A 288358-nucleotide genomic window follows, 5' to 3' on the forward strand; every position below is an offset into this window, starting at 1 on the left:
AAATAGTCATCATGCCTTTGTGAAGCTTCTCCTACTTCATACTAACTATTTGGAATGCCTCTTCTTCCAATGATCCCATTTCCATGACCATTTTGGTTGGATGGCTAAAGTGGGACTGAAAGGCCACTATTTGAACAAGCCCTCTCATTGGCTTCTCTTGATCCCATTTGCAACTGCATTAATTGAGAAAATTGTGCCATAAGTTGAGCATTAGATTCTACTAACTTATCAATGGAAGCCTTGGTTTGAGTAGTTGAATCCACCAACTTATCAATGGAAGACTTTGTTTGATCATTAGATAAAACCATCTACTCCATTCTTGACAAAATGGCCTCATGACGTTCCCTATGTCTTTGTTCATGGGCACACAAAGTATCATTGAGTAAACTGACTTTTCCTTGTTGTTGAAGCTCTTCAGGGTTCTCTTGAAGTGTGCTATCCATCATGGAATCCCTGATTTGTTGAGCATAATTCTCTTGGACCTTATTTTTGCCTTTATGTCCTACCATACTAGTGCAGTCCTGCAGTACCCCCTGTCAGTAAAATGGCTATAACTTTGGCTAGGAAACTCCGATTTCAGAACTTTTTTGTGCGAATTGAAGCTAACAATTACCTCTTCAAGATGAGCTATAGCACGCTATAACAGGTTTAGGACAGAAAATTCTATAGCTGGATTTCAGAGTCTGAACTGTCCAGTCCTGCATCCTGTCTAGACCTGTAAGTGCCCTGTTTTGACCCTGTAATGCAAGATAGTAACCCCAAATGGTTATCAAACCCTGCAAAAGGGTATATAGGACCTGAGGGTACCCTGTAGTACCTGCACCTATGCTTCAGCAATGAAGGGTGTACCTGTAACCACCTGTAAATACCCTGTAAATGACATGTAAATTCCCTGTTTTACCCTGTTTTGGTCCTGTAGGTACTTGAGTCCTTGGAAAGTCTTCAATCTTCAATCCTCCACTCGTTGTACCTGTGTGAGGGATAAAACGGCATGACAGGCTCCCTACACGGGCTCCAAATCACCGAGAGGTGGGCAAAGTTCCCCCCGGGTCGGTTGGTTGCACCCCTTCAAGATCTTCGATAGTGAGGGAGGGCCACCTCTCTTTTGTCCCACTATCTCCCCCGGCATCCACCTTTTTCCTCAATGGAAATATCAACATGGCAGAGGCTAGTGTACTAAGCAATCAATATGATATGCAATTCAGAAATATTCATTCAGCCTTTCATGAGATGCAATTGATTGAGATAAGAAAAATTGGGATTGGAGAAGGGTCTTACCGCGCTGCAATTCAGTGACTCACTGATTGCTAGTACTTACCCTTTTACAATATTTCAATTTGGGCAAAAGAAATTCAGCCAATCAATTGGATTAGAGTAAACAAAGGCATCAATCAATGTATTCAGTCAATAGCATTCAAGTGTTATGCTGAAATTTCAGATTGAAGCCTCTAATTCACTGATTGGAACTAATATGCATTAGGCAAGCATTGTATTCATGAATAGATGGATTCAAGCAAAGGTTGGCTGAGAATTTAATGAATAATGTTCAATTCTTTAATCTCTCAATCAAATGGATTAAGCTCAGCAATTGGATTAATGAGAGAGATTAAGAATTGAAGAGGAGTACCTTGACATGGCTGAAGATGACTTGATCAATTCTCAAATGCTTGATAGAGCCCCCGGTTGTCCAATGTTGGTAAAATAATCCATAAGGCTTGCTTATCCGGTGCTTGAGACCAATCTTGAAGCTTCAAATGATTGAAATTGAAGCATTAAACCCGTTTCCCCCAAATTTTTGCTCCATAGAAGCTCTTGATATTCAATCTTTAACCATTCCGTGCTCAATCCTTGCAATTTGTTGAAGAATCCTTGCTGAGATGATCCTACGGGCCAAAAGGATGAAGAATCTTCAAGAAATTGTCAAGAAATGAAAGCTTGGGCTGAAGCTTTCATGGCTGCCCATGGACTGTTCATGTAGGGTTTCAAGAGAGTGAAAAGCTGAGAAATATAGCTCTATTTTGGAGTAAACACACCAGGACCTTGAAGAAATCACTGCCAACGATGAATTAGAAGCACCATAGCTGAAGATTAGCTGAGAAATGATGGAGAACAGGGCTGGAAAAATCAGCGCAAATTTCAGGTTGCTGTCCAGGCCACGTGGCAGCTTCTACAGGGCATGAAATGGTGCTCTACTTGTTGCATTTGATGTCTAGAGTGCCATTATGCAGGCCATTGTTGATGGAGAGCAAGGATCAGTGAGAAAAGAAGAGATCTCAGCCAGCAAACTCCATGAAAGCTTGGGCAGAGCTTGAAGAAAGAGGAAAGGAAGACCTCTTTTGAAAAGTAATTGTAGTTTAGTCTCTAACTAAGCCCGGTTAACCATCCTTTACCCTAGTTACCTTCAATTTTGCATAAAATTTGATGACGTCCAGCCATTTAAGCCTTTACCTGCCATATCTAACCTTGGATATCTCCAGATGTAGTCTCTTGCTAACTGTAGGTGTCCTGCCACACTCCACTAGTCACTGTCTTGTACCATTTTTGTCTGAAATTGATTTTGGAAATAGGAAAATGGGACTGAAAATGGAAGAAAATAATGGATCAAAGACTCAAGCTCTGATACCACTTGTCAAAGAGAGAATGAGGGAGAGAGAAAGAGGAGAGAGAAGACTACAGAGGAGAGAGAAAGACTGCAGAGGAGAGAGAAAGACTGCAGGAAGAGAGAGAATAAGAGTGACGAGGAGAGAGAAAGACTAGATTTAGAGAGAGAAAGACAAGAAAGAAGGGGAAGCCATAGAAGCTGTGAGTAAGAAGGGAGAGAAAGTCTGTAATTGTATTAATGTGTCAAAAAGATGTGAAAATTTACATCTTCTCTCCTTTTATACCAATGTCAGTGTGACATGGCATAACATCAACATTATTAACACTTATTTGCTATTCCCAGCTTCTTATATCTCTTCTGTTTGTTTTTTTTGAGAATGAGGTGCATTGAGGGAGAAAGAGAGGAAATGAGAGAGGGAGAAGAAGAAATGAAAAGGAAAAGAGAGAGGGAGAAAGAGAGAGGGAGAGAGTAAAGATAATAGATAACAAAGAGAGAGAAAGAGAGAGATAAAGGGAGGGAGAGAGGAGAATGAGTGAGAAAATAACTAGGGGACAAAGAGAAACAATGATAGGGGCAACAAAAAAAGAGAAAGAGAGAAAGAAAGAGAAGGGGGAGAGAATATGAAATGAAGAGTGAAGAGGATAAAAGGCTGAAGTAAAGAGAAGAATGATAGTGGAGAAAAAAAGAGAGAGAAAGCGAGGGAGAGAGGAGATTGAGTGAGAAAACAATGAGGAGGCCAAGAGAAAAAAAGAGAGTGGCAACAAAGAAAGAGAAAGAGAGTAATAAAGAGAACAACAAGGGCACGGAGAGAAACAAAGAGAGGGGCAACAAAGAAAGATAAAGAGAGAAAGAAAGAGATGGGGGAGAGAATAGGAAATGGAGAGTGAAGGGAGAGGTGGATAAAAGGGTGAAGTAAAGTGAAGAAGAATAGTAGAAATAGAGAGAGAGAGAGAGAGAGAGAGAGAGAGAGAGAGAAAGGGATGGAGAGAGGAGAATGAGTGAGAAAACAATGAGGGAGCAGAGAGAAACAAAGAGAGGGGCAACAAAAAAAGAGAAAGGGAGAAAGAAAGAGAGGGGGGAGAGAACATGAAACAAAGGGTGAAGGGAGAGGTAGATAAAAGGGTGAAGTAAAGAGAAGAAGGATAGTGGGAAAAAAAAGAGAGAGCTAGAAAGAGAATTGGAGAAAAAAAGAGACAAAAAGAGGGAGAAAAACAGAGATAGAAAAAACAATAAATAGAGAGCAAAAGAAAGAGAGAGAAAAACAAAAACAACAAGAGAGTTAGAGAGAACAAAATTATAGAACGAGAAAGGTAGAGGGGGAAGAGAGGAACAAAGAAGGGTGGGGAGAGAAAGTCTTTCAATGCCTTGTTTTATGAGTTTTTTATTTTTGATCTTTGATTTTGATTCTCGCGAGATTCATTGATTGCGAATGGAAAGGTAAAGAGAAAAGAAGTGAGAGTGGGGAGGGAAGATGGGGGAGATAAAGAAACATTTATAGAAATAGAGGGGGAGAGAGAAGCAAAGAAGAATGAAGGGAGGAAAATACAAAAAGAAAAAGAGAATGAGAATAAAAACCTGTTGTTTGTCGTAACATAGACAAAATGGAAAACGATGATGGTCGTGATGTCCAAGATTGTTGTACTGGCTGTCTATCAGTATTTCAAACTCTATGATTGTGCATATTCAGGATGCAAGTACGCCAAAGGAGGCATGGGATACTTTGTCAAAAATATATAGCACAAATATGCAAGCTAGGACAATACAGCTCAAGCAAGAGTTGCACAATGTGCAAAGAGAAAGTATGAGCATCAATGACTACCACATGAAGGTGAAGAAGATTGTAGATGCACTTGCTTCCATTGGGTCACCAGTGGTAGTTTCTGTGACCTTGAATGGTCTAGGAAAGGATTATGCATAGTTCTAAACATCCATTTCTGTCCGTGAAAGATTTCCTGATTTTGAGGAGTTGATTGCTCTTCTAATTTCTGAGGAGCAGAGAAATGGTGGTGCATCTTCTTCATGAGAAACTTCAAAAGAAACTGTCTTCTACTCAAATGTTGGAAGAGGTAGAGGCAGAGGTAGAGGAGGCCGATCTGGAAGAGGTGGTAGAAATCAGAATATGCAGCAAACTCAAGAAAACCAGTCCTATGGAGGAGGACGTGGTAACTCTAGAGGCAGGGGGAGCCAAAGAGGTCGTGGTAGATGGCAAAGAGACCAAAATGCAAACAGCAATGTTGAATGCTACTACTGTGGTAAAATGGGTCATATGGCTAAAGACTGCTATAAAAAGCAGAATGACATCATGAATGGAAAATTGCAACAAGGGAATTATGCATCTTCTAGTAGATAAGGCATGAACAATTCTGTGACAAGTGCAAAAGAAAGCAACGAACTGTGGTATGTTGACTCAGGTGAATCAAACCACATGACAGGTCATGCAGAATGGATACAGGATGCAAGGAAAATGGAAAAATTAGGATTTGTGGAGATTGGTGATGATACTGCACATCCTATTATGCAGATTGGAAAAATTCCTTTGTCTATGTAGGATGGGAAAAAGAAATACCTGTCAGATGTGTTTCATGTCCCAAATATCACCAAGAATCTGGTTTCTGTTGGTCAAATAGTTGAGTAGGGCTTGCAGGTCAGATTTAATCCTCATAGATGCTTTGTTGAGGATATGAAAAATAAAGGTCGCTTGATAGCGAAAGGAAAGAAGAAGGGCAGAATGTTTACGTTGGATGTAGACATGCCTGAATTGAGTGCAGCAATATTTGCACATGGGACCGGTGTAGTTGCAGATATTGATATCTCGCATAAACGCGTTGGTCATGTTAATGTACAGTGACTTAAATCAATGCAGATCCAAAATATTGTTGCAAGATTGCCTAAATTCAAGGTTGCAGAAATGCATAAGGTATGTGAAGCCTATCAATTTGGAAAACAGGCAAGGAAACCATTTCCTAGACATGTTTAAGAGAGTAAGAAGCCATTGGAATTAATCCACTCTGATGTGTGGACTACTAAAACTGCATCTATTAGAGGCTGTCATTATTTTGTCACTTTTATTGATGACTATAGCAGAAAAGTTTGGGTTTATTTTATGAAAAAGAAAAGTGAAGTGTTTGGGTATTTCAAAACTCTTAAAGCTATGGTTGAAAAAGAAATAGGCATGCAAATAAAATGCCTAAGGTCAGATGGAGGGGGAGAGTACCTCTCAAATGAGTTTGCAAGGTTCCTGCAGGAGCATGGCATAAAGCAGCAATATTCATACAGTCATACCCCACAACAAAATGGAATTGCAAAAAGGAAAAACAAGCATATTGGAGAGGTATCTTGTGCCATGCTCAAGGAAAAAGACTTGCCAGATTTTTACTAGGCTGAAGCAGTTGCTACAGCAATCTACATAATGAACAGGACTCCCACTGCAGCAATACATGGCATGACTCCAGAGGAGAGGTATACTGGTAGGGGATAATAAGACAATTTCACAAAGCTCTCTTGTCACACTTGATGGGGATACTAAGTGGATCTTGATAGATGTGATGAATGTCCAAAATGGCATGCATTAGGTCTCATGCATGTATCATGTGTTGATAGATCAAAAGAGTTATGGACATTTTCTATGAATGCTAATGATTACGCATGCAACATAGCAACAATAACAAAGGGAATACTCATAGGAGGGAAAAAGTTGAGATACATGAATACAACTAGTGATAAAAGGAGATATGTTTATCATACTTTCAACATAGAGGTGGAACAAGTAATAAAACGTAAAAATTTGTTTCTTAAGGGAGAAACTTATAAAGTAGGAGATATAGTAGTTATAATATAGGACAAAGATACCACTATTGATATGAATGTTAGCCATTGGAAAGCATGCATATCAAGGGGCCATGAAAGTTTGGTTGTGGATACCACTACAGGTATGAATATCTTGCAAAATAGTTTTGTGCCATTTTCATGGGACTTTATTAGACCAATACAATCATTATTACATAAATTTATCTCACTTCAACATGAAGTTTTCTATTATTGCATATGAGACCAAGGATTTGAGACTAAGTTCACACTTAACAAAGAGGGTTGCATTTCTCCTCGGCCTGAGGAGAATGAAATCATTTATATGAGGGGTGATTTATCAACATTGTGTGGGTCAAATGACTTAAAATATGCCATCATAAGGTCAGTTAATTATGAAATGAAGCAAGTTAAAGTGGGATGGTTGACTAAGGTCCACTTGTAAGAAAATATTCACAAAAGTGGAGAGGTTCCAGAATGGAAAGATTAGTGGTTGTGTGTATCCACACAAAAGCAATAGCATATAATTTAAAAGAACAATGATAATTAATAAAAGAAAAAAATCATACCTATTATATGGCATTTACTTGAATATGACTCAATAATCTTATGATAGTACGTTTATTAAATGTTTTTAATGTTACATAATATTTTTCAACAAAATTAATATACATTTTGTCATAGTCACTACATTTATATAGGTTTCAAATGTCAACTTGTAATGTAGAGATGATGGCTCTTTTAAAGAAAATGATGAGTGAAGATCCGAGGTTTCTTGGGCTTGTGGACTCTATGATGAATGAGGTGAAACGTACAAATATTTTGAGATTAATATATTTTATATCATCTAAGTATTTTGTAATAGGTGGTTCAATTAAATATGTTATTTTTTATTGGTTTCTTTGCTTTCTCAAAATTTTATAATCTCATTACTAGTTATAATCTTTGATTAATTTTGTGCAAATATAGAAGAAACTAGTACTAAATATTGTACAAGAAGAGAGAATGCCCAAAAGGAAGATAAGGAGGTCACTTATCTTGATGTTTCATGGAGTTTAGAAACATGTGCCTTGTTTTTGTAGATAATGATCAATTATCATAAAGAGCTATCTAATTAGGAATATTTGGTACATTAACTTTCATCAAGTATAATCCACCTATCATTGTACAATGAAATCTTTCAACCACCCACATTCAAAAGAGAGAAAATGGTACATTTTATGGTAAAAAGATCATGGCTCAATGCTTTAAAAGCCAACATGGAGTGCTTGAAAACTATCGATGGATAGAAGATGGTTTGACTCCTTAAAATCAAATGACCTACTCTACAAAAAGGCTTAAAAAGAACGTATTAAATTAATAATCTCTCAAAATCACCATGAGATTTTACCATTGAAGTTTTATGGATGTGTGTACTTGTGGAGAGAGTGTGATAACTATGACTAGTGGAAAAGTACAAGGCAAGATGAGAGGAAATATTTGAGGAGAAAGAGCCTTCTAAACAAGGTAAAGTAGTCAATTTTTTTTCTCATTAATTTTCCCAATATTTGATAAAAATAATTTTAGTTGGTGAATCCATTAATTTTTTGGTATATAGAAAGAGTTTATAGCCTTTCTTGGAGTGAAATTTTTGGATAAGGTGAATCTATATCCGAAGATGTGATTTCTAAAATAATAACATCACCAATAAGACAATATGATTTATATGTTTGATTTTATGATTATCTTGTTAGTTCCACTTCTTCCATACCCATATGTATATCTTTTGATGGCAATGTAAAGTATATATAACTCCTACTGTTACAAGCTAGATGTATACATCCAAACTATGAATGATATTCCAATTGATCAAGCCTTGAAAAAGGTATCCTATGCAATTGTGTGCTTATCTTTTAATGCATGGTTTTTATGCTTTTATGGTATTTTATGCAATTAATATGTATGTGTGACATTATCTTAGCCTCTTGGAGAAGGAAAAAACTATGAAGATTCACAAGAAGATAAACAAATAGATTTATCATTACAAATAATGATTTTATTTAAAAATTATATTTTTCTTAGATAATATATATTTTTATATATTTATATATAAAGATTTATTTTTCTTAGACAAATATGTTTGTTGAAGGAGAGGAAAGCTTTCAAGATTTTTGAGATTATACAACAAAGCAGGTTTTGATATCTATGTTAAAATTCATTTTGATTGTATGTTTGTATTTTTAATATTTTATCATATTATATAATTTATTAAAATGTGTTATCACTAAAGAATATTGAAATTAAAGATGAGAATCTTGATATAAAAAGTTGTGTAAGCTTTTCAAAGTGGTTTTTGCATGGTTTATAAAAAAGATTATATTATAAAGAAACCATATAACAAAACATCAACAACTTAAGCAAAGATAAGGTGTATGTTTTGTTTTCTTATAGTTATATGTTTTTAAATTTGATTACTAAGTTTACTTTTAAATATAAGTTTATATAGATGAGAAAAACTATGAAGTATCACAAAAAAGTTTGAGAAAGAAAAAGGTAAATATTAATATTTATGTGATGATAATATTTATATAATTTAGTAAAATTAAAAATATGATTTAGATATAACCTATATATTTATTTTAATAAAATTAAAAAATGATGAATCATTTGCAATAAATAAGCCGAAAAGAAGGTAACAACATCAAAGAAAAGAGATTAAAGGTATTATACATGTATTTTTTATTTTTTAAATTTTTATATTAAAATAATAATAATCTTATTTGGTTATTTCATTTGGATTAGGAAGGTAAGGATCTTTCAAACCAAGCATTGAAATTGATATTTTTAGTGGTATTCAAAGGGTAACTTTCTAGTGACTTATTTTTAAATTGTATATGGTATTTGTTTAAAAATATAATCACATACATATATATTTTTTAATATCATAATTTACTTGGTTTAAATAAATTATATTAGTTAAATATTTTGTGATTTATTTCAAACCAAGCATTGAAATTGATATTTTTAGTGACATTCAAAGGGTAACTTTCTAGTGACTTATTTTTAAATTGTATATGGTATTTGTTTAAAACTATAATCACATACATATATATTTTTTAATATCATAATTTACTTGGTTTAAAATAAATTATATTAGTTAAATATTTTGTGATTTATCTTTTTATGCAAGTTGATATGGCAAAAGAAAATATAGAGACGATACTTTTAAAGTATCTTAGTGTGCATGCGATTCATGATATGTAGTTCTTATTGAAAAGTACATATATGAAACTTGAAAAGACCGATGTCTACTTTCTCGTATTTTATAAGGATACAAAAAAGCAAGCAAGTGATAATATGATACATGAGATTGTTCATTGGCTTTTAGAGAATGGTAAGATTGTAATAGCCACAAGCAACAATATGATTAGTTTAGATGATGTAAAGGTTGCATCATAATGTTATTATATACTCCTCATTTATGAACTCATTACTACTTTAATTTTATTTTTTAAAATACTTTTTATTGGCACTATGTATTGATATCTTCATTTTATTGAGTTTATTTTAATTAATTAGATGTGTACTATGTCTTATTTGAAATTAACTAAACAATCTCTATATAGTTTTCTAGTTGAGAATTTGCTCTATAATTTTCTACTTAAAATAGATAAAAGTAGGCATGTGCAAACTAGGAAAAATGCAATATCTCTAAGTTAGAGAAACATTAGAATTACATTAAAATTTTCCTATAACAAGTTTTGAACCTAGTGTATATCTACATTATGCCCACACCTATAGGTACTAGCTCCAATTAAATAGACAGTTAAAAGATAACAAGTTCGTCAATATGGCAACACTCTTTCTACAAGTGCATTGATAAATCTCCAATAATATCCCACCGATGATAGAAAGTTGTGTATGTCTTTAAGAGTCCGTAGCGGGATCATAGTGACTGTAACCTTTATCTTTTAACGGTCAGTTGCAATACCGACCAAACTAACCACATGGCCCAGTAAAAAAGCAGAAAAAGGCGCCTTGACTGGTAACCAGACCCTGAAAAATTTAAATGTTTGGGCACGACCCTCAGAAAATCTCAGTGTCGCCCCGAGGCAACAAAAGAGTAAAAGGCATACCATTAAATATGGAAGCGCTCTCGAATCCTTGTAAAAGAGCGCCAGGCTTGCTCCTATGCAAATTGTACACATTAGTTGGGAATAGGATGAAATTAGAGTGGTGGGAAATGGGAAAAAGGGCCTAGGCTACGGCTGGCCATGTAAAAAAGAGAAAAAGGGGATGACCGCCCAAAAGGGATTTAGGGTTTTGTATATAAAGTTGAAAAAGTGAATGAGAAGGTCATTCTTTTGGTGTGTGGCAAAAAGAGTCTTCTTCTTCCTCTCTTCTTCTCTCCTTCTTGCTTGTATGTGCTCTTGAGAGAGGGAGTGTGAGAGTGTGAGGGAGTGAGTATGCGTGGGAGTGAGGGATCAAGAGGGTGAAGCTCTTCACCATCTCCTCTCTTCTTCTTCTCTTCTCTTCCCTTGCGCGTGCGGCTATGGAGGATGGAGCTTGGAGATGGAGGAGGCTTGAGGATGCTTGAGCTAGCATCAAGAATCGTGGAGCTACCGGAGTGCAAGAGAGAGGAGGGTACTCGATCAAGCATCAAGGTAAGATCACTACACTCGTAGGATCGACGGCGCATCGGCTAGGTGAGAGATAGCCATTAGAGCTCGCTTGGAACGCTTGAAACAATAAGCGGTCCGTGGGTCTTGGTGGTTGAGTGAAAGCTCCCACATTTTGGTTCCATTGCCGGGACCAACGGATTCAAGCTTGAGCACTTGCGCGCCTCATATCGAGCATCGAAGTAGGGTATTCATCCCCGAAACGGAGCTTGAGATAGGTAGGAAGTTCGGGTGTTTTTGATCTTCAAAACAAGTAAGTATTTTGGGATGTTTTGGTTGTTTGATGATCGGAAAGCATGGAGAATCTATTTCAATTTTTTGCCTTTGATCTTTGTTGCATTTAGCGTAGGTTAGAGTTAGGAAATCGAACCGAAAAAGGGTAGGGTTTAATGTTTCAAAACAGCGAAAAAATCATGTAAGATGTGTAAAATGCTCACTAGTGTTGCCTAAGATCGGCAAGTGAGTGATTGGGGGCATCAACGCCACATTTGGGAGGGCATATAAGAGCTAGGTGGCCAAGGGAGAGCTCATTTGTGCCATTTCAGTGAGAGAGAGAGAGAGAGAGAGATAGAGAGCTCCAGCCCGTATCGATTCGATCGAATCACCGACGCACTTACCAGCATGTTCAGGTATACGAACCTCTCCCTCTACTTTCCTAGATAGGATCTGGAAGTGCATGACCATGGCGCTGGCCTACATTTAGTGAAATGATCGAAATCACGTTCGTGTGGGTTATGCGCACTGCATTCGGCCCGTCCGAGTGGCCTCTCCTGGGCCGAGTCCCAGAATTGGTCCTTGGCCCTTGTCACTTAGCCAAACCCTAGTCGGCCCTCGGACCGGCCCTCAGACCGAGCTGGTGAGTAGTTATGACGCGCATGCCCGGTATGAGCACCGCGGCAAGACAGCAGACGCAATCATTGCAGATCTAGAGGAGGAGAGAAGACTAGCCCACAAGGCATTGCAGGGAATAGCTGAGTATAATAGGGATCAGCAGGCTAGGAGCCAAAGGCAAAGCATGGAGCTTCATGAGGTGCAGCGAGTGCTGAACTTGGCTGGCCGAAACCGAACGGACCATGAGAGTTTGATGTTGAGTGAGCCCCTCATGAAACGGCTGCTCGATAACACTGCAGTAGAGTAGAGTGCCACCACACTAGCAACGTCGCTACTTGCAGGATTAGGGGCAAACCAAGGCTCAAAGAGCCAAGCCAAAATACCGATTGTTGCCAAGCAACTCGATAAATACCAACCTCATGACGACCCCTACAGCTTTGTTGAGCAGTTTGAGCAAGTCTGCGAAGCCAACGTCCTCAACGACCAAACTCAATGCTCGCAAGCATTCGGGCTTTGCCTAGGCGACAAGGGTAGGACGTGGTATACAAGCCTAGATGCTGCAGAGTTACATATACCCTTACGTCTCTCATGACGATGAGGGCAACATGGTCCTCATGGATTATCAACCCGTGCCAGTGATGGCGTTAGGATGAGGTAGAGGCCTAGGAGGGCAGCCGTAGGATCCAGTCACTTGTTGGACTTGTGGTCACCCCGGTCATGTCTCATCATGCTGCCCTGAAAGAGAGCAGCAAAACAGAGACAAGGCTGACCAAAGGTACGCAAAGTGCGGAATCACCCATCTTTTCATAGATTGCCCAAAGCGGAAGCCATCCTCTAGGTTAGCCAACTTGGCATTTGTCCCATTGGGGCTATTTGGTATCGAAAACCCCGATGGGGAGGCCACACCTATTCCATTGTGAGTCATGACCCGAGCCCAAACGAAGCAGGCCGACATCTCTCTGCCATGACCTAGCAATCTTGACACAACCTCCATAGGGAAGAAAAGCCATAGACGGAAAAAGAGGAGATCAGAAGCTAAAGTCGCACTACAAACCGAGAGTGCTACGACTTTGCCTGCGAGAAAGAAGGTTTCAGACGCAGAGGCATAGACTTCAGCCCCTAAGACGGCCGAAAAGGGAAGTGCTAAGGTGGGGTAATACCCCCATCCGAAGCGACAGTTAGAGGCCATAGAGAAGGTGAAGGAATGGGTGAAGGAGGCTCAAGAGCATCTCAAAGATGCTGAGCCCATCATAGAGGACAAGATCGATGATCTCTCCAGCATAAGCATGCCAATATCACCACCTCAACCTAAGTCGGCAGAAGCAACTGCACCACAAGCAATGCCCCTAAGAACAAGCCTTGACATGATAGAGCTGCAGATCAGCCGCAGCCATTGGCCCGGACAACCTAGGTTAAGGGAAGGACGAGTATCCAATGATCTCCTGACCATGCTAGTGACTACCCTTGTAACACTTAGCCTGGGAGATCTGCTTAAGCAGCATCCTACTCTATGGCAAGATCTTAAGCAGTGGGTCGAAGGATCACAAGAGCGGGTCACGGCAGACCCTCAAAACCATGATGCAGAAACACAATTACCAAGTTTGACGCTGCACTCCATGCCTAAATCCTTGCACGTCAATGCCTTTTGGGAAGGCTCTGAGATGCACGCGGTCTTACCGGTCCTAGCCCTAGGCGACACGACAAGAAAGGGGATTGTAGACACGGGAGTTGGGGTTAGTGTGCTTAGCCATGCAGTGCTTCAAACTTGGGGAAACCTGCCTGAAGAATTGGCCAGTGAAGATTGCAGGTGTCTAGTTCTTTGTCGACTTTATACTCATGAAGGGAGTGGACTAAAATGTCCTATTAGGCCGACCTTGGATGCGCAATGCTAGAGTTATCGAAGATTGGGGTAATGGCTTGATCTTCCTTGGCAATAGAACGGATGCCGTAAGAATAGAGATGGACACTTGGAAGGCCTCATCAGTCGACCTAGATGCCATCTCTGCTATGCTCAAGGGGAACACTCAGGTCAAGAAGCCATATGGGCCCTTGACCAAGTATTATCCCATGCCCAGAGGATGAGCGGGATTGAATGCACATTCTTGCTACAATCGACCTGCCATTCTCAGATCAGGAGGCATATGAGCAGGCCATCAAAACGATCGGCGTCTAATGAAGCACTCTCTACACCAGTCTGCATGATGGCAGGAAGCCGCTGGGGGAAGCCTGAGCTTGTCTCTTTCCAAGTACCATCCACCAAAAGGGAACTCCAGGGGACACTGGAATACCTAACAAGCTAGCTAGCTGGCAATCCAGCTGCAAATTTCGAACCACTCCAGGATCTCTTAGAGGAATCCAAGTGGCAATGGACTAGAGTGCACGATTTAAACCTCATGTATAACTAGGCCCTAGTCCCCGACCAACGGCACGAGACATACCAAACCCTAGGAGACGACGAGCAGTCGGATGACAAAGATTCTAGCGACGAATACGAAGACTGCCGATCCTTCAGTGATGAGAGCGAGGGTGAAGTGGATACCATAGAAAACGACACTGAAGGACGAGAAATTGAGCAACTACGAGCAGACGGCAAGCTGTAGAAAAGGCAGGCCCTTAGAGTAGAGCGAGGAATCATATGCATGGGCGCTTGGTTGGAATGCATGGGAGCTATAGACCTTGAGCAAGCAGGCCTAGCCCAGCCAGGAATGACATCAATACTTAGGACCGAATCACCATCTGAACTACGGCCACCAGGGGAGACCACCTCTTCTAGCAAAGATGGAGGGTTTGACTGTGAATCGGAAGTTACTTCGGATAGTGATCCAGAGATCCCTAGGCCAGCCTATGACCAGACGAACCAAGGGGGACTTACCTGTCCACCTGAGGCGCAGACGGTTAAGGCAGGAAAAGGCAAAGCAACCCAGGGATACACGATTAGAAGAACAACGAAAGACGCAAGATCTCCCTAAACGCTTCATGAAATTCAAAAAAGGGGATAGAGTAGTAGTTCTATTAGGTGCCAAACGTGGGCAGACGAGCGAACCAATCGAAGGACCAGCCAAGGTCAAGGAGGTAGACCTAGCCCAGGAAGGGGAAACACCCCGACCAGTATTCATTGCCGATGACCTAACTGGTGAAGAAGAAACAAGTCTTGTCGCTCTCTTGCGAGAGTATATAGATGTGTTTGCCTGGTCCTTAGAGGAGCTATAGGGGATAGATCCGAGTGTTGTGACTCACAACATACCCATGACGTCAGACACGATGCCGGTCAAGCAACGACCATACCCTATGAATCCAAAACACGCTCATGCTGTGAAAGAGGAAATTGACAAGCTGATGAGAGCTGGATTCATTTACGAAATTGAGCACACAGACTGGGTATCACCCATAGTCATTGTGATGAAGAAGAACGGAAAAATCCGAGTGTGCATCAATTACAAGAAAGTGAATGCTGCTACGAAGAGAGACAACTATCCATTTCCGTACACCGAGCACATGCTTGAGAGAGTGGCAGGCAAGGAAGCCTACAGTTTTTTGGATGGCTTCTCAGGATACAACGAGGTGCAAGTGCATCCTGCAGATAGGCATAAGACCGCTTTTGCCACTGAGTGGGGCGTGTTTGCATACATAGTCATGCCCTTCGGGTTGACCAATGCCCCCGCCACTTTTCAACGTCTCATGTGCACTATCTTTAAGGACATGCTTCGCAAGGAGTTAGAAGTCTTTGTCGATGACTTGTGTGTCCATTTGACCTGGATCGAACACTTAGACAGGCTCCATGCAGTCTTTGAACGGTGTCGCTTATATCGTCTCTCCTTGAACCCCTTGAAGTGTCAGTTTTGGGTAAAGCACAGATGCATCTTAGGACACGTGGTGTCGAAGAACGGCATTGCCATTGACTTCTCGAAGGTCAGGGTTATTGTTGATCTTCCACCCCCAATTAATTACAAGGGAGTTCAATGCTTCTTAGGCCATACAGGATACTATCGACGGTTTGTATTGAACTACGCACTGATCACTAGACCATTGTACAAGGTGTTGATTATCTTTGAGTGGACCGAGGCATGCCAATGGGTGTATGAAGAATTGAAAAAGGCTCTAACCACAACACCAATTCTACGAGCCCCAGATTGAACCATTATCTTCCACGTGCAAATCGATGCTTCTAAGTTTGCTGTGGGGGTAGTGTTATGCCAACCTGGTGAGCACAATTTAGATTATCCAGTGAGCTTTGTGAGCAGACAACTCACTGAGACGGAGATGAACTACTTGAAAACGGAAAGGAAGGGATTAGCCATGGTGTTCACTGTGAAGAAATTCCGGCATTATCTATTGGCCACACCCTTCACCTTTTTTGTGGACCATCAAGCCCTACTCTATTTAGTAAACAAACCTTGTGCTACAGGGCGCATAGCTCGATAGCTCCTCCTACTTCTAGAGTTCAACTTCTCCATGGTAGTATGAAAGGGAAAACAGCATTACATGGCCGATCACATGTCACGCATCCCCACAGGAGAAGCCGCTGGACAAGGCATCGTTGATGAGTTACCCGACGCCCACCTATTCCACCTGTCTAGCGAGAGAGATTTATTTAAGGCTGATCTAACGCCATATTGGGCGGACGACATAGTCCAAGTGCTCAAGCACGGACTACCTGAGCGACCAATAGAAAAAGCGCGACTTAGGCACTTGATCTTGATGATTCAGCCCTACCAGCTAATTGCAGGCCAACTCTATAGACTGGGGCAAGACGGATTGCTTCGTAGATGCGTGTGTGATCATGAGATACATGATGTGCTCTCAGAGGCGCACAACGGCATCGCAGGAGGACACTTTAGTGGAGACACAACGGCACGGAAGGTGCTGCAGTCTCAACTATGGTGGCCCACACTTTTTACGATGCCAAGCGATTTGTCAAGCATTGTGATGAGTGCCAATAGACAAAAGTCCTGATTCATAAGGATCAAATGGAGCTGACCCCAATTATTGCTCGCCAACCCTTCGAAAAATGGAGAATTGACTTCATAGGGCCCATCAGTCCTGCGGCGCAATACTCACAAGCCAAGTACATCGTTGTGGCCACGGATTACCTCACAAAATGGGCAGAGGGAAGAGCCATACGAAAAAACGATGCTAGGACGACTGCCAAGTTCTTATGGGAGCAAGTGATCTCGCGCTTCGGCTGCCCCATCGAATTGGTTAACGACCAAGGCACACATTTCATCAATGAAGTGATAGCACATCTCCTATCCACCTTTCTCATTATCCATTGCAAATCCTCACCATATTACCCTCAGGCGAATGGCCAGGCAGAATCAACTAGCAAGTTTCTTATCAACGTCCTGACTAAAGTAGTCTCAGCCTCACACAGCGACTGGGACAACAAGCTGATGGCAGCCTTGTGGGCCCACCGTACAGCATATAAAACGGCTGTCGGCCAAACCCCCTTTAGGCTAACCTATGGAACTGAGGCAATTCTACCATTAGAATTCTTCGATCCTAGCCTGAGAATAGCACTTCAAGAACGATGGGAAGGGAAGGAGACATGGACGCAATGCCTGGTCGAGCTTGAACACCTATCAGAGACTCGTCTTCTAGCCACCCACGCGCTTATCTGTGAGAAAGCTCGACGCAAGAGCTGGTTTGACAAGCATGTCAAACAGTGCGAGTTTGAACAGGGTGACTTAGTGCTCCTTTACTCAGTTAAGGGACATAAGCAAAAAATAAAATTCAGAGGTCTCGGACCCTTCAAGGTTCGTGTGATCAGCCAAACCGGCAATGTCGAGCTTGAGACACTAGACGATGAGGGAATAGGCTTCTTCAATGGCAGTCGTGTGAAGAAGTACTACCCTCCCACGCATCCTTTGTATGAGCCACCATTGTTAGAACCGCCAGTCAAAGTACGAGTAGCCACAATCACTGAAATCCACGAAGAGGATGAGGAAGCCGTAGAACCCGCTTATCTCTGTATCACAATCACTACCAAGCAAACATGCGCTTTCAACGCCTTAATCGATGAGGGAGCAGACTTCAACGTCTTAACCCACAATCATTGGATCCAACTTGGCAAACCACTACTTCAACCCACAACTCCCAAATTAAACCCATACGGAGCCCACTCATACGCACTTCTCAGCAAGTGTAGAGTTGCCATTTCTATCGAGTCTGAGACTGTTCCAATGCTTTTTTACGTATTACCAAGTGCCAGGGATGCAGACACGGAGCCACTACTGGGGCGAACCTTCAAAAAGCAGACTCACTGCAATATTGATTATAAGTCGCAGTGCATCCACCTAGCAATAGGCAACGAGCGCATTGTCACAGCTTTCAGGTAGGATTGCACGACACCGTCACCGTCCCCAAAGCCACCAGTAGAACCAACCATAGGCAAGACTAAGGAGGGGGTAGTGTGCGGCCACCACTCCCCGACTCCCATAAATCGCAACCCACAACAGCTGAAGCTAACACTCCATAGCCTCGCCTTCAATGGGTGCCTAAACAGCCGCAACCACCGCCTAGGAGTCAATGCTCCTATCCTCAAAAGACCCAAAACTCTAAACCTAGGAGGCCAAAACGCAGTCCAGGAAGCGCCGCTTGATCAAGCAAAGATGGGTCCCTAAAGCCCTCTTGCATGCCCAAAGCTACTACGAGGGAAATACCTGGTTGTGGATCCCAAAGGTCCCCACGGCCAAAGGCACTATTCATATGCCACCCTCAAGCTTGATCAGCCCACGTCCCCCAATGCCTCAAAACCATAAGCCGCAATGCTCTCCATAGCCCCAGCCATCCGACTCATCTACGCTTCGGGCCAAAAAAGTTGCACAGGCCTATCGGCCCAAGCAACAGCCACCGTCACAAGAGGCATTGTCCGACCTGGTCAATCCGACTCCCCAAAGCAAACCTGAATGCAGCAATCCATCTATTGTGACGGACCCTAACCCACCCATATTCCACACAGCCAAAGTGCGGGCTCAAGGAAACTCCCAACCGCCCATTTTCATCATCAAAAGTGCTTGTTCTGTCAAACAAGCGTGCGTAGTGAGCATCAGAAGGTCCCCAAGAACAAAAGAACTCCTCTTTTTGCACACAAATTAATGTAGAAAGCTTGCACGAGACGAACAAGAGACCAATAGGGTGCAATCTCCCCCCATGCCTTGTGTGAGCACTCCACAAAGCATGTATTTCATATATTAATCATCTTCAAGCTCAAATAATAACCCAAATTACAAAATAGCACGCTTTAGCTTTTGAGTTTGCTTTTGTGCCAAATAGAGAATTAAAGCTAATGGGCGCCCAAGAAGTCGGGCATACCCAAATACAATGTCCAAATACAAATATCTAAATCGTGTGCCCATGCACATATAAAAATAATAAATAAATATCAAGTGCCTTGATAAATAAGCGCGACAAAATATAGGCACCATGCCTAAGGTATGTGCCCATCAAAATATTGACGATAACTTGAATACACGCTATCCTCCAATGCTTTCCACTACCACCGCTGCTATCTCTACACATCAACTAAAGCATTCACAATCGTTAGTAGAATAATACAATTAAACCGACAAAAATGAATACCTAGAGTCTTCAGCTACATAAATAAATTGGTTAGAAATCAATCCTAACCTTAATTTATCACAAGTACGCACTCTAAACTCATAAACGTTTATTAATTTAAATATGTATTTTGCGGAATTACCCACTATGGAATCACTCATGTACACATAAAATTAACAAAATGCCCGAAAAGGATAGGCGTCCCAATCGACTTCTCACACAAAGAATCCACTTTGTGTATGAGCCCCAGTAACAAAATCTTACGGAATCCACCATAAAACCTCACGGAATCCACCGTGGCACGAAATCCACCGTGAAATATGCCTCCTGGCATCATACCCCCGGGGTGGGATAGCAATTGTTCTCAATTGCTATTAGCTCAATGTGGAGCTAACAGAGTGGGGAAAGCATTTAAGTCTCTAGCGTGCATCCATTGGGCCTCTTCAACAGAATGGTTTTTAAACTTGACCAAATATCTAGAATATCTACGGCCAATTCTAGTGGTCATAAAGTCAGTATCTATAATAGCTTCAGGCTCAAGGATTTCAGTCTCATCATCTAACAAAGGAGGATTTTCATAGACAAGGTATACAGGTAATTGGCCTCTAAAGAGTCGTAATAAACTAATATGAAAGGTATTGTGTATTTTCCAATGTTGTGGTAGTTCTAGTTTAAATGCATTGTCATTGATTTTGTGTATGATCTTGAATGGTCCATAGAATCTAGGTGCTAATTTCACAACTGGGTGTTTATCTACACTTTGTAATCTACATTTTTCTATTCGTAACGAAACATAATCATCAACTTTAAAATTCATACCCTGTCTTTTGTTATTTACTTGTTTTGTATATGATTACTGGGCTTTGGTAATCATGTCTTTAACTTCATCAAAAATAGTGGCATGCATGTTAGCAATATCATCAGCAGTCTGAATTTTGTTTGATAATGATGCAATAGGTGTTACTAGGCAATCTATAACCATAAATAACTTCAAATGGTGCTTTCTTTGTAGCTGTGTGTGGTGTATTATTATATGCAAACTGAAGTAAATGTAGATGTGTATCCCATGTGTGTGGTTTTAAAATAGCGTAAGCACGTAAAAGATCTAAAATAGTGCTGTTAGTAGCTTCTATTTGACCATTTGTCTCGGGATGAAATACAGATGAAAAAGCAATCTTTATTCCTAAGTTAGCAAACAAAGTAATCCAAAAATTATTACAAAATCTAGAATCACGATCATAAATAATAACTTTTGGTAAACCATGATTAGTAAACACTATTTTTAAAAACAATTGAGCTGCTTGATATGCAATTAAAGTTTTCTTGCATGGAATGAAATATGCTTATTTGCTAAACCTGTCTACAACAGTCCAAATCATATCATGGTTAGCTTTAGTGTTAGGTAAACCAGTTCCCATAGTCGTGATGGAATAGATAAGGGCATTAGTAAGCCATATTGTTTATCATGGTGTCTTTTAACTCGTTGGCAAACTAAACATTCAGAAACAAAGTTTCAACATCAAAGGTCCTACCCACATTCACGGAATGCTAGGGTTAGTTAAATGCCTATGCAAGAACGATCTAGGGTTCTTACCCTAAGGATCAATTAACCAAATACTAAACCTCCATATGAATTTAGTATCCCTAAGGCCAAAGCGTTGTTGGCCTAGTAGGTTTAAGGTTGGGTTGGGTCAAGAGGACTCCCAAACCCTACATCTTGACCAAAGTATTCTTGACCAAGGAATACCATGTGATGGGAGAATTAATTCCACAAGTTAGATGCAATACCTTTCTCGTGCAACAAGTTGCAACGTCGCATAGTTTTGTGTCTAAATCACAAAATAGTATCACCACTCCTTAGAACAAGTTTGGTAAGTTCTAAGTACAAATCTAATTTGCAAGAGGATGAGTAGTTATCCTGCTACATCACCCTTCCTTGGGGCCGAATTGCCAAGTTAGGGTAATAATGAGTTGGTCAAGGAAAGCAATTGCCCAACTAAGTTAGGGCGGCGAGGTTGTCCAGGATTTATTGACCTTAATATAAGGAACCTAAGATATTTGTTAATTTGGGTTAACGGGGTATAAACCCAAACCCAAGGAAAGAGGGTAAACAAGCAACTTAGCTTACGAAACCCTTGGGGATCTTGCCAAGTCGCGATTGATCCCGAATCGAATGTTGGATGTATTCGGAGAGAAGGATTCACACCTTAGCAGTCGGCCGTACAAACGACCACTGGAATGATTGTGATTGTATACTTAGGAGCATTGTTTGTACTTCTTTGCTCAAGGAACTAATGCCGGAAAAATAATTAATGCTTCAGGTTGAAGGCCTGGAGGGAGAGGCAGCATCAGTTACCCCCGACTGTCTGCCTGACCCTATCCAAGGGGGTTGTTAGCCACGTCAGGTACATGGACCGAACCCGCCGCGAGAGGTCTCTCCATGGGTGCTACTTGGAGCAGGAGAATGCTTGGGTGCCAGGGGGGCTCTGGCCGTATATCCCTTGCCTCCAAGTCCTGCACAAGAGGCCGACGTGACTTGAGATTGGATCTCCACATACTAGTCTACGAGAGCGGAAACTTGGAATAGAGATCCCTGAGGATTGCTGGAATTGCCTTCGGGCGGATTATGGATTAGCCTTTGGGCGGATTATGGAATAGCCTTCGGGCTAGATTATGATGTACTTCAAAGACTAATAAATAAGATCAATTGTTGAAAAGAAACTTGCTTGACATTGTTTTTCTATGTCAGTGCTTAAGTTACGTGAAGGAACCGGTGATTAATTGGCTAATTAAGAAAGCTGTTTTTTCTTGTCAAACTAAATGTGGTAGGTAATTAGGCAACTAAAGCAACCCGAGGAAAGTGCGGTGGATGTGACCATAGGTCCGCCGTCCTACGGAAAGGTGGTCCCGATTGGCCAGGAACTTTTCTCAACAGAATTGACAGCAAGGTAACAGTAACCTAGAATCTAGGAAGCTAGAGTCCCGATTTATACTATTTAAGGGGAACGGAATGGGACTATGCCTTACGAGCAGAGAGATCGAGCTTCGCATCCCTCTCGTTTTCCATTCTCCTTGAACCAAGTGCAGTATAAATCCGCTTCGACCCTGATGTTTTCCCAAGTGATACATCTCATTACCAATACATCTGTAAGGTTGTGGAATGTGAATGATCGGGACTCGGGCTATTCATTCAAGTGTACTTGCACCTGTAAGAAATTTTTGGGCTTCGGATCACTGGGAGAGGTTGGCAAAGTTCCCCCCGCGCTGGGTTATGCACCCCTTCAGGGTCTTAATTGGGAGGGGGCTTCAGGGTTCCCTCTTTTTCTCCTGACTCGCCTGGACTATGTATACATGGAAGGGATTTGTAATTCAAGAAATCAACATCCTATGCAATTTCAATTGAAGAGTTGGGCTTTTCATGAGATGCATGACCAATAAGGAAATGGGATAGGGGAAGGTGTTACCTCTGCAAATCATTGACTCACTGATTGCATGACTTACCCTTTTTACAAATTTCTTTCTTATCGGTCAAGAATCAAGACAAGAGTATGATTAAGGATTAGAGTAAAATATTCATCAATGGGGAAAGAAATTTAAAGAGAATTCATCCATGCATGCATTTCAAGAGTGTGGAATGGGGATGGGAATTCAATTGGCACTCTCAAGCTTCAAGAAGGCATGCAATTCTTCCATCTCTCTCATCAAGTGGCTGAGCTCAAAAATTGGATATAAAAGAGAGACCAAGAATCGATTGGCATACCTTATTCAAGCTCGGGGAAGAGTTAATGGCTGCCCTCTCCAAGAAATTTGTGGTTGCCCTTCTTCTTGCAGCCCATGGTTGTATGGGGGCCTTCAATGTCATGTATCTTCACTTGTTGAAGCTTGTGGCTGCTCCCAAGGCTCCCGGGGGTAAGGAATTGAAGGGGCTTCAGTGTGCCATGAGCTTGGTTGAAGGTTGATGGGACCTAAAATGGGCCGGCACTGGCTCATGCACTAGCCGGACCTCTATCATGCACTCAACAACCCCACGGCCTTGCGGCCAGGAGCGTGGATAACACATACATCATCTTCCTAAACATCTTGCATTTGTATCACGTCTCTAGTCCAACTCTAACCCAATTAACACTCCTCAGAGGGATTCCTTAGCACATTGCCAAATAGCACGAAGTACAAACATAGGAGGTCCTCCCACGGCTGACTGCCGCTACCTCACTGCGACTCTCCTACACCTTGGGGATTGGCCCCTCGATCCGTCGCTAAACATATATAACACAATATCACACATAGTTCCCTCAAGGTACCAATTAATCGTATCCAGGAATGTACCATTTTCCTCACTTTATTTCCCCTAGACCCAAGGCCTACCTACAGCTTGGGATATCCTGTCTCTCACTCAACGTTGGTCATGTTCCTCTAGAAAGCAATTGCCATGCATCCAGGGGGTATTGTCTGATACCTTTTATCATTTTATGCTTCATGAAAATTGTGAATGTCCATGTGCTCAACCAAAGAAAAATCAGCATTGTGCACATGTGGAAAACATTTCTTTCAATGAATTTCTCTAACGCGTAATTGCTACGTTGCATGAACCTAGCACCGAGGAGACCTCGTGCTACTAGGTCCTTAATTTTTTAAGTATCGACCAACCTAAATGGTACGCATAAAAACCAGCAATCTTTTCATCATTTCATTCATCATTTAAACACCTTTTATATACTCTACCCCCTCACCCGTTTAGGTTGTGCATTATTGATCGGTTTAGGGTAATATTTTCCATGTTTTTTTTGTATGAAAAGCAATAAAAACTCACTAAAACATAAACGTAGGGCTGAACTGAGGCTAAACCTCATACTTCAGACCCCCCATACATACACAAACATGAATCTTATTTTTCCTTAATTTTCGGCACTCAAAATCTATTTTTTCCTTATTTTTTTTCATTTTTCCTATTTTTCTTGTATTTTTCGTAATATTAAATAACTGAAAATACAAAATGAGTTGTGGGATGTGGGCTTTAGGTTCATTTGCAGCAAAAACACAAATTTAGTTGGTGTGTCTTATTATATTTTCCATTTATATATCAAAAACACCCAATTTTCCCATATTTCGCATGTTTTACGGGTTTTACACCATTAATTTCAGTCACAACACTTATGATTTTCGATTTTCTGAGCATAAACTGATCAAACTCATAGCAAACAACAACATAATGCATAATCATCCCATGGGAACAAATATTCATAAAGCAAATTGTATAAAATATCAATTTCCTTTGCAAAAATGAAATTACCGTTCTTTGCGGGTTGCGGGTTGCGGGTTTTTATTTGCCATGTCTCGGGACTGATTTCCAGCAGCCATTAATGTCCATGACAGTCCACAATCAGCAATCTTCATTCCTCTTGAACCACGAAGCAATCCAGTCTTCATTGGACAAGCATCCGTCATCCATTCTTCTTCTTCTTCTTCACCACATGAATCTGCCCTTAGAAGAGAGAGAGGGAGGAGAGAGAAAGACTGGTTTTCTCTCTCTCTCTCTATAGTCCACCATTCTTTGCGCGAGAGGAGGCGATATGGAGTGGAGAATGAGTGGATTAACCCTGGCCATTGCTATGGCTTACTCACAGCAAAAAATTCATCCATGGGGGGGAAGGGGGGGCGTTTTTTTCGGCATGCGCTGTCTGCACGCCGCCCTCCTCTCCTTTCACGTTTTTTTGAGGGTGGGGGGGTACCAAGAGGCACCCCCCTTTGGGCCCCTACTTGGCCACCCCTTCATTCTTGGCCCTTTTTTGGGCACCCTCCCGGGTTTTGCCATATCTCACGTGTCCGGCGTCCGATTCGAGCCCGGAAAAATCCTGCGCGATTGTCTTGATACCACAAACTGACCGGCAACTTCCGTCACTTGCCCAGGTGTACGAAAAAATTACTAAAAATCTGCAAGTGTTGCACGGGCGTCCTTAGAGCACTTTGACGCTTAAAATCGTCCTAGATCGAGCTGCTGCCTTCGACGTTGAATATTTTTCCCTTGATATTCGTAATTTTTAGCTATTTTTAAGCACTTCTCGGCATCAAAATTCTGCTCTCAAAGGTTTCATGGTTGCCATGGCTGCTGCCCACAGTAGGGTTTGAGATATGTCAAGAACGGTGGGAAAACTCAGCAACAACCGGTGCTCAAGTCTTGCCCAAAGGTATGCCAAGAGCTGGAGGATGAAGCAGGAAGTGTTGGAACTGAGCTCGAGTAGGAGAAAGAGAGTAGACCACTCAGCACAAAATGCGCCCCAAATTGCGGGTTGACCTCAGGAGGCTCCAGGCAGGGCAGACAAGGCTCAAGGGTGCTCTAGATGCTGAGTATGAAGTGGGGGAAGCTCTGGGACAAGCCATTCTAGCTGAGGAAGAGGGTGGAGCAAGATCTCTGCACTTCTTGAGTTGAAGGTTCCATGGGAGCTTGAAGGGAGGAAGAGAGAGAATGTTCTCTTGAAAAAGTAACTGTGCTTTTGGTCTTCTCTAACTCTGCTACACTCTTTTTGCCCAAAACCCTTAAGAAATTTACATGGAAATTAGTGACGACCTGCCAAATTTATATTCCTGCCTTTGGATGTGTCCATGGTTCTTGGAAAAGATCCAAGAAAGGCTCCCATAGTCTTCAAGAGGGCTGACAGCTTGTCTGAGTACTCCCTGTGTACCTATGAGAAATATGTAACTGAGATTTTATAACTGTGAGAAACTGCAAGAACCCTAAATCTATGGGAAAGAGAAGGATCAAAGACAAAGCTCTAATACCAACTGTAATGAAGGAGACCTAACTAATCTAACTAAGAGAGAGAAGAGAGAGAAAGACTGCAGAAGAAGAGGGGGAGGAGAGAGAAAGACAGGGAGAAGAGAGAGAAAGAAAGAAAAGAGAGAAAGAAGAAGAAGAATCCATGAAAGCTTGTGAAGGTGAAAAGAGAGATTCTTGATAATTCTGTCATACCTCAGAATACCCTCTTACACCTTATATTCCGTCAGTGTGACTGGTATGTTCCCATGCCATGTTTCAGTGTCCCCCACTCATTACAGTCATCCAAATAACCTAGATCATCAAAAGATTCACCTCATAATGGCTTTCTCTAAGAAACAATATTTTTTAATCATTCAAAAAACCCACTCGCACTTGATTCGCTCAACACTTTTTGCTTGCTAACTGGACACAACCTATAGATGTACTATGTATAAAATTAATAAAGATAAATTACCAAACTAAATCAACAAAATTAAGCTAATTGTTTCATGATTAACACATGTGTCACATTTAAATTTCATATTCAAGTTTGATATTTCTTTGTTTATAATAGAAACGAGCCCTTCTAATACGTTTAATCTTTACTTTGTAAGAGAGATAGATGCGAGCTACACTCTTAAGAGTGCATCAATCTCACTCCTTTCAATTTGATAGAGTTTTCATCCATTGTATCTTCTCCAATCACTATTAACATGATTTCCATTTAGCACATCTCTTCATCTCAATTCAATTGTATGTCTTGTTAGTTATGACTAAGTCTTACTTCTTTCCACCATAGTATAACTAGTGTTAATGCAATTTAATGTAATGAGGATCCATGTTTCCAACATGGGTTATATCAAGAGGAGATTCATTCTAGGAGCATGAATTTGTAGCTATCATCTAGGAAAATGAATCTTTAAATGAGGAGTTGCATCTACCCACTTAGCATTTACACTTATCATTTCAAGTCCAAGAATAGACAACGAACTACCACCCCCCCCCTTGGGATTTATTCTCTCCAATCACCAAACCACTTGAGGTAAGACATCACATAGACTTCAATCACATTAGGGCCACCCCTCCCCAGTATGAAAATAGGTAGCATTAATCCACACAATAGGTATTACAAGATCCAAGATACATACTCGACCTTCTTATATACTTAAAAGATATATGGTGAATATTATGCTGCCATAGAGAGAGAACAAATGAGAGAAAGAAATATGTAGATAGATAGAGAGAGAGAGAGAGAAAGATAGAGAGATTGATAACACGCTAGGAACTGGAAGATGGGGAAGTCCTTCCCTCCTTGTGGAGTTATATTATAACTTGTGGATCTTGGGAACAAGATTATGGTTCCTTTCACGGTATACAACTGGCTAATACTTGCACAACTTGGAAGTTGGCACCTTTTGATCCTTCTTGAGTCTCTCCTTCTCTTCTACACAATATGTGTAAGTATCTCCTCTTGGAGCTTGATTTCAGTAGAGCTTCTGCAGCACACTTGCACCCTCTCTCCTACACAATATATGTAGAGATCTTCTCTTGGAACTTGATTTCAGGAGAGCTTCCACAGCACTTTGTGAGACTCGAACCGCCTTCTCTCCTCTTGCATGCACGCAAAGTGATGCTTCCTTCCCCTCCTCCACACCCAAGGAGAGCCTCCTCTTTTATAGGCTTCAAGAGCTTCTCTTCTTAGAGAGAGACTTGAGTGCCAAGATTAGAAAGAACAATCTTCATGCAAGATGTGGCTATTCCAAGATCTACTCTGCAGCACTAATTTCGAAATATATCTATGTACGTTGCTCAGATGGAAAAATGTCCAACACGAAAGTTGTAGATCTCACCGTTTTCAATAACCCTCACAGGCCGTTTTTAAAGATCGGCTTTCTATCGTGAGATATGGATTCACCATGTCTATTTTAAGAAAAGCAGCTTTTTAAAACTCCACTCTTTACTTATGGTCCATGCAACTACCTTGAGCCATAAATAAGGAGAGTTCATTAGATTGCCTTGGGCCTCAACCTTAAGGTTGACTTCCCACAAAAACTTGTGTCATCTTAGACCTTAGAAAGAGAAAATCACTTCTCTCCTCACTTCCAAAGAATCACGTCTCTTATCTTTCTTAGTGAGAGAATTACCTCTCTAGTTTTTTCTCAATGAAAGAATTACTTCTCTTCTTAATTCACTAAGAGAGAAAAGACTTTAAACTTGGTGTGCAGATCGGATGTCGTATGCTCGCGTAGTGAATGTCGGAAGGTCCCCAAGAACAAAAGAACTCTACTTTTTGCACAAAACTCAAGGTAAAAAAAACATGCACGACATGAACAAGAGACCAATTGGGTGCAATCTCCCCCCATGCCTTGTGTGAGTGCTCCACAAAGCATGTATTTTATGTATTAATCATCTTCAAGCTCAAATAATAGCCCAAATTACAAAATAGCACGCTTTTGGCTTTTGAGTTTGCTTTAGCACAAAATAGAAATAAAGCTAATGGGCAGGCGCCCAAAGAGTCAGGCGTACCCAATACAATGTCAAATACAAATATCATAGTCGTGCGTCCATGCGTATACAAAATAATAAATAAATATCCAACGCCTCAATAAATAGACGAGACAAAATATAGACGCATGCCTAAAATATAAGTGATAACTCGAATACACGCTATCCTCCAATGCTTTCCTCCGCCACCGCTGTTATCTCTATACATCAACTAAAGCATTCACAATCGTTAGTAAAATAATACAATTAAACCGACAAAAGTGAATACATAGTAGTCTTCAGCTACATAAATAAATCAACTGGTTAGAAATCAATCCTAACCTTAATTTATTACGAGTGCGCACTCTAAACTCATAAACGTTTATTAATTTAATATGTATTTTGCGGAATCGCCCGCTATGGAATCACCCATGTACACACTAAATTAATGAAACGCCCGAAAAGGATAGGCGTCCCCATCAACTTCTCGCATAAAGAATCCACTTTGAATATGAGCCCCGGTCAACAAGTTTACGGAATCCACCGTAAAACCTCAGGGAATCCACCGTGGCATGGAATCCACCGTGAAATATGCCTCCTGGCATCAAAAGCTTGACTTGAGGGAGAGGATGACCACAAATAAATACAATGCTCATTGCACACAAGTAAACATTCTCATGCGTCCCCGAATATACACATAAATACATATACACAATGCTAATGCACTTCCTCTTCTTAAAACTCAATCCATCTTCATTTATGTGCAACTCCTTGGTCCTTGTGTACACTCTTACACTTGGCAAACACTTCTTTCTCCCTTCATAACTTGTACTGCATGTCCAAATATTCACGTCACAATGCTTTGATCACCCCATTAAGTGATGCACTAGGAATCCTGGTCTCTAAATGGTCTCATGACCATGCTAGATAATCATCAACACTTAAAGAAAAGTGAGTCATTAGTTTATAGATATAAATTTACTAAATAGAGAATGCGTAATAAGCAATCAATTTAGTTACAATAGGCAAAATTATGATTTTCCCCAATCTAGCATAGATTTTGCCACTCCAAATTCTACATCTTATGAGCTACCTTATGGCTTTTGTAGGTTATATACTTCCTTAGCTCCACCCGAGAGGGCTCAAAGAAATTCCTCTCCTATGGGATCCTAGATGCAAAACACTAATAAGACATTGTTCAATGGTAGCCATACCCAAGCTTCACCAAAGCATTATTTTTCACCTCCTAATTTCTCCGTGATATTTGCCATCTCTCGGGATGGTTTTTGAAGCATTATCCCAAATAATAGCCAATTTGGCTTGCATTTTTTTAAAAGAAAAAGAAGCAAACTTACCATGGCCATTATTCAAAACATATAAAGTTATATGTGTGTAACCTCACTAAAACTGCGCACCTTTTTTTGGGGGTGCATGTGTGTATATGCATATGTGCCAAGCACCCTACATTGACTATATCAGTTGTGAGACCTTGTGTGCATTAGATCTTCAGGGACCCTAAGCCTATGCAAATGTATTATTAAGTTTTATTTTGTTGTGAATGTGGTAGATCAGTAGGGAAAGGGAACAAGCAAGATTTTAGATTTACATAGAGAATGTAAGTGTCTGTACTAATTTCGCTTCAGGGATTGTACATGTATGACTTACCATGGTAAATCCAAAATGAGAAGGAGAGGAGTGGCTACAGATTCAAGTATGTTGGAAACAAGTATTACCACCAAGGTTAGGCAAAGCTAAGAGGATGGAATGGTTCTACATTATCCTACAATTGTTGGCATTTTCATCACTAAACATATGAGTGGCATACTCTGCAGATTGTAAGGAGTAGCTAGTCCGAGTGGAATCAAGGGGAGCCATAGTTCTATGAGAGAGGGGATGACTTCTGTCACCTGCTGCAATCTCAATGACAGCATTATCTCCTTCATTTTGCTTCACTTTGGCATTGTTTTTCTTGCCATCGTTCGGGCTTTTCTTGGCTTGGCCACTGTTGTCTCCTGCAGAAGTGCTTTCTTGCCATTCTTCCTGAGAATTGCCCTTCCATGGTGCTTCACCATGAGGAGTATTTACCCCCTCTACGGTACTGCCTTTCTTCCCTTCCCCATTGGCATCACCTTCAAAGGTAACTCTTTTACTGTCAGTACTAGAATTGGGTTTCTTGTTCCCAGCCTTCTTCCCAGCATTATCAGCACTTACCCCACCATCTTTCTTTTCATTCCCTCCTTTGCAATTCCCTCCATTACTGCCTGCACTTCCCTTGGCCTTATTCTCTTTAGAGGCCTCCTCTTTAGACTTATCTGCACCTTCTTTTGTATTCCCCCCCTTGCTATTCCCTCCATTGCCTGCAATTCCCTTGGCCTTACTCTCTTTCGTGGCCTCCTCTTTCGACTTATCTGCACCTTCTGGAGCCTTTTTCTCTTTCACCTGCTCTTTCTTCTTGTCATCTTTGTCTGCATTGTTGCCTTTGGGCTTAGCTTGACTGTCAAACACTGCACCCTTCTCTCCTCCATTGTTGCTGCTGGACCAAATTTCGGCTTGCTTGTTCGCCTTCGCAAGTCTCTGCAGCAAGGATTTGGCATCAGCTGTCCCTGTGACACTCGCCTTCCCGGTCTCAGAATCGATGGTAATGGCCTCTACTCCTGCAATTATGCCAAGCCAGTCAACAATCAAAATCAGACACAAGGAATAGACAAAATTTGCCTGGAATGGAGTTGAGACTCAGCTGAAAACTGCAACTGCTTACCATCAACACTGTAGAGAAGCTTCTTGATTTTGCGTCTGCAACCCTCGCAGTGGATGAAAACCTTGAGGTGGAGGGTCTGGAGGCAAGAGGCAAAGCCGGAGTGAGGGGATGAGGTTAGATAGATAGATTCGATAAATGGATGGATGGATAGATAGATAGATAGATAATTGGACAGATAGAGAGAGGGGCAGTGATCAATAAGTTTTAGATATTTAACCATGTGAAAGAAAAGGGCACTTTTCCTTAATTTTCCTGATAGTGTTCAACATCAAGAGCCTCTAGTAAGAAATCTCTATTTTTTTCTTGTAGCGTTCAACATCATCAACTTCTGCTTCTACTCGGGGAGGCACTCCATACCTCGCTGGGTATGGATGGGGGAAGGGGGGACTGCTGGTCTCAACCCTGGAAGCCGAGCAGCCCCCAACTGCACCTAGCTAGGTATGCAGTCCCGCCCTCGTAGATGCTCATGGTGTTCTCATAATTCACAATGTGGGAAATATATTGGGAATTTTTCTAAAACTGAGAGAGAGAGAGAGAGAGAGAGAGAGGGAGGCAATGATTTTACCTCTAGCTTGTTAGACGCTTTGTCGGCCTTGGTCATCTTGATAACATGAGCCCTTCTGCAGAAGCTATCCTGTTGTAAGCAGGAGGAAAATGGACGACGAGAAGAAGAAGAAGGAAGGAAGAGAGAAAGAAAGACGAAGAAGAAGCAAAGTATCAGTACCTAGCTAGCAGTAGCAGAAGGCGAAGAAGAAGAAGGAGATTGAGGAGGAGAAGAAGTATAATAAGGAAGCAGCAGAAGCAGGAGGTGGGAATGTTCTGGCCCCCGATGAGTGTTATTTAATGCAGCGGATCAAGAGCAGATCCGTATGAAGAAATGCACGTAAGACGGCACTGTCGCAGAGACTTGTCGAGAGCGAGAGAGAGAGAGAGAGAGAGAGAGAGAGAGAGAGAGAGAGAGTGTGTGTGTGTGTGTGTGACAGTGTGTGTGTGTGGGGTGGGGGGGGAGTAGACTGTGGAAGTAGTAGCAGACTGCAGTAGTAGTAGTAGTGAAGGGGGCGTACTGACCGCGAAATCATGACTATCTTGCCCCCGACACAAAACCACCCAATTACCGCTGGTCAAAATCCGCCTTTCGTAGGGTTGGCCTTTACACCCTGGGCCACCCGCCGATTCCCCCCCTTGCCTTTCCACTCAGGTTTGCAGCCTCGACCATGAGTCCCCGGCCCTCGGCCCTTCCCTTCATGGAGGCCTAGTGTCATGGAGGCTTCCAAATAAGAAAACCATGATCCCCCTGCCGCTTGAGCCTTGTCTAGTATATAGGCTATGCTTGCATTTCAAAGTGAACCAACTATAATTACAGTAAGTAGGAAGGAAAAGGGGCATGTCACACCATTTAAACTTGATTCATTTGATATCTCAAAGGCGTGGTAGGTCTATGCATGACATTACACTTAGACAGCTATTTCCTCAATCAATGCCTTGGCTCGATAAAACATTCATCCACCTATTTGCAATTCACACATGCTAGAAATATGCCATGTTTATTATGGTCAGAGCTAGTTTACGTGAAACTATTGGCCACAAACAACCCTTCTACTAGTAGGTGATAAAGGCATAATGAGGTCGGGTTGTCTCTATGAAGAGCTTACTCTCTTTAGAGATCTTGCATGTACTTTGTTTTTTACATAATCAACAGATCCATAAAAGGGCCAATAATTCAAAGATTGAGTGAGACATGGCTTAAAACCCTTTGTTTTCAATGTTTGGGGACAAATTTATTACCAAAATATCTCATTTTATGTATAATATATGACCCATATACCTAGAAACCTTCAAATTTGATGAAAAAAAGATGCCATATGCAAAAACTAGAGAACTGTAAGGCAAATATTCCTTGTAACTCCATCCCTATCATTTGTTCATCCATTAGGTTTAAGCTATTGCAACTTAGCATACCAATCAAGTGCATTGATCGGATTATGTCACGTCACGTAACCCTAGCAATTTTTTTGAGAAATTGGGTCAAAAATCATTGGGAGCCATTTGGGCTATAGGATGCAAATCATGTAGCACCTCTCAAATAAGTATTTATTTTCCCTAAATGAATGGCATTAACTATGTTGAGATATGGGTAGTGGATGCTTTGTAGCTCCTGACTATCCTTGTTCAAGTGGACATTGAATTTTGATTCTATTGGACCAAACCACAAAAGCACCTCTAGGAAAGCTTTTAAAGAAATCGAGACCTTTCACTGATTTAAACTCAATATAACACCCTCATGTTAGTCCTAGTTGAAATCAATACAAGTAAACATCTAGCTAAGCCCCTAGTAATTTCTAATTCTAATGGCAATTTCAGTAAGGATCTGTGTATAGTCTATAACAATTTGCCTAATGCATGCTTTGAGTATTGTAAACTAGCCACATTATCTTGAAAAAGTTGCCCCAACTCCAAGCACACCTATCTAGCATGTGAAGAAGAAATATATGATTTGAAAAAATGGTCTCTACAAAGAAGCGTCTACAAATGAAAGCAAAGAACAAGAAGACCAAGATCAATGGCAAGATAGGGACAAAGGTGAAGACCAACAAAGGTAATAACACAAGGAGATTCAAAAAAATAAAAAACCAACACAAAAGAAGAAGGCCAAGCCATGATGTAACTATGTGGAGAAGCACCCACATGATTCGAAGACAAAGAAGACCAAGATAGCTAAAGAAGAAGAAGACAAAGGCTAAGAATATTAAAGAAGTCTAAGAATACAAAGAAAAAATAAGAAGAAGAAAGAGCGTAGGCATGGACAAATGACAATGGATATACCTGATTGAATCACTTGGCCACCTTGTAGTAGTTGAAGAAGGCACCAAAAGAGGGGGGGGGGGGGGGGAAGAGGCGGTGGAGGCGGGGGGGCAGTATATGAACTATACTTTAGAGAGTGGGTAGATGAAAATGGTGGAGGTGAATGGATAAGCATATGAGCTATCAATTCAAAAGGGACCAAATGCAATGCACCAAATGTAGCAAAGTCCCTATTTAAAGAGGCATACTATGCAATGAAACAAGTGGCTATTTCTTGCTTTTTCTAAGTTATAGTTATCCTTCTCTATGACCCTCCTTGAACTTCATCTCCTAGAGGGAAATAATAAGGATAAAAATGACCCCCAATAAAGGTCAATTAATCTCAACTAAGGAATGAAATTTGTGGTATAAAGTCAAGGCATCTTGAGGTCTAATAACCAAGAAAGTAGTTTTACATTGCCTAAAAACCATGCATGTTCTAATCATAGAAAAGACTAGATAGATAGTATATCTTATCTCGCTTGCTTTTTAACTTTGCAAGTGGTAAGTGTAAAATAGATCAAACCTTCTTTCTCTTTGACCTTTATCCTTTATAGTTCAGTCTATCTAATGATATTAATATAGTCAATGTTTGTATGCTTCCACATGGAGTCTAATTTAAATATAAAAATGTAAAGGAAGAGTGAAAGTAATCTAGGAAATTTCATTCAGTTACTTCAAGTACCCTCCATCCCAAGCATGGACAAGAGTAATTGTGGAAACACAAGAATTCCTAAGACTAGTCAAAACAAACTTGGCAAATAGAAAATAAGGGTAGGAAAATATACTTCAAGCACACAACTTGAGCAAAGAAATGAAATAGAGGAAAACTATATTCAAGGGAACTCCTTAGGGTAAAGGGAGACCTAACATGAATAGAGGAGCTAGAAGCTGAGAGCATACACCTCTTGACCAAGCAAAGGTGGGCTAGAAAGGTGGATGGGACAACAATGGAAATGTTTAACCTTATTAAGAAAAATAAAGAAAAAGATACCATGCCAATGCTCACCAAAGAGGATGGAAGAAAAGCCTAGGACAATCTAATAATAGTAAAGGAATTCTTTGCAAAAATATTGAGCTCCAAGAGTCAGTAAATCAAAGGATACCATAGCCAAGGCCACAATAGCTAGGGCAAGACAAAAAGATATCCCTCAAGCCATGGCTAACATATTAGATGGTCAGATCACTCACACAAAGTTAAGAGATACTATTAATGGTGTGCAGAACGGATGCTATATGCACGCATAGTGAATGTAGGAAGGTCCCCAAGAACAAAGAACTCTACAAAACCTTCATAAAAGCAAAAAGAGAGTTTGCATGACATGAGATAAAAAGACAAATTGGGTGCAATCTCCCCCCATGCCTTGTGTGAGCGCTTCACAAGGCATGTACTTATAGATTTATTTATCTCCAAGCTCAATAATAGCCCACTTTACAAATAGCATGCTTTTGGCTTTTGTGTTTACTTTTGGCCAAAGTTACGGTGTGAAAGTTATGCCCATTTTTGTGCACTAGGGTCACTGTGGACAGGTTGCAGACCGCTCCAGGACAGCCACTGTAAAATCCCTACATAAAATTCTGATCATTTTTTTCATAAAGGTTAATAGCTCATCTCGAAGAGGCCGTCGTCTCCTCCAACTTGAGCCCAAAACCTCAACAATCAGAGTTTCCTACTAAGAGTTACACCCTTTTTACTGACAGTAGGTCCTGTGGACTACATCCAGATGGCTAGCCAGAAAGGCAAAAGCAAAGCCTAAGAGAAACTCCAAAGGGATATTAGAGACTCCCGGACCTCCATGAATGAGGAACCAAGCTCAGCGCAAGATTACCATGATGATATATAGGAGGACATGCCTAAAACGAACCCGTATACCCTTCTTAATCACACCCTCTGTCAACATGAGCTTCGTCATATGGAACACCACAATGATATGGTCACCAACCACCGCTAGATGATGTCTAAGTTTGATGAAGCGATCGGGCACATGGCCATCTCAAACTCAAAGACCCAACAGACCTTGGAATAGCTCACTACTCTTGTTGCTCAGTTAGCGATCGCTTTATCCCAATAGAAGACCAATGACTCTAGACATGAGTCTAGATGCCCTCCACATCAGGAACCATCGCATGGACCACAGGGTATACTTGGCGCTAAGGGAATTTCCCCCTCTACTTATGAGATCGGGGAACCCTCTCACATGCATGATGAGCCCCTATTGAATTCCCCTATCCACCATGCCGGCAACATTCACTTGAGGCCTTCCCCTACCTTGGGTCGAATTTCACCCGCTCTACCTAGGAGCCCCCATGCACCATATATGAATCAGCCCCATCAAGGACAATATGGTACAAATGGCCAGCCTGACAATCATGGACAGCATGGCTATAATGGACAACATGGGCTAAATGCACCACAAGGGATGTATGGACAGCAGGGCATGTATGGCCACCACGGGATGCATGGACAACAAGGATTTCATGGGAAACATGGCCCCTATGATTTGCATGACAAGGTCATTCTCACAAAGTATAATGGGCAATCACCCTCACCATCTGACCTGGAAGAATGGACGTCCAAGTTGGAGTCCTACTTCAACATCTACCCCCGCACTGATGAGCAAAAAATACTTTTTGCTTCTCTTCACTTGGAAGGTTTTGCCCACACTTGGTGGCGCTATATCAATCAGGAGAATCAACAGTTCATTGATTGGGAAGATTTCAAAATGCATATGGTCCAAGTTTTTGTGTCCCCTGTGGAAAAAGGATGGTTGGCAAGAAGGTGGTACACTCTTGACCAACGTAACCTCACTGTACAAGAGGAGGATGACCTGGCCATTGACCAGACTGAGCCCACGGAGGATGTTGATCATGAGCAGTTCTATGACCTGGAGGATGGGTTTCCCTTTGACCCGGGCGGTGCGCCCTCACAGATACTTGATTTAACATCCCACCCACCTCCCACTTCCTTTTGCTCGATCTCCTTGGATGCTTGGATAGGTTCGCGTAGCCCTAGTACCCTTCGCATTCAAGGCAGTATCAATGGGAAGCATGTTTTTATCCTTGTGGATAGCGGAAGCACGCAGTTTTGTCAATAAATCAGCCATTGATTGGTTGAAATGTATTCCTATTGCATTACACCACCCCCTTGAAGGTTCAAGTAGCAAACGGAGAAGAAGAAATCAACACACATGTATGCCCCGCAGTTCCCTTATGCTTGGCTGAAAATTATGTGGCATTGGTTGATCTGATTGCCCTAGATATGGGCCCCATTGATGTTGTCTTGGGCTGTGATTGGTTGAAACAATTGGGGAAAATCGCTATGGACTTCTCTCAGCTTTACATGGAGTTTATGATGCATGGACAGCCTATCCACCTAGAGGGAGTTCGAGACCATGCTGATTTTCAGTTCATTACAGCAAAGCAACTCAAACGAGAGTTTAAGAAATGCTCACAAATCTTTGTTTTGCAATTAAATAAGGACAATTCTGATCAGCCCTCCATAGTATCATATGACTCTGCCTTGCAGGCCTTACTTGAGGAATACAATGACTTATTTCAGATGCCTACATCCCTCCCTCCCAAGAGACAAGTGGACCACCCACTTGACCTAGAGCCCCATTCCAAGCTAGTGAACAAACCCCCCTATAGACTCTCCAAGTGTGAGTGTAAAGAGGTTGCAAAGCAAATCAAGGAGTTGTTGGAGATGGGTTTCATCGAACCGAGTTCTTCCCCCTATGCATCCCCTGTTCTCTTAGTCAAAAAGAAAGATGGCTCCTTCCTCATGTGTATTGACTACAGAGATTTGAACAAGATTACAGTGAAGAACCGCTACCCCATCCCACGAATTGATGATTTGCTGGACGAGTTAAAAGGGGCATGCTTTTTCACTAAGATTGACTTGCAATCTAGCTACCATCAGATTTGTATGCGGATAGGAGATGAGGTGAAAACGGCCTTCCGGACTGATCGTGGACTTTACCATTTTCTTGTGATGCCTTTTGGGTTGACTAACGCCCCTGCCACCTTTCAAAGCCTCATGAACAAAATCCTATAGCCCTTTTTGTTCAAGTTCATGCTTATTTTCTTTGATGACATCCTCATTTATAGCAAGTCATCTATGGAGCACTTGACACACGTTCAGAGGGTATTTGACATATTGAGAGAGCATCGACTCTTTGCTAAGGAGAGCAAATGTATATTCATGCAGACTTCTGTGGAGTACTTGGGACACATTGTAAGCAAAAATGGTATACAGGCTGACCCCAAAAAGGTGCAATGTGTTAAGGATTGGCCCACTCCTTCCACCACCACCTCCTTCCGTGGCTTCCTTGGTCTCTTCTCATTCTACATATGCTTCATTAAGCACTATGCCACCATTGCAGCACCTTTGGCTGATCGCTTGAAAAAAGAGTCATTCTTTTGGGATGCCACGGCTGATCATAGCTTCAAACAGTTAAAGGATGTGCTTACTTCAGCCCCCATCCTTGTTTGCCCTGACTTCTCTAGGCTCTTTACCATTCATTGTGATGCCAGTGGCCAGGGTATTGGTGCAATATTGTTGCAAGAGCACGGTGTGATTGCATTTGAAAGCCGCAAGCTTGATGAGAAGGAGATGCAAATGAATGTATACAACCAAGAGATGTTGGCCATCCTCCATGCCATCAAGAAATGGCACCACTATTTGTATGGCAGCCGCTTCCAAGTGAAAAGTGATCACTGAGTCCTCCAATACTTCTTGACTCAGTCTACTTTGACTCCTAAGCAAAGGCGATGGGTGGCAACCTTACAGAACTATGACTTTGACATTTCACACACACGGGGCAAGGATAATATTGTGACTGATTCTCTCTCTCAAATGTGGGCATGCAAAGTGTCATCTATCTCATAATTGCACGGTGATTGGGTTGAAGAGCTCTAGGAGGCTTACTTGTTAGATGACCTTTCATCCACATATTTCAAAAATTACAGCATGGGGTTATGGCTGAAAACTCCCAATATCAACTCAAGCGTGGCCTTATTTGCTCCCATGGCAAGATTTTCATCCCACACACTTCCCCCTTCACATAGAAGATCATGGAAGAAATTCATTCTTGCCTCACTGCCGGTCACCTGGGTGTTTTCAAAACATATGACAGGATTGCCAAGAGCTTTCATTGGAAAAGCTTATGGAGGGATGTCAAGGACTTTGTGACCAAATGTGTTCCATGCCAACAGAACAAGGATAGTACGCTCAGGCCCGCTGGCCTCTTGCAGCCTCTCCCCATCCCTGACGGGAAATGGACTCACATCATAATGGACTTTATCACCGGCCTTCCCGTGACTAAGAAAGGGTGGAACAGTATCTATGTGGTAGTTGATCGCCTCACCAAAGTTGCCCACTTTATCCCCACTAAGGTCCAATATATTGCCTCTTAGGTGGCCACTCAGTTCATGGAAAATGTCTTCAAGTTGCATGGCCTACCACAAGTCATAGTACATGATCAGGATACAAAGTTTATGAGCAACTTCTGGCAGACAATTTTCACCTCCATGGGGACCAATCTTGCTCCATCCACTGCATACCACCCTCAGACTGACGGCCAAACTGAGAGAGTGAACAAATGGCTTGAGACATACTTGAGGCACTTTTGCCATGATGTACAGTACAGTTGGGATACGTGGCTTCACTTGGCTGAGTTTGCATATAATAACTCCACACACTCTAGCATTGGAGTTTTCCCTTTTCAGGCCTTATATGGGTAGAAAGTTCCCCTTTCTACAATCTTGTTTACTGATAAGATCAATCCTTAGAGTCAAGCTGAATTGGACCGCATGCAAGCTTTACTTCAGCAATGCAAAATGAATCTTCAGAAGGCCCAAACACACATGAAACTCTATGCTGATGAAAGACCTAGGCATTTGGAATTCCAAGAAGGGGAATTGGTCCTTTTGAAAGTGCCTAAGTCCTGCTACTCCACTCTCAAAGAGGGCAGCAGTAACAAACTAGCCCACTGCTTCTATGGCCCATACCGCATCCTGAAGAGAGTTGGCGACTTGGCCTACCGCTTGGAACTTCCCTCTACCACCAAAATCCACAATGTGTTTCATGTCAGTCAGCTGAAACCCTTTGTAGTCTCCTCAATGGACTATGTGGAAGAACTTCCCCCATCGATGAAGAGGGCATCACTCAATATGTTCCTGAAGCAATCATTGGGCAGCGAGATAAGCACTTACGATCCCGATCCATCAAAGAATACCTCATCAAATGGCAAGGCCTACCCTTGGAAGAAGCCTCTTGGAACCCAACAACCATCCTCGATTAATTTTCCTACCTCTGAGAACCCCAACGGTTGGAAGACTAGCCGGTCATGACCCAAATTGCCCACTTCCCGCCTGCAAACTGTACACTATTTTAGAATAGTTTTATACTTACTCAAATCCAATGCACGTGCATTCTACATAGGCTGAAAGTGCTCATCATAAGCTCCATTTTGACATATAGTACGCCCCATTTGGAGCTAGCTATCAAAAGTTATGACCAGTTTACTTCAGTCGACCGGTCCAGGTCTGCATGCTGTCCCTAGTCTCTCCACACCTATTCTTCATTGTCAAAGGGCACTGAGTACTCGGCAACCCTCCCTTAGCCCACCCATCACTCCTCTCTGTTTCTCCTTGTTTTTTAGGGCAAAAACCTTTGGAATGGGGATGGATTGTAACAAGAGGGATACACACCGACTAGGGTTTAGACACCCCGTCACACTGACTGGGGTATTTAAGGTGTAAGAGCCCCAGATTAGGGAAACCAGTTATTATCAAGATCACACTCTTCACCTTCATCTCTTGCTTCCATGGCTTCCTTCTCCTTTCTCTCCTCTTTCCTCTCTTTCTCTCTCCTCTTCTAGTCTTCTTCCTTCTTCTTCTTGTTCTCTTTCTCTCTCCTCAGCTCTCTTTCTCTCTCCCCTCAGCTTCTTTCATTACAATCATAGGTGGAATACTTCAATTCAAAGGTTTTAAGTTTGCAACTAGAATAGGCTATGGGATGTGAATCTTGCATAAGGACAGCTCTTATTCTTGATCCGCTAGTATCAGTGACTACTAAAAAGAATGGTTGATTAAAATCAGGTAATTGCAAAACAGGTGCATGTGTTAAAGCATGTTTCAATAAATCAAAATACTTTTGTTGATTATCAGACCAATGATGTACAACACCTTTCTTTAACAATTTTGTCAAAGGCAATACAAGCAATGAAAAAATTCTCACAAATTTTCTATAAAAGCTCGCAAGACCTAAGAAAGAACGTAATCCATGCACATTTTTAGCCAATTCAAAATTGCTTCTATCTTTTTAGGATCAACACGAATACCATCAAAAGAAACAATGTTACCCAAGTATTCAATTTGGGCTTGGAAAAATTCACTCTTGTCAGGGTTAGCATACAATTGATTCTCTTTCAACAATTTGAAAACCAAATATAAATGTTCAGAGTGTTCACTCTCATTCTTAGTGAAACTAATATATCATCAAAGAAAACAGTGGCACAATTCTGATACTTCAAAAATATATGATTCATCATATGACTGAATGTAGTTGGTGCATTGGTCAAACCGAAAGGCATAACAAGAAATTCATAATGACCAAATTGAGTTCTAAATGCAACCTTGAAAATGTCAGGTGTATTCAATTGTACTTAATGATATCCAGATTTGAGATCTATCTTGCTAAAAGTAGTGGCTCCTTGTAGTTTATCCATGAGGTCATCTACCCTAGGGATCGGATATCTATTCTTAACAGTGATTTTGTTTAGGACATGATAGTTAATACACATCTTGTATTATTATTTTTCTTCTTGACTAATAGGACAAGTGAACCAAAATGAAAACTACTGGGCCTAATAAGTTATCGATTCAACAGTTCTTCAACTTGTGCTTGGATTTCTTTCCATTCAATCTGATTGTGTCTATAAGGTGCTTTACATGGTGGTTGAGAACTTGGGATTAAATCTATTTTATGGTCTTCAGGACATGTAGGTGGTAAACCAAGTGGTAAATCAACAGTAAAATAACCTTTAAATTGTGAAATAAATCGTGCATGCCTAGGATGCATCTGATTTTTCTTAGCTTCAATTTCATTCACCCATACTAAATATAATTTATTATCTTTTCTCAATGCACATTTAGCCTATGCATGACTAAGCAGTGGAAAATTATCAAAGGTGTGAAATCCATGTAATGTGATTTGGTTCCCATTAAAATGAATTTTCATGGAATGTGTGGAATAATCTATGTGAAGGTTATATTTGTGATGCCAAGGCATTCCTAAAATAATATCACTAGCTTGTAAAGGTACAACCAAGAAATTTATGCACTTAACATAATCACCAATTTTAATCTCTAAATCATGAACTTCTTGTGTACCATTGTATCTAGTGCCTAAGAATGTAGCCTTTATGTCATAATGAGTTGGAACAGTAGGTAAATTCAATTCTTTTACCAACTTTGCGGAAATAAAGTCATGCGTGCTTCCATCATCATGTAAAACAATCTTTTCTTGACCATGCACAAAGCATTTCATTGTTAATAATGAATGAGGATTTGGCATATCTCGTAAAGTATCTGAAGCATCGCTGATAACATCATCATCTTCAATGAAGTCTGGCATATCTTCATGGTCCTCATCATCAGCTGCTCCCAAGTGATTGATTTGAACAGCTTGCTTGTTGGTTTAACAGTTCACTGCTAAGTGTCTAGGTTGATGACACTTGTAGCAAACCATAGGTTTTGCTTTGGAGACATTATTTGGTAAGGGCTGGAAGTTTGGGTATATTGGGATTTGGTTGGAGAGAAGGCTTAGGGTTTGAATTAGCAGTTGATGGTAAAGTAGGAGGTCGAGTCCAAGGTTTATGGAAAGAAGAAGGAACAAAGCAATTTTGATTGAATCTTCGAAAGTTAGAATTGAATTACTTTGTACCATTAATAAAAAATTATTGCGATCACTTTTCTCATCCACAAATTTTATCATCAGCATCATACGCTAAAGAAATCACATCCTCCAAAGTCTTTGACTTGAACATATTCACTTTCGTGTAGAAGTGACCAAGTAAACCGGACATATACTTGCCCTTGTGGGTCACCTCAAGAACATCTTCAAGCATTTGAAGTTGAAGTAAGGCACTCCAAAAATACTCAGTGTATTGCAGGATGGATTCACAATCTCCTTGTTGTAGGAGATCCTACCGTTTGATAGCTTTTCATGGAATTGAGGTGGAAGGAAATTCTACAAAAATTTCTTTTGAATGGCTTCCCAAGTAGAGGGACAATCAACACTCTTGCCGACAACAATCCACCATAATGATGCTCTATCTGCTAGATGGTTAGTGACGCATTTAAGTTTATGTTTTTTAGCATATTGCTCTTCGTGAAAATAGTCGTCAAACTAACTAATGAAATCAAGAACAATTTTGCCATCACATTGCCTATTAAAAGTACGGAATTTGACATTTCTTTTACTTATCTTGGCCTCTTTTCTAAGAATCTGTGCATCGATGTCGCATCAATCATATGTTGAATAACATCTTTGGGTTATGCTCCATCTTGATCGACAGTGGATTGTTGAAGTGTAACCAATTGTGCTTGCAAATTTTGATGTGCTCTTCGCTGTTCTTGAAGTTGCATCATGATTAGATCCAATTTTTTCTCCATAGTTACCTTTGGCAAATTACCTTCACCCATTAAATCATCCATGTGATGATCGAACATCTTGCAAAAATCTCAAACGATCTCACACACTCAAAATCTCATTAGAAGGATGAGCGTAGCTCAAATTTGGGTTTACAAGGCTTGGTTTTTATTTTAAAAATATAGCTTTTGCTTTTACAGTCTTGCTTTTCTTGGGTACAGCAATCGATAACAATCTTTTTCCAAGTGAAAAAGTCTTCCGCATAGACTGTGTGCCACAACTGCTTGTTGTGAATCAGCTCTACCAAGTTGCAGGTTGGAACAGAGGCTTGCTAGAACTTCGAAACTGGTTCGGGAGTACCACAGTCCAAACACCTGCTATATAGGAGATTGATAATTGAATTATAAGCTTTAGTTAAGCTTTAGAACTTTAAGCTTTAAAGAAAAAGCTTAACCAATTCGTATGATCAGCAAACAGGACGGTGGCATCTTCTTGACGGCGATGATTTCAGTGAGTACATGTCATGTTACCTGATTGAGAGATTAGAGGCTAAGCTCTTTAAGCTTAAGTATTAAGCTTAACAATTTTCATAATATCACTTAATTTTTTTCTCTGAGAAAAAAACGACTTGACAAAGGCGCTTCCCGAGTGGTCCTCTGCCTCCTAGGAGAGGTCCTTCATGATCAGAGGGTACAGCAGGGGGTTCTTCACCGCTAAGAACATGCTTGTATTGTCAGTTTGTTGCGAGATAGCCCGTAGAGTCTGTTCGTTCTAAGAGCTTTGCATTCGCACGAGATGGTAAGCAATTGGAAGCTCTTGATCTCAGCTTCGCTCTGATACCACTGGTGCGTAGATTGGATGTTGTATGCACGCGTAGTGAATGCCGGAAGGTTCCCAAGAACAAAGAGCTCTACAAAACCTTCATAAAAGCAAAAAGAGAGTTTGCATGACATGAGACAAAAAGACAAATTGGATGCAATCTCCCCCCATGCCTTGTGTGAGCGCTTCACAAGGCATGTATTTATAGATTTATTTATCTCCAAGCTCAATAATAGCCCACTTTACAAATAGCATGCTTTTGGCTTTTGTGTTTGCTTCTGGCCAAATAAAGAGTAAGGCGTTTGGGCTTCCAAAATGGGATGTGCCCAAATACAAATATTAGGTAATCAAATATTTAACCAAGTGTCTATGTGCATACAAAATGATAAATGTTTTGTCAAGTACTTTAATAAATAAGTGCGCCTAAATAAATATTGACGCCACGCCTTTAGTGATAAGGCGTGCGCCCATCAAAAGTAGTAAATCTTCTAAGCATTTTAAATTCACACCACCGCCTAGTGCTACCCACTAAAGCATTCACAATTGTTGAAAAATAACAAGATAAAACCCAACAAAAGTGAATACCTAGCAGTCTTCAGCTACAAATAATTAAATAGGTTGGAACTCTGTCCTAACCTTAATTTAACTCGAGTGCACACTTTAAACTCATAAACGTCCATTAATTTGATATGTATTTTGCAGAATCACCTATTGTGGAATCACCCACGTGCACATTGAATTAATCTAGAACCCAAAAAGGACATGCGTCCCTGTCAACTTCTTGCACAAGGAATCCACCTTGTGTACGAGCCTCGAAAAATAAATATAGTTTTACAGAATCCATTGAAAAACATCACGGAATCCATCGTAGAATATGCTTCTAGTTTTACGGAATCCACTGAAAAACCTCACAGAATCCACCTTCGAATATGCCTCTTTGTATCATTTATTAATTCTTCAAAGAATTCAAATTTATCATCTGGCCTTTGTAAGAGGTATGGAAAGAGGCTCTAGCCACAATACCAATGAAGGACTGATTTAATTATCCATATAAGAGAGAAAAAGAACTACCTAACTAATTGGGGACCTATTATATGCCTTGCCTTTGCATATAGAATTCCAAGACCCTAGCAAGGAGGCTCTCCCCACACCTAGGCAAGTGGGTAACGAATAGAAATGATTTAGTAAGGGTAGATTTATTTTAGCTCCATAATTGCATTATCAGAGGGTATTTAACATGCCCAAAACACAAATTGAGTCTTTCTATTCTTCAAATTTGACTTTGACAAAGCCTTGACAGGCAAGAATGGGATTTTCTTCCTTAGTTTCTACAAGATATGAGATTAGGTAGAAAATTTATGAAGTGTGTGGCTAGTTAGTAAAAGAGGACACGAAGGAGGTCAATTAGGATAGTTGGTTATTCAAGGAAATTGAAAAAGGTGATATAAAAGGAATCAAATTATCCAATAACAAGGATATCATTCTAAACTAATTTATAGATCACATAAATGGAACAACTCATAATGACCAACAAAAGTTACATGTAGGTTAAGCGGTGGTTTGTGTTTCTAATAGCTCTTTAAAATTGTCTCCGAAAATTCATCCACCCTAGCAAGGCAAGGATCAAATTAATAATAAGAGACCCATCTAGATGGCTATCAGGGGTAGGATGTAAACAAATAGAATAAGGGGAAGTGTTCAAATTCTTGGGAATAACAACGGGCTTTGGGATAGCACTGAAATGGAGATGACATTGGATTTTAAACAAAGTGAAGAGGAAGTTAGATTATTAGAAGGGGATGAAACTTAATTTGTATAAGGAGTCTAGTCTTAAATCACATTATTGTCCCTGTAGAATCCATTTCTTATTAGCTATTGGAAACCTACAAAGGCAAGTATCCACAAATTGGATTATCTTGCTAAGTATCTTAAATTCAAAGTCCCTAAAGTGTCTTGGGATGATTGGAGCACATCAAACGGACTAGCATGTTGAGGACTACCTAACTTGATACTATTGGCCATTTAAATGGCAACAAAATGGATAGTCAAAGGCATAAGCAAAGAAGATGAAGATGAAGATTACACATGTGTATTGCATGGGATAGCAATATTTTTAAGTAGAAGGTTGTGAAAATTGGAAGAGCCTAGAACCACTTACAATAGCCATTAGTCCTACAAAAGTTGGCTAAAAACTACTCTTCATTGGCTAACGGCATATGGGAGGCCTAGCTCAAATATACAATAAAATATGGTGAATTAATTAGAACCAAGACCAATGGAATTATAGATTCCATAACCTTTGGAATCAAGTAAATTAGCCTAAACAGTCGAGCCACCTATGGCTAATCACTTTGAAAGCTTTGTGAACTAATGAGAGGGCCTTAAAGATTGGATTAGGAATGGTTTGTGCCTAATATGTATCAGGTAGAATCTGCCCCTCGTCTATTTATCAAATGCTATCAAAATATTAAGATCGCATTTTGCCATATCTAGGTTGACCTAGAAAGAAATATTACTGGGAAAAATATATGGAGTAAAACATATTAAGAAGTTTACCTTAATGGGTTAAAATTACTTATTCCACCAAAGTATTGATAGAAGAAGCAAAGACTCTATTAAAAGAAAATATTAAGCAATATATATAGAACTTTTGGTATTATATTTTATTGAGTATTGGGTTTGCAAAAACTATCTTTTATAGCATTTTTGTCAAATCCAATATATAGTTTTGAAACATATATTTTATGGTAGTCAAAAAGTGCCACCAAAATGCAAAAGTTACAAGACCAAAGAGAAGCAAGTATGATCAACAAGGAAGAGCATAAGCGTGATAATTGAGCTCATGGAAGTTACTATATATATATATCCTCTACATCACGTGCATTCAAGGCTTATTTATAATTATCCTTATTTGTGAAATTTTCTTGAATAAAACATAACCCTTTTCTATTCAATCTATAAATAATCCCTTTATATTACACCCTTTTGTATGTAAAAAATATATAAAAATGATATTTTAAAAATACTTTATTTTGAATCCACGTGATGCACACATATATTCATGAATAACTTACCTGAGTAATTCGGATGTCAATATGAGCTAGTATCCACTACACACCTTGGTGATATGGCAAGATATTATTCACCAACATGTTAGGTGACCAACATGAGGATATGCCAATGATTCTACAACCGGACTACACCCACACAGTCCATCCTTGGTTATGGCACATTCATTGTGATACCACTTCTTTCCTTAGTGGGTTCACACTTAATGACCACGTGTATATACATTGTGGTACTTTCATATTAGTCTTTTATCATGTTTTAAAATTAGTTCTTTTTAGTGTGGAAGGAGAAGATTTCAGCCCTATCTCTCTATGTACTCAAGTCTCTATTACCTTTGTATGTGTACTTTTGGTTTCTTCACCTCTCTCCCCTCTTTTCTATTCTCATAGTATCAGAGTCGTTCCATGGCTGTGCGGAGCTCCATTGAAGGTTAAGGTGAAGCCGTTGGAGCAAAAAGTAAGCAAGCAAGCAACGAGTAAGAAACTCTTCCACCTTGCTCGATTTACCTTGGGTTATAGTCATAGGAGGCTCTTGAGATTGGCAGAGCTACAATCCCCAATTGCAATGTAACTTGTAAGCAAAAAGAATATTGTACATGTTGTAGACAAGCTCTTTAGGGCTTGTGTGCTATGATTTTGGCAATATGAGATCATTTTAGTCTTTGTCCTAGACCTATAAGTGGTCTCGACAATAGTTTTTGGATATACTATAGTTTCACATATGTTGGCCATTTATAGGTATAGAGGTTACAAATTTTGAATTTGTAAGGTTTCAGGTATTTATTGGGTTACAGACATAGAAGGCATCTGCATACAGATTACAGATTGTGGTTATTCTTGTGCAATTAGTGAAAAATATTACATGTTTAGTTGTGGTGCACATTGTATCAGCTTGCTTGCAAATTGTAGTTTTTTACAAGTTGTTTGTTTTGTCAAAATGTTTGACAAATTCAAGCAAATTGTTAGCAAGAAGCTTGAGAAGGACAATTATCCTACATGGAAGTTCAAGATGACAAATTTCTTGAAGGACAAATGTGTTTGAAATTACATCGAAGGAGACATGGCAATAGCATCTAAACCTTCTGTGTAAAATGCTACTGCAAAACAAGTAAAGCTAAGAAAGATTGGGAGAAGATAAAAAGTAAAGTCATATATTGGCTATCTATCAATGTTACATATAGCATAGTGGGCTATTTACATGAATTTGATACCCCTGCTATTACATGGAAGAATTTGGCCAGGATGTTCGAAGTAAACACAAATGTCAAAAAGCTATAGCTCAAAAAGTCAGAGTTGAACCAAGTGAAAAGAGAAAACCTATCCATTAATGATTATGCCTTGAAGATCAAGAGTATCATGGAAGCTTTTGGATCTATCAGTATGGTAGTTGATGATAATGATGTTATGTATGCATGTTTAGATTAACTTAGTGATGAATACAAAAGCTTCAATTATTGGGGATAAGGGTGCCTATGCCTAGCCGCCCATGTATTAGTTACACTAATCGTACCTGCACACTTGTACACTATAGGTCGTAGGTGCCTATCACTATCACTTCATTCTTTATTCTTTCAATGGCATTTGAAAAAAGGAAAGAATGGTCACACATTGTGACTCGTGGAGTTCTCACATTTTGTGTGTCTCTCTCTCTTGCTCTTACTTCTTCCACCATTGCTCTTGCTTCCACTTTGTGATTCCACTTCATAACCCACTCCCTTCAACTAGTATCAGAGCCATCTTTCCCAAGATCTCAAGCTCTACCAAGTATTACTTCAACTTGTGGAGAAAAGCTTCAGCTCATAGTTTCAATGGCAACCATGAATTCTTCATCCCGAGGTATACATTGAGCTCTATCTTCTCCTTGACTTATCCGTGTCCCTTGAGGCTTGTTCCAGGGCTTCCCTAGGACCTACTGGAGCTCCCTTAGTGCCACATTCCACTCAGTAGGAGTGGCCAGCAATTCAATGTGAATTGTGCATATTTGTTGCTCCCCTTCCCAAATCAGTCTCTGCTTCATCTTACCTCATCTCTAGCTCCTGACATTGCTCCTTCCCTTTGGGCAATCACTTGGCACTATATCCAACACCTTGGTTGATTTTGGACATTAGTTGGGACTCTTGGATTCAGCCATTAGCTCATAGTTTATGATAGTTTGCTGTATTACAATTCTGGAAAGCTCTTCACATATTGTCTAGGGGTCACTTATGCTTTCTAGGATATCTATTTGATGCCGAATCATCTAGGGATATTATGCTAATGTATTGGAATGCTATGGGACTAATTTGAGCACTCTTTTACTCAATTTTACAAGGGTTTTTTTTACTGATGTAATAAGCATGGCTGAATGCTATTTTATCAAAGAAACTTCATGTCTATTGCTTGTTGATGCTTCCTAAGCACATTGGATGCTCCACTAGGGTATACCATTGAACTTACATACTTGATTATGCTTCTAGATTGTTTTTGAGCTGAGATTGGCACTTTGAATGTTGACATCAACTATCATTTACTATTATGTATGGCTATTCGATGCTCTAGTAATAAGAGCTTTGCAACTTACTTGAGTCGGATGCTCCTTGATATATGCTACTCGGATCTTGGATGTACGGATGCCTTCCACATGATGTTTTGGGCTTTTTTAATCATCTAGCATTCAAATTTTATTCTAGCAAGAGCCACTACTTGACACTTGGATATTGCATTGAGCATTTGGTTACACAATTGAGCTTGAGGGTCTTCCAGTGTGAGACCGTGGGACTTCATGATATATACATGCTCTTGTCATGCTTTATGTACGTAGTTGATGCTTAGTGGGCTGATTTGGCATTTCTCTTGGACTCGCACCTATCTTTGTCATGATGTTGTCAATGGTGTATGCATCTTGGTTGGTTATGTATTGAGCTTCCATTACATTGCTCAGTCCATTGTGCCTTTAGTTGGTCTCTTCTATTACCCCCTAAGAGCCACTCTTTGTATGATGGTTATGCTTATGGAATGTATCTTAGTTTGACACACTAATTATTTGATAGATCTTGGTGTTAGCTGCATATTCACTCACTTTTGCTAGTTGGAGCTATTCTATGGCAGTTGCAGTTTGTCTTATATCAGTGATTGCCTATCTTTGGCATTGATTTCTTACTATTATAATTTATTGTCAACATGTTGTAATTACAGTTTATTGCATTGTTTATACAAGTATTCACCTCCATTTTGACAGTTCTTTGCATTGAGTTTATGGATAATACATTATTTGGTCGGTATCCCTTGTTTTCAACTTGATTTAGCAGTGATTTCAGGGCTATTTGCACTAATTACAACCACCTACTTTGACAATTTGTGCACTTGTTTGCCTTGATTATGGTTGGTGGCTTGAGTGATAGTTCTATCTCTAATATTGACAAGATGGATGACACCAACTACAGCTATTGGAAGGCCCAAGTCTGACAAGTTTTAGTGCAAAAAATGCAGGTTAGGCCTTTGAAATATAAGGTTGTCAAGCCCGAACCTATTGATGATTGGACTGAATTAGATGAGCTATGTAAGTCCACCATCATATTGTCTCTCTCTAACCAAGTGTTCTATAATGTTATCTCTAATGGGCAGTCCGCATGGGACTTATGGAAAAAGATTCACAATGTCTATGACTAGTAGAGCCCTGCTTCTCGGATGTATTGGTTGAAGCAACTCATGAACCTTTGCATGAAGGATGGAACTTCTATATTAGCTCACTTAAATGAGTTTCATTCCATTATCAGTCATTTGTCTTCGCAGGGGATTGAATTCAGGGGTACTCTTCTTCGCTTGCTCCTCTTAGTTACACTGCTTGAATCATGTGATACATTTCGTATTGCTATATGTGCCAACATGGCTACTAATGGGATACAATTGCAGGATGTAGAGGGTGCACTCTTGACTGAAGAGGTTAATAGAAAAAATATCGATGCTTCCCACACCTCTCATGCTTTAACAATTGGAGGCAATAATGGTAAAGGTGGTAATGCCGGTCGTGGGAGAGACTCTCAACAGTCTCACTCTCGGTTAAATGGACAATATTGTAGAGGCAATAATGGTAAAGGTGGAAATGCCCCTTGTGGGAGAGACTCTCAATAGTCTTTCTCTCAAACACATGGACAATCTTGTAGTAAGTCATGTGGCCATGCCCTCATCAACTTGTCATTATTGTGGGAAAGTAGGACATATTCGGTCGTAGTGCCATAAAATATGCGAAGAAAAGCATAAGGAAAAGGGTAAGAATAAAGTATAGGATAAAAATGATAATCACAACATTGTCCCTAGCAAGTGAGATGTTAAGATGGAAGAGATTAATGTTGTGAAAATAGATTATAATGATGATTTCATACTTACAACTTCTTCTCTTAATACTTCACAACTGGCTGATGCTTCATCAGGGTATACTCAATTTTGGCTGATATATTCAGGGGCTTCCTTTCATATGACCCCTCATAGAGAGTGGTTTCACTCCTATCGTATTATGACTAGATTTGTTCATTTGGGTAATGGCCTAGCATTGGTGATAGTTGGTATTGGTGATATACAACTATAGTTTGTTTCAGGTTGCATGTTTACTCTTCATTATGTATGTCATATACTAGCTCCCACAAAGAGCTTTATCTCTGGCACTTTGGATTATGCATGTTATGTAGTTTGTTTTGATGATTCCTCATCATGGAAAATTATCCATGGAAATCTTGTCATTGCACGTGGTGCTAAATCCAATACTCTCAACCCCTGGCTTGTATCTGGGGGACAGTTGACCATGCTTTGGTAGTGGATGCAATTCCACATGTATCTCTGTGGCATCTTCGCCTTGGGCACATGTCCTTGTGAAAGGAATGAAAATACATACCCATTTGTAGTATCTTCCATCCCTTGACTATAAGTGCTTTGAGTCTTATTATCATTGTTTATATAGTAGGCACACACATAATACACAAAAAAGTTTGGTATAACGCACATGGGTGAGCCTCTTGTTTATTCAAATGTATATGGTTCCATGGCTAGCAAGTCGTTAGGTGGAGCAAAACATTTCGTTACCTTCATTTATAACTATACACATAAGATTTGGACATATCTTATTAAGCAAAAATCAAAAGTCTTGGCTATATTTCAACATTTTCTTGCTTTAGTTGAGAACTAGTCTGGGTATAGGTTGAAATGCCTGCCTAAGGTCAGATATTGGGGGTGAGTATGTCTCTAAAGCCTTTGAGAAATTTTGTGACGAGAGGAGTATTAAGCGTCAGTTGACTGCCTCATATAGACCACTCCAGAATGGTATGGTTGAGCATATGAATAGGATAAATCAAGAGCAAGTTCATAGTATGCTTAGCCAGGCAGGCTTACCATAGCATTTTGGGCTGAGGTAGTTACTACTGCCATCCACTTGATAAATCGGTCCCCATGTACTATTCTTGACTATTAGGTTGTAGAGAAGGTATGGTCTAGAAAACCTCCCTCATGTGCTCATTTGTGTGTCTTTGGTTTTCTATAATGTACCCAAGGACAAGTGTAATAAGCTGGATCCTAAGTCTAGGAAATGTATCTTTCTTGGTTACGAAGATGTAGGTGAGATGGGCTATGCGATCCACAAGCTTGGAAGGTTATCGGTAGCCATGATGTTGTTTTTCATTGAGGAGAAAATGCATAAGCAACCTGAGCATGTTGTTGAGGTACACAGGGTGATATTTCAAGAGGAGCCTCCTACTACTGTACAACTAGTTAGACAGCCTGCAGTAGTAGTGGTTGATGCTCCAATGGCCCAGGTCTCTGATGCTCCACAGGATGTACAGGTCCCATAGCCATCTTTTGAGGGTCTACTAGAGATAGACGACATCTTGTGCAGTTTGAGCCCTCGATGGGTTATGTTATGGTGACAAATGCTGATGAGCCTCTTACTTATGATGAGGCCATGCATAGAGAGATGATAGACACTCTTAGGAGAGGGCCACATAGTCAGAGTATGACTCAGTTCATACATGGAATTTTATTCATTTGCCTAGTGGCAAGTATGCTTTGCCATGCAAGTGGGTGTACAAGTTGAAAAGTATCCATGGATGCTCCAAGCAGGGACACGAGGTCAGATTGATTGATTATCAGACCAATGATATACAACACCTTTCTTTAATAATTTTGTCAAAGGAAATGCAAGCAATGAAAAATTGCTCACAAATTTTCTATAAAAGCTGGCAAGACCTAAGAAAGAACGTAACTCATGCACATTTTTAGGAATTGGCCAATTCAAAATTGCCTCTATCTTTTTAGGATCAACACGAATACCATCAGAAGAAACAATGTTACCTAAGCATCAATTTGGGTTTGGAAAAATTCACTCTTGTGTCAGGGTTAGCATACAATTGATTCTCTTTCAACAATTTGAAAACCAAAGATAAATGTTCACAATGTTCGCTCTCATTCTTACTAAAAACCAATATATCATCAAAGAAAACAATGATACAATTTTGATGCTTCAAAAATATATAATTCATCATACGACTAAATTGTAGCTAGTGCATTAGTCAAACCGAAAGGCATAACAAGGAATTCATAATGACCAAACTGAGTTCTAAATGCATTCTTGAAAATTTCAGGTGTATCCAATCGTACTTGATGATATTCAAATTTGAGATCTATATTGCTAAAAATAGTGGCTCCTTATAGTTTATCCATGAGGTCGTCTACCCTAGGGATTAGATATCTATTCTTAACACTGATCTTATTTAGGGCATTAGTGTCAATGCACATCCTATAGGTATTATTTTTCTTCTTACCTAATAGGACAAGTGCACCAAAAGGAGAACTACTGGGCCTATGGAGTCCTCGGTTTAATAGTTCTTCAACCTGTGCTTGGATTTTTTTTGCTCAATCTGATTATGTCTATAAGGTGCTTTACATGGTGGTTGAGAACATGGGATTAATTCTATTTTATGGTCTTCAAGATTTGTAGGTGGTAAACCAGGGGGTAAATCAATAGCAAAACAATCTTTAAATTGTGAAAAAAATTATGCATGCCTAGGATGCATCTGATTTTCCTTAGCTTCAATTTCATTCACCCATACTAAGTATGATTTGCTACCTTTTCTCAATGTATGTTTAGCCTGTGTGTGACTAAGCAATGGAAAATTATTAAAGGTGTGTGTTCCATGTAATGTGATTTATTTTCCGTTAGACTAAATTTTCATGGAATGTGTGGAATAATCTATATCGGGATTATATTTGTGATGCCAAGGCATTCCTAAAATAATATCACTAGCTTGCAAAGGCATAATCAAGAAATTTATGCGCTCAACATAATCACCAATTTTAATCTCTAAATCATGAACTTCTTGAGTACCATTGTATCTAATGCCTAAGAATGCAGCCTTTATGTAGTAATGAGTTGTAAAAGTAGGTAAATTCAATTCTTTTACCAATTTTGCAGAAATAAAATCATGTGTGCTTCCATCATCATGCAAAACAATTTTTTCTTGATCATACACAAAACTTTTCATCGTTACTAATGAATGAGGATTCGACATACCTGGTAAAGTATCTGAAGCATCGTCGATATCATCATCACCTTCAGTGAACTCTGGCATATCTTCATGGTCTTCATCTTCAGTTGCTCCCAAGTAATTGATTTGAACAGTTGGCTTCTTGGATTGACAATTCACTAATAAGTGTCTAGGTTGTTGACACTTGTAGCAAACTATAAACTTTGCTTTAGAAACATTATTGGTAAGGGCTGGAAATTTGGGTATATTGAGATTTGGTTGGAGAGAAGGCTTAGGTTTTGAATTTGTGTTTGATGGTAAAGCAGGGGGGTCGAGTCTAGGTTTACAGAAAGAAGAAGGAATAAAGTAATTTTGATTAAATCTTCGAAAGTTATAATTGAATTGCTTTGTATCAAAGCTATCGTTAGTTGAAAATTGTTGTGGTCGCTTTTCTCATCCTTAAATTTTGTCTTCCGCATCATGGGCTAAAGAAATCGCATCCTCCAAAGTCTTTGGCTTGAACATGTTCACTTTTGCATAGAAGTGACCAAGCAAACCGGACATATATTTGCACTTGTGGATCGCCTCAAGAACATCTTCAAGCATTCGAAGTTGTAGTAAGGCACTCCAAAAACACTCAGTGTATTGCGGAATGGATTCATGGTCTCTTTGTTGCAGAAGATCCCATTTTTTGATTGCTTTTTCATGAAATTGAGGTGGAAGAAAATTTTGCAAAAATTTCTTTTGAAATGTCTCCCAAGTAGAGGGACAATCAATACTCTTGTTGACAACAATCCACCATAAGATACTCTGTCTGCTAGATGGTTAGTGATGCATTTAAGTTTATCTTTTTCAGCATGTTGCTCGACATGGAAATAATCATCAAACTAACTGATAAAAGTGAGAATAGTTTTTCTGTCATGTTGCCCATTAAAAGTATTAAATTTGAAATTTCTTTTACTTATCTTGGCTTCTTTGAGAGACTGTTCATCGAGTGCCGCATCAATTGTACGTCGAATAACATCTTCAGGTTGCACTCCATCTTGATCAATAATAGATCATTGAAGTGTAGCTAGTTGTGCTTGCAAATTTTGACATGCTCTTCACTCTTTTTGAAGTTGCATCATGATTAGATCCAATTTTTGCTCCAAATTTGACTCTGGCAAATCACCTTCGGCCATAAAATCTTCCATGTTTTGATCGGACATCCTGTAAAAACTTAAACAACCTCACACACTCGAAATATCGTTAAGAGGATAAGCGTAGCTCAAATTTGGGTTTACAAGACTTGCTTTTTAATTTAAAAAAAGGCTTTTGTGATCTTGCTTCTTTTGCAGATATGAAAATTAATGACAGTCTTCTTTCAAATGAATATGTATTCTATATTGTATGCGTGTGACAATCTGCTTGCTGGAAATTGACACTGTTAAATTGCAAGTGTGAGCAGAGGCTTGTTGAAGTTATCGGGAGTGGTTCAGGAAGAGTTTGGTGTGAACACCCGCTAAGCAGGAGATTTAAGCTTGAAATCTTTAAGCTTTAGTAAAGCTTAGCTTTAAGCTTTTAAAGAAAAATCTTCAATAAGTCTTTTGATAGCGCACAAGACGATAATAGCTATTTGACAACGTCGATGGCAATGAGTACATCCTACCGCCACAGTCGTTGGATTTTTGGAGCTTAAGCTTCTTTTTAAGATAATTAAGCTTTATAATCTCCAACTTGATCAATTGCTTCTCTATCAACAAGATGACTTGCAAAGGAGTTTGAGATGTGGTCCTTCACTTCTTGGATGTGGTCCTTCACTTCCTGGAAGTGGTCCTTCGCGATCTGACAGCACAATAGGTGGTTCTTCACCGCCAGGAATACACTGGTATTGACAATTCATGGCGAGACTGCTTGCATAGCCCATTCATTCCAAGAGCTTCACCTTCGCGTGAGATGGTAAGCCATTGGAAGCCCTTGATCTCAACTTCACTCTAATACTACTGGTGTGCAAATCGGATGCTGTATGGGTGCCTAGTGAACTCTGGAAGGTCCCCAAGAACAAAGAACTCTACAAAAGCTTCATAAAGACAAAAAGAGATTTTGCATGGCAAGAGACAAGAAGACCAATTTGATACCATCTCCCCCCATGCCTTATGTGAGTGCTTCACAAGGCATGTATTTATAAATTTATTAATCTCCAAGCTCAAAAAATGCCCAATTTACAATTAGCATGCTTTTGTCTTTTGTGTTTGCTTTTGCCCAAATAAAGAATAAAGCGGTTGGGCATCCCAAAAGTTGGGTTGTGCCCATATACAATGTCAAATAATGGAATATTTAAACCGAGCGCCTATGTGCATACAAAATAATAAATGTTTATCAAGTGCTTTAATAAATAAGCATGCCTAAATAAATATTAGCACCACACCTTTAATGATAAGGTGTTTCTTATAGGTAATCTGAATACACATCATCACTCGGTGCTTCCCAATGCCACTGCTGGCCTACTCTACACATCCACTGAAGCATTCAGAATTGTTAGAAAATAATTAAACTGATAAAAGTGAATACCTAGCAATCTTTAGCTACTACAAAATGAATACATAGTTTGAACTCTATCCTAACCTTAATTTAATATGAGTGCACTCTAAATTCATAAATGTCCATTAATTTAAATATGTATTTTACAGAATCACCCATTGTAGAATCACCCATGTGCATATTAAATTAATCCTACGCCCGAAAAAGACAAGCATCCCCATCAACTTCTCGCACAAGGAATCCACCTTGTGTACAAGCCCCGAAAAATAAATATAGTTTTACGGAATCCACTGCAAAACCTCATGGAATCCACCATGGTCTCACAAAATCCACCATGGAATATTCCTCCTGGCATCACCATGTGATGTAGTTGTTGTATTATTGTCGTCAATCAAGTATAAAATAATCAAGAGCATACATTTTAACACTAAACTGATGCACATGATCTATGATGTAAATGTGAAATGGATGTTTCCCTACTTTAAAAATAAAGAACTCTCAATTATACCTACACTCATTATTTACTTTTCATCTAGTTTTAATGCTTCCTACCCACCAAAAAGAACCATGAGGATCTCAATTATGTTCCATACTAATGTGATCGATGGGGTCATTGGATTGAAATTTGGTTTTTTAATACAAGTTTTGAAACAATAGGAAGGCCAGTTTAGCAACAAAAAGTATACTTATAAAAGAAGGAAAGAGACGCTTATCTCCAAGATGAGTTGAAGGTTGCCAAGGTTCTAAGGGCTCTAAAAGACTAGCAGTAACAAATTTTTTGCAGCCTCCTCAATTACTTCTTGAGGAAATGCTAGATCAAAGCCTCCCAATGTTACCCAACAAATTATATTTTGTAATCTAAAACTATCTCATTTTAACAAAGAAAATGCTTTAGCACTATATGTGAGCAATCCTTGGCTCGAATGAGATATATTATTATCCAACATGCTAATTTCTCCAACATTTGCAACTCTACTATTTTCTTATAATACGTTTTAAAGCTCTTCTATCAAAAAGAAAAAACTGCAAACAAAACCACTTTAAAAATCTAATTAAAAACTTGTAAACTATTAAGAGCCTCTTTGTATAAGGCAGAATCGCCTAGTTAAGGAGAAAACTTTAGGGGAAAGATCTCCATTTACATGATAGTGGGAATACTTAAGCATAGAAATAGGGGACAATGTCATGGTTTGGCAATTACTCTATTTCTGGTAGCATTATCTATTAGAAATCAAGCTCCCCATATTTCCCCGTCCTTCTTTATGTCGTGTGTGACAGACCGACTCCAACTAGGTACAACTGTTCATGTGTGTGTCATTGAATAAGTCAGAGTAGGGTTAATGTCTGGTATTGGTTAGTTAGACCTAGAGTAACGCTTACTCTTACTGTGTGTTTTTTTAGACAAGGTGTGAAATAATGAAGAAGAAAGAACATGAGCCTGAAGGCTCTTGAGTCTGTTTCACTTTCTATCAATCTCTCCCTCTCTTCAAATATGGCTCCATGTATTTCCCCGTCCTTTATGTCGTGTGTGATAGACCAACTCCAGCTAGATACAGTTGTTCATGTGTGTGTCATTGAATAAGTCGGTGTAGGATTAATCTAACTTTAGTCGGGTATTGATCAGTTAGACCTAGAGTAACACTTACTCTTACTGTGTGTTTTTTTAGACAAAGTGTGAAATAATGAAGAAGAAAGAACATGAGCCTGAAGGCTCTTGAGTCTACTCCACTCTCTATTTATCTCTCCCTCTCTTCTAATATGGTATCAAAGCTCAGTCTAGTGGACTCTCAAGAGCAAGAGGAACTGAAGAAGACCTACAAAAGTTAAAGACTCAGTTTTGTCAAAGGTCAAGCAGGCTGCCATTGTTTTCTTGAAGGTATGCATTGTAAGTTTGTGGTCTTCATTGGACGAAATGCTGGCAATGGCTTGTTGGGGAGACTCATTAAGCACATTAGAGTGCCTGGTCATCATCATTACCCTCATCACGTGTTGCTAGAAACAAGATTATAGACCTACGTGACTACGCCTGATGCAAGTTGAAGCTCCATTGCCCACAAATCAACACATTGGTTGCATTCTAAGTGATAGAATGCTTGGTTGTGACCTTGGGGAGGTGCTCAAAGGTTGTAAGAAGCAAATGCATTGATGGGAGCTCAAGTGTCAGGTGTAACAGTAATATACAGATTTGGAAAACAGTGAAGACCTGCTGTTAACAGTGACAGGGCAGCATATACTTGACCTTGCTTGATGCATTGAAGTCATATGACATGTACTTTGGCCATCACTGAAGCATAGGCATTTGCTTGAAAGACATATGTACTTGGTCCTGTGCATTGGAGCTACAATTTGTGATCAAAGTACTCTGATCTGAGAGCTTGTGACAAGCTGAAAACTGTCATGAATTTATGAGAAGCAAGCACTTAATGGTCCTGGAATATTAGATGACTTTGGTTAGTACTATGTACTGGATGACTTGGCATATAGCTTGTAGATGTCTTGTGGATCAAGAAGGGAGTTGAATGCAAGAGTTTGAAGCTAGAAATTAGTGCAGTCATATTGTATTGGCTAGTTATAAACAGTTCATATTTCTATGCCATTGGTCATTGAAGATAGGATGACTATGACTACCCGAATGCTCATGTATTGAACCTAACACTTCAAGGTGAATGTATGACATGATTTGAGGCTATTTTGGAGCTGGAAATACTTGGTTTCATTGAGTATTTGTTGACTGCAACCTATGAACAAGATATTTGACACTTGTACTTGCTGGTTATGCACTGATTTGTGCTCGTATGCTTATGTTTGGATTGCTACATGTACTAGCAGATGTTGATGAAGGTTTGGGACATGTATGTGACATGTATATGACAGTTTTGGTACTAAATAAGCTGTTGGTAACTGACAGTCTACCATTTACAGACTGTATGTATGCATTTTGACAATAAGGTTGCAAAAGATAAAGCTGAAGCAACTACATTGCGTATGCATTGACCATTGTACTACCTACAGGAGGGACTACCTATTTGTGGATGTTTTTGAGATGTCATTGGACTGAAATACACTTGTTTTACAATGAACATGTTGCAGAAAAACTGTCATAAATAGTTAAGGATTGCACTTGGTCAATCACACTTTTTGGCTTGCAGGAAGTTAGGCATTTGACAGAAAAAGTCTATTGCAACATGGCAAATCTGCAAAGCAGTGACAACATTACATAGATTGTCAGCGAGAAGTTGGATAATAAGAATCTTTCCTTGTGGAAGTTTCGTATGAATTTCTTGATCGGTAGAGGATATTGGGACCTATGCATAGGTGATGAAGCTAAACATGAAGTGCATGAGAGGAACCCAACCAATGATTAGAAAAGAGCTCATAAGCTTTGGATTGAGAGAGCATGCAAGGTGTTGCACTGGTTTTCTTTATGTATATCTGATGCTATGGCAATACAGATCACTGGATGTGAGTCCCCGAAGGATGCATAGGACATACTCATGAAGAACTATGGAAATGTAACACATGCAAGGAAGATTCAACTGAAACAATAGTTCAACAACATGTCTAGGTTTTGTAGAAGAATCCAGGTTTATATGACAAAGGTTAAGACCATAGCAAACTAGCTTGCCACCATTGGATCAAAGGTGTCTGAAGATGATATGATTGCTGTCACACTGAATGGACTTGGCAAAGAATACAAATCTTTCAATACATCTATTTCTATTAGAGTTGAACCCCCTGACTCGGATGAGCTAGTTGATTTGATGTTGCCTGAGGAGGTAAAGCTTGGATTGAATAGAGGTTTTGGTTCGTCTCAGGGTAGAGACATTGTTTTGTACTCTAGCCAGTGTGGCAAAGGTGGTAGAGGCTGTGGTTCGTTTCGAGGTCGTGGTGACACTCGGAACACGTATGGATAGTAGCAGCAAGGTAATTGGCATGGCACAAATACACAGGGCCAGTGTGGATCTGGCAGCTTTAGAGGCAGGGGGAGATCACCCTATGGTAGAGGTGGTGGATCTAGTTCATGGCGGTCGAATGATCAGTCAAACAGAGATAAGGACTGTCATTACTGCAGCAGATATGGACACATTGCAAAGGACTGTTACAGGAAGCAGGGAGATATGAAGGCAAAGGGCAAACAGCATGGGCACTATGCATCTTCTAGCAGTGCTCATGATGAGCAGGTTGACAAATTGTTTGCCATGCAGCATGTGCCCAAGAATGCATCTAGCTAGAATAGAGATGATAGATGGTACATTGACTCTGGGGCTTCAAATCATATGACACCACATGGGGAGTGGTTCGATGAGGTGGTTGCACGTTCACATGGTTATGTGTGTACTGGGGATGACACCTAGCATGGCATTCAACACACAGGAATTGTTTCGTTGATGATGCTGCCTGATGGCAAGAAAAAGAGCCTACATTATGTACTTCATGTACCGTCAATAACCAATAATATTTTGTTTGTGGGATAGATGGCAGATCAAAACTTGCAGGTGAGATTCAATAAAGATGGATGCTTTATTGAAGAATACGGTAATGGCAGCAAATTAATTGCATGAGGCAAAAGGGATGGTAGGATGTTTACATTGGATGCATCTATTCCAAAAATCAAGGCAGCCATGTTTACACATGATGAGAGTGCTATTCGGGATGTAGAGATTTGGCACAAAAGGATTGGCCATGTCAATGTACAAAAGCTGAAATCTATATAGTAGAAGGAAGCGGTACTTGGATTACCTAAATTCAAGTATAATGACTTTGTTCATGTATGTCATGCATGTCAGTTTGGAAATCAGGCAAGATTTCCCTTCATGAAGCATGTAAAGAATAGCTCAATACCCTTGTAGTTAGTGCACTCTGATGTTTGGGGTCCGTCGCATAATGCTTCATTTGGAGGAGCCCATCAATATGTATCTTTCATTGATTATTTCAGCAGATACACTTGGATGTATATATTGAAGCATAAAGATGAAGTATTTGATGCATTCATGGATTTCAAAAAGCATGCTAAAAATGAGTTGGGCTGCTATATCTCTTGTCTAAGATCAGGTGGTGAATATGTCTCTAAGGAGTTTGACAGGTATATTGCAAAGTATGGGATAAGAAGACAGCTCACTTGCAGCTATACACCGCAACAAAACAGTGTTGCACAGAGAGGAAAAACAGGGTACTGATGGAGTCAGCTAGAGCTATGCTGAATGAAAAATGTCTACCTAATGCTTACTGGGCTAAAGCAGTGATGACTGTTGTCTATGTGCTGAATCGAACCCCTACAATAGAGAATCATGAGGTTACACCTTACACCTTATGAGAGGTTGTATGGTCATAGACCTGACATTAGGCCCTTAAAAGTTTTTGGATGCATTGCCTATGTGCATATACCAGATGAAAAGAGAAAGAAATTGGATCCTAAAGCAGTAAAGAGCGTGTTTTTGGGTTATGCATAGGAAAGAAAAGCCTATAAATGCTATGTGCTGTCTACACATGAGACGTTGATAAGCAGGGATGTTGTCTTTGATGAGTTAACTTCCTGGTATGGGAATCCTTGATGTGCCTACTAATGGATCAGTCGGCATGGGTAATGCTGAAAATACCCCTGCAATTAGTACATCTATGAGTGGTCAGACAGGTGATGTATCATCTACAGTGAGTCCTTGGTCTGGTAGATTGCGGAATCGCACTCCTACGTCCACTCACACACAGATATGGCAGTGAGGGGGAGAGTGGATAAGGGAAAAGAAAAAGCATTTGAGGGTGTAACAAGACCACTTAGTGCAGGTTATGAGTCATCCAGTAGTGATAGCTTGGATAGTGAGTTGGGGATTCCGTCTGTTATGATGCCAGGTGCTAGGGAAAAATCGATATGTACCGCCTCATGAGAGGCATGCTCAAAGTGAGCCACAGTTGAGGAGATCTGAGAGGATCAGAAGGCTAGTTGACAAGTACACTTACATTGGATATTTAGCCCGTCAATATGCTTATATGACGAAAGTGACAGGTTTTAAATAACCAACCAAGTTTGATGAGGCAGTTGCAGATGAGAACTAGAGTGCTACCATGGATGAGGAGTATTCACCTTTGGCTGAAAATGAAACATGGGATTTAGTGCAATTGCCTGAGGGCAAAGTCCTCCCCCCTATTGATTGCAAATGGTTCTACAAGGTTAAGTTCAAATCAAATGGGTCATTGGAACACTACAAGGCCAGGCTAGTTGCAAAAGGGTATGTGCATCAGTACAGTCTTGACTATGAGGAGACTTTTAGCCATGTGGCTAAAATGGCTACTATCAAAACTGTCATTGAATTGGTAGCAGCTAAAGGCTAGAAACTATGTTAGATGGATGTAAAAAATGCCTTTCTGAATGGTGAGTTGCAGGAAGAGGTCTACATGGAGCAACCGGAAGGCTATGTGCATCTAAAATTTCCAACACATGTATGCAGGCTGAAAAAGGCATTATATGGGCTGAAATAGGCACCCAAAGCATGGAATGCTCGAATTAGTAGTTATTTACAGCATCATGGGTTTAAATTGGATGATGCTAATCATAGTTTGTTTGTGAAAAAGACAGATCATGACTATGTATTTCTGGTTGTCTATGTTGATGATCTTATCATCACTGGAGATTATGAGAGCGGGATTGCTGACATTAAATCATGTTTGCAAGCTGAATTTAAAGTCAAAGATCTTGGTGAGCTGAAATATTTTCTAGGCATTGAGGTAGTGTCTACGCCTCAAGGCATATGGTTGCTATAGAAGTAGTATGCTCATAACATTTTACAGAAGTATGGTATGGCTGAATGCAAGGCTATGGATACACCCTTAGATCAAAATGTCAAGCTGCAGATTGATGTTGGGACAGAGATTGAGAATGTAAATATGTATAGGCAAATGGTAGGCAGCTTGATCTACTTGACCATTACTCATCCTAACTTGAGCTATGCTATGGGGTTGATCAATCAGTTCATGCAGAAGCCTCGCAAACCGCATTTGGATGCAGTTAGGAGAATCATGAGATATGTAAAGGCTATGACAAATTGTGGGCTGTTTTATGCATATGGGAAACCCCTTGACTTGATAGGGTTTACTCACGCTGACTGGGCTGGTTGTGCTTATGACAGGAGGTCAACTAGTGGCTATGCATTTGGATTGGGCAACATCATGATCAATTGGCAGAGTAAGAAACAGCCTACAGTTACATTGTCTAGTACAGAAGTTGAGTATCGTGGTGCAGGCCTTAGCGGCCTTTGAAGCTATTTGGCTACATAAGCTACTAAATGACTTGGGGATCCACTTGGACAGCAAAGTGAAGCTACATTGTGATAATCTGAGCACTGTTATGCTTGCAAGCAATCCCTCTATCATGCAAGATCGAAACACATTGAAGTTCATTACCATTTCATCAGAGAAATGGTACTAGCAGAGCATATTGACTTGATGCATGTGAAGAATGAAGACCATGTAGCAGGTATCTTTACCAAATCACTTGGTAGAGATAAGTTCATCTATTTTAGGTAGCTACTTGGAGTGTCGCAAATGGTTTGAGCTTGACAGGGAGTGTTAGAAATCAAGCTCCCTGTATTTTCATGTCCTTCTTTATGTCATGTGTGATAGACTGACTCCATCTAGATATAGTTGTTCATGTGTGTGTCATTGAATAAGTCGGTGTAGGGTTAATCTAGCTTTAGTAGACCTAGAGTAACACTTACTCTTACTATGTGTTTTTTTAGACAAAGTGTGAAATAATGAAGAAGAAAGAACATGAGCCTGAAGGTTCTTGAGTCTACTCCACTCTCTGCCTGTCTCTCCCTCTCTTTGAATATTATCTCTAACTCAACCAACTAAACTTGTAGTCGTTGATTTTCATCTAGTAAACTAGTAGATTTCATTTGGAATCTTCATCATTGGTCAATAGTCTAGTCCTTATGCAATGTATCTCTAGTTCTTCTGCAATATATCTCCATCCTCATGCATTCTATTATATGGCACAACTCTGTGTGTGTGTGTGTGTGTGTGTGTGTGTGCGTGCATGCGTGTGTGTGTGTGTGTGTCCCTCCATCCCAGTTGCACAGTAAATGGCCTCTCTCCAATTCAATCTCTAGTGATCAAATTAGCAACATGAAAATTTAGAGTGATGTTGGATTGGAGTATATTTTCATATTTATATTATAGGTGTGCGTGGCTAGTTTGATGCTCTCAAACACTATTACAACCATATTGGTTGTGCAAAAATGCTAATAGTGAGGTTTTCATTGATGTCACATTGACAATAGGTCTTTTGTAGTTAGAATATCCTATCATCATGGACAAGTTGTCATTATGGACTTTGGAACACTAGTCTGCATAATGGTGCATAGCGTACGAGACCTTACATATATGACAATTTGGAACTGCGATGGAGCTTTAGACTTGATGTAGGGTACTTTGAAGATACTTTTAAGAACTCAAACATTGTTATGTACACAAAGGCATGCCAATCTGTTGGTAGTAGTTTACTTGATGTATGTGGATACATATGGGAAAGTATACATGGCTTGACCAAGTAGTCTAAAGGAAGGAGGGTATCAAGTGGTGTGGCTTTTCTATTTAGGGAATGGTTATTAGATGTGATCCATGTGGTGCAGAGAATTGTGTACACAATTAGAGTGCGCACAATGGACATAATGATCCTTACATTTCAATATGTTAATTTCCCTTGGCATACTCTAGATTTCCACTAAAGAGAGGGACCCCATATGCATCATTTTATGAGGACATCAATCTTATGAGGACATCATAAGATTCACAAGCATCAAGGATATCTTACTAGCAAGTGACTTAAATGCCCACATAGGGAAAAGTGAATCTACTTTCTAAGAGACAAGTAATAATATGTTTTCAAAGCTTGCACTAGATGAGGTGGTGTTACTTAGATTAACCCAAGATGACAAAGAGTTGCCAAAATATGGAGCATGCCTATTGGCATTAGGGATTGCACATAATTGAACTATCCTTAATGGACTATCACACTGGCCGCAGATGGTTTCACGCACTAGAACTGTAAGAAGGGAGCAAGTGCTATGGATTTATTGATTGGTTCACCCTCAAGGAGTCCACCTATAAGAAATCATATATATAATGTGCATTCAAAGGATATTAAGAAATACTCTTTCTTTACATACTATAAGGCATTAAGATTACCCCTTTTACTTTACTAAATTGACAATTTTTTTTCAAATTGTAATTTAAAGATCCCTTTTGTAAATATAATCCCATAAATTTTACTAAATATAATACCCTTTCTTTTGAACTCACGTGGTATCTTATATGTTCTATAAGCTCGAACCCTTCCGGTTCACCAAGCTTAATACCAAATATCATGAGTTCTTGAGATCCCAAGCAAACTAATTGGCTTAGTAGTAGACCATGATTTCTTGACCTTTACAATGGCTTGTGATTATGTATAAGAGGCATACTAATGTGTACCTAGGTTCCCATGTTATGAATTTGTGGAGGCAACCTCACACGTATAGAAGACTACAATTTGAAACTCACTAATGGATCTAGATTTACATATTCCATTTGGTGATGAGTACATGAGAGAGAAAAGGAGCATGGAGAAGGCTTCTAGAGAGTTGGCCATCAATATAGATTAATTTACTTGGAGTGGAGTTGAAGAATGGGATAGCTCATGCTCATGATGCCTTACTAGTGGCTAGACACTTTGCACATGCCCATGATGACTTACTAGTGGCTACACCCTTTGCACATGCTTGCAATATCTTGGCACCAATATTGGCTCATATTTTTAATAGAGTACTTTATGAGTGAAACATGCCATGTGGAGGTTAAAGAATGGGATAGCTCATGATCATGATGGCTTACTAGTGGGCTGAACACTTTACGCATGCTTACACTATCCTAACACCAATATTGGCCGGATTTAGCTAGTTGGTCAAACCATACAAATGTGCTACTCTTTTAAGAGTGGAGATCCTATGGTACCCAATAAGTATAGGAACATTATGATTGGCCACATGTTGGTGGCTAAGATATATTTATCTAATGTGGAGTAAGCCTTGAGTGGCTAGACTAAGACATGGCATGAGATTGATAGGTTAGGTTGCTTTCTGGCATAGAGATATAAGATACATGGCATGAGATTGATAGGTTAGGTTTCTTTTTGACATAGATATAACACATTCGATTATATTTTCACTATAAGGTTTATTATTGAGGAAGGCCAAGCACACAAGAAAATGATGTATTGTTGTTTTGTAGATTTCTTAAGCATTCAGTATAGTACCACTTGCCAAACTCTTGAGAAGACTACTAAAATTTCTATCTACGAGGAGATATAGTGGATTATCTATGCTCTGTATGAGATAGTGATGGGAAAAGTACAAATTGTAGGGGCTATCTTAGATTCAATCAACAACACTATTAGAGTGATAAGTAGAGTACGTGCCCTAGGGGGTATCTCAATTTCAGTCTCAATAATACTATCAAAGTGAAATGGGGATGTCCAATCTCACCCATTTTGTTTGGGCTCTATACATATGAGGTCTCAAATTATATTGATAAAGAAGGAGGGATTAGAGGGTTGGTATTGATATGAATTTATGCAGATAATATTGTGCTTATGTCTATTGCACCCAAGGGACTACAGAGGTTTTTGGATGCACTATCCTCTTTTTATAGAGACAAAGAACTTAGGGTGAACCTTGAGAAAACAAGGGTTATGGTATCCAACACCTCAACTACTTTGCTAACAAGATCCAAGTATCAATTTACTTTTGATGGAGAGCTAGTGCAGACTTGTAGAAAGTGTGTATACTTGGGAGTCATTTTCAAAGGACCAAAATTTTCCTAGGGAGACTCCATCACAAGCTTGACTGGCACGAGTGTCAGAAAAATTGGGTGCATTGGATAGATGATATGCACATATAATTCCATGAATCACATGCCACATTATGGCTCTTTGATACATTGGCTACACCCATACTCCTCTATGGGGTAGCAATTTGGCCCCATTTATCATGATAATATTATGCAAGAGCTCAACCCCACATGAGATAATCAAAGTGGAGATGGATGAGCACCTATGGTGGTTGAGGCCCTACTCCATGTAGTGACTTTTTTATATAGATATGGGAGCTCCCTTATGATAGGTACTCACAAATAGCATTAGCTTCATCTAGATAGTTAGCAATGGAGGGTGATAGATATTGTTGGTATACTTAGATGGGTACATGGATGAGTTTGCATGGTCTACGAATTGACAAATTTCCCCGTATTACTACATCCTAGATAGGCCTACATGAACTTAGTTAATCAAAGTTGAATCATGCGATAAAAGAAAAAATAGTGAGACTAAATATAAAGAGGACTTGGATCAGACCCCTTCCCCACACTACACACACTAGAGCAATTTCCTTTAGCTCTATATGGTTTTAGCTCTATCAACATTCACCTGCCACATGGGTTACATAAAAGTATTGGAAAGATCCATAACTCAATGTATCATTTAAAAGGATTGAGACAAGGAGATGGGAGGGTATGGAGATAGACTACATGTTCCAACTTTGTGATAGAGAGCCAAAGATTGAGGAGCATTACATATGTCACTGTATGGTATATTATGATATTTAAGATAGATACTACTATTTATTTTGAGAGGGTTTTGGCCTCTATAACAAGTGATGTAGTTTGACTATTAGAGGTGTTTGGGATTCTTCCTTTTGGAGCTTCAAAGGTGCAAAGCTACTATTCTATGGGATAGGAGGCCCCCACAACTAGGTCCACTCAGATAGAGAGTTGTCACTAAATTTTTCACTACCATACACTCAATCAACCACCACTATTGATGGACAACCAATCCCTTGGAAAGAGCACACAGTAGATGCACATGTCCATATATGAGGAGATCCAAACACCCTTATACTACACAAATTAGAGATATAATTGAGCAGCACAAAATACAAAGTGACTAAAGCATCTCTACCACACAAAGCTACATTTCCACATGAGGTAGATACTTCACTAAGGAAAAGAATATATCACATTTTTAGCAATATCACTTACATCTAAACCACAAACATATTCTTACATAAAATATTGCCTAACATCTAGTCTCATAGGCATGTCTTTTATCTCTTTTTATATGAGAGATACACTTCTTTGTGCATATTGGTATAGTCTCATAGGCCACAGTGGTCTTTTAAAGATGCTCTCTCTCTCTCTCTCTCTCTCTCTCTCTCTCTCTCTCTCTCTCTCTCTCTCTCTCTCTCTCTCTCTCTCTCTCTCTCTCTCTCTCTCTCTCTCTCTCTCTCTCTCTCTCTCTCTCTCTCTCTCTCTCTCTCTCTCTCTCTCTCTCTCTCTCTCTCTCTCTCTCTCTCTCTCTCTCTCATCCATGTCTTATAATATACATTATAATACACCAATGCATTTTCTTGTTTGTAGTTTATCTTTGAAATAGTTATTGCCTCATTGTAATGAAAAGTGGGAGATTCAAGGTAGTGTCTCAATCTTGAAGAACAAGGGCTCTTGTGTGGTATATCTACCTTCTCATTCAATATTCATGAGATGGGGTTCTAGCTATGTTCAACTTGCATGTCAACATAAGAGGATGTATTACAATGGAAATTAATGTTTCCTCCTAGGTTTGGGTGTATGTATGTATGTATAGACACAAATATATGTATGAACAAACACACATGCACATATGTACTATTCAAATAAGAATGTTAATCTCGAAAATTGTGGATACCTTAAATACATTGGAACTTTGTTTTTGCATTTCAACCATATTTAAAAGTTTGATGTGCTATAAAAAGCATGAAAAAGTGACAAATTTTTTGAAAGGCGTAAAAGTAGTACATGTTCAAGCTAATTAGTTTTTTTTCTTTTTTCACATGATTAGATTGCATTTTAGGTATATCACTTCTTTTTATATAGGTTGTGTTTAAAAAGGAGCACCCTAAGGATCATTGAATTTGCTCTTTGTATGAATTCAAGGATAAAAATAAGTCAATGGGCATATGCATGTTCCCATTGAAGCAAAACACAATTGAGCTAGTGATGTTACACACTATTGTTGTAGTCCTAAACATCACTCTATCATCACACATGATAGCACTCGATGAAAAAGTGAGACATTGCAAGTTCTTAAGACAACACATCCTAATTAATGTACACTTTGTATTATTCAAATATGAGAGTGTCACGCTTCTTAAGATATTGCAATGATTGCTTTACCTTATCATGATTTATAAAAACAATACAATCAATCATTGTCTTAGTGATTATGCAAAATTGCAATTAGATAGCTCAAATTTTTGGAATTAATGTCACAAGCAATGCACTTTGGGGTTTTTGGAATTAATGCCAAGAAATAGGCTTTTATTAATTGGAATTAATGTCACAAGCAATACACTTTGGGGTTTTTGGAATTAATGTCAAGAAATAGGCTTTTATTAATTGACATAATTTTACTTTCTAATGTTTTGATTGATGGAATGAATATTTTGAAGAAAGTCACAAGATAGAGTTATGGTGTGGTGGCTGACTCAATATCCATATACTCAACTGCCAACTTCTATTTTGTGTGTTCAATGGTCACCATCTCCACCACATCAAAGGCCCTTTTTCAATCAAATGCAAGGAATTGGATCCCCTATGCCACCACCTCCCACTACCTTGGATAGATTAATTGGCTAGAATCCTCTTATTCATGAAGTGTCCAATCTTACATTCAATCTAACTTTAATGTATAAACTGCACCATGTCCATCAATAGGAGGCAATGAGAAAAATCCCAATCCTAGTAGGATATCAAAGAGAATCACCTCCAATGGATCTTCTCAATGCAAGGATTGTTCATGCTTGGAATAATTTTGAGTCCTTGCACATGCATAAAGGAGGTTAGATCAACTTGTTGTAGAGGCCAAAGGAACACAATGAATATTGATCTTGAATGAGGATTGGATGAGAATGTCAAAATACTGTGAAAAAGAACCCATTACAATGTATAGACAAGTGGAATAATGTGTTTCCTGAGTTTAAAAGGATTACTAATTGGAACAAAAGTATTCTTAGCTTGAGCATGTGGGAACAAATGAATCAGCGTGAGTGAGAATAATAAGGCCTCCCTAAAACATTTGATGGAACAATGGATAAAATTTTAGAGAATAGATCTCAATGAACCTTATGTTGGAATCCACAACTTCAAGTGCCATTGAATACTTCCCTTTTTGGTGTATCGAAATGTGTATGCAGTCAATTACACCACAATAACTCAAAAAACCCTTGTTTTCTTTGCATGGCAACATTGCTGCCCTGCAAAAGGAAAGGATACATCAACACAAAATGTAGATTGAAACACATACCAAAATGTAATCATCATAAGAAGATTGGACATCATGAATAGACACATAGATTCAAAAGATAGTTAAATTTCATGAAGGAATTTAATGACCAAGACAAAAAGGCATAAGGACACATTTTTTGAAGATGTGAAGTCTAAAGACAAAGATCTTGACAACCCACTAGCAGTAGCCCTAGAATCCACCTAGTGAGGGGAGATAATCAATCATGTAACCATCTAACTACCTTGAAGTAGCTGAATAAGGCACCAAGGGGGAGCGGTGTTGAAACATTTGTTTGTGCATATGTAAGGGTATTGCCTTCCTTATATGCAAATGTAATATGAACTAGAATCTAGAGAGTGGGTGGATGAGGATGTTGAGTTAGATGGATAAGGATTTGAGGTGGCAAGTCAAAGAGGACTCAACACAATGTATCCAATGTATTCATGTGTCTATTTAAGAGGCAAGCTCTATACAAAGGTGTGACTATTTTCTCACTCTATCAAACACCTAAATTTTGATCCCCCTTGAACTCTATCAAAACAAGCACAACCAGAGGGCTAGTGGGAAAGGAAGGGTTTACACTCTCACATTAGCCTTGGGTGCAACCATGCCATAAGAGAGGAGAGAGTTGGCATGAAGATGCTAGACTAGGGGTGACGATCAAAATATGCATTTTTTTAAAAATATAATTCAATAAGTATTATGTTCAACTACTTTTCTTTATTGGCGCAATCATGTAGGAGACTAATGCAATTAACAATATGTGAGGGTAAGCAATATAGTTTAGAAATTAAGGCATAACTAACCATCACAATTAACCATGTTATGTGCAAAGAGACTCTAAGATTAACAACTTTTATAGTTGAGAGAGAGAGAGAGAGAGAGAGAGAGAGAGAGAGAGAGAGAGAGGTGTTATGCCTATTACAAAAAAAAGAAAGGTCTTGTGCCTAAAAGCTTTGGCTTGCCCATGGGCTACATGACTAACATGGATATCAATGGGATTAAGGCTTCCCCATTTTTGTATTGTGAGTGCTAGTAGGGGTAGAGATTTATGAGGTCGTTATTGATTGGTTGAAGCATATTTGCATCTCAAAGTGGAAAGTGTGTGAGCCTTGTGACGCCTGCCCAATTCAAAGGTTCCAATGTTGTCAAGGGCTTGGTTGCACCTAGGGGGTTTGGGGATAGTAAAAGTCCACTCCCCCCCCACCCATAAGGGCTTTGTAGGTATACCATGGTGTTGTCTACATATCTGCTATATAGGGAGTAGTAGTCACCCAAGCTCTACTTGGGTTGTGCTTCTTGTGATTCCCTAGGTTCAGTGCAGTGGGTGAACTGTCATATGTGTGACATCACGAGGGTGTATGCAAAGCATACTAGCTTAACCAAGCTCATAGACATAGAGAAGATCCTACCATGACACGATGTGGAATGTGACGTGATGATCCCAACACGACACAATGTGATACAACATGGCACAATGCACCCTCATGTGTGTAATACTTATTGAAAACTAAAAGAGAACCTACTATGCAAGCACAGTTGAAAGGGAGCCGTGGTGTGATAGGGACGTGTGGCATACCATTTTAAAATATCCTAAAGAGAGCTGAGATTATGGAGGGACACTTTCTTTGAAGGTGAGGATGAGCTATGTCATTGGCTCATGATCACATACAAGAAGAAGAAGGTACAACTCAAATTGATCACAAACAAGGAAGACATTCAAAACATTGGAGAAGACCTATAAAAGAAGAGATGTGCTATGCAACTTGAAAGAGAAGGCTAAATAGCTAGAAGAAGACCTAGAAGAGGTCAACTACCAGTTGATCATGGTGAGAGAGAGAGGCAAGCTTTGGAAAGTGAAGATGATTTGAGACCTTTATACATAGCTACAAAGAGAAATCATGCTAAGTGAGACTGGGAGATTACCTCTAGATTTGAAGAAGCAAAAGGGGGGGCCAAACCATACTTGAAGTAGATGAGAACCAAAAGAGTCCAAGAGCTAAAGAATGGATGGAAGCTAGCCAAGAAAAGAAGAAAGTGATAGAAGAAGAAGAGTTCTAGTCAAATGAAAAAGAAGAAGAAGACAAGGGAGAGGATGACCCCAACCCCAATATTGGAACACCTCATCCCTAATAATAATAAGAAGAATACATGCAATTAGGAGCTGACTGCTACTACCCCAAAGGCTACCATGAAGAAGAAGGGTACCCTAAAGAATACCTCATCGACTACCACCTAGAATACCTCTATAATCAACAACCCCCTGAAGGAGATTGGAGACTTCCAAATTGACTAAGAATAATATCCCTACCTTGAAGAATACCAATGCAAAGAAGTACAATAAGAAGAAGAAAAGGTAGAGTATTATGTGAAGGGAGAAGGATGGAGAAGGGCTGTGAGTTCAAAGGTAGAAAATATTATGATGGAGTTAGGCTACAAAAAAGAAGATGAAGATAGGTGGACATATGAGAAGGACAAACCCTTGTGCCCATAGGTGGACATATGAGAAGATGAAGATAGGTGGACATATGAGAAGGACAAACCCTTGTGCCCATAGGTTGCAACCCAACTTGAAGAAGAACTAGTCTTAGAAGAGATAGAGTTGGAGAAGGGGGAGGATGATCTCGATCCTCATCTTGGAACATTGTTGCCTATCGAGATTGAGGGTGAGGCAAGGTTAGCACCTTCCTTTGAGGCATGGGATTCCTTTAATGAAGATGAGGATAAGTAGATGAGGAGATAGACTTAGAATATGTGAATGGAAGAGTGACAGCACCTTGGGTAGAGTATCCACTACATGGAGCCAACATTTTAGCTTTAGTTGATGAGATAGGAAAAAAAGAAGAGAAAAATGAAAAGTTAGAACCCCAACAACCCAAAGAAGAAGAGAAGAGCAAGGATGAGCTCAGTCTAGTTCTTGGAATACCTTGATCCTAACAACCCCAACCCCAACCCCAACAACAAGCCATCTCAACCAAGCTCAATGATGATAGGCTAGAAAGAGAGTCAAAGGAGAGAATTATGAGAACATGGTAAGAGATAGAAGAAGATGCTAGGAAAGAAGAAGAGAAAGGATTATTAGATGGAGCCATAGAGAAGATCAATGAAAAGATGAGAAGAAAAGAGATAGAAGAGCAAGTAGAGTTAGCTAGGAAGAAGCTAGAAAATAAAGATCAAGATGAGAAGAAGCAAGTAGAAGAAAAAAAGAGGAAGAAAGTTAAGAAGAAGAATGAGCAAGTAGAAAGAGGGGGAGAAGCCAATCTAGAACATAAAGTGTGGAGAGCTAGAAAGCCAGGATAGGTTAGAACATGAAGAGCAAGAAAAGATAGATCTAGGTATCAAGGCCAACGAAGAAAAAATAGAAGATGAGTTAGACTTAGGCAAAAAAGAAAAGGAAGAAGAGGAACGAAACATGGATCTAGGTGAAGAAGGTGAAAAAGGAGAAGGAATGATAGAGAAAGAAGAAAAAGAGATTGGGAAGAAGAAGAAGGCAAAACCAAATGCCAAGAAATGGAGGTAGGCCACTAAAGCCAAGAGGAGAGATGAGAATGAAGATGCCTCCAAAACCCCCCAATCTAAACTTATGGCTAAGGATGAAGAAACCCTTGCTTTCAATCCAAGGCCACATCTCACCCTAGCCATATCGGATCAAAGTAGGAACCAAGGTGCTTCAACAATGGAGTCATTGACTATACCTTTGAGTCCAAAGCGGTAAACCCTTATGAGCTTAGACAGAATGAGTTAGAGGATGAACCTTAAAGAAGGGAGAGTATGAACCTTAAAGAAGGGAGAGTATGAGGGAGTGTTTGCGATATGGTCTAATGAAGGTGACTTAGTGCCATGGAAGGGAACCTTGCTAGTTGAGCCTTGGAGAACTCTCCAACTCACTCTTAAGATGAATGTATTTAGACTATGGAACCTATTGGAACCATACTCAATGCTGGTAAAGATTGAGATCTTGGCATTCAGGCTGTAAGCAATGTAAGGAGTTGTCATCTTGACCCTATGGATCTATGACATACCAAGCACTCCAAATTGGATATCACCCCAAGTACTTCAATGATACCTCTACTTCCACAACCCCAAATTTGGTCTAAATGTGATGGCTTAGTCCATACTCCCCAAAGAACTTCAATTGCAAATGAGGCTAAGAAGAGCCAAAGAGGTGCCATACATCAAGACCACACCTTCTGTGTGAAACGGTAAGCTGAACCACATAATTTGTCTAAGTTCAAGGCAGACAAGAAATATCAAGTAGCACAGAGGCCAAGAAAAATAGCCCAAGTGCTTGACTTGGAGATGAGGGCAAAGCACCTTGGCAAACAAACCAAGAGACCCACGTCCTCAAGGCCTCGAAGGCAAGAGAAAAGGGAGGAACTGTGCAATGAGCAACCCAATAGACTACCTTACTTAAGGCGTGGCACAACATGGCCATAAGTGAGCCAACACACCTTGACCCAATATCACGATGAAGCCTCCACTTCTCAAAAGCATTTGAGTCGAGGGTGGACTGGAATGAAAAAAAAATAAAAGAATTGAGTTTACTAAATGGGGAGGGATTTGTAGGTATACCATGGCGTTGCCTACATATGCACCTATATAGAGAGTAGTATTCACTCAAGCTTTGCTTGGGTTGTGCTTCTAAATATAATTCCCTAGGCTCAGTGTGGTAAACGCTCACATATGCACCATCATAAGGGTGTAGCCCTGAGACGTGTCTCAATGTTGTAGCTTCTATATCATGAATACAAAGGATTCCTTATTGATATATATTGTGTGCCTTTCTACTGTGCAATTTTTCTGCCTCATGACAAGTTATGACTTGAAGTCCCCTGAAGGTTTGTAACATCACCCCCCTCAAAAAACTATTCCTCAATTGAACCCAACAAGAATAGAGGGAGTGGGGTTTTCTTACCCCTCCATCCCCCTTACTAAACTATTTAAAAAGGGTTGTGCTATCTTGACACCAAGAGGGTGAATGTAGGTGATTCGTCCATGGGGGGTCTAAGAGGTTTAATAACCAATCATATATGGCTATTTGATAGCTTACTCATGATTGATTTGTCATTTCAGTAAAGAATCTTATGTTTGGTGGTGAGACCTCATAGAAATGATGTTTTCACAAGCTCGCTCTTGCCCCCATTGGCCTTGCTTTAACCTTGTAACATTGCGTTAGCACCCCTTTAAAAAAGGGCTCTAACCTTGTAACATTCTTTAACAAAGGGGTTGTGTTTGAGTGGGGGCATATGTGGGTTATGTAACCTTGGTCTCTTGAGATGAAATAGGCATGACCGGAGGGCTAATGGGGGGAGTAGGGTTTACTTGCCCCCACTAGTTGTGGGTGTGACCAGGCTTTAAGAGAGGAGAGAGAGTTTGGCATGAAGATGCTAAGTGGGAGGGGGCTAACAAAATATGCAGGTTTTTTTGAAAAAAGTATTTAGTTAATAATAAGTTCACCCACTTTCGTTTATTGGTGCAATTGTGTAGGAGAGTTGCTCATGTAATAACATGCAAGGATAAGCAATATAGGTAAGAAGCGGAGGCACAATTGACGGGTGCGGTGAAGCGTGTTGTGTGTGAAGAGGCTTTAAGGTTAATCATTTTTATATTGTGGGGGGAGAGAGAGAGAGAGAGATTGATTGAGATTTTGGCAAAAGTCAAGCTGCATCTGCCCCAATGAAGTAGCAAGTGCCAAGTACCACAAAATGAGTGATGCCACCAACACACTCTCTCAATCGATACACACACACACGCACTTCCAGAATCCACATCACTCACAAAAAACACACAACGCACAGCAAAGCACAAAGAAAAACAAAGCGCATGGAGATTCTCTGATCGTCCCTAATCATCATGATTTCGGTGGCAATGATGGCCCCCTGACGATGTACCGCGAATATACCATTGCGGGATGACGTGGCCCGCCAAGTACCGCTGACCGCGCTCTAACGACCGGTCAGCTCGCGTCGCCTGGCGGTCAATAGAAGCGGTCGTAGGTTCACCGCAATGCGGTTAAAAGGGTGAGCCATGCCCCCCCATTTATTTACTTTCTCTAAATACGGAAATTTGACCTCGACTTATCTAAGGGAATCTTCACACCCCGTTCGCCATTTCGCGTCACGAGCTTTTGTCAGATTGCCTTAACTATATGTATTCAAACCCTCATCATTACCTTTCCCTCATGCCCCCCCCCCCCCCCCCCCCTCTCTCTCTCTCTCCCTCTCCCAAAAAAGAGCTGCTTTTCCTTGCTTTTCTTTTCCCTTTTTCTTCTCTTCTTTCTCTCCAATCCTTTTGTTTTTCTTTCTTCAAAATCCTTTAAAACTTTATTGAGGCTGGTTATACACCAAATGGCCGACGTCCACTTTGTAAGGAAGGTTACACACCAGGGCTATGGACGGACAGGAGGTGCAAGTTGTCCATTACTTTGTTTAATACTAAACCGCGCCCATGTATTTCACCAAAAGCGGGTTGGCCCAATGGTAACGATTGAGAGGTGCGAGGGGATTTTTGGGGGTTCAATTCCTTTCAGTCCCGCAGGCCACTTTTTGGAGAAAGGTGTTGTCGTCTTGCACATTGGGCACGCCCGAATTACGTAGGGCAGCGGACGCCTCTTTTTCCACCCTACATCCATCCATAGCCTGGTGTGTATCCGGCCTAAGTATTAATTAATCAAAATACTTTTTAGGCATCCGAGCATCCACATTCCTTTACTCATTGGAGATGACATGACCTATCAAACAAGTGAACTCCCGCCCACTTTTGGACGTGGGGAGTCTCCCTTGCCCAGTTTCTAAAGTGACAGACACGGTTGCAAATGCACTTTTTGCATTTGTAACCAATCAAAATATATATTTTCACTTTTTTGCAAAATGTATCCTTTCGATATGTAGAGGCTCGTGCCCATGTGCTTGCTCAATTTCAAAAATTGCATGTCCACACTTTGGGCAAGGATTGGGCACTCGCCATTTGATGTGTAACTAACCTAAAGTATTGTATTAAGTGTGAGAGAGGCATATTACAAAGTAGGTACATGGAGCCAAAGGCGTGCTTTGAGTACTAGCTAGTTCTTTCCTTTTGTTTGGGGGTAGAAAGTGTTATGTTGTATTGTAGAAAAGAAGTATAAATCCAGGAACCGATTTTTCTTTTGGTTCCACAGATTCAAAGTCCATGATAAGCATCATCATCAAATGGAGAGAAGGGAAGAAATTTGGAATGCAATGTGGGATGGCCCTCTTAATCGAGCCCTATCCAATCCATCTTTCCCCAAGTTGGTCCAACTTCTTGCTTAGTTTTGTTTCAATAATGAATCTTTTCCCAAGAGCTTGTAGGTCTTAAGACTTGGAGGGGTCCTTCCTTGTGTATGCTATAAATCGTTCCCTCTAAATTTTGCCCTTAGAGTTCGCAACAAACCTATGTTAATGTAAAATAAAATGAATTGCAAATGTCTCAAAAAATACCTTGAAAATGTAAAGAAGAAAGTTCGAAAGCTTGGACTTCACAAAATTTTTAGTTTTTTAATACAAAGATGTAGTTGATTTAAAAATCCCTCCAAAATTTTCAATCAAAAGTTTCTTAATTTTCTAACAAAAATATTTTCCATGGACACTCCTTCCTCTCCAATTCTTGTGCATTGTTTATGAAAAACCTATGTTAAATGCAAACTAGAATTGCAACTTTCCTAGAATAACTTCAAGCTTAGAAGCAAGGCTACAACCTCTAATTCTCATGCTATGTTTAGGAAACACTGGGTTTTATATAAAAAGAGTTGTTGAATTCCCTAAAAGAGCCTCACACTTTGAAGAAGCAAGCTCAAATAATTTGAAATGCACAAAGTTTAGTTATAAAAATGGAAAATATAAACAATCTATTTCAAAAATCCCTCTAAATTTCTATGTTAAAAATCTTTATATTTGACAATAAAAAGGTTTTTTGTGAACTTTGTGCTCACACAAGACAATTTTTGTTTTTTTTTCTAATACTCATAAAAAACATATTCAACAAACCACACCTAAACCTTCAACTTCAAAGTTTTTGGGAATCCATATAAAGGCCTTCCAACAAAATTGTAGACTTTTTAATGGCTTGGAATGACATTTCTCAAGAGAGTGCACCTAGACTATGAGAAATACCTCCGAAATTCCCAAAATCCAATTCAAAGTTGAGTCCAACACAACCCCCTCAGTAAAGATCAAGGAACAAGTAGTAGAATCCAAAATTGAATGATATCATCATTATGATGCAATTCCAAGTGATAATTACATATTGTTAGGCTGGTTACACACCATATGATAAACGACCACTTTGTAGTTTTCAACTAGCCAAAGTGTTTATTTTGGGGTTGGGTGGGTGTTGTCCTTCACACACTAGAGAGGAGGTGACCTATTATATACTTGCTAAGTTGGTAAACTCCCCATCGACTTTGGGTAAGGAGTCTCCCTAACCCACTTTGTAAAATGATGGACAAAGGTGTACTTTTTGCATAACCAATAAAAAATATTCTATATTTATTGTATTTGACATTGCGACTTTTGTTAAAAATGTGTAAAAGTCTTCCATCCATGTATGTGACAATTTTTAAAAGGGGCATGCCCACAATTTGGGTAGGGGGTGGCATTCGCTAGTTAATGTGTAACCAACCTTAAAATTTTTTCATAGCCATTGAGAAAAGGACACCTTACATAGTAGTTGGTTTTTAGGCTTAATTGAAACATAAATTATCTTATATCTCACCAAGGAAAGGTTAGTGGTAGCAATACTTATGAGGGGAAAAAGATGACAAGAATATTTTACAAATTTTCATAGTCTAATTGTGTGAATGTCTTCGTTTTGGAGTAGTTTAGCAATTCTTAACTTCTCATCTACTAAGTGAGTGAAATGAGACATTTGATTTGATATATCTATTAAATGGATATCAAGGCTCATGTGACTTGTCCCTTATTCTTTTGTCATGATAAATTTCACCCCAAATTTCTAATTGATAAAAACTTAAAACATTGATGGTTTTTAAGCATTAGCCTCCCTCCTCCCTCCCTCCCTCCCTCCCTCCCTCGCTCTCTCATGAGTCCCTTTAATGTTTAGATCCCAAGGTTCCCTAGAAAGTTTAGATCCCATTCCCCAACTTATTCCCGAACTTGTCACCTCTCACTTTTCTCTATAGAAAGTAGAGTAGAGAATGAATCCAAATAAGTAAAGGGAAGTATCCCATGCTAAGATCCATACATTTATAGTTAAAATAGTGTGGGAAACACCTAACCAACTAACTCACTACTTTACCTTGGAAAGTTAGAAATAGATGCGTATTGGCAGTTTTCAAATTTTCTCTAGGGATACTATAATGAAAGCCTCTTTTCTATGTAGGAACCATGTTCCTACACATTGAGAAAACAACATGGTTTTGATCTCTGTGAGGGGATAGTACATTCCTCCATACCCTACTCAAATGTATGCTTAGCATTTGTGCACTTATGAATCAAGATGTAAGCATGGGTTTTAGAAGGGAATTTGAATTCAAAACATAATACAAGACCTCTAACCAAAATGTTGACTTGTTTGGCCTCTTGATTATTGATGAATCTCCTCCTATCAAAACAATTTGGTTAATTTATTCAGTTTTAAGTTGATCACCAAATCTATTACGTGAAAAGCATTCTTGGCTCTCCAAAAATCTCATATGAAGCATATGTATGATTGAATGCAACATTTCCAATTGATGCAAAACTTGAGAGATTCATCATCACGATTTAAATGGCTAAAAAGGGCGAGTTTGAGACTTTTCAAAAATACTATTACGGATGATAGAGACAAGTTGGAGACTTTAGAGAGTGATATAGTTTCTAAGGTTTTTTGTGTCTGTGTTCATGCTCACATAAGCACCCTTTTGCCTAGCAATAGTATAAGTTTATTGGATTCACTTTTGATCTTCTTTTGTATTTAAAGATCATAATGTGATTCTTTCAAGAAAGTAAATTGCATCATTGTTCATGTCCAACACTCGTAGAAGAGGTAATCTCGATTATCTATAGCTTTGCCTCCTGTTACTTACAAAAGTTACACACTTTTATGGTACCTTTTGGTGCTAAAAGAAAACTATGGTGTTTTCCCATGTGCATGTGCCAGATTTGGAGTAGGATTTGCAAGATTTATTTTGGAGGGGTTTACTAAAATATGTAAGACTATCATGTGGGTTCAATACAAGAGATTTATTAATTCCCTTTTTATACATTTTTTACATATAGAAGGGTGTCATATAAAGTGGCTATTCATAGTTTGAATAGAAAAAGGGTGTGTTTTATTCATGGAAAATGCAATGGTTAGGGGTTTTCAAAATAGGCCTTGAACTCATGTGATAGGGAGGGTTTACATATAGTGGATCCCTTGTGGATTTATCATCAAGAGATGAGAGAATAATCGAATCGACCATGCTTCATAGTAGTGCTAAATTGTGAATTGTTAAGATCACTTAATAGATGTTTGATTGTGTGCCTTGTATATATTGTTTCTCTTGTACATAGCATATGATAGCCTTTAAGTACTTTTGGTATGATTGTCTAGTGCATAATTAGAAGCATCCTAGTTGGACCTACGCATGATAAACCAATGCTTCATGCATGATTGCACACATGACATCTATGGGTAGATATCATAACAGGTGTTTTTACACATGTGCAAGGTACATGTGCTACTTTATATTTTATACCTACTTTATTGCTTGAATTTTGGAATTGAAATCATACTAGATCACAAAGTATGAAAGCCACAATATGAAATTTGGAAATATAAATTTGGGATTCGAAAAAATGTTATTTTAAACCCTCAACTATCATAAAATTTTGTATCACAAATAGAAAAAGAATGTGTATTGATGAAATCTCACTAGGATATATGTGATTGATGAGAAATATAACCATTGGATTTAATGATACTTGATAAGTTATGTTATACTCACATATTTGATGTATTTAAAATAGTACACATGATAGTTCTAATGGTAACTTTAAAATGATCATAGCTCTATCCATGTTGCACGTAGACTCTAAAAGTTGTTAAGCTTAAAGGAAAAATGTATGCCAATTCTAGCATAGATGCTCGAGTCTCATTTTAATAGCATTTAGGCAACAACTAAGTATATTTGAATGGAATTATGTAAGGAGTTCAAGAAGAGACCTCTCCAAGGTTTGGTCACATTTAGTTTCTTATGAAGAGAACTAGAAGCATGCAAGATATGCTATGTTTGGGGAAAGACTTTAGCAAAGGAATGAAAGTTACAAAAAAAAAGTGGAATGCCTTTTGACAAACTAAATTGTTTGTAATGGTGCTTGTTTATGCTTGTTGCACATTCATTGAGTTGAAAGTATATGTATGCCACATGAAATTGTGTATGCCCATTGTAGATCCATTGAGTTGAATATACATGTGTGCTTAAACCTAGCAAAATTAACGCCTTTTGGTTGATCTTTTCATGAAGATAGAATCCTATTTAAACCTATACATGATGCTTTTATCCATGGATCTAATGTGGGCTTACAATAACACTTCCAATATTTCATAGGCAAGGTAAATTGCTTCATAATGTCATTGTAAATCTAAGTGCACTAATTCTCTATATCTAGTATTGTTATGTTGTACGAGTATCCAACAACCAAAGAATGATATAATAGCATTATCAAGAGCTCAAAGAGTGTAGAAAATAAATAAGTGAAGAATCATGGAAACCTAAAAATGATTTTTGAATTAATGTCTTAAATCTTGCAAGTTACAAAAATAAGTGTATGTCAAATCCAAGCTTCAATTGGCTTTCTCTTGTTCAACTTGTAAAGTCTTGCAAGCAAATACTGTGAAGGTAGGCCAAGAGCCATGTTGTGCACTCAAATGTTGAGGATCCAAGGCAAGAGACTACCCTTGGGATGGTCACTGAGTTATATGTGTTGCTCTATTTGTTCATACTATGTCTTCTTGGTCACTATGATGGCTCAAACAGGAATGATAGTGTCTTCCATGGATGGCTCATGCAAATAGTGGCCTAGAGGGTAATACTACTTAATACATTTGCCATTGAAATGGCAATGATGATGTACTCTTCCACAGTTTCTAGCTCCAAGTTACCAATTCTATTGATGTCACAAATGTGGTAGAGATGGAGGCCTTAGAGCTTAAGTTTTTGTTTATGGACTTTGATTGAATATAGCAATATGAGGTCACCTCTATTGAAGGATCAAAGGTTGTTTGATATACATATCAAACCAGGCCTTTCATGTGGCCTTTTCAGCAAGTAAGGCATGAGTATAGCAATATAAGGTTGCCTCTATTGAAGGATCAAAGCTTATTTGATGTACATAGAAAACTAGGCCTTTCATGTGGCCTTTTCAACAAGTAAGGCATGAGTAGCAAGGTAGCATATTTCCATAAGGGTTTCTAGTTTAGTGAGTCATTCGATACAAAACCACATTGATCTCATACGTTAGTTTAAAAGAGGTTTGTTGCCCCATGGCCATCTTGTAAGTTGTGCAATAAGCCCATGCTCATGGTGCTACCATGAGATTATGTAGTCTAAATATGATTAACAACTCATATAGAGGCTTTGCTATGGAAGCATAGTTTTTAACAATTGATCTTTGTCTTATCCACTCCAATGCCATTCCTAGATACCACATGACCCAAAATGATCCCTTCGTATTCCTCTTAGCTTTACAAAGGTCATCCGAAAATACTTTGAGACAACTTCTTAGCATGTCTTTAAACATATTACATATAAGTCTCTAGAAGGTAGCCAATGCATTCACCAAACTCAAAGGCATGACAAGTAGGTGAATACACCCCATTGAGTGGTGGTAAATGTGATCTTATACTGATCGTTGAGGTACATTTGCACTTGATTGTAGCTTGAAAAGTTATCCAAGAAGCTACAAGCTTCTTTTCTTACCACACATTTGATCATTGAGATCTGTCCAAGGTAATGGATAATGCTCTATTTTGGTTCAAACTTCTTATAGTTGATGCATACTTAGATCTCACCATTGTTCCAAGTACCATGACAATGGGTGATACACAATCTGTGGACTTGGCATGGTGATGTGCATTTACGTTGTCGTGCCGCTACGCGCACATCATCTGAAAAACTCTAGAGTGCGGCTTCCTTATAGATCTAGAGAGCCAATGCCACTTTAGGCATTAGTGTTACTGTACATGGTTCAAAAATATTAGATTTTTTGGACAAGTTTTAGCCAATTTTTGATATTTTAGATATTATCTCTTGTAAAAATCCATAAAATTGTAGACAACTTCTAGATTAGGATAACATGTAAAAGAAAGCATGTAGCTTTCAACTATTTTGAAAGGATTTTATGTAAAAAGAAAGATTAGCAAAATCGCACGATGCGCGATCGTTGTTTTCAAGTAGTGAACAACATTCTGAAGTGGGATATGAAGAGAGAGAGATCTGGTAGGATTTTGGCCAAGTGTGCTGGTATTTTACCCCCCTTTTGGAGCCAATGGAAGCATCAGATTGGTGATCTGAGCAACATAGAGGAAGGTATTATTTATTTTATACACGTTTTTGTCTATTAGAGTTTTATCTTCTCATAATGCAGGAATAAATTGACAGGCTTCATCTCTATTAGTATTCTTCTACATTTTCTTAATCTTTTTGGGAGTATTCTTCTACATCTTCAATTTCTTCGAACCCTTTCTCTTTCGTCTACTCCTCTCTATGAATCTTCCTTCACCTTGCTATCCCTTAACCCCGTGCTAGACTTTCGACACCAAGTGCATCGACACCGTGTTAGGGGAAGTTTATGCTATCATCAGAGGTGAATTCCGAAAGATATTTGGGTTAATTTGGGGTTGATATCTTCAACCATATTCAAAGAATTAGCTACAATAGTGTTTTTAAAATTAATTTCTTACACTACATAAGACATCTTGTCAAAATATGCAAGTATTATGTGCCCCTATGGTAGGGCAATGTTTGTAGATTATTCATAGATGCTTTGAGTTGAATTAAGAGGATTTTTTTCTCTTATTTCTTGGATGTGGTAACTTATCCTTATCAGAAACTCAATTTGAAGCTCTCTTGAAGTAGTCTCTTTGCCCTACAAGCCTTACAGTAATTGAATCGTAAGCTTTTGTCCCTAACAGTCTACATTGAATGTAATCATGCAAGGTTGATTCATGCTATGGCATCATGTATGAATGATGGGATGCAGAGTTGTTTATGATACATGACAACATATTGTACTTGATTTTATAATTTGTGATTGCTCTTACGGTCAAGAAAACAAGCTTGATTTGAGTTAGAACTTATGAGATAATACTCTTGTGGTCTTTGCTAAGAACATGTAGTTGGAAGGTCTATTAACATCTTCAAGAACTTGGCTTGAAACTTTCAACCCTTCTCTTATCTCTACCATCTCCGGAGTCTAAGCTCTTGAACCCCCATACATTCTTCTCTCTCAAACCCCTGCGATTGATGGTGAAGTACCTCTTGAACCTCTAAACATTCATTGTAATCTACTTATCTCTTAAAGACAAATCTCTATCTATCTTGTCTAGTTTTGTTGCCAAACACCTGTGGTGACCTTCAACTCTACATGCCGCGACATTGGTAAACCTGACGTGAAGGTCGGTGTAAGAGAATTCCAAGATGGGGGATTCTTTAGGAGATACTCTACAACAGTTGGTGCGCATACTACAACAAACTCAACAATAACAAATCCAAATGTTACAACAACAACAACAATAAAGGTAAGTCGAAGAGAAGATTGATTCCACATCTATCAAGGCCCTAGAGGAAGTTGGGCAAGAATTAAAACAATTTAATGGTCAAAATGTCTCTGTTTTCATTCACTTGTATGTTGAGAAAATGCTCTTCTTTGGTGTACCACAACATGCATGGAGTCGTTATTTTGCCAGACTAGCCAAGCATGGTCTTCAAGAAAGAATCCATGGTCTTTTTGAGCGAGATGAAGATTGGGGTGCATTCAAAAAAGCCCTGTGCAAAGAATTCTTCTTAGAAGACTCTGGCCTAATGATGAAGAAAAGTTTCACTAATTGGGTTGAGAAACCCAACAAAGATTTAGTTGCAACAACTTTATACCATGAGTTTGAAAGTAAATTTGGACAACTTGATGCTGAAGACCAACAAAGTATGAAAGGTCAGAAGATTGAATTATTCCTTAAGGCTGTAGATCCCATTCTACAAGAGAAGCTTGCTAATTGCCTAGAAGATGCTATCTCCAAATCAGGAGTCAAGATTGCATGGACAGATGTTACTAATGTAGTTAACATGATTGCTCGAAGAGAGTGGATGAGACTAAGATTGGGCTCTACTTCAACTTCAACAACTCCATTGATGGATCTTGTTCCACCTTCAAGATCCCCTATTCCTTTGACTAATCAACCAACTCTTTCTTCTTCTGTTCCTTCTAAAAATGATGCCATGGATGAACTCATTAAAAGCATGCATGACCTTCATCTAAATCTTATAGAAATTAGTTTCAAGGTGGAGAAGCTGGATGTCAAAGTTGAAGAACGAGGACGATCATCAACTCAAAGATCCATGAGAGAAGGCTATAAGAGGTGCTGTATTTGGTGTGACAGCCAACAACATGACAAGAGGGAGTGTTCTGCCTTTCGTGAGGCTGAAGCACAAAAGCTCATCTTTTGGAAATACAGAAAATTTCATGCTGCTGAAACTGGTCTTCCACTAGAGCCAAAATTTGGCAATAGTGGAATGAAGAAAATATTAGAAGATTTAGCTGTAAAGAATGCCTACGCAATAATTGATGCAGCTACCTATGGGCTGCAAATTGAGCCAAATAAATCCAATTTGAAAGCATATAAAGCTAATGTGCAATCTAAAGCATGGATGTAGGCATTAGATCAAATGGAACGCAGTAAAGTAGCCAAATATGATTTGACTAACGCCAGTCAATGCATTCCAAGAATAATTGGTTGGAAAGAACTGGTAGATTCTTTTTTTGCCTTTGCACATTTGGCTGACGTCAATCATAAAGAAGTCTTGATTGAAGAAAAGAGAAGATGAACCAGGGCCTTCCTCTTTTGGCCCTTCGAAATGGGTAACTAGAAGAACACCTGAACAACCAAAGCTTGCTGAAAATATAACCCCAGATCAAGAGATGAAAGATGCGCCACAAACAAAGAAGACCGAAGGAAAGAAGAAAGGCAAGCAGCCGGGCTACAAATTGCAGTTTGACATAGAATCTGCAACCGATCTCAAACCAGTTCTAGAAGAACGAATTTTGGGAAGTAAAATTGACTGAAAATGAAATTCTCAAAATTGCCAAACGTGAATTTTATGATGTAATTATTAATGTGATCAAAAGAAAAAGACAATATGTTGGTGATTATGTTGAAGAAACAATGCGTGCTTTTTTGCAAGCTCTTCGAGTCTTTGTGCAGAATAAAGAGAAGTTGACTGCACAAGGAATTCAACTTGAACCAGTTAAAGAGTTAATTGCAGCAATTGAAGTTGAAGATAAAGAAAGCATGGATGCAAAAATTAAAGAAGTGAAGGCTGAAAATGTAATGGTCAGCTAGTCCAAACCAGTTGGGCAACCCACCTCTCAAAAAGAAGGTTGTCTACTGCACATGCATGATGACAAAGAATCCTGATTCATTTCAAGCAGTCACTACTCCCATACACATTGGGCAAGAGCAACAACGGAGATAGTTGTCAAAATTGAAGAAAAATAAACACCATGTATTGCACTCTTAGACCATGGTTCTGAGATAAATGTCATGGTAAGGAGTCTCTATGAAAGTGGCGGATGGCCCATAGATGTTGATCGAGGTTGGCGAATGAGAGCTGCAAACAACTCTTCTGGAGAGTTATATGCTGCATGTCCTAATGTGAAGGTAACTATTGGAGACATAAAAGACAATTTTCACTTTTTTGTTCAAGACTCTTGTAGTTACCCTATCATTCTTGGGAAATCTTACATTTTTGAAGCCCGCTTTTAAACAAAAGCTCTTGATGATGGTTCTTCCTATGCTCGAATTTGAAGAAGAGATAATGAACGAGCTGTCCAATTTCTTACTGTGTGTGTTAACCATCATTGAAACAGAGATCGATTGCGTGATTATCATGTGCCTCCTAATACCTGAGAATTCAAGGATTTTTGGGCTGCACTACTGTAAAAGGAGGCTATGGCAGTGTGTAATGTAAAAAGATTGAACCTCCTTATGCTACAGAAACTGTGTCTCCTCTAGCAAATCTGTATGTATGTATAGCCAATAGTATGGGCGGTTATAAGTCTCTTCTAGCCATGACTAAAGCTGAAAGAAAATATTTATGTCATGTAAAAAGGGTACTGAAAACTTATCACATGATGATGGAAAATAAAGATATTTTGGGTATTTTTTTTGGACTAATTACTACTGACACATTGGCTGAAATATGTGCAGCTGCTCATACAGAAAATCATGCTGAAAATCAGTCTCTATAAAAGTATGTACATTGGATTTTTATCAAACAATTCAAGAATTTATTGAGCAGGAAGACATTGGTTTACTCAACAAGGCTAAGATGCAAGTAGAGACAAAATACAAGACGGTGGATAAGAAAGTCAAGCCTGTCCCACTGCCTCCTGGAAGTGAAGGGCTGGCTGATAGGGTAGCCAATCAACCAAGTCTTTGTGATCCTTTCAACATTGGTCACAAGTTCACATCTGAAAGTATAAAAGAGCTCAAAATAGGTGAAAATTCTTTCCTTTCGCTAGTTGAGAAACACTCTTTTATGAAAATACTAATGAAACATGGAAAAGCTTTTGCATTTTAGCCAAGTGAAATAGGATGTGTGGATCCAAATATTGTGTCTCCTATGGTCATTTTTATAGTCTCACATGTGCCTTGGAACCTCAAGCCCATTCTCGTTCCAAGGGCGTATTTGCCCAAATTATTGGAACTTCTAAATGAGAAGATCAGAATGAATATTTTAGAACCTTCTTCAGCACCTTACTCAAATCGATGGTTTACCATACCCAAGCAAAATGGATCCTTATGATTCATTCAAGATCTATAGCCTATTAATCGTGTCACAATCCGAAATGTTAGTTCAAGTCCAATTGTTAACGAGTTTGCTAAAGCTTTTGTAGGTAGAGCAATTTATTCTATGGGCGACCTATATTCAGGATATGACCAATTTCAGCTTTCATTAGAAAGCCGAGACATTACCACAATGAAGACACCTCTTGGATTGGTTTCGCATGTGCACTCTACCACAAGGTACAACAAACTCTGTAGCCCATATGATGAATGTCATGCACAAAGTCTTAACGGACTTTATTCCATAACTTACTCGCCCATTTCTTGATGATGAACCTATCAAGAGATATGAAGTCAATGAAAAGAGTGAGGAGCTTGACGAAGATGGCTACTGGACATTTGTAGTTAACCATATTCATGATTGTGATAGGATTTTGACAAGGCTAGAAGAGGTATATCTTACTCTTTCTGGAGCTAAGTTGATTTTTGGAGTAGAAGAAGTTCTAGTGGTTAGACATGTGTGTGGCCCCTATGGATGTAAACCTTCACCAATCAAGATAGATGCCATCAGCAAAATACAAGAAAAATGCACAAATATTTTAGAGGTGAGAAGATTTCTTGGCACATGTGTATTCTATCTCATATGGATATCACATTTTGCTTATGTAGCCAAAAATTTCTATCAATTAATAAGAAAATGCCAAGGATTCTCTTGGGGGAAAGAGCATACTCTCACTGTATGTAAACTAAAGAAGTTGTTAATTTCAGCCCCCACTCTCAAAAGGGCTGATTATTCAAATGGTCAACCCATCATCCTTACTGTGGATACAAGTCCCATTGGCATAGGATGGGCTATTGGCCAAGAGGATCTTGAAGAAAATAGTTATACAATTTGTTTTGGAGAAAAAGTTCTCAAAGAACGTCAAAGAAGGTATGCACAAGTAAAAAGGGAATTGTGGGAAGTTGTAGCTGCATTAAAGTGTGATCATGAATACTTTATAGGTGCTTTCATAGTGGTCGAAACTGATTGTCTTCCACTCTAGGGCATGATTGCCAATTGCTCTACACCCGACATTGCTATGCTAAGATGGATTGCATATATTAAGTCTCTTAACCTTGAATTAAAGCATATTGCAGGAAAGGTGAATCCAGTTGCTCACATGCTATCACGTGCAAGATATGACAGTGAAGAAGAGCTGATGGAAGAAGATGAAGCTGAAAAATCTATACTTGCTGAATTTCATTCGATGGTTGCTGAAAATACATTTTCAGTTACTGCATATACAGCAGGTGAAGCTGATCTTTTTAATGGTATAGCATTAAGTACAGTAAGAACATGAAAAGATAGTGCTGTAAATCATCATACAACAACAAAGATCAAAGATTTATCTATGGAAGAAGGGTGGCCAACTAGAAGCCAGTATGCTCATTGCATTGCTCAAGTTCTAGTTCATTTCCTTGAAGAAGATTGGCCAATATTTGAGCACAATGAAGAAGAAAGAGACTTGGACTAATGAAGAGTTCAAGCATATTAAGAAGAAAGCTTATGGATTCTTTCTTCAAAATGGGCATCTATGGAAGCACACAAAGAAGAAGAAAGGAGTGATTGCCTGAGTTTTAGGTAATAAAAGATTGCAACTATAGGTAATGAAGGAATTTCATGAAAGCTTGTGGGCTAGCCATAGAGGTATATGGGGAACCTTTATTAAAGTAAAAAAAAAACTGGTGGAAGAACATGTATTGAGATATAGAGCATTTTTTTGAAACCTGTTATGTGTGTCAGATGTATTCTATGGTCAACCATCGAGATGGGTTACAACCAACTTATCCCTTGCCTATACATTATAGATGGGTTATTGATCTTGTAACCATGCCTACAAGGGTATGGAATATGCGGTATTTAGTGCTTGCAAGAGAAGATCGAACCAATCAAGTTGAAGGTAAAGCTTTGACAACCAAGACCACTCAAGATGTTTGTTGCTTTTTGCTTGAAGAAGTATTTTGCAGATATGGCTGTGTTGGCAAGGTACCTGCAGATAGAGGATAATTGGATGTCGATGAGGCATGCAACTTCTTTGCTCAATTGGGTATCAAGTTGGCTTTGACATCAGTCTATAATCTTGAAGGAAATGGAAAAAGTGAGAGAGGACATCAACCTACTCTCAAAGCTCTAGCAAAGTCTTGTAGAGGAAGGATCAAAGAATGCCCTAAAATGCTACGTTTTGCATTATGGGTTGACCGGACTACTCACAGTACAGTGACTGGCTACATGCCAATTGAACTTATGCATGGAAAACAACCAATTATGCCAATTGAAGAATCTATTCTCACGTGGAGTCTTCTAACTTGGGAGGAAGGCATTAGTAGAGAAGAGTTGGTGACTTTGCGCATATGGCAGCTAGAAAGAAGGCCTGAAGATGTTCAAGCAGCTATTAAGAAGTTAAAAATAGCAAGACTAAAAAACAAAATAAGATTTGATAAGCAACATCGACTTCGACCAAGAGTTATCCAAGAAAATGACTGGGTGCTTGTCTATGACAACAGCCTAGATAATCAATACAGTGCTTCTAAGAAGATAGTAAAGTGTTGGTTTGGCCCGTATGTGTTAAAAGTTGTTCATGACAATTCCATATATTCATTGGCTGAATTGGATGGGACAAGCATGAAGATACCTGGAGCTGAAAGCTCTTCAAACGAAGAGAAAGTTCAACATATGAGTTAGAAGACTTGGATATAATTCAAGAGCATGAAGACATAGAGGAAGAAGAAGACGTAGAAGATGAAGACATTGACATGGCAGAAGATACTTCTTCTGACATTGCAGATGCATAAGACTTTGGCACATGCTAGAGGATGTGCAGGTTAGGAGGGGGTGGATGTCGTGCCGCTACGTGCATATCGTGTGAAAAAATTTAGAGTGCGGCTTCCTTATAGATCTAGAGAGCCAATGCCACTTTAGGCATTAATGTTAGTGTCCATGGTTCAACAATATTAGATTTTTTGGACAAGTTTTAGCCAATTTTTGATATTTTAGATATTATCTCTTGTAAACATCCATAAAATTGTATACAACTTCTAGATTAGGATTACATGTAAAAGAAAGCATGCAACTTTCTTCTATTTTGAGAGGATTTTATGTAAAAAGAAAGATTAGTGAAATCGTGCAACACGCGATTGTTGTTTTCAAGCAGTGAAGAACACTTTGAAGTGGGAGATGAAGAGAGAGTAATCTCATAGAATTCTGGCCAGGTGTGCTAATATTTTACCCCCCTTTTGGAGCCAATGGAAGCATCAGATTGGGAATTTGAGCATCATAGAGGAAGGTATTATTTTATACACGTTTTTGTCTACAAGAGTTTTATATTCTCATAATGCAGGAATAAATTGACAGACTTTATCTTTGTTAGTATTCTTCTACATTTTCTATTTCTTTCTGTGAGTATTCTTCCACGTCTTCTATTTCTTTGAACCCCTTCTCTTCTGTCTACTCCTCTCCCTGAATCTCCCCTCACCCTATGGGCTCTTACTCCCGTGCTAGAATTTCGACACCAAGCGCACCGACACCGTGTTAGGGGAAGTTTATGCTATCATCAGAGGTGAATTCCGAAAGATATTTGGGCTGATTTGGGGCTGATATTTTCAACCATATTCAGAGAATTATCTACAACAATGTTCTTTTAATTCATTTCTTACTCTATAGAAGACATCTTGTCAAAATATGCAAGTATTATGTGTCCCTATGGTAGTGCAATGTTTGTGCTCTATTAACATCTTCAAGAACTTGGCTTGAAACCTTCAACCCTTCTCTTATCTCTACCATCTCTGGAGTCTAAGCTCTTGAACCTCCATACATTCTTCCCTCTCAAACCCCTGTGATTGACAGTGAAGTACCTCTTGAACCTTTAAACATTCATTGTAATCTACTTATCTCTTGAAGACACATCTCTATCTAGCTTGTCCAGTTTTCTTGCCAAACCCTTGTGGTGACCTTCAACCCTATGCGCTGTGACAACGTGTGCACTAGGAGATTGTAGTGAATAGCGAGTACATAGTGTGATCTAGTAGAGTTAATTTAGTAGTGGATCCACAATATATGTATATGTGGTGTAAGTGATTATGCAAGGTTTTCTGCTAGGTATAGTGTACTAGGTGTGGTAGTGCACAAGTGTGTGTGCACTAGGGTAGTGCATTAGTGCACAAGGCTATGCACAATGCACATATATGTAGTGCTCAATGCATGTATGCTTAGTGCACAAGGGATAGTGCATTAGAGGGCATGAAAGGTTACACTATTATATAGTAGGATGGAGAGTGGAGTGTAAGTGGTGTGTTAGTATGCTTGGGTGATGCGTTGTGAACAAGTGCGTGTGTGCTAATGTAATGCACCATGCTTAGTATTCTATGATGAAGCTAGTGCATTAAGGTTTGTGGGGGTGTTGGCGGAGGGAGTACTAAAGTACAATAAGGTGGATTTCATGCACTGTGTAAGATTCTAGTGCACTAGGGTCTTTGGGGGTGAGTGAGTGCTAAAGTGCAAGGAGGAGGATTTAATACACTATGTACGATTCCAGTGCATGTGAATGCAAGTGCATACGAATGCATGTTTTAATGCCATTTCTTATGCATATGTAAGTTTGTGTGCACATGTGTGTGCAAGTGCTAGTACACACAAGTACACACAATTGTACTAGGTGGGTGTGAGTGGACAAAGGTGTGCACTAGGATGGAGCAAATACACTGACATGGCCTCACCTTCCCTGTTGGTCCCCCTTGATGCTGGCTTGTAAATAGGCTGGGCGTTGTGGTTGTGAATGAAGAAAGGAAGGCTCTTGTAAGTGCATTGGGTGATGCTATTGTGTAGTGACATAGGCTAAGTGTATTGGAGTGCGCTATAGCACGAGTGTACCTAAGTATAGTGCACTGATATAGTGTGCAATGCACTATGGTTTGTCTTAAGGTGCAAGTTGAGTACAAGGGTATGTAGTGGTTATTGCGCAAGTGAAAGAGGTTCTTTTGGGTGTGTACTAATGTATAAGATGTATCTGCACAAGGGTGGGCTGTGTACATAGTGCCATGTGCAAGTACAAGCTTGGAGGTCTACACAGAAATGCATGTGGGAGTGATAGTGCAAGTGCTTGTGCACTAGAGTACACAAGAGTACAAAAAAGTACATAGTAGTGTACACAAGATCACAAGGGTGTACACGTGCATACACGGGCACTGATCTATATGCAAGGTCTTTATTATATCTCTTTTCACTTTGACATGTATATAACTAGAGTAGTGTAGCAGAAGCTTGGTGGGTCCTAACCCACAAGTCCTACAATCCACTTTCTCCCTAGCTTTGAGATGAGTGCATATCTCAATTCCTCTAAGGGAGATAGAATGTAATATCTCGAGGTGACGAGTTCGTGTGTGAATGGAAAGCTTAGTGGGGATTACTTTAAAAATTGTAAAAACCTTAACTTTTAAACTTAAAATATTATCTTCATCAGATAATTAACCCCTTCATCATCATTGTTTCCCACTTTCTCTACCACACATGTATCACTATAGAAGAACATTGCAATGATCATTGCGATAGTTGACATGATCTCCTTCATAATCTCCATTGATAGATGCTTCTTCCTCTTGTAATCTACAATGCAACCTCCATGCTCATTTCAAGCCACACACATGTAAGAGGCTTACCCCCCCCCCCCCCCCCCCCCTCGAAGGCTATAAAAGCCAATGAGCCATTGGCATCATGGGGTAGAAGTGCTATAACTAACACACACACACACACACACACACACACACACACACACACACACACACACACACACACACACACACACACACACACACACACACACACACACACACACACACAAGTGGTAGCAATATTGGGCTCCTCACTCATCAAGAAGAAGTAAAAGGGGTTGGATAATGATCATGCAATAGTGAGAAGAATGGAGACTTGAGTGATCAACTTAAAGCTTGCAAAAGGTAAAAATTGGGAATACATCCACAATACTACTTGACTCAATGACCCTATCTAACAAGACTGCATGAGGACCCAACATGAGCATATGACCCAAGACTTTTTAAGTATACTTACAATCTCTTGTATTAAATATGTTTTTGTGCTTTGAAACAAGAATTGTTGATAGTCTCTATGAGTGAAAGATATTACACTAGCTTACTCTAGAATAGTTGGGTAAGGCCACTCGTTTCATACTAGATCCTAGAAAAGTATTAAAAGAGCTACCCAAGGAGGCATGGGTAGAATATTAACCATTAATATGCTCTAACTTAGATGATGCCTATCATAAGAACTGAAGTTGGATTTAGTTAGTAGATCTTAGTTCTAAAAGAGATACTCGATTTGTGTTGCAGTAGTAGAAATTTACTAGTGATTCCCAAAGAGGACCAATGGATTGATAAGTGTTTCCTTTTTGGAAACAATAATTATAATGTAAGAGATGTAAATTTCCCAAGGGGATTGGGATATGAGGCTTAAACATTTATGTCATACATTTGTTAGTTCAACAAATATCTTTAATGATATTTTCTCAAGAGAACTTATTCAAGAGGGAAAATGAAAACATGAGGCTAAAGTAGGTTCTTAAGCAAGAGCTTATTGTGAGACAATTTTTGTGCATTAAAAAGATATATATTGATTTCTAAGATAACCACACTCTTCACGAAAAATAAGTTGTTGTGCATTGCATCTTCTTTTGTGAAGTACCCAAAGGACATTGTTTTGGTTTGTTGACTTTGCCTTTTTAATAAAAGGCTTATTTTTTGTGTGGAAGAGATATATTTCCTAGTCAAGATAAGTTGGTTGATTCTTATGGAAACATTCAAAGTGATTGTTTCAATTGATGTTATGGAAAATGAATATTTTCCTAAGTTGATGAGATAGGCTAGTTGTCGTGGTTGTGTAATCTTAAAAAGGTAAAAAAGGAAGGATTGCACTAAATCTCCCCCAAGGATAATTGCAAAATCCTACACCAAGGGGGTTGATTTTACCGCTTTAGAGAGCTTAGACCAATGCCCTAATAGCAAGAGGTCACTCCATAGGGAAGATGCTAGGTAGGAGGTGGTAAGGGTGCTAGGAGGGCTCTAGGTAGAGGGCTCTAGCTAGTAAATTCCTTATGCATCTAAGAAATGCCTAATCTTCATGACCTAGGACAATATTCTTAGGAAGTCTTGATACTAGTTAATGGTGGGCTCTTGGTGGGATTGAACCTTTGGATTGTTACTTTTGTATGGGTGGAAGGAGAAATTGTAATACTCTTGTATATGTGGGAGAAGAAACTGTAATAAGAAGATGAATAAACAAAATATTTGAAATTACTTGATAAAGGACTGTTTTATTTAGTTTGAGTGTTGTGATATAAATGACATGAGTATATTATGCTCCCCTTCATTTCTCATTTTCTTCAAACCAAGTGAGATGTGGGTTTGCTTTGGTTTAGGTTGACTCATTAATGTAGTGGTTCAAAGATTGACCACTTGATAAGCTATTAGGCGACCTAAGCATCAAATTAGCCTGGGGATGCACCTATAAAAAATCATCTATATAATGTGCATTCAAAGGGTATTAAGAAATATCCTTTCTTTACATGCTAGAAGGCCATAAAATGATCCCTTTTACTTTACTAAACTTACATGTTTTTTTTCAAATTATAATTTAAAATTACATTTTGTAAATATAATCCTATAAATTTTACTAAATAAAATACCATTTCCTTTGAACTCACATGGTATCTTACATGTTCTATAAGGTGGACTCCTCAAGCAAGTTAGGAGCCTTAGTTTAGGTAGATCCTTGTGGATATGGATAGAGTTTCCCCTTGTAAGGTAGACTCAAGCATGTCATATGTAGGTGACAAACTCTATGGTATTCCAAAGGAGTTCTAGATGGTGTTGCCTACGATTTTCTCTTGATGGACTACTAAATCATGTTGACAAGGGTTATTTAGTTGTGCATGTTGTCATGGAATTTTATGTTTACAGTGCCAAAAATGGAGATGCTATTGATCATGTACGTTTGCATACTTGGTCAACAAGAGCTTCAGGACAGGTTACAGGACATAATGCAGTGACTCTTAAGTTCATTTTGCTTACATGTCACTTAGTTCAACAAGTCTACTAGGTTTGAGCATGGGACATGGTATATATCTTTGTTAGTGACTTAGGTAACTTAAGTATACAATGTGAAACTTTGGAGTTATGTGGGAGAGAACATGGCCTTCAATGTGAAATGCACTGCGAATCACGAGTGTGGGCTGTAGGAAGAGTGCTAAACCATAGGAGGAGTTTCCAAGGGCATGCAACTGAAGCTCAACTCAAGGAGGAATGGGAAAGATTAAGGGGAGAAAGGTAAAGTGTGCCTTTGATATAAATTTTAAGAGAGAGAAAGAGAGCTATGGTGCTGTCCTGAATAGGGAAGAATAAGAAATCCATGACCAGCAAGGTCACTTCTTGCTTCATCTTCATTCTCAGAGCTTTTCTTAATGCCTAGAGCTTGGTTCTTGCTTTCGGGATCTTGTGTACCACTTGAGACAGCCAAAAGTGTGATTTTTCTTGGTCTATGAGATGTTTTGGATTGATCAAAACTATCATAAATAGGGTAGCCCACAGGCCATTCAATTCGAAAGAGCTTGCAAGTGATCTAAGTGAATGTACATATGTATGTATTGGGTACGGTCCCTAAACGACAAGGCAACCTTGGACATTCATTAGAGAGGATTATGATTGGATTTGTATGCATTTTGGAGCCTTGATTGAGGGATGGAATACACTATTATTGACAAGGCTGAAGTGCTTCTTTAGCTTTGATAAGGATTTGATAGGAGCATTTGATATATGTCTTGGTTGTAGTGGCTTCTACCACTACTAGTTTTAAGTTTACATGTCATTTTGAGATGAATACCTATAGCAGTCAATGAATGGCATCAGCATGGAACATGCATTATGATCATGGATTATGTTATGTATTTGTGAATGAGCTGAGATATTGTCTCAATGTGCCTTGGGCTTCAACCCACCCTTATTTGGATGTATTTGGTTACGAGTTGATGTCTTCCATGTATGACAAGATGCTGAAATAAATTGATAGGCTTCACCTCTATCACTTTTCTTATACATCTTCTATTTCTTTAAACCCCTTCTCTTTCATCTACTCCTCTCGCCGAATCTCCCTTCATGCTACTGTCTCTTACCCCTGTGGTAGATATTCGACCCCAAACGCTCCGACAATGTTGTACATGATATTAGAGCAAAATATTATGAGTGGAGGAGTAAACATCTTTGCCCATGTTTACCTTATGATTTGTTTCAAAAAATTGAGAAAAAGAGAGCTAAAGACACCCTAAAGGGATATTCTAAATATTGTGATTTGGGTTACTACCAAGTAGCTTCTACAAGCATGAATGCTGATATTCAAGAAAAGAAATTCCTCTTGAAGCAAATCACATTGCCTGAATTCATGGAAAAAAGACCAAATGTTAAGACCAATGTTGAAGTATGGATTGAAACCCTTGAAGATTTATTTGATAGGGTAGGATTAAGCACAACTAGCAAGGCTATGATTGCCAAATGAAGCCAATAGGTGAGACATGCTTATGGTATAAGTAGTGTTGCTAAGACAATGCTACTACCGAAATCCTTGTAAGATGGGAAGATATCAAGAAGGCCGTAAGATAGAGGTACTTTCTACCTTCCTATCATTCTAACATAATGAACTAGTTATTTTCCTTACACCAATTAGAATTAAGACGAGATACCTATTATTCTCAATTCATGACACTTCAAAAATATGCACCACCAGTGGGGATATTACCCAATCGGAGGCCAAATTCTTCCATGGAGGACTGAATGCCTATGCAACAATTGATGCAGCTACCTATGGGCTGCAAATTGAGACAATTAAATCAATTTTGAAAGCATGTAAAGCTAATGTACAATCTAAAGTATGGATGCAGGAACCAAATCAAATGGACCGTGGTAAAGCAGCCAAAGAAGATTTGGCTAACGCGAGTCATTGCATTTGAGGAATAATTGGTTCGGTAGATTCTTTTTCAGCCTTTGCACATTTGGCTGACGCTAATCATAAAGAAGTCTTGATTGAAGAAAAGAGAAGAAGAGAAGATGAATCAGGGCCTTCCTCTTCTCGCCCTCCAAAACTGATAACTAGAAGAATGCCTGAACAACCAAAGCTTGCTGAAAATATAACCCCAGATCAAGAGATGGAAGATGTGCCACAAACAAAGAAGACTGAAGAAAAGAAGAAAGGCAAGCAGCCAGGCTACAAATTGTAGTCTGACATAGAATCTGCACAACTGATCTCAAACGAGTCCTAGAAGAACAAATTCTGGGAAGAAAAATTGAATTCACCTTAGGCAAAATTCTTGGAATTGCCAAACACGAATTCCATGATGTAATTATTTATGTAACCAAAAGGAAAAGACAATAGGTTGGTAATGAAGTTGAAGAAACAGTGCATGCTTTTTTGCAAGTTCTTTGAGTTTTTGTGCGGGATGAAGAGAAGCTGACTTCACAAGGAATTCATCTTGAAGCAGTTAAAGAATTAATTGCAGCAATTGAAGCTGAAGATAAAGAAAGCATGAATGCAAAAATTAAAGAAGTGAAAGCTAAAAATGTAATGGTTGGCTAGTCCAAACTAGTTGGGCAGCCCACCTCTCAAAAAGAAGGCTGTCTACATCACATGCATGAGGAGGAAGAGGCTCGGTTCATTCCAAGTAGTCACTACTCCCGTACTCATTGGGCAAGAGAAACAACGGAGACAATCGTCAAAATTGGAGAAAAAGAAACACCATGTATTGCACTCTTAGACCATGGGTTGGAGATAAACGTCATGGCAAGGAATCTCTATGAAAGTGGCGGATGGCACATAGATGTTGATCCGGGATGGCAAATGAGAGCTGCAAACAACTCTTCTAGAGAGTTATATGCTGCATGTCCTAATGTGCAGGTAACTATTGGAGACATAAAAGACAATTTTCACTTTTTTGTTCAAGACTCTTGTAGTTACCCTATCATTCTTGGGCAACCTTACATTTCTGAAGCCTGCTTGGAAACAAAAGCTCTCGATGATGGTTCTTCCTATGCTCGAATCCGAAGCAAAGATAATGAACGAGCTGTTTAATTTCTTACTATGTGTGTTAACCATCATTGAAACAGAGATCGACTATGATTATCCTGTGCCTTCTAATGCCCGAGAATTCAAGGGTTTTCGGGCTGCACTACTATAAAAGGAGGCTATGGTAGTGCATCATGTAAAAAGATTGAACCTCCTAATGCTATAGAAACTATGTCTCTAGAAAATTTGTATGTACAACCAATAGTATGGGTTGTTATAAGTCTCTTCCGGGCCATGACTAAAGCTGAAAGAAAATATTTATGTCATGTAAAAAGAGAGCTGAAAACTTATGACATGATGGTTGAAAATGAAGATATTTCGGACATTTCTTTTGGATTGATTACTCTGACACATTGGCTGAAATATATGCAGTTGCTCATGTAGAAAATCAGGCTGAAAATTAGTCCATAGAAGTATGTACATTGGATTTTTATCAAACAATTCAAGAAAATTTGTTGAGTAGGAAGACATTGGTTTACTCAACAAGGGTGAAGCGCAAGTGGAGAAAAAATACAAGATGGTGGATAAGAAAGTCAAACCTATGGCAGTCCCATTGCCTCCTGAAAGTGAAGGGATCACTGATAAGGCAACAAATCAGCCAAGTCTTTGTGGTCCTTCCAACATTGGTCACAAGTTCACATCTGAAAGTATAAAAGAGCTCAAAATTGGTGAAAATTCTTTCCTTTTGCCGGTTGAAAAACACTCTTTTATGCAAATGCTAATGAAACATATAAAAAGTTTTTTCATTTTAGCCAAGTGAAATAGGATGTGTGGATCCAAGTATTGTGGCTTGTATGGTCATTTTTACAGTCCCACATGTGCCTTGGAACCTCAAGCCCATTCCCGTTCCAAGGGCGCATTTGCCCAAATTATTGGAACTTCTAAATGAGAAGATCGGAATGAAGATTTTAGAACCTTCTTCAACACCTTACTCAAATCGATGGTTTACCGTGCCCAAGAAAAATGGATCCTTATGATTCATTCAAGATCTACAGCCTGTTAATTGTGTCACAATCTGAAATGTTGGTTCAGGTCCAATTGTTGACGAGTTTGCTAACGCTTTTGTAAGTAGAGCAATTTATTCTATGGGTGACCTATATTCAGGATATGACCAATTTCAGCTTTCATTAGAAAGCCGAGACATTACCACAATGAAGACACCTCTTGGATTGGTCCGCATGTGCACTCTACCACAAGGTGCCACAAACTCTATAGCCCATATGATGAATGCCATGCACAAAGTCTTAAGGGACTTTATTCCACAACTTATTCTTCCATTTCTTGATGATGTACCAATCAAGGAATGTAAAGTCAATGAAAAGAATGAGGAGCTTGATGAAGATGGTTGCAAGATATTTATAGTTAATCATATTCATGATTGTGATAGGATTTTGACAAGGCTAGAAGAGGTACATCTTACCCTTTCTGGAGCTAAGTCGATTTTTGGAGTAGAAGAAGTCCTAATGGTTGGTCATCTATGTGGCCCCTATGGACGCAAACCTTTGCCAATCAAGATAGATGCCATCAGCAGAATGCAATAAAAATGCACAAATGCTTCAGAAGTAAGAAGATTTCTTGGCGCATGCGCATTCTATCTCATATGGATACCACATTTTGCTCATGTAGTCAAAAATACTTTTCAATTATTAAGAAAAGGCCAAAGATTCTCTCGGAATAAAGAGCATACTCTCACTATGCACAAAATTAAGAAACTGTTAATTTTTGCCCTCACTCTCAAAAGAGCTGATTGTTAACCCCAACACAAAGAAAGAAAAAGGAAATAAAAGAGACACAGGGCAAAGACGGAAAAAAGGTAGCCTGACTGAAGAAAGAATAGGAGAAAAGGCCAAAAGCGCAAGGGCAACCTTAAAAGGCCAAGGCAAATACAAAAGGGGAAAGGCGCATTTTAAAATAAAAAGGCGCACCCTGAAATCTTGTAAAAGGGTGCCGGGCTCTCACCTGTGCAATTTATAAATGTAGATGGGCAGTGGAAAGGAAGCTAGGAAGATAGAAGGACAATGGGAAAAAGGGCCTAGGCTATGGCCGGACATGTAAAAAGGGGAAATGGGAATGACCGCCCAAAAGGGATTTAGGGTTTTGTATATAAAGTTGAAAAGTGAATGAAAAGCTCATTCTTGTGTGTGGCCAAAAGTGGCTCTCCTCTTCTTCTTCTTCTTCTTGTTCTTGCTTGCTTGAGCTTGTGCTTGAGAGAGGGAGTATGAGAGTGTGAGGGTGAGGGACCGTGGGGTGGAGAAGCTCTCCATCTTCTCCTCTCTTCTTCTCTTCTCTTCTCTTCTCTTCTCTTGTCTTGCTCTCGGCAATGGAGCTTGGAGCTTTGAGCAGGAGGATCGAGCTTGCTTGAAGCTTGCACTTGGATCGTGGAGCTACCGGAGTGCGTGGGAGAGGAGGTAACTCGAACGGCACGGAGGTAAGCTCACTACACCCGCAGACATGGATGGTGCGTCAGTTATGTGAGAGGTAGCCATTAGTGCTCGGCTTGGAACGCTTGAAAGAATAAGCGGTCCGAGGGTCTTGCGATTGAGCGAAAGCTCCCACATTTTGGTTCCGTTGCCGGGACCACGGATTCAAGCCTTGAGCGCTTGCGCGCTTCGAATCGAGCATTGGAGTAGGGTTTTCCCCGAACTGGTGCTTGAGATAGGTAGGAAGCGAGGGGGTTGAAGATGGTATTTGATCTCCTTGGCAAGTAGGTTTGTTGTTTTTCTTGAGATTTATGTTGTGAGATGGAGTAGTGTAGGTATTTACTTTGTGATTTGGATGCATTAGAGTAGGAGAAAACAAGGAAAAACAAAGAAAATAAGCATTAGGGTTACTGTTGCAAAACAGGACAGAAACAGGGCAAGAATCGTGCAAATGTGGTAAAAAACTTGCTTTGATACCTAAGGTCGGTAAGTGAGTTATTGGGGGTGCCGATACCATACCCGGAAGAGGGTATAGGGCCAGAAGTGACAAGAAAGGCCACATTGTGCATTGCAGGGTTTCAGAAGAGCAGGAGAGAAGAGGAAAGCTTGGCGAGGAAATCTGCTTCAATCTTGGCATCAGGGAGTTCTTTGACTAGCCTAGGTAATTCTACACCTCCCCCTACACTAGTAAGACCAATCTGGAGTTGCTCGACAAGGGGGAAGACCCCTAGCGCCTTGCGCGACGAATTTTGCAAGCTTCGACGAAAAAACATGTGCGGCGCTCGGCGCGTCCGAGTCACGTCGACTCTAGTCCGAGGCCCAGACTCGGCCCTTGGTCCACCCGGTCCACTCGGCCACACCCTAGTCGGCCTCGGACCGTCTGAGGAAAAAACCGTCTGAGTCAACCCGTTCGGTCGACCAAGTCAAAACTTTTTGCCACATGGCACATTTGGCCTCGGTCCACCCGAACGACCCGTCCGAGACTCAAATTCGGCCCGTCGGCCCACCCGAACGACCCATCGGCCACATCCCACATTCGGCCCTCAGCCCAAGTGCCTCAATTCGCCCGAGTGACCTCATCCGAATTCATCCGAATCGTCCGAACTCAGCCCTCGGCCCGTCTGAGTGACCCACTCGGACCCTGCAATTCGGACATGTTAGGCCGAATTTAGATTTTCTCAAATTTTAACCTGAAGACAGTGAAATTAACCGAGAAACCATACAGAGCCGAAACCATATCATAGATCGATCACTGGGTTGAGACTTAGGGTAAGTAGTTCAAAATTTGGCTATAAACAGTTCCCCAAATTGGACCCTAGTGAAGTAATGGCTCTACACGAGCTTGGATTCTCACTTGCAAAAGAGCAGCCAAAAGGCCATACCCGAACAGAGAGAAACAGAGGCCCTAGAACATCAATGGGCCAAGCTAGCCATCAAGGGCAAAAAGGCCACACCAGGAAAACACAAAGACATTGCGTTCAGACCATGTCTAGTCAGAGCGAAATGCAACATCAGCAAGCTACAAATGCCAAGATGACGAGACATGATACTCTTGACGAGAGATGTACCTTGAGAAACACTGCACAGACGACCCAAGACATTGGCGGAGAATCCACATCTGGTGGTCGTGCAGTTGGGGACTCAAGGGCATCTATCAGAAGGCTTAAATTTACAAGACAAGACCCGGAAGATGAAGACACAGTACCACTCGCATATCTTAGGGTCAAACTCACCGCGAAAAGAGAGCATACTGTCGATGCTCTGATTGATGAAGGAGCAGATTTTAACATCTTGACCTATGAACCATGGACCCTACTAGGCCAACTAGAGCTCACACCGACTAGTGCAACTCTTAGCCCTTATGGGGGACACCCACAAGCACTCATAGGAAAGTGCAAAATCCTTGCGACAATTGAAACGGAAAGCTTACCTATCCTATTTCATGTTCCTCCAAATAGTGCTAGTTATGGGAAGGAAACCCTCCTAGGAAGACCCTTCAAAAGGGCGACCAAGTGTGAGGCTGACTATGTAGCATCGAGGATACGCCTGACACTACCGGGTGCGAGGATAGTCACAACCGTTAGCAAAGGTGACCTCATCAAGCTTCGAGGGAAAGGCAAGAAAGGTGCTGACATAACAATCAAGTCTACTAACGAGAGCAAGGACTTGTTAGAAAAACTGACACAATCACAGGTCGAACAACGAGAACCAGTGAGTGAGGCCAGGCCTGAAAAAAGAAGGTCAAGAGACAATGCCAAGGATAGGCTTTGGAGTTACAAATATTGTAGAATACCCCAAAAGAAGCCCAAGCCTTATAGACGCAGGTGTCGATGGAGGGTCAGCACAACGCCGCGATGGATATCCAAAGCGTTGCTACGTGCTCAAGGGTACTACGCAGGTAACCGATGGATTTGGGTACCAAAATCCCCTGCTACACCACCTCTATCAGTTGAAGGCCAGAGTGCATCAAAAGCAACGAAGCACTAGAGGAAATCTAAGAGAGACTCTAGGTTTCGAGGCAAGAAAGCAAACATGAGTGTTTGAAAGAAAGAGCCTCAACCTAAGATGCTTAGCAAGCAGACATCAGGGGTAACTGTCAAGCGTGCACAAGGACCACTAGTGCTCAAGGAGCCTTTGATTCCCCAAGGGGAGAACAAGCATCATGGGCACAACGTGGCTCAAGGCAAGGCTGATTGCTCAACAAAGCAAATAGCACAATTGTCTAATAGCCTCGAGCAAATCATTCGGACAGTGCCAAGTCCACCTAAGAGTCCTAGATCTCCTACATCCTCTTTTTCCAAACGGACACAGGAAGCACAACAGCGGTTGACAAGGGAAACTTCTCAATTCCAATCTCTATCTCCATCTAAGCTTCCAAACATCCAAGAGGTGGGACATGACGCCATCTGTAGCTCTCGACCCAAGGATATGCATGGACAACCTAAGGTGACTAGATCAACTCATGCTCGATCTACACAGATGAGTGCTCAAAGGGCAACAAAAAACATGGCCACTTTCGATCACCCTAGGGACTTGACATTGCAATCCACCAAGGGTTGCCATCCCACTAAACTAGCTACTGCTACTCCCAATCAAGGATCACAGCAGTCACAGCCCTTGGCTGTGACAAGGGCCCTTGTGGAACATGTCCTTAGAAGTTTACCTGTGGAGGAGGTGTCACAACCAACTGCCTCGACAACTCTAGCGCTTCCAAAGTGCCTAAAGCCTAGGTTGGAGGAGTTACACACAAGGGAGCTGGCTGAAGAGCTAGGCTCTCCAAAAAGGAAGGCAGATGTGCTCTCACAACCTAGCGAGACTACTCAGTGGGCCATGGTCATGTCCCGTAAGGACACACTAGAGAAGGGAAATGTGGAGGCCCAACCAAGCACATCAGCGGTCGACCTAGCCCAAGGTCCCGAGCCGTTAGATGCACCTGCACTGACCAAGAAAAAGAGGAGGAAACAACAAAAAAAACAACAGTTGTAGGTGGTTGTGGACCCCAAGAGCATTGAGATCAAGAGCGATGAAGAGCTGGGGAATAAAGCATCAAGTCCATCCACCAATGAACCCATTGATGTCTCTCCTAATAGCGGTGAAACCTCAGTCACACCCGTGTGCTCCGACAAATCAAAGCAATCGTTACCATCAAGGGTTGCTTGCAACGCTCTATCCACTGACAATAGAACTCACATTGACAAAGCAAGAATGGATACAGCACTGTCACAATGGGACGACGAAGTCGCACCAGTCACACCCAAGGAGAACCATGACGCAATAACGAAGCCTCAAGAGAAACATGGAAACCCCAAGAGCATGAGCAATCCTAGCATTGACCAACCCTGCTCATCTAGGCCTAAGCCCCCAGCTATACTAAAGCCTAAGGAAACTCTTAGAACTTTGCATGAGATAGCAACTGAGCAAGCCTTCGTTGAACGCAGAAGTGTCACAGAATGCTTAACTGAGTTGGATGCTAAGCTCAAGGTGTTTGCACGAGTCTACGTCCTTGCGGACGTGGGCACAATCCCAAAGGAGCAGCTTGGAGATTATTTGCCCTTTCCTCTATCCTGGGAAGAGCAAGAACATCTTGACAAACACTATGACAAGCTCTTACATGAACGCATGCGACTCATCTCTAACGAGGAGGCTGACGAACTGCGCTTAACCATCACGTTCAATGATGTGCTCTACCGACCAAATCTTGTGGACATAGAGCAACTAAAGCGACTAACAAAGGGCCAAAGTCAATTTGAACAGCATTGGTGTGAGAACCGCGTTGCAGTGGCCGAACTAGGGGCTCAGATCATGACAGTCTCAGAGGAGCGATTGGCCAAATGGCGGTCTCAAAAGGACCCAACCTATCTAGCACCAACTTCCCTTCGAGTGCTAAGTGACATTCGGGGTACGGACTTAGCTAGAACTAGACTAGAGAGCCCTTTGATTGATAAGGTTCTCATTGAGGAGGAGTTACATATTGCCACTAGACTCGGTTAAGGTTCCATGCTACTCGACGTGGCAAAATATCTATCGGTATTAAGTAAGCTGCCGCGAATACTAGATGCGTGTGCCACGCTCCAATACAACCCCGAGTTCTACAACTGGTTCTTATCCTCGTGAAGTGACATTATGTATATAAATAAACACTGATTCTTGTGTCACCTTGTATAAACAATATCAACACACACAAGTAATGATAGTCAAGCGCAGGGAGAAGAGTTGGGTCTGACAGGCTAAGCTCCTCAAGTCCTCCTCTCATCACACATTTAAAAGCCGTGTGACCATCCCCACCTCCAAGTGAAGGGCATGCAACCCACATTACCACTATAGGAAGCCATGACCAACAACACGGATGGTGTAGACAGGGTGCAACCCCTTTCTACACACCTTCTTCCCTTTTTGGTCCATCCTTCCGAGGATGTGCCCTGTCCCACTCCATGACAACCAGCCCACACAACTTAGCATAAGCCAATATCTGCTAACAACTGGAGGCAAAGCGAACATCATCATGGGGGCCATCCCTATACAACAAACACTACATGCCTCACCCTCCCCTCCTTGTCATATGCGCGTGATAAACCACACTAAAATCCCTTCCGTGTGAACAGTTGTATCCTGTATCAAGGTCTAACCCTTGGATTGCATCTTGTAGGCTTCCAGACGGAACACATGGAGAACCATGGACACCTGGCATGCAAGGACGCTCTTCACAGATGACGGGAGCATGTGGCATGCGCCCCTCCACCGGAGCGCTATGTGCCCACCCTCAAGAGGTATGCCAATAAACGAGGCCCTAAGCGACACCGCCCCGGATGAAGGTCGAAGAATTCGCGGGCCAGGGGAGCAGACAGTCAGATAGGCACACAAAATGTGGCAACGCCAGTTGCACAGACCCCCAACGCATGCTCGGACACCAGATGCTCAAGGGCAGAAAGGGCAGCTCGGGAAAGGGAAGAATTTAATGAACTGTTCAAGGACATTTTGGAAACGGTCGTGGCCCGGGACTACACCATTCATGTCCCGGCCGACATGTTCCCTGCCTAGCCTCACGGGAGCCCCGCACTAACACCGCCCCGGTCGCCTAGCCAACCGGACTCACCCCGCCTCGTATCTATCGACTAAATCCCTATGATGTACAAGTAGCTCGACAAGTTAGCATGCCAGAACATTTTGTTTTTTTTTAGTGCGTAAAGGGGCCAGATCCCCACTTGTATACATTTTCGTTACTTCTCGTTAATATATGCGACCTTAACAAGCAATGAAATAGGCATCCCAATAAACATCATAGAATTCTGAAAAATTATGTCTTATCATGATTGCATTTGATTCGATGCACTTAACACAAGCGAGCATATACTCTCACGAAGTGACAAGTGGATGCAGGATAATACAGGTCCTTGTGCGAAAGTATTCAATGCCCGATCACCGCAACACCATCAACCCCACAAAGAGCCGCGGCAAAGCCACACTACCGAAAGCAAAAAACTCACCCTTGCCAACCGCCCACATCATATGACCCAAAGCATATTCATGGGCTACGCTCTCTTTCTGGGTCAAGCTCTATAGTTGGCTCACGGAAGTCGTTACCTCAATTGTACCAACATCGCGTGGGTCGCAAGGAGGTTTGCAATATCTCAAGTGTATCTCCCCATCTCAACAACTGCCCCTCTAACAATGAGGCTAGGGCTCAATCATCACTGTAATATCCATTTCTTGAGCCTTCGAAGCTTGACATTTTCCAACCCACTGAAAGGCTGATAACCTCAACATATTGCAATGGGTGTACTCAGGCAGGTTATTAAAAAAAAAACCAAAACAAAAACAAAAACAAAAAAAAACCCACAATCACCGCACAACACCTAGGGGTTCTCAAATTAGGTACGTCCAGTGACCTTGATTGACTGGCTCCGTCCCTAGTCCCCTAGCCCTTTAGCATCACCCACAATTGTTCAGGGCACATCAAGGGCAGGACATACCTAGGGAGCTTGTCTCGCCTATGGTTAGACCTATCACCCTGACCCACTTGCACAATTCCCTCTTGCACTGTGCCTTAATACCATTGCAATCAATTGTGGTAAGCACCGCACGATCGGCCATGAAATGTACACCGTCCTCATCAAGCAAGTCCAATAGCTTCCAGCTACCGAAAGTGCGGTGTCCCTGTATTCAATTATGCTCCGTCGTGCAGTCACATTGCAAAGGATGTCTCATGTACCTTCACGTGAACTTCTTCTCAACATGGACAACTTTGCTATATCAACACATTGTTACAAGAAACCAGCCCGCGGTCTTCTAACTATGTTATATCTCAATATGCACGAGCAGTCACATAATATCCGCACCAAGTATATGCACAGTTTGGGTCCTCAAGTGCAGGATAATACTCTCAGCTTGCTTAGAGTTCGACCTGTCTCCCAAACTAATCAAAATACGTCTTGTGCACAATAAGGAAGACTAGCACTCCCCTTAAGGAGAGACCACATGAGAGGTTTTCAATTGCAGGTGTTGAAGACTCCAACGAAAGTATCGTTCGCTCTTCATCAATACCCAACTCTGAATGCTTATCCCTTCCCATTCGACAAGCCCGCAAAGAATCGTCATGTGCAGAATCCCCAACAAACCAACACTTGTGCTGGCCATCAATGCAATCTCCAACACAGAATAGCCCTATCACCAACTCCAACAACCTTCCACCAGCCATCTTGGCCACCAACAGGCCCCCAGGACCTTCTGCCAAACTACCACCAACACTCCTCCACGGAAACCACAGGTGTCCTTGTCACTCACGTCTTTGGTGCATGCTACAGCCTACTACCTACGACGGTGAGTGCTATGGGACTGGCACTCGTCTAGGAGGGGGATAATGTTAACCCCAACACGAAGAAAGCAAAAGAAAATAAAAGAGACGCTGGGCAAAGACGGAAAAAAGGTAGCCCGACTGAAGAAAGAATAGGAGAAAAGGCCAAAAGCGCAAGGGCAACCTTAAAAGGGCAAGGAAAATACAAAAGGGGAAAGGTGCATTTTAAAATAAAAAGGCGCACCCTGAAATCTTGTAAAAGAGCGCCGGGCTCTCACCCGTGCAATTTGTAAATGTAGATGGGTAGTGGAAAGGAAGCTAGGAAGATAGAAGGACAATGGGAAAAAGGGCCTAGGCTATGGCCGGCCATGTAAAAAGGGGAAAAGGGGATGACCGCCCAAAAGGGATTTAGGGTTTTGTATATAAAGTTGAAAAGTGAATGAGAAGCTCATTCTTGTGTGTGGCCAAAAGTGGCTCTCCTCTTCTTCTTCTTCTTCTTCTTGTTCTTGCTTGCTTGAGCTTGTGCTTGAGAGAGGGAGTGTGAGAGTGTGAGGGAGTGAGTGTGTGAGGGTGAGGGACCGTGGGGTGGAGAAGCTCTCCATCTTCTCCTCTCTTCTTCTCCTCTCTTCTCTTGTCTTGTCTTGCTCTCGGCAATGGAGCTTGGAGCTTGGAGCGGGAGGATCGAGTTTGCTTGAAGCTTGCACTTGGATCGTGGAGCTACCGGAGTGCGGGGGAGAGGAGGTAACTCGAACGGCACGGAGGTAAGCTCACTACACCCATAGATATGGATGGCGCATCGGTTATGTGAGAGGTAGCCATTACTGCTCGGCTTGGAATGCTTGAAAGAATAAGCGGTCCGAGGGTCTTGGCGGTTGAGCGAAAGCTCCCACACTGATTATTCAAATGGTCAACCCATCATCCTTACTGTGGATACAAGTCCCATTAAGATAGGATGGGCTATTGGCCAAGAGGATCTTGAAGGAAATAGTTATACAATTCGTTTTGGAGAAAAAGTTTTCAAAGAACGTCAAAGAAGGCATGCACAAGTAAAAAGGGAATTGTAGGGAGTTGTAGCTGCATTAAAGTGTGATCATGAATACTTTATAGGTGCTTTCATAGTGGTAGAAGCTGATTTTCTTCCACTCTTGGACATGATTGCCAATTGCTCTACACCTGACATTGCTATGCTAAGATGGATTGCATATATTAAGTCTCTCAACCTTGAATTAAAGCATATTGCAGGAAAGGTGAATCCAGTTGCTGATATGCTATCACGTGCAAGATATGGCAATGAAGAAGAGCTGATGGAAGAAGATGAAGCTGAAAAATCTATACTTGATGAATTTCATTCCATGGTTGCTGAAAATACCTTTTCAACTGCATATATTGGTCCAAAGTTGAAAACAACAGGATGGTCAACTAGAAGCCAACATACTCATTGCATTGCTCAAGTTCTAGTTCATTTCCTTGAAGAAGATTACGAAGAAGATTAGCTGAAGATCGGTCAATATTTGAGCACAATGAAGAAGAAGGAGACTTGGAATGATGAGGAGTTTAAGCATATCAAGAGGAAAGCTTATGGGTTTTTTCTTAAAGAAGGACATCTATGGAAGCATGCAAAGAAGAAGAGAGGAGCACATGTCTGAGTTGTAGGTAACAAAAGGCTGCAACAACAGATAATGAAGGAATTTCATGAAAGCTTGTGGATAGGACATAGAGGCATATGGGGAACCTTTATTAAAGTCAAATAAAAATTTTGGTGGAAAAACATGTATCGGGACATAGCACATTTTGTTGAAACATGTTATGTGTGTCAGATGTATTCTATGGTCAAGCATCGAGATGGGCTACAATCGACTTATCCCTTGTCTATAAATTATAGATGGGTTATTGATCTTGTAACCATGCCTAGATGAATATGGAATATGCGGTATTTAGTGCTTGCAAGAGAGGATCTAACCAATCAAGTTGAAGGCAAAGCCTTAACAACCAAATCCACTCATGCTGTTTGTCGTTTTTTGCTTGAAGATGTGTTTTGCAGATATGATTGTGTGGGTAAAGTAACTGTAGATAGAGGAGAATTGGATGATGATGAGGCATGAAACTTCTTTTCTCAATTGGGTATCAAGTTGGTTTTGACATCAGACTACAATCCTAAAGGCAATGGAAAGAGTGAGAGAGGTCATTAACCTATTCTCAAAGCTCTAGTAAAGTCGTGTAGAGGAAAGATCAAAGAATGGCCTAAAATGCTACCTTTTGCATTATGGGCTGACTGGACTACTCACAATTTAGTGACTAGCTATATGCCAACTGAATTTATGCATGGACAACAACCAATTATGCCAATTGAAGAATCTATTCTCAAATGGAATCTTCTACCTTGGGAGGAAGGCATCATTAGAGAAGAGTTGCTGAATTTTTGCATATGGCAGCTAGAAAGAAGATCTGAAGATGTTCAAGCAGCTATTGAGAAGCTAAAGACAGCAAGACTAAAGAACAAAAGAAGATTTGATAAGCGACATCGACTTTGGCCAAGAGAAATTCAAGTAAATGACTGGGTGCTTGTCTACGACAGCAGCCTAGACAATCAATACAGTGCTTCTAGGAAGATGGTAAAGCGTTGGTTTGGCCCATATGTGGTAAAGGTCATTCATGACAATGCCATATATTCATTGGCTGAATTGGATGAAACAAGCATGAAAAAACCCATAGTTGAAAAAAGAATCAAGCTCTTCAAATGAAGAGAAAGTTCAACATATGAGCTAGAAGACTTGAATAGAATATAATTCAAGAGCATGAAGACATAGAGGAAGAAGAAGAGGTAGAAGATGAAGACATTGACATGGCAGAAGATAGTTCTTCTGACACTGCAAATCCGTAAGACTTTGGCACATGCTAGAGGATGTGCAGGTTAGGAGGGGGTGGATGTCATGCCACTACGTGCACACCGTGTAAAAAAATCTAGAGTGTGGCTTCCTTTTAGATTTAGAGAGCCAATGCCACTTTAGGCATTAGTGTTAGTGTCCATGGTTCAAAATATTAGATTTTTTTGGACAAGTTTTTAGTCAATTTTTGATATTCTAGATATTATCTATTATAAAAAAATCCATAAAACTATAGAAAACTTCTAGATTAGGATGACATATAAAAGAAAGCATGTTGCTTTCAGCCAAATTGAGAGGATTTTATGTAAAAAGAGAGATCGACGAAATCACGTGATGCGTGATCACTGGCAGTGAATAGCACTCCGCAGTGGGAGATGAAGGAGTATCTGGCTGAATTTTGGTCAGGTGTCCTGGAATTAAATCCCCCTTTCGAAGCTAATGGAGGCATCAGATTGGCGATTTGAACATCATAGAGGAAGGTATTATTTTGTATACATTTTTGTCTATTAGAGTCATATTTTCTCATAATGCTAAAAGAAACTGACAGGCTTCATCTCTGTTAGTATCCTTTTATATTTTCTAATTCTTTTTGGGAGTGTTCTTCTACATCTTCAATCTCTTCGAACCCCTTCTCTTCCATCTACTCGTCTCCCTAAATCTACCTTCACCCTGGTGTCTTTTATCTTCAAGAACTTGGCTTGAAACCTTCAACCCTTCTCTTATCTCTACCATCTCTGGAGTAAAAGCTCTTGAACCCCCCCATACATTCTTCTCTTGCCAAACCCCAGCGGTCACAAGATTCTTGGCCATCCTTGGTATACTTTTCTTCATTAGACCAAATTGCTTTAGGATCCTTTTAGCGGATCGAAGTGGTCCTTTATTTCGGAAACTTTGTTCCCAGATTGTCCTTTCCTTAGTTCGGGACTGAGCTCCATGGACAATCAACTTTGCTTGTAATACTAAATAATACTTCCAAGCTTCGACATTTTGGTAAGACCCAATCTATATTAGTTGAAAATAAATGACTTAAGAGGAATTCATTGCAAGTTCTAGGCTCAAAATAGATGCAACTCATATTACTCAGGTTAACTGTAGTTATAATAGTAAAGTTTATTCCAATACAAGTTGTATATATATCCGAAGACTGCACTTGTGTATGTTCATTTCCTTGGAGGGTCCATATCATCTGGGCTTAAGTTAGGACAATTTGCTTGGATGTGCCCTAGGTCATTGTAGTGGAAACATCGGCAGTTGGGACATCTCCTACGGATCTGCCCTAACTCTTCGCACAAGTGGTATCTCTTGTCATGATCTGGGGAATCATCTTTGCTAGAATTTCCCGATTTAAGTTCTTGGATGATTGGAAAGTAATGCATATTGCAAGTTTGTTGGATGGATTGCTTCAAGATGGTGGTTTAGAGGAGTGCTCAAGCCATGGCAAAAATTGGATACTTGCTGCGTAATGTCCATAGGTGGTGCGTATTTTAGTAGGGTTAGGAACTTTGAATAGTAGGCTCCCAAGGTTAATTCTAGCCACTTGAGCTTGAATAATTCATTCATCTTCAAAGTTTGGTAGGTTAGTGGAAGATATCACCCGCGTACAACATCTTTCAGCTGAGCCCAAGTGACAATGGCTTCGAAAATACCTTGATCTTTGCACCATTGCTTCCACCATATCCAAGCTTGGCCAATTAACTTCAGTTTGCCTATCATTTCTTGATTGGAGAAAGTGGTTCTTGAAGTAGACAAATAATCATCCATCCTCTCTGTAATATTTCCACGTGATCGTACTGTAAATATTAACCTTGCACACGCCGTGTAAACCCTGTGCAAAGGGTATTTCTCGCATTTAAATTATTGACAATATAATATGTGACCCGCGCGCGTGAAATAGGGTCCTCCGCTTTGGCAAATCAAGACCGGGAGATCAAAAAACCGCAAGAACCGCAAAAACACCCTCTTGGGAGGGGCAATTTAATTAAATTAATGCAAATTTTTTTATATTTATCCCTTCCCCCAGCCGATGCATGGCTGGAGGAAAGGGAGTGTGGGGGGGAGGGATGGCAAAGAGAGTGTTGCATGGGGAAGATCTCCACGTGGGTGGAGACCCCCTTCCCCACCCCCAAGGCCTATAAAAACACCCCCCATCAAGGGGGTGTGCTTAGGAAGAAGAGGAGAGGGAGACTCTGTGAGTGAAGAGAGGCCGTGAGAAGGAAAGAAGGCCTGTAAGAGAGGGAGAAGCTGTCGGTGTGAGAGAAGAGAGGGAAGGCCTGTGAGAGAGGGAGAGAGAAAGGAGCTGTGTGCTGGAGGAGCGGGCCGTGCTGGAGAGGAAGATCGTGGAGGTCGCCGCCAACAAACGCTGCTGCCGCCTAGGCCGTCGCTGCCGCCATCCCCGCCAGCCATTCTGCCGCCTGTCCGCTGGCCAATTCAGGCCACTGCCACACTGTCACGACCCCCCTGCCCACGTGGAGCTGAAGAAGCAGAAGCTTCTTTAAAGAAGCTTCTTTAGAAGCTTCCAAAGGGGGCCTCATTAACCCCTTTCCCACGACACTTTCCCACCCTTTTCCAAAGGCTCTTTCCCACCACCGTCCCGAAATACCCTTTCCACCACAATTCCGAATAGGTCATTAACACCCCTTTCCCAGGAATCGAAGAGGGCCATAAGGATCCCACTAGACCATCGGAAAAGGTCCCGCAATAAGTCTTTTAAAGGCCCTTCACCGCAAGCGACCTACCGTTAAAGAATCTTCCGCCTACGAGGAGAGGCAAAGGCCGGAGGGTTGTTCGTCAAGGCAAAACAATCCGTAGGCGACGAAAGCGAATTCAGAAACCGAACCTACGTGTACGATGGCCCGAAAAGATCCCAAGAGGCGACCGCGGGAGGCTCGTCTCCGAATGTGCAAGTGGACATCTCCTCGACTCCACAAGTCCAGGTTCTTCCGTGTTAATTCCACATAAGGAAATGATTAGGCGCACTTAGCCCATAAAAGGAAATTGCATTTTTCGCTTAAATTTCAAAGCATATGGAAATTGGAAAGAAATACATCTCTTGAACATTAGGTAAGATTGAAATTGTCATGAATTTGAACGATTAGAAGGTTAGATGCATGTAGTTGGTACCGTTTCAAGGTAATGAGACTTAGGCAAAGAAATGGAATTTATAAGTGCATTATCTTCGTCCTAGACATGGTAGAAATAAACGTATACTGCACATTAGGTAACATACTTCTCGTAATCATTTCATAGAAAAAGGTTAGCATCATAAGGTATCATTCGAAAAGAACTAATAGAGCACTAAAGTGTACGTATGGACTTGCAAATAGCTTGTAAGATGGAATAAATTAACACTAGTTTTGCATGAGTTTCATCAACTACTTCGTAGCTAGGAGAATGTTATAAATTGCGTAGTCATCATGAGGAAAATGTCATTCAATAAGAGCCGCAATTAGGAGTAAAAGCATAAGATGCCAAAAGGTAAACAACAAGGTTGTAGGTACGACTATTGATGTAAGACCTAGTAGGTCCTAGGAAAAGTTAGTAGCCAGATTATCGTGCACCAAGGAAAGATAAGTTATCGTGAACCATGTGACACATAGAGGAAATTAATCACATGCTTACGCGTAGTGGTGGAATTGTATCTATTGCTCTCCGTTAGATTTAGATTATTACCCTTGAGAAGGATCATCCTTGTCGCGGGACAAGCATAATTGAATTGACTAAGTAATCTAAACCACAAGGATTCGTATAGTCATGACTGAGTCGATATGATAGGAATCCTAAGTGTTGACTAGGGTTTAGTGCAATAATAATTCAACCTAGTTTTAGACAAAAACCGTGAACCTAAAGATCCTACACATCTTCACAAAAATGTCGAAGCAATTGGATGTTCATCCTAAGGATCATTCGTCTCAATGATGGAACTCCGACAGAGTTCATATTCTAGAACCAGGGCCAACCTAATTAGGAATGGGTTGGGGGATACCCTAAAATCCTGTTACTCGATGGAGGTAAACTCCGTGATCGGGAAACGCTAAGCAACGGATAGAAGGATTCCGTGGAATAGATGCAATACTTGTGCACAAAGCCGCAACATTGTTGACAAGTTATTGAAAGAATTTAACTTACAAGAGGATGACTAATCATCCTGTTACTTACTTTTCTTGGGAATAATTTGCCAAGGAAGAGTAAAGTTAGGTATTTGAAAATGACCAGACAATAAATTGAAGCGACATGGTCGCTGGAACCTACCACAACTAAACACTAAAGTATGGGTAGGGTATGACCCTAACCCAAGAATGATCGGAATCTTGCCAAGTTGCAATTGATTCCGGAACGAATGCGGATTGCATTCGGAGGAAAGGAAGTCACTCCTTGACAGTTTGCCAGCCACAAAGACCATTGGAATTTGTTTGTGTTTGTAACCATTAGAAAAGCACTGTTTGCATTGTTTGCTCAATGAACTAAAGGAGGAAAACATATCTAAATACTTCAGGTTGAAGCCGGAAGGGAGAGGCAGCTTCAGTTACCCCCGACTGCCTGCCTAACCCTAGCCAAGGGGGTTGTGAACCGCGCCAGGAACGTGGACCGAACCCGCCGTGAGAGGTCTCTTCGTTGAGTTCTACTTGGAGCAGGAGGACGCTTGGGTGCCAAGGGGGGCTCTGGCTGTAAATCCCTCGCCTTCCCGGCCCTGCACAAGAGACTAACGTGACTCGGGATTGGATCTCGAGGCCCGCATACTAGTCTACGAGCGGAAACTTGGAATAGTAATCACTGAAGGATTACTGGATAGCCTTCGGGCGGATTATGAATACGCCTACGAGGGGGAACTCCTTGTATTTCAAAGATAAAAGAATAAAATGATAATAAAGGAGTTGTTTGGCACTGTTTTCTTTATGTCCTGTGATAAGATTACGTGAAGGAACCAGTGCATAACAGGGTTAATCAAAGAAGCTGTTTGTATATGTCAAACTAATGTGGTAGGTAATTACATAACTAAAACAAGGCGAGGAAAGTGCGGAGGATGGACCATGGGTCCGTCCTACGGATGGGTGGTCCCGGTTAGCCGGGAACTTTTCTCAAAGTCTTCGACGAACAGAGGAGGATCGTCATCACCGAAACAAGTAACGAGAACGATGACTTAGAATTAACAATTACCCGATTCAGGCTGTTTTAGGGGAACGGAATGGGACTATGCCTTTTGGCAGAGAGGTCGAGCCTTGCATTCCCTCTCGTTTCCCATTCTCCTTGAACCAAGTGCAGCATGAATCCGCTTCAGACCGGGCGTTCTGCGTAAAGTAGTTCGATCAGGTCTGACGCTAGTCGCTGTTAGTAAACGACCAAACAATTTCGTTCGATCCTAAGTGGGAAACGCCCAGGACACTTCCGTTACGGGGCAGACGCGGAAAGTCCTAGATTGCAAAACCCGCAACATTCCATGGGAGTGCCGGGTGGAGTTTTCTAGACAACCTTTCCGATGGACTGCTAAGACGTGTCCTAGAGGATTCTAGTGGACACGTTACACTCTCAATCCATATCTCTGCCTCTACTCCGACATGTATCCCTTCTCCATCAAACTTGGGTGCCTTAATTTGGTTGAGAAGGAATTTCTTCTCTTGCATGTCAACATTCGTGTGGGTGTAGAAGGTGCCTGACAATCAAGTCATACCATCTAGGTTATTCTGTTTAGGGTATACCTATGAACCATATATTAATCAATCTCATATCATTATGAAGTTTCACTTTGATACCAACTATAACGTGCCCGCCGCCTAATGGTTGTCCAAGCACATTTCTAGCGGACTCAAGAAATGAATCTAAGCATCGCTGCCTAACACTCCCATGGAATGTTCCAGGGTTAGTTGCCTAGGGTTTCGTGAGTCCGCCCCACAAACAACGGAATGTTCACAGCCGAGCCCACTAGGATCGACCTGAAATTTGGGTTCCTAGTTGCCAAGGTCTCCTAACAACATTCTAGCCTCGTATCCTGGACATTCTACTTTACGCAGAGATACCCAAGCCTAAGCGGACCCATGCCGCACTTGGTTCAAAGAGAATGTAAAATGAGAGGGATGCACCGCTCAACGTCTCTACCAGTAGGACATAGTCTGGTCCCCTAAAACGGCATGAATTGAAACTCTGACCTAACAGTGCCTAGAGGTCGTATGACTGTAGAACCTTGTGAGAAGCCTCCCAGTTTTCTAGGAGCACCCTACTCTAGGATGGACCCACCGTCGGGGTTTCATCTACCCGCTTCCCTCAATATCTTTAGTTTTCTATATAGATCCTATCACATTTATGTGTGACATTCAAAATCAACTTCATTAATTAAGCCTTTTAGGGAATTGAGTTCATTTGAGTAACTTATAGCATAGACACAAAAATAGTACGAGCAGTCCTTTTGACAAACAAGTTCCTTAACTTAATTTCCAGTTAATCTTTGTTTCTTGCCCATATAGGAGAAATTATGTACCCCTTCTGTCCAATAGAAATACCCGGTCCAAATCCCATGGCACCATAATTTCTATCCTTTATCTAGAATAAGATCTTCCAATGCCCTAGAGGTTGGGCTCACGACAATCTATAACTTCGTTCTGGACTAGGCAAGGGGTCTCCAGAGCTCCACCTGACCCCAAGCGGCCTAGGAGTGAAACACAATTTCTATGGTTGTCCTTTTCACCACTTGACCTTCAGTCTATGAATCGAGCAGTGCCCTCTCGGGGTAATCCATAGGGTGATCTTGAAGATAATCCACTCGTGCAAAATATCCTTCTTTAATTAATTCGTTTAGGAATCAAGCATGATCAAGGCAATCGGCCTAATATCATCTTCCAGGGAAACATTCATTTATTTTCCCATGGCTACTTGTCATTACTAACCCTTGCCATGCATTTACCATCAAACACAAGCACTTGGAATAATTATCCAAATCATATCCAACAATCAGTTTAATGCAAAAGCATTTAAAACGTTATTTGATCAATCATAAAAGATAAATGTATCCTCTTAGAAACATTGTAGGAATATTTGCGATAACCTTTCCATCACGTGTTTGCTCTCCCCCTTGGCATCAAAGAGCGATTCTACATAAGAATTACTTAACACTCCCATCTTTCGACTAAGTTTTCAAATACTATACAAAACATAAGTTCCATTAATCACTTATATTGATCGATAACTCAATCTTCTTCCCAATAGCTACACAAGCATCTATCTTTCCTTCGACTAAGGGTTTCCTAATCCCTAGAGCTCTCCTTTTGCCTTTGAAGATTGGGATTGTAATTCGTACCTAGCCCAATCCCTGAGTTGGTTGATGAAGGTAGTAGTTGCCAGATACGGTCCCCAAGGTATCTTAGTTTTCACCCTTATGATTGTTATTTGCGCTAACTATGCATCACATCAAGGTTCCAATCTACCAAACATGAGTGATTAGTTAGTGTTGTTAGCAAGAGCTTGGGCAAAGCCTAGAGCTTCGAAAATGAATTTCCTTAGGCTAAATTGCTTATCATGCCTTCCATCAAGTATGCAAGCTACATCATACCAACGGTGTGGTGGAAACACACCTATTATTGTGAGAATGGGAAGACGACAATGCATGAAGGCTTATATGATGTTTATGAGTTTATCGTATGGCATCTAAATGCAATTAACTTCTCTTAATACACGCATTTGGGGAATTTGATCCTTCAAAATACTTATGATGTAGTTTATCCTTTTCAATGTCCTGTTATTGTGTGGTATAATATGGTACTTGAGTGTTTCATGTGAAAAATAAAGCAAGCATCCATCAACATCTTGGTCCTCCTCCTTTATTGCAAATATGGGGGGTTTATATAATGGGGGAGAGGTGGTATTATTGGAGGGGCATGGTGGTGTAGTAGTGGTGGTATCATAGCTGATAGGGACAGGTGGTTTGGAGGGGTGGTGGCCTTGGTGTTATCGTCCTCTTCTCTTGCTTTGTCATCTTCATCTACTTCATTGTCTTCTTCGTCATCACGTTCCTTCTCTCGTCATCTCCTTCTCGGCTCCCTCCCCTACTAGCGTCATCATGCCATCTTTCCTTCTCACGTCCTATTGTGTTCTCCCCCACCTCACCACCTATCGTCAACGATGACAAGGGGTAAATTTTTTTGGATTCATTTTTAATTAAAATAGGGGGGTTTTCTTGTGGAAGTGGAACGTTACATCCTGTCCCCCTTAGAGAACTCGAGATGTCCTCATCTTGAAAGAAACTGGGGAAGACAAGCATTAACGGGGCTTAAGTCCTATGGGTTAGGACCCATCACACATTCATTGTGACACTCTGAACACTCTTAAGCATGTGGTTTTTTAGAATAACAACTTATTGTATTTGATATATTCGAGTTTGGATTACAAGAGAAGAGTTTATTGTAGTTACATCTTCCTAAGTATCTGGTATATTCTGAATCATTGGAGCTTGTACAATTTCATTTCTTGTAAGTGCAAGTTTTTTTTGAGTTTTGTTGGGACAATTGACATAGTTATGTCCAATGTTGTGGCACTTGGAGCATTGTGTTTATGGTGCTTTGGACACTCCCTTTTGAAATGACCTAACTCCTTGCAGTAAAAATAGTGCAGAGCTTTATCACATGCGGTCACAAGATTCCTCGTCATCCTTGGCATAATTTTCTTCATTATAACAAATTGCCTTAGGATCCTTTTAGTGGATTGAAGTGGTCCTTTATTTCAGAAACTCTATTCCTAGATTGTCCTTTCCTTAGTTAGAGACTAAGCTCCATGGACAATCGGCTTTGCTTGCAATACTAAAGAATACTTCCAAGCTTCGACATTCTGGTAAGACCCAATCTATATTAGTTGAAAAGAAACAACTTTAGAGGAATTCATTGCAAATTCTAGGCTAAAAAATAGATGCAGCTCATATTACTCAGCTTACCTGTAGTTACAAGGGTAAAGTTTATTCCAATACAAGTTGTATTTCATGTCAACAAAATTTCTAGGATTTATAATCATCCTGAAGAGATGTTGTAGGTTTTAGGTCTTTGTCTTCATCTAATTCCTCTATATATCTGAAGATTGTACTTGTGTAGCTTCATTTCCTTGGAGGCTCTACATCTTTAGGAGGGCAGTCTGCTTGGATGTGCCCTAGCTCATTGCAGTGGAAACATCAGCGGTTGGGACATCTCCTACGGATGTTCCCTAACTCTCCTCACAAGTGGCATCTCTTGTCCTGATCTAGGGAATCATCTTTGCTAAAATTTCATGATTTAAGTTCTTGGATGATTGGATTTGCCTGAAGTAATGCATCTTGAAAGTCTGTTGGACTCATTGCTTCAAGATGGTGGTTCAAAGGAGTGTTCAAGCCATGGAAAGGCTTGGGTACTTAATGTGCAATATCCATAGGTGGTGCGTATTTTAGTAGGGTTACAAACTTTGAATAGTAGGCTCCCAAGGTTAATTCTAGCTACTTAACCTTGAAGAATTCATTCATCTTCAAAGTCTGGTAGGTTTGGGAAAGGTATCACCCGTGTACAACATCTTTCAGCTGAGCCCAAGTGACAACAGCTTCGGAAATACCTTGATCTTTGCACCATTTCTTCCACCATATCCGAGCTAGCCAACTAACTTCAGTTTTCCTATCATTGCTTGATTGGAGAAAGCAATTCTTGAAGCAGAGAAATAATCATCCATCCACTCAATCCATATCTCTGCCTCTGTTGCGACGTCTATCCCTTCTCCATCAAACTCGAGTGCCTTAATTTTCTTAAGAAGGAATTTCTTCTCTTGCATGTTAGCATTCGTGGGTGCAAAAGGTGCTAGACAATCAAGTCATACCATTTACGTTATTCTCTTTAGGATATGCCTATGAACCATACATTAATCAATCTCATATCATTATGAAGTTTTGCTCTAATACCAACTATAATGTACGCAGCTGTCCAAGCATGCTTTTAGCAGACTTGAGAAACGAATCTAAACCTCACTGCCCGGCACTCCCATGGAATGTTTCGGGGTTAGTCGCCTAGGGTTTCCTAAGTTTGCCTCGCAACAGAATGTTCATGGCCATACCTACTAGGATCAACCTAATATCTGGGTTTCTAGTTGCCAAGGTCTCCTAACAACATTCTAGCATCGGATCCTGGACAACCTACTTTACGCAGAGATACCCAAGGCGAATAAGACCCATGCCACACTTGGTTTAAATAGAATGGGAAATGCAAGGGATGCACCACTCAACCTCTCTGCCTGTAGGGCATAGTCCCATTCTGATCCCCTAAAACGACATGATTTAGAACTCTAACCTAACAATACCTAGAGGTCATGTGACTGTAGAACCTTGTGAGAAGCCTCCTAGTTTTTTGGGACCACCCTGCCATAGCACGGACCCGTCGGGGTTTCACTCACTCGATTCCCTCAATAGCTTTAGTTTTCTAATTAGGTCCTATCACATTTATGTGTGACATTTAAAATCAGCTTCATTAATTAAGCCTTTTAGGGAACTGGGTTCGTTCATGTAACTTATAGCACGGACAGGAAAATAGTGCAAGTAGTCCTTCTGACAAACAAGTTCCTTAACTTATTTTCCAGTTAATCTTTGTCTCCTGCCCATATAGGAGAAATTATGTATCCCTTCTATCCAATAGAAGTACCCGATCCAAATCACATGGCACCATAATTGCAATCCTTCATCTAGAATAGGATCTTCCAACAACCCCTAGGTGTTGGGCTCACGGTAGTCTACAACTCCGTTTTGGACCCCAAGCAGCATTGAGTGAAACACAATTTTTGTGGTTGGCATTTTCACCACTTGACCTTTGGCTCGTGAATCAAGCAGTGCCCTCTTCCGGATAATCCGCAGCGTGATCTTGGAGATGATCCACCCGTGCAAGATATCCTTCCTTAATTAATTCATTTAGGAATCAATCAGGATCAAGGCAATCGGCCTAATATCATCTTCTAGGGAAACATTCCTTTATTTTCCCATGGCTACTTGTCACTAACTCTTGCCATGCATTTACCATCAAACACAAGCACTTGGAATAATTATCCAAATCACATCCAACAATCAGTTTAATGCAAAAGCATTTAGAACGTTATTTGATCAATCATAAAAAACAAAGGTATCCTCTTCCAAACATATTGCAGGAATAGTCGCGATAACCTTTCCATCATGTGTTTGCTCTCCCCTTGGGATCAAAGAGTGATACTTTATGCATTTCGCTATCAATCTCAAGAGAAGACCCTAGGATATGCCTTTTCCAATTCAATACATGATGGAGCATAATTAATATATTTGGGACACGAAGGTAATACTGAGTCGTTCCATTAGTGCAGCTAACTTCCATGAAATCACCCCGTGTTTGCAAATATTCATACAACTCATGCGCTAGAATTTTTTATTAAATTCAAGAGAACCTTCTTAAACAATGCAATGAAACAATTTTTATGAGAGTGTCTAATGCAAAAATTCCCTATGAATTTATTCGATACATATTTCATGAACTTTGTATATACGAGGTTACGTAATCATTTAACATATTGAGTTCATCGACAAGGAGCGTGGGATCATGGACCTGATTCTTGACAATCGAAACCCCATTAGCAGCCACTCCTTCGCCTTGGGTAGAAACACATGCAGAGTTTCTAGTTGCGAGTCTCTTGGGTGACATCTTTGGCGAAAATCTAGTGGCGTTCGTGTGCGGGGATAGCTATTAGATGCGTAGGAATTTCTTGCAAAGTCCAACAGCTTCCCACCAATCCTCACGGCCTTTGCACTTGAATCGATGTGGTCATGGGTTAAGGAAAAATTAAGCCAGGTCTTGCGGGTGAAACACCTCCTAAAGGAGATGCTTTGGAAGCTTCTTGGAAGCTTCCAAACTCCTTTATCTTCTCCCTCTTCTTCTTCTTCTTCTCTTCTTCTTCTTCTTCCCTTCTTCTCCTTCTCTCTCTCTCTCTTCTTCTTCTTCTTCTTCTTCTTCTTCTTCTTCTTCTCTTCTTCTCCTCTCTCTCTTCCTCTTCTTCTTCTTCTTCTTCTCTTCTTCTCCTTCTCTTATTCTCCTCCTCCTCTTATTCTTCTTATTCTTCTTCTCTCTTCTTCTTCTTCTTCTCTTCTTCTTCTTCTCTCTCTCTCTCTTCTTCTTCTTCTTCTTTTCTTTTCTTCTCCTCCTCTCTCTCTCTCCCTCTTCTTCTTCTTCTTCTCCTTCTCTCTCTCTTTTCTTCCTCTTCTTCTTCTTCTTTTCTTCTTCTCCTTCCCTCTCTCCCTCCTTCTTCCTCTTCTTCTTCTTCTTCTCTCTTCTCTCTCTCTCTCTCTCTCTCTCTCTCTCTCTCTCTCTCTCTCTCTCTCACATCATCGGGGGGGTTCCACCTAATGTGGAGGAGGGGGGGTTTTTTGACGACCAGGGCAGAGGCTGCTTTCTGCTGAAGCCAAGGAGGAGGAGGCCACCGTCCGTTGACGAGGGAGGGGAGGATCTATAGCCGTTGCTGACAGAGAGGGGGGTGACAATGTAGGTGATGGGGGGAAGGGGGCTACGCTACTAGAGGGAGGGGAAGGCCCCCCTTTTTAAAGAGGGGGAGGAGGGTGGTATGGCCGCCACCCCTCCTACTTGGGGAGGCTGCATGCCCCCCCAACTCCCTCTTACTCACTCACTCACTCTCTCTCTCCCCGCCATGCAGTCGAAAAGGGGAGAGAGAGTGAGAGTAAAAACAAATTTGAAAAAAATTTAAAAATTTTCTTAAGGGGGGGTTCACATGGGGGGGGGATATTACATCCTCTCCCCCTTAGAGGAATCGAGATGTCCTCATCTCGAGAAGACCTAGGGGTATTGTTGGTTGAGAGTATTTTTGTCCATCCAGGTGGCATCCTCTTTTGGATAATGTTTCTACTAGATGAGGTATTCTCTCAAGGTCCTTGATCTCAATTGCCTCTCCCTAACATCTAGGAATCTATCAGGCCGTAGCTCAAGGACTCCTTGGCTAGGCATTACATTTTGTTGATCATCAAGTATATGATTCAGATTAGGTAGGTATTTTTTCAATAGGCTAACGTGGAATACATTATGAATCTTTAGGGTTGCGGGCAGCTGTAGTCTGTAAGAATTAGGCCCTAGGCTTTTGGTGATCTTATAAGGTCCACGATACCTTGGACTTAGCTTCTTGTACTCTCCCAAGGACAGCGAACTATTTTTAGGGCATACACGGATGAAGACCATATCACCTTCAACAAAGGATCTGTCTTGCTGTTTCAAGTCAGCGTAAGCCTTCTTTCTATCTTGGCAGCTTGAATGTCTTGTCTTATTGATTTGATTTGATCATCCATGTCTTCCAGCATCTGCCTTGAAGCTTCTACCCTCAAAGTTGGGTCTGAGAAGTTCAAAGAGGTATGACAATCATGCCCATACAATGCTTGGAAAGGGGTCATCTGAATACTCTGTTGGTAAGAAGCATTGTAGGCAAACTCAACCAGTGGCAAGTATTGAATCCACTTTCTGGGTTCATTACAGCAGTATGCCATAAGCATATCTTTAATGACTTGATTGACTCGTTATGTTTGACCATCAGTTTGGGGATGGTAAGCTGTACTGAAACAGAGTTGAGTTCCAATAGCCTCAAAGATAGCCCTCCAGAAGTGTGATGTGAAGAGAGAGTCATGATCACTAATGATTCTTCTAGGTAACCCATGAAGTTTGAATATTTCCTTGATGAATAATCTTGCGATGTCTAAAGATTTATAGTTCGTCTTGACAGGGATGAGATGTGCGACCTTGGTGAGCATATCTACTACAACCATAATAGAGTTATATCCCCCCTGAACTTGGGGTAGGCCAACAATGAAGTCCATACTAATGAATTCCCATTTCATTTGGGGGATGTCAAGTGGTTGCAATTTTCCAGGCATTTTAACATGTTCTACCTTAATGCGTTGACAAGACAAACATTCCGTGACATATTTGAGTATGTCTCCCCTGAGCCTTTCCCAATAATAGCTCTTTCTGACCGCATTAAGGGTCTTGGCATAACCAAGATTTCCTGAGAAAGGGGAGTCATGGCTTTCCAAAGTATCTTCTGCTTGAGAGTTTGGCTTGCAGGGATACATAATCTTGTCCTAAAGTAGACAAGCCCACTACTGATAGAGAATTCTTGATACTTCATCTTTAGCTTTGGGTCTTGATCCTTGATGGGGATCTCCCTTAGCATTTTCTGATAGACTGGGTCCTGATATGCCCCTTCTTTTGCTAGCTCAAGAATCAGGTTATTTGGCATTGATATTTGTGGCTAGAGACCTTGCTATTGATGGATCTTGCAAAATAAGAGAATTTAGAAATGCCTTTTGACTGAGTGCATCGACAACTACATTCTCTTTTCCTGGCCTATATTTAATTTCAAAATCATATTCTTCCAGCACTTCGATCATCGACGTGGCCTCATATTGAGCTCATTCTGAGTGAAAATCCATTTAAGACTCTTGTGGTCCGTTACTAAGGAAAATTTGTTACCTAGCAAGTAGTGTCTCCAAATTTTGAGAGCATGGATGAAAGCCAACAGCTCCAGGTCGTGGGTAGTATAATTCCCTTCATGGCTCTTCAATTTTCTTGATGAATATGCTATGGGGTGACCTTCTTGTATAAGTACACATCCTAAAGCACGTGCGCTAGCATCAGTTACCACTTCAAAATCCTTACTAAGATCTGGAAGTTTCAGGATGGGTGTTGATACTAAGCTTTGCTTTAGTTTGTCAAAGTTGGTTTGTTCAGCAGGTGACCATATAATTGCTACTTGCTTCTTTAGTAGATTAGTCAAAGGTGCTGTGATCATTCATAGATGCTTTGAGTTGAACTAAGAGGATATTTTCTCTTATTTCTTGGCTGTGGTAACTTATCCTTATCAGAAACTCAATTTGAAGCTCTCTTGAAGCAAGTCTCTTTGCCCTACAAGCCTTGTAATTGATTCATAAGCTTTTGCCCCTAACAGTCTACATTGAATGTAATCATGCAAAGTTGATTCATGCTATGGCATCATGTATGAATGATGGGATGCAGAGTTGTTTATGATACATGATAGCATATTATACTTGATTTTATAATTTTTGAATACTCTTACAGTCAAGAAAACAAGCTTGATTTGAGTTAGAACTTATGAGATAGTACTCTTGTGGTCTTTGCTAAGAACATGCAATTGGAAGCAATCAAAGCATAATCTTTGATGAAAATTCTGTACCATCCTGTCAGCCCAAGAAAACTACATATTTCTTTGACAAAAGTTGGTGTTGGACATTCCGGAATGTCTCTAACCTTAGCTGGATCTACTGAAATTCCTTCAATTGATACAATGAATCCTAGATATTCAATCTATCGCTTGAAAAATGTGCACTTCTTCTTCTTGGCATAAAGCTTGTGTGCTCTCATTGTTTCAAGAACAACATGAAGCTGGGGTTCATGATCTTTTTCTTGTTTTGAGTAGACTAGGGTATCGTCAAAAAAGACGAGTACGAAGTCATCAAGATAGGCCCTAAAGATATCTTGCATTAATCTTTTGAAGGTAGAAGGAGCATTCGTTATCCTGAATGACATCACTAGGAATTCAAAGTATCCATACCTTGTGCTGAATGCAGTCTTCGGGATATCTTCTTCTTTGATCCGTATCTGATAATATCCACATCTGAGATCTATCTTTGAGAAGATCTTTGCTCCTTGAAGACGGTCAAGTAATTCATCTATTCTAGGGATGGGGTACTTATTTTTTATGGTTGATTGATTCAACCCTCTGTAGTCAATGCATAGATGAAGCATTCCATCTTTCTTCTTTGGGAACAGCATTGGAGCTCCCCATGGTGAACTGCTAGGATGGATGTAGCCTTGGTCTAACAGTTGCTTGAGTTTCTCTTTCAGTTCGATAGCTTTCGGAATGGACATCTTATACGGCCTCTTTGTGACCAGTGCAGCTCCTGGCACAAGTTTGATTTCATGGTTGATTTCCCTTTGAGGAGGAAGTTCCGTCAGATCTTCAGGAAATACGTCTGCGTTTTCTTTTTACCATGAAGGTTCTTCTCCAGATTCCTGATTCTGATCTAGCTTATTCAGTTTAATCAGATAGACATGTAGGCCTTTTTGAACACCTTTTATTATCCATGTTGCTTTTGCCAACTGTATTTTTGGCTTACTAGCCTCACCTTGAGTCGTGACTAGTTTCCCTTCAGAATTTCGAAAGGAGACTTGGCCCTTCCCACAGTGGATGTGGGCAACATTGGGAATTAGCCAATCCATTCTGAGTAAAAATTCGTGGACCCCTAGGTTCATTACCCTGAATCTCACAAAAGTTGGCTTTCCACCCAGTAGGAATTTCACCTTAGCAATTTGCCTAGTACAAGTGACCTCACGACCATTTGCTAATTCCACAAGTAAAATAGGTGCATCTATTGTGGCTATCCCTAATCTTTTTCACAGATTGGTGAAATGAAGAAATGTGTATTGCCACAGTCAATCAGGGTTTTAAAGCTTTTACCTTGATATTTTGATGGGGTTTGAATCATCGAGAATTGGTGATTTGGACCCTTCTTGTGAAGAGTGGCGTGAGCCGTTGCCCTCTCAATGTCAATATCCATGGATGGATTTTCTTCATAGTCCAACTCCTTGTTGGTAACACTGGAGGTTCTCCCTCTGGCCATAATAGTGGTTCCTTGGCCATGAATGGCTCTATTTTGACATTGGAATTGCCCTTGGCGATGTCCTCTGCTAAGCTTGGGACACTCCATCTTGAAGTGTCCATGCTCGTTGCAATGGAAACAACATGGGTTGCGATCATTGCTTTGTGTTAGAATAAAGTTGTTGATAGCATTGGCCCTTGCTTTCTTTCTCTGGCCCTGATTCTGACCCTGTGCTCTCTTAGTCTGAGCCTTAAACATATCCTTATTCTGATCTTTGTAAGGCCAAATCTTGTTGTTCCTTGGGTTGGTCTGCACCTCCTATATTATTGCAGTAGCTTGAATGAGTACGTTGTCGAAGGGTTTTTGAAAGCAAAGTCGCGACCACAGAGGACCTTGACTAATTTCAAGATGGAAGATCAATCAAGTAAATGAATACAAATCTGCAACAGCAACTCCATCATAATGTGCGATGTTGATCAGTTGGAAAGATCAATAGTGTTCATGGTCATGTTCAACCTTTTGTATTGAGTAAATTAGCAGTCCTTCATAAACAAGGAAGAAGCGCACACAGCAGGAAAAAGAAGTTGATAGTTATCAATATTTGTATCACCCTCAAGCCAACACTACATCTATTCTCCAAGATGTTGTTTCTTCTCTGTCATATTCTATTCATCAGAATCATTAAATACTGCTTATACATCATCAACATGAATGTTTTGGAAATCTGCAACAAGTGTCTCTGGTTTGTAGCTTTTCCTAAGCTATGAATCCTGAAGTTTCAGAAGATATTCAGTGCAGCGACTATTTTGTTTTAGGCTTTAAATGACTTCCTTTCACTTTCCACAGACAAATATCTATTCTGCCATGGTGAACGGTAAAAATTCGTGTGACAGCTGAAGGTAGAAGAATCTTCCACAGCCAGGAGTTTTACTGTTTAGGAAGGAGCTAAAATTAAAACCATTAGCTGAACCATTGGCAGAAGCATCTATCACATGCTCATAATGGGCATGCAATCCTGAAAGTCAATAAATTTATTGAAAGTGGAATGGCAACAATATGAAGGTATTGGAAAAACTGAGATTGACATTGTTAAGGTAACAGTGGTTGCGACAGATTGTTACTGTGGTTGAGCCTGGGCTGAGCCTCATCATTTTTCCCCACAATCTGCAAAAACTTTTCTAATGTCTTTGGTTGCGAATAAAGGAGGAACACTCTTTAATATGATCAAAGTTCCTGTGCTGAAAGGGTGTCTTTATCACTGTTCTACACCATCCTCTGCTCTATTAGATTGCAGAGACTGCTCCCGACATCACAGTCAGATGAGCTAGTGGAGAAACTCATCTCCGACGGCTTAATGTCCCACTGCTAGCAATCGATCCACTCTGTGGAAATCCTGGAATATCTTGGCATTGGCATCTGGTATAACATCCGTTTTATCCTTTGTTCTTCCTCGTTGCTGTCAATCTGATTAGAAAAATCACAATTTTGAGAAGCAATGACATGAATTGGCGTCAAGAGCTCTTCTTTCACGTTGGCCAGTTGAGATGCCTAAAAACAAAGAGAAAAGCAAGAGGAAATCGAGTCTTTGAAGGAAGGCATGCTTATACAGACAGGTAAAGAGAGAGGCCTATCACCGCGCTAGGAAAGATGCTTCAGTAACAAAAAAAACCATGATGATGATACTCATAAGGGAGGGAAAGGAATTTGATGCGATCGATGTTCTCCCCAAATTAGATTCCCTTTCCCTCCTATCCTGAATTCCCTTCTGAAACTGTCGAGCCTCCCTGTGATTCTTGTTTTACATTCTTCCCCTCTCTTCATCGTTTTCTTCCGCCTCTTCTGCTGTCGACTTTGACTCTGTCTTCAGCACGGTCGTCCACTTTGGCTTTCCTCTTTGATCCTCATCATAATGATCAGCAAGAACCCCCAAATTCCCCTCAGAGCTCCCTGATTTCCAAATTCCCCGCAGAGCTCCCTTATTTCCTCCTTCTTCAGCATTCTTCTGCTCCCTAACATTAGTCACCATTCCCCTTCAAGATTCAAAAAAAAAAGCTCTCATTTTTCCCTTTTTCTCATAGAACCAAGAGTGCCGTTTTCCCGTTCGTTCTGCCCCCCAGGAAAAACCAGAGAGCCCTCCCTTTTCGCTCCCCTTTTCCAGGATTAGTGGCCCTTTTCTTTTTTTAATACATACGCAGATTGTGCCTATCAAAAAGCGGCCTCCATCTTTATAAATGGAGAGTGACAAGGATAGCACAATCTCCAATCAAAGGTTGGCATAGCATGTACACAACTTGCCCCTTCAAGACAGAGTAAACAGTGATGTACTGCCACCTAAAGTAGCACTATTACTTGTCTTGGGAGGGAAGGGTCCACCAAAGCAATCAAGACGATGAGGCCTATAGAAGCCGAAGCATGCTACTACTATGCGTATCCGTCTCGGTGAAGTGGGCAAAACAAACACCAGCAACAACAATGTGCACAAAAAAAAAACCCACCTCGCACGCACAATCTCACCAACTGTATGTACTGATGATGTCTTCCGTTTGATTTCAATGGAAAGTACTCCAAAAAGGAGCACCTGAATTGTCGTCTCACTCGCATACCACAAAGGGCCATTGACACCATACTCCCATGTAACATTAGAGCTTTGCAAAATAGTAGCTGCCCAAGTCCACTGTGATACAATGACACTCGCAATCAAGCCTGTCTTGATGCTCCTACCAGCTGTATTGCACCATTCTGAGGTGTGCTACACATCAAGCAAGCTCCCACGTTTGGCATACATATCCACCAATGTACTTCGACTTGCATCTCTTGGAATTAGTTTAGTACTTCCTCACAAAGCCCATAATCGGCATATCTTAAAATAAGTGTAGCCCATGAGATTGCATCTCGAGTTACCAATCTATCAAAAACTCCCTGTTTTTCTCCGTCTTTAGCATAGAATGAAAGAGCAAACATAACAACTAAGTATGTACAAAGTATCAAATCACACACACAACTTTCGGGTGGTTTTCACACCTCGAATGCGCAGCAATACGAAATCCACCCCCTCTAATCCTGCGCATCCTCCGAATGGGCCAACTACCCATGATCGTTATCATCAAGATCCACAAACAGATCAATCTCTTCATTATGCATTTCCGGTAGATCAACAAGATTATCTGTCATATCATCTGTCTCTTCCATTGGAGATTCTTCTCGTTGTTCTCTTGCAAATTCTTCCAATACATAATCCTCATCATCTCTTTTCTTGAAAATCTTGATTCTTTTTTCAGCAATAGGCACTCTAAGCACTGTCCCATCCAATTCTGTCAGCTCATATGTTGCATTATCAAAGACATGTCTGACTATGTACGGCCCAAACCATCTTTTCACCATCTTCCAAAGTGCAGTATGCTGATTTTCAAGGCTGCTATCAAAGACTAATACCCAATCTCCCTCTTCTATTGCTCTATGCCGCAAGTGATGCCTGCTGTCAAACCTGTCCTTATTCCTTAGTCTAGCAACCTTCAACCTGTCAATAGCTAGCTGAATATCCTCTGGTCTCCTCTCCAACTGTCGAATCCTAAGAGCTAAGAGCTCCTCTCTCGTCAAATCCTCCTGCCAAGGTAAAACTGACCAAGTCAAAGCACAAGTCTCAGTCGGCATAACAGGTTTCTGACCATACATCAACTCTGCAGGCATATATCCTGTGGTAACACTATGAGTCGTACAATCAGCCCACAAAGCAAATGGTAGAAGTATCGACCATTCTCCAATCCCTCCTCTGCATGCTTTGGCTAATGCTTTCACTATCGGCGGATGCCCTCTTTCACTCTTTCCATTTCCCTCTGGATTGTATGCTGTGGTTAAAGCCAACTTGATTCCCAGCTGAGAGAAAAACTCCCCAGCTTCATCTGCATCCAATTCACCACGATCCGCGGTGATCTTACCCACACAACCATACCTGCAAAAAATTTCCTCCAATAAGAACTTACACACTGCACTAGTGGTCTTCGTTCTCAAAGATCTGCCCTCAACATGATTGGTAAGATCCTCTCTAGCCAAAACAATGTATCTCATCTGCCATAGACCCATAGGCATGGTAACCAAATCAACTACCCACTCATAATGAATGCATAGCGGATAGATCGGATGAAGCTCATCTCGATGACGCACTACTGAATACATCTGGCAGTCTTTGCAAGTCTCAACAAAGTGAGAAACATCTCTGTACATGCCTTTCCACCAATATTTCTCCTTGATTTTCTCATAAGTAGCCCACACTCCTCGATGACCAGCCCAAGGACTCTCATGAAACTCCCTCATCACCTGTAACTGTGTCTCTCTATCGCAGACAACCCGCAAAGGTAATCCGCCTCTTTTCTTCGGATGCTTCCAAAGAAATCCGTCCTTGAGAAAATAACCATAGGCTTTCCTTCTGATCTTCTTGAACTCTTCATCTGTCAATTCATCTCTTTTGCTTAATGTACTAAGGTACTTGCCAATCTGCAACCAATCTCCCACATAGAGTTCTTCTATGAAAGCCACAATATCATAGACATGACAAACATAATCAACCATAGTGGCTGAAATTTCTGCATCATCCTCTTCTGCAAGTAGAGTCTCCTCATCATCATATCTGGCTCTAGACAACATATCTGCCACTGGATTATCCTTCCCTGCTATGTGTTTAAATTCCGGATTTAATGACTTGATATATGCAATCCATCTCAGCATAGCTATATCCGGAGTAGAGCAACTCGTGATCATACCAATCAATGGCAAGCAATCTGTCTCTACCACAACTGAAGCTCCAATAAAGTACTCCTTGTCACATTTAAGAGCCGTGACAATCCCCAATAGCTCCCTCTTGATTTGCGGATATCTCCTCTGTCTCTCGTTTAGGACTTTCGCCCCAAACCAAATAGCATACCTATTTCCATCTGCATCATCTTGACCCACAGCCCAACCTATGCCAATTGGACTAGTGTCAACTGTCAATACAATAGGCTTTCCACAATTATAATCCGCTTTCCTGAGAGTAGGAGCATTCTGCAATAACTTCTTCAATTTCTGCATGGCTTTAGTGTGGCTCTCATCCCAATAGAATTTCTGCCCCTTTCGAAGCAGCTGATACAAACAATCTGCTATGTGTGCAAAATGAGGTATCCAAATCATATAAAACACACAAACACCAATGAATCTCCGTACCTTTGAAGTAGTAGAACAATACTCCGCAATCTTGCCTATAGCATTCACCTTATCAGGTGAAGGTTTCTTGCCATAATATCCACACATATGTCCAACAATGACAACCTCATTCACTCCAAAAACAGATTTTTGCCCTGAAAGTGTCAAGTTCACTTCTTCTAACCTGGCCAAAATCTTCTCACATGCTGAAATATGATCAGCCACAAAGTATCTGTATCCCTGCTCATTTAGACTCTCATTCTTCTCTTCTTCTGCACACCCCTTAATGGGTACATCATCCAAGAAAGGCATAGTAAGCTGAGGTATATAATCATGAAGGACCTTATGCATGGCATTCATCATATACGCAACAGAATTAGTGGCACCTTGAGGCAAGGTACACATCCTGACAAGCCCAATAGGAGTTCTCATGGTGGTTATGTCCCTGCTTTCCAAAGCCAGCTGAAACTGATCATATCCTAAATACAAATCACCTAAAGAATAGATGGCACGTCCAGCAAATGCCTTTGCAAACTCATCCACAACTAGACCTATACCAACATTCCTGATAGTAACTCTGTTCACTGGCTGCATGTCCTGAATAAATCGAAGAGTACCATTCTTCTTTGGAACTGTAAACCACCTGTTTGAGTATGGTGCAGATGAAGGCTCAAGAATTCCCATCCTGATTTTCTCATTCAATAAATCAATCAGCTTTGGCAAGTGTGCTTTAGGCACCGGAATAGGTCGAAGATTCCATGGGATATGAGGAATAGTAAAAATGACCATAGGAGCAACAATATCAGGGTTCACACATCCAATCTCATGTGGGAAAAAAGCAAATCCCCTTCCATGACGCTCAAGCATCTCCTGAAAGCATTGTTTCTCTATGGGTAGCAAGAAATCACCATTTCCAATTTTCAATTCAGCAAGAGTCTCTGCTGAAAATTTATGACCAATATGCTCCGGATTCCTCAAAATTTGCTGTTTAGCAGCCCTCTCTATTTGCTAATCACTGTCAGGTGGAAGCGGTACAGCAACCGGCTTCACCTTCTTATCCACAGTTTTGTATTTCGTGTCAACCCTGGCTTCATTATGCTCTTCTGCATTACATAAATCTTGCTGTAAATCAGCAATTCTGCACTCCAATGGCTGAATATCCTCAGCCCTCTGCTCTATGGACTGCATAGGAACAACCCCAAACTCTAAATGCTGAAATATTTCAGCAGTAAACTCTGTTGGCTGAAAGTTTTCAGCCCTCTGTCTCTCTGAAAGCTGATCATAACCAGCTGGAAACTCTGTTGCTGAATTTCTTCAGCACTCAACACTCTTTGCTGAGTTACCTCAGCCTCTGACTCAATCTGTGACATAAAATCCGCAATTTCATGAAACATTTCCAGGGACTGCACTAATACATTACTGTGACAATTCTGCATATCAGTTTTCAGCATATCTCCCATCTCTGTCATCGTATCTGCACAAATCACACTATTATACATCCCATCTATGTGCTCATCATCCTCCAAAATTCCTGCATTTTTCAAAATTTTCTCCTTCTTGCATATATACTGCATGGCAGCTCTAGGCAACCTAGAAGTCTTCTGATAGCTCATTGAACTGTTTGCTGAAATCCCAACAAAACCGGAGGAGAAAACACTGCTGCCAGGAGGCGAGAACTCCAATCTCCTCTGCTCTGTACCACTGTCATCTCGCGAAACGGCGGTACATAATGAAAACCCGAATCCCTCACAGTGGGCAAAGGTGCATCTCTGAGAGTATCCCTGTTTCTAACATGGTTCACACATACAATCATAAACTGAACTGCTCTCATACCATCTTTACTGCGAATCCGTGCATAAGCAGATCCATCATCCATGACCTTTGTTTCCATGTGCATCTCTGTGATGAATGGCTGACCAAGAATTATGGGATAAGAGCATGAATCCTGAACAAAGAAATGAAAATCCTCCTCTACATCACCAATAGAAACCCTGACACTAGGACAGGCAGCATACAAATCACCTGCAGTGTTATTGGTGGCTCTCATACGCCACCCAAACTCTACATCCATAGGCCATCTGTTACTCTCATAAACTCCACGAACTATGAGATTAATCTCTGAATCATGATCCACCAATGCAACATAAGGCACCTGTTTCTCTCCAATCTTTACCATCGTCTCTGTAGTTGCCCTAGCCCAATGGCTCCGCGAAAAGTGACTACGCGGTATCATGACAGGCTCATCAATTTCAGCATAATGCATAGGCTGAACCCTCTTCTCTACCTGCGGAAAAACAGAAGCATTATCAACCATAACCTCATCCTCATCCTCATCCAACTCCCCAATCAAAACTCCCTGTGTATCAGTGGTAGACAATGCATGTCTTTTCCTCTTCAGGACCTCCTGAAACTGATCCTGAAACTCTCTTTTCGAGATGCCCAAAATCTCAGAAATAGTGAAAGTCACCTCACTACCAAGTATCTTATCATTAAAGATTTTCTTCATGTCTGTAGATGTCTCAATATCAGACATCAATCTAAACCCCGGCTTCTTTCTCTCTCTAGCATCTTCCATCTGTCGATCTGGCCCTGATCGTGAAGACGGTCCTGCAGTAGGTGGAGTAACAAACTCACCCCCTCTAGTCTTCTTAGCTGCACTTGGATTTTCTTCATCCCTCTTACGCTTCTCCTCAACAAGTACATCTGCACCATGAGACTTAGCCAAATAAGCATAAATAGAGTACCTGTCAACAGGCGAGTCCCAACCTGTCTCTGATCTGATGCTAGAGCCTGCACTAGTCAAAACAGTTTGCTGAATTTTCCCCTTGTTTGCAATCTCCATAGCATAAGTCCATAGCGCTGACTGAGTCTCTGATCCCTTCTCAATCTGGACTCCATATGCAGAAGCATCACCTCATGCTGTCACATAAGAAGTACGCGCAGCCATATCATCCACTAACTTCTTCATTCCACCTTTACCAAAGTTGGTAGCAAGTGGAGCTCCTGTCTCAGTCAACCAAATCTTACCATCTTGCCCCCAATATACCACATTCTTCCTCCTTGCATCTTGAAAAGATTCACAATCCCTGCAATGCTGATGGTCCGTACTATCGCACCAAATACATCTCCGATCTCTCCTAGGTGCACTAGGAGCACTCCTAGGTGCAGTAGGAGCACTAGAAGAAGTAGTAGGCGCAGTCGAAGCAAACTGCTCCTTCAACTTTCCCACCAACTTCTCTTTGACTGACTCCAATGTCAAATCTGTTATGCCTTTGATTATGTCATCAAGAGAAGTAGGCACCGATGGAGCGGATGGTTTTGGAGCAGAAGGTGTAAGCATTGGTCGTGGAACAGGAGGAATAGGTGGAGTGAAAACAGTAGGCACTAGCATAGGCCAAGAAACTGGCTGAGGAGAAGAAATAACAGGGATAGAAGCAGGCATAGGAGCTGATGATGGTGTAGGTGTCATGCATATATGTTATGCCTAGGATTTCACTTCTCCTTAATATATGCCATGTATAGCCTGGCATACATCTACATTATGCTTTAACATATATATGATATAGACTAGGCACTAGGGATAGGCTAAGTATAGGATAGGCATATGTTAGGTATCAACATAGGCAAGTCCAAGTATATTATAGGCATGTATTAAACTAGGTCTAAGCCTACACTTCCTCTTAATCTATGTTGTGCCTAGCCTAGTCTAACTCATATGCATACAAGGAAATGGAAACATAGCGATAGTTGTTTTCGAGTGATTAGGTGGTACACATGCTAGATGTGTAGTGCATGCGTGCATACATGTCACACAGATGATCGGACGCATGCAAGGTATTTAAGAGTGGGGCCTCAAAGCCTGAGTGGCTAGATGTAGATGATTGGCACCGACTCAGAGAGGAGGCTAGAGATTCTCTAGGACATTGGAGACAACAACGTGAGGCAGCGAGGGCATGATTGGAGGTAGGAGTGTTCCATCATCTTGGGAGTGACGACCACAAGACTTATCTGGAGGACTTTGTAAGTTTTTCTCACATATTTTTTTGCAATATCTCTTGTACTGACAATTGTGTTTCTAAGAGTTGTATTTTAATTAAAATACATTATTGTCCATAGTTACTAATTTTAATTACTAATTTTAATTACTAATTTTACTCATCTTTCTTGTCCATAGTTACTAATTTTAATTAAAATACATTATTGTATGGTGGATTGATGTGTAGTTGTTTTTTTTTTGCAGAGTCCGTTCGATGCTCCTTTGCAGTGGGACGAGCTTTCGGATGGCGAGGATCTATAGCTCGCACTTGGATCTGTGTAGCACACATCCTCTTCTTTTTTGGTCCTGTGATTTATGCGGGCATTTTCTATGCACTATATTATTATCATCCTTTGTATCTTGCCATGATTCCATGAGCGCTTAATGGCCATTGTACACATTAATGTAACTCTTTTGTATGGCCCAAATATAGCACATAGTGCTACATGTGGCAGGGCAGCTTGCCACAATTTTTTTTTCTCTATAACCATTGCTATTAGTGGTGTCACAAATTTACTGCATGCATCACTATTAGCGTCACAATTTGGGTCACTAATATCGACGCGTTTAGCGATGACGGGGGCAAATTTTTGGTGAACATTTTTGTTGCTTTGAACATCGGTGTGAGGCCTAAACCTTGTAGTGTCCTACCCCATCATCATGTGCCATGATGCATTTTGCCCGAGAGAGAGAGAGAGAGAGAGAGAGAGAGAGAGAGAGAGAGAGAGAGAGAGAGAGAGAGAGAGAGAGAGAGAGAGAGAGAGAGAGAGAGAGAGAGAGAGAGAGAGAGAGAGAGAGAGAGGTAGGTGTGAGTGAGGGAAAAGGAAAAAGAAGTGTCCCATTACGGTCCATCAACAAAAGTTTTCGAGGGATAGGGATGAATAAGTAGATTGCAAGCAACCCAATCTCCAAATCCTAGCATAATACACTTCTTGTTTCTTTGACTACCCCTTCTTTATTTTCCTAGTCTTTGTTTTTCTTCACCTTTAGTATCCATGTGTGTGCTTCAACAATCATAACTTATGGACTTGGAAGCATAGGTAGTACTTCTTGCTAGCAAGAAACACCCATCTAGGTCATAAAGTATAAGAAAAGTTCACATAGCCCTAGTAGGCAACGTGCGTGGGAAGAAGGAACCTCAATGTCTTGGAGACTTTCGATGTCTTTAGTTTTGCAAATAGCCTCCGTCTATGTGGTTGGACTTCAAGATCTAGGTTGTGATGTGATGTGTGACCCTAGGTGTCTAATGTTAACATGGTGTACCTAATATACTCATGATTTTGTAGAGTTTCAATCTTTGTAGTGATCCTAAGAGCATGTTTACTCTAGTTAAAGTGCATCTAGGTGTGGATATGTGTTTGGTGGGATGAGTGAGTATGGGTGGATTAGCCCTAGCTTAGGTCCTATTTTGTGACTTATATGGAGGAGTTCATTACTCAAAGGAGCCCCTAGTCTACTTCATGTGCACAATAAGATGTCTTTTTATTATTGCAACAATGTGATATCCTTGGTATTGGTACTCTCGTATATCTATTTAATGTCCAAATATGTGTGGGTAGTCATGTGGCCTAGACTAGAGCTTTGCATGCTACAATTCAAAAGTTAAAGTTGTAACTAGTCCTAAGATAATCTTGAGAGTAAGGATTTGCTAGAAATTATAGCTCTCAAATGCACCTAGATACCCTTAGGGTATATCATGTGCAATGAAGTGATTAAGATGTATCTATTGTTTGCATTTGTGAAAAGCATTATATACGTTTTTGAGGAGTTACAGGTCCTTGACCTCCTAAGATAAGGCTAAAATGTGTCCTAAAGTGGTATAAGGTTCAAGCATAGTTTTAAGTGTGTCTATTGGTCATAGCTATTAAAATATCGAGCTCTACATGAGTTGGCATCCACTATGCATCGTGGTGATATGGTAGAATATTATTCACTTGCATGTTAGGTGACCGACATGAGGACCAATGATTCTACAACTAGACTACACCCATGTAGTCCATCCATAGTTATGGCACATTTATTGTGCAACCTCTTTTTTTGTTAGTGGGTTCACACATAATGACTACGTGTGGTACTTTCATATTCATCTTTTATCATATTTTTTAAGACTTAATTCTTTTGTGTAGAAGAAGAAGAAAGAGGAAAAAGAAGATTTCAGCCCTATCTCTCTATGTGGTCAAGCCTCCATTGTTGTTTGTATTTGTGTTCTTGCCTTCACCTCTCTTCACTCTTAGCTATTTTCATGGTATCAGAGCCATCCCACAACTACAAAAAGCTTCATTGAAGGCTACGGTGAGGGGGTTTGAGCATAAGAGCAAGTTGGAGGGGAGCTACAAGCTCTACCCCGAGACCTACGGACAACTTATTGCTCAAGTGTTTCGAACAGAGCGGCCATGGCTACCTCTCACATAGCCAACACACAATGCCTACCTTACGGGTGTAGTGAGCTTACCTTGATGCTCGATTGAGTACCCTCCTCTTTCTTGCACGCCAGTAGCTCCACGATCCTTGAGGCAAGCTCAAGCAACCTCAATCCCTCTCCCATGAGCTTCATCCTCCATAGCCACGCGCGAGATAAGAGAAGAGAAGAGAGGAGGGGAAGATGAAGAGAGAAGATGGAGAGCTTCTTCTCCAAGATCCCTCACTCTCACACAATCACTCCCTCACTCCCTCACACTCTCTCAATCCCTCTCTCAAGGACAAGCAAGAAGGCAAGAAACAAGAGAAGAAGAAGAAGAAGCTTTGGCCACACACAAGAATGATCTTCTCATTCACTTTTTGAACTTTATATACATGCCCTACTTTTCATGGGCGGTCATCCCCTTTTTTACATGGCCGGCCATTAGCCTAGGCCCATTTCTCATTTCCCACCGTTCTAATCTATTCTATTCCCAACTAATGCATACAATTTGCGCAGGAGTGAGCCTGGCGCTCTTTTACAAGGATTCGGAAGCGCTTTCACACTTAATGGTGCGCTTTTTACTCTTTTACTTTCCTTGGGTGACTCTAAGACTTCCTGAGGGTCGTGCCCGTGCTTTTAATTTTTTCAGGGTCTGGTTACCAGTTAAGGCACCTTTTTCTTCCTTTTGTCCTGCGCCTTTTGCTATTTCATTTTTTCCATTTCCCGCTCCTTTGTGCTGCAGTAAACATTACCCCCCTCCTAGCCAAGTGCCAGTCCCATGGCACTGTGGTGGGAAGTAGTGGGATAGATGTTGCTGTTGCTAGGTGGAACTGGTGGGTAGATGGCACTGATGCTTGTGAATGGAACTGGTGGGTGGAACTGGTGGGTGGAACTGGTTGGTAGGTGGAACTGGTGGGTAGATGGCACTGATGAAATTTGTTGAGCCATTTAAACCTTCGGAGCGAAGCTCCTGAAGTTGCAGTAATGGAGTCATGTCTGACTCATGGAAAAATTCCTTGTCATTGGAGGATGTAGTGGATGATCTTCTTCAGCCAAGCAGCCAGTTCTTGAAACACGAACATAACCTGCAAGAAAAGTTGTGCACTTCCTAGGGGGTGTGTTTGTTTCACTGTGTAGTGCATGGTGCCCGTGCCAGTGGAAGTGGGAGATGGGTCTAACCTTGGGCAAGCCCTTGGTAATGCCCCACACTTGAGGACCCAGTTCGTGCATCGTTGGAGGTGCGGTGCAAAACTTAGGGTGATAGGTCTGAAAGTCTTGCCCTTGATGTGCCCTAAGTGTGAAGTGGGGAAGGGGCTAGGGAGAACCCTAGATGCAATGAGTGTGGTGCACAATAATAATGAAGGGAGACTGCAAGCACATGTGAAGTGTTCTCCTTGTTAACTTGCTTAGTAGTAGATTCATCTTTCAGCTTTGCTATTTTTTACTCTTGTCTTTCTCTCCAGTCATCTTGTCTTTGTTTCCTTGTGGCTTTCTCTCTCTTTGCTTTCTTTTCTTTTTCTTTTTTTTTTTTTGAGAATGAGAGAGGGATTACAATTGTCAAGGCATATCACACCCATTTAATCACGGGGCGGTCGTCGCAGGCATTGAGATAAGAATGAGTGACTTTGTAGGTATTCTTTAATATCGGCCTTAGCTCTCAGAGGAGTGGTTGACAAGAAAGGGTGATTACACCTTGTGAAGCAGGTGTCACTCATATTTTCTAAGAGCTCTAGACAGAAGGAAGGAAGGAGAGTAGCCCGCATCATTAACCTAGTCATAGCTCTACTATCTATTCCTAGATTGATATCAAAGAAGAGTGGGGGGAGATGGGCTTCCTCTGCTATGGGTTTTTGGAGTAGCAGGAATTTGATAAGTCGGAGGTAATTACAAGTGGTCAAAAACACTAGATCTGGGCAGGAAGAGAAGTCTGCAAGGAAACGATTTATAGAAGGAAGTATATCTTCTAACCTAAACACTAAGCATTCCTCAAGGCTCCTAGCATTTACATTATATATTTTTGGGAAGTCGTAATCCCCATGCAAGTCTATATCATAGTCCACTCCATGCCTACAGGGGTAGGGCATGTAGATAGGATCATTACGCTCTTCGGGGAGTGAATTGCAAAAGGTAGTCCATGCGTCAAAATTGGTGTCCCAAATCCTCCTCCACCATTTCGGCTGTGCCTCGTAGCCTTGGACGGTTTTGGGAACCAGACCTTATCTTCCCAGTAATCCTGTGGTTCTTGTCGCCACCTAGTTATTATCAGGCTCCTCTCTTCAATCCACTTGTTTGCAAGTTCATTAGCTAGATCCTTGATCTTTGCTAAGACTCCTAGAGGTAGGGCCCGGTCCAGAGAGAGTGGGAAAGCAAATGAGAGCTCAAATGACCTTTTCTGGAACTCTTGCTGACGCCAGATGACCAACTCCTAGGGCCAGTCTACAGGATGTGCATCACCTCTCAGTGGCATGGGCTCTTCAGGAAGTTGTCTTGGAATTGTGTGTGCTCGGCGTTGGGCCTCCTCAGCTAATTCTTGTCTTCTCCTCCTTGCTGCAACTATATGCTCAGGCAGATGGGCATCTGCAACAGGTTCTTCCTGTGGGAGATCGGTTTGAGGCGGACTCGGCATTCTTTGTTGCTCTTCTTCATCACCTTGCTCGAAATTCGGATCCTCTTCGACATGTTGCTCAACCACAGATGGGATGACTGGTGGCAGTGGTGGTGGCTGTTCATGCTCCTCAAAACCTAGCTCCTTGAGCTCAGCAGTGGAAAGGCCCGTACATCGTAAGTAGTGGAATTGTTGCTCCTTAGTGATCCCTGTACTCATTGGGAGCTCCCGCTCTTGAAGACCATATCTTAGAGCGTGGGTGGTCAGCTCCAACTTTCTTTTCACCTTTTCCACTAGATCATCGCCCTCAACTTGTGTGACATGGAGTACCATGTTGAGGAAGGCCTGCCGCTGTGTTTTAGTAGTTATTTCGACAGCTTCAACCTTGGCTTCTGCAAGCACCCTTTTGCATTCTGCCACCACTGCCAAGTGTTCGGTCAAGTCTCTCACCCTGTCAAAATTATTCCTCTCCCAATCCATACCTCTTTCTTCCATCCTTTTTCTATCTTCCTCCAGTTGGCTCGCCGGGTGGTCACTACCTGTTGCTGCTCATTTGTTAAAAACCACCACTGGTTCCTTTCTCTTAACCTCTGAGCCAGCTGATCTTCAGCAATCCCTTTGGCTTGATCTACAATGCTAAGCCTTTGTTGCACCTCGGCCAGTACTTCTGATTTTTCCTGCACCAACTGCTCTTGGATTTGGATCTCAGCAAGGAATAGCCTTTTTTGATTGAAAGCCATGGCCATGAGGGCCTCTACATCTTCATGGAGGTCTCCAACGCATCTTGTAATCTTTGCGCTTCATCTTGTAGCCGTTTTGCTTCTGCTGCTGAGACTCCTGGCCCTTCACTCTTTAGAAACTCGATTTCACTTATTAATCTGTTTTGTTCTTCTAGCTCCTACCACAAACGGAGCTCCATGGTATGTTCTTGTGGTGTACTGGCTTCGACTTCTTGAACCTCCTGTCTTAGCGTTTCCACTTGAGCGACCTTTTGCTGTAGATCATTGTATTGCTGCACTAATAGCTTTAGACTCCTTTGCTCTGCCACCAGGTTCTGCTCTTCGTCTTCCAGCCTTTGTCTAAGGTGGCTTTCGTTGTCCTAGGCTTTCTTTGCTTTTGCTACTAGCTGGTCCTGCAGGGCCTTCATTTCTCTTCGTCGGTCGGCTCCCTACCTTGAGACTTCTAGCCTAAGAGTAGCTGACGTATCTTTTTCTTTTTCTAGCTCCATCAAGGCCACTTTCTTCTCTTCCTTCGCCTTGTCTAGTTGTGCCAGTAGCTTAGCCACATATGCGTCATAGTCAGTGTCGGCAGGCATGGGAGTATGGGGTGTGGTGGTTGATGCCTCCAGTCTTTGTCTTTTAGGGTCTTTCCGTGACTCTACATCTGCGGGCAGCGGGCCTTTTCAATCCGGTTCCTGGCACGATCTCAGCCACTTTGCTCACTAGCATTTGCATCATGTTCATTAGTTGTGCCGTGTCGAGGGGAGGTGTGGGTTGTGTGGTGGTTGTAGTCGTGGTTTCAGTCGTTGCAGGCACAAAAGAGGAAGGAAGTGGATGTAGTAGGGACTTGCCCTTGCCTACAGCCACTGGAGCTACCTCCACATTTGAACTAGCTTTGGCTTTATGATGGGGCTCACAGGTTCGAGCTCTCCACCCCCGTGGGTCTCTTCCACAGATCTTCGTGTAGCCTCTGCCAACTCGGCCAGCTCCTTCAGTCTCTGCTCTTCAGCTTCTTCTTCCGCCCTTCTTTTCCTATCCTCTTCTGCCTTCTTTGATTCTTCTCTTATCTTTGCAAGCTCTTCCTCCTCTTTCCTCCTTCTTTCTTCCTCAGCTCTCCTAGACTCTCTTTGAGCCCTCTTGATTTCAGCTCATTCTCCTTTGCTTAATTCCTCTTTCCTTTCCTTCTGTCTCCTGTCCCCTTTCTTTTGTCCTTCTGGTTTGCTTGCGTGTGTAGGCGACACCTCTTGTTCTCCCTTGTCACTTATCGTTCATTCACTTGATTCTTCTCCTTCATGGTGAGGTGGGCTTTGATGCAATGGGCTTTGATGTGCAACTTGCTCTTCCATGATTCTAGCATCCTTCATTGCTTCATTTATGATGGCTGTCAAAACACCACCATATCTAATTGTGGCCGCCTTTGAGGCAGGTTTCTTCCTTGTGGAGCGTGCTGTTGAGGCACGGGATTCTCCTCCTGCTAGTGCTTCCACTGGAGTGAGAAGGGCAGCTGAGCTTTGAATGGTTTTTTGCACGAACCCATTCCAGTCTACCTCCTCAGGGACTCCTACTACGATGCTTTCTAACAACAGGACCCCGATCCTGTTCATCAATGCATTGTATCTTTGGCCCGAGAAGAGTGTATGGATCATCTTTGCTTGCACCTTCACTGCTGGATCCGGGATGTCAGCCAAGCTGATTCCATCCACTCTGTGCACCTCTTCTTTCTTTACCTCCAGCATGGCGTAAACATCCCTTCTCGGCCGCCTCTCTTTCTTGGATACGAGCCCCAAGGCCTTCTCTACGATTGCCGCATTGAGGGGCACTTCAACTCTTCTTTCCTGCTCCCCTGTCCTCACTATGATAGTGCCACAGTTCCTGTCCTTGTCAAAGTTCCTCAGAAATTCAGCACACATGCCGTAATCCATGGCCTGCCCCACCTTTTCCACATACTTGTGGAGGTGGCATCTGTCCACCAATTCTTTGACTGCAAGTTCCTCCAAAATGGCCTCATCCAGGTTCAGCGTGTGCTTGAAGGTGAATTGACTGAATCTTCGTGTCTCGACGTTGTTGCCGAACTTGGTCATCTTTTCTTCAGAAAATGGGAGTTTGCCCCCTTTGTCTTGTCCTACCATGGTGGTTACCTATTAACACATCATGCCAACATTAATGCTTAAAAATCGGCTTATTTATAACAAAACTCAATTTTGAGAGAAAAATGTATGTGTCAAAAATTGGTATACTTGCTTAGAGGCTTGAATTTTAGAGACAGGTTCACAGCACCAATTGCTATTGTTTTCCTTTTGCAGTATCTTCCATTGAAACTCAATTAATCATAACATTCTGCTAGATAGCATGACTCTCATTTTGCTGACTCTCATTTTGCTCTGCTCTTGCTCATTTTGCTGACTCTCATTTTGCTCTTCTCTTGCTCACATTGCTCCCCCCTCGTCTTGGATCTTTCAAGGAATCCTTCCTAGGATTAGCACAAGAAGTACGAGGCAAATGTTGTTTTTCGTGGATTGACTTACTTAGCCAATAACCAATCATAGAAGCTTGGATTGTATTCGAGTTGGGCATGACAATCAAGTATGGAAACTTGGGAGATGTAGGTCAAGACATCGTGAAAGAGATCTCTAGTATTAAGGCGGCTTGCAACATGTAATTCCTCTTCCGTAAGGAATCGGTCAATGTAAGGGTGAGCGAGCACATGGTCGTCTAAATGCTGGTTGCGGGTGATGGCCAAAACCCTGAACAAGATAGGTGCCACATAAGTAGAGTCATATTCGATGGTTTTAACTACCCTGCGTTGCTCAGCATTGGTCATTATCTGGCAACCTTTTTTCTCCCATTGGATTCTCAGAGCAAACCACTGCTGCAAGAATGTGGAAGGCGAGCTTGCCATCTGCGTGAGCTCTTGCAACTCGTGCTCAAGAACAGAACGAGGAGGCTTACGATATGAAGTGATTAGTCTTCTGAGGGTAGCTTGCTCCTTTGAGATTTCGTCGTTTGCTATCAGTTCAACAGGAATTTTGGGGAATTTACCGATCATAAGTTCTTATTCTTCCCAAGTGCATGGTAATGTACGAACATCCGAAGCAAGTGTTTTGTCAAGAAGACCTAGGTCTAGCCTCTCATAACTTCTAGCGAATGTAGTGAAAGTTTTGTCCAACATCTTGATGCAGGTTACTAAGTCATCCCCAAAAGTTGCGGCGAGGTCTTTAGCCAAGGAAAGGAAAGGTCGTACCGCGTAGGAAGGTTTAAGACCTGCTGGTGGGAATGGTGCGAATGGACTGGATAGTGGTGACTCCATCATTGGTGTCATAGGTGTGGCTTTGCACTCCGAAGCACTTTGAGGTGCTGTAGGAAGCTCTGGGAGCATGGGAGTTGTGCTGGGTGAGCAGTCATGGGGGTATTTAAGTTCTCTGGATTAGGTAAGTCTAAGGCTTGTGGCGTTTGGTTTGGTTGATAGATGAGCTGGGGCTTACTAGCCACAGCGGGCAATGGTTTGCTGACTATGCCTTTGGGCACCATGTGTACAAGCCTCCCTCACTGGGGTAAGATTGCTTGTAGATGAGCTTTTAAACTTGCCATTTTTAGGCACCCAAATCCAGGGGTTGCCCTCGTAGTATCCTTTTGCTCGCAAGAGATCTTTGGGGATCCATAGCGGCATGGTTGTGTGTCTACGTCGATAGCGTCTAGATTGTCTCTTAGGCCGTGATGGCTGATTATTTTGGCATTTAGAATCATGTTTGGGTGGTCTACCCGGATGTGGTCTTTGCTATTTTGGCACCCATATAAGCTAGGAATCCTTGGCCTTGTGAGCACTCTTGGTGGGTTTGGGCCTAGGGTCGAGAGCTTGGCATGAGGCCTTAGTTTTCTTCTGTTTAGACTTGGGCTAAAGCGTGGTCATAGGGGTTTCTGCTAGTGGCTTCATAATGGTGGAGGAGCTAGGACAGCCCTTGCTGAAAGTCGTCACTATACGCACATTGCCTATAGCAAGATGAATGCGGTTTAGGTTGTAATCCACATTACAGTTCGTTTGCTTCTTGAAAGTACGACCTAATAGTGACATATTACCGGCTCCTTTAGTGTCAGGCAACACATGGAAGAAAGCTGGTAAACTTTTAGACTCGATAGAAACGACTACCTTGCACTTCCCTAGGAGTGAATAAGCATTACCCCCAAATGGGGTGAGTTTGGCATTAGTGGGCTGTAGTTTCGCTTGACCAATGCATGTCCAATGGTCATGCATCAAGATGTTGTAGTCGGCACCTTCATCAATCAAGGCATCGAAAGAATACGTCGCTCCTGCTGTGACTGTGATTCGTAGATATGCCGGTGCCACTGCTTCTTCATGATCTGTAAGGTCGGTTATAGTAGCCATGCAGACATTCATTGGGGGTTCTAGCATGGGTGGCTCATGTAATGGATGGGAAGGAGGATAGTACTTCTTTATGCGGCTGCCATTAAAAAAGCCTATTCCTTCGCCTTCAAGTGTCTCTAACTCAACATTCCCTGTTCTACCAATCATGCGTACTCTGAAAGGCCCTAGCCCCCAAAACTTCATCTTCTGTTTATGTCTTTTTACAGAGTATAGCAGAACAAGGTCCCCTTGTTCAAAGTCTCGTTGTTTGACATGCTTGTCAAACCACATCTTGCGTCGAGCCTTCTCACAAATCAGAGAGTGAGTGGCGAGGAGTCGGGTCTCCGTTAGGTGCTCTAACTCCACTAAGCAATTGGTCCAAGCCTCTCTTCCCTCCCAACGCTCCTGGACTGCTATCCTTAAGCTAGGGATGAAGAATTCTAAGGGTAAAATGGCTTCAGTTCCGTACATCAGCCTAAAAGGCATCTGTCCTACAGCCGTTTTATAAGCTGTGCGATAGGCCCACAAGGCCGCCATTAGCTTGTTGTCCTAGTCACTTCTTGAAGTAGACACTACCTTTGTAAGCACGTTGACTAAGATTTTATTCGTGGATTCGGTTTGGCCATTAGCCTGAGGGTAATAGGGAGAGGACTTCCGATGAATTATTAGGAAGGTAGAGAGCAGGTGGAAAATCACCTCATTAATGAAGTGCGTGCCTTGGTCGCTTATAAGTTCGATTGGACAGCCAAACCATGAAATGACCTGCTCCCACAAGAACTTTGCAGTGGTTCTAGCATCATTATTCCTCGTGGCTCGTGCCTCTGCCCACTTCGTTAGATAATCGGTTGCCACTATGATATAGCGAGCTTGGGAATATTGTGCCGTAGGACTGATAGGTCCAATAAAATAAATGCCCCATTTTTCAAAGGGTTGTCGGGCTATGACAGGGGGTCAACTCCATCTTGTCTTTTCGCATAGGCACTTTGGTCCTTTGGCACTCATCGCAGTGCTTTATGAATTTAGCTGCATCGCGGAAAAGGGTGGGCCACCATAGTTGGGATTGTAGCACCTTTCGGGCTGTTGTGTCCCCACTAAAGTGTCCTCCAGCGATTCCGCCATGTGCTTCTTTCAATGCATTGTGCATCTCGTGCTCACATACGCATCTGCACAATAAACCGTCTTGTCCCAACTTGTAGAGTTGGCTGGCTATCAATTGGTATGGCTGAATTTTCAGGATAAGTCTTCTTAGCCTGGACTTCTCAATGGGTCTCTCGGGTAGTCCGCTCTCTAGCACTTGCACTATGTCATCGGCCCAGTACAGCGTCAGATCATCTTTAAACAATTCTCTCTCACTAGACAGGTTAAAGAGATGAGCATTCGGTAAATTGTCAGGTATGCCTTGTCCAGCGGCTTCTCCTGTGGGTATGCGGGACATGTGGTCAGCCATGTAATGCTGCTTTCCTTTGCGTACAGCCACAGAGAAGTCAAACTCCAGTAGAAGGAGTAACCATCTAGCTATGCATCCCACAGCGCAAGGCTTGTTCACAAGATATAGCAAGGCTTGATGGTCAACAAAGAAGACAAAGGGAGTGGTCAACAGGTAATGCCTAAATTTCTTTACCGCAAATACCATGGCCAACCCCTCCCTTTCTGTCGTGGAATAGTTCATCTCGGTCTCTGTGAGCTGGATGCAGGCAAAACTCACAGGGTAATCTAAGTTATGTTCACTAGGCTGGCATAGCACGGCTCCAATAGCGAACTTAGAGGCGTCTATGTGTACATGAAACGTTATGTTTCAGTCTGGGGCTCGTAAGATTGGTGCAGTAGTAAGAGCCTTTTTCAACTCCTCATATGCGCGCTGGCATTCCTCAGTCCACTCGAACACTATCAACAGCTTGTACAATGGTCTAGCAATTAGTGCGTAATTTAGTACAAAGCGTCGATAATATCCAGTGTGTCCTAAGAAGCACTGAACTCCCTTGTAGTTATCGGGTGGTGGTAAGTCAACAATGACTCTGACTTTAGAAAAGTCAGTGGCAATGCCGTTCCTTGACACTATGTGCCCTAAGATGCATTCGTATTTCACCCAGAAGTGGCACTTTAAGGGGTTCAATGAGAGGTGGTACAACCTACACCTTTCAAAGACAGCTCTCAATTTCTCTAAGTGTTTGGCCCAACTAGAGTGTACGCATAAGTCGTCTACAAACACTTCCAGTTCGCGCCTAAGCATGTCCTTAAAGATAGTGCACATTAGGCATTGAAAAGTCACAAGTGAGTTTATGAGCCCAAGAGGCATGACAATGTAGGCAAATACACCCCATTCTGTGGCAAAGGCAGTCTTGTGCCTGTTGTCGGGGTGCACTTGCACTTGATTATAGCCCGAGAAACCATCTTGAAAACTGTAGGCTTCTTTACCTGCTACCCTCTCAAGCATGTGCTCGGTGTAAGGTAAAGGATAGTTATCCCTCTTCGTAGCGGCATTCACTTTCTTGTAGTTTACGCACACTCGGATTTTTCCATTTTTCTTCATGACAATCACGATAGGTGATACCCAGTCCGTGTGCTCGATCTCATATATGAATCATGCCCTCATGAGTTTATCAATCTCCTCTTTTACTGCATGGGCGTGTTTGGGATTCATGGGGTAAGGTCATTGTTTCGTTGGTACTGCATCAGGGACCATTGGGATATTATGAGTCACAACCCTAGGGTCGACTCCCTTAAGTTCATCCAATGTCCAGGCAAATACGTCAATGTACTCTTGCAAGAGAGCAACAAGTTTGGTCTCCTCATCCTCCGTCAAGTCATCTGTAATGAATACAGGCCTAGGCTTTTCACCTTCCCTAGCCAAGTTAACTTCCTTGACTTTGGCGGGTCCCTCGATCAGTTCAGTAGTTTGGCCTTGTCTTTTCTCACCTAGCAAAATCACCACTCTATCACCCTTTTTAAATTTTGTAAACCGTTTGGGTAGATCCTGCGGTTTCTTTTGCGTTTCTGCTTCTGAGTCCTTTGCTTGCTTCCTGGCCTCCTCCTTTAGCCTCCTGTGCCTTAGGTGGACTGGCAAGTCTCCCTTGGTGCATTTGACTTTAGAAGGTTGTGGTATCTCAGGATCACTCTCAGTGCTGACTTTTGACTCTGAGTTAAACTCGCATCCCTCACTTGAGGAAGGTGTTTCCCCAGGGGGTCGTAGTTCAGTAGGTGCATCCGTCTTGAGCACTGGGATTACCCATAGTCGTGCCACTCCGGCTTGCTCGTAATCCACGGCTCCTATGTGTTCTAGCCAGGATCTGTCACACTCCATTCGCATGACTCCTTTTTCGTTCTGACTGGTCCTTCCTCTCCTAGGCCTCGAGTCTGCCTTGATTTGTTCTATCGCTTTTCCTTCCGTGTCATACTCTATTGTATCTATCTCTTCTTCACTCTCCTCTCCCGTAGAGCAACAGTCCTCATACTTCTCATCGTCAGAGTCCTGTCCTTCTGACTACTCATCATCACCTAAGCTTTCCTCTCCAGTCTCCTTGCCATCAGTAATTAAAGCCCAGTTATATAACAAATTCAGGTCGTGGACCTTGGTCCATTTCCATTCTGGCTTAGCTAATAGATCACGTAGAGGTTTTAAGTTAGCAGCCAAGTTGCCTTCCAATTTATTGGTCAGATACTCTACGATTTCCTAAAGTTCTAGTTTGTTGTTGGGGATATGGAACGAGGCTGGTTTGCCTGGGTTGAGTGAGCTTCCTGCCATCATGCAGAGTGGCACAATTGGCTCCTCAATTGGCATGGTTGCGGCTTTAGCAGCTTGCCGATATAGTTCTTCCTCATTCGAGAATGGTAGGTCAATGGTTGCCAAAACTTGCATCCAATCCCTCTCATCCTTAGGGCAAGGTATATATTTAGTGAGTGATCCATAGGGTTTGGTCATTTGAGTATCGCCTTTCAGCATAGCTGAGATGGCATCTAGGTCAACAGGGGTCATCTTCCATATGTCCATCTCTACCCTTACTGCACTAGTTTTGTTCCCTAGGAAAATCAAACCATTGCTCCAGTCCTCAATGACATGCACATTCCTCATCCAAGGTCGGCCTAATAGTATGTCGTAATCCACTCCCTTCATGACAATGAAGTTTACGGAAAACTGCACATCGGCAATCTTTACTGGCCAATTCTTTAAGACCCCGAATGGTCTTACCTTCATTCCATTTACTAATGTGACGTTAAACCTGGCAGTCTCTACAGGAGGGTTTCCCCATGCCTCTAAGACTGCATGGCTTAGTACACTAACATCTGCGCTTGTGTCTACAATTTCTTTTTGCGTCATATCTCCTAAGGCTAGGACGGGTAAAACTGCATGCATTTCAGTGCCTTCCCAAAAAGCATTGATGTGCAAAGACTTAGGAGTTGAGTGTAGAGTTAGACTTGGGATCTGTGTAACTGCGTCATGATCATGCGGATCAGCACCCGAAAGTCCTGTGTGTCTCTCCATCAAGTCTTTTAACTCTTGCCATAAGGAATGATTCTGCCTAAGCAGGTCTTCCAAGCTTAGAGTTATTGGAGTAGACAACAAGGTTGTGAGGAGGCTACTGGGCTCTTGCCTTCCCCTGAGGCTAGCATTTCTAGGCCATGCGTTCTGTCTGCCCTGGCAAGTTTCCCCTTGGCCTTGCTGCTGAGTTGCCCCCAGTGGTGCAGGTATGCTCGCAGCTTGTGGTTTTGAAGGTGAGACTGGTGTGCTCACGCTAGAGAAATCATCATTAGGATCTTCTAATATGGGTTCAGCATCCTTGAGGTGCTTTTGGGTGTCCTTGACCCACTCCTTGACCTTAGTTATTGCCTCGAGCTGCCGTTTGGGATGGGGATATTCCCCTACCTTGGCACTCCCTAGCTCGGCTGTCTTAGGAGCTAAGGTCTCCGCCTATGCATTTGTGACCCTCTTTCCTGTTACTAACGTAGTTGTTTCCTCGGTTTTAAGAGTTACCTTTGCATCGGTTCTCTTTTTCTGTCTCCTCCGGCTTTTCTTTCCTATTGAGGTTGCGTCAAGGTTACTTGGCCCTGGCAAAGAGATGCCTGCCTGTTTTGTTTGAGCTCGCATCATAACATGTAGTGGATGGGTGTATCCTCACTGTCAAAGGTTTCCACTCCAAAAAGCCCCAAAGGCACCGATGGCATGTTGGCAGAGCTGGTTGATGGCTTCCGCCTAGGACAGTCAGGAAACAGATGTGTGATTCCACACTCTGTGCATCGGAGATCCGCTTTGTCCTTGTTAGCTTGTTCTCATTCTGGGCAGCATGATGAAATGTGGCCTGGGTGGCCGCAAGTCCAGCATGTGACTGGATCTTGGCTTGGCCCTCCAAAGCCTCTGCCTCTTCCTCTTCCTAAAGCCATCACCAGCACCGGCCGATAGTCCATCAGGACTGGGTTGCCCTCCTCGTCATAGGATATGTACGGGTTGACATATGTTTCTTCCTCATTAGGCTCCTCCACAAAGTGAACAGGAGCATCGCTAGATGGGTGGGTTACAAAAGGCGCTGGTGCTCTAGGTATACCAGTTGGGTTCATCTCCAGCCTAGGTACGACAGGTCTTGAGTCAGTCGGTGCTGGGAGAGCTAACTGGGCTCCCCTCCCAAAGAAATTGGGTGGCCTATTACCTAAGTATGGAGGGTTGTACTGCTGCGCGTATGGGAATCTCCTTGGCATTCTGCAATGCACTGCATCATGCCCGAATCTACCGCAATTTGAGCACAGTCGAGATCTAGGATCTTGGCACTCAATTGGGAGGTGATTGCTGCCGTAGTATATACATTGTACATGCGATCTCACAGGCTTCCTTACCAGCTCTTGCAACCGTGCAATCTCCATTCTCATTTTTGCCATCCCCTGGTCGTGGTCTACACTCTTTCCCTTATCCTGCACACTAGCAGTTGCTTTTTCCCCCGAAGTAGTTGATCTCTCAGGGTCCCTTTGGCTTGCACTCTCTTGGTTGGTATTCCTCATGCTGCATTTTCTGAATTGATCATCTACGCGTATTGCCTCCTCAAAAACTCTAGCTAGCACGTCTCATTGCAAGGTGGAGTTACTGGCCAAAGCCTTGTAGATCTCCTCACTCCGAATCCCGTTCATGAACACTGTAGATATTGCCCTCTCGGTAGGTCACTCATTGGCAGGGATTCTCTTGTAGAGGCTACGCACCTGAGTGACGTAATCCCTAACGTCTTCCTTCTCCCTTTGACTGATATTCATCAACGTAACGATGAGGTTATCCGAATACCCTGCCTCCAAAAACCTCTTGATGAAGAGGCCTTTAAGGTGAACAAAGTTCGTACGTTCTGCGTCATCTAGACTAGAATACCAGGTCCTCCCCTTATCGCCTAAGCACAGGCCGAAAGCTTGAGCTCGCTGCGCAGGCTCTGTAAGACCGTTTGCCTCACATACTTGCTCGAACTACTCCATGAAGCTGTACGGGTCACTGCTAGGTTCGTATCTAGCTAGTTGTTTTGCTACGATGGGGATTCTAGCTTGCCCTTTAGCCCCTTTCGTGACTCACAATCCCGATAGTAGCACAGTGGCTAGGGAAGTAGCGCTCTGTTCAACGGACATATTGTCCAAGAGTCGCTTTGCTACCTGTTCGCTCAATGTCATGTCAGCCTCTACTGCCCATTCCCTCTCTACATTCGGTCCAAATTTGGCCGCTCCAGCTAGGTCTAGCACTCGTCTAGCCTCGTACATATCTACGTCTTGCTGTAGCCTTCTAGCCCTTTGCTCATGGTTGTAGACAATTATGCCTTCTAGCGCTCTCTTGATTGCTCTTCTCTCTTCTTCCAAGTTTGCTACCACTTCCTCTACAGGTGTGCCCTGGATCACGGTCCTAGTGAGTAGATCGTAGTTGTGGACCAGTTCCTGGACTGAGGTTGGAAATTCTCCTAAGTCTAATTGGTCCTCTCCTCGTTTGCCTCTTGATCCCGACATTGTTTCTGCTTCCAGCTCCATGAGGTTGTCAATAAATCCAGGCAGCTCCAGTAGCATCCAATCCTCTATATTGCTGCTTTCCGTGCCTTTGTGTCTTCTCCAGGTCCTACTAGTAGGGCACTCAGACACCTGTCTAAGTCTTGGGGTCTTCTCCTACTAGTGGGTTCCTTAATGTTATTAGATATCTTGATGTGTTCCTTGTTATTTGAAAGCAGCTGCAATCCTTATTCACACGTTATGCTTAGTGCTTTCGTGGTGCTTGGTGCGAAAACAGGCTTTTCCCTTTTCTTGCAGTGCAAACTTAGTGGAACACAAGAGTGAAGTGCTGATGCAGAAAGCGTTTAATGCAAACTCCACTCTATTTCTCTCCACATTCTTAGCTTGATTTGAGTTCTAAGCTCGGTTCTTGACTATTCTATGGTCTTTCTGAAGGTCTGTATTGCGTTTTCTATTCTGCTCTAAGTTCGATTGGTCTCTAAGGTTCTAATGGTCAAACTGGGTCTTGGGGGTGTTCAGGGTTGTGTCCTGGGGGTTAGGTCTGTGGCAGGGTCAACTAAAGATCCTTATTTTTCCTTTTGGCAGGATGGTCCGATTCCCAGAATTGGACTGTCCGATTCTGAGAATCGGACAAGGCTGGTCCAACTCTAGTAGTCGGACGGTCCGATTCCTGCAGTCAGATAGGGCTGGTCTGATTCTAGTAGTCGCACGGTCCGATTCTTGCAGTCGGGCAGGGCTGGTTCGACTCTAGTAGTCGGACGGTCCGATTCTTGGAATCGGACGGTCCGACTCTAGGATTCGCGTGGTACAACTAGCACACAGTCCGACTCCCTCAGTCAGATGGTCCGATTCTTGGAATCGGATGGTCTGACTCTAGGACTCGGGTGGTTCGATTCTAGGAATCGGACCACTGAGACCTGGTCCGATTGCGTTTGGCGGCAGGCGCGATTTCGATGCGTTTCGATCCCACTTGACGCCTGCTACACACAATCACAAGAGACTTTCCAGATATGATTAGGGCACTACTAAGAAGCACTAGACTCACCTAGAGTAGCACAAATTGATGGCACCCAGAATTGTTGAATCTGGTCCCCTGTTTCCCTGTTTCCAGCAGCAGCCAAAACCTTCTGTTTTCTCTTTTCTTAGCCTAATCTAACCTTAATCTAGTGCAGCCAAAATGCAAAACAGAGATGCAGAATGGTAGTCCTATACTAATGCTTCCAATAAACCAAAACACTTGTTTCATGGATTAAAACCTCCTAAATCTCCTAGCTATCTCGAGCACCGGTTCGGGCTGCAAACCCTACTTTTATGCTCGATTTGATGCATGCGGTGCTCAAGGCTCGATTCCGTCTGTCCCGGCAACGGAACAAAATGGAGGGGAGCTACAAGCTCTACCCTGAGACCTACGGACCACTTATTGCTCAAGTGTTTCGAACCGAGCGGCCATGGCTACCTCTCACATAGCCGACACGCAATGCCTACCTTACAGGTGTAGTGAGCTTACCTTGATGCTCGATCGAGTACCCTCCTCTTTCTTGCATACCGGTAGCTCCACGATCCTTGAGGCAAGCTCAAGCAACCTCAATCCCTCTCCCATGAGCTTCATCCTCCATAGCCACGTGTGAGACAAGAGAAGAGAAGAGAGGAGGGGAAGATGAAGAGAGAAGATGGAGAGCTTCTTCTCCAAGATCCCTCACTCTCACAAAATCACTCCCTCACTCCCTCACTCCCTCACACTCTCTCAATCCCTCTCTCAAGCACAAGCAAGAAGGCAAGAAACAAGAGAAGAAGAAGAAGAAGCTTTGGCCACACACAAGAATGATCTTCTTATTCACTTTTTGAACTTTATATACATGCCCTACTTTTCATGGGCGGTCATCCCCTTTTTTACATGGCCGGCCATTAGCCTACGCCCATTTCTCATTTCCCACCGTTCTAATCTATCCTATTCCCAACTAATGCATACAATTTGCACAGGAGTGAGCCTAGCACTCTTTTACAAGGATTAGGGAGCGCTTTCACACTTAATGGTGCACTTTTTATTCTTTTACTTTCCTTGGGCGACTCTAAGACTTCCTGAGGGTCATGCCCGTGCTTTTAATTTTTTCAGGATCTGGTTACCGGTTAAGGCGCCTTTTTCTTCCTTTTGTCCTGCGCCTTTTGCTATTTCCTTTTTTCCATTTCCCACTCCTCTGTGCTGCGGTAAACACAAGCAATCAAGCAATAGGCATGAAGCTCTTCCACCTTGCTCGATTTGCCTTTGGATATAGTTGTAGGACACTCTTGAGGCTAGTAGGGCTGCAATCTCTAATTGTAGTAAGACTTGGTGTGTAAGTAGGAAGAACAATGTATATACTATAGATGGATCCTTTATAGGTTCCCATTGTGCTTTTTGGCATTTGAGGTCATTTAGGCCTTCATTTTGGACCTACAAGTGGTTCGAACATCAATTTTTTGATATCTATAATTTTGACTATGTTGGTTGTTTACACATGCATAGATTATACAATTTGAGTATGTAAGATTTCATGTTTTTACTTGGTTTTTGGCATGTATATATAGATTAGAGATTGTGGTTATTGTTGTGCAATCAGTAAAAAAAAGTTGTGTTTACTTGTGGTGTACATGCTATAAGTTGCTTGCAAATTGCAGTTTTTTGCAAGTTATTTGTTTTGTCAAAATTTTTGACAACTTCAACTTGATTGTTAGCAAAAAGCCTGATAATAAAAATTATCTTGCATGGAAGTTTAGGATGATAAATTTATTGAAGGGAAAAGGTGTTTAGAAATACATTGGAGATATGGCGATAGCCTATCTTTTATCACACTATCTCCCATGCCATCCACCTTTTTCCTCAATGATTATATACATGGCAAGATCATTCTACTCTATGAAAACACGAATGAAATGCATTACTAAAATAAATCTTTCAATCTTTAATGATATACATGGGTTGATTGATTAAAAGAAAATTGAAACTTTTGGATTGTTTGATGGTCTTAGCATGGTAGATCAATGACTCACTCATTGGAATACTTACCCTTTATAATTTATTCTTGGGTATAAGAGAATCAAAGGATCAAATTAGGGTTATGTACTAATGCAAGTGATGATCTATTTTTCTCTCTCTCCATTCCTCTCTCTCTTCCCCTACTCTCTATCCCCTTCCCTTTCCCTTTCCCTCTCTCCCTCCCCCTCCTTGTATTTCTCTCCCCCCCTCTCTCTCTCTCTCTCTCTCTCTCTCTTTTCCTCATTTTCTTTTATATATCCATCCCTCCCTCTCTCCTTCTATTTCTCCCTCTCCCTTCCTCTTTATCACTATCCCTCTTCTCTTTCTATTTTTTCTTTTTCTCTCTCTAATTTTTATTTCTCTCTCTATCCCCTCTCTCTTTATTTCTCTCTCTATTTAATTTTATCTCTCCCTTCTTTTCTTTCTCTATATTTCTCTCTCCCTCCTCTCTCTATTTATTTTTATATCTCTCTCCCTAGCCTCTCTCTACTTTTCTCTCATTCGTCTCTATTTCTCTCTCCCTCCTTATCTATATTTTTTCCACCTCTTTATTTCTCTCATTTTGTTTGTTTTTCTATCTCCAACCCTATTTCTCTCTCTCTCTCTCTCTCTCTCTTTATTTATTTATTACTCTCTTTGTTTCTTTTTTTAATCTCCCCCTCCCTCTCTATTTCTCTCTTTCGCTTACCCTTTCTATGTCTATTTCTCTCCCTCCCTCCACACACACACACACACACACACACACACACACACACACACACACACACACACACACACACACACACACACACACACACACACACACACACACACACACACACACACACACACACACACACACACACAGAGTATCACTCTATCTCTTCCTTCCTCTCTCTATTTTCGTTACATTTCTCTCTCCCCTTATTTATATATTTTTCTCTCTCCTTCCCTCCCCTCTCTCTCTCAATCTCCCTTTCTTTGAGCTATCTCCCTTTCTCCTATATGTAATAAAGAAGAAAGATAGCTCAAAGCAGAGTGATGATATTTTGTATTGACATAGGCTAAGTGTATTGGAGTGCACTATAGGGAGCTTAGTAGGGATTACTTTAAAATTTGTTAAAACCTTAATTTTTAAACTTAAAATCGTGCCTTCATCGGATAGTTAACCCCTTCATCTTCATTTTTGTCCACTTTCTCTACCACCCACGCATCACTATAGAAGAACATTGTCATGATCATTGTGATCATTGACATGACCTCCTTCATCATCTCTATCGATAGATGCTTCTCCCTCTCATAATCTGTAATGCAACCTCCATGCTCATTTCAAGCCACACACATGCAAGAGGTTATCCCCCCTTACCCCCTACCCCCCCTCCCCATAAGGCTATAAAAGCCTTAGTAACTAGCCATTGGCATTGGCATCACGTGGTAGAAATGCTACAACAATTAGAGAGAGAGAAAGAGAGAGAGAGAGAGAGAGATCACACAGTAGAAGTGCTACAACACTCAGAGAGAGAGAAAGGGAGAGGGATCACATGGTAGAAGTGCTACAACACTTAGAGAGAGAAAGCGAGAGAGAGATCACATAGTAGAAGTGCTACAACACTCAGAGAGAGAAATCACGTGGTAGAACTGCTACAAAACTGAGAGAGAGAGAGAGAGAGAGAGAGAGAGAGAGAGAGAGAGAGAGAGAGAGAGAGAGAGAGAGAGAGAGAGAGAGAGAGAGAGAGAGAGAGAGAGAGAGAGAGAGAGAGAGAGAGAGAGAGAGAGAGAGAGAGAGAGAGAGAGGCAAAGAAGTGGTAGCAATATTGGACTCCTCACTCATCAAGAAGTAAAAGGGTTGGATAATGCTCGTGCAATAGTGAGAAGAATGGAGACTTGAGGGATCAACTTAAGCTTGAAAAATGGCAAAAATTGGGAACACATCCACAATACTACTTGACTCAATGACCCTATCTAACAAGATTACATTGGGACCCAACAAGAGCATAGGACCCAAAAACTTCCTAAGTATACATACAATCTCTTGTATTAAATAAGTTTTTGTGCTTCAAAACTAGAATTGTTGATAGTCTCTATGAGGGAAAAATATTACACTAGAATCTTGAAATACTAATATATACTATATGAAAAAGATTCTTTACTTTGGAATAGTTAGCTAAGGCCACTCATTTCATACTAGATCCTAGAAAACTATTAAAAGAGCTACCCAAGGAGGCATGGGTAGAGTATCTAACCATTAATGTGCTTTAACTTAGATGATACCTATCATAAGAACTTAAGTTAAATCTAGTTAGTACCTCTTTCTTCTAGAAGAGATGTTGGATTTGTCTTGCACTAGTAGAAATTTATTAGTGAGTTAAAGAGGACCAATGGATGGATAAGTATTTCTTTCTTGGAAACAATAAATATCATGTAAGATATGTAAATTTCCCAATGTGATTAGAATATGAGGCTTAAACATTTATGTCATACATTTGTTAGTTCAACAAATATATTTAATGATATTTTCTCAAAAGAACTTATTTAAGAGGAAAAACAAAATCATGAGGCTTAAGAGCTTATTATGAGACAATTTTTGTGCATTGAGAAGATATATATTGATTTTTAAGATGACCACACTCTTTAGGAAGAATAAGTTGTTGTGCATTGCATCTTTGGTGAAGTATCCACCAAGAGACATTATTTTCGTTTGTTGACTTTGCCTTTTTAATAAAAGGCTTATTTTTTTGTGGAAGAGATGCCTTTCCTAGGCAAGATAAGTTGGTTGATTCTTATGTAAACATTCAAAGTGATTGTTTTGATTGATGTTATGGAAAATAAATGTTTTCCTAAGTTGATGAGATAGCCTAGTTGCCTTGGTTGTATAGTTTTAAAAAGATTAAAAGATAGGATTTCACTAGATCTTCCCCAAGGATAATTGTGAAACCCTACACTAAGGGGGTTGGTTTTATCACTTCAGAGGGCTCACACTGGCCCTAATAGTAAGAGGTCACTCCCCCATAGGGAGGACATTAGGTAGGAGGTGGTAAGGGTGCTAGGAGGGCTCTAATTAGTAAATTCCTTATGCATCTAAGAATTACCTAACCCTTGTGTGACCTAGGGCAATATTCCTAGGAAGCCTTGATAGTAATTAAGGGTGGAATCTTGGTGGGATTGAACCTTCAGATTGTTTTTTTTGTATGGGTGGAAGGAGAAATCGTAATAATCTTGTATCTATGGGAGAAGAAACTATAATAAGAAGATGAATAAATAAAATATTTTAAAATTACTTGATAAATAACTTTTTTATTCACTTTGAGTGTTGTGATATAAATTATATGAATGAACCTAGTGAGATGAAAGGTTAAGAAAGTAGCCTTTATATGTTGAAAGTGGAGCGTGGTAGGTAATTACACAAGTAAAGATGATCCAAAGAGGAAAGCTAGAGGAAGAGATTCCTAATTGACCCATTCCTAAGATAGGGTGTCTCAATTAGCTGAGAGCTTTCTTCAAGAAATGATATTTAGGAACCATCTAATGACCCACTTAGCAACTCAAGTAGAACAATGACTTGTGTCATTTTAGGGGAGTGAAATGAGGCTATATTCTATGGACAGAAGGGTTGATGTGTTGTACTCCCCTTCATTTCTCATTGTCTTTGAACCAAGCGTGATGTGGATTTGCTTTGGTTTAGGTTGACTCATGATTGTAGTGATTCAAAGATCGATGCTTGATAAGTTGTTAGGTGACCTTAGCATCAAATTAGCATAGGGGTGCATCTATAAGAAACCATCTATATAATGTGCATTCAGAGGGTATGAAGAAGTAACCTTTCTTTACATGCTATAAGGCCATAAAATGACCCCTTTTACTTTACTAAACTTACGGTTTTTTTTCAAATTATAATTTAAAAATTTCTTTTGTAAATATAATCCTATAAATTTTACTAAATTAAATACCATTTCTTTTGAACTCACATGGTATCTTACATGTTCTATAAGGTGCACTCCTCCTCGAGTACGTTAGGGGCCTTAGTTTAGGTTGATCCTTGTGGATATGGATAGAGTTTCCCCTTGTACAATAGACTCAAGTGATATCTAGGTGACAAGCTCTATGGTATTCCAAAGGCGTTTTGGACAGTGTTGCCTATGATTGTCTCTTGATGGACTAATAATGTCAAGGAGTGGACTGGAGAGAGAAAGAGGAGAGAGAAGACTATCGAAGAGAGAGAAAAAAGAGTGGAGAAGAGAGAATTGAAGGAGAGAGAAAGATAGGAAGAGGTGAGAAGCCATAGAAGATGTGAGCAAGGTGATGAGGTAAGAGACTATAATGTATTAATGCTTCAAAAAGATATGAAAATTTACATGTCTCTCCCTTTTATACCTATGTCAGTGTGACATGGTATTACTATTATTTCTACACAAACATATATTCTTTCCAGCTTCTTACAATCCATCGCATCCCCCTAGGTTTTTGCCCTAAAAAATAAACTTATAAAATTTGGAAAAGGATGGATGGAATAGAGTAATACTCTGTTTTCAGCTATACAAGTAGAGAAATGAATGAAAGATTAAATACATATGGACTGAAATGAAGGAATGAGAGTAAAGGTTTTTTCCCTTAAAAATAAACTTATAAAATTTGGAAAAGGATGGATGGAATAGAGTACTACTCTGTTTTTATCTATACAAGTAGAGAAATGAATGAAAGATTAAATATATATGGACTGAAATGAAGGAATGAGAGTAAGCCTTAGCAATATGCATGGTCAGGAGTGCTTCAAAAGTATTTGGAGCCTTAAAGTCTTCAAATGATGGACTCAAAATGAAGTAGACAACTTGTTGTAAGAATAGACTCTGTTGAACCAAATCTACCGTAACTTTTGGTAGAAGTATCCAAACGAAGCATACCATATGTCAAAACGTAGCTCTTGAAAAGTACTTTGATGTTATGGAGGCAGCATAATTTTGAAAATTGGGCATAATAAAAACTATTCTAAAATAGTCTACTATCAAAATCTTAGTGGAAGAGGGTAAATCCAATCTCAATGCCAGTCTCTAATGCACTACTGCAAGATCTTGTAGGGTCCATAAAATCTATGAGCAAGCTTGTTATTGGATCCATCATTCAAAGTATAATATCGAGACTTGGGAACCTCTTTGACAAAACTAATTCTTCTTCTTGAAACTCTTAAGGTTACCTCTTCTCATCTGCATATATCTTCATCTAGACTTGGGCTTTCCTAAGATTCATCTTACACTGTTGAAGAAAGTTCCACAATGTTTCCAATTCTTCTTTCCCACGAGAATCAATTTTCTCATTGAGAATGACTACGGGTAAGGGAACCTTATAACCATACATAGCCTCAAAGGGTGAAACTCCAATGCTAGAATGAGTGGAGTTTTTGTAGAAAAACTCAACCAAGTGCAACCAAGAATCCCATGAATTCTACACATATTATAGAAATGGCAAAGATAAGTCTCCAACCACTTGTTTACCCTTTCTATCTCTCAATCAATATGTGGATGATAAGCTCTAGAGAGGGAGCCAATTTAGTGCCCATGGGATGTGAATACCACCTACCAAAATTTACTCATGAACTTTGAATCTCTATCATGAACAATCGCCTGTGGTAATCCATGTAATCTAAAAATTTACTCCATAAACTGATAGGCTACTTGAGAAGCAGTAAATTGGATCTTGGTTGGAATGAAATGGGTTGCCTTGGTGAGTCTATCCACCACCACATATATACTATTCCGTCCCTTTTTGATAGTAGGCAAGTGACTAATAAAGTCCATGGTAATGTGCATCTAATACTTTAGGACCATGTGATCACTTTGAACTCTAAATCGGATGCCATACAAATAATGGTGCCATTTCTTTATCGCATGTAAGATAGCCAACATCTCTTGGTCATAAACATTCATAGCCATTTTCTTTTCTATAAGCTTGTGACTTTCAAAGGCAATCACTCCATGCTCCTATAACAAAATAGCCCCTATGCCTCAGCCACTAGCATCACACTGTAAAGTAAACTCCTTCGAAAAATCCGAGCATACTAGAATAGGAGTAGAAGTAAGGAGTTCCTTTAACTAGTTGAAGCTACTATCTGCAAATGCATCCCAAAAGAAAGCCTCATTCTTCAAACTGTCAGTCAAAGGAGCTGCAATAGCTGCATAATGCTTGATAAATCGGTGATAAAATGAGGATAGACCAAGAAACCCTCAAAGCAAAGTAGTGGTAGTAGGTGTTGGCCAATCTTTAACACACTACACCTTCTTGGAGTCATCCTAGATTCCTTTTTTATTGACAATATATCTCAAGTACTCCACCTCAGTCTTCATGAAAGAGTATTTATTCTCCTTAACAAAGAGTCTATGATGCCTCAATACATAAAAAACCTTCCCATGTGTGATAAATGGTCCTAAAGGGTTTGACTATAAATCAAAATTTCATCAAAGAAGACGATGACAAAAACTCAAAGAGGAAAGGCTACAAAATCTTGTTCATCAGACTCTAAAAGGTAGATGGAGCATTAGTAAGCCCAAATGCCATCATTAGAAAATGGTAGACTCCTCCTCGATTAGTCCTAAAAGCAGTCTTGATTTCATCACCCTCTTGCATATGGATATGATGATACCATGATCTCAAGTCAATCTTTGTAAAGAATCTAGCCCCCTTGAGCTCATCAAGCAAATCATCAATTCTAGGTATTGGGTACTTGTTCTTCATTACGATCTTGTTAAAATCCCTATAATGAATACACATTCTCAAATATGTGTCTTTCTTTTTAACTAATAAGACCGAAGATGCATAAGGCAAAGATCTAGGTTCTGTAATGTTCCCATTACTTGGTTTATTTTAATAAGCAATGTGTGTGTACATTTCAATATTTGATTTATGTTGAAAACAAAATGATAAAGATTGCACATGTTTAAAACTAGCTCTAACTATGAAGATAATTGAAGAAAATCTTGGAAAACCCTCTCAAGACAAGCTTATTAAAACTATGTTTGTAGTTTAGAACAACAAAAAGAACTAGCCTAGTGAATAGTCACTTGGTAGTTAAGTGCACTTGGGTGACAACATGGCCAAGATGGGTGACCTCATGGGAAGCTTTTCCTACAAGCTAGTGGGAGCTTCTCTTGCACACAGCCAATGGCGCCAAGGAAGCCTTCCTAGCCATTGCTAAGTATGCCATGGCTAAGATGCCAAGGTCACCACCTTGGAGTGACACCACCCGACGACGCAACATGCAATGCTCGCCATATATTTGTAAATCCTTTATCTCCATGCTATATTCCAAAAATAGAGCCCCTCTCTGATATCATCGATGATGTCATCAAAAATGCTAAAAGAAAATGTTCTCTCTTTTACCCTTGATTACTATATAAATAGGGATAGAGTATTACACCGGAAAAAACAACCCATGCACAAGTCTCTCTGTTGTTGACACGATGAAGCTCTGATGGAATCAATGAAGCCTCTCTATCTCCACACGTACGTGGAAGCGCTACTCAAATCCATCAAGCTTCTTCCATGGCTCCTAAGAGACATCGAGATGCTGAGCGAGGTCATGCTTGGAGAGCCCCCTAATGCAAGGAAGTAGTTGCTACTAAAGCACAAGAGAAAGTTATCGGAATCCATACAACCCAAAGGATCAGTTATTCCACAATACACCAAGGTTGCGATCATAAACCATCTTCACGATGGATGGGCAAATAGAGATAATCAAGTTTAGTACATAAGAAAATTATTACTTTTAAGCTATGAACTCTACAACTCCCTAATTTTTCTATTTTATGTTATTGTTTTTTTGCATCTAATGATAAAATGAGAGATACATTAGTAATGTTAGAAAAGCCCATAGGATAAGTTTATTACATAGATTATGATTAATTAGAATATACTTAAACTTACAAAAACATGTTAGTATTATTGATTGATTTTTAAGAAAGAACACGGGAATTGATGAGGGGTATAGATTCTATGCATCGCATACATTGACAAGTGTTAGGAAAATGTTTTATGGTTATGTTTGCTTTTGGATTTGTGAATGATGAATTATGTCTCTTATAATTCCGTGCTTATAACAACCAAACGAGTTGTGGATTTTCAAATTATGAAAGAAATTATTTGATTTTTAAATTGTTTATTATGTGCTAAAGATTGGGTTAATAAACCCATTTTAACTAAGTAATAAAAAAAATATTTTTTTAATATGTCCAAACAGCATGGTAGTATGCTTTGCTAATTAGAAAACTAAAGCAAACCCAATTGAGAAAAGTGGGAGGCTTCAATCTTGATGATCGAACGCCTATGGCTAGGTGGACCTAATAAGCCGGTCTTTCCAACACTAGATAGAGCTGATTAAATCGTGACCCTCCCAATATCGGTAAGGTTAGTTACTAGGTTTAACATTGTTTTAGGGGGCCGGAGCTGAGATTTTACCTTATGGGTAGGGGGATCGAGTTACACTATCCCCTGTCTCTCACTCTCTTTGAACCAAGTGCAATGTTAACCTTACTCCTGCTTTTGATTGATTACAAAGTGCGGTGTTAACCTCACTCCTACCTTTGATTGATTACAAAGTGGTATTTTTAAGGTGGACATTAGATTGCTATTAGGGGTGACTTGTCCATGCTTCCCCTATGAAGTAAAACTGAGATTCCCATGTTCGACTAAGTCCTAGGTTTTCCATGGGGAGACTAGATGGTGATGTGCATGGATATGAATTTTAGTCAACTACTAAGAGGACTCCTCTCGGTCTGTTGGAGGAGGTACCTCACACTTGTCAATGTATGCGATGCATAGAATCTATTCCCCTCATCAATTCCCGTGTTCTTTCCTAGGAAGAAATTGATAATAGTAACATGTTTTTGTAAGTTTAAGTATGTTCTAACTAATCATAATCTATGTACCAGACTTATCCTATGGGTTTTCTAACATTACGAATTTATCTCTTATTTTATCATAAGATGCAAAAAAGCAATAACATAAAATAGAAAAATTAGGGAGTTGTAGAGTTAATAGCTTAAAAGTAATTATTTCCTTATGTACTAAACCTGATCATCTCCATTCGACCATCCATCATGATTACGATTTATGACTACAACCTTGGTTTATTGTGGAATGATTGGTCCTTCGGGTTAAATGGATTTGGGGGTAGCTTCTGCTTACGCTTCAATAGCAACTACTTCCTCGCATTGGGGATCTCTCTGAGCATGACCTCACTTAACATCTCGATGTCTCTTGGGAGCCATGGAAGAAGCTTGATGGATTTGAGTAGTGCTTCTTCAGGGGGACATTACACTAACATACTATGAACCTTGGCTTTTGCATTTTTGTATACACACTTTGTTGCAATATTAGGTGTATAGTTTTTCCCACATCTCAAACATAAGCCTTTTTCCTTCCTTTCTTTGTAGAGGTCCATAGAAATAGGCTTCAAATTCATATTGACTGAAATCGATTTAGATTTGTTGTCCCCTTGTTTATAATCCACTCTTGGGTTGTTTGTTGTCTTGGAATTTCTTTGAGGTCTTGAAGCATTGACCTATGGATAAGTTGGTACTCTTAAGCTCCAACTTGGTGTATGATTGCTACAATAAACATTACCAAATTGTCCCTATTAAAATAGTCCTTTAGTTGCCCATAACTAGGTTGAAATGAAGATTCCCTTCTATACTTCCTTTCATAATGCTCCTAGCTCAATAGCTTTGAAAATATTGGTAGGGTTTTGCACCATAACATTAGCTAATAAAGAAAGTTCTAAACTATACATATACTTGTGGAGTTTAGCTTCATCACTAATACTCTCTACATACATAGTAAGATTGAGGAATTGGTTTATATAATCCCTTACCTCCTAAAGAGGAAAACAAGTACCATGGTAGTCCTAAGTGTGTTCACACATATCACTACTAAAATATAGTAATAAATTCCCCTTAGGAGTGGTGTAGTGAACAAGGGCCTTGGGGGTTCACTATATATCTATCATTTAAATCACATGAGTTCAAGGCCTATTTATAAATGTCCTTATCTGTGATTATTTTTGGAATAAATTACAATCCTCTTTTATTTAATTTGTAACTAATCCCTTTATAGATACCCTTCTATATGTAAAAAATGTATAAAAAATGTGAACAAGGATGATAGTGTACCTCAATGTGCTTACTGTGTGTATGTAACACTAGATTCTATGCAATTACCAATGCATTTTGGCTATCAGTGAAGATGATGGTGGTAGATGATTGTCCAACACCTAAATCCGTTAAACGATGTTTGAGCCAAACACACTCAAATCGTAGCTGTGAAAGTTGCCTTATACTTAGCTTCATAAACTAGAAGTGGCCATAATAGGCTACTCAATCATGATATGCATGTGATGGCAAGCATGAAGTAAAGATCATTGGTGGATATATGAGTGTCATAATAACTAGCCCAATCAAAAACCAAAAAAGCATGGAAATCTAGTGCCAAATGATTTCCCTTTGGGATAAAATGGCCCAAGGTACTGAGTACCACTTACAAATCAAAAGATCCGCTTCACTATGCCTACTAATGCTGAGTGCTTGGGCTTGCTCATATATGAGACTACAAATTAAATATCTAATCCTACCATCTCTGTGCTGATTTCTCTTTTTCAAGAGGAAAGACAAACACCTCAACCATAAGTGTCTTGAATGCATCCCAATTCTCTAGAAGTATGTTCTCTTTCTTAATATATCTCCACCAAGTATGCTCAAATCCTTTGAAATGCAAAGATGCAAACTAGTATGAAAACTTCTCATTGGTAGAGGACCTCTAGGAAGTTGGGACATTAGCCCTTATGCTTGGTAATTCACACCATTCAAACTACCCAAACAGTCATCATGTGTTTGTGAAGTCCCATCTACTTCATATTGACTATTGGGAATACCCCTTCATCTAATGATACCATGACCTTGACCATTTTGGTTAGGTGGCTGAAGTGGGATTGAAGGTTCACTGTTTGAATGAGCTTTCTCCTTAGCTTCCTTGGTTTCCATTTGCATTTGCATCCATTGGGAGAATTGAGCCATTATTTGAGCATTGGATCCTAAACTTGTATATATGTCTATTCACTTTTAAGAGATACTTAGCCTTGTAAATCTTCTCCTTACACATCTATCAATAGACTTTGAGTTGTACTCAATATTTTTCTTCTCCTAGCTATGTATTTGCATTCCTGTGGCCAAATTACCCTACTATTGACAATATAAGATTAACAATGGTTGAGGAGGGCTATGGTGAAATTAGTGTCATAATAGTGTTGATGGCTCCACTCAAACTTGTTCACCCTCTTTCATACTTCACTTGTGGTAGAGGCTAACATCAATAACAAATGATAGCTATGGTGTGGTATACTTGTAGGAAAATGTCACAAACATTCTCTCTCATCAGATTTTGAACTCTATGAAGAGTAACTATGCTATTTTTGTCACACCTTTTATATCAATATGTAGTCAAGTGGACTTGATTGACTTGAAGTGGGCCACTTGATTGGACAAGAATGTGGTTGTATTGTACTAAATACATAATGAATGCCTTGGGTAACATAACACCTAATTAGTTGTGATAGATCGTCAATGCATAATTATGTTCCAAGCTCCCATTTAATGCATGCATATTTTATTAATCAATTGTACTAGTTGTACTTTGACCTTTAATAACACTTAACTCAAGTGCAACAACACTCATAACTCAAGTCCATCTTTCCACTGTGAGTAACTCTTGAAGGGCTCTCAACTCCAGTGGATGTTGTGAGTTCATTGTGCTTGAGCACTCAAATAGTAAAAAGGGATAGAGCCTCTAGCATTCAAGGGGCTAGGCTCTACCCTTGAGTAATGGACAGTGCACTAAATTCCTTGAGTGGTGTGTGCGGTGGCCATTACGATGTCAAGTTGTTAGTCCACTCAATGTTAACTTATTCTTTGTGGCTAGTGATAATTTAAATCCTCCATCACATCAAAATGCTTGAGCACATTAAATTTATGTTCCTAATATCCATGTTTCTTTATTTCCCTTGAATTTGTTTTTTTTTAATTCTCTCCTCTCTTCCTTCCCTCTTCCTCCTTGCCTTTAGTATTTGTTAGGATTGAGGCTCAAACCCAACTACACTTGTGAGAGCGGAATTTAGGTGACGGGAAGTGCTTAAAAATAGCTAAAAATTATGAATATCAAGGGAAACATATTCACCGTCAAAGGCGACGGCTCGATCTAGGACGATTTTAAGCGCCAAAGTGCTTTAAAGGCGCCCGAGCGACACTTGGTGATTTTTCATAATTTTTCAGACAGTCGTGCGGGTTGACACAAGCTACTGGCCAATGCGGGATGCTAAGCCGGACGCCCAGGATTTTTCAGAGCTCGATTCCGAGTCCGGACGGGGAAATGGCCAAGAAACCGGTCAAGATACGAAGAGGTGGACAAAATTTGGCCCAAATGAGTAAGTGACTCTTGGGAGCCCAACATTTTATGCCAATTGACAAGAGATGCATGAAAAAAAACGTGGGATGAGGGAGAAGAAGGCGCCATCAGACTGCGCCGAAAAATGCGCTAGAGAGAGGAGGAGGCAATCTTCAGCCTGCACACAACCCCCCCATCTGACAATGGCCCTTGCCTACACTCCGTATGCTGATCATATCGCCGCCCTTCGCCCGTCGAATGGTGGCCTGGTTTGAAATTTCTGATTCTAGTCTTTCTCTCTCCTCCCTCTCTCTCTTCTAAAGGCAAGTTCATGTGTGGGAAGGAGCAATGAAGAAAGAATGATGGAGACTTGTCCGGCATGGACCGGATTGCTCCACGGGCTGAGAATGGTGATTTGTGATGTTGCTGGACATGAAGTGTTGCTGTTTTCCAGATTTGCAGCATGGAAAAAGAAACCCGAAACACGCGTTTAAGCGGTAAACTAAAAAATTACAAAGAAAATTTAGTGTTTTATGCTTTTGATTGATGGAATGCCGTTCATATGGACTAAGATTTGATTATGCTGCTGATTCTTCTGAGTTCTTACTGTTTATAACCAGAAATTATGAAAAACATGCATTTCATGGCTCGAAATAATGTCAAGAAACCCGAAAACGCATGAAAAATGGGGAAAAACAAGGGTTTTGGGCATATAAATGGGGAAAACCGTCGATACACATCAACTAATCTTTCAATTTTGTTGCAAATGAACTAAGGGCCACAGCCCACAAACTGGTTTTCATTTTCAGCAATTTAAAAAATACAAGAAAATGAAGAAAATGGCGGGAAAATTATAAAAAAACCATGAAAAATAGGGGAAAAATACATTTGGGGCTACGAAAAATATAGAAAAATAGGATTTATGTTTGTTGATGTATAGCAAGGCTGGGGCATGAAGTTATGCTTCAGTTCAGCCTTGTTTATATGTTTTAGTGCGTGTTTCCTTCCTTTCTCCACATAAAATGACAAGGAAACCCTAAAAGAAATGAATGCAATGATGCACTATCAACGGGGAAGGGTAGAGTTGTGGAAAAAATGGTTAAATGCCGCTGAGCATGAGGAATAATTTGCTGATTTTATATGCATCGCATCTAGGACGGAATAATAATGATAAAAATTAAAACCTAGTAGCACGAAGATCACTTCGGTGCTAGGTGTTGCAGCGAAGCACAAAGCGGTTAGAAAGAAAAGCATGAAAGAGATGTTTTGCACTTGCATGCTGCTGGTTTTTAAAATGTTTGAGCACTAGCCATCCACCTCTTTGCATGATCATTTAGAGGAAATTAAAAGTATCAGAGTCAGCTCATGGATATGCATAGCAATTGTTTTCAGTAGGCCTTTGACCCACCGTTGAGAGCGTGAGGTTCCTATGCTGTAGGCTAGTCGTGGGATCATAAAGGGGAAGTCAAGTGAGGAAATGGTACATTCCTGGATACGCTTATTTGGTACCTTGAGTGACGTTTGTGCGAAATGTCTAAATGTTGAGCGGCGCATCGAGGGGCCAATCCCCAAGGTGTAGGAGAGTCGCAGAGGGTTGACGGCATTCAGCCGTAGGAGGAACCCCATGTGTATGTGATTCGAGCCTTTTGGCTATGTGGAAGGGACTCCCTCTGAGGAGCAATATTGGGTTAGGATCAGTTGGACTACAACGTATTACAAACGCAATGTTTAGGAAGGCAGAGATTTTGATAGACGCTCCTGGCCGCGAGGCCGAGGGGTTGTCTTGCGCATAGTGACGAGGTCCGGCTAGTGCATGAGCCAGTGCCGGCCCGTTTTTAGGTCCATCAGTGGTGCGTCTGCCGGGAGCTGCTTAAAAGTGGCGGTTCTCGAATCCTGGTTGTTTAAGGACCAACTTGCAGTTTATGCCAAAGGATACTGAGATTGATCCGTTATTTATTGATAAGCATCGTCTAGCAGAAATCCAAAAGCAAGAAAGAGACGAAAGAGGTAGGCGACGTGCTGAAATTTTTAGGAGATATTCCCCTAAGCGTAGCGGTGCTGAACCCTTACGAGGGAGTGGATCTAGTGGTCTTAGTACCACGAGCAATAAGTTAGGAGAAGGTGGAAGCTCTAGTGCTCCCCTTCCTTCTATAAGCCAGTCCACGTCAAGTACGGGAGGTGTAACCCCACCGGTCCCTATTCCTAGTGCAAATCCAATCCTCGTCATGGCGCAGCCTATTGCAATTCCAGCAGGAACGACGGATTTGCCGGCTCTAGGTTACCCGCTACCCATTTTTAATGGGCTAGTTGAGGAAGATGCGGAACTCCACATTAGGGAGTTTCAAAAGCTGATGTTTAATTGTCGCATTCAAGAGGAAGGACATTTAATGATGTTCTTCAACATGACTCTCAAAGGAAGAGCCGCTATATGGTATCATGGTTTAGAAGCCGGAACCATATTGAACATTGATGCATTTTATGGAGCTTTTCGAAGGGAGTTTGCCCCTGAAAGGGGTGGGCAATATTGGTTGCGTGTACTCAACGTGACCCGTCAAGATCCACACGAGGATATTCGTGCTTATGCGAAGAAGATAAAAGAGGTCTTCCGTAAGTTGGACACCTCTATTCTTATCCCCGCAGCTGCCCAATTGCAATATTTCCTACATGGTTTGGACTTTAATATCCAATTGCAGTTGAGTAGTGTTCCCTTGGGGGATATAGATACTGCCATTACACGAGCACAAGAGGTGAAATCCCGACTACAAGCAGCCTATGCTTCTCGAGGCAATTCGAACATGGGTTTAGTATTGGGAAACAATAAGGCAATAGCCAATGGCAGTAGTGGCCAAGGGATAGCGATGGCTAACCCTAATGGGAGAGGGAACATGACGCAGAATGTCCCTTTATTACCAGCTCCCCCTAGCATGTCGATGCCGACGGGCAGTCAAATGGCTCCAAATGGTGGAGGCCAGGCGGTCAATTCTAATACCATGCCTGTGACTCAACAACCTGTGCCTAATCGAATTGTTAGGCCGATGGAGCGACATGGTAATGACCAAGGCTATGAGTCGAGTTCTTCCAATGTTCTTGGCGAGGTTAAGGACATGATGAAGCATTATACCGACATGATTACGGAGCAGTATCGACAAATAGCCATTGATGTCAACTTCCTTAAAAAACAACAAAATTTAATAGGAAGTAGATACCCAGAGGAGGGTGCACCTTCGAGGTTTAGTTGCAAATGGTGTGGCGGGCAGCACTATCCAAGAAATTGCCCAAATGTTAAGTGCGACATTTGTGGAAAATCCGGCCATCTAGCAGCTACTTGCTGGAGTAAGATCAGTTCTCTCCAGCGTGGTAGTCGGCAACCAGGGCCTGTTAATCATCGTGCCCAAGGAAATGATTCCCAGCCAGAAAACGGGCCTAAACAAATACTTCAACGACCAAAGACTACAGTGGAGGAGCTACCAAGTGGTAGTGGGGTTAGTTTGATTGAGGCTGTACGCGTTAATGATGCTGAAACCTCTAATCTACGAGCTGTCCTTACAAGAGGTAAAAAGGGTAGAGAAGCCGACATGGATAAGCCTGTCGACGGAAACCCTAAACAAGGTGACAAAGGAACGCAAGTTTTGGATCCTGCCCTAGAAGGGGGACCTTTGAAGCCCGTAGAAAGTAAAGCCGATAAGGAAGCACCAAAGAAGAAGGTGAAAGTTAAGAAAGAGGCAATAAAGCCAGTTCAGCGACCTAAAGAGCGGATGATTTGGCGTGAAAAGCGAGCTCTATCGAACTATCATGAATTCGATTTGGCGAGCTCTCTTTGCGAAGTCAAGCCGGATGTGAACCTCTTACAGCTTATTAAGCTTTCCCCAGGAGTACGCAAGGAATTTAGAAAGATCCTACGTACCGGGTATATCGTAGAACCTTTGGGTATTGCGCGCGTTGGTGATGACTGGTTTGAGCATGCTGAGAAGCATTGCCCAAGGGTTGCAGCCTATGTCGATGGGATATTAGTAGATTATGCTATTGTCGACACGGGATCATCTGTTAACATTATGAGTTCTGAACTGATGGAAAGGTTGGGTCTTGCGATTCAGAAAGATACTTCCACAATTCTCAGAATGGCAGATGACAGTTTGAGATAGCCGGAAGGCTGCATTACTAAGGTCCATGTCACTGTTGCAAATGTAGAATGCATGTTGGACTTTAGGGTGATTCGTTTTGCAGGGCGGCCAAGTTACCAAGTATTACTTGGACGACCTTGGATCTTGCAAGCGGATTGCCAAGTGGATATACCCGCCGGTCGATTGATATTCGGCAGAGGTGCCCAGCGTGTGGTGGTTGATGCTTATCCTGAGTCCCCGCAGAGTGAGAGAGCTCCTCTATCTTCTACATAATTGGAGACATTAGAAGATTTATCTGCTAGTGAGACATCATCGAGTGATGAGTCCAAAGAGGGATCCACCACGGAGGACATCTATCAGGTCACTTTGAATGAGCCGATAGAGGGCCAAGATCGTATAAGAGATGCAGATGTTATCGAGCTAGACCTTGGTACGCTTGGTGATTCGCGGCCAATCAAATTAGGCTCTATGCTCAGCACAGCAGAAAGGGAGGACTATGTGGCCTTGATCCAGGAGTTCCGTGATATTTTTGCCTGGAGTTATGATGAGTTGAGAGGCATCCCTCCTAGTCTTGCTGTTCATACAATTCCGTTGAAAGAGGGCAGTCGTCCTGTACGACAGAAAGTAAGGCGTATGCCTTTCGAATTGAGGGACGGGCTGTTTGAAGAGTTACAGAAGCTTCGAAAAGCGGGTTTGATTTTTCCTGTGCAACACACGGAATGGTGTTCGCCAGTTGTGATTAGAAAGAAGAAGAATAATCAGATCCGTTTATGTGTAGACTTTAGGGAGCTGAATAAGCAGACAGTTAAGGACTACTACCCATTGCCATTTATTGACCAAATTTTGGATCAATTAGCGGGTAGGGAGATATATTCATTTATGGATTGCTTTGCAGGATATAACCAAATGGCAATTGCAGAAGAGGACAAGTTGAAAACAACTTTTATCACTGTATTTGGCACTTTTGCGTACCACGTGATGGCTTTTGGTTTATGCAATGCGCCTGGTTCGTGGCAACGAACAGCCGATAAGACATTCGGTGACATATCCCCTGAAGAGTTGAGGGTGTTTATTGATGACTTAGGGGCTGCCACCGTGAGAGAAAGGCAGTTGATCATTTTGAGAAAATGCTTTGAGCGCTGTAGACAATTTTGCATCGCCCTAAACCCACGGAAGTGTGCTTTTGGAGTACCTTATGGGCTATTGCTGGGCCATGTGGTCAGTTCGGTAGGAATTGCGACAGACCCCGAGAAGGTCAAAGTTATAGTTGCCATGGGTCCACCACGCACTCCGAAAGAAGTTCATAGTTTTTTGTCTTCGGTTGGTTACTACCGTAGATTCATTAACGCCTTAGCAGAAAGAACGTTGCCACTTACAAATTTATTGTCCTTTAGCTGTTCGTTTGTGTGGGGTGACCCTTGTAAGGTAGCATTCGAGGATGTGAAACAAGAGCTAGCAAGAGCGCCCGTTTTAAAAGCACCTAAAAGAGGTGAGGTGTTCTATATATTTTCAGCAGCCACCATGTATAGTATCAGCTGCTGTTTAGCCCAATTTTGGGAAGAGAAGTGGTACCACCCGATTGCTTTTGCTAGTCGGAAGCTGGGGGTATCCGAAATCAATTACACCTACATGGAGAAGCTGTGTCTAGCGATGGTCTTTGGGACCAAGAAGTTCAGGCATTACATTCTCTATGAGAAAGTCGTGCTTTATATGAAGGCGGAGGGACTTCGACTGTTGATGAATAAGTTACAGCCGCCTGATCGTTTAGCGAAGTGGTTGATCACTTTGCAGGAATTTGATTATGAAATCAAGAGTAAGCCACCAAGGTTGCAAGGCATCGTGGAATGTCTAGTGGACTTTGGGGAGCCGAAAGAATCTGTGGCTGAAGGTAGTGACATGGAGATGATATTTAAAATAGATATGGCATCTATTCCCTCCTGGTATGCTGCAATAACGCATTATTTATCAACGGGAGAGGCGGGATCCGAACTATCTAAGGCTGAGAAAAGGAAAATTAAGCAGCAAGCGTTAAAGTTTGCCTTGATCGCAGGTACATTATATCGGCAAGGGGTTGATGATATCTATCGCCGATGTGTGACGCCTGACGAGGTGCCATTCATTTTGGAAGAGTGCCATGATTCTGCTTGCGGTGGCCATTTTGCTGGACGACTCACAGCACAAAAGGCTTTAAGAGCAGGTTATTGGTGGCCTGCCATCTTCCAGGATGCGTTTGCGTATGTTAAGCGATGCGATATTTGCCAACGACATGATAGTCGAGAGAATAGGAAACGACCACTCACCCCTATTATGGCGATACTTCCATTTGAGAAGTGGGGAATAGACTTTGTGGGTCCTATTACTCCGTCATCGACTACGCAAAAGCGATACATCATTGTAGCAACTGACTACTTCACAAAGTGGTCAGAAGCACGTGCAACAAGGAAAGATGATGCTAAAGAAACTGCTAGTTTCCTTTTAGAGCAGATAATATGCCGGTTTGGTCCACCGAAAGAATTAGTGTCGGACCGCGGAACTCATTTCCTGAATAAGGTGATCAAAGGTTTGACAGAGTTGTGGAACATCAAGCATAATAAGACAACCCCATATAATCCGCAAGCCAATGGTCAGGTTGAAAGTACCAACAAGCAGCTTGTGGGCATCCTGTCCAAAACTGTGTCGGAAAAGAAACGGGATTGGGATAAAAAGTTATACGTGGCAGTGTGGGCCTATAATACGACTTTCAAACGAGCCACTGGCCATACCCCGTTTAAGTTAGTATATGGGGAGGAGTGTGTCTTGCCTTTAGAGATTGAGCTGCCGACTATTCGGTTTGCCATCAATCATTCTTTGAGCGATGAAGACGCTCTTTTTGAGCGCTTGACGACACTGGCCCATTTAGACGAGCTTAAGTTGCAAAGCTTATTGCACCAAGAAGTGGCGAAGCGCCGAATGAAGAAGCTACACGACCTCAAAGCCAAGAAATACACCTTTAAGAAAGGACAGCTTGTTCTGTATTATGACGCACGACGTGAATTATTCCCAGGCAAGCTAGAACCCAAATGGGATGGGCCCTATAAGATCGTTAGAATAGGAAAGAATAAATCCACAGTTTTGTTAGCTGACCTTGAGGGGATAGAATTTAAAAATAAGGTTAATCTTAATAAGATTAAACCTTATTACTTCTGATTGTACTAATGCTATGATTGCCTTCTCAATTTTAGAATAAACCGCTTGAGTCCTTCTCAATTTTAGAATAAACCGCTTGACTCAAGAATCAATTGAGAAGACTTAGTCATGATTGTGGAGACTCGAGGAACCTACATATTGAATTGACCCCAAGCCAGCCTTGAGGGAAGGCCCTCTAGGAAACCCTCAAGTAGACCTTTTGCATAGTGACTCTTTGAGTTTAAGAACCACTTGATTGCAAGGTTAGTCCTTAAATTGATTCATGAGCCTTCACCACATGACTGAAAATGAGTAAAATTGAGCACTTAAGTGAGGTACACTAGAGTACACTTAAAGGCTTGAGTGTAAGAATATGACTCAACTAGTGGGTTGGGGAGAGAGTAAACATAGGGATAATTTTGTGCACCTTACTTGTTCTCAAAATGAAGAAAGCTTGTTTGAGCATGAGACCACAAAGGTGGGATTATTAAAACTAAGTATCCAATTGAAGACACCTACAATTGGGTCAAAATCTCATAAGGTCATCCTAAGCACTTATAGAAGGAATTCATTGTGTGCACTGACTAGAAACTCCAAAACAAGTAAAGTTCTATCCCATAAGCCTTTAAAAAGAATCTCACAAAATTAGTAGAAAAAAAAAACACTAAGTTAGGTCATTTCAGGCCAAGCCTTGCAAGAGCTTGCATAATAGATGATAAAAACCAACCCTAGATCAAAATGATATAAAATGATAGTAGACTTATATAGCACATCAAGATCATACCATTCCTTTGCATCATAAAGCTATAGCTTATGATAAACCACCATGCCACTACAATAATATGGAATGGAGAAGGAACGTCAACTGAAGGACATACCCTAGGATCTTTGATGGTTTTTGAGCCATGATTGAAGAGGATGTTAGTGACTTGTTAGACATAGAAGAGTAGCACCAACCCATACTAGATAGAGCAAGATGATGCTAGAGAAGTTCATGGAATTGACCATAGTGGCCCAATAAGAGAAGGAGACCATGCAACAGGAGCTAAGTGACATCAAGAGATTGTTGCTCAATGTAGGGTAGGGTAGGTCATTGTTGACCTAGTGAAGAGGAAGTTTCTTAACAACATGATGCCATCTAGGTCAAGATGCATGTTGCCAATATGTTGCTTGGAAGGCTATCACCCATGCCTAGATCTAAGGACCAAGCAAAAATTCCATTAATCACCAAGTAGATAGAGAGATATTGGGTAGAGGATGACCCTTGTAGGTTTGTAGAGCAATTCAAAGAAGTTTGCAATTCCACTAGCTCACATCATATATCAAGAAGGTGAAAGTCTTCGGATTGTGCTTAGGTAATAAAGGTAGGACATGGTTCATAGGGTGAGATGCAACTAGTAAGTACGAATTATTATTACTTAAATAACTATTCAATTATGTACTTCCTTAGAGTTTGATATGGGAACAACCTCATAGTATGGCTCATGAATGAGCAATAGGATGGATAGTGCATGAGAAACCATGTATCTAAGTTTTCTGGCTTATCTAAGTGCACTCCTATCCCTAGGAGACCAAATGCCAAAGTTGTAGCCAAATAGTTTGTGTAAGGCATTTATGATGAGTGGATTTACAATCTACATTGAGAGACAAATCATGAGAACAAAGATAGGTTAGGGAATAACATGACATACTTTAGGACTAGCTCAAAGCTTAGCATAGACTTGCTTGCCGCCTTCAAGCAACAACCATTAGAGATCGCCAAGCTTGTGGAGGATCTTAAGTAGCCACGACCCTACCTCTAGACACTTTTTTTTGGGGGGAGGGATCATCTGCCATCTAAGTGTTCAAGACACCCATGGTTGTGCACAAATTGCAAATGCTTCCAGCGTGAATCTATTTATTGTAGAACCCCTAGGTTCTTACTCTACCCAAACTAGTATGCTATGAATGCTTATCAACAACCAAATAGGGTAGCAACCCCCACCATTGGCATTGCTAGCCCCCATTGAGAAGAACTCTATTGTAGAGAGGAAAAAAAATCAAATTTTTGAACATTCCATGACCACTCTCTCCTATTTTCACTCACCCTCCAAGTGATACACCAATCCACTATGCAAAATAGCTAGCAAAGGAGGAAGAGCACATGAATCCCTACATTAACTTGGATGAGGAGGATAATGAGGTCTTTATGGACTACCAATCCATCCTAGTCATGATGTTAAGGTGAGGTATAAGAAGACCCCTTAGCCTCTCCCAATCACAATCCAAGGACCCCATCAAATGCTAGACGTATGGAAACCAAGACATGTGCCCTCTAGGTGTTCATAGAAGTTGATACGCCAAGTGTGGCATGACTCTCTTACACATCTCACTATATGCATTGTTGATCTTGGTACTACATAGACTTAATGAATAGATATAATTAAGTTATTGGTAATGCTTTTTTAGATTTAAAAAACATATAGTTCCTCAAAGCCTCACGACACACAAAAAATTTCCAAATGAAATCTTAATGATGCACCCACGGAATCCACCAACTTCTCAATGGAAGACTTCATTTGATTAGTAGATAATAGCTCCATATCCCTTTAAGCATGTCTATTCTCATGTTCACACGTGGTATTATTGAGTGCACTGATCTCACCTTATATTTGAGGATTTTTAGGGCCCTTTTGAGATGTACTTTCTTGTATGGATTCTTTGATTTGTTGTGCATACTCATCCTAGGCCTTACTCTTTCCCTTATGACCTGCCATAGTAGTGCAGTCCTACAATACCCAATGTTAGAAAATTGGATATAACTTGAGCTAGATAGCTCTCGATTTCCAATTTTTTTTATTCAAATTAAAGCCAACGATGTCCTCTTCAATGTGAGATATAGCATATCTAAGAAGTTTAGGACAAAAAATTTGCAATTCAATCTCTGAGGCTGAACTATCTAGACCTACACCCTGTTTTAACCTATAAGTACCCTATTTCCACATGTGAGAGCAAAATGGTAGTGCCTAATGGCTATCAAACCCTGTAGGAAGCTTGATAGGACATGTGGGTACCCTATAGTACATGCACTTATACTTTAATGATGAAAATGGTACCTATAATGACATGTATATACCTAGCAATGTCATTGTACCTATGTAACGAATAAAATGGTAGGACAAGCTCCCTACACGGGCTCCTATCACCAAGATGTGGAAAAACTTCCCCCTAGGTATGTAACTTGCCTAGGTTGCAACGTGTTGTAGTAGTCCATCTGGAGTCTGATCCAAAAGATGCCACATGAAACTCCCACAGAATGTCACATGGTTTGTCAGTTAGTGATTCCCAAGTCTACTTTGCAACAAAACGTGTTGTAGTAGTCCACTGATCCAAAAGATGCCACATGAAACTCCCACAGAATGTCACATGGTTTGTCAGTGATTCCCAAGTCTACTTCGCAACAAAATGTATTGGCCAACTATGTTAGGATTTACTTGAGTCTTCATGGGTTTCTAATGGTTAAGTCATTCTACAACCTTCTGGCTTCAGACGACGATCTACTTTGCATAGAGCATCTAAACCAAGGTGGAATCATATCATACTTGGTTCAAAGAGAATGGGAAACGAGAGGGATGCATCGCTCGATCTCTCTACTCATAAGGTAAAGTCCCATTCCGGTCCCCTAAAAGGATATCAGCTAAGGTTCAACCCTACATTATCTAAGGTCAATACGTCATCACAATTTGAATGTTGAGAAGCCTCCCAGTTCTTTGGGACCACCCTACTATAGGATGGACCTGTCGGGGGTTCCATCCACCCATTTCCCTTGTTAGCTTTAGTTTCCTACTTACTAAAGGCACATTAGTGGTAACACATACAAGTAACTTCCTTAACTAATCCGTTAGTCACATGTTCCTTTACGTAATTTTATGCACTGATACAAAAACAGATAAACAAATTTCATGAAAAGTAAACTTTATATTAAAATTTCAACTAAGATACAAATCTCATCCATGGGATGATTCTCGTAATCCGTAAGGATGCGTCTTATTTTCCTCCAACTTTGTGCCCTTGCACTAGTAACAAGGCCTCAAGATTCCTTCCCGAGTCACATAGGCCATCTGAGTATGACTCGGAGGCAAGGGATTTACAGTTAGAGCCCTCCTGCACCCGAGCATCCTCCTACGAATAGATATTTCTACAGAGAGACCTCTCACGATGGGTTCGGTCCATATTCCCGATGTGGTTATCAAAATAACCCCCTTGGATAAGGTTGTGGGGGTGTTCAACATGCCTTTCCCAAGTGTTTCAACGTAGATCCAGTTTGAAATATTTTCTTCTAATCAATTCCTTTGTTAGATGACTCCTTTTCCAAACAAATATTCCTAAGTACAAACATAAGCAGAAGTGCACAATATGTACTTGACAATTCTTTATTCTCTCTGCTAAAGGAAATTTCGATTTGATGCGATAGCATCTAGTCTCGACTTTATCCCCGTTATCGTTTGAGATTTCCAGCGATAATCTAATTTAATTTCTTCATTCTTTTGAATGAAGGTGTATCCTTGCAATGTTGATTGCAATTTGGGACATTGGCTTCCCTACAACGAAACCCTATGTATTCATTTGAACTAGGGTCTGTCGCATAACTCATGTAGTTACTTAAGGACTTTGAATTCCTTTCAACTTCAAGCAAGATGGGCCTTGAGAAGAATCCTTCAAATCTTTAGGGTTTCCTAAGAATCCTACATATTCTATCACAAGTTCAATCTATGTTTTGTGAGATGTAATAGGATTTCCTATTATTTCAACCAAGCAAACGGATACGAATGCATAAAATCTATCTAGCTAAATTGTAGTTTAATGTGTATTCTTGAGACTTTTCATATATATATATATAAGCATAAAATTTTCATGCAATTTATGTGCACTTTAACGGCTTCTAAGTAAAATTTTAATTGATCACCTAAGATGAATGTGATGAACAAAATTTTCCTAGTACACTCATTATCTCAAAACATGCTCAATTAAGTTGCAATAATTTTAATTAAGTTGTGGTGGGAGTTTCAGCATTTGGAGAGATCTTTCGCTTGGGGGCCATCATTTATAAGTGGATTCGAGAGGTAAAGGAGGAATGGATTTGAGATGGGAGAGTGTAAGAGAAGATGGCTTAGTTGAAGATCGAGATAGGGGGCATTGAGCTAACTCTCTCCCTCACAGCCTCTTGGGATACTCCTCTCTCCTCCCCCTCTCTCTCTCTCTCTCTCTCTCCCTCTCAAGCTCCTTCTTGCAATCTCTTGGAGGGGTATCCTTCTATCTCCCTCTCTCTACCTCTCTCTCATAGCCTCTCGGGGTCTCCTTGTGTTTTTTCTAACTACTCCCCATGCCTCATATTTATAGCCAAACAAGAGAAGAATGGTTGTGGCTGAGAAGAAGAGCTCTTTGTGAAGGGAATCTTGGAAAAATCATCAATCTGATGCTCAAATCACAATTTTGATAGTTTTGTTGGCTTCGAAAGGGGGGTAAAATGCCAAGACACTTGGTTAGAAATCTTCCAAATCACTCCTCCCTGTTCGAAGTGTTGTTTATTTCCTGTAAACCGCGATTGCAACGCGCGTGATTTTGCCAATCCTTCTTATTTTGTATTAAATCTCCAAAACAAGCTGAAAAGAACCACTTACTTTTTTTTACATGGCATCATGTTCTAGATATTCCCATAGCATTTTAGAATTTTTACAATAAGAAATTTCTAAAATATCTAAAATATGCTAGCTTTGCAAAAAATCTAATATTTTTGGACTATCCATACTATACACATTAACAATAGTGATTAATATGACTCATAACTCTCGTTCACGTTGTAACTTCCGTGAAGGGTGGCTGTAGTCCTTGTCAATCTGAAAAAAAAATATTAGATTATGACTCTCGATTTATTTTATATGTTTAATTAAATAAAAATTGTTAGTTATTAATGTTTGTTAGTTTTTACTTTAGTTAGTAACCTTACTAACATATTAATTGACTAACTAACTTTGAACTAACCAACTAATTTTTCATTGCATGGAAGTATTATATCATCCTCCCCTTAGAGAAATTGAGATATCCTCATCTCAAGAGAAACCATGGGTATTGTTGATGAAGAGCATTCTCATCTATCATGTAGCATCTTCTTCAAGGTAGTCTCTCCACTGGATGAGATATTTCCTAAGATTTCTACTTCTCAATTGTCTCTCCCTAGTATCTAGGATTTTTATTTGGTTGCAACTCAAGGACTCCTTGACTAGGCATTACAATTTGTTAACCACTCATTATATGGCTAGGATTAGTCACATATTTCTTTATTATACTAACATGAAATACATTGTGAACTGTTATAATTTCAAGGAGTTGAAGTTTGTAAGCATTAGGTCCTAGACTTTTGAGGATCTTGTAAGGCCCGCAATACCTTGGGCTAAGCTTTTTAAATCCTCCCAAGGATAAGGAACTCTTCTGGGGTCGTATACGAATGAAAAGCATATCCCCCTCCTTGAAGAGCCGCTCTTGCCTATTCAAATCCGCAGAAGTCTTCTGCCTATGCTTGGCGGCTTTGATATCTTGCCTAATGCCCTTAACCTATTCATCCATTTCTTTTAGCATCTTCTTGGAAGCCTCTACCCTTAAAGTAGGGTATGAGAAATTTAATGGAGAACGGAAATCATGCTCACACAATGATTGGAAAGGTGTCATTTGAATGCTTTACTGGAAGGAAATATTGTAGGCGAACTCCACCAAGGGTAGATATTGGATCCACTTCATGGGTTCCTGACACCAATATGCTCTAAGCATATCTTCAATCACTTGATTGAAACTTTCTGTTTGGCCATTAGTTTGAGGATGATAGGCCATACTAAAATAGAGCTCAGTCCCAATAGCTTTGATTATCCCTCTCCAAAAGAGAGATGTGAAAAGGGAGTCTCAATCACTGATGATCCTTTTGGGTAGACTATGGAGTCTGATTACCTACCCTTAATGAACAGTCTGGAAATATCTGAACCCTTATAATTTTTCTTTATTGGGATGAGATGTGCAACCTTGGTGAGCATATCTACTACAACCATAAGTTGTATCCACCTAGAATTGGAGGTAACCCAACAACAAAGTCCATGCTGATAAATTCCCACTTCATCTGAGGGATGTTGAGGGGTTGTAGCTTTCTAGGCATCTTGAGACGTTGTGCCTTGATGCGTTGGCAAGACAAACATTCCATGACATATTTGACTACATCTCCCTTAAGTATTTCCCAATGATACCTGTTCGTGACTATGTTGAGGGTCTTGGCATATCCTAGATAACCAAAGAAAGGGGAATCATGTGCTTCCCAAAGTATCCGTTATTTACATCGTTGGCTCAAAGGAATACATAGTCTTGTCCTAAAGTAGACTAGGCCTTCATAGACAGAGTACTCTTAGTATTTTACTTTGAGTTTGGGACTTTGGTCCTTTTCTAGGATCTTATTTATCATTTTTTGATATTGTGGGTCATGTTTAGAGTCCTCCCTAGCTAATTCAAGGATAGGGTTTCCTGACATTGACACCATAGTGGCTATTGACTCGACCGTCGAAGGTTCCTCCATAATGAGAGAGTTGAGGAACACTTTATGACTTAAGGCAACATTGACCACATTTTCCTTCCCAAGTCTATATCTGATCTCAAATTCATACTCTTGTAGCACCTCAATCCAGCGGTGTTGCCTCATGTTGAGATCAGTGTGGGTGAAGATCCATTTGAGGCTCTTGTGGTCCATGACCAAGGAGAATTTTTTGTTGAGCAAGTAGTGCCTCCAGAGTTTGAGGGCATGAATGATAGCCAATAGTTCCAAGTCATGGGTAGCATAATTTTTCTCATGGGTTTTTAACTTCCTTGAGGAATATGCCACAGGATGACCTTCTTGGATTAGTACACATCCTAGTGCAAGTGAGCTAGCATCTGTAACAACTTCGAACTCCTTGCTCAAGTCTACGAGCTTCAAAATTGATGTTGTCACTAAGCTATGTTTGAGTTAGTTGAAGCTTGCTTGTTCAGTGGGCTATTCACACTATGGCAACCTGCTTCTTTAGTAGATCTGTGAGGTGTGCCACAACTAAAGCGTAATCTTTGATGAAGATTCTATTACCATCCTGTTAGACTAAGAAAGCTACATACATCCTTCATAGTGGTTGGTGGGGGCCATTCGTGTAGATCTTTAACCTTTGTAGGATCCAAAAAGATTCCCTTTTTTTATACAATGAAGCCTAGATACTCAATTTGTCATTTGAGGAAGGCACAGTTCTTCTTTTTGGCATAAAGCATGTGCGTCCTCATGATTTCAAGGACAATGGGAAGTTGAGGTTCATGGTCTTCTTATTCCTTAGAGTAGACCAAGGTGTCATCAAAGAGAACAAGTACAAACTTGTCAAGGTATGGTCTAAAGATATTCTACATTAGCCTATTGAATGTAGCAGGAGCATTGGTTAATCCAAAGGACATTACTGTGAACTCAAAATGACCATATCTGGTGTTGAAAGCTATCTTTGGAATATTCTCATCCTTGATGCAGATTTGGTAATACCTTAACCTCTTGATAGCTTTAGTTTCCTACTTACCTAAGGGCACATTAGTGGTAACACATACAAGCAGCTTCCTTGATTAACCCATTAGTAACATGTTCCTTTACGTAATTTTATGCACTGACACGAAAATAGATCAAAAAAATTTCTTGAAAGTAAACTTTATATTAAAATTTTAACTAAGATGCAAATCCCATCCATGGGACGATTCCCAAAATCCATAAGGATGCATCTTATTTTCCTCCAAGTTTCTATCCTTGCACTAGTAGTAGGGGCTCAAGATTCATTCCGGAGTAACGTAGACCATCTGAGTAGGACTTGGGCAGGGGATTTACAACTAGAGCCCCCCCTAGCACCCGAGCATCCTCCTACGAACAGACATTTCTATAGAGAGACTTCTCACGATGGTTTGGTCCATATTCCTAACGTGGTTATCAAAAAAACCCCATTGGATAGGGTTGGTGGCTAGCTGGGGGTGCTGAACACGCCTTTCCCAGGCGTTTCAACTTGAATCCAATTTGAAATATTTTCTTATTATCAATTCCTTTGTTAGACGACTCCATTTCCAAATAGCTATTCCTAAGTATAAACACAAGCGGAAGTGCACAATATGTACTAGACAATTCTTTGAGGAAATTACGATTTGATGCGATAGCATCTAGTCTCTGTTTTATCCCTATTATTGTCCGAGATTTCTAGAGATAACCTAATTTAATTTCCTCATTCTTTTGAATGAAGGAGTATTCTTGCAATGTTGATTGCAATTTGGGGCATTGGCTTCCCTACAACGAAACACTATGTATTCATTTGAACTAGGGTTTGTCGCATAATTCATATAGTTACTTAAGGACTTTGAATTCCTTTCAGCTTCAAGCAAGATGGGCCTTGAGAAGAATCCTTCAACTCTTTAGGGTTTGAAATTCTTTCAATTTCCTAGGAACCCTACGTATTCTATCACAAGTTCAATCTACATTTTGTGAGATGTAATAGGATTTCCTATTATTTCAACCAAGAAAACGGATACGAATGCATAAAATCTATTTGGCTTAATTGCAGTTTAATGCATATTCTTGAAACTTTTCATATATATATTAGCATGAAATTTCCATGCAATTTATGTGCACTTTAATGGCTTCTAAGTGTAATTTTAATTGATCACCTAAGATGAATGTGATGAAATTTTTTTTCCTAGTACACTCATTATCTCAAAACATGCTCAATTAACTTGCAATAATTAATGTAAACATTCTTTTCTCCCAATTTCTTTTCCCTAATACAATGGGGCATGCCTGATTCATAAGAGAAGTGTTTCCCGTAGTTGTGGTCCCTTGATTCGTGGTCCTGTTGGTTGTGGTGGGAGTTTCAACATTTGGAGAGATCTTTCACTTGGGGGCCATCGTCCACAAGTGGATTCGAGAGATAAAGAGGGAGGAATGGATTTGAGATGGGAGAGAGTAAGAGAAGATGGCTTAGTCGAAGACCAAGATAGGGGGAATTGAGCTAACTCTCTCCCTCAAAGCCTCTTGGGGTACTCCTCTCTCTCTCTCTCTCAAGCTCCTTCTTGCAATCTCTTGGAGGGGTATTCTTCTACCTCTCTCTCTCTACCTCTCTCTCACAACCTCTCGGGGTCTCCTTGTGTTTTTTCTAACTGCTCCCCATGCCTCATATTTATAGCTAAACAAGAGAAGAACGGTTGTGGCTGAGAAAGAAGAGCTCTTTGTGGAGGGAATCTTGGAAAAATCAGCAATCTAATGCTCAAATCACAATTTTGATATTTTTTTGTCTCCGAAAGGTGGGTAAAACTCTAAGAAACTTGCTTAGAAATATTTCAAATCACTCCTCCCTATTTGAAGTGTTGTTTACTACATGTAAACTGCGATCACGACGCGCATGATTTCACCAATCCTTCTTTTTTTGTATTAAATCTCCAAAACAAGCTGAGAAAAACCACTTGCTTTTTTTAAGATGGCATCCTCTTCTAGAAATCTCCATAGTTTTTTAGGATTTTCACAATTAGCAATATCTAAAATATCTAGAATATGATAGCTTTGCCCAAAATCTAATATTTTTGGACCATCCATACTATACACATTAACGCTAGTGATTAATATGGCTCATAACTCTCGTTCACATTATAACTTCCGTGAAGGGTGGCTACAGTCCTTGTCAATCTAGGAAAAATGTTGGATTAAACTCCATACTCAAGAATTTGGGAATTTCCCATCAAAATGGATCTCGTGAATTTTGGGAATTTCATTAATTTGGAACTTGGTGCAATGGAACATATTATTGCTTATGGTTATTTCCAAGAGATTAAAAAAACTCAAAAAGCTTGTGTTAATAAACACCTTAGTTTTAATATCCTTGAAAATCTTCAAGGAAAATCTTCAGTCGCTCGATGGATTCTTGTAGACTTTCTTTGGCCTTCAATACAACCTTTGGGAGAATTTTAAAACTTTTGGAAGATTTTGTGCATTTATTCATCCAAGAGAAGACAATGCTATCTATTGTCTCCCATCATTCAAGATTTTTTTGTTGCACATCCAATATTTATTCCAACAATTAAAATACACCTCTGCATCTGTAGCATTTTTACGACTACAAATTGGTGTCCAGTATTGTATACGTACCTTGTTAGAGTTTTTGGAATTTCTATTTGTATCCACCTCACTTTGTGCAACACCAAGCCATATTGGATATATTGGATCTGAAGGTTCAACAAGCACAAAATCATCTTTCTTAACATCAAGCATTGGTTTAAATGCATGTTTGGGTCATTTTCTAAGAAGAACACAATAGTGATCATTCAACTCTTCCAATCCAATAAAGTCATCTACATTATCTATATCTATATTGATTACATAACTTTGTGTTCTTGGCTAAAAATCTATGAAAAATAAATCTCCTTGGACATTGGGAGTTTGAAGAGTGTAGATCATATGTTTCCAATAATCAACCACTCGTGTTATAAACTTTGTGAACTTTGCTTCATGTCCTTGAACATTTGATCATCTTTCCCAATACTTCAAATAATCGTTAACTCCACTTACTACTTCTTGATGATCCTTAACATACTCAAACATGGGCAGCAACATTGGAACACCCTTTGGAAGAGTAGGCTTTCTTGTAAGGTCTCTCTTCCATAATTCAATGACACCTTCTCTTGGTAACCAGTCTAGGCACATTGGATGCATCTTGTATTGCATAATAGGTGTATCTCCTTGCATATAGAATCAAAATTGAAGAGGTTTTGAGTGACCAACAAGTGTATCTTTGGAATCACACAAGTATCCCTCAATCTATCTCTTAAAATCATGCACATGTGCCAATAAGTAAGGTATAGGACGTGTCATCTGTCATGATTGAAAATGTTGCATGAGATGAGGAAAAGTTAAGTCCATGCTCGTCCTTAGCTTCTCTGAAAATTTTTTGAACATTGCATCGATGTCTTCATGTGTATGACCCACCATGAGAAACCCAAGCTAGATCATCTTGAATGTTCCTCATGCAACAAGCAATGATAAATATACAAAGAGATAATGTTTTTTATTTTCTGATCCACAATTATCAACTTGAAGTAGTAAGTTCTCTGGCAATCATTTGAAATGATGATGGCCATCCTATGGTGTATTATCTTCCATGCATGATTTATTTTGTGCAACACCTTGATGGTGGTTCGGTGCTTTTTTCGAGTTGAGGGCATTTAGTAGCACAGAGGTTGATCTTGAAATTCCATCTACTTTTAAATCACCATTTGCATGCCTATGTAGTCGGTCCAAGTTCCTAAAGCACAATGACAATGAGGCAATTGTGAAGTTAGGACCATGAGGCCATAGATCAAGTGAGAAATTTCCATATCTACCTTCTCCATGTCCATGTATAATCATGCATGTTAAAGAAATTGGTAGTTGAGTGGATCTTTCAGTCTCTTTTGATCAAAGCCTTAACCTAGGGATAGATGTATTTTGCTAGTCCATTTTATCATGTATGATGCATAAGTTTTTATCTGGATCTAATGCTGCGGCCAAGCACCAACTGTAGAATATGTTCTGACAACTTTGTTGTTGTAGCATGTGACATTGATGCATTTTTTGAAGCACATTTTGCTCTTGAAAACATTTTGTTGCTGCAAGTTGCTCTTTGATCTCTAAGAAAATACTACATTTGGAGAACTCACTTGTCTTTTCTAAGGTTACATGCTTGAACTCTATGTTCCGAATACGATTGAAGGTGGACAAGGACATTTTCTTGCATCAAATACCATTCAATATTGTATTTACTTTTGCCCATATATCTACCTACTTGTGAACATCTGGGATGACCAATTGTGTCTCCCTTGATCCATCTTGCATTGTTCTACTCTTATGTGGCATTTGCTCTACATTCTTATTATCAAAGTCTCTAAGGATGGCTCTTCCCATCTATATCTGATCTCAAGCTGCTCTTATTACCCCCTTGTTTCCATGCATTGCCCTCCTCACGCCATGCTCAAATTGTGTTTTGTACCTATAAAAATATGTCTTTGGGATTCCATGAATCTCATACCATGCCCTTCCACATACCATTTGTCCATTGAAGATGAAGATGTACTTCCTTGTTCCCAAGTAATCAATCATACACGATGATTCAAAATTGTCATAAAGATAGTTTGTGCGGTCTTCAAATTGCAATCCCTAAAAGTATTTACGTAATTGTTACATTGCTTCTCTATCAATAAACTGAGAACACTTTTCTTAGCAACAATCAATCATGGAAACCTATGAAATGGAATCAATCATGGAAGTCCTCAAGTTTGCACCTTTGGGGGAAATAATTCAAGGCTTTCTATTGACCGTACAATATGATTTCTTCTGGAAAAAAATTGATTTTTTTGTAGAAAGAGAATCTTCATTGGTATCTTCCATGTTTTTGGCACAAGCATTTGTAGAGATAAATTGCATGTATGATTGTTATTGTAGCAGTGGTGTTCCAACATTAAAGGTAACTTGTTTAATAGGCCATCTTTTCAAAGTGACATAGTGGAGGTTGTTATCTATGTATGTTCGTGTGGTTTGATCAAGGAAATTATCTACCACCACACCAACATCCTCTTCTCCTAGAAATTCAAAGTTTATGGGATCATATGGAAAATCCAATAATATAACCCTTGTCCCAACACAGATTGTGTTGCCTTTTGTCCATAGCATCACTCTACGTTCTCTCCAACTTTCACGAATGCTAAGCACATCAATATCCTCAGAAGGTAGGACATGGTTTGATTCGTATTCATCTCCTTCGTCATGAATTGTTATTGACTTTGAAACAACCACCACATCTTTCTTTCCCCATTTTGCAAAACCACCTACAGCTTCATGAACCTTCATTGCGTCAATTGTTGGTAATGGCAAATATGTTGCTACATTTAGGGATTTATCAATAACCACTAAAATATATCCATCTTCAAGTGTTTCTCCATGGCATGTCTCATTTGGATGTATTGCATGCACTCTCCCAAGTGCAACAATCTCATGATCAACTAGCAAATTTACTGTTTCTCTAAAATTCAATTCGTTATTCATGATACCTGTGTAAGTGAGAAAATGGAGATTTTATAATTTGTATGTTGTCACTTCTCAGAAAGAAGAAAATAGCAATGAAATTGCTAAATACAATGAAGTATCAAATTTCATTGAAACGAAAAAAACATTGAAACATTAGATAGAATGAGTCCAACATCCATAATAGAAAGTATTAATGGAAACATACAAAAAGGGGATAGATTTGACCATATGGCCAAAAACAAACTTTCTCATGAACTATGCCCTAAAGTAAATAAGAAAAGTTTTTTCTATTATTTTTAGTTGCCTTTTATTTTTAAAAATATTTTATGAGCTACTCTTTGAGTAAGCAAAATCTTCCTTTGTGTTCTCATTGTTGGGAAATGATATAGTAGATGTTAAAAAATTGTACTATCTCTATTCAACACGAGAACAATGATTAAAATTCTATATAATGTGTATAAGAAAAGATTTAGTCACCTGGTCAAAAATCTATTGTATGCATTCCATACCATAGCAAATATAAAAATTCTTTGTGATCCCCATATGAGAAAACATAATCAAATGATTGAAACCTCTGTTGTATGTATTTCACATGACAAAAAGGATAAAAGTTCATTGTGGTCTCCATAGAAAAATATTTAGCCAGATGGTCAAAACCTCAAGCAAAATACATACAACAAGGATAAAATTTCATTGTCATATTTATGGAAAAATATTTAGCCAGATGGTCAAAACCTCTATTTGCAAGTATTCTTCACAAGACTTAGGATTAAAATTATTTGTGATGTCATAAGAAAAGATTTAGCCATATGGTCAAAACATGTATTGTATGTAGCCTAGATGATAGCAAGGATAATAATTGTTTGTGATGCTCATAGAAAATATTTGATCAAATGATCAAAACCTTTATTTGATGTATTCCACATGACAACAAGTATAAAGATATTTTATGAGAAACATTGACCTCGTGGTTAAATGTTGAGACCAGAAGGACTTTTAAAGAATAGGATATTTCGTTCCCTATGACATGAAGCTATAAAGATTGAGGAAATTTCAACTTCAATTAGAAGCTATTTGAGAAGGAAAGATAAGTTTTATCATGGTTAAATATTTATAAATCTTACACTACCTACTTGTTGATAATAGTAAAATGTATCATATTACATTTTATTTTTAAGTTATACTATTTTAATCTAAATCATGTTATATTAGTATATCACACTGTGTATATTATGGAATATAGTATCAAAATATATTTTTAAAATATATATTAAATTAATTTAAAAATAATTAATAAAAATATTTAAAATATATCAAATCATATTTTATAAGATTATGTATATTTAATGTGTCTAATATGTAATGTGTAATATCATTGAGGATTTTGAAGCCACCTTAGCTATGGAAATAGGGGCAATATTCCAATGGTGGGTTATTAATGAAGTGCAATAGGGAAGGTGCAGGTCTAGGAGAAATGCTCCTAGTGAGAGTTTGAGGGTAATGTCCTCCTCAGTGGAGGTTTGGGAGCAATGCCCCCAGTCGAGGTTTAGGGATAGTGCCCCTTGTAGGGATTTGGGGGCAATGCTCCCAATGGGGGGTTTGAGGGGCAGTGTCCCTTGGTGGGGGTTAGGGGCAACACCCCTAGTGTGGGGTTGGGGGCAGCACCCCCGCCGATGGCGATTTGGGGACATCACCCCTTGGTGGGGATTTGGGGGAAATGCCCCCAACGGGGGGGTTCGAGGGGTAGCGCCCCCTGATGGGGGTCTAAGGGCAACGCCCCCAGTGGGGGTCCAAGGATAGCACCCTCGGTGTGGGGGTTTGGGGGTAATGCCCCCAATGGTGAGGTCCATAAATCACGACTTGAATTTTTAAAAAAATTTAAAACATAGTTACAAAAATAAGATCTAAATCTACTCGTATTGTGTAACAAGTTATGGTAATTCGAATAACGTGATACCTTAAATGATCCCTTTCATGAGGTCAGTCTTTACAACTAATCATGATGTTTTTCAAAACAAGTTTCTCTTCCCCTCCCTCTCTCTTTCACATAGCTCTCTAACCTGAGTGTTTTCTATGTTGCGTTTTTACAGTTGCAGGTTTTGCATCTCTGATCCTCTACATTTTTATCTCTGCTCCTATCGCCCCTCTCTTACTACAAGTTTTGCGGCCCTAATATTTGGTGTTTCTATCTCCCTACTCTTCTATGACTGCTCTCCATTGTTTCATTTTCTCAAACTAAAATAGATTGTGCAGTGCAAATTCTGGTTCAAATTAGGGTATTGTGACCAAAACTATCGACATCTTCAAATCAGAAACCTTGCTCCAAGGGTTCAGCAATTCAACAAGGAAGTGGAATGATCGCCACTCCACAATGTGTCTGCTTTACTTCACATGTGATTTTTGTTATGTTGGCATAGATTGCTGACTACTACTAATTACAACAGGTTTTCAACTCTTCCCTACTTCATTTCTGATTTTAAGTTAAACTACATTGACTTTGATAATTTCAATCCATACAATTACTATAAATCACACTACTACTCTTTTGTATGATTAGTATTGAAAAATATTAAGATGAAACACCAGAAACATTTTCTAAATAAGAATCATGTATAAAAATTAAATGCAATCTTTATTTCTGTAGCAATGAGATTAGGCACTCACTCTTGAAAATTCAATGTCTTCTTCTCCTTCTTGATTGCTTGATTGATCTCCTAGAGTGCATGTCTTTTTTGCTGTCCACTACCTTGCAAATGATAGCTTCTTTGTTGTGAATATGAAAAAAATGATTTCTTGCACTATTGAAAAGACTCTCTTTGTTGTGAATATGAAATATATGATTTGTGTAATGTTGAAAAAACTCTCTTGGACGTGAATATGAAATAAATGGTTTGTGCAATGCTTTCAAAATACTAACCTTTCTCTCTAGCCTTATATTTCTTGTATCCTTCAGTAATATTAGAGTATTTTATCAAGTTCTTATATGTCATATTATACTTTACTATATAAAACTTTCTATTATACTGTATTTTCATTGTAAAAGCATTTCCATAAGGTTGTATGGTTACATTCTTTATAATTTTGCAATAAGCATATGGCTATACAATACTTACCAATACTCAATATGATTTTGCCATAGGATATAATTTGATCTTCTAACAACACATATCATGATATTTCATCAATGCATAGATTAGACCATATGGTCAAAAAATATCTTACAATATAAGAAGTACTTTTTTGTTATTTTCTTCAATACAATTTGAGATTTGGCCATGAGATAAAATATTTTCTTATAATATAAGATGTAATGTTTGTTATTTTTTCGAATATACTATGAGATTTGGCCATGTGGCCAAATCTTCTCCTTTAGCTATCTCTTGATTAAAGTAAGGACTATTGTAGTATCACAATATCTTGCAACAAATCAACCACTTTGTTCATTTTACTACAAGAATGATGTTTCACCATTTCGTTAAATGCTTTCTTATATTATCAACCCTTACTTGCTTCCAAAAGGAAATACTAGTTTCTACTTAGAATTCCTTACTTTCTATAATTTGGCCATGTGGTCAAATCTTGTCTTGCAACAAACAAACCACTTTTTTGGGAATTGATCCTGAAAAATTGAGACTAAATCTATGGTGGGTTCGATCACACAAATTTTGGGTATGCTAGATTTGGTTGTATGGCAAAATCTTCCAAGACAAATATATTCTATATTATCTCCAAAAAGGAAGACCATATTCTACTTGGAACTCCTTGATTACCTACTATATTTATAGGAAGTTTCGCCATGTGGTCAAAACTTGTCGTGCAACAAACAAACCACTTTGTTTCCATAAACCATTTCTTTCATTTCAATTTTTCATAACTTTCTATATATATGTTCATATATAAATATCATATCATTTTACCAAAGCCACTTTGTCCATTTTACTACAAAATAAAAATTGGCCATATGGTCAAATCTTTCATTTTGTTATCAATGCTAGCATCCAAGAATCTCCCATTCTTGTTTCATTCGACCATATGATCAAATCTAATCTCATACATCTTACAAATCATGAGACCACTTTTTTCATTCCACTATTAAATAATATTTGTCTATATAGCCAAATCCAATTTCACAACATGTTACAATAAATGAATCACTTTCTTCATATGGTTATGAAACTAGATTTGGCCATATGGTTAAAACCAGTTTATAAAAATATAGATATCTTGTAGGTTTCAGCATGAGGTCAAATATCCACATTTCAAGTATTTTTCACATTAGCTTACATTGAAATATATGGGATTTGCTATATATCCATATTTGTTTATATGTGAATCTCATATCACAATAAACCGCATCCTCTGTTTAACTAGCATTTAAAAATCATATGGTAAAAAACAATGGCAAAGTTTCTAATATTATAGATAAGTCTTATGACTAAATAGGATTTGACCACATGGCTAAAACCAATGAGAATGTTTCTACAATATGACTCCTTTCAAGGGAAACTTACATGTGCACTAATTAAAATGTTAACTTTGGGCCGAATGGAGTCATGAAATTGCTACATAACCACATTGATATATGGGTGGATCTCATATTGGACTAAATCTTATTCTTTGATTATATAGGATCTGACCCCATGGCCGAAAATCTTAGCAAAGTTCCTAGAGTATGATCCTTGCATAGGAAACTTACATGGAGAAGAAATCCAATGTTAACTTAGGGATAGAATCATCCATGACATTTTCTACATAACCACAATGATTTTTCACTATATTTCATATTACATTCACACTCAAAATTTCATTATCACTTGACCATTTGGTTAATCCCAAGTCTCACTATTAATAGAATTTTATCTTCTCACTGAAGTCCATGGCAATATTTTTACTACATGATTCTTGCAAGATAAACATAAATAAATCTAACTTAGGGCCAGAATAATCCATGAGATTTGATACACAAGCACATGCATTTATGGTTAGATCTCATACCACACTTAATCTCAAATTTCAATATTTCATTTTATGGAAGGGTCCCTTTGAAGTACATTTGTCTTGTATTTTATAAAATCTTGTGTTGTGTTTTCAATTTTTAACCTAGAAATCTTATATATTTATTTGGATTTTGTAAAATTTGACTATTTTTTAATCCACTTTTGTTTGACAACTTTTTCTCTTTGTAGAATTATTCAATGGCAAAGAAAGATAGCACATCCAAAAAGGAGACCCAAACCATTGATGGAATTAGTGGTGATTTTGTGTATCCATGGTCTGTGGATGTTCATGATAGTCAATGAAAAAGGGATGACAATGTTCTCTTATTTACTTTAAAGAGTGATATTGCATTTTTTCAACAAGATGGTGTCATAGAGAAGATAACAGATGGATGTGCTAGGAAAGAGGGAATAACATGTAATCTTATTAAGATCAAGGGGACAAATGTAGTATAAAAACTTGATCCTTTGTCATTTCACTTTGCACTTATTAAAGAGGACGAAGAATACTCTTTGAAAATAGTGGGATGGACCTTATTTGAGGAAGTAAAGGACATAGAAGACATTATATCAGCATTCCAAGTTGTTCAAGATAGTAAGCTACTTTCCCTATCAAGAAAATGTGATCACCCCAACAAAAAAATGAAGCTCCAAGATAAACAAATAGACTTGAGATCTTCACCTACTCCTCAAGAAGAAAATAATTCAGCGAATCCCACAAGCTCAAAGTCAAAATCAGCTCAATAAAGTTCCTTGTCACAAACTCTTATTGTTAGTATGGCTGCTAACACTACTAAGAATTATGCCACTTTACCTTCCATACTGGAAGTTACACCTACAAAGCCAATAATTTCTCTTGAGGTCAAGGGAGTAGAAAGAATATTTGATTTTCTTGAGATAGTTAAGAAGAAGGGAAAGAAGGAAGAATTAGGATTTCACATGTTTGAAATTTTCTTTCCATTTGGTCCAACAACACAATTTCCTATTCTCGTTGATAGGTGTTATGAGGCACCTCCTTTGTATGCTTATAGGTCCTGTGTTGGGATTATGTAGAGAAGTTAACTACGTCTTTCATAAAGAATCCCATAAATCTAGTAACAACATCATATCTTATGCCTTTTGTACATGACAACAATGAGAAGAGACCCATGCATCGTGATGAGGTGGATGCTAATAAGTTGGACACTTATAGTTATTGGATTATATCAGGGCTTCACTCAATTCGTGCAACAAAGATATATATTCAAAAAAATACTACACATTGTCTAATAACCAAGCATTTATACACCATGAGAAATGCTAGAATATTAGTTGATTGTCTTGGGAAAATGTGCATTGAGCTTTCACGAGTGACAAATATGGAATCACATAATGTTATGAAGAATGCCCCTTATGTTGAGAAACTTCAATGATTAAGAGATCACTGGCTAGCATTTGGTTCTTCACCAAAGAATCGCGTGGTGGGGGGACTTGCTTGAGTTGCTACGCCAAACACACACTGTATACACAAGAGAAAGCTCACTCAAGAACAAAGAAAAGAGATGGAGGCCAAAACGTTTTCTTGCTAATTTCTTCTTCTTCTTCTTCTTCTTCTTCTTCTTACACACTCTATACAATATACAAAAAGTATAGATAAGATACACCATAAAGGAAAGTGGCCTACTAAGTCAAACAGTACATAACAGGCTACACTAATCGACTGGCGCTATATCTTTTACCAGCTGTAGGTAGGTGTAACAAACTAAATATAATAAGTGATAAGTCAGTGGCTATGTGAGCATCATGATGACCACCAATGTGCCAAGTGTAGACATGCGAACCCATCTAGCCAAGCGGTCCATCATCAATGTCCGCACGTGTTGAGCTTGCCATCTCAACACTCCCCCTCAAGCTCAACTCTATCTCTGCAACTTGAAGTAAGCTTTGGAAATTTTGAAGCTTCTCTGCACCCAATGCCTTTGTGAAAATTTCAGCTATCTAATCCTGTGTGCTGACATATACCAAGTCAATCTCTCCTGCAAGTACCTTTTCTCTCATAAAGTGGTAGTGCACCTCAATGTATTTTGTCCTAGCATGGAACACTGGATTCCTAGCTAGCTATATGCTACTCATATTGTCACATGAATGACAACTGGACCATCTCATTGCACATCCAAATCACCTAATAACTTTTGCAACCATACCACCTCACATGCTGCCATAACAGCACCTCTATACTGAGCCTCTGTACTCGATAAAGCAATTGTAGGTTGCTTTTTGGTGCTCCATGTAACTGCTGCACTATCAAGGGAAAACATGAATCCACTAGTAGATCTTCTGTAGCCCAATCTGCATCTATGTATCCAAAGACCTGTACATCCTTACCGTCATATACCATCATCACATCTGATCACCTCAATACCAAGAAAGTATCTCAGCTCACCCAAATCCTTCATCTCAAACTTCTTCTTCAAGAAGTCCTTAACTTCAGCAATCCCATTGTCACTGTCACCTGTAATAATCAAGTCATCCACATAGATGACAGACAATTAGTTTCTACCACTACATGAGCTCCCATAAAATATTCCCTATCACACTTAAGGGATATCACTATAACCCAAAGTTCTCTTTTTTCTAAACTTGAGAATACCCTAGTTGCCATTCATTGAGGACCTTTGCTCCAAACAGAATAGTATACCTATTTCCATCAGCATCATCTTGACCCACTGCCCAACCAGTGCCAATTGGACCTGTATCTATAGTGAGAATTATAGGCTACCCATTCTCATAATTTGCTCTCTTTATTATTGGAGATGAAATCAATAAGCTCTTTAACTTCTAAACTACCTTTATATGATGTTTCCCCCACCAAAACTTTTTCCCTTTTCTCAACCACATGAGCAAAATGCAGAGTTCATATTAAGTAAAAGACACATGCACCCAAAAATTTTCTCACTTCCAATACATTTGAACATGTTTCATGTATCCTACTTATGGCATCAATCTTCATTAGTCAGGATTTTCTTACATATGGCCCACACATGTGCCTAACAATCAATACTTTCTCTACTCCAAAATTTGAATTTTCTTTTGATAGAGTCAAATGCACTCCCTCAAGACGGCTCAAAATCCTATCATAGCCAACAATATGATCAGCCACAAATCTTCTACATCCCTGCTCAATTAGCTCTTCATTCTTCTTATGGATATCACACCCTTTTATCGACACATCATCAAGAAAGGGTAAGGTCAATTGAGGGACATACTCCCTCAAAACTTTATGCATAGCATTCATCATATCCGCCATTGAATCGGTTGCTCCCTTTGGAAGCGTACACATTCTAACCAATCCAAGTAGTGTCTTCATGGTAGTGATATCCTAGCTTTCTAATGCAAGGCGGAACTGATCATATCCTAAATATGAATCTCCAATAGAGTAAATTGCCTTGCCTACAAACGCTTCTGCAAATTCGTCCACTATCAGGTCTGATCCAACATTCCTTATGGTGACCTTATTAACTAGTTGTAAATCATGTATAAGCCTAAAAGAATCATTCTTCTTTGGAACAGTAAACCGCCGATTTTGAATATGGAGCTAAAGAGGGCTTCAAAATCTAGATCTTGATCTTCTCGTTCAAAAGCTCCAGCATCTTAGGCAAATATGCCCGAGGTATTGGAATAGGCTTTAAATTCCATGGCACATGAGGTATTGTAAAGATCACCATAGGTGCAACTATGGTTGGATCAATACATCCAATTTCATCTAGTTGAAATGCAAAGGATTTCACATGCCTTGCCAACAACTATAAGAAACAAAACTCTTTCTGCAGGAAAAGAAAGCTTGTATCACCAATTTTTAGCTTTTGTGAAGTTTCAACTGTAAATTTATGTCTACTCCATGTGGATCCCACAAACTAGGCTATTGAGACACTTTTTCAGCCAATCCATCACTTTTAGGTGGTAAAGGAAAAGCCACATGCTTAACCTTCTTTGCAATTGTTTTGTACTTCATATCCACCCTTGCTTCAGCCCTATTTTGCAACCCATAACATGCATGCTCAACAAACTCTTGAATGAATTCATACATCTCTACAGTATTAACATAAATAACCTCTTTTTTAGCCTTTCAGAAATAATTGTTGTAGAAATTTCAACCATAGTATCCACATCAACCAGCCCTAAAATGCCTTCATTTGCAACCATCAAACCATATGACTTCAACTCTTTTTCAACAAAACGAACATATTTCTTTTCAACCCTACACAAGGCCGAAATATTCTTAAAGTTGCCAAGACTACATGCGGTCCATTCTTGTAATCTAGACACAATCACAGTTTCCTCCTTTCTTGGAGGCATAATTATCTCCCTAGAGGCCCTGCCATAGCCTCCACTTATAATAGCGTTGTCTAAAAACCCTTGAATTCTTGTGCATTAGGTGGCATAAGATTATCCTATAGCCTATCCCGATTGTGAGGATGATTCACACAAATAGTGAGAAACTGTACTGCCTTTGTATTATCTTTATTTAATACCTAAGCATATGATGAACCATCATCCAAATCTTTTGTTTCCAATCTTGATTCTAAAATATAGGGTTGCCCCAATATCATTGGATAGCTACATGAATCTTCCACAAAAAAATGATATTCATCCCTTACATCTCCAATAGTTATGCGTACATTCGAACAAGTTGCATAAAGTTCCCCTGATAAATTGTTGCCCACATACGCCATCCTTGATCTACATCAATCGGCCAACCTCCATTCTCATACAAACTGCATGTCATAACATTGATTTCAAAACCATGATCCAAGAGAGCTATGCAAGGTGTCTCTCTTTCTCCCACTTTAACAATTGTCTTTGTTGTAGCACGAGTCTAATGCATTTGTGAATAATGACTGGTTGAAATAAAATGAGCATCTTCTTCTTCATGTACTTGTTGATGGACATCCCCATTATACATAGCCTTCTCTCTATGCTTACTGCTACCCATAAGACCAATTTCAGCTATAAGCTTATTGTCTATACTCCCATTTAGCCCATTTTTAACATCAGCCTGCTCCAAAACAACATTACATGCATCATCATGCTCTCTCTGAAGTTGTTTCTCTATGTCTTTGTCAACCAGCATCAATGCTTGCAAAACTTTACCATCAAACTGTCTTTTTCGTTTCAGCATATCAATGATTGCATTATGAAATTCATGCTTCACAATTCCAGGAACTTCATCGAGTGTGAATTCCACTCTACTGCCAAGTATGCGTTCTTCCAAGACTTTTTTCAGGTTTGTGGAGTCTCAAGATCCGATTGTATCCTGTAACTGCCCTGCTTGTTCCTTTTCTTTCCTTCTTGTTTCTTCTCTTGAGATGCATCCTCCATATCATGCTCATGTATGGCTTTTTTAGCCTCTTTTTGTTGCTCCATTTTACCTCGTGTTATGCGTTTCTATGGGCCTAAAGAGAAAGGATCAGCAGTGTCCTAATCTCTTCTTCTCTTTTCTTCCACAAGAGCTTCTTGATTATGAACCTCAGTCAAATAAGCATAGGCTGAAAATGAATCCACTGGTATACTCCATCTTGTTCTTCCTCGTATACTCTGACTTGCATCAGCCAATTTGGACTTTACCATTTTTCCCTTTTCCATGAAATTTAATGCTTGCATCCAAATGCAAGATTGTACTTCAACCATGTCTCCTTTACGAGCTTCATCAGCCCTTTCAATTCTCAACCCATATGTGGATGCATCTATGGCAACAAATGTTGTCCTTGCAGCCATCTCTTCCAACCTCTTTTGCATGCCACCATTCTCAAAATTTGGCTCCATTGGAAGACTTGTTTCTGTTGCATATATTTTGCTATCTTTCCAAAAGATTAATATTTTTGCTTCCACTTTACGGTACGCTATACAGTCTCATGTTTCATGTTGTAAACTGTCATACCAAATGCATATCCTCTTGTATCCTTCTTTGAATGATCTTTGGTGCTCGACCCTTCTCTTCTACCTTAACATCTAACTTTTTGACATTTGCATTGATTGTGTCGAATTCAGACCCAAATCACATAAACCTTTGATTCATTCATCCATAACATCATCTTTAAGAATTGGACCAACAGGTATAGCTAGCTGTTCTGCCATATCCACAAGCCCCTTGGTTGCAATTTCAACCCCCTTCTAAGCATTGAAAAGTGTAGTACCTATATCCCATCTTAATTCATCTTCTCTCTCTTTATCAACATATGAACTACCTTAGTTACATTAGTCCAATGTGATTTCAACCCCATTTCAGAAGAGGTATCTTTTAAATGATCAATCAGCTTCTCCTGCAAAAAACCCATGCATTTATAAAAAAATAGCAAATGCATTTACCGAAACCATAGGATCTGCAGCCTTAAAAAACAAATCAATTTTTTGACTCTCCAATGATTGTTGCTCATTGACATCCAAACTCTGCATACCGACTTTCGAATTCACAGAGCAAAGCTGTAGAGCCAACCCTTTATTGGGCTTTTCAATCCAATCTATAAATGCGTTTTTAGTTACCAAGTCCGCATCTTCCAAGAAAAACTCTTCTCTCGAAGCTTTCTTAAAAGATGCCCAATCAACATCTCTTCTATGTGGCTCATTAATCTGATCATGTAATACATGCATGTCCAAACGGGAGCAATATTGACTCCATGCATATTGTGATACCCCATGAAACAACATCTTTTATTCATACATTTGGATAAAGGCCAAAATATTTTGACCCTTAAACTACTTCAATTCCTATCCCACTACCTACAATGCATTCACATCTAAGGAATCAATTCTTTCGGCTTCCTGTCGAGTTTGCATCTATTATTGTTACAACAACTCTTGCTATTGTTGTTGCTACAATAAAGCAATCATCTGTTGTAAAGCAAGTTACCACCACTTCAACCTATAGAATCCCCCATCTTTATACACATACTACTGACTTTCACGTCCAGTTCACCAATATCAGAGCATTTGGGGTCAAAAGTCTACCACGGGGGTAAGAGATAGTAGGGTGAAGGGAGATTCAGGGGGAGGAGTAGACAAAAGAGAGGTGAATTAAAGAAATAGAAGATGTAGAAGAGAATTAATAGATGTGAATCCTGTCAAATTATTTCAGCATCATGTCATACATGAAAGACATCAGCTCATAATCATAGCTCATAACTAAATACATCCAAAGAAAGGAGGTTTGAGGCCTAAGTCACACTGAGACGATAGCCCAAATTATACACAAATACGTAACATAATCTATGATCCATGCTGATGTCATCCATTGATGATTGTTATAGGTATTCACCTCAAAAGTACATGTAGCTTCAATCTAATACAGGTGGAAGCCTTTGCAATAAGGACATATACCAAAAACTTTTGACAAATCCATGTCAAAGCTAATGAAATACTTTAATCCCGTCAATGACCTATCAATAATAGGGTATTTGAGCCCTCAATCAAGGCTTCAAAATGCATATAGATTCAATCATAATCTCCTTTAAATGATTACCCAAGGTTGCCCTCTTATTTTGGGATTGTATCCAATACATATATGCATTAAGATCACTTGCAATATTTTCCAAATTGAGCTGCCCTATTTATGATAATAGTCCAAAATAGCCTATAGACCAAGAAAAATCACTCCTTTGGCTACCCCAAATGGTTCATTAGAGCCTAGGGGTAAGATTCAAGCTTTTGGGCATAAAGAAAGCCCTGTGAATGGAGATGAAACAAGAAGAAATCTTGCTAGTCATGGATACCTTGTTCTTTCTTGTTTAGGATAGTACCATAGCTCATCTCTCTTCTCCCCAAAAAACTTCCAATAGACACACCTTACCTTCTCCTGCTCCATCCCTGTTGCTCCTAAAATTCAGGCTCATGATTTGCAGAACAAATCACACTAATCTCCCTGCTCACTCCCACACAACTCTCAGGTTTCACAAAGCTCCTATAGACCAAGTATGTTGACTTCCATGATCCATAACATCTCCATTTTTAACACTGTAAGCATAAAATTCCATGACACCGTCTATCTAATTAAACTCAACAAGGCTAACAGCATAGTGTAGCCAAGGATCAAGCATCTTAGTTAAAGAGAATATGTGGATGTTTTTCTAGAGGACCTGATAGATCTTCCACCTGCAAGGGAAGTAGATCATGAAATTCAACTCATTCCAGTCGTTGTCCCCATTGCCAAATGTCCTTATTGAATGTCAATTCCTGAAGCCATTGAGCTAAAAGAATAACTCAAACAACTCTATTAGACTAGGGATACATCTCGCCAAGTAATTCACCATGGGGAGCCCCAATTTTATTTCAGAAAAAGAAAGATGAAACATTTCACCTTTGTATCAATTACCGTGGATTAAACTAGGTGACAATGAAAAATAAATATCCAATTCCTAGGATAGATGAGTTGCTTGACTGACTCTAGGGAGCAAAGGTCTCAATCTCAGATCAGGATATTATCAAATAAGAATTAGGGAGGAAGATATCCCTAAAATAGCTTTTAACACAAGGTTATTCTTTAAACTTACCAAAAGCTTGAGCCTTATCATGAAGGAAGTACACCCACAACTTTCTACTATATTCGTCGACAATCAACATAAAATAAGATCCCCCCAAGGCCTATGTAGGCATCTTACCACACAAGTAAGCGTGCATCAACTCTAGAGGAGCATGTGCTCTATTCTTGCTTTCTTGTGGAAATGCCTTTCTCTATTGCTTGCCCATCATACAAGCTTCACATAGTTTCTTTAATTTAGTCAATGCAGGTAGGTGAGCAACCATACCTTGCTTGCGCATCTCCTTCAACATTGCAAATCTGATGAGTCCAAACCTTTCATGCCAAAGCTTACTTGTGCTCACACCAGCAGTGGTTGTAAGAGCACTTAGCTCATACAAGTTGTTCCTTCTTTCTCCTTTGCCAACAACTTTGCTAGCACTGTGTTGAGAATTTCTACACCTGACTTCTTGAACCTCACTTCATGACCAAGATCATTTATGGCAGCAACTAATATATTTCTCCTAATTTTGCAAACATACAACACATTTGAAAGATTTCTGACTTCACCATTTTCAGGAACAAAAGAAATAGTACATGTGCCCATAGTAGCAAGCCATTTTGCATCACTTCCAACCATCATAGTGATAGATTCTTGTAGAGACTCATAGAACTGTATACACCTTTCTTATTGGTCATGTGATGGGAGGCCCCACTATCCAACACCCATGATTCACTGGTAGATTCTTCTTGCACCAAGGAGTACACTTCCTCATCAATGGTCACCATGAATAACTCCAACTCTGCTTTAGCCATATTGGCTATCTCTTACCCTTTACTTTTAAGGGTACTATTCTTTTCATCTGCTTTCTTGACACAACAATATGCAATTGCATGTCCTTTCTTCTTGCAATAGAAGGACTCTCCTTGAAACTTCTTCTTACCGCTATTATTCTTTTTGTCACCATCATTTTTGGTGGAGGAATCACCTTTGCCTTTTGCCTTGGTAGAGAATGCAGCATCTCCATCGTTGCTTCCTTCTTGGGCTTTCAGTCTCAACTCCTCCATCAATAATGCACAAAACTCCTCAAAAGTCAAAGCTTGAGGTCTCACATGAGTATTAAGGGCAGTTACTAGTCCATCAAACTTTTGTGGACAAATCTGAAGACACCTTCGAACTAGCTCCTCGCCAGTCTTTTGTATCCTAGTGCTAGCCATCTCATCGCGTAGATTCTTAATCCGAGTGATGAATGCTTCATCCTTCTCTCCTTTAGCAAACTTCTCTACTACTAGTTGATTCTCCAAGTTTGGAATCCTATTTTGGTTTCACGTTTCAGACTGACTCCTTAGTATATTCCAAGCCTCTAATGCTTTGGTTGTATGTTGAGTTAAAGTCAATATACTATCAGAATAGCTTGTAACTAAGGAACACAATGCATATGCATTCCTTCATTTCCAAGCTCATAGAATATCTGCATTTGGAGGAATCATCACACTAGAATTTGATGGGTCGGGGTAGGCTATGGTTCTGTGTTAGTCCCCAGCATAGTCTCCAAAAGCTCATAGAATCAAGGATAGTTGTAATTCTACAAGGTGTAGTTTGTACCATCTAACTTGCCTTCACTAAAGGTTGATGGATGAATCCTCAGTGTTTGAATAGCCGGTACAGCACCACCACCTCTTGCATCGCTTCCTAATGCGCAAGAACCGCTTCTAGAAGATGACATCATTCCTCTTTGCTATTGAAGCCTTTGCCTCCTCTTGCACACTCTTCGATCCCCTAGAGCCCCTTGGGCTCTAATACCATGTAAAAATTACACAACACAGTGAACATAATTTGAGAAAGAGATAGAGAGTACACAATACATAAGAGGAGAATTAAAAATTTTCTTTAGCTCCAAACAACTGATACAAAGATGACTCTCTCCGCCATGCACTTCCACTGTGAAGCTTAGATGGAAATCTAGATAGAAGATAGGTGAAGAGCTTAAGGCCAATTGGAACAACTCTGACTAGGTGAAAGATAGATGATTGATGGTTGTGAAGGGGTTTAGCTTCTATAGCTTGTCAAGGGGGTCATGATGGATGATCTTCCATATGCACCTATGTCTATTGACCTTCCATGTGCACATGTGTATGTTGACATTCCATATGCACATGTGTCTATTGACCTTCCATGTGCCCATGTGTCTATTGACCTTCCATATGCACATGTGTCTATTGACCTTCCACGTGTACCTCCACTAGTTGGCTAGGGAACATTTCTTCCCCTGATAACTCCCTTACCCCGCAACTCGATGTAATGTGCCTCGAGTTGCTACTAGCTTAACTACTATGTCTAACCCAAAGATTAGGCCCACAATGGTCACCTTTTTCCCATCTAGTCACATAGACCTCATCTAACATACAAGTCAGGACTCAACCAATATCTGGGCTCACATATGGCTTCTCCTCATAATGAGGGCCTTACAACTTTGAGCACCACGGATCATTGGTGGTACCTTATGAGGGTAGGGCATTGAGCATATCCAACATTTTGAAACCCCAAGTAGTTTTTTTAGGTCTCACCCTCAATCTCTTGCAGTCTAAATCCCTTATTGAAGGTTAAACGATTGACCTTATGGTGAGCCTTGGTTGATTAGTTACATTTCTGTGTGTCAAGGTTTGGCTAAGTCTTGTCTTAGCTAGCTAAGTCAAAACCTTGGAGTCTTTCTCATGTGAGTTTGTTTTTAGCCTAGACGCTATGTAAGCTAACAAAGTTAGTATTTTCCCTTTTCCCTAAAAAATTTAAGCTTCTATTACTTTAGAAAGGACTACTTAGGCTCTTGCATTTGCTTCTTTGACTAAAGGTCGTACTTGTTTTTCTTAAGTGGTCTATGTGAGTATATTCTAATTATCCTAGGGTTCTAATGGCTAAGTACATAATTCATGAATTTTAACTTAACTAATAACAAGTGTAGCTTATTCTATAAAAAGAGGACACTTTCTACTTAATTCACTTAATTTAGTAATCAATTGATAATTTATTTCTAACTACATTAATAACTCTTTCCTTACATGACTTATGGATGCTAAAGTATATTTGATGCATTTACTTGGTCTCTTTTTATTAATTAAATTTTTTTAATAGTAGATTTCTAAATGGTTTTTTTGAATTTAGTGTCGATCTATCTGATATTCTTTGATTAAAATGCAACTATCCTAGAATCATTTTTATACTCTAATTTATTTGTTTGGAAACGTAAACCTAGTATTTCATTTCTCCTATGCTTCCTTTATTACTAAAATTTAGAACTTAAATTCCAGCATTCTTTTTTATTGAAAGTTATTTCCTAACTATGAAATTTTTGTTTATAATTCAAAGAGCCTTTTTGTTATATTTCTATCCTTTATATTAAACAAAACTTAAATTCTACAAAGAACTTGGGATTGAGTTACGAGTGATAGCATGTTGTCTATGCTTGCAGATCCATTCGCAGCTCCCACACTTTCCACTCCAGAGTTTCATCTCGTTGGGGCCATTGCAAATATGGAACTCTTATACGCTAGTCTTCCAACTTTGTTGGTCTTGAAGGATATGAGTAATAGCCTCAAGTAGCTATATGGACCCTTTTTACGAGTTGCTCCATGAGTGCTAGAGGCAAGGGGGATATATAGAGTTTCCGCAAGACTAAGGAATGCTCCCTCTTGCGATGTGAGTGGTGCCGATGAGACTCCTCTTATCTTGTTTTTTGCGACTCTTCTCCTCTCTTATTCTACTTCTCCTCTGTCTTCTTCTTCTCCTCTCTCCTCTTCTCCTACACTCTTCTTCCCTCCTCTCTCTTCTTCCTTCCCTCCTACTTTTCTTTTCATCTTCTTTTTTATATCTCCTCTTCTTGCCTCCTCTTTCTTCTATTTCTCTTCTTCACATCCTTCTATCTTCTCCTCCTCCTCCTACTCTCTTCTCCTCCCTCACTCCCTCTATCCCTCCCTCCCTCTCTCTCTCTCTCTCTCTCTCTCTTTCTCTGTGTATATTGGCAGGAATTGGCTTGCAAAAACTGCTAAGACTTTTATAAGCCTTATCTCTAAGGCTAATGCTCAAGATACTGGCCATCACTTACTCTTTCTCTATCTTCTCATGTGGTGGCATGGCAACCTTGGTATTGTCAAGCACTGCAACATCGAGTAGCATGCATCATTTGTTTCATTGGGTGGTGGTGATGTGAATGATGGTAGCTTGAAGAGTATTGCTAAGAGAGAGATGATAGGTAGTGATGATGATTGTGAGGTAGTGATGCTTATGATGGTTGATGGGGGATCATCATCACTACCTTGCTATCATCATTGCCTAAGAAAATGGTATCGTGGACTTTGTTGATAGGGTTAAAGTCGATGGGTGGTGATGGTGGCATAATCAGTCTATGAATTTTATTCTTCCTTTCAAGAGAAAAGAATATTTAGTCTTATTAACCTTTGAAACTTCCCTCTTCGTAAGAATTGGTTCATGTGGAGGGGGAGATGTCAAGCTTGTGGGAGAGAAGGAAGGAGTCTCACTTGTAGCTTTCTCACTTACACAATGGGGGAATACACACAAAGGTGGAGGTTGAAAACAATTTTCCTCTTCTTAGTTGTGTAAGCCAAAAAGAACTCAAGTACAGAGAAATAGAAGAACCCTATATATGGGTCTCAAACCAAACTCAACTAACTAAGGTGGCATACTAACTGAGCCACAAACTAGAGTAGATAAGGATAGCTATCATCTAGCTATTATTCATGGGCGGTGTACCAACCACATCTGCAGCTACCAAGTCGGTGACATAAATGCACAACGGTCACCCTAGCATATCACGAGTGGAGCTCGATATCTCAACAGGAGAGACATTACAACAAACTCCAATGTATTCTAAAGGAGTTCCAAATAGCATTTCCTAGGACTGATGGACTACCAAATCGTGCCAACAAGGGTTATTCAATTGGGCATGTTACAAATAGTGACGTTGAAGGTTTTAGATAGAACACTAGTCATGGGGTGATTGGTGAGTTGTGTATATTGCTTTATTTATTTATACCTTGTTTGCTCAATCACCATTGACCTCTTCTTATTGAGCTCCTTAAAATTCACACACAAGTTGTTTTGATGATTTTTCTTCTTCCTAATCACAACTCCTGAGCATCATTTAGTATGTTCCATGGGGAAGGTCACTCCAACATTTTCGTAAATGCATTAACTTCTAAAAAAGAGACTCTTAAAGCTCAACAGATATTTATCTAACCTTCTATCTCACTAGTTTACTTTCTTCTTCTTGTAAGATCATGTGTGTAGCAATGATAGGGGAAATTTGCTTCAATTTATCATCGCTCTATAGAAATACATCCCTAAACTCCTAAAGGAGCTCCACATAATCCTTAAACTTATCTTTAGTCGACATAGTTCCGATTTGAACTAGGTGGGTGAGGATCATTAGGAATTTCAAGATCCAACTCTACCACATCAACATAAAAATTTTGATCTTTCACCTAAATGAGCTCATTCAAGCATACTTCATAGACTTTCTCTCTATCAGAATCCTCATCAAGTTTACTAGACCTAGAGACCCCCTCAAGTGCCTCCTATTCTATAGTGGGAGATAAAGCCCTTTTGTTGAATGGGCGTTTAGAATAAGCATCTAAAATCATCATTTCCCAAAGATAAAGCAATTGGCTTGGATGTCAACAAAGAAATTTGATTGCAAGATGAACAATCATTTCCCAAAGATAAAGAAATTGGCTTGGATATCAACAAAGAAATTTGATTGCAAGATGAACAATCATCCAAGCAAAAACTAATAGCTTGACCTTGCAATGAATTGAATCACATGGAAGTCAAGAATAAAGTTGATGTGAGTTACCATAACATGTACTTGGGAAATAATTTCCGCCAGTTGTCTTAGACTACATCTACCATCTTTAGGAAAGTGGTGACATCATTTTTAATGTATAGACCTAGTTTCTATAATGAATCCATGCACATTATATCTACACATGAGACTTGATCTACAACTACAATTTCAATGAGAATGCATCCACATAAGTTTGAAACCTAGGGTGGTGTTTCTCAACGTGTTTCCACCATTCACAACCCACTTGATTGACCCCTATAAGCTCCACGACATAACATGTTCATATGGACTTCTTGAATTCCTTGCAAATATTTGATGATAATTAAATTAATTGTAGCAGACTAACATTCAATTTGACTTCACAAAGATCATTTGCTAACTCAAATTCCTAGAAATCAGCTAGTCTTCTTTTCTTCCCAAATCATTCTCTCTTTTGGATTTCTAAAGGCCTTTAAAGCCTCCTTCACTTTAGACTTATGCTTATTCTTAACCATATGCTCCTCTCGATTATCATTAGGTTTAAGAGGGCCTATTTGAGTGTTTGAATTCATAACTTTCTTATAAAAAACACAAGGTTTAGGGTTAGATTTACTTATACTAGGATCAACCTTCTAATCTTCTTTTATTTTTTGGTCCCTAATGGCTCTATAACATTAATAAAAGCAGAACCCTCACTAACCAAAATGATTGAACTCAAAAGTGACACAAACAAGACATATATGAGAGAAAAAATAAATAGTTGAACCCAGAAAATACCAAATTTCAAATGTTATAGAAGACTTACAACAAAACTTTGAGTTACAATGCCATCTAGTGCTTGTAGATATACTACATTTTGCATGCACATATCTTAGGCATATGCACACAAGAGTGCTTTTTCCCTATTACACAAAATATTTGCTAGAGGAGCATCCTCTTCAGTTAGATGTTGTTCATTTTCTACAAGTTCCATAGCTTGTCCTTGCTCTCCCTCTAGCTCCTCCTTCTACTCTTCAATTATAAGAACTTCAATGGGCTCCTCATCTCCCTCCAACTCCCCCTTCTACTCTTGATGCCAGGAGGCATATTCCACGGTGGATTCCGTGAGGTTTTACGGTGGATTCTGTAAACTTAGATGACCGGGGCTCATACGCAAAGAGGATTCTTTGTGCGAGAAGTTGATGGGGACGCCTGTCCTTTTCGGGCGTTTCATTAATTTAGTGTGTACATGGGTGATTCCATAGCGGGTGATTCCGCAAAATGCATATTAAATTAATAAACGTTTATGAGTTTAGAGTTCGCACTCGTAATAAATTAAGGTTAGGATTTATTTCTAACCAGTTGATTTATTTATGTAGCTGAAGACTGCTAGGTATTCACTTTTGTCGGTTTAATGCCAGGAGGCATATTCCACGGTGGATTCCGTGAGGTTTTACGGTGGATTCCGTAAACTTAGATGACCGGGGCTCATACGCAAAGAGGATTCTTTGTGCGAGAAGTTGATGGGGACGCCTGTCCTTTTCGAGCGTTTCATTAATTTAGTGTGTACATGGGTGATTCCATAGCGGGTGATTCCGCAAAATGCATATTAAATTAATAAACGTTTATGAGTTTAGAGTGCGCACTCGTAATAAATTAAGGTTAGGATTTATTTCTAACCAGTTGATTTATTTATGTAGCTGAAGACTGCTAGGTATTCACTTTTGTCGGTTTAATTGTATTATTTTACTAATGATTGTGAATGCTTCAGTTGATGTGTAGAGATAGCAGTAGTGGCGGAGGAAAGTATTGGAGTCTAGCGGGTATTCGACATTTGGACTATATTTTGATAGGCGCCACGCCTATATTTTGTTATGTCTATTGAGACATCGATTATTTATTATTATTTTGTATGCGCTCATGCGCCCGGATATGTTATTTCTATTTGGACATTGAGATTGGGCGTGCCAGACTCTATGGGCACCGTCCATTAGCTTTATTTTCCTATTTTTGTAGAAAGCAAACTCAAAAGCTAAAAGCTTGTCATATTTTTGTAAATTGGGCTATTATTGAGCATGAAGATTGGAAATATACATAAAATACATGCTTTGTGAAGCGCTTACACAAGGCATGGGGGAGATTGAACCCAATTTGTCTCTTGCCTCTTATCGTGCATGCTTTTACATGGGTTTTTGTGCAAAAAGGTAGAGTACTTTGTTCTTGGGGACCTTCCGGGATTCACCACGTGAGCTATCTGCGACCGATCTGTGCACCAACTCTTCAAAGACAACATGCTCAATAGGGCCCTTCTCTCTCTCTAGTCCCCCTTCTGCACTTCACAGGCTACAAGCTTAATGGGGCTCTTCTCTCTCTCTCAAGGCATAGTTCACAACAAGCAATAATTTCTCCATTGTGGTCCTTGACTCTATCCATCTAGCTCTGCATCATGCATATCTTATTGTCTTTTTGCATTTGCATTCACCATCAGCTCATCACAAGAATTAGTAATTGGGTGGTCATTTATGCACTTAGCACCTCCTCATGCACACCAAAACCACTCAAGAGTGGAAGTTGCTACAAGGTTGATGAGCATCTTTATCTTATCTCCCATTGAAATGTTCTTTTACAGATCATTTATCACATCTTCAACTTGTTCTACAATGTTGTCATGCATTTTTGTGCCACCCAAGTTTTCATCGAGGTCATCAACCCTTTGTAGTTGTTATACATCCTTTTCAAAATCGTGTCTACCCTTTGAGTCCCTATTTATATCATTCTTGTTTGCATACTCTATATTTGCCTGATAAGCTAAAAAGTTCAATAAGATGACCCAATACAAAGAAGGAAAAGAAGAAAAATGAAGACAATATAAAAAAGAAGTAGATAGTTCCTTACTCTTTTGAAGATGTCCCCTATAAGCCCACCTCTTGGCCAGTTTGAGAATTTGTAGATTGCATCCAACTTTTGCACAAGTATAGTTTGTGAGAGTGACTATAAAATAGATAGCTAGTATTAAAGAACGAAAGAACCAACCACATAGATAGAGTCTAAGCACTCCCCACAAGCAACACAAGACTCTAAAACATGGATTGTGTTGCCTTCATCCATAATGTGGGGTCTTGGAAATAATGTCAATAGTTTTTCTCTTTTGAGTGCCACAACAATAAGCATTTTAATAAAGTCACTTTGGACTTGATCCTTTTGACACTCCACCTAGAGAAAATCACATTTTATTTCAAAAACTTGAAAATGTTATATCAATAAATAATACTAAGATAATAACTTAGAAATGTAAATAGTAATAATCAATAAATAGTGGCAACTAACATTGATTCAATCAAGGAGTACTAAAAAAAAAGTAAGTTTAAGATTGGCACTAAAAAGAACTCCAACATAGTACTCCAAATATGCATATATATGATGATCCTGCCAAATTTGACCAATAGATTAAATATGTATTTTGGCTATAATAAAGCTACAAAAAATTATCACCACACTATTAAGTTTATTAAATTTCCACCAAAACACAACATTGCAAAATTTGAAAGATGAAGTTAAAAAGCTTGACATACAGAGAATATAACTTGGTATTAAAAATTATCAAGGGTTTTTAAACACATATGAGCTATAAAAGGTACAAAATACTACCAAACACTACAAAAAGGTTCAAATAGGGCCCAAAATTTACAAAAAATACCAACCAATGTAACTCAAAGATTTATGGCAAAAAGTACAAATTACCAAAATGTACCATACACTACAAAATGATACAAATGGATCCCAAATAGTGATGGTGGGTGCATTTCAAAACCTTTTATTTTTCCATGTGAACCTCCTCTTCGAATCATGTAAGGTATATATATCTTTTCGGTGTGTAGTTTAAGCCTTATATAGGAACTAATGTTTATAAAGGATTACACATTTCTACCAAATAAGAGTGAAATAATTTTCCCTTGGGAAATTCCTTTCTAGACATAATCCTCTTTAGGAAGATTTATGTATAATAATTCTACCATTGGGCTTGGATGGATTTGTAGGTGAGCCACATGACATTAAAAAACCCTTGGAATTGTGCATACGTATCTCCTCACATTTAAGGAAATGGTGCCAAGCATTCAAGAAAGTCAACATGAGGACAATGGGATATGAGGACATCTGTTACAAAAAATTCAAAGTTATCAGTCACTTGAAGCCCAAGTCTTTGAAAATCAAAGGAGAATGTGGAGCCAAGCTTGGATACACATGTGTTTGAGTATTTTAAGGAAAGATTCCAATAACTCTCTTATATGGTCCATATATTGGAATATTTTTTTTTCTCTCTTATATTTTCTTATTTCATGCATCTCACTTTTCCTAGCATTTTATTGAATTAACTATGATACTCTTTCTTTTTAATATTTGAAGCTTCCTTAATCATATATGCATGAAAAAAAAATTGGGCCATTAAAGGAAGAAAATGTACTAATATATTTATATGCGAAGGGATTTATAACAATGGCCATATCTATAGTTATGGAGATTTGAGACTCTTCTCAATTATTATTCAAAGTCCTTTCCTCCATGAATCTCTCTTCTCAAAATATCAATTTCAATGCTTGGGTTTGAAAGATCCTTTCCCTCCTAATCCAAATGAAATAACCAAATAAGATTATCATTCTAATATAAAACTTTAAAAAATACAAAATTCATGTATAATACATTTAATATATTTTCTTTGATGTTGTTACCTCTTTTTCGGCTCATTTGTTATAAATGATTCATTGGTTTTTTTGACTAAAATAAAAATATAGATTATTAAATACTAAATCATATTCTTAATTTTACTAAATTGTGTAAATATTGTCATCACATAAATATTAATTTTTATCTTTCACTTTCTCAAAATTTTTTTATGATACTTCATAATTTTTCTTATCTACATGAGCTTATATTTGAAAATAAACTTAGTAATCAAATTCAAAGACATATAACTACAAGAAAACAAAATATATACCTTACCTTTGCTTAAGTTGTTGATGTTTTATTGTATGGGTTTCTTTAGAATATAATCTTTTTATTAAACCATGTAAAAACCACTTTAAAAAGCTTACATAGCTTTCCACATCAAGATCCTCATCTTCATTTTCAACATCCTTTAGTAATAACACATGTTAACAAAGTAATATGATAAAATATTAAAAATACAAACATGTAGTCAAAATGAATTTTAACATAGATATCAAAATCTTATTTGTTGTATAATCTTGAAATTCTTGAAAGCTTTCTTTTCCTTTGACAAACATATTCATCTAAGATAAATAAATCTTCATATATAACATATAAATATATATATATATATATATTATCTAAGAAAAATATAAAAAGTTTAAATAAAATCATTACCTATAATATGAATTTGTTTCTGTGTCTTCTTGTGGACCTTCAAAGACTTTTTCTTCCCTAAGAGGCTAAGATAATGTCATATATATATATATATATATATATATATATATATATATATATATATATATATATATATATATATATATATATATATAATATACATAAAATACCATAAAAGCATGAAAACTATGTATTAAAAGATAAACACACAATTTTATAGGATACATTTTCCAAGGCTTCATCAATTGGAATATCATCCATAGTCGAGATGTATACAGCTAGCTTTTGAGAGTTAGCAATAGGAGTGTATAATTCACACTTTCATCAAAAGGTATAAATATGGGTATAAAAGAAGTGAAACTAACAAGATAATCAAGAAACCAAACATATAAATCATATTGTCTTATTGGTGATGTTATTGTATTAGAAATCACATATTCAGGTACAGATTCAACCTTATCTAGTTTTTTCACTCTAAGAAAGGTTGTGAACTCTTTCTATATGCTAGAAAATTAATCGATTCACCAACTAAAATGCTTTGTCTCGAATATTGGAAAAGTTAATGAGAATAAAATTGATTAACTTACCTTCTTTAGAAGGCTCTTTCTCCTCAAATACTTTCTTTCATCTTACCTTGTACTTTTGCACCAATCATAAATATCATGCTCTCTCGAGAAGTACTCACATCCACGAAACTTAAATGGTAAAATTTCATGGTGATTTTGCAAGGTGGATGGTCAAGAGATTTCATTATATGACGGTAGGTGGGTTATACCTTATGAAACTTAAGATATCAAATATCCCTAATTAGATAGATCTTTATGATAATTGATCATTATCTACAAAAACAAGGTACATGTTTCTAAACTCGATGAAACATCAAGACAAGTTATCTCCTTATCTTCCTTTCACGTATTGTCTCTTGTACCATCTTTAGTTATATTTTCTTCTATATTTGCATACAATTAATCAAAGTTTATATTGGTAATGAGATTATAAAATTTTGAGAAAGCAAAGAAACAAATAAAAAAGGACATATTCTATTGAATCACCTATTATAAGCTTGATGTTCATCCGAAAGTCATTGCACTTAAATTATTATTTGAATGATTTTATCAAACAAAGATGGCTCAATATCATCCATCTCAACCTCATCATCTTTGCATTATCCAAGCTATCAATCTCATGTGAGGAGTCATTATAGGCTTCATTATCCAACTCAATGTAACACCCTTCTAGAATGTCATGCAATAATAAATCATGAGAGTCATGTAGACTTAGATGGATTGTAAGACTCTTGAATCTCTCCTCAAAATTTTGGTGTCATGCATAAGTTGAAGGAACCAAACTTCCACCATCACAATATATTTTGCATCTACACCATACATGTCTCAAATTTTTGGTGTCGTGCATAATTTGAAGGAACCAAACTTCCACCAACACAATATATTTTGCATCTACACTATACATGTTTACATCCAAGAAATGATTGAGATGATACATGACTTCTAATAGGGTTGTCATCACTCATAGTATCATTATCTCTCAAAGAGTTTTGACTAGTTTGATAAGCCATAGCTGATGGATAGATATTGCCATTCATATCTTGACGACTATTTTGCATAATAAGTTTGTCTTGTAACATCTTGGTAGCCAAGAGATGAATGTCTACACTTATAATTGCACTGACATCTCATGATAACTTTATTATAACTACGTGAAATATAAAAAATTATCAAAGCTAATCAATCTATACATTCAAACTTTATGTCAAACGAAGAAGCTTTGTAAGTTAAGAAAAACATCTTCATGAACACTTACATATTATAATCCATATTGTGAAGACATTACTTTTTGATACAAAGATCATGGGGGATGGCATGATGCCTTTTCCCACATTCTACCCAGGAACTCTAAGCACCAACCACATGATGATCAGACAAGGACATTGTGCTTTGTCCTAGCCCATTGCCATTCAAGCTCACACTCAAGTGGAAGCTAGGATTTTCCAAGATAATACAGTCTCAAAATGCAAGAAGCTATACAAAAATACAAAAAATCAATGGTGGCATGTACGTTGATCTAGTAGCTACATATGAACAAAAATTATTTTAAGTCTAAGATCTACATCAATAAAAGTAATTTCAGTACTTAGAGACAATAATCCAAACCTAGAAAGGAAGGTCATGTCCCTAGGACTTAATAGTCCATCACAACAACTTAACATCTCTTTGTATGATGATTGATTAATATTTCTTCCATGATTAAAGCTTATCACAATACAAAGTCATGTCTTACTTAAAAAAGGACAACTAAATACTGTGTTTCTTGTACGATTGTGACTTTAACTACCAAGCATTTGGTATTTCTTTTGAATGAGCTTAATGACTTTTGTTACTTCTCATGATAACAAGTGTACCTAGAACTAAATACTATGTTTTTAGGAACACACATACGCACACAGAGTGTGTGTGTGTGTGTGAAAGAGTAAATTTAAGTACCAAATAGTAATTGTTTAAGATCTACATCAAGACAAGTTTTTTTGATAGTTACAGATATGAATCAAAATACAAAAAGAAAGATCATGTTCCTAGGACTTAATAGCCCATTGCATTAGTTATCCCTTCTGAGTGTGGCTTAACATCTCTTTGTATGATGATTGATTAACATTTTTTGTACGATTGAAGCTTATCAAAACAAAGCTATGTCCTACTTAAAAAAGGGCAACGTAAAAGATATGTTGTACAATCAAATAAACAAAATTTGAACCTCCAAATTATCAACTAATCTCTTGAACAAGTATGAACTACTAGTACAAACCATAAACAAAACATTATTAACCAATGAATCAAAATGAAAGAGGATTGTGAATATGTGTTGATATTGCAACTATTTTGAAAGTTTCGCAAATCCAATTGCACACATTTGAAGTATCTAAAATATTGTATATTTGACTAACATCACTACTTGGTTTGAGCTTATGAGAAGAAGGACTATTACATCCTAAATCCCAAACATGCAAGTATAGCATATTGGTATCCACATATCTTTTATGCAAGTATCCACATAGTATCAAACTACATAATCATTTATTATCATTACAAGTTGGCATGCCACAACTTTACATATTTAATACCAAGTATTATCTTCTCTTTTACAACTTACAATGTTGTGGGGATCAATAAGAGATGCTATAGTGTATGGAGTTAAGTGAAGCCCATATGGGACAAGTGGGAATGTGGATTCTATTACTAAACAAAGGGTATATTAGTCATTTGTTGACAACACTATAAACAAAGGGTATATTAGTCATTTGTTGAAAACATTGTATTGGTTTTGTGCTTATTTTAATTAGAAATCCTTGCAATAACATATCATGAAATGTCCATTTAGATACACTATATCTAAGGTTTAACCTTACAAAAGTTTTCAATTCACATGATATCTCTCTCTCTTGTGTGTTTCCTATCTCTCTTTGAAGAAGACACAAGCATAAATCTTTGACTAAGACAACTTGTTGTAGGTCGTCCAATGACTAATCTGCATGAACCTTCTAGACTGTCAAGATATGAATCGAAAAATGATGAAACATATAGGCCATCAACTATGTAGATGAACAAGTCCACGATGTTGGAGGGTTTTTTTTCGAAAATGATGAAACATATAGGCCATCAACAAGTCCACGATGTCGGAGGGTTTTTGTTCGAAAGGTAGAATCCACCAGGGATCAGAAGTAGAAGGAAGTAGATATAGGAGATGGAAGAGAAGATAGAGAATACCCAAGTGGTAAACACTACAAAAACAAATCACAATGAGTTGAATCAATATGTATTGAAAGAACCTAGAATCTTCGCACTACTCAGAAGCAATCTCCAAGCATTAGATCTCCTAGAGCTTCTTCGTAGAACAAAATGTACATAAAAATTACAGCTCCTTAGCTACTCGAAACCCAAATCTGATGGGTTTGTTGGCTCTGAAAGGGGGGTAAAACCCAAGGACACCTGGTCATGGATCTCCAGATCATTCCTTCTTCTTCTTTTAGTTCAATCTATAGTTTTCAGCTTGTTTACAGCGATCGCGATGCATGCGATTTCGTCAATCTGTTCTTCTTGTGAAAATTCCTTGATTGGCTGAAAAAGCAACTAGCTTTTTACATGCCATCCTAATCTAGAAGTTTTTTCTAACTTTTTCATATTTTTACAATAAATAAGATAAAAAATAGACTAAAATGATCCAAAAATCTAGTATTTTTGGATAATCCATGCAACTCACACTAGTGCTAATGGCTCAGATCACATTGACTCTCTAGATCAATAAAGAAGTTGGATGATGATGCATTCCATACTTTTTCACACTGTGTCCTCATAACATCACGACATCCACCCCCTCTGAACCTGCACATCCTTCGGTATGTGCCAAAATCCTAGTTGTGTAAAATTCCGCGTGGGGAAAAATATAAATCAGACTTTTGAATTTTTTTTTTTTGATTCCCCCCCTTATCCCTCCAGCCGACGGACGAGCTGGAGGGGGGAGGGAAATAGAAGGAGTTGTAAGCTCCTTGGTGGAGCCTGTGGAGGGAGGGAGGACATGCGTGTCGACAGCAGGAGGAGAAGATCCCCCTCCCTCCACTATTTAAACGAGGGGAGGGGAGGGGCCGCTGGACAGAGGAGGCTGGGCCGTGCCGCCATAACACCAAGCCGAGGAGGAGACGAGTCGCCATCATCTGCCTCCACCACATCGCATTCTTCAACCCCAGTCCGTCGTGAGGAGCCGTGGGCTGCTGCGCCAGTCAGCAGCCGCCTCCCAGCACGTCGCTTGCTTTTGTAGGCCCTGCCACCTGGCCATCACGCCGTCAGTCCTATTTTCCCCCCACGTGGCCTTCCAAAAAGCCTTGGAAGGTTCCAAGGTGGGCCTCCTAAGCCCCTTATTCCCCCCCTCCCCCTCCTGAGGTTTTAAATCCCCCCCTAAGCCCCTTATTCTCCTCCCCTCCCCCCCCTCCCGGGGTTTTAAATCTCCCCCCTAAGCCCCTTGTTTTCCCCCCCCTCCCGGGATTTTAAACCTCCCCTTAAGGCCTTGTTCCCCCCCCCCCCCCCCCTACCGGTTTTTTTTAAAAAAACCCCCGTAAGGCCTTGTTTTCCCCCCCCTCCCGGTATAATCCCCTCCTAAGCCTTGTTCTGTTCCCCTCCGGATTTTAATCCCCCAAAAGTCCTTATTACCCCCCCCGGGTTTAAATTTTCCCCCCTAAGCCCCCTTGTTTCCCCTTCCGGTTTTAATTTCCCCCCTAAGCCCTTGCTCTTTTCCCTCCTCATAGCTCTTTAGATTTTTCAGGTCACAACCATAGGCCTACCTTGTCCTTAGGCTACCTTGCAGACTTCCATTCTCTTGCGTTAACCCCTTCACTCACTTTCAAATCTTTTTGTGCAAGTGCTCTCATAGTTGAGCTTTGTGTACTTAATCTTATCAAACAAGCCGGTGTCCACACACTCTCATGTCCTAAAAAAATCAAATTCATCATCATGGCTTCGTATGGTATCCCGTAAGGAAGAAATAGCCGTGAGATAAAAGATAGGGAGGGAAGTAGAGGGAGTAAAAAGAGGGAGTGAAGGAGGAAGAGTGGGAAAAAGGTAAAAGATAAGGAAGGAGAAGACTGTGGAATTCCAAGAAGAAAAGGGAAAAGGCTATCTCGCATTCGAACTACGATGCCGCCAAAGAAAATCCAAGGTGTAGCGCAGGAGGGTCATCTCTCGGTATCCATGTGGATATCTCACCTCAAAGCCAGGTTTTTCTTCTTGGTGTTAATTTGGTTTTAAGTCAATCATGCAAAGGAAAATTGTTAAGAAAAGATATATTTGTTCGAGTTATTTTTAACGAAGGATTTAGCTTATGAATGACAATGTATACAAATTAGCTTTCTTCAAATTGCATCAAGCATTATAAAATTATAGGCAAGATTAACCATTTACTATAGTACTATATTCCTAAAGTGTAGAAATTATATCTTGCACCATTAGTCTTATTCCTTTCGCAATGAATCATGGTAAAATGGCTAAATTCATGAAAGGTTTCTTTCGATGCTCAAATTATTAGGGAGTTATCTTTGCTAGTTGCACATCTTAGCAAGGCAACTGTTGTTATTTGGCATGAGTTCATCTTTAAAGAAAACGGAAGTTAAATGTTAGGAATTAACAAGTATAAAAATTAGATATACAAACTCATTTGGAAAGAAAATGTAATAGGGAATTGCTGGATGACACTCTATTAACACTTTCCCCCTGCTATTTGAGGACTTGGGACTAATAAAGTGTGTATACACCAATTTCTCAGCTAGGCCTTTGTCCCAAGAAGTATCATCGCTCTTTGTATCATCTTGGCATTATGCTATATGCCAAATTAAACTATATTGATTGGGAAAGTTAATTGTCACAAGGATAGTAAAACCGTGACAAGACGAGTAAGATTACTTTCTAAAAGCTAACGGAACCAATCTTTCCAAAAGCTAACCGAACCAATCTAAACATAGAAACATTCATACCCTAAACACTTGACTACTTTCCTTACCGTAAGGACAATAATTTCATAAAGATAAGAAACTAGGAAACCCTAGGCCTGACATACGTCAGCTTAAGGAATCTAAACAGATTATTCCATCGCAGGACTTGCGCAACATGTATGAAATCATTTTGTGATTGATTCACAAGGAGAAAAGGGAAAAACCCTCATCAAGGATGGCAAATCCTTATGCAAGCTATCTTGCAAAAAGACGTATTTTTGGGTATCCTTCTAAATAAGGAAAGTTGTAAACCAGAAACTAGCATATCTAAGGTACCTTAGGGTTAACCAAGTTGGGTATACCCTACACCCAAATATAAGGGATCTTGCCAAGTTACAAGACATCTTGAGAGCGACTGCTGATACACTCAAAAAGGAAAGAACACTTCCTTAGCAGTTTGCCATACAACTGGGTTGGTTAATGGAAATGTTTGTGCTTGCTAGAGATTTTAGGGCTCTGTTTGAATTATGAATTACAAATTAAATAAGTACCTATACTTCAGGTTAGAAGCCTGAAGGGAGAGGCAGCTTCAGTTACCCCCGATTGCCTGCCTGACCCTAACCAAGGGGGTTGTTTGACCACGCCGAGAACGTGGACCGAACCCACCGTGAGAGGTCTCTCCGTTGAGTTCTACTTGGAGCAGGAGGATGCTTGGGTGCCAGGGGGAGCTCTGGCCGTAAATCCCTAGCCTTCCGGGTCCTGCACAAGAGGCTAACGTGACTCGGGATTGGATCTCGAGGCCCGCATACTAGTTGACGGGCGGAAGCTTGGAATAGTGATCCCTGGAGATTACTGGTTAGCCTTCGGGCAGATTATGGACAAGCCTACGGGCGGAACTCCTTGTATTTCAAAGATAAAATGATGAAATGTTAAAAGAACTTGCTTGATGTTGTTTTTCTATGTCACATGATAAGATTACGTGAAGGAATCAGTGCTTAACAAGATTAATTAAGGAAGCTGATTGTTATATGTCAAATTAATGTGTTAGATAATTACATAACTAAAACAAAACGAGGAAAGTGCGGAGGATGGGCCATGGGTCCGTCCTACGGTTGGGTGGTCCCAGTTAGCCGGAAACTTTTCTCAAAAATATCGAAGAACAACGGAATGATCATCATCATCAAAAAGAATAACGAGAACGATGACCTAGAGTTACGTCTTACCCGATTTACGTTGTTTTAGGGGAACGGAATGGGACTATGCCATATGGCAGAGAGGTTGAGCTTTGTATCCCTCTCGTTTCCCATTCTCCTTGAACCAAGTGCAGCGTGAATCCGCTTCAGACCTAGCGTTTCTGCGTAAAGTAGTTCGCTCGGGTCTGACGCTAGTTGCTGTTAGCCAATGACCCATTAGGAAAACCCTAATTCCCGTCGATTCTAAGTGGGAATGGCGAGGATACTTTCACTACGTGGCAGACGCGGGAAGAACTAGATCGCAAAACCCGTAACATTCCATGGGAGTGCCGGGCGGAGCTTTCTAGACATACTTTCTGATGGACTGCTAAGACGTGTCCTGGATTATACTAGGGGACACGTTATAGTTGGTATCAGAGCCGACCAACAACGGAATTGTTTTTATGAGATCTCAATAAAATTAAGTAAAGAAATTGTTGTTGTCCAAACATTTCCTCATCTTCAAATGCTGTCTTGCAGAACTATGAAGCGTGGAACAAGTTTTTGGTGTTTCGGGTCATGTTTATGACTGCAGTGCATTCTCCGCTTTATAGATAAAGAATTGGGATGATGAACATCCTGGAGCAGATTTATAATCCATCACCTTTATACATAGAACGAAGATGGATGGGGTCTTCACGAATCTACTACATAGCTGCCCACCGGTTTGCTTATCTACAGACCAACCTAAAGAGGATCAAGTGGTTGGAAGACTTGAAAATCGTGAAGCTGTTCATTTTTGTGGAAGCTCACGTAAATTCAACTTTACATATCCAAGGTCGGAGGGTTGAAATGAACTCATATGTATATGAGGAAGTAACCCATGTAATCCCAGCCGACAGGATTAAAGTGTTGGGCCGCCATGAGAAGTATGGATTCCAATGAAAAGGGTATCATGAACTTCCAATGAATTATCGATTCCTAAAGATCCATGACCCAAAACCCTACTATTACACAGTTCCTGTAGACAAATGCAATACAACGTTGTTCTCCCCAAACTGAATGTAATGATTGAATTATCATCACACGAGATGTTGTATACAGTTACGCCCATGTAAATATAAATAAAGGTTTCTTTTATCAATATCTGGATGTGCATCAGAGTTGTTAAAAAGTTAAGTAGCTTCATGATTTACGAGATAGCTGAACTAAAGATAAGCTAACGTCAATTATCATATAATAACGTTAAGAAAACTTTTATCCAGGCACAACCCTAGGTACAGGTTCCAAATTCGCTCCCTACATCAAGTACTGTTGTGACCCAGGAGAAGAAGTTCCTCCTCAAGCAGATAAAGCCACCCGAGTTTGATGGGAGAGGCAGATTCGTCCAGTCTGATGCTAAAATTTGGATTGAATCTATGGAAGATTACTTTGAAGCAGCTGGTACTGCACCTACCAATTAGGCCATGCTCACCAAGTTAAAACTCACCGGCGAAGCTAGACTATGGTGGAAACAATGGTGCAGGGATCAAGGGACTTCAGAGGGGTCCGTTACCTGGGAGAAGTTAAAGAAAGCCGTGAAGGGGAGATATTTGCCACCTGCATATCGTACACAGAAAATGAATGAGTTCTATGAGCTAAAACAACTAGGACTCACCCTTGACGCATACTACTCTAAATTTGTCTCACTCTTAAAGTATGCGCCACAGATGGACATGATGCAGCAGGTGTCCAAATTTTGCGTGAGCTTAAATCCACCCGTAAATACCCGTCTCGAATCTATGCATCCATCAGATCTTCAGGATGCACTCATTCGAGCGGCGCCTATAATTCAGGAGGTGCAAGCTAGACCAAGGGGTAACAAAACTTGGTCCTATAGTGACCCGAACAGAGGAGCATTCAGACCTCAAGTGAAGAGAGTTCAAGGTCACAATCAGGGACAAAGGAAGAAAGCAAGGACAAATAACGTCAACAACTTTGTTCCTACTCAAAGTAATGGCCGAAACCTCCGATGTTTCCACTGCAACGAACTCGGTCACTTCAAAAGGCAATGTCCCAAGCTCAGCGGGGGACATCGTCAAACGCCTTTCCAAGGTGCAGGCCGCGGTCAAGGAGCCGCCACCCATGGAAGAGGAAGAACTGCCTGCATTACCAATAGGCAAAGATGCGAAGTAGAAGAAGAGGAAGATCCGACTATGGAAGCAGAATTCGAAAGAGCGACAGTCCATGCCGCTTTACACAAGAAAGGGCCAAATCGCCAGTTCTCGGTGATTCAAACACTGTCGGACTATCAAGGTAAAGGTTTCAAAACCTTGATTGATTGTGGCAGTACACATTCCTTTATCTCACCAGCATGTGCAAAAAGATTAGGAATAGCCACAGTAGAAGCACCTACCCTGCATGTGGAACTGGCAAACGGTCGTGAGGTAACTTGTACCAGGCAAACTGCTAAGGAAGAATTCTTTCTGGGAGGAAAGAAAACCTCAATCGAATTCAGAGTCATGAATTTAGGTATCCATGAGTGTCTACTCGGGATGGATTGGCTTAAGCCTAATGACGCCCACATCCACTATGGAAAGGGTCAAGTTTCCTTTCGAAACTCTGAAAGGGAGTTTGTCACAACTCAAGGTGAGACAGGAGTGCCAAGAATCCAATTAGACAAAGTATCTCGGATCATAAAAGGAGTTAGAAAAGGATTACCCATTTACCTGATCAAACTCAACAAGTTAGATCAAAAGCAAGAGTCTCATGAAGGACCTTCTTGGCTAAAGGAATACGCTGACGTATTCCCTGAGGAATTGATTGAACTTCCGCCTCCAAGAGAAGTTGATCATGAAATTAGGCTAGTGCCTGGAGCTGCACCAATTGCGAAGAGGCCTTATAGAATGTCCATACCTGAAGCAATTGAGTTGAAGGAACAACTCAAGCAACTGTTGGATCAAGGTTACATCCAGCCTAGCAACTCACCATGGGGAGCTCCAGTACTATTCCATAAAAAGAAAGATGGGACACTTCGACTATGTATTGATTACCGAGGGTTGAATCAATCAACAGTCAAGAACAAGTATCCTATTCCTAGAATAGATGAGCTTCTTGACCGTCTTCAAGGTGCAAAGATCTTCTCCAAGATTGATCTCAGGTCAGGTTACTATCAAATAAGGATCAAGGAAGAAGATATTCCAAAAACGGCCTTCAATACAAGATATGGGCACTTTTAGTTCTTGGTTATGTCATTCGGGCTTACAAATGCACCTGCCACCTTCAATAGATTAATGCAGGATATTTTTAGACCATATCTTGATGATTTCGTGCTTGTCTTCTTTGATGACATTTTAGTCTATTCTAAATAGGAAGAAGATCATGAACCTCAACTTCGGATTGTCCTTGAGACAATGAGGTCCCATAAGCTATATGCAAAAATGAAGAAGTGTGCATTCTTCAAGCGTCAGATTGAATATCTAGGATTCATAGTATCATCAGAAGGAATATCAGTAGACCCAGCCAAAGTCAGAGATGTGCTTGAATGGCCAATACCAGTATCCGTCAAAGAAATACGTAGCTTTCTTGGCTTGACAGGATGGTATAGGGTCTTTATCAAAAATTATGCTTTGATTGCAGCACCTCTTACAGACTTACTAAAGAAGCAGACTTCTATTACATGGTCAACTCCCGAACAAAATAGCTTCGACAAATTGAAGCAAAGTTTGGTATCAGCACCTATTCTAAAACTTCCTGACCTCAATAAGGAGTTCGAGGTAGTAATTGATGCCAGCATTCTTGCCTTGGGGTGTGTACTTATGCAGGAAGGTCATCCAGTAGCATACTCTTCAAGGAAATTGAAGAGTCATGAAAAGAATTATGCCACGCATGATCTGGAATTACTAGCTGTCATCCATGCTCTAAAGCTTTGGAGACACTACCTGTTGGGTAACAAGTTTACTCTAGTAACCGATCATAAGAGTCTCAAATGGATTTTTACCCAGAACGAGCTCAACATGAGGCAACATCGGTGGATTGAAGTATTGGAGGAATATGATTTTGAAATCAAGTACCGACCAGGGAAAGAGAATGTAGTTGCCGATGCACTCAGTCGCAAGGCATTCCTAAATTCCCTAATCTTGCAGAATCCATCAACGGCCAGATCTCTGGCTACAAAGGTATCTATGCCAAACAACCCTATACTTGACCTAGCTAGAGAGGAAGCATGCCATGATTTGGTCTACCAAACAATGATAAAAGAAATATCTACCAAGGAGCAGAATCAGAAGTTACAAGCTAAGTATCAGGAATTTTCCATTGATAATGGACTTGTCTACTACAAAACAAGGCTGTGTATACCAACAAGCCAGTCACTTAAGCAGAAGATATTATGGGAAGCTCATGATTCTCCTTTCACAGGACATCCTAGCTATGCAAAAACTCTTAATGCAGTTAGGAAGAGATACCATTGGGAGAGGCTCAAAGGTGACGTTCTCAAGTATGTCACTGAATGTTTGTCTTGCCAATGTATCAAGGCCGAACATGTCATGATGCCAGGGAAACTGCAACCGCTTGACATTCCCCAAATGAAATGGGAATTCATCAGTATGGATTTTGTTGTGGGCTTACCCCAAGTCCAAGGAGGATACAATTCGATTATGGTTGTGGTTGACATGCTTACCAAGGTTGCACACCTGATTCCAGTAAAGTCAAACTATAAAGCCTCCGACATTGCAAGATTGTTTATCAAGGAGATATTCAAGCTACATGGGCTACCTAAAAGAATCATTAGTGATCGAGATTCTCTCTTCACATCACACTTCTGGAGAGCTATCTTTGAAGCTATTGGGACTCAACTCTGTTTTAGCACCGCCTACCATCCCCAAACGGATGGACAAACAGAGCGAGTGAATCAATCATTGAGGATATGCTTAGCGCATACTGCTGTCAAGAGCCGAAAAGGTGGATTCAATACTTGCCATTAGTTGAATTTGCCTACAATGCTTCTTACCAGCAGAGCATTCAAATGACCCCTTTCCAGGCATTGTATGGTCATGATTGTCGAGGTCCCCTAAACTTTTCTGATCCAACCCTAAGAGTTGAAGCTTCAAGACAAATGTTGGAGGACATGGATGATCAAATAAGGTCAATAAGACAAGACATACAAGCAGCCAAGGATAGACAAAAGGCATATGCAAATTTGAAACGTCAAGAAAGAGTCTTCGAAGAAGGAGACATGGTCTTCATTCGGGTACGCCCTAAAAAGAGTTCTCTATCCCTAGGAGAATGCAAGAAGCTAAGTCCAAGGTATTGTGGGCCGTATAAAATCCTCAAATGCCTAGGACCCAATGCTTATAGATTGCAACTCCCTGAGAACCTAAAGGTTCACAATGTATTCCATATCAGCCTATTGAAAAAATATGTACCCAATCCTAATCATGTACTTAATGACCAACAAATTGTAATGCCTAGTCAAGGAGTCCTTGAACTAAGGCCAGAAAGGATCTTAGATGTTAGGGAAAGACAGTTAAGATCTAGAACCTTGAAAGAATGCCTTGTCCAGTGGAAAGATTATCCCGAAGAGGATGCCACTTGGGTAGATGAAGGCACTCTCAACCATCAATATCCCCAGTTTATCTCGAGATGAGGACATCTCGATTCCTCCAAGGGGGAGAGAATGTAAAATTCCGCGTGGGGAAAAATATAAATCGGACTTTTGAATTTTTTTTTTTAAATTCCCCCCCTTATCCCTCCAGCCGACGGACGAGCTGGAGGGGGGAGGGAAATAGAAGGAGTTGTAAGCTCCTTGGTGGAGCCTGTGGAGGGAGGGAGGACATGCGTGTCGACACGCAGGAGGAGAAGATCCCCCTCCCTCCACTATTTAAATGAGGGGAGGGGAGGGGCCGCTGGACAGAGGAGGCTGGGCCGTGCCGCCATAACACCAAGCCGAGGAGGAGACGAGTCGCCATCATCTGCCTCCACCACATCGCCATTCTTCAACCCCAGTCCGTCGTGAGGAGCCGTGGGCTGCTGCGCCAGTCAGCAGCCGCCTCCCTGTACGTCGCTTGCTTTCGTAGGCCCTGCCAGCTGGCCATCACACCGTCAGTCCTATTTTCCCCCCACGTGGCCTTCCAGAAAGCCTTGGAAGGTTCCAAGGTGGGCCTCCTAAGCCCCTTATTCCCCCCCCCCCCCCCCTCTCCCGAGGTTTTAAATCCCCCCCTAAGCCCCTTATTCTCCCCCCTCCCCTCCCGGGGTTTTAAATCCCCCCCCCTAAGCCCCTTGTTTCCCCCCCCCCCCTCCCGAGATTTTAAACCTCCCCTTAAGGCCTTGTTCCCCCCCTCCCCCCCCGGTATAATCCCCTCCTAAGCCTTGTTCTGTTCCCCTCCGGATTTTAATCCCCCAAAAGTCCTTATTACCCCCCCGGGTTTAAATTTTCCCCCCTAAGCCCCCTTGTTTCCCCTTCCGGTTTTAATTTCCCCCCCTAAGCCCTTGCTCTTTTCCCTCCTCATAGCTCTTTAGATTTTTCAGGTCACAACCATAGGCCTACATTGTCCTTAGGCTACCTTGCAGACTTCCATTCTCTTGCGTTAACCCCTTCACTCACTTTCAAATCTTTTTGTGCAAGTGCTCTCGTAGTTGAGCTTTGTGTTCTTAATCTTAGCAAACAAGCCGGTGTCCACACACTCCCATGTCCTAAAAAAATCAAATTCATCATCATGGCTTCGTATGGTATCTCGTAAGGAAGAAATAGCCGTGAGATAAAAGATAGGGAGGGAAGTAGAGGGAGTAAAAAGAGGGAGTGAAGGAGGAAGAGTGGGAAAAAGGTAAAAGATAAGGAAGGAAAAGACGCTGGAATTCCAAGAAGAAAAGGGAAAAGGCTATCTTGCATTCAAACTACGATGCCCCCAAAGAAAATCCAAGGTGTAGCTGCAAGAGGGTCATCTCCCGGTATCCATGTGGATATCTCACTTCAAAGCCAGGTTTTTCTTCTTGGTGTTAATTCGGTTTTAGGTCAATCATGCAAAGGAAAATTGTTAAGAAAAGATATATTTGTTCGAGTTATTTTTAACGAAGGATTTAGCTTATGAATGACAATGTATACAAATTAGCTTTCTTCAAATTGCATCAAGCATTATAAAATTATAGGCAAGATTAACCATTTACTATAGTAATATATTCCTAAAGTGTAGAAATTATATCTTGCACCATTAGTCTTATTCCTTTCGCAACGAATCATGGTAAAATGGCTAAATTCATGAAAGGTTTCTTTCGATGCTCAAATTATTAGGGAGTTATCTTTGCTAGTTGCACATCTTAGCAAGGCAACTGTTGTTATTTGGCATGAGTTCATCTTTAAAGAAAATGGAAGTTAAATGTTAGGAATTAACAAGTATAAAAATTAGATATACGAACTCATTTGGAAAGAAAATGTAATAGGGAATTGCTGGATGACACTCTATTAACACTTTCCCCCTGCTATTTGAGGACTTGGGACTAATAAAGTGTGTATACACCAATTTCTCAGCTAGGCCTTTGTCCCAAGAAGTATCATCGCTCTTTGTATCATCTTGGCATTATGCTATATGCCAAATTAAACTATATTGATTGGGAAAGTTAATTGTCACAAGGATAGTAAAACTGTGACAAGACGAGTAAGATTACTTTCTAAAAGCTAACCGAACCAATCTTTCCAAAAGCTAACCGAACCAATCTAAACATAGAAACATTCATACCCTAAACACTTGACTGCTTTCCTTACCGTAAGGACAATAATTTCATAAAGATAAGAAACTAGGAAACCCTAGGCTTGACATACGTCAGCTTAAGGAATCTAAACAGATTATTCCATCGCAGGACTTGCGCAACATGTATGAAATCATTTTGTGATTGATTCACAAGGAGAAAAGGGAAAAACCCTCATCAAGGACGGCAGATCCTTACGCAAGCTATCTTGCAAAAAGACGTATTTTTGGGTATCCTTCTAAATAAGCAAAGTTGTAAACCAGAAACTAGCATATCTAAGGTACCTTAGGGTTAACCAAGTTGGGTATACCCTACACCCAAATATAAGGGATCTTGCCAAGTTACAAGACATCTTGAGAGCGACTGCTGATACACTCAAAAAGGAAAGAACACTTCCTTAGCAGTTTGCCATACAACTGGGTTGGTTAATGGAAATGTTTGTGCTTGCTAGAGATTTTAGGGCTCTGTTTGAATTATGAATTACAAATTAAATAAGTACCTATACTTTAGGTTAAAAGCCTGAAGGGAGAGGCAGCTTCAGTTACCCCCGACTACCTGCCTAACCCTAACCAAGGGGGTTGTTTGACCGCGCCGAGAATGTGGACCGAACCCGCCGTGAGAGGTCTCTCCGTTGAGTTCTACTTGGAGCAGGAGTACGCTTGGGTGCCAGGGGGGCTCTGGCCGTAAATCCATCGCCTTCCGGGTCCTGCACAAGAGGCTAACGTGACTTGGGATTGGATCTCGAGGCCCACATACTAGTTGATGGGCGGAAGCTTGGAATAGTGATCCCTGGAGATTATTGGTTAGCCTTCGGGCAGATTATGGACAAGCCTATGGGTGGAACTCCTTGTATTTCAAAGATAAAATGATGAAATGTTAAAAGAACTTGCTTGATGTTGTTTTTCTATGTCACGTGATAAGATTACGTGAAGGAACCAGTGCTTAACAAGATTAATTAAGGAAGATGATTGTTATATGTCAAATTAATGTGTTAGATAATTACATAACTAAAACAAAATGAGGAAAGTGCGGAGGATGGGCCATGGGTCCGTCCTATGGTTTGGTGGTCCCGGTTAGCCAGGAACTTTTCTCAAAAATCTCGAAGAACAGCGGAATGATCATCATCATCAAAAAGAATAACGAGAACGATGACCTAGAGTTACGTCTTACCCGATTTACGTTGTTTTAGGGGAACAGAATGGGACTATGCCTTATGGCAGAGAGGTTGAGCTTTGCATCCCTCTCGTTTCCCATTCTCCTTGAACCAAGTGCAGCGTGAATCCGCTTTGGACCTGGCGTTTCTGCGTAAAGTAGTTCGCTCGGGTCTGATGCTAGTTGCTGTTAGCCAATGACCCATTAGGAAAACCCTAATTCCAGTTGATCCTAAGTGGGAACGGCCAGGATACTTCCGCTACGTGGCAGACGCGGGAAGAACTAGATCGCAAAACCCGTAACATTCCATGGGAGTGCCGGGTGGAGCTTTCTAGACATACTTTCCGATGGACTGCTAAGACGTGTCCTGGATGATACTAGGGGACACGTTATAAGTTGTCACTGGATTCTAAGTCCTCCTCATCCTCTGCAACCATACCCTTTACTTCTTCATCTTCCATATCTTCCTGGCTAGCCCCTGTATGATGACCACTATTTTCTTCTAATTCTGGCAACTCATAGGTAGTAGATTCCTTCCTTTTGAATAATTTGATTCTTTTCCCTGCTACTGAAAGTTTGATGGCTATCCCATCCAGCTCATTTAATGCATAAGTAGCATTATCAAACACCTGTCTTACCACATAGGGTCCAAAACATCTTTTGGAAACTTTACGCATGGCACTATGCTGGTTATCTAAACTGCTATCATAAACCAATACCCAATCCCCATCTTATATGGTTCTTGGTCTCAGTCTATGCCTTTTTTCAAACCGTTTCTGGTTTTGTATCCTTGTTGCCCTTAACTTTGCAGTTGCTGCTTCTATGTCTTCTGATTTTCTTTCCAATTGTCTAATGCGTAAGGCCAACAACTCCTCTTGATTCAACTCCTTCTCCCAAGGTAACACACTCCATGTGACTGTCATCTCTTCTATCGGCATGATAGGTTTTTGACCACACATCAATTCTGCAGGCATGTATCCTGTAACAGCACTATGAGTTGTTCTGTTGGTCCACAAAGCATAAGGGAGCAATCTTGGCCACTATTTTACCTTCTATCCACAGACTTTTGCCAATGCTTTCACAATAGGCGGGTGACCTCTTTCACTTTTTCCATTTCCTTCAAGGTTATAGGCTGATGTTAAAGCAAGCTTTATCCCCAACCGTGCAAAGAAATCATGAGCCTCATCTGCATCTAGCTCACCCCTATCTGCTATAATTTTTCCCACACAGCCATACTGACAAAAGATCTCTTCTAGAGAAAAGTACATATGGCATTTGTCGTCTCAGTACGCAGAGCTCTCCCTTCCACTTGATTAGTCAAGTCTTCACGAGCAAGCACAAGATACCTCATTTGCCAAAGGCCTGTAGGCATTGTGGCCAAATCCACCACCCACTTAAAATAAAGAGACAATGGATATGTGGGTTGCAATCCATGCCGATGTCTCACAGTTGAATACATTTGACATGTCGTACATGTTTCCACAAAGTGAGTAACATCCTTATACATACCCTGTCAAGATTGTGGGAGAGAAGGAAGGAGTCTCACTTGTAGATTTCTTGCTTGCACAATGGGGGAATACACACACAGGTGGAGGCTGAAAATAGTTTTCCTCTTCTTAGTTGTGTAAGCCAAAAGAACTCAAGTACAAAAGAAATAGAAGAACCCTATACGTGGGTCTCAAACCAAACTCAACTAACTAAGGTGGCATACTAACTGAGCCACGAACTAGAGTAGATAAGGATAGCTATCATCTAGCTATTATTCATGGGCGGTGTACCAACCGCATCTGCAGCTAACAAGTTAGTGATATAAATGCACAAGGTCACCCTGGCATATCACGAGTGGAGCTCGATATCTCAACACTCGCCCTCGAGCTCAATCCCAATTCTTGCACACCAAGCAGGTCTCTGAACTTGCGCAGCTTCTCTGCAGCCAATGCCTTCGTGAATATGTCAGCTACCTGATCCTTTCTGCTGACATAAACTAGATCAATAAGACCTAGTAAAACCCTCTCCCGCACATAGTGGTAATGCACCTCAACGTGCTTTGTTCTAGCATGATAGACTGGGTTATTTGCCAAGTGTATATTGCTCATGTTGTCACAATAAATGACAACTGTCCCATCTGTAGGAGACTGATGCATATCATAAAGTAGCTTATGCAACCAAGCTACCTCACATGCAGCCATTGCTGCACCCCTGTACTCAGCCTCTATGCTTGACAAGGCAACTGTAGGCTGTTTCTTGATGCTCCAAGTGACTGCAGCACTCCCAAAAGAGAACACATATCCACTGGTAGATCGTCTATCAAAAATACTACCATCCCAATCAGCATCAGTGTATCCATGCAACTGTATCTGAACCCCAGTCTCATAAAGTAGTCCATACTGCAATGTGGACTTCACATACCTGAGTATACGTCTAACCACATCCAAATGCGGTTTCCTTGGAGCCTGCATATACTGACTTACCAATCCAAAAACATAGCTCAAATCTGGCCTGGTAATAGTCATATAAATCAAACTTCCTACTATGTGTTTGTACATAGTAGGGTCTTCCAGAAGCTCACCTCCATCTGCACTCAGCTTCACATTCTACTCCAAAGGAACTGAAATAGGCTTACAGCCTGTCATCCCATATTTGGACAGCATGTCCAATCTATACTGCCTCTGCAAGAGCCGTATCCCACTTGGTGATCTAATCACCTCAATGCCCAAGAAATAACGCAGCTCTCCCAAATCCTTCATCTCAAACTTCTGCTTCAATAGCATTTTCACATGAAGGATATCTTCATCACTATCACCTGTGATAATCAAATCATCAACATAAATGACAAGCAGTAAAATACCTTTCTCTGTTTTTCTCACATAAAGTGAGAAATCTGCCTTGGAAATCTGAAAGCCAATAGTGACAAGATACTGTCCTATCTTGTCAGACCATGCTCTAGGTGCTTGCTTCAAGCCATACAAGGCTTTCTTCAACCTGCAAACAAACTCAGGATGAACAACATGCACATAACTTGGTGGCTGCTCCATATAGACCTCTTCTTGCAAATCACCATGCAAGAAGGCATTCTTTACATCCATCTGATGTAAAGACCGTCCCTTTGATGTAGCCATAGCAATCGCTGCTCTTACGGTTGCCATCCTTGCAACCGGACTGAGTGTTTCTTCATAATCAATGCCATATGTTTGTGCATACCCCTTGACTACTAATCTTGCCTTATATCTATTCATAGAACCATCTGCATTGTGTTTCACCTTATAGACCCACTTACAACCAATTGCATTCTTATCTTTAGGAAAAGGTACCAATTCCCATGTAGCATTTGCTTCCAAGGCATCCATTTCTTCATCCATGGATTTCTCCCATTTTTCTTTTCCCATGGCTTGCTAAAAAGAAGTGGGTTCTGGTTCCTGTATCAGTTTGACCATATAGGCATAGTGAATGGTTGTAAATCCATCATATTTCAGCCTATCCATAGGATACCTAGCTTTGGTAGACCTGCGCAAAGTAGGTTCACTCCCAGGTACTCTCAAAACATCTGTGGTCTTCCTTAATCTAGGTGTAACAATAGAAGGAATACCCAACTCATCATCAATGCTCTATTCTGAGCCACTGGATACACCATCCACATAAGAGTGACCTGCATTCACATCAACCATGGGTTGATCTACCTTCTCTTTTCCTTTTCGTGAAAACTGCATACTACTATTTGCATTGTTTTGAGGAGATTCTCTTGATCCCAATCTGCCTGTCCATGGCGAAGAATATGAACCACTGCTAGAGGACACTCCAAGTCCACTAATATTTTGTGACTACTATTGTGAATTTTGTCCAGCATTACCATTTTGTGCATCTACATCATCAATCACATTTATTGGTTTATACCAGCTACTCATCTCATAAAAAATAACATCTCTGCTCACTGTAAACTTACAAGTAGAAGGGTTATAGCATTTATACCCTTTTTGCTCTGCAGAGAGTAACCAATAAAGATGCACTTCTCAGCTTTTGGATCCAACTTGGATTTCAACTCATCTGGCACATGGATATAGGCAATGTAACAAAAAATTTTCAAATGAGAAATATCTGGCTTCCTACCAATATACCTCTCCTCTGGAGTCATCCCATGTATTGCTGCAGTGGGAGTCTTGTTCATCATGTAGACTACTATAGCAACTGCTTCAGCCTAGTAAAAATCTGGCAAGTCTTTTTCGTTGAGCATGGCACGAGATACCTCTCCAATATGCCTATTTTTTCTTTCTACAATTCCATTTTGTTGTGGGGTATGACTGCATGAATATTGCTGCTTTATGCCATACTCCTGCAGGAACCTTGCAAACTCATTTGAGAGATACTCTCCCCCTCCACCTGACCTTAGGCATTTTATTTGCAGGCCTGTTTCTTTTACAACCATAGCTTTAAGAGTTTTGAAATGCCCAAACACTTCACTTTTCTTTTTCATAAAATACACCCAAAATTTTCTGCTATAGTCATCAATAAAAGTGACAAAATAATGACAGCCTCCAATAGATGCAGCTTTAGTAGTCCACACATCAGAGTGGATTAATTCCAATGGCTTCTTACTCTCTTGAACATGTCGAGGAAATGGTTTCCTTACCTGTTTTCCGAATTGACAGGCTTCACATGTCAAGGACTTCGTTATGAAGTGTATGCCTTGTCAGCAAAATAAGGATAGCACCCATAAGCCAGGAGGTTTATTACAGCCATTGCCTATTCCTACAGGTAAATGGACTCATATTACTATGGACTTTATCACTAGCTTACCTACTACTAAGAAGGGGTGGAATAGTATTTATGTGGTGGTTGACAGACTCACTAAAGCAGCTCATTTTATCCCAATAAAAATTCAGTTTACTGCTTCTCAAGTGGCCAACCAGTTTATGGAGCATATTTTTAGACTACATGGATTACCGCAGGTGATTGTCCATGATAGGGACTCAAAGTTTATGAGTAACTTTTGGCAAGCGGTATTTACATCTATGGGCACTAAGTTGGCTCCATCTACAGCTTATCATCCTCAAACTGATGGACAGACAGAGAGAGTTAACAGTCCTTTCCAATAAAAGCTTTTGCTGATCCTGTCATAAGTCTTGAAAACTCCCAAGTGTCCAGCTAAAGGCGAAGAATGTAACTCCTCCATAATTTTCCGCTTAAAAGAAGAAGTAGAGGGAATAACAATATTGCCTTTCCACCAAATAAGACCATTTTTAAGCTGGTAATGCGAGTTTTTTTCCATAAGACCTTGCTGTAATTTCTGAAAGATTTGGCTGAATTCCTCATCTAAAAGATATGCCTCCTGTAGTTCTTCAATCCAATCATTATGTAGTTCTGTCATGGCTGACACTTTGCAGGCCCACATACGAGAAAGAGAATTAGCCACTATGTTATCTTTGCCCCTTGTATGAGTGATGTCAAAGTCATAATTCTGTAATGTAGCTACCCAACGACGTTGCTTTGGAGTGAGATTTGACTGAGTAAGGAAATACTTGAGTACCCGGTGATCACTATGTACTCTGAATCGGCTGCCATATAAGTAATGGTGCCATTTCTTGATTGCATGCAGGATAGCCAACATCTCCTGGTCATAAACATTCATGGCCATCTCCTTATCTGTAAGCTTACGGCTCTCAAATGCAATTACTCCATGCTCCTGAAGCAAAACAACCCCAATGCCACGGCCACTAGCATCACACTGTATAGTAAACTCTTCGGAGAAATCCGGGCATACTAAGATAGGAGCAAAAGTAAGTAGTTCCTTTAACTGGTTGAAGCTGCTATCTGCAAGAGTATCCCAAAAGAAAGCCTCCTTCTTCAACCTGTCACTCAAAGGAGCTGCAATTGCCGCATATTGCTTAATAAATCGGCGATAGAATGAAGATAGACCAAGGAATCCTCTAAGAGAGGTAGTAGTAGTAGGCGTTGGCCAATCTCTTATGCATTGCACCTTCTTGGGATCAGCCTGTATTCCTTTTTCACTGACTATATGTCCCAAGTATTCCACTTCAGTCTGCATGAAAGAACACTTCTTATCCTTAGCAAAAAGCCTATGATGTCTCAACACATCAAAAACCTTCCTCATATGTGGCAAGTGATCCTGTAAAGTCTTGCTATAGATCAAAATGTCATCAAAGAACACCAAGACAAACTGAAAGAGGAAAGGTTGCAAGATCTTATTCATCAAGCTTTGAAAGGTAGCTCGAGCATTTGTAAGCCCAAATGGCATCACCAAGAAATGATAGAGCCCACGATCAGTCCTAAAAGCAGTCTTGACTTCATCACCCTCTCGCATACGAATCTGATGATACCCTGATCTCAAATCAATCTTCGTGAAGAATCGAGCCCCCTTAAGCTCATCAAGCAAATCATCAATCCTGGGTATAGGATACCTGTTCTTCACTATTATCTTATTGAGATCCCTGTAGTCAATGCACATTCTGAAAGATCCATCTTTCTTTTTGACTAACAGGACTGGAGATGCATAAGGTGAAGAACTTGGTTCAATGAATCCCATTTCAAGAAGCTCTTTGATTTGCTTGGCTACTTCCTCTCGTTCACATTTTGATAATCTGTAAGGTGGCTTATTGATTGTCTTTGAGTTGGGCTCCAAATCAATGGGGTAATCTACCGCTCTCTTAGGAGGCAATGAAGTAGGTACTTCAAAGAAATCTCTATACTCCTCAAGAAGAGCTGTCAAGGCTGGATGGTTTGCTGAATTATTGGGCTGATCCTGTGTTTCTTTGTTCAAATGCAAAACAAATATTTGTGAGCGCTTCTTGTACTCTCTTTTGAGTTGTTGAATGGTGATAAGCTGAAAATCAGATCTACTAGGAATTCCCTGTAAATGAATGAGCTGTCCATTGGAGATAAACTCCATATATAACTGTAAGAAATCCATAGTGATCCTGCCTAATGTCATCAACCAATCACAACCAAGTACAATATCTATGGGCCCGATTTCCAAAGTGATCAGGTTTACTTTGGCTTCAAAATTTTCAGCCAGCTGCAAAGAAACCTATGGGCAAATCTGTGTTCTGATTTCCTCTTCACCATTAGCCACTTGTACTCTAATGGGCTGTTGTAAGTCTGTGGGAACACAATTTAACTTGTCCATGATGGACTTATTGACAAAACTATGAGTACTGCCACTGTCTATCAGGATGAACACATGCTTTCCACATATGCTTCCATTCATACGAAGTGTATTAGGGCTCTTAGATCCCGTCCAAGCATCCATAGAAATAGAACAATTTGTGGCAGCAAGCGACTCATCACAAGATCCACCAGGGTCAAACGGAACATGTCCACCTGGATCAAAAGGAAAAGAGTCGGCTGGATTATAAAAGTACTCCTGTCCAACGTCCTCCTCAAAATCTTCATTTTCAGCATTGATTGCCACTGCATTAGCTTCATCTATGTCATCATCAAAATCCTCAAGAACTAACATACTCTGAAGCTTTGGCTTGGCATTTTTGTATACACACTTTGAAGCATGATCAGGTGTATACTTTTCTCCACACTTGAAACATAAGCCCTTGTCCTTCCTTTCCTTGTAAATATCCATGGGAATAGATTTGGGATTTGTATTAGCTGAAGTGGACTTAGGCTTGTTGTCACCCTGTTTAAATTCAACCTTTGGACTGTTTGATGTCCTGAAATTACTTTGAGACCTAGAAGCATTGAATGGAGGATAAGTTGGTACCCGTAAGCTCCCATTAGGCACATGATTGCTGCCATAAATGTTACCAACTTGTCCCTGCTTTAAAACAGTCCTTGGCTGTCCATAACTTGGCTAAAATGAAGACTCTTTCCTATACTTTCTTCCATAGCGTTTCGCAAGCTCAATAGCCTTGAAAAGCGAAGTAGGATTTTGCGCCATAACATCAACTGACAAAGATGGCTCCAAACCATACATAAACTTGTGAAGCTTGGCCTCATCACTGATGCTTTCAACATACATGGTCAAGTTGAGGAATTGGTTTGTATACTCTCTTACACTTAGGCCCCTTTGTTCCAAACCATACCATCTCTGTGCTAGCTTCTCTTTCTCAAGAGGCGAAACAAAGACTTCATCCATAAGTGCCTTGAAAGTTTCCCAATTCTCTATAAATACATTCTCTTTCTTGATATACCTTCATCAAGTATGGGCAAATCCTTCTAGATTCAAGGAAGCAAAGTGAATCTTCATATCATCAGTTTTAGGGTATATATCAAAGTAGGACTCCATCTTAGAGGTCCATTCCTCTAAGTCTGATGGGGAAGATGACTGGCCATTAAATTTGGCTAAAACAATTTTGTCCTTGAACTCTCTTTCATGAAAGGGTTGCTGTCCCAAAATTGGCTGATCAGGATTACCAAGTATAGAACCTCCAAATTGAGACTGAAATCTTCCAACAGGTGGCTGAGAATTACTATGTAATTTTCCTGTTGGTAAAGTACCCCTGGAAGTTTGAGTATGCAGTCCAAAAGCTTGAGTATTGGCCCCATTCAAACTGCCCAAATAGTCATCATGCCTTTGTGAAGCTTCTGCTACTTCATATTGACTATTTGGAATGCCTCTTCTTCCAATAATCCCATTTCCATGACCATTTTGGTTAGATGGCTGAAGTGGGACTGGAAGGCCATTGTTTGAACAAGCCCTCTCATTAGCTTCTCTTGATCCCATTTGCAACTGCATTAATTAAGCAAATTGAGCCATAAGTTGAGCATTAGATTCCACCAACTTATCAATGGAAGACTTCGTTTGATCATTAGATAAAACCATCTGCTCCATTCTTAACAAAATGGCCTCATGTCGTTCCCTATGTCTTTGTTCATGGGCACACAAAGTATCATTGAGTAAACTGACTTCTCCTTGTTGTGGAAGCTCTTCAGGGTTCTCTTGAAGTGTGCTATCCATCATGGAATCCCTGATTTGTTGAGCATAATCCTCCTGGACCTTATTTTTGCCTTTATATCCTGCCATACTAGTGCAGTCCTGCAGTACCCCCTGTCAGTAAAACGGCTATAACTTTGGCTAGGAAACTCCGATTTTAGAACTTTTTTGTGCAAATCGAAGCTAAGAATGCCCTCTTTGAGATGAGCTATAGCATGCTATAACAGGTTTAGGACAGAAAATTCTGTAGCTGGATTTCAGAGTCTGAACTATCTAGTCCTGCACCCTGTCTAGACCTGTAAGTGCCATGTTTTGACCCTATAATGCAAGATAGTAACCCCAAATGGTTACCAAACCCTGTAAAAGGGTATGTAAGACCTGTGGGTACCCTGTGGTACCTGTACCTGTGCTTCAACAATGAATGGGGTACCTGTAACCACCTGTAAATACCCTGTAAGTGACCTGTAAATTCCCTGTTTTACCCTGTTTTGGTCCTGTAGGTACTTGAGTCCTTGGAAAGTCTTCAATCTTCAATCCTCCACTCGCTGTACCTATGTGAGGGATAAAACGGCATGGCAGGCTCCCTACACGGACTTTGAATCATCAGGAGGTGGGCAAAGTTCCCCCCGGATCGGTTGGTTGCACCCCTTCGGGATCTTCGATAGTGAGGGAGGGTCACCTCTCTTTTGTCCCACTATCTCCCCCAGCATCCACCTTTTTCCTCGGTGGGAATATCAACATGGCAGAGCCTAGTGTTCTAAGCAATCAGCATGATATGTATTTCAGAAATATTCATTCAGCCTTTCATGAGATGCAATTGATTGGGATTAGAAAAATTGAGATAGGAGAAGGGTCTTACCGATGCAATTCAGTGACTCACTGATTGCTAGTACTTACCCTTTTACAATATTTCAATTTGGGCAAAAGAAATTCAGCCAATCAATTGGATTAGAGTAAACAAAGTCATCAATCAATGGATTCAGTCAATAGGATTCAAGTGTTATGCTGAAATTTTAGATTGAAGCCTCTAATTCACTGATTGGAACTAATATGCATAAAGCAAGCATTGCATTCATGAATAGATGGATTCAAGCAAAGGTTGGCTAAGAATTTGATGAATAATGTTCAATTCTTTAATCTCTCAATCAAATGGATTAAGCTCAGCAATTGGATTAATGAGAGAGATTAAGAATTGAAGAAAAATACCTTTGACATGGCTGAAGATGACTTGATCAATCTCGAATGCTTGATAGAGCCCCCGGTTGTCCAATGTTGGTAAAATAATCCATAAGGCTTGCTTATCCGGTGCTTGAGAACAATCTTGAAGCCTCAAATGCTTAAAATTGAAGTATTAAACTCGTTTCCCCCAAATTTTTGCTCCATAGAAGCTCTTGATCTTCAATCTTTAACCATTCCGTGCTTAATCCTTGCAATTTGTTGAAGAATCCTTGCTGAGATGATTCCACGGGCTAAAAGGATGAAGAATCTTCAAGAAATTGTTAAGAAATGAAAGCTTGGGCTGAAGCTTTCATGGCTGCCCATGGACTATTCGCTAGGGTTTAGGAAGAGCTGAGGAATCCTTGAATGGAGCTGAGAATCTTAATCTTGCTGAGGATTTATGTTTGAAATGGATCAGGAAGAGTGCCAGAGCTGAGGGGAAGCAACCTGAGTAAGGGCATGGCTGGAATCAGCCTGAAAATTACGCCGCAATTTTCGGGGCTGCTTCTCGCTCCATGGCTGTGGCAAACTTGAGCAACCATATGCTCATTCTGAAGGTCTTGAGCTGAGGAATCTATTCCATGTGATAGTTGGCCAAGAAAATCAAGGGTTTGAGAGGGATGAATAGATCTTTAGGGCTGATCTTCCATGAAACCTGCAGGAAACTCCAGGAAAGGGGAAAGAGAAACCCCTCTTTTCAAAGTAACCACAGTTTGTTCCCAAACTAGGCCCGGTTAACCATCCTTTATCCTAGTTACCTTCAATTTTGCATAAAATTTGATGACGTCCAGCCATTTAAGCCTTTATCCGCCATATCTGACCTTGGATATCTCCAGATATAGTCTCTTGCTAATTACAGGTGTCCTGCAGCACTCCACTAGTCACTGTCTTATACCATTTTTGTCTGAAATTGATTTTGAAATAGGAAAATGGGACTGAAAATGAAAGAAAATAATGGATCAAAGACTCAAGCTCTGATACCACTTGTCAGAGAGAGAACCAGGGAGAGAGAAAGAGGAGAGAGAAGACTGCAGAGGAGAGAGAAAGACTGCAGGAAGAGAGAGAATAAGAGTGACGAGGAGAGAGAAAGACTAGATTTAGAGAGAGAAAGACAAGAAAGAAGGGGAAGCCATAGAAGCTGTGAGCAAGAAGGGAGAGAAAGTCTGTAATTGTATTAATGTGTCAAAAAGATGTGAAAAATTACATCTTCTCTCCTTTTTTACCAATGTCAGTGTAACATGGGATAATATCAACATTATTAACACTTATTTGTTATTCCCAGCTTCTTACAGCTCTCCACACAGGAAGCAAGGACCTTGAAGGGAAGTCGAGATGAAATTTCGACAGAAAAGAAGACAATGTCGGAGAAATGGCTTTGAAATGCTTTTATATTGACCGTTAAGCATGTGGCGATAGTTCCAACGAAAAAGTTTGTGTAATAATGGAAAAATAGGTGCACACATGTCTCACTTAACACACCGTATCAAACTCCTCAGAAGACGTGCGCACTCTCTTTTTTCAAAAATACGTCACACGTGTGTTACATAACACTTTTCCAAGTTAAAAAAAATTCCGGTAAGTGAGAATACGTCACACGTGTGTTATTAACACTTTTAAAGAACGTTGAGTCCATACAAATTCACCGCCTTCGCCTTTCACCGCATTTCCAGCAAGCAAAAAACATTGCTACTCCACCTTTACCTTTGGTGTTCCTTCCAATCTCCAAGCATTTCACTGCTTCCCCAACAAAGGAAACCTTCGAGCATATTCTAGTCATTAGGCTGAGATTGTGAAGAACAAGCTAAAAAGAAGGTATGGTTTCTGCATCTTGCTTTTCAATAACATGCTCCATTCAATGCATTCTTTTGATACTTTTCCGTAATCCTTTATGTTATTATGAGCTTATCAGCACTACAAAAGAATTTTTTCCACAGTGGGAGCACTCCTTAATGTTGTGGAGATTTAAGGAAATCTTCAAACTTCTTCCCTAGATCTGTGGATATTTTATGTAATTTTAAAAGCTTTCCTTAGATCAAAGCTCTTTTTTCTTGGTTTTGTCGATTTCTATGCTATACATGAGTTGTCCGGTGAAACACGAAAATAACGTGCTTCAAGGAGGCCTCATGTCTTAAATTCGTGTTTCACTAGACACAATGGACAACAAGTCCGGTGAAACACGAAAATAAGCAGCTGCAAGGAGGCGCCTCGCTTGACACTCGCATTTCACTAGACAGGCTCGAGAAAAATTCAGCTGAAACGCGAAAACGACATGCAGCATGGATACTTCTTGTCTGGGACTCGCGTTTCGCTGGACATGCTGGAGAAGAAGTAACATGTCTTTTTTTGGTAGATGGCTAGGACTAGAGCAACAGCAAGAAAGGAGAAGATTGATCCTAGGGATTTAGCATCAAAGATTCATGAGTCTTCAAAGCCTCAGAAGCTCTCTAGAAAGTCAAAGCCAAAGAGAAAGTTTTCTCAAAATGTCAGGTGCCTAAGGGAGATTAGGAAGGCAGTAAAGGCTCTTGACAATGCAATTCCAAAGTTGTCTTTTCAGAGGCTTGTCAGGGAAATTTGTGACAGATACAGTTTGGATAGTTTCAAATGGACAAGAACAGCTCTTAATTGTATACAAGAAGCCACAGAGGATTTTTTAGTTGAGTTTTTTCAAGTTGCCTATATTTGTGCTGCTCATGCTCATAGGCTCACACTCATGGACAAGGACATGGTAATTCTTAGGAGGCTAAGAAATAGATTTTCAAAGGTCCTTGAGCCAATTCCCCTCACTAATGTGAAGACATTTAATATCCTTAATGTGCCCCCAGCTAGGAGAAAGAAATATGATGGGTTGAGGATGTCACCCATGAGAAGGATACAAGGCAATATGAAAAAGAGGAGAAAGCTAAAGAGGAACAGGCATATAAATGGAGAGAGTATAGGAGGCAAAGGGTTGAAGAAAGGGAAACAGAGCAACTAGAGTCCTTTGAAAATGAGCTAGCCACCCTTCTTGAAGCAGCTAATCCAAAAGGATTCAGTGTGTTTTGTTTCTTACCTGGTGACTTAGGCAAAAGAACTGAGGTAATCTCCTTTGATGCTGCATGTGTTCAGATTCTTAAGGATAAAAGAAGAGAAGTAAATGACAGTATTATTCTTGTTGGCCTAAGGTATATCCATCCATAATTACTTATACTTTTTTATATTTTTTTAACAATAAGATTTTTCTTGTTTATACTCACTATTTCTATGCCTTTTCTAGGTGTATAACACATGAGTTTCCTTTGGATATACAACAAAAAATTGAGGTTCTTGATCCATCTATCTCATTCTTTATGAGGAACGAGCTTGATACAAGTTTTATTGAGCACTGGCTCAATCTGATTGACTTTGATACTTTGGAGCTCCTTATAATTCCATATAATGAAAAGTAAGTGATTCAATATTCTATTAGAGTTTTTGAGATTTTATCCTACTAATTTGTTGAGATATGATTGCTTTTAGTTCTCATTGGAGCTTGATTGCAATAGATCTTGTGGATAAGCAATGTTTTTTAATCAAATCTATGAAAAGAAGCCATGGAAATGCTAAATTGTAAGTTATATTATCCAAGGGCTCCTTGATATTTCAGTTCTTTTTTTTGTAAGTACTCTAAATTTCAACATATTTTATATATAGAGGTGCCAAAAGATTAATTGAAGAGCTAGAGAAAAGACCCCCTATGCCGTCTGATTTGCTTGCAACAATGCAATATAGACAAGTCACGGTAAGTTATTCATTAAAATAATTGAAACATGAGTTTATTCTATGAACTACCATCCGTCCTCTTTATAGTTTTACTTTGTGTTGGTGGTTGCAGTGTCCCCATCAGGATAATAGCCATTCTTGTGGTGGCTGGAGGGTGATTGCAAATGCTAGAAGAATGGTTAACTTTGTTTATCTTAATGATGATAAACATGTAAAGGTAATATGAAAGATGCTAAACTTTAAGATAGATATTAATTGTAAATAGTCCATTGATGATAAAAATATAGTCTATTGTAAGAACAATAATGAACTAAAACTCTTTTTTCTATAAATGTGTGACAGTTTTCGAAGGATTGCTATACATCTGAGCATGTTTGGTACGTCAGAGCAAAGCTCTTGAAGTATATAATGGTCAATTGTATACAACCAACAACAGAGATTGGTGGGGATTTGCACCATGAAGGAGATGCGGTGCCTATAACCATGGAAGGCAAAGCCACAGCTTCAACACCTTCTATACCCAAGACATCAAAGAAAGGCAAAAGGACTCCTAGAAAGGATAGTTCTCCAAAAAAGAAATAGCTTTGTCATATCGCCTTATAAGCCTTCATATATAGAAATTTGCCCTTCAGCCCTTGTATATCTCATAGAGATGGCAGATAGACATCTGCTACAAAATTTGTATATATATTTTATATTGATAGTAAAGATATCTTTTCTTAAATGTCCTTGTAGTGTATATTATTTTCTCTCCTTTTCGATATCTGCAAAAAATAAATTACAAATGTTTGTTAGTTAGAAAGTGAGATCTTGATATACATCTAAGTAGATATAATATGATGTGAAAACTTACTCGTTTCTTGTCAAGTTGGAATATAAAGGAGCATGGTAGTTCAATGTCTTCATTTTGTAAATCCATCCTCACTTGATGTAGCGTACATGATTTTCTGATCTTTAAGATTGTAATAATATCCTCATTGAACCAAATATCAAGATTCATTATAGGATCTTTGCTGAAATCATTAAGATTCTAGTCTAAAGCAACTAGACTACTACCAACAAAATGCCATCGACTATAGTAAAAGCTAAGGATAAAATTTTGAGTAGCAATCATATATTTACAAGCTATAGAGTCTTGATCTATCTTACATATAATTTTTCCTTTTGTCCTTGTATCCCATCCTTCATCAACAAATTGTATGATATGATCATATGTTAGTCTCTTCACTGGAAGCATGATTTTTGTTATTCTTATCTCCATATTAGAGAAAAAATCAATAAATATATTAATAGGCATAAATAAAGTAACTTTGCTTAGCCTACTTGAGATATTAGATTTTAGTACTTTCTAGATCTCAGAAAATATCTTACATCTATAGCCCTCACTAGTAGTTGGACTTGGCAAAGGCCACTCAAAGCTTGAAAAATCTGGCAAAGGAAGGAGTTTTATTGATCCCCATTGGCAACGCCGCATAGGAATAACATAAGAATGGTCATAAAAGAATATTCCATTCTCTGCAAGATCTCTCTTCTTTCTGCCTCTATACATTTCTTCTCCAATTGAACCATGTATAGCATCAATAACATCAATAATAGATTCCACTGGTTGCCATTCCTCAAGATTAGAGGGATAGACATCTACAAGACAAACAAATATTATAATGGAAAAACCTAAACCATGTTTAAGAAAGGAAAAACTTTAAGAATCAAATTCTTACAATTTGGTCTATGCATTGGAAGCTTTGAAGATCCAGGTTTCAAACACAGCTCTCTATGCATGAACACATGTTGCACTAGTACCTCTTTGATGCTATTCTTATTTTCTCCAAGCTTAAAATCTCGGATTCTGCCCTTCCAAGCAGAGATAAATGAGCTCTCATGTCTTTGCCTTTTTCCACGTTTTGCTTGTTGCATGGTGATCCAACTACCTTTGCTAATGATAGTAGGAATCCATCTTCCATCAGTTTGGAATGAGTTAAACACTGATATGGATGTGATTTGGGAGCTTGGACGCCTTGTTGAAGGTCGAATTTCTGTATCCATGGTAGAAGAGAGAGATACATGCAGAGAGAGAGAGAGAGAGAGAGAGAGGACTAGGCTACCATAATGAAGGGAAAAACAATAGAGGAATAAAAGAAAGGAGGGAAAAAACTGAGCGCCATGCTTTTCACCAATTTGAATTTCGATTACATCAGGCATTATAAGTAACTCCTACACCAACAAGCCGAAAGCCCTTGACCTTTTGACCCTCAATCCTAGGAAGGATTCTTCTCAAGATGGAAGGAGAGGGGGTGAGGTGAAATGAATCAGATGAGAAATGAATCAAAGGGGATAAATCAAAGTAAAATCAATGAAAAACATAAGCATGTATTATGAAAAAACGGATGGGGTAGGAAAATGGGCATGAAAACTTTGAAGTAAAGGGCAAAAAGTCCAAGTCTAAAAAGAAAAATCTACATTGCTTCTTAATGAATTCATTCAAAAAGCATAGGGTTTTTCTTTTCCAACAATCAGCGAATTAATATGTGGAAAGCACTAATGAAAGTTACAATTTATGGTAGGAGCATAAAATGTCGCAGCAAGACCGCGCCCATCGACTCCGGTTCACAGACGAGGAAAGGGAGCAATACCGCATCCATCTAGAGAACTGCGCCTTCAGCCAGCTTAAATTTCGAACGCTCATCCAAGAGGCAGTGAAGGAAGCACAGGATGCAAAAGAAGGAGAAGGAGAAACACCAGAGAGGTCATCTCCTCACCAGGACAAGGATAGGTCCACCGATAGAACTGAGACAGAGGAAGAAGGGGAAGGACAGATAAGCAAAAACACAACCAAGAAGCCCAAAAAGAAGCCAATGCAGAGAAAGAAGAAGGATAACAAAGGCAAAAAGAAGGAGAGAGAAGACTTGGAAAGGGCAAAGAAAGAGTCCCTAAAAGAGGCCAAGGAGAGAGAGAGGAAGAAGAGACAGGAGGAAGAGAAGGAAAAAGAAGAATTACAGAAAGTAAAGAAGGCATCGAAACAGGAAGCAGAGGAGAAGAAAAGAAAGGAAAAAGAAGAAAAAGAGAAAAAGAAGCAAGAGCAAAGAAAAGCGGAGGAGGAAAGGAGAAGAAAGGCGGATGAGGAAGAGGAAGAACTAAGAAGAAAGGAGGAAGAGGACTTGGCTGAGGCCACACGCTGGTCCATCGAGCAACAAAGCCGAGCTAATGAATTGGGAAACTGGAGCCCACAGAGAGAAGAAAGGCCAGGGTCTAGCACACAGGTGCCTGAGATCGTGCTACCTGCAGTCACTGAGGGCAAGGGCAAGGCCCCAATTCATCAAATTCCTACCCTCCTGGTGCCTTCCACTAAACCCACCGCCATCACCCCTAGCATCCCGACCAGTTCCGACGTTTCAAATTTCGTGGCATGGATGCAGTACTTCATCAACAAAGAGATGGCCCAGGGACAGAGCACAGGAACCACGGCCATAGGACAAAAGAGGTCAGCTACTGATGCAGAATCTAAGCAAGATCCTAAAAGGCATAAGGTAGAAGCCTCAACCTCACCCATCCACACAACGATGACACCATCGGCTAACTACGATGAGTACGTGCCGAGCTGCTCTCCCAATTGGAGAAAGCTAAGGAGGAATGCAAGATAGTCGTGGCTGAGTTGGCAATTGAGAAGCAATCAGTAGTCGCCTTCCAGCTGGATAAAATGAGGATGATAGCCATGCAGCAAAGGGAGATTGCAGATCTCAAGCAAGAAATGAAGGCTAAGGATGACAAGGTGGAGCACTGGAAACAACAGCTTGAAAACGAAACACAAGAGCTAGTGAAGATGCAAAGAGAGCACAAGCTCCTGATAGTGCAATACCAGGAGCTCGTTACAAAATCTGCTCAGGTTGATGTGCTTGTGACTGAGCTGAATGCCAAAGATGAGGAGAGAAAACAAGACATAGAGGAGCAGCAAGAGGAGATTGAGCGCCTGACAGATCAACTAAACTCTGAAAAAGAAGAGCAAGAGAGGCTGGTCAGGGAGTTGGAGGACCAAGAGCAGAAACTCATGATACTAACCCTAAAGCAAGGAGAGATCTTGGAAGAAATGAACAAAAGAGCAGAGGAGTGGGCTGTGCACAATGAAAAGAGGGTGAAGGCACTGGCACGGTGCCTTGCTCTGGTAGAGAAGGAGAAAATCATTGCAGAGAGCAAGGCAGAAGCCACCCAAGTGGCCTTCGGTGCCCAACAAAAAGCCTTCCTCGACACCCATCATGGACACGACCTGCTTAGCACAAGGAGAGTTGTTGGAGGTGACGCAAAGAAAGCTCAGCATCACACGGAGAGCCTTACATGCTAGATTGCAGATGCGACCCCTACCTGCGGAGGTTAGGCTCGAGCAACGAAAATACCTATTGCTGGCCGGTCTAACCCCCCAGGAAATCGACACCCTCGGATTTGAATAGGAAGCACCACAGGGAGAACGGTAGGGGGAGGAAGCAGAACTTGAGATCGACATGAACCGATTTAGGAGCATGTAGTCCCACAACCCCCCTCGTCGCAGTCTCAAGAGCCACCACAAGAGGACCCATCTACGAAAAGACAAGCCGCATCTAGGGAAAGATGCAGAAAGCTAGTAGAGGAAGCCATGAAACAGTTGAGAGCCAAACCAGTCGTGCTGCCATCCGCACCCCTCCCACCTTGCCTTGATGATATCCCCGTGGGATTCCACGTAGAACTGGTGTTGTGGGGAGATACAAGAACAAGGAAAGGATCCATTCACCTTTAGTTTTCTCCTACCCAACAGTCTACGGAGGGTCTTGCCACTCAAGGTGATGGATGAGGTGATCGCGATTGGTGGCCGGTTAGGGCAAAGATGGCTAGAAGAGCGAGAAAAAACCCCAACCTCTTGGGGCACAAAAGCGACTGATTATTACTGGCAAAACAAAGTTTTTGAAGTCCCACACACTGTACAGGGCTAAAAAAGCCAACCCCTGTGGAGGAGGCAAGTATGCGACATCAATATGCTCGCTTGGATGGCGTTTTGTAACACCCTGCCATTCGAGCGGAACAACCCTACCTACATGGCATACCCTCAAAGGGTAGGGGTGGATTTTGATGCCACCCTCCATAGGCGGTACGACTTCCCTATTATTTATAACTCTAATGTAGTATCCTTCGAGTATCCCCTTCTCTTTACCTCCGAAAGCCTAGATGATTCTATGACACGCTTTCTTGCGGACTTCTCCTCATGCCCTGACCCCGCCTTTGTAACAACCTGTAATTATCTTAAGTTACTTAAGCTACTCCTTAAGCATGACCCGACTCCACAAGAGCGCGGCCTACCTCCCCTCTTCTTTGACCCTAACTCTATTGACAGCTACGCCATGGCTCATCTTATGATGAGGGCTAGTCTCCTCCCCTCTTTTTGCCTAGCCCTCCTAGAAGATGTGAATGGCAGCCAATTCACTAGGTGCAATCACCCTTTCCTCTCCACCACTTCTCTTCAGGTCCGCATGAATCTGAAAGATTACATGCAAAGTCACCAGTTTTTGAGCAAATCCATCCGACCCCCTTCCCCTCCTCATTTAGATGAAGACAATTAGGCCTGGCTATCATTCCACAACTGCCAAAAAAAAAAGAAAAAAAGAAAAAAAAGGGGTCAAAGCAAAGAAAAGAATAACATGAAAGGAAAAGCACACAAGCACTCACTTGCACAAACACTTAAACACCACATAGAGCACTATCACTGCACCTAGGGGTTCTCAAGTTAGGCATGCCCGGTGGCTTCGGTCAGCCGGCTCTGCTCCTAGCCCCCTAGCCCTTTTTGCTTTCCCACTTCATGCTTAGGGCACATCAAGGGCAGGACATACCTAGGGAGCTAACACTCACCTATGGTTAGACCTGTCATCCTAAGCCACTTGCACTACACCTCCCTTAACAAAAATGGGGTCCTCAAGTGTGGGACATCACCCAGGCTTGCCTGCGGTTAGACCCACCTCCCCATTCCACTAGCACGAGCACACTGCACTAGCACAATAAGGTAGACACTCCCCTTAGGAAGAGCACCGCACCTCCTTTCGAGCATCATACAAGTGGCAAACCACCAACTTCGGAGGCCCTCGTCAACCACTCGCTATCCATCTGGCTTTCTCGACAAACATCAGCTTCCACACGCACTTGAATCTACATGTGGCCCTTCTCTTTACACCATCATTGCCCAAGTTCCTACCACCCTATAACAACATAGAAGTGCCATGGGACTGGCACCCGTCTCGGAGGGGAGTAATGTTAACCCCAAGTCAAAATGGCAGAAAATGGTGAAAAATGAAGGAAAAAGTGGAAAAAGCACGGAAGAAGAGCAAAGACACGCAGGCAACCTCTAAAAGCTAAGCCGAGACCAAAGGCGCAATTTTAAATGAAAGGAAGCTCAAAAAACTTGGAAACCCCTTGTAAAAGAGCGCTAGACTCCCTCCTATGCCAATTGTAAAATATTAGATAGGCATAGGCAAGAGGCGTAAGGCTAGAAGAGGAAAATGGAAAAAAGACCTTGCCACAATGGCCGGTCATGTAAAAAAGGGGATGGGTACCCATGGGATTTTAGGGTTTGTATATATAGTTCAAAAAGTGAATGGAAGCTCATTCTCTGGTGTGTGGCTAACAAGAGCTCTCTTCTTCTTCTCTTCTTCTCTTCTCCTTGCTTGTGTGTGCTCTTGAGAGAGGGAGTGTGAGAGTGTGAGGGAGTGAGTGTGTGGGAGTGAGGGATCAAGAGGGTGAAGCTCTTCACCATCTCCTCTTCTCTTCTTCTCTTCTCTTCTCTTCTCTTTTCTCGCTCGTGCAGTTATGGAGGATGGAGATTGGAGATGGAGGAGGCTTGAGGATGCTATAGCTAGCATCAAGAACCGTGGAGCTACCGAGGTGTGCAAGGGAGGAGGCTACTCACATCGGCATCAAGGTAAGCTCACTACACACGTAGGATCGATGGCGCATCGGCTAGGTAAGAGATAGCCATTAGAGCTCGCTTGAAACGCTTGAAGCAATAAGCGGTCCATGGGACTTGACGGTTAAGTGTGAGCTCCCACAACACACACACACACACACTCTCTCTCTCTCTCTCTCTCTCTCTTTCTCTCTCTGTCTCTCTCTCTCTCTCTCAGTACAAGGGCACAACACAATAGACTACACATTCTAGAGGCTCTCTTTCTATCTCCCATTACCTCATATCCCTATTTTGGCACCAACATCCCAAGAGGAATGTTGCCAAACCTAGCCTTCGAATAGCTATCTTCAAGTCGCATGCCACCTCTAAGAATTAAAAGCCTTATGTGCCTCAATATTTCCCTTGATTATTGGTTTTTTTATTCTAGCACATGAATATTGGGCTTGATACCTTTTTGTAGCATGAGCTTCAAATCCCGATTTATGCATGCATTCTTTTATTAAATTTTCAATTGCATAAGGAATGCAATTGATAAATGTTACTTATGCATCTTTCAAAAAAATCTTTGTTTGTGTGTATTCATGCCTCATATGTAGACATGCACCCCTAAGTAGCAAAAATTATATCACATGTACGGATGTAGCTCTTGTTGGCTAGACTACATTGTGTTGATAGGAATATGTATGATCCTCTAACTAACAAAGATGAGATCTTGGATCATGATGGTGATTCAATCCATGGTTAGAATATCTAATTAAGAAGTTAATCTCATCTCATAGAATGTTAAAGACCTATGTTTAGAAAGCCAAGAGAAGGTTGTCAAGGGCCAAGAAAGCTAATGCATTAGCCATGCTAGGGCTGATGCTCACCAATGAATAAAACCAACCACTAGACATTCCTAGCTATGTCTGTTTTTACTCTTCTTCAAGTAGAGGAAAGGGAGGAGTGATTAGGTATTTATGAATATATGGCCCTCTTACATCCACGAATAGATTAGGACTTTAGGAAACTTTGAAATGACAATTTTCACAAGAGTGTACCATCTTGGCAAGGGACTCAAAAAATATGCCAATAGAGGCTAATGTGTTGTATGAAAATTGTACCATGATTACATGTGAGAAGGAAAAATCAAATCACTTGAAGAGGATGTACGATTTTTTTAATGTTTCCCACATGATTGTGGATGGCCTTTGCTTTGCATAAAGACTAGTCTTATGAAGCTCCAAGATTAGAGATGACCTAAACCAATCAAGGAGGGTTGTAGGTTGTAGCATAACTATGACTCAAAATCTTTGCAAAGTACCTAGACCACCAATCCAATAGAGATGGCTGGTCACCTATTGTTGAGCTTGAATATTAACTTCTAGTTTATCCATTCTTAAAACTAGTGCAATCTACTTTCTTCATCGAGGTATCCTTACAACTAGCCAAAATGATTTCAAAGGAGGAACTCCACTATGTGCTGAGAAAAATAAAAATAAGAAAATGTTCACTCGAAATGTTGGAGCTATATATAGCTCACCCTAACTAGACTAGGTCTCATCTATATATATGTAGATTGTTCCAATATGAGATAGTCTTTGGGAGTATACATGGTGTGTCTCTTCTCTTCCTCTCGTGTCTCTACATATCTTCAATCTCTACATCTCAAAATGGTATCAAATCTATCATGATCGACTACAACCACTTCCTTAAAGAATACAATCACAAAGTATATCTATGTAGTATCTCTTCAATTCTTGATTCATGTTCTTTCCATGCTTAAACTTGATGTATTGTCTCTATTATGAGCATCTTATGTTAGGAATTCTAGGCACAGAAGAAGTTCACTCGATCATCATCGATCATATTTAGATTGCAAGTATGTTGAATTGTAGATATTCCTTGCTTGGACACCCTAAAAGTTTCTATTTGGGAGTTTTGTGTCAAAAGTTATGTTAGTTCATGTAAACTGGACTTGAAACAGGTAGACAAATAGAACAATAGCTTATCATGCAAACTTTTACCAGATCATCATCTATTATTGGCCAAAAAGTAAATCGATAACGTTTTGAGCATTGTTCATATTTCTCGCCTACGTTGAATGTACTCGTAATGAAGCAAGGTCTATGAAATGCAATCTTAATACACTCAAATAAAGTTTTGATGCCATTAAAATATCATTTTCATAGTGATGATACTTGAATTCTTGAATGGAAACTATTAATCCAATCTAGATATCCTTCAAATTGAAAATAAAATTGTAGCTTTATATTCTCTAAATTCTCCATCTACCTCCAAAAAAGTGAACAATAATTGCTTGAACTAGTCATTTTTTATAATAAAGAGTACGTGCATCTAAAGGATTTGAGTTCTCTTTCTATCACGAGCATGCTACATCTAGATATCCATATAATTTTGAATGATTTAAACTATCTCCATTTGTCACAATCCAATGAATGTACATATGACCTTAATATATAAACCTTGATTGCAATTTAGAGCTATTTTAGTGGGAGATTTTGGCAATTAGATTTGTAAATGATGACATGACTATTGCTATGAACTAGAGCTATTTGAAAAAGTGACTATTTAGAAAGATTTTGGCTATAAAATTTGTGAATGTTCATATGAATACTATTGTGAACCACTATTATTTGATAATAACTAGGAGTGATACTTTGAGATCCTTGCTAGCAAATACATATGTGAATGTACTGAGTACCTAGTAACTAATCTAAAATTATTACATAAGATTCAAGTCCAAAAAGATAATTAATGTATTATCTCGTATAAAAAAACTTTGCAAAGAGTGATAAAGAAGAATAAGCCATGCCAAACAACCTTGAGATTTCATCCAATTGAATTGTGATGAATGGATTCATGGGGTTGCCCTTGCTAAAGATATGATGGGGTCTAACAAGAGAAGCAATATATCAAAATTCACCCAAAATCAAAAGACATAAGGCCTATATTTGTAAAGCTTAGTATGAACAGACAATCTCTCTTAGAGGCTAGAACATGCTTCTTTACTACCTTCAAGTTTTTCTTCATGATTTTCTCCCTCTACTTCTCCCTTGTAATTTCCTTGGCCCTCCCCTTGGCCTTCTTTTGAAGCTCCTTCTCTAGGATCTCTCTCTCTCTCTCTCTCTCTCTCTCTCTCTCTCTCTCTCTCTCTCTCTCTCTCTCTCTCTCTCTCTCTCTCTCTCTCTCTCTCTATCAAGACATTTTCAATTTCTTGTCCCCAATGACTATTTTGATTCTTTTCTCTCACAATATAGTGTCACTATTATCGTCACAATATATAGAGATGCTTATATTAAAGCATATAGTGATTCTAATAGCAAAATTATTAAAAAGAATTGTCATATGGACTATCATCCACTGTATGAAAGCTCTAAATGTGTCATGTTTTGGGAAAACTTAAAGGTGCAAATCTTGCATGATATGAACATGTGTTTTGATTGAAAGAAATACATTTTGACATTCTAAAGATCATTGGGACCATGGATATACCCAATGTTTGATCGGCCTAAAGGAACCTATCTATGTATCCTTTTTGGTGTCACTACAATTATAATGAGTGCCTAAATATAGGTTAAGGAACCTATCTATTTATTCATTTTGTTGACATAGGAATTGTGAGTGTTGAGATAAGTATGGTAAGTACCTAAAAGACTAGGTTTTTAAAGCTAAGGCTAAAATTATCCTTGGAATGTTGTGTTTGGAGAGGATGATATAGCAAGTATGAAACTAGGGGGAGGAAAATGCATGTCTAGGAGGGGCATGACATGGTGTGCAAGAGAACACATTGAGAGGATCTATCATGCATAGGCCATGCTTCAGATGCTTGCTAAAGATTTGTGTAGCGCAACTATGACGACTTGCTTTTATGTGTTTAGTTGCATGGGATCTAGTATTTCATACCATCATTAGCATCAAGGGAACATTGTATAGGCACCTGCAAACATTAGAGTAGTAATATGCAAAAGATGTCATGAATGCTACTAAATGAAGTAAACTACAAAAGTGATTATCATCATCAACCTTCCTCACTACCATTGTGGATTTCCCCAATCAATCCCAATGTATGGATGGCAACAACACACATGATGCTTGCTCACAACATCAATTGAGGAATCACATCTTTGAGAACTAGACAAAATACTAGGATGAAGCACGGTGGAATCAAAATAAGGAAAAAGAGAGTATGAAATCGACACAAAAACTAAGGGAGCATGATTGACAAAGAGGCAAGAGTATCTGTTGCATAATGGACTACAAGTGATCATCTAAAATCAATGGTGAAGTATATGATTGTTCAAAGACCATTCCCATATTAAGATCCATCCTACGTGACATTTTTCTACAAAGTGGATGTTCAGAAAACTCTAGTTGGCCTTTGATGATAGCACATTTAAGAATCGAGAGGTTTCCAAATTGGGTTATAGAGAAATGAGTTGAAACCCATAGGCCCATAGTAGGGTCAGCTCACCACCTTTGCATCTTTAATCATACAACAACATGTTGAAGATGACATTGAAAACTAAAAATATGATATCATTGATGATCAAGAAGAGTTAAAGGAGAATTTCTAAAGACCATGTAGCATCCCTCCTATGTAGAGTGCACAAAAGCTTACACACATTTTTGCATGTAATTGGGTAGAACTTGTTACTTTCTTTGTATCCATACTTTGCATTATTGTGAGGAACAAGAAGAATAAGAACAAGCTCATGATTTGATATCTTTGAGAAGATGTAGGAACATACAAGCTTATTCAGATTACTCATATGTCATATTAGACCTAAATCAGAAGCAAGGGGATGTAGATAACATGAGTCTCTTCATTGCCTTTGCAAATTGAATAAGGACTTAGTACTTGTGCTTGAAGATTGTAAGCTATCAAACACTTATACAAGGTAATGTTGGTATCGATGCTCTAATGGGATGCTTGAAGAGATAAGTTTCTTGATAGGAATGCTTGCCACAACTTAGAAGAGATGATGGTTTCTTTACATGAGGTGAAAAATAGCTAATGCAATGACACTATCAATTAGAGATCCTCATGTTCTAGCAACTTCACAAAAAAAAACACCAATAAAAATTACATATTTTCTTTGTAAGCCTTGATCTTTCACAAACAAACTAGTCCTTGATAAACAATGGTTGAGGAAAAGAAAGCAATGATGGTAACAAGGGTCTTTTTCATGTATGAAGAAATGTACTTTCAATGCCTAAAGCTTTGAAGTGACTTGTTTTGGATTAATTGTAGATGCTTAAATTTGTCCACTCCTAAGCTATATCATGTTTGGATGAAGTGGAGAGTTAAGCAATGTTTTGATCACTCCTAAGCTAGAAGTGCTTGGATGTAGTGGAGGACTAACATCTAGGATTTTCTCATAAGAACATTGTGCATTAGGCTTTTAAGTTATTGTCAAGGATTGAAATTTGGGTTTTTCCTTTTTTGTACATAATTCTCAAATATTTTCATCTTGATCAATCAAAACTCTCTCTCTCTCCTCTTTCTTAACTCGCTTGTCAACAAATACCTTAATTCATCATACCAATCTACACACGTCCTTTTGATAGCATTGCAATAGCTTTGTTCCCTTGTACTATAATTTATTGTAACCATCTCAAAAGAATATGCTACCAAAGGGCTATAGGAGGGGATACTCCTTTTGAAAATTCCCTCCTAGGTGACTAATTTAATGTCTACCCACTAAAGTCCCAAGACATCATATGAATGCTCTAACTCCAACAATTATGTTACATGATATGCCTAACCTTTCAAATTTAATACCACCTACCATTCATCGTATCAAAAGTATTTTTAAAATAGAAGGGAGGGCATGTAGACTTGAGTCCACTTGTTTGCCTTATGGTCCCATCAGCAAAAGTTTTTGAGGATATTGATGAATAACTAGATTGCGAGAGCAACACAATCTTGAAATCCTAGCATAGTACAATTCTTATTTCTTTTCATTTTTCTAGTCTTTGTTTTTCTTCACTTTTTGTGTGCATGTGTGTGCTTCAACAATCATAACTTATAGACTTGGAAGCATGGGTAGTACTTCTTGCTAGCAAGAGATATCCATCTAGGTAATGAAGTGTACGAAAAGTCCACATAGGCCTAGTAGGAAACATGCATAAGAAAAGGGAACCTCAATGTCTTGGAGCCTTTTGATGTATTTTCTTTTGCAAACAAACTCCCCTCTATGTGGTTGGACTTATGATCAAGATCTAGGTTTTGGTGTGTTGTGTGATTTTAGGTGTTAGATGTTAGTATGGTGTATCTAATATACTGATGAGTTTGTAGAGTTTCAATCTATGTGGTGATCCTAAGAGGAAGTTTACTCTAGCTAGAGTGCAAGTCCTAGGTATGGATATGTGTTTGGTGGGATGAGTGAGTATAGGTGGATTAACCCTAGGTTAGGTCCTAGCTTGTTACTTTTATGGTTTTACTAGAAACCACAGTTCTCAAATGCATCTATAGACCGTTAGGGTGTATCATGTGAGATGGAGCAATTAAGATGTATCAATTGTTTGCATTTGTAGAAAGCACTTTATGATTTTGTGAGGAGTTACAAGTTCTTAACCTCCTAAGATAAGGCTAAAATGTGTCCTAAAGTGGTCTAAGATTCAATTGCCTTAGTTTTAAGTGTGTCTATTGGTTGTAATTCTTGAGATGTGGAGCTCTACATAAGTTGGCATCCACGACGCATCTTGCTGATGTGGCAGGACATTATTCACTAGCATTTTAGATGAGCAACATGAGGATGCACTAGAGATTCTACAACTAGACTACACATGTTTAGTTCATCCTTGGTTATGGTACATTTGTTGTGCCACCTCTTTTGTCCTTGGTTGGTTCATACTTAGTGACCACATGTACATACATGTGGAACTTTCATATTAGTCCTTTATCATATTTTAGACTTGATTATTCTGTGTAGAAGAAGAAAAATAATAAGAAGAATATTTTAGCTCTATCTCTATGTGTCCTTAAGTCTCTATTGTTGTTTTTATGTATGCTCTTGCCTTCACCTCTCTTCCCTCTTAGTTATTTTCATGGTATTAGAGCCATTCCACAACTACAGGGAGCTTCATTGAAGGCTAAGGTGAAGGCATTTAAGCATGTGAGAAAGCAAGCAAGAAATGGCTACAAAGCTCTTCTACCTTGCTCAATTCACCTTAGGTTATAGGCATAGGAGGCTCCTAAGGCTGGCACAATTATAGTCTCCTGTTGTAGTGAAACTTGCTAAGTAGAAATAATAGTGTATATAGTTTAGATGGATCCTTTAGGACTTGTGTTGTGTCTTTTGGCATTTGAGGTCATTTTGGCCTTCCTTCTAAACTTACAAGTGGTATTGACAACACTTTTTGGGTATGCTATAGTTTTGGATATGTTCGGTGTTTACAGGTCCAGAGATTACAAATTTTGAATATGTATCGTTTCAGGTATTTGCTAGACCTTGCATACACAAAAGGCATCTACATACAGATTGTAGATTGCAATCATTGTTATACTTTTCTATGCAATTATTGTTATACAATTAATAGAAAAGTTTGCATGTTTACTTGTAGTGCACTTGCTATTAACTTGCTTTCAGATTGCAATTTTTTTGCAAAATGTTTGTTTTGTCAAAATGTTTGACAACTTCAACTTGATTGCTAGTGAGAAGCTTGATAAGAACAATTATCTTATATGGAAGTTCAAGAGGAAATTTTTCTTGAAGGAAAAAGGTGTTTGGAATTACATTGAAAGAGATATGGGGGTAAGTTTCTCCCAATATCTCCCTCAACATCCACCTTTTTCATCAGTGGATATGTATATGGCAAGAGCATTATACTCTATGAAAACATGAACAAAATGCATTACTAAAATAAGTCTTTCAACCTTTAATGATATGTATAGATTGATTGGTTTTAAAAAATTTTTAAAAAGAGCATTGGCTAATGGTCTAAGCACTGTAGATCAATGACTCACTCATTGAAATACTTACCCATTATATTTTATTCTTGGCTACAAGAGAATCAAATGATGAAATTAGAGTTATGTACTAATATAAGCAACTCTCTCTCTCTCTCTCTCTCTCTCTCTCTCTCTCTCTCTCTATTTTTCCCTTCTTTTCTTTTATCTCTTCCTCTCTCTTTTCCTCCCTCTCCCTTTCTCCTCTTTATTAATATCCCTCTTCTCTTTCTCTTTCTTATTTTTCTCTTTCTATTTTTTATTGATCTCTCTCCATAATGAACTTTTAATCATTTCCTATATAGGAAATTTTATGAGATATAGAAAATTCATCAACATTTCCTATATGTGTCCATGTATTTCCCACATCTACCTAGTAGGGAATTACACATCAAAAGAGAGAATTTCCTACATTCTTTCAAAATTCCCTATATAAGAAAATAGGATAATGTGATTCCCCATTTCTAATAGTAGGGAATTATAGATCACTATAGTGACTTCCTATCTTCTCTCAAAATTCCCCACATAATAAAATGTAAGAATGTCATTCCTCACTTCTAATAGTAGGGAATTACATGTACATGTCGAGAATTGCTTCGATTCACTTAAAACTCTCTATATAGATGAATATAGGAAATTCAAGCATTGGTCAAAGTATTTAAAATCTACCTTATAAAAAAGTATAAATTTAATAAAGTTTTAGTAGACTATATGAAGATGTCCAAGAACTATATACCCCAAGTACACATGTGTACATGCATGTGCACACACATGCCCTCTCCACTCTTAGTTGAATAGTCATGTCTAGATGCAATTGTGGACTTGATTTTCATTGCATTAAATGTTAAAAACTTACCTAGAAAAGTCCCCCATATTATACAAATGGGTGGCCTCAAGCTAGTTACTCAATCCTATGCTAAACATGGATCCATTTTGTTCATTTCATGCCCATCTAGTGCAATAATGCTTCTTGCTTTTGCTCTGATAATTTGAGAATTTCTCCTCCTTACTCCTTCAAAATTTTATTTCAATGGTGCAACAAGGTGCGTGAAGGTAACATATGACTAACTAATAACTAGCTACTATTTGCCAACAATTGAGTAGCTCAATACATATAAACACTAGTAGACATGATAGTTTGATCAGTAGGATGGGACAATTTGTTGTCTCAGATATGGAGTGAATGAAATTGAATTATTAGTGAGCTTCTAATTAGGATTACTTGAATGTTAATTTGTTGCTATTACTCATTTAAATTTGGTTTTTTTGTATTATAGAAAATATTTTGATTGAGTAGATTGCCTACTTTAGTTCTTAATAATAGTTAGTGTAAAAAACTTCTTAGCTTCCTTAATTATAGTGAATTAATATATATTAGATTAAGATATTTTCTCTATAATTTATTATTTTTACTACAAAATAGAATTTATATTGAATATGTAGAAACATCAAATTTCATGACTTGACTAAGCAAGTATGTTTCAACTTTTAAATAGGTGTTTGAAGGCAACCTTGAAGACTTGGTCATTTTTCCACAATGGTCTAAGGGTAACATGTCTTCCACACTTCTTTGATATGGGCAGCCACCTGTCCCTTCTCTTTTATAACTCCTCCTTCTTTCTCATTTTTCATGTTGATATTCCCTTTGTATTGATGATAGAACACCACATTTCTTCTAGACCAACCTTCGTGTTTAGCAATCACTTTATCTTCTTGATTTATAGAAGCGCAATCAAGCACTCCCTCTCTTCTTTACATAGCTACAAATTACATATTATCTCCTCCAACTCAAGTACTCTACATGCTAGTGTTCTAGATATCCAACCATCTCACTAGTCCCTTGTTGCCATTTTGAGGTCTTGGGTGATGGGGGAATGTTCGCAACAACATAAGGTTAGGGAAACATCTAGACACTTTGTAGCAACACTTTGCCTCTCATATATAACTCTCATTTTAAAATTTCCATCAAATCTTGGACACAAGTTATCTCCATTTGTTAATGAGCACTTGTGTTGTGATAGAGATTGGGAGTTGAATTTTTTCATTACCAAGCACTATCCTCCTAGGTAAGTGTTGTCAATTTTCACCTACATAACTTTTGTCCATTGTTTCCCATGTAACTTTGCCTTGTGGGTAAGTAATGTCCATTTTTCCACATATATGTTTGTCTTCTTTGACATGTTTTTTACCTTGCCTTCTCCATTTCCCATCTTTCCTAGCATTTAATCGATATGCCCAACCCTAAAGGGCATACTATATACAAAAAAAAATCGTGCCATGATTACCTTATAGTCCACTTGAGAAATCCAATCACATGTATCTTTTGAAACTAGATAGTGCTTTTAACGAAACCCGGACTGCAATCCCCAGACTCAAGTCTCTAAATGCATATTCATTGATTCAAAATTTAATGTGTCTGAAGCGCTCTTCTTTTTCAGCGCGTGCATTTTTGTGATGGTTGGTTCATTTTTATTAAAAGTTAAAGTGCCTCTGAAGCGCACATAGTGCATGCAAAGTGAACGGCGGGTTGATTTTAAGTTATTAGAAAAACGTGTATTTCGCGCGAGCGCACGTGAAAAAGTGGGCGAATAAAGTTCATATTAACAATTAACAGTGGTTAAGGGATGACCAAAAATAAATAAATCACCAAAAATAGATACCTGGTAGGGGTGTGTATGCAAGAGATGGAGGGCGCACTGAGTAGTCCCAAATGCAAGGAATCCAACAAAAAAGTAAAAACCACTGACTAGAAAAAATAAAAAACCTTAGTTTTTTATTTTTTATTTATTTTTTAATTAATTAAATATCAAAGCAACATTAGGAGAATCACATTGGTATAGGCAATGTTCATTAGTGTCTGGGTGAAATTGTTATTTTTTTAAAAAAAATTGTAATTCAAGTGTATTTATATTTTATATTTTGTGTGTTTTTTTCTTTTTTTCTTTTTTTGGGTATAATTTTTATTTTAAAATATTCCAAAAACAGTCAAATGCATTGATGAAAATTTTTGTGTTTTTTAGTTTAATTCTGATTTTTAGGGATTTTAATGAATTTTTTCTCAATTTTTAGTGAATTTTAAAAGGATTTTAAATATTATTAATTTTTTGCAATTTATTCTTTATATCATAATTAGCAAGATCAACCAAAAAATTACCAAATTTAGTAAGGATTTTTTTTGTAAATTTTTTGTTTTTTAATTGAATTTTTATGATTTTTAAATATTTTTAAGTGTTTTAAGGTATTTTTAAGTATTTTACTCGGGTTTGTGGAAAATCAAAAGTGATACCCGGCAACGTGTGAACAGCTGTGTGTGCTCGGGGATGGCATGCACCACCGCACGGAGAAGACCGAATGCGCGTCCTCGCACGTGAATACCCGCTGGAAAATGCCCACAAACTTCTGCACGCGTTGCGTGTGAATAGGGGAGGTAGAGGGGAAAAGGGCAGGAACGAAGGCTAACACGGGGGAAAACGGGGGCTAGTTGAGGTTAGTTGATGAAGCGATCTAAGTTAGGTTAGGCTAAGTAACTGAGGTTAGTTAAGTTAATTAAGGTGATTAAGTAAATTAAGTGAATTAGGTTGATTAAGTTGATTAAGTAAATTAGGTTGATTAGGTTGATTAGGTAACCTAAGTAAATGAGGTAAATTAAGTAAACTAAGGTAATTAGGTTGATTAAGGTACCTAAGTTAAGTAGGTTGCTTAAATTACCTAAGTTAAGTTAGTTAGGAAACTAAGTGTTAAGAAGCTAACTAAGAGGAGGAGGAGTAAAAACGGCGGCAGGGCGGCGGAAAAAGGGAGGAGAGGAGGGGAGGTAGGCATCCGGTGGCGGGGCGGCGGAAGGAAGAGGGGAGGTGGGTAGCGGCCCGCGGAGGACAGAAGGAGGGAAAGGGGGGCGACGACCCACGGAGGGGAGGAGGCGGCGTGTGGTGGAGGAGGGAGGCGAGGCAAGGAGGGGAGGAGGCGGCGTGTGGTGGAGAAGGGAGGGGAGACGCTGCACTAGCGGGGCGTCATAGAGAAAACGACAACGCGTGGAGAGGAAGGGAGGGGGGAGAGGAGCGTGGCAGGGGCGAAGGTGGAGGAGAGGAGATCGTGGGGGAGGCTGACGAGGGGAGATCGTGGGGGAGGCAGACGAGAGTACGACGAGGGGAGGAGATCGTGGGGGAAGGAGGAGGGGAAGGACGCTCGCAGGCAACGAGAGGTAAGTTGTTTTTTTTTTAAATGTGTATGGTTTCGTTGGTTGTGTTGTGTTTTTTTTTAAATTTTGTTATTTAGTGTATTTGTAGTGTGTTTTGAAATTGATTAGGAGGGAAAATGGGTGGGAAAAACGGCTCGCCCCCGTCCTACGCGCGTGCACGGGGTGGGGGTAAAAAAATTTGTGATAGTGGAACCTGACGGGGCAGGGACATCAACACACGAGTAGTCGCAGATGCCACAGGGCGATGCGAGGCGCTTAAACCCAAAAACACGTGCAGTTACGTGCGAGGCGTGGGACGCGACACACGTGAATGGAAATAAAAATTAATAAAATACAAACCGGACCTCGGATCGAAAAACCATAAAAAGGAAAAATGTGTCGGGAGATGAGGGGAAGATGAGAGAAAAATGTGACACGGGTTCCGGGGCAAAACCAGGGTGTTCACAGCTCCAAAAATACATACGAGGATTAATATGGAAAAATCTGCTCGCCGGAACGAAGTGCGGAAAGAAGGAAAAATGTGTAGAATAACGTGTCCAACAACCCAATCATGACAACACATGATTTTGACTAAGAAAGGATGCGTTCACATGGGAAAAACCCCAAAAATGGACCCGAAAATGGACTCAGAAATTAATATGGAAAGAACCAATTGCCGGAACGAAATGCAATAACCAAGAAAAATGTCCAGAGGAAGGGGATTCACATGGTTGGCACATGAAACTCAGTTTGGAGGGAATTAGGAGGGGTTCACATGGAAAAAACACAAAAAAAGATACCCGAAAATACACGGAAAAATTAAAAACAAAAAATCCTGCTGTCAGAAGAGGGAGGAGGAAAAAGGAAAAACTGGGGGAAATACTGGTGGACAGGGTTGCCAAATGAAACTGGAATTCCGGTGAAAATAGGGCATGTTCGCATGGAAAAATGTGAAAAATATGCACGAAAAGGGCCCGAAAACTCGCAAAAATTAATAGTGGATGAATCGTATATCGAAAGAACAAGGTGTAAAAAGGAAAAATGTTAGGGAAAATGGGTAGGGCAGGGCTAGCTCATCAAATCAGTGTTCCGAAGCAATAAAGCACGTTCACATGAAAAACTGTCCAATTTACGAGAATTGCTTCAAAAATTAATAACTTTAGAACCGTCTATCGAAACAAGGGTTGGAAAAAAAAGAAAAATTGGAAATTTGAAGGGACGAACAAGGCTGTAAGGTTGGATATGAGTCTCAATGAAGGTAGGGTGCATTCACATGGAAAAATGGAGAAACAAAGGATAAAGACAAACGGTCGAGGAACACCCCCGGGGACAGGGTGAAATAGAACAGATGAGTGGGGGAGGGACCCCATCAGAGCATAAAAATGAATGTCTGCATTTGGAGGTGGATAGATGTATTTCCATGATGATATGTAGAACTGATGCGCAGGGATGCGTCCCCACACTTAAGACCTTACCGAGCAGGGTTAGGTGTATCAACATAATCTGGGACTCGTCAACCGACTGAACTTTGGTATCCCCACACTTAAAACATAACGTACACTTGCAATCATAAGAATAGGGTTAGAAAGACTTGGCCCGTTTCGCGTATGGTCGAAGGAACCGTGACTTCTACAGAAGGATTGGGGTTGGCTATAGGAGGTACCACGACTCACTCCAACATTAAGCCAGCATGGCAGGGACCATGCAACAATACCCAGGGAGGTAGCTGGTTGATGAAGGCCGTCGGGGGAGGTGTCGTTGAAGAAAGATAGTCACTCAACTCACGGGCACTCAAATGGAATGAGGGAATAGTCACTCGCCCCATAACTTACATCACTCGAGTTAATATTGATGGAAACCCAAATCTCACACCTGGTTTAGGAATCAACAAGGTGGGTGGTGCAGAGGGAGTATGCCAAGGTGCACAATTGATGGTGCATCAGTGCGTCCAACCCCATCTGGCATAGGTGCAAGCAGGAAGGCCAGGGAGCCTTGCAGTGCAGTGTGCAGAACAAAGTGACGTGTCACACATCTCACCTCTCATTTGATTTGAAGGGAAAAACTAGTCACTCAACCCACCCTCTGTCTCACGCTTGCTGATAGATACAGAAGACAGCCCATACTCACGTCCCCAATCTATTAGGCTGAAAGCTCACATTACTCAAGGGATTGGTGATGAAGATCATGTCAGCTATTGTCATCATTAGGATATTGAAGATGAGGCGTACCCAGGGAGGCTGTCAACAAGTCTGATACTTCAATGATTTGTAAGAAAGGTCGTCTGTTAAGAAGGACAGACGGACTGATATTGCAGAGACAGCGCACCAAGGAAGCTAGCTTCAAATTACTTGCTGGAAAGGTTCTGTTAGTGAGTCAACTATCTTGAACTGTGGGGTTTTACCACCTTTTCCATAGTCAGCTTCCCACCCAAGGGTGTTTCCACCTTTTCTTAGAACGATGCCTATTATGACAGGGAATTTCTTCCTTTTCTCCCATAACAGTTTTGTTTGTTTGTTTGTTTTTTCTCTTTTTTTTCCTTTTTTTTTCGTGAAGAAAGAGAATGGTAGAAATACCATGTGTCAGGACCAACCTCGCCACCGTTGTTGGATCAGATAAGAAGAGAACAAGGTCGGGTTGAGATGTATTTGTGAGGGGATAGCAGAACAAGACCGCCTCATGAGGAGAATCATAAGGGCTATTAGAAGCATGAAGAGAAGGACAGTGCGATGCCCAAAAGAGGAAGGGTAGGTCAACTGGGATTGTCAAGATCCCCAGGGAGGGAAGTACTTCTTTAGATGATAGCCATTGATCAGGAAAGGATCATCAGGCAGCAGGCACGCAAATTACCCAATCCCAACATGGGGAGGTAGTGAATAACAATACTGGGCTTTTACAAGTCTGTTAATTGGAATGAGTACAATCTAAATCCCTTTTAACAAGGATACATTGGAGGGCAAGTTTGGTGCCAACAACCGCGGTAATTCTAGCTCCAATAGCGTATGTTTAAGTTGTTGCAGTTAAAAAGCTCGTAGTTGGATCTCGGGGCGAGGGGTGTAGTCCGCCTCCTTTGGTGTGCACTGATCGCCCTGCCCTTTCTATCGAAGACGCACTCCTGGACTTAATTGGCTGGGACGTGGATTCAGCGATGTTACTTTGAAAAAGTTAGAGTGCTCAAAGCAAGCCTATGCTCTGAATACATTAGCATGGAATAACGCGATAGGACTCTGGCCTTATTGTGTTGGTCTTCAAGACCGGAGTAATGATTAACAGGGATAGTTGGGGGCATTCGTATTTCATTGTCAGAGGTGAAATTCTTGGATTTATGAAAGACAAACTACTGCAAAAGCATTTGCCAAGGATGTTTTCATTAATCAAGAACGAAAGTTGGGGGCTTAAAGACGATCAGGCCTTGCGTTGCGCTTGAGTGGTTTCCATGCACTATAGATCCATCCTTCGAATCTCATCCAAACATTCCAATTGTAGGAACCGGCGTTGCAGTGACTCAAGATCTCCCAAGCCTTCTTTAGCTGCCACTTGCAAAGAGGGCAATTCCAGTTCAACAGGGAAGACAACTTCTATACCATACACTAGCTCGAAAGGGGTCTGTCCTATAGCTGCCTTATGGGAGGTTCTGTATGCCTAGAGGGCCTCTGTAAGTCGATCGTCCCAGTCATAATGATGTGCGGTAATCGTTCTTGTTAGGATCGAGCAGAGGATGCAATTGGTGACTTCAATTTGGTTGTTGGCTCTGGGGTAGTAAGGAGCGGACTTGCGATGGCGGATCTTATACAACTCTGTCAGCTCCTCCATGATTTTGTTAAGGAAATGAGTACCTCTGTCACTTACCAACTCAAGGGGACTGCCAAAACGGGTGATAATATTCATGTACATGAACAGGGCTACGCTGTTACCATCGTCTCGCTTCAGAGCTTTAGCTTCACACCACTTTGTGACATAATCCATACATACTAAGATGTATCGGTTCTGTTTCCATCTGGTGGGTGGATCAATGGGATCCACAAAATCAATCCCCCACTTCTCGAATGGCTTTAGGGGAAGAATGGGTTGCAGTGGCATGTCACTTGTTTTGGTGGGTTTTTCCATGTGCTGACAAGCATCACATCTCTTGCAGTAGTCATATGCATCCTTGTGGAGGGCCGGCCACCAGTATCCTACTAATAGAGCCTTCCTCGTTGTTGCTTCTCCTCCGAAGTGTCCACCACATTGATCGTCATCGCATGCTTTCAATACTATGCTGATTTTATCCCTTGCAACACATCTTCGCAGCACTTCATCCTTGCCTCTCTTATACATTGCACCGCCTAGCAAGGTGTAGGGGGCTGATTCTAACAGAAGCTTCTTCTTCTCACGGCTTGAGATGCCAGGAGGATACTGTTGAGTTGCTAGGAGGTTGGCTATGTCTGCATACCAGGGAGTAACTATTTCAACTAGAAACAAGGAAGCATTAGGAAGGTCTGGATCATCATGTTCCTCTTCTACAGTTTGAGGGATCCGTGATAGATGATTGGCTAGGACATGGGAACGGCTAGGCTTAGTGACCACTTTAAAATCAAACTCCTGGAATAGGAGCAACCATCTCATTAGTCGTCCTTTAACATATGCTTTGTTCATCAGGAAGAACAGGGCTTCATGATCCACGTGGAACTTAAAATGTGTTGACAATAAATAGTGTCAAAACTTCTCCAGTGCAAACACCATTGCCAAGCACTCAAGCTCTATCACTATATAGTTCCATTCCCTATCAGTGGCCTTCCAGCTTGCATAATGAATTGGTTGATCCAATTTAGAGGGGCCCTTTTGACATAGGATAGCACCTAACCCTTCAACTGATGCATCTGTGTGCACATGAAACTCCTTCGTCCAATCAGGAGGCTGCAAGATAGGTGCTTGAATAAAACGTTGTTTTAGGGTATTAAAGGCTTATTCACAGTCATTAGTCCAAAGAATCTTTCCTTAGAAGCTTGTGTAGAGGGGCTGCCTTGGTTGCAAAATGTGCAAAAAATCTTCTATAGTAACCCACATGGCCAAGAAATCCTCTTGAGTTTTGTTGGTGATGTTAAGGCGGCAATCTTCTCAATCTTCGCCGGGTCTGCTGCAATCCCTTGTGCAGAGACAATATGGCCCAGAAGAACTCCCGATGAGACGCCAAATACACATTTTTCGGGGTTGAGAGAAATCCCATACTCTCGGCATATGTCAAAACATTGCTCTAGGTGTCCCCAGTGCTCACAGATTAAGCTATAGACACAAAATTCATCAAGATACACCTCAATGAAATCATGTAAATGATTCTGGAAAACAGCTATCATTACTTGTTGGAAGGTGGCAGGAGCATTACAGAGCCCAAATGGCATCACTCTATAGGCATAGGTCCCCCATTCGGTGGTAAAGGTTGTTTTGGATTGGTCTTCTTCTATGATTTGGACTTGGTTATATCCACTGAATCCATCCAAGAGGGAATACAGCTCATGACCTGCCACTGTATCCAACAGTTGGTCTTTAAAAGGGATAGGGAAATGATCCTTCTTCGTCTTCGAATTGAGCTTTCGAAAGTCCACACATATTCGAAGTTTCCTGTTCTTCTTGGGTACAACCATAATGGGCGAAACCCATTCACTGTTAGCCACGGGATAAATACACTCAGCTTATAGGAGTTTCAATAATTCAGCCTTCACCAAAGTAGAGTAATTAAGATTCATACGCCTTTGTCTTTGCCGTACAAGTTTGGCATCACGCTCTAGGTCAATGTGATATTGATATACTGTGGGATCAATCCCCTTTAGATCTTTATATGACCAAGCAAACACATCTAAGTTCTCCTTTAGTAGATCTCGTAGGACCGCTAGTTCCTCTTCAAGAAGATTGAGACCCACTTTTAGGTGACGTTCAGTACCGTCAGTATCCAAGAACGTCACTTGTCTTTCACCCTCCACTTCGCGGATAAATGTCCCATGTATTGCTTCTGGATAGAGGTCTGACTCTTTCAAGGGAGTAGTGTCATCGTCTGATGTTCCACTAGAACTAGTGTCCTCTGTCTGAACAGATGACTCATTTGTCTGTTGAGGTTACTAGAAGGGTATCAGAGCTTTGTTTGCTTCTGTGTGAGTAGTGATTTCTTCTAGACTTTGGGATTCATCTTTAGAGGATGCGTCCAGGAATGTCACATAGCATGGATCTTCTAGAAGCCGAGGCTTTGATGGCTCTGGCTTCTGTTGGCAGGGGGCATCATCATCATCTTTTCTCTGGACTAAATGGTCAGGGCGACATGAGCCACTAGTGAACTTAAATTTTATGCCTTTAATCCATTTCTTATACAAAATTTTCATACTTTTTGGTCCATTGGTCAACCCAAATGGAACCATGGTCATTCCATCCAACACCCTTAGATCTTCGCCTCTCTCAGGTCTCTGTAGGGACATCAACAAGATCATCTGCTATCAGAGGAAATTCTTCATCTGCACTTTCATATCTTGCTTCATTTTTTTCCTCATCATTTTCATCCTCTTCCTCTGGAGGCTCTGTCTCTGCTTCTGTAGAGGCTCTATAGAAGAACATATCTTCTACCTCTGTGTCTGATCTGCTTCTGCTTCTGTCTCTGCTCTATATCTGCTCTGTCTTTCTTCTGTCTCTGTTATGCCATGTAACAGGGAGAACAGTACATCCACGCTTCTATTTCGCTGTCAGAGGTGATTTCAGAAGTCAATTCTAGTTGAGGCAGGAGGTATTCTCCCATGGACAAGGACTTTGCTTTCTTTGGTAGTTGGCTTATAGTGCCCACTGTTAGGGATTGTGCCTTTATTTTCTTGGGAAAGATCTACTTAACAGCCTCTTTGTCTCCTAATGTACCATCTGTTACGTTGTTGGAGAAGTCAGTTATGACTTCGACGGATGTGGATCCATTGCCTTTTTGTGATCCATACAACTTCAACACTACTTTGTTGGGTCCTCTGCCTAGGGTTAGGGTTTCTTTGAACCAATCCGTCCTGGCTCTCGCTTCAAAAAGCCAAGGTCTTCCCAATAGCAGAGGATATGAGGTCCCATAATAATTTGATTTGACCACCAAATAGGTCAGCCAATAATCTTTTCTTGCAAGGGTTGTTTTTACATATGGGAGGATGCCAAATGGTTTAATTTTGCTTTGGTCTGCCAATCTGATAAGCCACTGTGTAGATTGAGGGTGGGGGGGTGGTGTGGGGATGTCATGGGGGGGGAGGGGGGCGCGTCGCGTCGCGTCGTGTCATGTCATGGGGGGTGGGGGGGGGGATGTCATGGGGGGGGGGGGGGCGCAACCTTAAGTCCTTCATTGTCACATCCGTCATTATGTTTACTGATGACCCTCCATCAATCAATGCATCTGAAATAAAGCATCCTTTTATCCATACACTAATCTCTGGATTCCAGGATCTAGGAAGGCATTAGTCACATCTACTTCCTTTACAAGCTCTCGGGCCTTATTGATATTGGTCGCTGTTGAAGGAGCTATCCTTAGTCCACGTCTTCTTGTCAAGATGCTTTTGAATTTCTTTTGGCAGCTGGGAGACAGCATCAGCAACTGCCGGAATGCTAAGTTAGGTTTAAAAGTGTCTAGGTCTTTTACCAAGTCATATTCTTTGATAGGATTCACAGGCTTCTCCAGCTTGCTAGGGAATGGGGCTATACCCATTTTTATCTTTCCTTTTTCTTCTAGCAATGGTAGTATCAGCACTTCTTCAGTTTCTGGAGGTGCTTCTCCATCGTCTATCTCCTGGACTTCTGGTCCTGTTTCTGGGACTGTCTCTGTGACTCTCCGTGGCACTGCAATGCTCTGTAGTACTGCACTATTCTGTTCTGTACTGTTCTGTCCCTCCGTTGACAGGTTGAACTTCACAATCTTAGCAGCATAATTATTTTCGTTTTGAACAACTAGTTTCTTCTTCCTGGTGCGCGTGACAGCGGCAACTTCTAACTCTACCAAATTGGAGGCAGGCTCTTGTACCTTCTGTTGGCTATCAGCAGCATTGGTCTTTACAGGGGCTGGACTTGGACAGTCCTTTGCAGTGTGGCCTTCTCCTTTGCATCGACTACATATAAGGGCTTGTAATCCACAGATCGTCTAGGGTTTGAACAATTCAGGGAGATATGACCCTTTTCTCCACACTTGTAACATTCCACTTCTGATCTCTGACCACTGCCAGATTGTCGTCCTCTGTAACTTTGAGAGGGAAACCTCCTTAGACCGAAATTAGGACCAAACTTCCTAGGCTTTGGTCCAATATCTTGTGTTGTCATTTTGGATTCTAGCAAGTTGAATCTTGCATTTTTATCCTTTTGTCTTTGTTCATGCATCTATTTTAGAGAGCAAATATCCTCTGTATGGTTCTTCCACAAACAGTAGGAACAGAAGGCTCCAAGAATGGTGGGTTTTTGGGTACATTCAATGGCTAAATGTCTCGCTTGATGACACTTTCCACACCATGTATTAGAGCACATCACATCTCTCCCCACTCCCGTAGGGGTGGATATATTGGCGGTATTCACCTTCAGCGTCTGTAGCTGCTCTGTAATCACATCCATAAGCTCTTTCTTGATACTTGCAACTGAGTTGGATAAGTAGTCCTTCATATTTTCACCTCCTGAAAAAGTGCTTGCAATAGGGTTTTGGGAAGCTTCTGTAATTACTGCATACACTGGTTGGGTTGATCCAGAAGGTCCTATATTCTAGTTCTGATTCAAAGCTCCTGCTGAGACTTGGGATTGTTGATTCCAGTTGGTAGGGTTCCACTATTGTTGAGTCGCCATTGGAGAAACTGTTTGAGGCCACTGTTGTTGTGGCTGAACCATCATTTGAGGCACTGTCGTCTATGGTGACCATAGTGGATTAGGTGCATTATACTGCGGCACTGTTTGCATCTGGGGATAGGGGTAGGGAACTGTCCCTAGGATTGCATTTGGTGGGTATACCATTCCTGTCCTTGGGATTGCATTTGGTGGGTATACCATTCCTCGCATGGGGGAAGGTAAGACTCCTCTTCCTGGAGTCATTGATAGCCTTGCTTCAACTTCATCATACAATCTTGCACCTTCCATTGCAGCTTGCAGATTGACTGGTCTTCTCAATTCCATGAACTTGCAAACTTTTGGTTGTAGGCCTCTAAGGAACACTCCTTTTTGAATACCTTCGTCCAAATGATGGTTAGTCCATCTCTTCAGGATGGATTCCATTCGTGAGACATAAGCTTCTACTCTTTCTCCAAAGGACTAACTTAGGTTCATGAACTTCTCTTGCATCCGCTCTTCAAAACCTTCACACCTGAATTTAGTGAGGAAGGCCAACTTCAGGTCGTCCCATGTGCCAAAAGTTCCTATTGCTTGTTTCTCATACCATTGAAATGCCATGCCCTTGAAAGTGGTGGGGAATATTGCTAACCAAAGCTCAGGGGTTCTGGCATTGTTAGCCACACATGCTACTATAAACTCTACTACATGAAGATCAGGGTCTTCATTGTACTCTCCCTTGAAAATTGGCAATGGGACTACATTTGTTGGCCTGTCATCAATATTTCTAGGATGAATTCGACTAGGAAGGAGACCTTGAGTTGCCATGGGGACTTCTGTAAAAAGTGCTTTTAGGGCATCAAAGGAGGCTTCTGCTGCAAGCTCGTTCTTAGCTTTGATTTTTGCCTTCTCTCTTCTCACGTACATCTGGACTCGTTCTAATGCTTGCCTCTTGATTGTGTCATTCATCAGGGGCTTGGCTCCAACCAGTTGGTCTGTACTCAACAAGATAGTATCAAAGAGGGCTTCAGTCTCTGGGGGATTCTCTAGCCAAACATCTCTTCTACTTCCTTCTTTTCAACATCTCTGAATTTGACTTTCAAACCACTACAAAGGGGGAGATATTCCATTCTGAAAGTATTAAAACTCATTCTTCTTAGGATCGTTGTTGTGCCATCATAATAATGCCAGCTTCTGAGGGTTTCAACAGTATATGTTGTGAAAAACACTATGTCTACCAACTTCCAGTGGGTTGCTAATTGGACAAACAAAAGATTGACAGTGCACCAAGCATCCCACGTATCTTGCTATTGAGCATCCAGGAACAAATTCTAACTCTTTTCCTTCTTGTTTTCGTGAACCTCCACTGACCACGAATCCTGAAGCTTCTTCACAATCTCCCACTTGATGATGTCTAGAAACTTCTCAATGAATACTAAATCTTCCATGGATAGTCCTTTTCTTTGCTTCTCTATTCTTCTCAAACAATTTTCCACCAAGATGCAAGTTTCTGCTGCCTTAAGAGGAAGAGGAAATAGTCCACCACATAGAGATTGCATCATGATGGTAATATGTTTCCACCATTCTGGGATGAACTTCTTATGGAAAGTGGCTTTGGCAATAAGAATCTCCAACTCTTCAGTGGAAGAAGGAACTTTGCTAGGATCCATTGAATTCTTTTCTTCTTGGCAATGCCATTTCTTTCATTTTCAGCCTCTTTTGATGCTTGTTGATGGCAAGTTTCCCCTGCTGCGCACCAAAAACATGGAGCCTCAAGAGAAACACCAAGGAAAAGTGGATTCTACTGCAAGAAAATCTATCTTGTAACATCAACAAGCTTTTATTTCATTCTTTTGATGACCAAAACAAAGAAAACAACAATTCTTCACGCAGCATCATAGTAGATATCTCCCACGGATTTGATAGAATCAACCATAATCTTCAACATCTTCATATAATCCATCAATAGAACAATGAACATAAAAGAATACACAATTTTTGAATGGAAATCAATCACATAGTATTCATATTCAATGTCTTCATAGTTCTCTCTCTCAATCTCTTATATACAGATACACTGTTTTGATAGAATTGACTATCTCTGGCTCTCTCTCTCTCTCTCAATAGTACATCATCTCCTTACTACAATACTCTATAATGACTCTCAATAATCCTTCTTAGGTCGTGGATATACCTCCCAAGAGGTATGTCTGATGAGAAGAGGCACCAGAGCCACTCATTGTCTCTTCATAGCTCACTACTATCACTGTCACTTCAGTCTTCTCTTCAGTCTTCAGCAGCTGCTTCTTCCAAAATTTTAGCCCTTTTGAACTTAGATTCATCCTTTCCAAAAGTTAGAAAACTTTCCCAAAGTCACACATACATTCTACAGAATACTTACAGAAGATCTACAGAACAAAAACAGAATAGGAACAGAGCAGAGGCAGAACAGAGATAAAGGCTCTACAGAAGGTTACAAAAGGTCATCAAAGAATAGTAGATCCTCATAACTCATATTAAAACCATTCCAAACTATAAAAAACTATTCAATAAGCTTTCAAAATATTTCAACCTTCATCAATCAATCAATCCATGCTTCATACATAAGAAAATCAGAACAAAACAGAAGCTATACAGAAGGTATCAGAACCAATCAAAACCTCAACAGAACCTATCAGAACATCACAGAGCTTCATATTTCCACTAAGAATCATCATAAGTTTCCAAAACATAATCAATATCATCCAAAAAACTCTCAAACACTTCCATTAACAACCATACATCACTCTAAATCCATCAAAAATCAATCATTCAGACCTCAAAAACAATAAAAATTAGCAAAAAATTCAGTCTTTTTCCACTCTCAACAGTATAAAGCAAGTTTGAAGCAAAAATTGAAATGTAGAAAATAGTTTTGATTTCCAAAGTATGGGCCTTGAAACATCCAAACTACTTAGTAGTTATTGCACTAGGCATCTAGATATCATATAAATAAATTTCCTAAGAAAGAAATTCACCCCCAAGAGATATCTCAAGTGTCTCCTAATACTACTGTAAGTTTATACCACCTCCCCTTGCCAACTCAAAATAGGAGGTTTCATTATGTACAATTAATAAGAGAAAATTATAGCATGTCTCATTATGTACAATTGATAAGAGTGAATTTGGAGGTATTAATATGTAGACTTGAAGCTAATGTAAACAAGTCACATATGTCCATGGCTTGAAGGTATTTGCAATATGTATTGTGTGAGGTTGAAGGTATTCCGAAGGTCTTTCATGACTTGGGATTAATACTCATAAACATTTCTCAAGCTCTTTATAACTACACTCATGATCATGTTTAGTCTAGAGAAGATGTGGATACTTTGAGAGAATTGCTTGGTTCTTTGAGAGTAAGGTCTGAAGAACTCTTAGGATCCAACTTAGCACCATTGGAGCATGTTGCAGGTATAAACTCTTCTCAACTTTCCTTTTGTTTATGTATTTACGGTACCTATATTTCAATTTAATAATGTATCTTTTTTTATATCAATTATAGGTTTCGAAGAGTTCTTCGATGATATTCTTCATCACGGTAACCATTATGCTTTTTGGTGCTATACATATGAATGAATGGTCTCGACATATGTTAATATCAAAACAAACAAAAAAAACAATGAAATTTCTTGTGCAAATTATCAAAGGTGGAGTTTCTTTACATGGGTACTCATTCATATAACAAAAGACCAGCTTGAAAAACTTATGCCACATCAAATGATGATAAGACAGTTTCACAAAGCTCTCTTTCCACCTGATGGATACTTAGTGGGCGAGGAGTATCATCCCTATCTCAAGCCAACTGTGGGCTCATAGCATCCATATCTCCGCAGCACCCCCTCGACCTCGTCTACTAGAAATCGAAGCATCACAACGTGTCGAAGTAGATCTAACAGAACAGCCCGATGGTGTTTGAGACTAGTATGCCATATCTTTGAATTTGGCCATCTAATCTAGAGACATACGTGTGAATATCTCTTGCAAATCCTTATCACTCATCCCTCGACTCATCCTGCTCTCCAAATATCATCAAAGGTAACATACACATACATAAAATTATATTAGCATAATCAATATAAAGATTTAAGTAAAGAATGATATTAATATAACTCTTAAAAAAATGATGTTACTTAAAATGATGATCCACATCTCCCTTCACTCTCTATTTTGTATTCTCTCCCCCCTCTCTTTCTTTCTTTCTCTTTTTTTGTTGCCCTTCTCTTTGTTTCTCTCCACCCCCTCGTTGTTTTTTCACTCATTCTCCTCTCTCCCTCCCTTTCTCTCTCTCTTTCTCTCTATATTTGTTATCTTTCATCTTTATTTTCTTTCTCTCATTCTCTCTTCCTTTTCCTTTCTTCTTCTCCCTCTCTCATTTCCTCTCTTTCTCCCTCAATGCATCTCATTCTCAAGAAAAAGAAACAAAAGAAAATAAGAAATCACAAGAACAAACCAAGAGGAGGCAATGTACTTACCGCAAAGGCCCAATGATAAATTCTTTATCTCCTCTTAATGATATATCCTCTTTCTCCCTCATGTACTTCTCCCTCTTCTCCACGTATGGTAGTGGCGGCGAGATGACAAGAATGGTGAGAAGCTCTCATTCTCTCTCTTTCTCTGTTCCTCTCTCTCTCTCCCTCCCAAAGCCAGGATCTCTTTCACTCTCTCTCAAACTGTTTGTGGCAAACCATCGCAAATAGAGACACCAATAATGATGCCGCATTGAGAAAAAAAAAACAACGAAAACTCGAGCACAAAAAAATGCAACACAAATAGGGATGCCACTATTTTGAGTCGGAAAGGACCGTCACTATATCCCCATTCCCTTGTAGTGAAAAAGTGGAACTAAGAATATAATCATAAAAACAAACATATAAATTATATTATCTTACTAGTGATGCTATTGTATTTTAAATCACATCTTTAGATATAGATTCAACCGTATCCAAATTTTCCACTCCAAGAAAGGATGTGAACCCTTTCTATATGCCAAAAAAATAATGGATTCACCAACTTAAAATCTTTATCTCAAATATTAGGAAAGTTAATGAGAAAAAAATTAACTAACTTATGTTCTTTAGAATGCTCTTTCTCCTCAAATACTTCCTCTCATCTTGCCTTCTACTTTTCCACCAATCATAAATATCATGCTCTCTCCAGAGGTACTCACATCCATGAAACTTCAATGGTAAAGTTTCATGGTGATTTTGGGAGATTATTAATTCAATACATTCTTTTTCAACCTTTTTGTAGAGTAGATCATTTGACTTTGAGGAGTCAAACCATCTTCGTACCCATTGATAAATTTCAAGCATGACTGCATGTTGGCTTTTAAATTATATAACCAAGAGTTTTTTCCCATAAAATCTACACTTTTCTCTCTTTTCGAAGGTGGGTGGTCAAAAGATTTAATCATTTGATAGTAGGAATATTATACTTGATGAAACTTAAGATATCAAGTATCCCTAATTAGATAGTTGTTTATGATAATTGATGATTATCTACAAAAATAAGGTACTTGTTTTTAGACTTGATGAAACATCAAGGCAAGTGGCCACCTTATCTTCTTTTTGTGCATTCTCCCTTGTACCATCTTTAGTAATATTTTTTTCTTTAATTGTATATAATTAATCAAAGTTTATATTGATAATGAGGTTACAAAATTTTGAGAAAGTAAAGAAATAAAAAAAATGACTTATTTGATTGAACCACCTATTACTAAATACTTAGATTACAAAAAATAATGTAAATTTCACCTCATTCATCATAGGGTCCACAAGCCCAAGGAACTTGGGATATTCACTTATCATCTTCTTTAAAAGAGCCATCATCTCTACAATAGAAGTTGACATTTGAAACCTGTGTAAATGTGGTGACTATGAAAAAATATGTATTAATTCTGTTGAAAAAAATATTAGGCAACATAAAAAAGAATGTTAATAAACATACCATCATAAGATTATTGAGTTATATTCAAGTGAATGCCACATAATAAGTATGATTTTTTTCATTTATGGATTATCATTGTTTTTGTTTTGATTACATGTCATTGCTTTTGTATGGATACACACAACCACCAATCTTTCTATTTTGGATCCTCTCCTCTCACCTTTCAAATATTTTCTTACAAGTGGACCTTAGTCAACCATCCCACTTTAACTTTATTTATTTTATAATTAACTAACCTTATGATTGCATATTTTAACTCATTTGGCCCACACTGTGCTGATAAATCACCTTTCATATAAATGATTTCATTGTCCTCTAGCCAAGAAGGGATGAAATCAATGCAACCTATCTTTGTTAAGTGTGACCTTAGTCTCAAATATTTTGTCTTATATACAATAATATAATTTCCATGTTGAAGAGGGATAAATTTATATAATAATGATTGTATTGGTCTAATACAGTCCCATGAAAATGGCACAAGACTATTTTGCAAGCAAGTCATGCATGTAGTGGTATATCCACAACCAAACTTTCATGGCTCCTTTCAATCAACTTCGCCATGACATTCCAATGAGAAAAGTGATGATATGCATGCTTCCCAATGGCCAACATTCATATCATTAGTGGTATCGTCATCACATCTTATAACTACTTTATCTCCCACTTTATAAGTTTCTCCCTTAATAAATACTTTTTTATGTTCTATTACTCATTCCACCTCTATGTTGAAAGTTTGATGGACATATCTCCTTTCATTACTAGTTGCATTCATGTATCTCAACCTCTTTCCTCCTATTATTATTCCCTTTGTTACTATGGCTATTTTGCATGCACAATCATTAGCTTTCGTAGAAAAACTCCATAACTCTTTTGCTCTATCAACATATGATACATGCATGAAACCTACTGCATGCCATTCTGGACATTCATCACATCTATCATGATCGTACATGTTCAAGAGAGGGTAGCTTAGGTAGGTATTGTGAAGGCACTCATGTATCAAGATTGTGGGAGAGAAGGAAGGAGTCTCACTTGTAGCTTTCTTGCTTGCACAATGGGGGAATACACACAAGGGTGGAGGCTGAAAAATAGTTTTTCTCTTCTTAGTGTGTAAGCCAAAAGAACTCAAGTACAAAGAAATAGAAGAACCCTATATATGGGTCTCAAACCAAACTCAACTAACTAAGGTGGCATACTAACTGAGCCACAAACTAGAGTAGATAAGGATAGCTATCATGTAGCTATTATTCATGGGCGGTGTACCAACCGCATCTGCAACTGACACGTCGGTGACATAAATGCACAACGGTCACCCTGGCATATCACGAGTGGAGCTCGATATCTCAACACTCCCCCTCGAGGTCAATCCAAATTCCTGCACACCAAGCAGGTCTCTGAACTTGCGCAACTTCTCTGCGCCCAATGCCTTCGTAAATATGTCAGCTACCTGATCCTCTGTGTTGACATAAACTAGATCAATAAGACCTAGTAAAACCCTCTCCCGCACATAGTGATAATGCACCTCAATGTGCTTTGTTCTAGCATGATAGACTGGGTTATTTGCCAAGTGTATACTGCTCATGTTGTCACAATAAATGACAACTGGCCCATCTGTAGGCTGATGCATATCATAAAGTAGCTTATGCAACCAAGCTACCTCACATGCAGCCATTGCTGCGCCCCTGTACTCAGCCTCTGTGCTTGACAAGGCAAATGTAGGCTGTTTCTTGCTGCTCCAAGTGACTGCAGCACTCCCAAAGGAGAACACATATCCACTGGTAGATCGTCTATCAGAAATACTACCAGCCCAATCAGCATTAGTGTATCCATGCAGCTGTATCTGAACCCCAGTCTCATAAAATAGTCCATACTGCAATGTGGACTTCACATACCTGAGTATGCGTCTAGCCGCATCCAAATGCGGTTTCCTTGGAGCCTGCATAAATTGACTTACCAGTCCAACAGCATAGCTCAAATGTGGCCTGGTAATAGTCATATAAATCAAGCTTCCTACTATGCGTCTGTACATAGTAGGGTCTTCCAGAAGCTCACCTGCATCTGCGCTCAGCTTCACATTCTACTCCAAAGGAACTGAAATAGGCTTACAGCCCGTCATCTCATATTTGGACAGCATGTCCAATCCATACTGCCTCTGCAAGAGATGTATCCCACTTGGTGATCTAATCACCTCAATGCCCAAGAAATAACGCAGCTCTCCCAAATCCTTCATCTCAAACTTCTGCTTCAATAGCATTTTCACATGAAGGATATCTTCATCACTGTCACCTGTCATAATCAAATCATCAACATAAATGACAAGTAGCATAATACATTTCTCTGTTTTTCTCACATAAAGTGAGAAATCTGCCTTGGAAATTTGAAAGCCAAGAGTGAAAAGATACTGTCCTATCTTGTCAGACCATGCTCTAGGTGCTTGCTTCAAGCCATACAAGGCTTTCTTCAACCTGCAAACAAACTCAGGATGAACAGCATGCACATAACCTGGTGGCTGCTCCATATAGACCTCTTCTTGCAAATCACCATGCAAGAAGGCATTCTTTACATCCATCTAATGTAAAGACATCCCTTTGATGCAGCCATAGCAATGGCTGCTCTTACGGTTGCCATTCTTGCAACCGGACTGAATGTTTCTTCATAGTCAATGCCATATGTTTGTGCATACCCCTTGACTACTAATCTTGCATTGTATCTGTTCACAGAACCATCTGCATTGTGCTTCACCTTATAAACCCACTTACAGCCAATTGCATTCTTACCTTTAGGCCAAGGTACTAATTCCCATGTAGCATTTGCTTCCAAGGCATCCATTTCTTCATCCATGGCTTTCTCCCATTTTTCTTTTCCCATGGCTTGCTCAAAAGAAGTGGGTTCTGGTTCCTGTATCACTTTGACCATATATGCATAGTGAATTGCTGTAAATCCATCATATTTTAGCCTATCCACAGGATATCTAACTCTGGTTGACCTGCGCAAAGTAGGTTCACTCCTAGGTGCTCTCAAAACATCCCTGGTCTTCCTTACTCCATGTGTAACAATAGAAGGAATACCCAACTCATCATCAATGCTCTTTTCTGAGCCACTGGATTCACCATCCACATAAGAGTGACCTGCATTTACATCAAACATGTTGATCAACCTTCTCTTTTCCTTTTCGTGATACCTGCATACCACTATCTGCATTGCTTTGAGAAGATTCCCCTGATCTCAATCTGCCTGTCCATGGCGAAGAATGTGAACCACTGTTAGAGGACGCTCCAGGTCCACTAATATTTTGTGACTGCTGCTGTGAATTCTGTGCAGCATTACCATTTTGTGCATCTACATTATCAATCACATTTACTGGTTTATACCAGCTACTCATCTCATCAAAAACAACATCTCTACTCATTGTAAACTTACGAGTAGAAGGGTTATAGCATCTATACCCTTTTTGCTGCAGTGAGTAACCAATAAAGATGCACTTCTCAGCTTTTGGATCCAACTTGGATCTCAACTCATCTGGCACATGTACATAGGCAATGCAACCAAAAATTTTCAAATGAGAAATATCTGGTTTCCTACCAGTATACCTCTCCTCTGGAGTCATCCCATGTATTGCTGCAGTGGGAGTCCTGTTCATTATATAGACTGCTGTAGCAACTGCTTCAGCCCAGTAAAAATCTGGCATGTCTTTTTCATTGAGCATGGCACGAGATACCTCTCCAATATGCCTGTTTTTCCTTTCTGCAATTCCATTTTGTTGTGGCGTATGACTACATGAATATTGCTGCTTTATGCCATGCTCCTGCAGGAACCTTGCAAACTCATTTGAGAGGTACTCTCCCCCTCCATCTGACCTTAGGCATTTTATTTGCAGGCCTGTTTCTTTTTCAACCATAACCTTAAGAGTTTTGAAATGCCCAAAAACTTCACTTTTCTTTTTCATAAAATACACCCAAACTTTTCTGCTATAGTCATCAATAAAAGTGACAAAATAATGATAGCCTCCAAGAGATGCAGCTTTAGTAGTCCACACATCAGAGTGGATTAATTCCAATGGCTTCTTACTCTCTTGAACATGTCTAGGAAATGGTTTCCTTGCCTGTTTTCCAAACTGACAGGCTTCACATACCTTATGCATTTCTGCAACCTTGAATTTTGGCAATCCTGCAATAATATTTTGGGCCTGCATTGATTTAAGTCGCTGTACATTAACATGACCAATGCGTTTATGCCAGATATCAATATCTGCAACTACACCGGTCCCATGTGCAAACATTGCTGCACTCAATTCAGACATGTCTGCATCCAACGTAAACATTCTGCCCTTCTTCTTTCCTTTTGCTATTAAGCGACCTTTATTTTTCATATCCTCAACAAAGCATCCATGAGGATTAAATTTGACCTGCAAGCCCTGTTCAACCATTTGATCAACAGAAACCAGATTCTTGGTGATATTCGGGACATGAAATACATCGGACATGTATTTCTTTTTCCCATCCTGCATAGACAAAGGAATTTTTCCAATTTGCACAATCGGATGTGCAGTATCATCACCAATCTCCACAAATCCTGGTTTTTCCATTTTCCTTGCATCCTCCATCCATTCTGCATGACTTGTCATGTGGTTTGATGCACCTGAGTCAACATACCATACATCGTTGCTTTCTTCTGCACTTGTCATAGAATTGTTCATGTGCTGCACCATAAACAAATGCTCATTTCTGTCATCACCCTGTCTATTAGAAGATGCATAATTCCCTTGTTGCAGTTTTCCATTCATTATGTCATTCTGCTTTTTATAGCAGTCTTTAGCCATATGACCCATTTTACCACAGTAGTAGCATTCAATATTACTGTTTGCATTTTGGCCTCTTTGCCATCCACCACGACCTCTTTGGCTCCCCCTGCCTCTAGAGTTACCACGTCCTCCTCCATAGGACTGGTTTTCTTGAGTTTGCTGCATATTCTGATTTCTACCACGGCCTCCAAATCGGCCTCCTCTACCTCTGCCTCTACCTCTTCCAGCATTTGAGTAGAAGACAGCTTCTTTTGAAGTTCCTCCTGAAGAAGATGCACCACCATTTCTCTACTCCTCAGAAATTAGAAGAGCAATCAACTCCTCAAAATCAGGAAATCTTTCACGAACTGAAATGGATGTCCAAAACTGTGCATTATCCTTTCCTAGACCATTCAAGGTCATAGAAACTAAATCATCATCTTCCACTGGCGACCCAATGGAAGCAAGTGCATTTGCAATCTTCTTCACCTTCATGTGGTAGTCATTGATGCTTATACTTTCTCTTTGCACATTATGCAACTCTTGCTTGAGCTGCATTTTCCTGGCTTGCGTATTTGTGCTATACATTTTTGACAAAGTATCCCATGCCTCCTTTGGCGTACTTGCATCCTGAATATGCACAATCATAGAGTCTGAAATACTGATAGACAGCCAGTACATAACTTTCCTGGCTCTCTCATGCCATGCTTTGAATGTCTGCATTTGCTGTTGATTAGGAACATCAGGAAGCACTGGTTCTTCTTCATTTCCTGCAACAAATTCCCAATATCCTTTTCCCATAAGGAAATTCGTCATTCTAAACTTCCATGCTTGGAAGTTGTTCTTGTCAAGCTTTTCAGTGACAATCTGTGAAAGAGAGTCAGACGCCATTACAGAACACTGCAAAAAATTCTGTCACTGCAAAGAACACAGCTTCAGCCTCACAAGGGCAAATCTGCAAAACTGGCGAAAGTGGTATTTGACCACACAGTCACTTCCTAGTGACGATTTTGCATATACAAGAACCAAGGATGATTCTGTAACTCCCAATGTCTCTGCACACGAGCATACGATGCAATATATGTGGTAACTTTTCACCGACCTGT

At 40.1% G+C, this 288358-nt stretch overlaps 1 protein-coding gene across 1 annotated transcript; it reads right to left on the minus strand.

The window, feature by feature from the left end:
- Nucleotides 1-30248: 30248 nt before the first annotated feature.
- On the minus strand, nucleotides 30249-32449 carry LOC148026864 (uncharacterized). Its single transcript, XM_087691394.1, has 3 exons — nucleotides 32014-32449; nucleotides 31449-31524; nucleotides 30249-31344 (listed from the first exon to the last, which is right to left on the minus strand). Exons 1-3 carry the CDS (start codon nucleotides 32047-32049, stop codon nucleotides 30461-30463), a joined length of 996 nt encoding a protein of 331 aa, XP_087547520.1. The 5' UTR covers nucleotides 32050-32449; the 3' UTR covers nucleotides 30249-30460.
- Nucleotides 32450-288358: the final 255909 nt, after the last annotated feature.

This window comes from Lygodium microphyllum, chromosome 13 (assembly GCF_053477565.2).
Source record: "Lygodium microphyllum isolate KBCC chromosome 13, Lygodium_microphyllum_v1.1.10, whole genome shotgun sequence".
NCBI classification, from domain to species: Eukaryota; Viridiplantae; Streptophyta; class Polypodiopsida; order Schizaeales; family Lygodiaceae; genus Lygodium; species Lygodium microphyllum.

Bases quoted from the DNA above. Each gene is read 5' to 3' on its own strand.
- LOC148026864 (XM_087691394.1), bottom strand. From the start codon at position 32,049: ATGACCAAGGCCGACAAAGCGTCTAACAAGCTAGAG. The intron at 31,525-32,013 runs GTAAAATCATTG...TCTTGCCTCCAG, and splicing joins AAGCGTCTAACAAGCTAGAG to ACCCTCCACCTCAAGGTTTT. The intron at 31,345-31,448 runs GTAAGCAGTTGC...GCATAATTGCAG, and splicing joins GCTTCTCTACAGTGTTGATG to GAGTAGAGGCCATTACCATC.